Genomic DNA, 288,358 nt, shown 5'->3' with positions numbered 1-288,358 from the left:
GCTACTGGGTGCTTTACGTGCTCCCACCTCTCACCGTGTTAATATTTTCCACAACGAAATTCCGTCTCGAAATCTGGCAGAAAACCCAAAGACATTCTGGTCATACATAAAGCACACCAGTGGCAAGACGCAATCAATACCTTCACTGCGCGATAACAACGGTGAAGTCACTGACGACAGCGCCACTAAAGGAGAGTTATTAAACACGGTCTTCCGAAACTCCTTCACCAAAGAAGACGAAGTAAATATTCCTGAATTCCGATCAAGAACAACTGCCAAGATGAGAAACATAGAACTAGATATCCTTGGAGTAACGAAGCAGCTTAAATCAATAAAGGCAAGGCCTCCGGTCCAGGTTGTATACCAGTCAGGTTTCTCTCAGAGTATGCTGATAAAATAGCACCATATTTAGCAGTTATATACAACCACTCGCTCACAGAAAGATCCGTACCTAAAGAATGGAAAATTGCTCAAGTCACACCAATACTCAAAAAGGGAAGTACAGTAGAAGTAATCCGCTAAATAACAGGCCTATATCGTGAACGTCGATTTGCAGTAGGGTTTTGGAACATATACGATATTCGAACATTATGAAGTACCTCGAAGAAAACGATTTATTGACACATAGTCAGCACGGTTTCAGAAAATATCGATCTTGTGAAACACAACTAGCTCTATATACTCATGAAGTAATAAGTGCTATCGACAGGGAATGTCAAATTTATTCCACATTTTTAGATTTCCAAAGGCTTTCGACACCGTTCCTCACAAGCGTCTTCTAACCAACCTGCGTGCCTACGGAGTATCGCCTCAGTTGTGCGACTGGATTCGTGATTTCCTGTCACAAAGGTGACAGTTAGTAGTAATAGACGGAAGATCATCGAGTAAAACAGAAGTAATATCCGGCTTTCCCCAAGGAAGTGTTATAGGCCCCCTATTGTTCCTGATCTACACTCCTGGAAATTGAAATAAGAACACCGTGAATTCATTGTCCCAGGAAGGGGAAACTCTATTGACACATTCCTGGGGTCAGATACATCACATGATCACACTGACAGAACCACAGGCACATAGACACAGGCAACAGAGCATGCACAATGTCGGCACTAGTACAGTGTATATCCACCTTTCGCAGCAATGCAGGCTGCTATTCTCCCATGGAGACGATCGTAGAGATGCTGGATGTAGTCCTGTGGAACGGCTTGCCATGCCATTTCCACCTGGCGCCTCAGTTGGACCAGCGTTCGTGCTGGACGTGCAGACCGCGTGAGACGACGCTTCATCCAGTCCCAAACATGCTCAATGGGGGACAGATCCGGAGATCTTGCTGGCCAGGGTAGTTGACTTACACCTTCTAGAGCACGTTGGGTGGCACGGGATACATGCGGACCTTCATTGTCCTGTTGGAACAGCAAGTTCCCTTGCCGGTCTAGGAATGGTAGAACGATGTGTTCGATGACGGTTTGGATGTACCGTGCACTATTCAGTGTCCCCTCGACGATCACCAGTAGTGTACGGCCAGTGTAGGAGATCGCTCCCCACACCATGATGCCGGGTGTTGGCCCTGTGTGCTTCGGTCGTATGCAGTCCCGATTGTGGCGCTCACCTGCACGGCGCCAAACACGCATACGACCATCATTGGCACCAAGGCAGAAGCGACTCTCATCGCTGAAGACGACACGTCTCCATTCGTCCCTCCATTCACGCCTGTCGCGACACCACTGGAGGCGGGCTGCACGACGTTGGGGCGTGAGTACAAGACGGCCTAACGGTGTGCGGGACCGTAGCCCAGCTTCATGGAGACGGTTGCGAATGGTCCTCGCCGATACCCCAGGAGCAACAGTGTCCCTAATTTGCTGGGAAGTGGCGGTGCGGTCCCCTACTGCACTGCGTAGGATCCTACGGTCTTGGCGTGCATCCGTGCGTCGCTGCGGTCCGGTCCCAGGTCGACGGGCACGTGCACCTTCCGCCGACCACTGGCGACAACATCGATGTACTGTGGAGACCTCACGCCCCACGTGTTGAGCAATTCGGCGGTACGTCCACCCGGCCTCCCGCATGCCCACTATACGCCCTCGCTCAAAGTCCGTTAACTGCACGTACGGTTCACGTCCACGCTGTCGCGGCATGCTACCAGTGTTAAAGACTGCGATGGAGCTCCGTATGCCACGGCAAACTGGCTGACACTGACGGCGGCGGTGCACAAATGCTGCGCAGCTAGCGCCATTCGACGGCCAACACCGCGGTTCCTGGTGTGTCCGCTGTGCCGTGCGTGTGATCATTGCTTGTACAGCCCTCTCGCAGTGTCCGGAGCAAGTATGGTGGGTCTGACACACCGGTGTCAATGTGTTCTTTTTTCCATTTCCAGGAGTGTATATTAACGACATAGGAGACAATCTGAGTAGCCATATTAGATTGTTTGCAGATGCTGTCATTTCCCGTCTTTTAAAGTCATCAGACAATCAAAACGACTTGCAAAATGATTTAGATAAGATATCTGTCTGGTGCGAAAAGTGGCAATGACCCTGAATGAGGAAAAGAGTGAAGTTATCCACATGAGTTCTAAAAGAAATCAGCTAACTTTCGATTACGCGATAAGTCACACAAATCTGAAGGCTGTAAATTCAACTAAATACTTCGAGCGATCACATAGATAATATTGTGGATAGAGCAAACCAACGAATGCGATTCATTGGCAGAACACTTAGAAGGTGCAACAGGTCTGCTAAAGAGACTGCTTACACTACGCTTGTCCGCCCTATTCTGGAGTATTGCTGTGCGGTGTGGGATCCACATCAGGTGGGACTGACGGATGCCATCGAAAAAGTACAAAGAAGGGCAGCTCCTTTTTGTATTATCGTGAAATAGGGGAGATAGTGTCACAGACAGGATACGTGAATTGGAGTGGCAATCATTAAAACAAAGGTGTTTTTCGTTGCGACGGGATCTTCTCATGAAATTTCAATCACCAGATTTCTCCTCCGATTGCGAAAACATTCTGTTGGCACCCACCTACATAGGGAGAAATGATCATCACGATAAAATAAGGGAAATCAGGACTCGCACACAAAATTTAAGTGCTTGTTTTTCTCGCGTGCCGTTCGAGAGTGGAACGGTAGAGAGACAGCTTCAAGGTGGTTAATTGAACCCTCTGCCATGCACTTTATTGTGAATAGCAGAGTAATCACGTAGGTGTAGATGTAGATGTAGATGTAGATGTAGATGTAGATAGAGGGTACGTCCAGAATCGGTACGCAGAGTGAATCTGCTCTCATCCGAGAAGAGCACGTGACCCCACACTCCTCATCCGAGAAGAGCACGTGATCTCACACTCCTCCTTGGTCCAGTCTCTATATTCTTGGCCTCATCACTAATCTCTGAACACAGTAGACTCACTGGTCAACGTTATTTTTGTACTATACTCCTTTCCAATTTTATGGATCACAACGCACGAGCATGTCGGACACCGCAGTAGGAGAAGCTCTTGAAAAGAAAGGTTATTCGGTGACTGTAGTGGCTTGCTTGTTTCAAAGCCTTCAATCGCATCGAGGCATGTGTGGAACACATTGGGAAGAGGTCTACATGCATCAAAGTAAATGTGACAGTTGTCAACCGCCTTGGTGGACGAACGGAATACTCCACCACAAGAACTCATTACCAGTCTTGTGGCCAAATGGAAGCACGTTGCAGAGCTTGCATTTCCATCCGTGGTAATTGTTGTAGTTGAATAAAAGTATGATTTCTGTTCGTGTCATTGCGAGTTTCTTTCATTTACATTCTGTACTATGCTGTAGCAGTTATTTCTATGTATGGTCCAAGTTTCATCGAATTGTGTTACTTAGCTGTGACACATCATGTACAAGTTACCTTCGTCCTCAAGTTTGGCACACCAGTGCATATTTATAGAAAACATTTTACTGTCATTGAACCATAGTCGCTCACAGGAGAAAGACTTGCTACACATCTTGTTGTGGACTGGCAAGACAGCCAATCCACTATGACAGGTAGCCGAAAGGCACGCGCTTAAGCTCACGCAGGATGGCGTGAGGTCTGCAACAGGACAAGGTCTTTATAATAGCAAAAATAGTACGTAGCTTCTGGAATACTTAACTTTAATCCATAATTGGTGAACATCGGTCTGACGGTACATGCAACACAAGATAAGTAGCAATTGATAATGGCGCCTTGCTAGGTCGTAGCAAATGACGTAGCTGAAGGCTATGCTAACTATCGTCTCGGCATATGAGAGCGTAATTTGTCAGTAAACCATCCCTAGCAAAGTCGGCTGTACAACTGAGGCGAGTGCTAGGAAGTCTCTCTAGACCTGCCGTGTGGCGGCGCTTGGTCTGCAATCACTGGTAGTGGCGACACGCGGGTCCGACGTATACTAACGGACCGCGGCCGATTTAAAGGCTACCACCTAGCAAGTGTGGTGTCTGGCGGTGACACCACACATCTGGCCATCGTTGTTTACGCAAAAAGGCTGAGTTGTCGTCATCCTTAAGATGGAAAGGAACATCATTGCGCTTTAATACGCCTGGGCCTGTTGGCGGTGGTATGACTTCGTCGCCTTCCGGCATTATAGCTGACTGAACCACTTTGACATAGACTTTGCACGACGGTGAAACCCGGCATTCTTCACTTTAGCAAATCAGTGACAGAGATGAAAAATGATAACCGAGAGAAACCAAGAAACTGAGGACCAATTGGGGATCCGACCCCAAATCTTAAAAGATAAATTTTTTCAGTCATCCACTGAACCACACCGCATGCCTATATTTAAACGTAATGTACTCCGTAATTACTGTAACGGTTCAGTTAAATCCGTTTCATAAATATTAAGAGCACTTCGCGTCTTAAGATGCAAGCGATACAATACGATACGATGTTGTAGCGCCTGTCTTATTCTGAATTACGATGCATGTCCAAAGGAATTTTGCATAGTAATTCAGTATAATACAGACACTGCAATGCCGTATTTATCCGCCGACGCTGGGGAAGCCATTTTGAAGAAAAATGTCTCTCTCGTACGGGAATATACATAATGGATGTATAAGTATAGGCTGTAGACGCCTGGTTAACGACAAATGGAAGTTTGGATGTGGCCGTAAATCGCGTACTGAGAGCCAAATGATGGGGCGATCGCTCGCGATAAGTAGGAGATTCGGGTTCGAGTCCCGGTCTGGCACGGAATTTCACTGTCGTCATTCCATTCTACAGCTGAGGGTTGCCCATAATCGCAGTTACGAATTCATTTAATCTTTTTATTGTAAGATGCAAGTGGTGTATGGTTCTGACATTTTAGTTCTGCCGCAACCGTACTGAGCCCCTGGAGAAGGGAAGAGCAATCTCTTTTCATTTATTTTCCCGTAAACAAGCCACTTCTTCGTACCCATTTGCCTTGTATGTGCTTGCACGAAACGCATGTGCGTGAGAGGATAGTTTGAAATTGCCGCCACCAGTCTGTTGTGTTGAAAGCTTTTTCTGCCAAACTAGCCGGGTAGTAGCGAATTGTAGGATCCAGAGAGGTTGGTGAACAGTGACGGGGCGATATGCATCCTCAGGAAATGGATGTTACTCCACCCCTGAGCTAACAGAAAATCCCACACCCCTGGTTCCTTTGTGGATAATTTGAGATTTCCAGCCTCAGTGTTAGAATGGATATTCCATGTCTTAGCACTATTTTGCATTTTTTACCGCTATATTTGTTTAATTCGGAGTGCTGATGTAAACTTGAAATTGGACCCTTTGCTACAGTAGCACCCCAATAGTTGTGTCAATTTTTCTCTAGGATTTTGTTATATCTGTAATATACCTGTTGTTAATATCTTTCCCTTGTCCTGAACTTCGGTTATTAATTTGAGAGTTGTAATTTCAATACAAGTACAATAATTGTCACCCCGTATGTTCGAAAAGGACATGAACCTCTCTTCACTCAAACAAGAAAAAATGGTTCAAATGGCTCTGAGCACTATGGGACTTAACAGCTCAGTCCCCTAGCACTTACAACTAGTTAAACCTAACTAACCTAAGGACATCACACACATCCATGACCGAGGCAGGATTCGAACCTGCGACCGTAGCAGTCGCACGGTTCCGGACTGGGCGCATAGAACCGCTCGCCCGCCGCGGCCGGCTACTCAAACAAGATTTCGGCGTCATACCGCTAAGCCATCGCGGTCAGTAAATTCCGAGAGAAGTTTTTGTTTTTATTTTTTCCTAAATTTGATACATTTTCAGTTACAATAGTCCATCGTTCCCAGTTACTTAAAAAAGCTGATTAAGAGATCTTCCCGGAAGGCAATGATTAGGATTTTATCGATTTTATATCAGTCAGGTGGTTTAATTTTAATCTTTCTGGAAACTGCTTTAGATTTTTAATGCACATGAAACATTAATCTTTTGATGACCAGTGGGGTACCTCATTTAAAAATGTTGTTGATATGACATACAAATATGGCAAAAATTGGCGAATTTTTGGTAAGACGCTAAAAAAGACATTCATTTTAAAGTGTGGCGATATGTTGCAGTAATGGAGTAATTATGCTGTAAAATACACTAGTTAAGCTGTAAAGCGATATGGTCACGACTCATAGTTTTTCTGGCGGTTGCTGAAACATTTTCAATAGGTATCCAATGATTCAAATATGCGCCACAGATATGAACACACCTGCAAAAGTAGAGGAGTATTTTCTGTCCAGTCAACAGCCGAACCAAAATTTTTTGCGCCATTTTTTACAGATCTTCGTTTGACATACTGTAATAATGAGAAACATCCATTTCCCTTCTTTAGCCCAATGTGTCAAGTTTGTGCTTGCACCATTGGATGACTGTGATAGTCGCTTGAGTAAGTTATCAGTAACTTTGTGCTGTACTAGTATAACTCGTTTCCAACCCCTAGCATATTCGTCTCAACTAACCTAACGGGACCGACGGACAAATCACCATCAGTTTCACATTCATTTACTTCACAAGACTTTTGGAATTCCGATCGGAAAATTGGCCAATATTCTCTTGATCCCTGCCATCTTCTCTGCTTCTTTTGCCAATAACATTTTGGAGATGAGCATTTATTCCGTGAAGTCCCAGATGTCATAAACGCCATTACACGTTCGATATGATAATCGCAGATTTTGCATTCCTGTTGGCTGTAACAAGGTTGCTAGCGAGGTCGTGCATAGTTAAGGAACTAAACTTGTGTTAAGGAGGGCGACGGTTCAAATCCCCGTCTGGCCATAGAGATTTATGTTTTCCGTGATTTCCCTAAAGTGCTTAAAGTGAATACTGGGATGGTTCCTTTGAAAGGGCACGACCGGTCTTCTTCACCTATCGTTCTTGAATACCAGCTTTTCCCTTGTCTCTGATGACCTCGATGCCGACGGAGGGTTAACCCTAATCTTCCTTCTTTTGTCACAAGTATATTAACTTAAATCATTAACAAGTCGCACATGTCTTATTATAGTTAGAGTTACGCAAGCATAACGCAAAATATTGATTACTGTGTGTTGGTAACGTTCATTATCATGAAGTGTATACTGGTATAAGCTCCATAGAGAACCGCTAGAGTTGGTCTTGAGAGTGGAAATTCACCAAATGCTCCAGATAAGCTACATAAGGTTACCATACCGGCAGCAGTGGCATGGAACACGTGTAAATTCTACTTGGATTGGTTTCTGCGTCATCAGTCAAATTATGCCGTTGTGAACAGAGATGACAATTGAAGCGATGGCCTATCCTAACAGCAGCTACAAAGCAGTGCTGGTAGAAGTGGAGTACAGGAAGAGTTACACCAAGAAGTGAAAGGTGGAGCTTAGTGTAACGGAAGGTGTGATCCTGGGTGTGAGTATGACATTTACCGCCATGCTTGACTCTCTGGGTGGAAAAGGTGGAGTTCTGCACGAATAATCTGCAGACAAACCGTCAGGTAACGTCGATCGTCGGTGGCCGCAGCTTGTAGAATAGCTCGGCTTGCATCCAATGAGAATTAAGTTGTGTATGGCCCACAAACGCTACGAAAATTCTGGTCACATATTTTTACTATGAATTGTTTTACACTTTTACATGTAGTTTCCATCGTACTGCTTCGTCCTAAGCGGGTTCTCTACAAGTAAACCTAAATTAAGCTTAATAGATACTTTCGTGGCAGAAGTTACAGGGGTCACAACAGTCTTTAACTACATGTTGTCTCAACCTGTAAGGTTAATTTTTCTACCACTACCGTACTTAGGAAGCGAATACTGCCATGACTCCGGATACAGTAGATCTAGATAGCTCTGACAGATCTTCGATTACATGGTAAATAATATAAATTTCAAAGTTGCCAATTCAAATGTCGGTTAGACTGTCGTGACAGTTGCATTAATTACGCAAAATCCGACTACTTGAAGGTTTCTGTAGTGTGATACGAGAACACCACATTATTCACAGACATGATGTACAATAAGAGTACTTGCAGTCAATTAGTAGTACAAGGAGAAACCAAAAAACTTCAATGCGTTACAGACAAGTCAGAAAACCGAAAATGAGATGTTTATACTAGGGTGTATTCTGCTCTTGCATGTTTCACCATACACTTTGCTAAGCGAGAAGTCATTTTCAGTAAGCTATTCTCTTCAGAAACAACTGCAGATTTGTACTGTTACTGCTCCATCTTCCAAGGTAACAGAACAACAAATAAATTTGCTGAAAATTAACAACAAGTTTTATAGCGTCGGCAGTTGGTTTTGTCTACTGTCGTAATTTTGCCACTTCACAATACATAGGTTTCAAACAGTGACAGGAAAAGCACGAAAGTACACTGATGTGCAAATCTTAAGAACGACGGCAATTTTCGCATAATGTATCATTGCCAAGTGACATAGTTCGATGGATCATGAAATATACATAGAAATAATTGCTACAATATATTACATTAAAACTAAAACACACTGAATGTCAAATCTGCTTTGATTCAGCTGCTTGTCATCAAAAACTCTCGGTGCGCAGCGTTCTGTTCTTCACCGCAAGAACGAGTAATAAAGGTTGAATCCTCAGTCCATCTGGTTGAAAAATGGAGAGGCAACAGGAAACTGGAGCTACCGTATGCTGTAAATAATTCACATCATCGACCGTGTTATGGATCGCCATAATGCTGCTGGTCATAAGAAACAATACGAGCGGAGCGGGCGCTATAAAAAGTATTGCCAGTGCATCTGGGACGCGTGTCGTTAATTAAAGTCCTGGTTTCTGACTTATCAGGGCGGCTCCATCATTGCAAAACAGCGAACAGCGCTAAGCTGTCGCTTAGTTAGTTCCTCGGCGTTAACTGCCCGAGAACCCACTTTTGCTTTCAGTGCACTCTCGGTTCTGCTCTACTCTTATTCAGTGTACGCCAAGCTTTGTATTAATTTCAGATTTGTCCTTTCATGTTTAAAGTTCAATACATCAATCCAGTGTCGTGTAAAAGAGTTATAGCGATTACCGTCATCATGCACAGTACAATCGAGCTTTCCGTATTCTAATGAGACCGTCCATTAACATCGTAGATTATCAAAATGCGATGTACGTTTTCTCTTAATGGGTCTTCCTGTTTAAAATTCTTGCATGCAAATGAGGATTTCAGTTCGATCGAAAACATTCGTTTAGCTTCCTAACTAGGTAACAGCACCTTCAGTTTTCAGTTTGAAGGGAAGTATTAGCTGCAACTGAGCAGGAATGAGAAATCTGCCGTGGTGTTATTGAGGGAATTTTCTGTGATGCAGTATTTTAGGGAAAATATTGGAATATTCGAATAGAACTTCATCTCAGCTCCCCTCCTCTCCCATTACTACACCATCTCGCTTCGACGCGCAAGTCACCGAAGTGGCGTCAAATTGAAAGACTTGCACCCGGCGAACGGTCTACCCGACTGGAGGCCCTAGTCACACGACATATACATTTACCATCTCGCTCCATTCTGCAATTACGTCTGAAGCTACTCGAATTCCGCCGCCCGATCATCGGGAAGCAGACAAGAAGTAAAACCTTTCTTGACCAAGTTGCTACACGCTCTACAAAGTGTTTCTCTGACATCCGTAACATAAACTGTTCTTAGTATTTTTTGACAGATTACAACATTGTCTCCGACGTCAACCATCTTGCTACAAAGAAGAACCAAAAAGCAACACACATGAGTTATGTAGTGTGATGCTATTTCCATCTGGAGTTTTTGATATCACAGATATAATTTCCAACTACCGATTCTGATTGGTCAGGTAAACACTCCAATCTCGATTCCGGAAATGTCGTTCTAGCTGACTAATTTCCTCTTCCACACACGATATTCTCTCCCACGAGAACGATCTATTTTTGAAACGTACTTGGATTGTCAGGTTTCTATTTGCTCTTAAAGATGTCGGCTAATGTGGTCGGAGCGATGGAGTGATGGATAAGGAGAAATACTGGACGGACAAAGAAATTGAAACCTTCCTATATCTAACTCAAGAGAAACAGTCATTGTGCTAACTAAATCAGAAACAGTAATTGCCGATCTCCAGAGGCCATTCGTATAAAGCAATTGAACATCGCAAAACCTAGATTTAACGGTGTTATAAAAGTCGATTCAGTCCATAACATATAAACCCGTGACCGAAAATTAGTTTCCGGCATTTGGTTTGCAATTTTTTGTTTTTTGTTTTGTTTTTAGTCACATTATGTAATTCACCATACTCGCACCAAAACGTTTTTGCCTCAGGGGAAACTGTACACAAAGATGGTAATATTACAAATGCCATAGACGATGACAAATGCAACAGTGCCAAAGAAATTCTCTCAGAGATATTACAATATACACATCGGTTTGACGATGGAAATTCTACAAAAAATTAACGTTATATTGTATGCATTGAACATTCTATGAGTATTAAGTACAAATAAAGTAGACAAATGTAGCAAACGGTTTGTTAGGAAAAGTTACTTAAGTGATATTATGCGCGAGAAAATATTGTGGTATACACAGAGAACAGAATAAGTGGCGAGAAATAAATATATATTACGACAGTAGAAATTATGTTAACGTATGATGGCTAGATGAAAGTGTAACTGTGTGTTCTGTACTTCTGCCTCGTGATGACTGGGTGTTGTGTGATGTCCTTAGATTAGTTAGGTTTAAGTAGTTCTAAGTTCTAGGGGACTGATGACCATAGATGTTAAGTCCCATAGTGCTCAGAGCAATTTGTTTGTTCTGTACTTCTCGAATCACCACATGAGGACGACCTGTCAGTTTCCACTTACAAGGGGCGTTCAATAAGTAATGCAACACTTCTCTCTGAAAGCAGGTTTGTTTTATTCAGGATTCCAGTACAACATATTATTCCCTATTCTTTTGGCTACAAAACCCTATTTTTCAACATAATCTTCATTCAATGCGACGGTCTTATGCCACCTTACTGGGAGGGCCTGTATGCCTGCATGGTGCCACTCTGCTGATCGACATCGGATCCAAAGCCTTGCTGCATCAATAATGTTCCCATCATCCACCTACTGCTTCCCATGCAGTGCATCGTTCATCGGGCCAAACAGATGGAACTCAGAAGGTGAGAGACCCGGGTTGTAGGGTAGATGAGGAAGAACAGTCCAATGATGTTTTTTGAACTGCTCTTGGGGGTGCAGATCTATGTGAGGCCTTGCGGTGTCATAGAAAAGGAGGTGTTCGTCTGCATTTTTGTGACGACGAGCACGCAAAAGTCGTTTCTACAGTTTCATGAAGAGCCCAGTAGGCACACACATCTGAGTACCCCAACTGGTGGACGAGTGTGTCAAAACTACCAGCAGAGACCTCCAGTTGAGCAACGAGGTATTTGATTGCAATCAGTCGATCACCTCGAATGGGAGTCTGCACGTTCCAACATTGGAGGAGTCACAGCGCGTGGGAGATGGGACAGGTTCGTGCGACCTTGTTGTAGTGGTGACAGACGCCTCACCCAACGACTCACCGTTCTGTTGCTCAGTGGCATGTCTCCGTAAACTTACTGCAGACGCCTATGATTATCTGTGATTCTATGTTTTCCGCAAAAAGTAACTCAATGACAGGTTTCTGCTCGGAACGCACCTCTGTTACGGACGCCATTTTTTAGGCTACGCATAGTGCTGCCACCTATCGGAACTTCATGAAACTATAGGAACTGAAGCGAAAAAATACGACGATGTCCCACAGCAAGTATTTTTTCAGTCGAAATTGGCTGAGAAAAAAATGTTGTGTAGCTTATTCAACGCCCCTCTTATATATTTGGTACTGTCCTCGAATGCTTTGAATTGTAGGAGGTGCAGTACCATGCTCTCGATGGCACACAGCTCTAACTGAATTGCAGCTGTTGAAACGGAGAACGCAAAACGCGTTTTGTTGCTATGTTACGTTATTGTCAACAGAACTCGACAGACATTGGGTAACGAAACAGATAGCTGCCCAGGGAGGCCTCTATTGGCACCCACATACAAGGGGGCCTTACAACTGGCGCCTAGCTAGACTCTTAGTTTCGATGTATAAATTAAAATTTATCCAAGTTTCTATCTTCATGCACATAGAAGATACAGTCTCATGAAGCCGGTTGTATCGTTATCAAACCTTCTGTATTACCCCTTGAGCAAACAGAAGCAGCATTTCTGGACGGTGTAGATTCCTTCACGCAAGCTGCGCAAATCACACCTCTTTTCTAAAATGACAAGCAACAGCTATGTAGGCATCAAATACCATAGCCACTGAACCCGCTGTTTGAACCTCGAGGTGGGTGCACGAAAAAACTTTGGCAAATTGACAAATTGATGTTCCGAAAAGACCCAACAGGCTACCAGAAGGGGCCATTCAATGAGTTTCATTGTATAAGGACATTACTTTCATCAGTGATGCAGCAGGCACATCCCGCAAAACATACAAAGTTGACTCATTTGATAGTAAAGAAATATGCCAAAATATTCTATTTTGGTGTTTTGGTACGTTGTTACTTGGCTAACGACGTGGGCGACACCGTCAAAATGAACGAGTAATTGGTAAATGTAGCTGTGATGGCTCCTTAGACGAGACTACTGCCTGCATGCAGAGATAGGAATATAACGAATACTAAAAGGCTTGTATTCGTAGAAAAGGAACAAAGGAGTTCATATCAAAATATTTCTAGAAATGAATGATGAGCCCTTAATAAAGCAACGAAGTAATTAAATCAATTACATTTTACAGGATATTAATTTCTTCCATGTCCAACGTGACCGCCATGGGATACAAAGTAATCGTTCAAACGTCACTCTTTCGAATGTTCCAGGCTATATATAAATTTCATAACAGGTTACACAGGTATACTATTCAAGGATCTGCACATCAGCAACTGGTTAGAGATACAAAATTCTTTTCTGCAAGTAAAAATCAAGGCGGTTTAAGTCCGGTGATTGAGATGGCCACACGCAAGGGCAAGATGTTGCTTGGATGTTGGCGAACAACGATAATAAAGTGGGCTGGTGGTCCGTCACGCATCAGCCACGTTACCTGTCGTTTTGTTAAAGTTTCATTCTCCAGTAAATGTGTAACAATTCTACATATTCGTGGCAGTTGAGGCGTTGTGGCAAAACAAGTGGTCCAAGGAGATGATCCCCAAAAAGCCTTGCACAAACACTGGTACTAACCGCTGCTAATATGATGATGCAGCTATTTCCTATGGATTTCCTGTTGTCAACACACGAAGATTGTGTAAGTATGTACAATCTAATGTATTGCACGAATACTAATTGCTATATTGCAGACTCGCCGTACATTTTCAAACGTACGTTGATATGAACTCCTATGTTCCTTTTCCCGTCGGGAATCACCGCCTGAACTGTCCCCTCGTTTAATATTTCAGTGGTTACAAAATCGAGTTAAAACTACAAAGTACTTGGCAGTATGAGCCAACTTACTAGTATGAAGTCGCATCCCTCTGGTGTGGATGCATACACTGTTTCGGTTGGGAAGGGTCTAATAAAGCCGTTGTATCCTCACCGCAGGCAAGCACCTGTTGTAACTCGTCTTTGTTACCCTTGATTCTGGCTCTGGCACAGAGTTGACGTCCTAGCTGGTTTCACATATGTTCTGTCGTTGACGGATCCAGGGGTCTTGCTGACCAAGCGTTACCCCCATCATGCAGACAGTTCATGGAGACATGTGCCATTTGCGGACGAACATGTGGCACCACTTTACGTTCGCATGAGAGGTAACACATGAGAATGCAGGATGTCCGTGATATACCATTATGCCGTTAGAGTTTCCTCAGTCACTATCGGCCGTGACTTGAAGTTCTACCCTGTGGCTCCCCACACGATGACGACGCCAGGCGGCAGTAACACGGCTGTTCCTCTACAAAGCTCTGGAAGAGAGGGACCTCTGTCCAGATCGCCATAATACTCATCAATTACGGTCATCCAATGTAGTGCAGGATAATGATCCATCGCTAAAAACAGTATGACGTCATTCGTCATCTGTTCTAACATGAGTCATTCTCATCTAACGGGTCATTGACTGCAATAGCTTCTACTGTAGCTGCTACCATACTGTCCTCACACACGTCAGAAATTATGTCTTCCAGTACACAGTTTATTTGTGTAAATCTTAGATATGGCGCTGGCATATTCATTATTCCACACAATAAATTTCCCCCTTCTCTCCCCACTCCAGTGCACCTCAATCCATAGGTAAACCTCATATTAGCTTCATAGTACCAGTTTTTACAGTTAGAAGTTCTGAATGAACTAACAGCATCGCATTTTTTGCACACAATATGCAGATTGGCTGCCAAGCCTACTCCCTTACCATCATCTATAAACTGAATGTTATCACTACCACACGTCTTACAAACACAAGAAAATTTCACTGCCGAAGTCAATAATTCAAGGTCAATTAATCTAAATCCAGTGTACCGGGATTCATCCCTGTAGTATGCACCAATCACCTCACCAATTTTTCGCTTGGAGCTGCTAGGAGACGAGTTCACATTTTCGGCAGATATTCTTACTTCGGACGTAGCTTCATTGCTGGTCTGTCGTTGTTTCTCACGTCTTCCATTCACTAACTTACTCAAACGCAGTTTGTACAGTTTTTTATACAATGTTTGTGATCGTGACATAACTGAATGAAGAATCGTACACTTGTATAAATCTCTCTCAGTATCACAAGGCAAAAAAAGAATTGCTTCGTCATAAACGATGTAGCTAGTTTCTTATTGTTTATAAGATACGGAACAGAGTCAAATATGATCTATAAAACCAAAGAGTATGTATCACGTCCTTCTAGATGTATCTCGCACACGTTTGGTTGAAAGTAATACACAGAATCGTTGTTCACTCAAATGGTATTGAAGTGCTGCTTCAAAACGTGGGCGTGGCAGGGAGGCTGCATCACACTTTTTCAGGCACTTCGGATGCGATTTCAACATTGAAACTTTGGGGACTTATTGTCCATGAGTTGTACTAACAAATAAAAAGTAAATCGAAAGTTGACATTTTTGGTGAATTTCATCAACGTCCCCCTTAAATATGGAACAGACAACAATACGTGTATTACACGCTCATTATTAACATAGTTATAAATTATATACAGAAATATTCTTAATGAATCAGACTATCTATTATCAAAAATCGTATTAAAATCCCCACAGTAGTTCCTGAAATTAGCCTTCATATATAGAAAGTAATCGAGGCGAAGATCTTTACGCTATATATGTGCAGATACATATGAACACTCAAGGGCAAATCAACTTAAATGATAATTAATAAATGGAAAAATCATATAAAGGTAGACACTACAGTTACTTACAACAAAACGGTTGCAATGATTTCTACATGGAGATTGTAAAACAGTAATAACTAAATAAATATAACTCTTTTATCTTTGAGGTAGCGTTATCGCATAAAAGTTTGTTCAGCAAAATGCTTTTTTCAAAACCACAATTGACGTCAGACGTATAGTCTCATTCAGAATATCACTGTGGTGGCTAACTGACACTTATTACTGGCAATCCACCAGCAGACCATGTAGATTCTCGTGTTCGAAAGTGAGGTCTTGTCCTAACCGGACTAATTGGCTGAGTTCCTGTACTTTACAGTACCGGGTACTGAAAATCAATATTTCTGATATTTTTTATGATAGTTTTATTCTATGCGTAGCATTTAAAGAATGATCTTCCATACAAATTTAATGAATAATACACAGTTTGAATACAATGACTGGCTCCATGGACACCGAAATCACCCATCATATGAAACCCTACTGGCTTAAGAGGTAAGCATAGCGATAACAAGTGGATTCAATCTTTCTAGATTTCAGGAGAACGTTTGATTCGGAGTAACACCGACGTCCATCAAAGAAACTGCATTCATATGTGATATTTAGCCATGTTTGCAGCTAGACTAACAACCCTTGGCATCTTTGTTAGTGAACGATTCACAGGTCCAAAACTAATACTTGATGTGTCACTTGGAAGTGTATCTGGGCTATTAACGATTAACTGAAAAATACTTCTTTTAATTTGACTTTTCACATCGCAAGAGTCATCCCTTAACAATTCTAATAGTCTTGCGTTACATCTGGACAAAATATACATGGTACAAGGACTGGCAACTAGTCCTTAAGGTAAAGGTATATGAATTTGTATAATTTACTACACTGGTAAATGTTGAAATCTTTAATGAGTCATAACCGTAGAAAATCCTGGCAACCACAATGTAGGGGGATGCTGCAGACAAAGCTTGTGGTTGATTTCATTTTATTGGTACGTTACTGAGAAACTAAGGTCTTCATACGAAAGGCTTAAAGATCTTGTCCACAAAACGCTTATTCGGTTTTTGACGGAATAATGATGAAGTATCTGTATATACATATTTTCAGAGATGGTTGCGGGACTCGACTGTTCGCTACAGGATTTCAAATCAAACACCCTTCAGTCATCTAATTTCCAAACTTATTTTATTTGGCCACCAGTTTCGGCGATTTACTAAGCCATCTTCAGGTCCTGTGTACAGACAACAATGGTACCAGAATGAAATAGGTAACCAAAACAGGGGGTGGTCCAAGTCTTATATACAGTGGTAATATGTAATAACATAATACCAACCAGTACAGGAAGTTGCATAAGTTTCCAGATAAATTAAGGAATGAAGTAAGAGAACAGTTGCACACTGTATTAACTTAAACTTGTGAGCAAAGTGTATGCGTCAAATAATCGTAAAAAAGTAACCTACTAAACAGAGATCAATATTTCATGTAAGCATATGATGACGAAGTATGTGGGATCCACACCTGGTACGTACAATGGAGACCCTGAACACAGAACGAGATGACGCAGTGGCTAACACATAAAATTCGGGTTCGGGAGGGAAGTGGTTCAAATGTCTGGTGATCCAGATTTAGGGTATTCGTGAATTCGATAAATCGCACAAGACGAAAGTTGTAATAGTTCCTTTGAAAATAACACAATCAGTATTCCCCCTCCACCAGTCACAGCTTATACTCTGTCTTTAATTAACTTAATGTCGAAGGGACGCTAAACTATAATCTTTCTTCTTTCCTTCGATCGAAGAAGGGTAGCACGAAAGATGATTGGCTCGTCTGCTTCGCGAGAAAATGTATCGTAAATTCACAAAAGTCTTAACTGCTATATGGTGTAAGAAACGCGTCTAATATCTAATGAATAACTACTCATGAAATCATGAAAACCAATTTTCAGGTGGATGCCTGTTAATATTGTTCAGCCCCGAACAAACTGCTCCTTTGGAGTTCCGTGTTCGGGTCCTAAATGGGCCAGTTAGCCCCGACCTACCGCCGTGTCATCCTCTGCCAGTGGCGTCACTGGATGCGATATGGGTGGGCCTGAGGTCGGCACATCGCTGTGCTAGACGTTGTCGGGTTTCGTCACATTGGAACCGCCACTAATAGTTCGAGTAGTTCGTCAGTTGGTCCCACGAGGCGGTGTAGACGCCGCTGCTACAAGTATTGTAATACAAGACACATGGGGCCGCAAATGTTGGGATACACCCCAAAAGTGGATAAAAAATGTTGAACATGTGACGTCCCCAGATCAAGTGCGTCGCCCACGTGCAGCGTTTGAGCCTATCGGTCTGTCGCACATGATCATCCCTAACCAAGTCAAGTATTCAAGTCGGTGTGGTCTACGTGCGCGACTTTAAGAGTGTGGGGCTCAGCGTTCTAGTCTTTCGTCTGGCAGGCAGTATTATTTTCAGGTAGTTAGACAGTTGTGTGTTTACATTGAAGTAAGATTTATTATTTTATTTACCGGTCTCGTGGTCTCTGCTGGTTTATAGCAAAGTACTCCACGACAAAACCTATTGTATTGCGTTGCAAGTAAATGAGTTTAAGCTTTCGACTTCCGTCGTTACCGGTAAATGACCTACGTTTTCTTTGGCAAATGATGTCTGCAAAGGAAGAAAAGAAGGGAAAAAAGGAAAGAAACACAAATAAATAACAGTTTTTGCTTGGTTACAGCAAGGAGAGTAATTTTGTAACTTCTGGTTTAGAGCATATCACATTTACAAAAGGTATTCGAAATTTGCACCGTTGTACAGCAGTATGTAGCAGCGCCTCCTACCAGCGAGTGTAGGATCCAAAAGCCCATCCGTCGCATGTGGTGCGAGGTACGTCATTTGGTAACGTCACATGTTCGACATTTGTCATTCACTTTTTGGATATTTCCCGATAACTGAGTGCCCATGTGTCTTATATTAAATTACTTGTCGCAGCGGCGACTAATATCACTTCGGCTGTTTTTAAACAATAATAAGAATGACCCTACATAGATAGTTCATCCTCGCCAGGAATGGAGAATTTCGGCGATATTGCCTGTTATCGAAATCGATACTGACAAAATATCAAAATACGTGACATAAATCACCATATCTTTCGCTTGCATTGACTTAGAAGCTTAAACGTTTTGTGCCGTAAAGGGACCGTAGTCCTTAGCGTGTGACATAAATTTCAACTTCATACGTTTACCTGTACCCCCGTTCTTTGAACAAGAATCACTCTTTGTGATTAAAACAGAGTAATGTGAGAGGTTCTTCAACGCAAGCTAACGAGCGTAAACGCCCTTAACGATCGTGATTCTGTTACGGAAGCTTTGTCTGTTTCTCCTAGTTGTGATTTTTTGAAATTGTTGGCATAGGGTACGACGTTTCTCCGTTTACAGTTCTACATTTCAGGGCATTTAAAGCCAGTTTGCTGATCTTTGCACCTCTTTCAAATCTTATCAAGATATGGCTGGACACTTGCACAGCTTTCGTCAAGTACTTCTTCATCACACGTAACTGCATCAACTGCAAAAGTCTGAAGTTACTATTAATACACGAACAACACAGAACTCGACTACCAGGTCACGTACATCTTCGTCTACAGCACTGAGCCAGCATCCTGCATTTCAGCAAGGCATCGCACCGCCCTCTCGCTCCCGAACAGTATTAGAATCTTCGAAATTATGTGTTCCAGAACAAAGGTGTCCGTTATTCGGGAACATACATTTTAATAAGTATTCAGCAGCTGTAAAATATGTATCCGCGAATAAAGTGTAATTTAGAAGATGAATAAGTGGCTTATTGGTGGCCAGCCCCTACTCTACTGGCGAATTTCCTAGTAGAGCCGACTGACGATAGAGTAGCTTCAGTGCTCCTTCAGTACAGTAGTGCGAACTGAGTAAGTAAGTGTTGTACAATTATCTTATGCATTTCAGCATAAGTATATGTTAATGATATTTTGGTACTAACTTCTAAAAAATGAAAATATGTTATAAAGTTTTGATTTATTCAGTTTCTTTTATTCTCGTTTCACTTAAGGTCTGTGTAGTGCTTTATTCCTCAAAGTTTAGATGCCTGGATGCACTGCTTCAACCATACAACACCCCAGCCATAAAAATTTCGAGTTTCGCTTCTTTAAAACTTGTTGTAAGACTTACAGTGAGAAGTACCTTAAAAGACGGACAGACAGATAGTGAGATAACGAGTAACAAAAAAAAGTCCGTGTGATATAATTACAAACTAACAATTTTCGATCTTTTTCTGTTATTTGTGCTCTAAAATTGCTCCTTCCCTAATGACAAGATTGTAGGGCAAAGGGAAGTACCCTATAGGTTTTGAGGAGTGAGTTTGCGAGTGTCAAAACGTGTAACATAGATTTTTTTTATTACATTAGCATACACGCTTAAATGTTTTACACCGTAAAGGGACAGTAGACTTTATTGTGAGACATATATTTCAACTCCGTAAGTCTATCCTCATTCCATTAGAACTACTGATGGCCTTGGGAGAGCCAGTCATGACAGAACTTTACCATCTGGTGAGCAAGATGTGTGGGACAGGCGAAATACCCTCAGACTTCAAGAAGAATATAAAAATTCCAATACCAAAGAAAGCAGGTGTTGACACATGTGAAAATTACCGAACTATCAGTTTAATAAGTCACAGCTGCAAAATACTAACGCAAATTCTTTACAGACGAATGGAAAAACTGGTAGAAGCGGACCTCGGGGAAGATCAGTTTGGATTCCGTAGAAATGTTGGAACACGTGAGGCAATACTAACCTTACGACTTATCTTAGAAGAAAGCTTAAGAAAAGGCAAACCTACGTTTCTAGCATTTGTAGACATAGAGAAAGCTTTTGACAACGTTAACTGGAATACTCTCTTTCAAATTCTAAAGGTGGCAGGGGTAAAATACAGGGAGCGAAAGGCTATTTACAATTTGTACAGAAACCAGATGGCAGTTATAAGAGTCGAGGGGCATGAAAGGGAAGCAGTGGTTGGGAAAGGAGTGAGACAGGGTTGTAGCCTCTCCCCGATGTTATTCAATCTGTATATTGAGCAAGCAGTAAAGGAAACAAAAGAAAAATTCGGAGTAGGCATTAAAATTCATGGAGAAGAAGTAAAAACTTTGAGGTTCGCCGATGACATTGTAATTCTGTCAGAGACAGCAAAGGACTTGGAAGAGCAGTTGAATGGAGTGGACAGTGTCTTGAAAGGAGGATATAAGATGAACATCAACAAAAGCAAAATGAGGATAATGGAATGTAGTCAAATTAAATCGGGTGATGCTGAGGGGATTAGATTAGGAAATGAGACACTTAAAGTAGTAAAGGAGTTTTGCTATTTAGGGAGTAAAATAACTGATGATGGTCGAAGTAGAGAGGATATAAAATGTAGACTGGCAATGGCAAGGAAATCGTTTCTGAAGAAGAGAAATTTGTTAACATCGAGTATAGATTTAAGTGTCAGGAAGTCGTTTCTGAAGGTATTTGTATGGAGTGTAGCCATGTATGGAAGTGAAACATGGACGATAACCAGTTTGGACAAGAAGAGAATAGAAGCTTTCGAAATGTGGTGCTACAGAAGAATGCTGAAGATAAGGTGGGTAGATCACCTAACTAATGAGGAGGTATTGAATAGGATTGGGGAGAAGAGAAGTTTGTGGCACAACTTGACTAGAAGAAGGGATCGGTTGGTAGGACATGTTTTGAGGCATCAAGGGATCACAAATTTAGCATTGGAGGGCAGCGTGGAGGGTAAAAATCGTAGAGGGAGACCAAGAGATCAATACACTAAGCAGATTCAGAAGGATGTAGGTTGCAGTAGGTACTGGGAGATGAAGAAGCTTGCACAGGATAGAGTAGCATGGAGAGCTGCATCAAACCAGTCTCAGGACTGAAGACCACAACAACAACAACAAGTCTATCGTTCCCGTAAAAAACGGTTCTTAACACTCTAACAGACGGACAACAGAGTGATTCTGAAAGGGTCCTCTTTTTACCGATTGAAATACAGAACCCTAAAAATGAAGAATTATTTCTCGTTGTCGCCATCAGTGGGAACAAACCCTTATATTTGGTTCTAAAAGTACTCTCTGTTACTCAGTTTCTAGTCATTCGTAGAACATAGATGTAGTTTTAAATATAGGAAGGAGAGCAACATAGAGTATCCATTGGACGTAACTGACTGAATATTTCTGTGTAACAGCTGTACCGACAACATAGTCGTAATAAGGTTGTAAAGCGCTCAGGCACTCAGAATTCACTTGCTGCTGGAGCTGTTTAGCAAAGTGCGCTAATCAGTGCCAACAAGCGCAGTGTGTTCTTGCTGTGTGCGCTAATAAGGGTCCCGGAGTCGGCCCTAGACTGGAAGCGGGGCAGCTCCCAGCTGAATGCGAGGCAGCTAGCGAGAGGGGTGTAGCTGCCGCTTCCGCCCTAATAACGGAGGGGCCGGGTCGTGGCCTGAGCACCACGAGGCATTAAGCGTTGTGAAGTCATCCTGACGTCTGACAGCTCAAACGCCACACACACAGCTCACTGAGACTGCTCCCAGCAGATTGCGAGATGAGCACATACCGCTCGTTGTGTCCCAGATGCGCTGAACTGTTAAGTGACCTTAGAACCACGCAAACACTGACATTTCCGTGGTGTATTCTTCAGTCAGACAGATCCCTGATGAGGAGATACTCAAAGATGCAAAACTTGCCATAAAAACAAAAAAGGAATATTTACAGAAGAAGTGATACGCTGATGTTCCTTCCACATACCCAGGGCTGAATTTCGGACGGAATGCGTCGGAACGACGTTCCGGCACCTTCTAGGGATTTTTTTTTTTATCCTCGGTGGAATAATTCAACACCGGAGTTTCATACCGCACACGTATCGCATGGTAATTATAATATTCTGCCGTGGCAGGACCAGTGGACGTGACATGGTTGACCGACGCGATGCGATGGGCAGGCACGTAAGGGAAGATACTGTGCTGGCGCGTTTGTGTGTGTGTGTGTGGGTGTACAGTATAACCAAGGTAAGCTGATCTTCGCTCCGAAGTTGTGATCGGTACACATGGTTGACATTCTTATTGACTGTCTTTTGTTTAGGACTGTCAGCACCCTCAGAGACCTACAATATAACCAAGATAAAGTAAGTTCAGTTCCGCAGTTGTGATGGGTACATTTCGCCTTCTGTTTAAGACTGCCAGCAACGTTGGCCATCTAGCAGAAAGGCGATGTCTCGTTTTATGTGTGTCAATGAAAAATAAATAACGCAATGAGATCTTTTAATTTAAGCATCTGTATAATGTAGTTTCACGAAATCTTGTTTCTTCCGTCTGGTTATTTGTGCCGTAAGGGCAGATCAACAGCGCGCACGGCGCGAGCATGGTTATAAGTTGGCAGCCTTTCGAACACATACGTAGATATATTTTCACTCACGTCTCTTTGCCTGCGGCACTCAGTAAAGACAAATGATATTTAAAGCATTTACTAAACATCCAACTCCGTGTCTCAAGTCGCAGTCGCGGATTATTTTTCCTAAATCTTCAGGAACTGGAATTGTACGTAACCACGATTGGCCAGGAATATCTTCGTCGTTATTCATCGCTAAATGCTTTATTAATACTGGAAAAATGTTCACCGAGCAGCTACAGTACAGCTGTTTCAACGTTGTGGCTGGCAATAGTGGAAAACATAATGTCATAGTCACAAAGAGTGCTGACTTGTTCCGATCTGTATCGAGCAGAACCAGGCAGAAAAGTGCCCCTGCTACGGGGACAGACGGCAGCACCTATGGTTTGTATTAAAAGGTGTGATTTCATCGGTTTGATTACAAGAAATCATGCTTTAAAAAAATGGATTTCAGAATAGGAGGGCCTAGTCTATAAAAATTGGTTTCTCATTGTAAGTTTTATCACAAGTTATAAAAAAATCGAAATATGCGATTTTTATGGCTAGGGTGTTGTATGACTGAAGACCTGCGTTCCGGCATCTAAACCTTTTAGAAATTAAGCACGGCACGGACCCTAAGTGAATGAAGATACAAGGAAACTGAAGAAATCAAAACTTTGAAACATATCTTCGTTTGGAAGGTAGCGCCAATGTTCCGCAACCACATTTTTACAACACTTGCCTACACTGTTCGCATTATTGTACTGCCGATGTACAGAAGTTACTTGAAATTACTATCGTCAGTCGGCTCTACAAAGAAATTCGTCAATGGAGTAGTGACTGGTCACCAATAAGCCATTTAGCCTTCTTTTAAATTGTACTTTATTAGTGGCTACACATTTTACAGCTGCTGAATAGTTATTAAAATGTATGTTCCCGAATAACGGACACCTTTCTTTTGGAACACATAATTTCGAATGATTCTAATACGGTTCGGAAGCGAGAGGATGGCGCGATGCCTTGCTGAAATGCAGGCTTGCTCAGTGCTCTAGGCGAAGAATGTACGTGATCTGGTAGTCGATTTCTGTGTTGTTCGTAGCCTATTTAAATACTAACTTCAGACTTTTGCAGTTGATGCAGTTACGTGTGATGAAGAAGTACTTGACGAAAGCTGCGCAAGTGTCCATATCTTGATAAAGTTTGAAAGAGGTGAAAAGATTAGCAAACTGGCTTTAAATGCCCAGAAATATAGAACTGTAAACGCTGAAACGTGGTGCGCTATGACTACAATTTCAAAAAGTCGCAGCTAGAACCAGTCAATTGTTACAAGTGCCTGGATGTAACAATTTGTGGCGGTATGAAATAAAATGGTAATATGGACTGAAACGTAGGTAAGATAGATGGTGGATTTTGGTTTATTGGTAGCATACTGGGAAAATGTAGTCAGTCAACAAAAGACATTCTGAGAAATACACTATGTGATAAAAAGTATCCAGACACCTGGCTGAAAATGACTTACAAGTTCATGGCGCCCTCCATCGGTAATGCTAGAATTCAATATGGTGCTGGCACACCCTCAGCCTTGATGACAGCTTCCACTCTCGCAGCTATACGTTCAATCAGGTGCTGGAAAGTTTCTTGGGGAATGGCAGCCCACTCTTCACAGGGCGCTGCACAGAGGAGAGGTATTGACGACGGTCGGTGAGGCCTGACACGAAGTCGGCGTTCCAAATCATTCCAAAGCTGTTCTACAGGATTCAGGTCAGGACCCTGTGCAGCCCAGTCCATTACAGCGATGTTATTGTCGTGTAACCATTCCGCCACAGAACGTGCATTATGAACAGGTGCTCGATCGTGTTGAAAGATGCAATAGCCATCCCCGAAATGCTCTTCAACAGTGGGAAGCAAGAAGGTGCTTCAAACATCAATGTAGGTCTGTGATGTGATTGTGCCACGCAAAACTACAAGGGGTGCAAGCCCCCTCCATGAAAAACACGACCACACCACAACACAGCACCACTGCCTCCGAATTTTACGGTTGGCACTACACACGCTGGTAGATGACGTTCATCGGGGATTCGCCATACCCACACCTTGCCATCGGATCGCCACATTGTGTACCGTGATTCGTCACTCCACACAACATTTTTCCACTGTTCAGTCGTCTAATGTTTACGTTCCTTACACCAAGTGACGAGTCGTTTGGCATTTGCCGGCGTGATGTGTGGCTTATGAGCAGCCGCTCGACCGTGAAATCCAACTTTTCTCACCTCCTGCCTAACTGTTATAGTACTTGCAGTGGATCCAGTGTGATGGTCTGGATAGATGTCTGCCTATTACACATTACGATCCTCTTCAACAGTCGGCGGTCTCTGTCAGTCAACAGACGAGGTCGCCCTGTACGCTTGTGTGCTGTACGTGTCCCTTCACGTTTCGACTTCACTACCACATCGGAAACAGTGGACCTAGGGATGTTTAGGAGTGTGTATATCTCGCGTACAGGCGTATTACACAAGTGACACCCAATCACCTGACCACGTTCGAAGTCCTTGAGTTCCGCAGGGCACCCCATTCTGTTCTCTCACGATGTCTAATGACGACTGAGGTCGCTGATATGGAGTACCTGGCAGTAGGTGGCAGCACAATGCAACTAATATGAAAAACGTGTGTTTTGGGGGTGTCCGGATACTTTTAGTCAAATAGTGTATTATATTGTAGTGCCTGGGTTGTTCAGAGGTACACTGCATAGTTCCTTCGGTCATACATGCATTACAATGTACTTTAATATATACATTATAATGTATTACAGCTCCCTATATATGTCGGAAAGGTAGAAAATTTTAATGACTGGGAAGAAATCATAAAGGAAGTATGACAGGGTTCAATTTTGGGACCGCTCCTGTTCCTTACATATGAGAATGACCACAAACTCAATATGTAACCAGCAGAATTTGTACTTCTTGCAGACGATACTAGTGTTTAATAAATCCCATTAGAGATAAGGCAACAGAAGAGGTGGTAAATGATACTTTTCAAAGGATTATAAATTGGTTCTCAGAAAACGTAATCTGTACAAATTTAGCAATAAAACCATATTCAGTTCTGTACAACAAACTGAGTCATACAAACAATTGATGTAGCTCATGGGCAGAACTTAATAAATAAGATAGAATGTTGAAAATTTTTTGTCTTGCGTATTGATGAAAACGTATCCTGGAAGAAGCAAACAATTAAGTTTAACTATTTTTGCTCTTCGTATAATTACTAATCTTGAAAACAAACGAACGAACCTCCTGACATATTTTGCGTATTTCCACTCAATAATATCTTACGGAATAATTTTCTGGGGTAACTCATCACTTACAAAGAAAATATTGATTGCACAAAAGCGAATGTTAAGAATAATGTGCGCTGTTTATCCATAGACGTCATGTAGACGCCTCTTCAAGGAGCTAGGTACTTTATCAGCAAAGTCACAATACATATATTCGCTAGTGAAATTCGTCGTAAATAATTCATACCTACTACACTGGAGGGAAAAATTACCCTTATTATTGACTATTAAAGATGTCAGTGGTTCAGAAAGGAGTGCAATAGGCAGCAACAAAAATTTTTGATAATTTGCCCAATAGAATAAAATGTCTGACAGGTAGTACAGCAAGTTTTAAATCTAACTTTTTCCTGGACAACTCATTCTATTCCATTGACAAATTTCTATTAAAAATCTGGATGTCAATAAAAAATAATAATAGCAATAAAAGAAAAGTAAACATCAATTTTTAAGTGTAGTAGCATGAGTAGGACTGAAAAATTATGTGTTCATTAATGTTAACACTAATCATATTTATGTATAATTTATAAACTGACTCGCTCCACATCATTTCGGCAAAAGAATCGTTCAAATGATCTATAGAACATGTAACTAACTAACCACCTTCAGTCGGCCAGTATGGCCGAGCGGTTCTAGGCGCTTCAGTCTGGAACCGCTCGACCGCTACGGTTGCAGGTTCGAATCCTGCCTCGGCCATGGATGTGTGTGATGTCCTTAGGTTAGTTAGATTTAAGTAGTTCTAGGTTCTAGGGGACTGATGACCTCCGATGTTAAGTCCCATAGTGCTCAGAGCCATCTAACCACCTTCCTCAGGGACTACGAATACATAATTATGGTGTTCAGCGAAGCAGACATTCTACCTGAGTCCTGATATACAGTGTTATGGGACGTACCCTCTGACATGCTCTTTATATTAGTTTACGGAATATGGATTTAGATGTAAATGTAGATATTTTATCCGTGATAGATATTCTCAAACAAACCGGAGACCCCAAATAATCACTTTTCTCTTACCGTTTGCTCAGTTTAAACAGGCAACTTTATATTAGGAAGCTATTTAACTAAGGTCACAACTGAGTTCCTTGTTCCGATTGTTACCCAAAAGCAGAAATGACAGTTCCCAAAGTAAATGAGAGCAGAATTCAAAAACAAGACACTCGATAAAAGAAAGACCAGTTGATATATTTAGCCGTCCACTAGTCTATATCGAATAAATTAAGAATTGGCAAATGTTCTAGCAACTTGCCGCTGGAATAACAGACCATAATGAAGTGGTGACCCAAAACATAATGTACAGCGTGTTGATTCACATTTGTAATGTAATTCAGTAGCGAATCTATACGGCATGGATTCGATAAATCTTTGGTACATTTCTGGAGGTATACGGTACTAGATGTCTGCACATAGGTCATGTGATTCCAGTAATTATGGGTCAGTGGTTTGTGGGTGTAAGGCTGACACTCGATAGTGTCCCAGAACCACCGCGTTTAATTTGATGACTTCACTAATAAGCTCCTCGAACTACTGTAGTGCGATCTTGGTCTTGTGACAAGGACAGTTTTCATCCCGCTGGAAATTGCCATCGCAGCCAGGGAAGTTATCAGGCATGATGGGTCGCAGATGGTCCACAATAATATTCACTTACTGCACAGATGTCATCGTGCATTCGATTCCTACCACAAGTCCCATGGAGGCCCCGGTGAATGTTCCCCACATCATAATAGTAGCCACATTGGCATCCACCCATGGTGCGGTGCACATTTTGAGCAGCCATTCGCTTTGATATCGAGACACGTTCCCATCGATCTGGTGTAACAAGAAACGTGATTCATCCGATCATACGAGGCGTTTCCATTGCTCCATGGTTCAAACTCGAGTACCCTGTACCCTCTGCAGTCATAACTGACGGTGCTGAGTCAATATGAGAACGCATAGGGGTTGTCTATTGCTGAGCCCCATGTTCAACAGTGGGCAGGGAGCGGTGTGCGCCGGCCGCTGTGCCGAGCGGTACTAGGGGCTTCAGTCTGGAACCACGCGATCGCTACGGTCGCAGGTTCGAATCCTGCCTCGGGCATGGATGTGTGTGATGTTCTTAGGTTAGTTAGGTTTAAGTAATTCTAAGTTCTAGGGGACTGATGACCTCGGATGTTGAGTCTCAAAGTGCTCAGAGCCATTTGAACCGTTTGAACGGTGTGCTCTAAAACACTTGTGGGTGCACGAACATCGTACTCTGTCGACAGAGCTGCCCAGATAGCCGTCTATCCTGTTTCACAGAATAGGTAAGACTCCGTCCTTTATGTGATGAGGCGTGGACGTCCAACACCTTGTCGCCCTGTAGCAGTTTCACCGTCCTTCAACTAATTTCCGCCGGCCGCGGTGGTCTCGCGGTTCTAGGCGCGCAGTCCGGAACCGTGCGACTGCTACGGTCGCAGGTTCAAATCCTGCCTCGGGCATGGATGTGTGTGATATCCTTAGGTTAGATAGGTTTAAGTAGTTCTAAGTTCTAGGGGACTAATGACCACAACAGTTGAGTCCCATAGTGCTCAGAGCCATTTGAACCATTTTTGAACTAATTTCCAGAGACGCACCTGGCAGTAGCACGTGAACACCCAAGCAGTGTCACCGTTTCCGAAATGCTCGATCCCAGATACCGGGCAGTAATAATCTGGGATTTTTCGAAGTGGCTTACGTCAATGGATTCCCCATTTGCAGCCAGTACAATCGCTAGAATGCTTCCTCACTCGGCTCTACTACGCTCATACACTTTCCTTTGCGTGTCACGTGCCCACAGCGCCACCGGACGGCATCCTGTCTTGCGACGATCGTAATCTCTCGGCTCATCAATGTATATGACTGGGAAAAGGTGTATCTCGCTTCATTCTTAAGAATGGGTTGCACAACAGGTGCACAGAGCTATGGACCCGCCGTCATAAATTTGTTGCAAATAATCATGAGCGTTATCACGGATACAAGGATTAGTGACTATAAAGTCGTTGTAGCGAGACTGACAATCAAAACATCAAAATCCAGCGAAAGTAATTGCAAAATAAATGTACATAGAAAGGCAGATGAAATCCGCCTTGATGCCTTCCTCAGAGACAGCCTGCATTCCTTGCCAACTAATTAGGTAATTGCAGAGCAGATGTGGATTAAATTTAAAAAAATTCGTATATGTAGCAATTCGGAAATTTATACCGACTAAATTGATAAAAGGTGGTACTCATCTCTTGTGGTACACAAAACAGGTAAGAGCACTGCTACAGAGGCAACGAAAAAAGCATACAAAATTTTAAAAAATGCAAAATCACCAAGATCGGCGATGTTTTACAGAAGCTTGAAATTTAACGCGAACTGCAAAGCGAGATGCTTATAATACAATAATAACACAACGAATCCCTGTCTGGCCTCTAGCAGAAAATCCAAAGAGATTCTGTTTGTATGTGAAGTACACCAGCGTCAAAGACACAATCAATACCTTCATTGCGCATAGCAAAGGTAATGCTACCGATGACAATGCCAAAACGCGGAGTTGTAAATTCAGTTTTCCGAAATTCCTTCACCGAAGAAGACGAAGCAAGTACTCCAAAATTCTAATCACGAACAGCAGCCAACATGAGTAACTTAGAAGCACATATTCTCGGTGCAGGTCAGCAGCTTAAATCGCTTAATAAAGGCAAGTCCTCCAGTCCAGACCATACACCAGTTAGGTTCCTTTTAAAGTGAGGTGATACAGTAGCTCCTTACTTAATCATATACAACCGCTAGCTCGATGAAAGATCTGTAACTAAAGATTGGAAAGTTGCACAGGCCAAACCAATGCTCAAGAAAGGGAGTATGACTAATCCCGCGAAGTATAGACCCATATCGCTGATGTCGATTTACTGTAGGATATTGGTAAATATACTGAGTTCAAACATTACGCATTACCTAGAGGATAATGATCTGTTGACACACAGTCAACTCGGATTCAGAAAAATATCGTTCTTCTGAAACACATCTAACTCTATTCTCACGTAGAAATGAGTGCTTTCAGCAGTGGATCTCAGATTGATTCCATATTTATAATTTTCCAAACGGCTTTTGAAACCGTTTCTCACAAGCGGCTTATAATCAAGTTGTGTGCCTATGGGATATCGTCTCAGTTGTGAGACTGGATTCGTGATTTCCTGTTGTAAGGATCACAGTTCGTAGAACTGATGGAAAGTCATTGAGTAAAACAAAAATGATCTGGCGTTCTCCAAGGAAGTTTAATAGTTCCTCTGTTGTTCCCATTTATTTTATTTAGCGTTCGATAGTCAGATTACAGAAAATAAGTTTTAAACCAAACAAAAATTATCAAGGCCCACAAATACAAATTATTACAACATAAACATGGAATTCTGCAGCTAATCTTTGGCGTTGTCTGTAAATATATGAATGTCATCAAGACATCACAACTCACTATTGTGGTCCATAGTCTGTTCCAATCCACAGACTCTCTTGGGATCTTCGGCAAGTCCCCACTTCACCATTAATTGTCTGCATCGTCCCAATGCGGATCGCAATTTGTTCACTGAAATCTAACGCCCCCATGGCACTTGCAATGTTGGTTCAGGCACCAAACTGCTATTCTTCACGGCTATCTGCTGCCACTCTTCTCTCCTTGTTGTCTTCACATCCTTGGGTGCTACTTCGTCCATCTTGACATATTTTTGGGATTTGAGACAGTCTTTGGTAGGAAAATATTGGTGGATGTGTAGGGCATGATTGTCTCTGATTGATATACACTGATCTTAACACCACAACATCGGCAACAACGAGTCAAATGTGCAAGTGAACACCGGCATTGAACGTTGACGTGTCAGAATGTTGCATGGTCTGATGAATCCAGATACCTCCTTCGTCACACCAATGACAGGGGTCAAATCTGTTGTCTTCCAGGGGAACAGTTCCTTAACACTTGTAGTGTGGGACGGGGAGACAAACTGGTGGCGGTTCCATTATGCACAGTGGAACATTCACAAGGGCATCCATGGGTCCAGTGGAGCTCATGCAAGCTCATGATGGCCAAGGAGTGTCGTACACTGGTTGCAGACCATGTACGCCTCTTCGTGACGATCATGTTCCACGATGGCAGTGGTATTTTTCAGCAAGATAATGCGCCATGTCACAGAGCCAGGAATGGTTCAAGGAGCACATGGTGAGTTCCAATTGATGTGCTGGCTCCCAAACTGGCCAGATCTGAACCCGATCTAACACATCTGGGATGTGATTGAATGTGGAGTCGTAACTCATCGACGACCTGTGTGGGATTTACAGGAAATACGTGACATGTTTACTTGTGTGAGCAGATGTTGTGCCAAACCCCTCCAGCAATCTACCACGCAGCCGGCCGGTGTGGCCGTGCGATTTAGACGCTTCAGTCTGGAACCGCGTGACCGCTACGGTCGCAGGTTCGGTTCCTGCCTCGGGCATGGATGTGTGTGATGTACTTAGGTTAGTTAGGTTTAATTAGTTCTAAGTTCTAGGCGACTGACGACCTCAGAAGTTAAGTCGCATAGTGCTCAGAACCATTCTGAACCAATCTACCAAGCTCTCATTCCTTCCATGCCATGATACGTTGCTGCTATTATCTGTGCCAAAGGTGGACATACTGGCTATTAGGTAGTTGGTCATAATATTCTGGCTGATCAGTGCAGCTACTCACTGAGCTGCTGCTTGTCATCACATGTGCAGGACTGGAAGCCAGGAAATGGGGGTTGGTGTAGTATTCTCGAGATTATCCTTATGGTTTCATGGAAGTGGATGTCTATCTTCTTTTGTGTGGACCTCCTGGCCCACACTGGAGCACAGAACTCACCAACACAACAGACAAGATCCAATGCTGAAGAGTGTAGTCTCCCCACTGAGCTGCCCCAGGTTGTTTGTGCTAGCTTTCGTATTATATTACTTCTTGTTTTGATTTTCTGGGCTATATCTTCCAAGCGATACATATATGTTAGTGTATGGCCCAGTTTTATTCCCAGGTATTTAGTGGTTCTCCTGTGTCTAATTGTTTGGTCCTTTACATTTAGATTCAGTTCTCTGTTTGCTATCCTGTTGTTTAAATGCTAGTGCCAATATTGATCCTTGTGGTATTCCATTTTTCAAAACCTTGTGTTGCTTACTCTCCCATTTGGTTCTCCCATAAATGTATATTTTCTTAACGTGTTCATTAGGATTTCCAGACTCTTCTTGGATTTTGGAGCCTTTGTTAATTTGTAGATAAGACCTTGAATCCAGACTGTATAATAGGCAGATGTGTGGTCAAGCAGAATCACTCCAGTCTTCACATTATTTTGAAATCCTCACTCTACATGGGTTATAAGGATGGATAATTGTCATATTCTGCCCATTAACACTCTGTCAAACAGTTTACAGACATCTACATCTATACTCCGCAAGCCACCTGACGGTGTGCACAGCACTTCACTGTAGTCTTTAGGGTGATCTCCAGTTTTGCAAGGCTTTTGGATAGTAATGACCTCAGATTCCTTTCACATTTTTGGAATTTTACCATAATCTTTATAAATGATTTAGGAGACAATCTAAAAAGTCATCTTAGATTGTCTGCAGATGATGCAGTCATTTACTATCAAGTAAAGTCATCAGAAGACAGAAACCAATTGAAAAATGATTTAGATACGATATCTGTATATGCAAAAAGTGGCAGTTGACTCTAAATAATGAAAAGTGTGAGGTCACCAACATGAATACCAAAAAGGACCCATTAATAAATCTGGTAATAAATCGCACAAATCTAAAGGCTATCAATGCAACTAAATATCTAGGAATTACAATTACTTACAACTTAAATAGGAAGGATCACACAAATCATGTTGTGGGGAATGCAAACCAATGACTGCATTTTGTTGGCAGTACACTTAGAAGATGCTACAGGTCTAGTAGAGAGATTGCCTATACTATGCTTGTCCATTCACTACTAGAGCACTGATGTGCAGTATTGAATCCTTACCAAATGGAACTGCTGAGGGATATTGCAAAACTTCAAAGAAGGGCAGCTTATTTTGTGTTATCATGAAATAGGAGGGAGGGTCTCATGGAAATGATGCATGAGTTGGGGTGGCAATCATTAAAACAAAGGCATTTTTTCAGACTGAGTCCAATATCAATGTAAAAAGACAGTGGTCTTGTTTATGTGAGTTGTGGTTGTGTGAATGCATACACATTTTCTACTATAGAAGAAAGCCTTTTGGATGAAAGCTTAAATGTACAGCAGTTTTTTGTTGTGCCTGCCTATAACTCAGCTTATCTTCTATATGTTAAATAGCAGTTTATCCTCTACATAATAATATCAGTTGACATCTAGCAACAATGATTGTCTGTATGATAAACAGCAAGTCAGGGATGACACAGTTAATTTATAACTACACTAGTTATAAATTTGGACTATGTGATGAACACAATGAAAGGAAATGATAATATAAAGTGACATTATATATTATTATATAATTCACAATATTGGATAAATCAGGTTTACTTAGTATGATGTCCAAGAAATTCAAGGACAGAGTACAAACAGTGTTCAAGCAAGAACTGTTTTAATTTCATGTTAAATGTATTTAATGTTGGTCTGCATTTTAAGTAAATGGATGTCTTGTTATATAACCTCAGTATGGTATACTTCTCTTCTGCATAAGTTTTTAATTACTGTTTTTATGTTTAGATTCAGCTTCTGCCTAGTATTAAATGCTTGTAAATCATGTTTGAAAATATGTTGTCACTGAGACACACCTTTTGTAAACATAAGTATTTTTTAGATATACAAACAGGTCAGAGCAGTATTTTCAGACTTTGAAAAAGAGGTCCACTGCAATCCCTGCATAGGATCATCCAGATAATCTTTTTTGTATTTGTAACAGTTTCGTGAAAATTGTGGAATTCCAACAAAAAATTATTCTGCTCCACCCACTATCACTAGTTGATTCTCCTTCATAAAAATCCTACATAGCTCCCCTATGCTGTCATTCACCTGAGCCAGCCCTGCACTAGACTTCACAATGCTGGTGACCAGGTACTCACTTCCCAACACTTCCTGCAGCTGCTGGCCCACACCTCTATCATGTGAACTACCTAGCAGCAGAACCTTCTTCTTTCTGTTAGACTTTGCAACTGTTGGAGCTCTCCCCTATATAATGACAATGTGACAAGCACTCTTCCTCAGATGCGCCTATAGTTTCTGTGGTTGTGTGTACTTGAGTGTGGATTAATAAACTCTTGTCTTTGGTAGCTACGCCATTACTTGCAACTTTCATTGTGACACTATTGGCAACAAGTGTGGTGTTCCCTTTTTGTGTGTTCAGTTTGTTTGGCTGTTTCTTTGGTTCTCACATTTTTGGAGGCAGAGCTCAAATCTCTCATCAAGCAGCAACAGGTTCGTATAGTTGCTATTAGAAATTTGTTGGCCGTGTTGACTACACAGTTTTCTACATCATTTGTGTACCTGCTGCCTTTTCCCCCATATGATGATGAGGCTGAAGACTGGACAGCTTAAAGAAAGTGGCTTCAGCAACACTTCATTGCTTTTGGTGCCACTGATGTTATGAGGAGGAATCAAATATAAACAGCATTTCATGTTTTATTTAAATTCATTTATTGAAAAACTCAAGGCAATTATAATTTATTTTTTCACATAGTCTCCTGCTTTGGAAATGTATTTGTCCCAGCGTATGGGTAGCTTTTTGATGCCCTCATCATAAAAAGAACTGGTTCGTGTCACCAGCCAGTTGCCCACAAAGTCTTACACACTCTTGTCATCTTCAAATTGTCATCCTCCTAGAGCTTCTTTAAGTGGTCTGAATAAATGGAAATAGCAGGACGATAAGTTCGGGCTGTAAGTAGGATGATCAAGTGTAGGCCAGAGCATTTCCTGTAGCTTGGAGACAGTCAGAGCTGCAGTATGGGGTCGTGCATTTTCGTAGAGGAGGATGACCTGTCGAATCGATTGGACTCGTCTTTTGTGGTGATATGCAACTCTTGTCTTGTTCAACAATTCACAGTAGTAAGCAGCATTGATTGTGCATCACTCATGCAAAAAATCAATCTGCAAATTGCCTTGCTGATTGAAAAAAATTGGTTGAAAGGACCTTGCCAGCTGACATTCGAGTCATGGCTTCACTGGTGCTGCCTCTCCTTTCCTCTGCCACTTCTTACTGGCTTGTTTGCATTCTGGAGTGTCGTGGTGAACCCATGTTTTATTGTAGGTGACGATCCAACTCAAAAATTCATCATCTTCTTCCACAGACTTTACTGTAAGCCTCTGACAGACCTCCAAACATCTCAACTTCAGATTTTTGGTCAAAAGTTTAGGGACTCATCTGGAACACATTTACAGAACTGTTTGTGATGATTGCTTGACAGATCCCATAACTGATTCTGACTTTTTATGCAATTTCTAATACTCTTGCCTGTCTATCATCATCAACGATGCCTTTAATCACTCAAATGTTTTTGTCTGTAATGCTGGTCCAATGACGGCAATCATGTTGCTGACTTTCCACACGTTCTTGTCCTTCCTTCAAATTTTTATGCCAGGCAAACACACACGTCCTTAATAATGTTTTATCAATGTAATGTGCAATTTTTGGCAAATTTCTGCCACTGTAATTCCTTCACAAGCAAGAAATTTGATAATTATGAATTGTGCAATGGAGGGGTGCTACTGTTACTCAGACATTGTGAGCATTACTGACGAAACAGTGGGAAATATCTAACAGCATGCTCTCCTCACATCTAACAGTCATGCATAAGCATAGCAGATGTGCAGGGCCAGTGCTACCAACTGTTGATGTTCAGGAACAAAAATCCCGTTTACATTTGATCCCCCTTCGTAATATTTTTATGACATTATTTCTTTCATGGATTTCCCCTTGGATCTACCAATTGTTGTACCAGTTAATACTGTTCCATGAACCAGAATAACTTTATTTCAACAAAATGTATAAACCATTGTATAATTGTCACCATAAACACACGCATATCATTGCAGCCCATGTTGAGTTCTGTAGTTGTCATAAACAGCCCCATCAGTCCTACTGGCCATGGGCAGCCCAACTACTGAGAATTCTAATGAGTATATCATATTTCCCAAGCTTGTGTTTGAAGAAAACTTTAAGTGGACAATGCCCTCTGAAAGGACATTGCAATTCACCAAACATATTGTGAGGTCCACTTCTGAAGTAATTTTGGAATTTTCCATTCACTTCTTCAAAAACTTAATGCAGTGGCACAAATTTGTCTGCTTGCCCTTATCATCAAAATGAAAAATTTGCAATAGCTGATTATGTCTTGTCTTACTCATACTTCCCCTATTAAGGATGAATATTAATAAAACCAACAAACTGCAGGGACAGATTTCTGACTAGAAGTAGAGGAAAAAAGGTGCTATGACCAATTGTCCATAAATGTATGGTGTGCGTGCAATGACAAAAAAGCATCCCAAAACACAGGACAGAGCTGCATCACATCCACATCACAACAGATTTTCAAAGTGGCTTCCATGGGAACACCGAATTCTGTCCCCTGTCCAGGAAAGATGTTGTTGAGGTGTCAGCGAACAGTAATGCGGAAGTGGAGTGGTGCTCCACCATGCAGAAACAACGAAACCTGTCATATTTCCAAGGGCACATTCTCAAGCAGCCCAGGCAGAGTGTTCTGCAGTAAGTTCAGGTACATCCCTCTGTTGAGGTGAAGTGGAATAGAAACTGATCGAACTATGTGGTTGCCAAGAATGTCTGCCGAAACACTGATGATGAACTGACACTGATGAGATGCCTCAACCACTCCCTGAGGATTATCTATATCCCACAGAAGATGGTTATGCAGATTTATGATGCCAGTTCTAGTAAAGGCTGCTTTGTCAGTAAAGATGACTGATGACAGAAATCCCATAATTGTGATGGTCTGGTGCAAAAAACCAATTGACAAAATTCTTCCAGTAGAGGGAAATCAGGTGCCTACAGTCTTTGCACTTGTTGCATATGATAAGGTTAGTAGCAGTTGTCATGCAGGATAGACATAATTATACTTCAGATTAAACCATGTTGGTGGACTCTTGCCTGGAGCCTGTACTATGGTTCATCTCAATATTCTGCAGAATCCGGTCCTCCAAATCTGGTTTATGGACATGCCTCCTAGATGTTCATCTGTCTGAAAGGACCTCAAAAAGGGCTTGAAACGTTATGGGATGTGTGTGGTGTCTGTGAACGAACTTATGTTGGTATAGCTGTGCTGCCACTTGACCATTTCAATCTGCTTGGCCATACACAAACAGCAACCTTACTTGCTCCTGACATGAATACTGGTCTAATCTGCTGCTTACAGTACACTGCATCAAACACACAATCTGCAACACACAAGGAACACGTGGCACATGGTCAGAGAAACTCTATTTCATCAGAATCATCTACAGTGGCAATGATGCTTTTCTGGACAATTGTTCATACGATCTTTCTTCCTCCATTTCCTGTCACAAATCTGTCCCTGCAGTTTGTCAGTATTGGAATACTGATATCCTGGTGAACTTCCACTAGAATTAAAATACCCTTCAGGGCATATATTTCAGATTCGCTAGCAGGAGATACATTTTATATTTCAGCTTCTTCATTCGTATAGTCAACTATTTTCCTTACTATTTCAGGAATGAAATTTATTTTGAATGATTTATATATATTTGTTATTTTCACAGCTGTAGTCATTCCCTGAGGCTCATCAACTATGACAGCTAAATCTCTTTCAAATTGCCTAGGAGTTTTTGCCAGATACACTCTACTAGAACTTCTAACACATTTATTTGGTGTGCTGCCTGCACAGTTTGTTTCTTCATTGTCCTCCACTTCTTTATTTGAATTCTCTGAACTCGAATATTTTGTGGTCTATTAAACTTGCGGCAAAAATTTTTGCCTCATTTTAGAAAATCTTCCTTACAAGAAAGATATTTGGTTTACTGTGGCAAACTTCCAGTAATAATGGTTGTCTATAAATCAACAATAAAAATGAAAGTCAACAATCAGACTTTCAACGAGGTCCCCTGAAAGAAAATAAAAGTTTACAAGCAATTTTTGTCTATGTTTGGGGTTTCTAGGGAAAACAGTAAGAATTATGGTCACAGGTAGTACCAGAACAGGGTAAAATATGCCCATGAGTAAGAAAGTTACATTTTTTATTTGCAGTTTTTAAACTTTTACTGACATAAATGTATAGTGCCTCATAAGGTGAAAAATGGATAGAAAAGACCCATAACCATAGCAAGATATTTGTTATGATTTTTTAACACAACAAACATGTACAGCCAATTTTTGTCCATTCTTGGTGGTTGTAGGGTTAAGTATTTAACTGTAAGAAATATTTATTTGTTGGTCTTTCATAGCACCTTTAAACTAAATGAAATCAGAGCTTGGTCCATGTCGGAAATGCCTTCAATATTAATCATATGTATGTATGTGATATACCAGTTACCATGATCTGTGGAGGAAGCTACTGAATTGTAATAATACCATTCAAAGTCATACACATGATAATGTCAATAAATATGCGCGGGCTTTGAATAATTAAATATGATTTGGCACTTTGTGATTTCTAAGTTAATATTCTGCTCTGATTTAAGCCTGTTTTCTATTCTTTCTGTGTTCTGTTGTGATTTTGTGCTAGGATTTTACTTCAATACAAATACAGAAAGACTAATTTTGTGCTTTAAATAAATAATGTTGTCCTGGTCTACCTGAATGGTAAGATGTGAGGGATATCAACATTTAATAGCTCAGACCAGAGCCATAATAATTATCATGTATGGAATTTATTTCTTATTCTACAATAAACATATATGAAAAGTCTCCCAGCAGAGACACTTTTTCAGTACTCTTTAAGAGGGTTACCTATATAAAATTGATATTAACCTAACCACTGATTGAATGATACAGTTGACTTTAAATCACGATATACCAAACAGTAAGTAAACCTTTAAAAATGAATTGTGTGAGGTTATCCCAAACTAAACACAGATTCAATTTATGTATTTAAGTTAACTTCATTATTCTTATCTATGTGAAAATTACTAAGCTGTATGTTAACAAAGTCCTTCTTTTCAGCACAACTTACACAAATTAAGCGTTATATAGTCCTGATTCCTTTCTACAAATGTTAAACGTAAGCTGATTATGTGAGGCTACCTAATGTCTCCTTGAAATGCAATGAAAACTATGCTGAGGAATCCTCCCACTGTTCTGGTTATCAGCCTCACTGTCTGAATCCTAGCAAGCACAATGGGTATCTATGCAGCCATCAACTATCAACTACTTCCTGTCCTTGGTCTATCTCGCCACATCTTCATCTACATCTGCATCTACACTCTGCAAACCAGTGTGAGGTGCATGCAGAGGGAACATACCATTGCAATAGTTTTTAGAGTTTCTTCACGTTCCATTCACATATGGAGCATAGGAATAATGATTGTTTGAATGCCTCTGTGAGTGCAGTAATTATTCTAATCCTATCCACATGATCCCTATGTTAGCAATACCTGAGGGGTTCCGGTATATCCCTAGAGTAATCATTTAAATCTGGTTCTTGAAACTTTGTTAATAGACTTTCTCATAATAGTTTGCACATGTCTTCAAGAGTCTGCCAGGTTGTCAGGTGAGCCAACCAACCATCACAAGAGTCTGGCATCTCCAACATTTTGTCATGAGATATGAACTGAAGGTATTTTCACAGTGTACCTATAGTGCAGATCATACAGCACTTATGCTATACCACAAATGTCAACAACAAACTCAAAACAAAGACACTGTTTAGAGATACATACAGCCGTGTTGATTTTGTAAAAAAGTTAATATTCAAACAATTTAAACTGCACATGCAAAGGCTTTTAAAACATATGGTAAATAACACTTTCCTAAGCAAAATGTTTTGTTAAAGTAGCTTATAACAAAAGCAATGCCTAAAAGCCTCGGTCTTTGTACTGCATTTCATAAAGAATTTGAAAGAATATAAATTCACTTGAAATGACCTGTAATATTTTTAATCTTGTAAAGTGTTAAAATCTGAAGGTGCCGTATTTCTAATCTTGTAAAGTGTTAAAATCTGAAGGTGGCATCACAGTTTCCTCAGGTTTCCTGCAGGGAGGGAGGGGGGCAAAAATTCTCTTAAATGTAGTCCTGAGCATTGAAATAAATCACACATTACCCTAAGTCAAGACATCCAGTATTTTATGGCAGAACTTCTAGACAGTCTGTCGTCCTCTTATCACTTGCATGAATATCATGACAATAACATCCATCCTTACCATGATGATTTATAAAACTGTTTAAAGAAACCTTTATTAGTCTGTAACCAGGTGATTACTTTAACAGAACCACTCCACGTACCTTTAATAATGGTACTTGACTACTAATATTGTATGTTGACTGTTTCAACTGCCTGAGTAAAGTGAGTAAAGAGACTTTGAATGGTGCACCCATGTACTATAACAGACATTGTCTCTGCTAAACAATGGGGTGATGTAACAGATCATTGTGTTTCAATGATGTTAGTAATAAGATTATATCTCAGAGTATGAACTTTATTTCAGTGTTAAATTATCTGTGACAATTTAGATTTTCTTTTGTTAAAACTTAAGAGAATGGATAGCCCATATTCTTTCTTCTTCATTACTAGAATGTTGTACCATCCATTGCAAGATGAATTTTACAGTGAAATAATAATAGCGTTAAGTCATTTACAACTTTTTGTTAGTAATTTAGTGCATAACCCTGTATACCTGTAATAATTAATTCTTCTGTATATTTTTTAATCCTTTAAATTAGTTGGAAGTTGCCAATTTGATGACACAATGATCGCATTCTGTAGGGTGAATCTGTATCCACTTGTAATAAACACAACTTTGATAGTAGTTGACACTTTACTGTATTTGTTCACTGTACATAGAATACTCATCCTACACCCACAACTGAAATCTCAACATCATAGTGTTTACCAAAGAACATGGGTCATATTGTCCAATGCAAAGATAAATTCAGTTTTTATATCACAGGTGTTCATTAATCAATGATAGCACTTTCTCCGTATAGTTTGTACATTTTAGTCCACCCAGACAACCCCCTCCCCCCCCCCCCCCCTTACTTTTGGAAGAGCTGTAGCTTGGCAGTTCATGTGCGTAGCATATTTACTCACATAGTATGTTGGTCCTCAACTGGATTGAATGAATGTGAAAACCTTACCACCTCCTGCCCCCCCCCCCCCCCTTGATCATGGCGTGTTGACAAAGTACTTGCCTGCCAGACTGTGTAAACACAATTGCACAATTGGCTTTCCAGTTTGCTCAGGGATATGAATGTCTCTACCCTTTTCTGATAAGTTGTGAGGGGAATATAACAGTAAGGCTCTTTCATTGTGTGGTTCAGCTGGACATGTTTCAGAGTATGCTGGCTTAAGGCAGTCAGGCAACTCTGTTTCATGTCTGCCATGTTTTTCAACTAAAAATGTTTTGTCACTCCCTCCAATTACCTCAAAGAGCTCCATGTATGGAGGGGAGAGAGGTGGTCTGGTAATGTCCTCTCTTATTCATAAAAAATCACATTTTAACAAGTCTTTCTGGAAGAAAATTTATTTATCTCCATGTCATGATAGATTATTAGGTTTGATGAGTTGCAGTGAGTTTGCAGAATGTCTAAAAAAGTGATATATTTCCTAACAAATAGATAGAAGGGGGAAGGTGACAAAAATTCACCCAACAATTTCAGTTGCTCTCCATAGACTAATTGAGCAGAGGAACAGCCTAAGTCTTCTTAAATTACTATGTGGAGGCCTAGAAGTACTAAGGGTAATGCTGTTGTCCAGGATTCTGTACAGCAGGCCAAGGCAGTCTCCAAGGTGTGATGCATATTATCTACCAACCAATTACTGGTTGGATGGTAGCTCGTATTTCATATATGTTTGTATCCACATAATCTCAAGAGCTCAAACAGTTGGCATTCAAACTGTCTAACCTGCCAAATCTGGAGGCCCAAGTAGAGATTAATGCTCAGACAACAGACACTGCTGAATTATCTGGTACGGGGACAGTCTTGGGCCACCTAGTAAACCTATCTACCACAGGATCTAGAAAACAAAAGCCTCCTGAAGGGGGAAGAAGACCTACAATATCCAAATGTAAGTGTGAGAATTTTCCTAAAGGGGAGGGGAACTCATGCACTGGAGCAAAGTTGTGGCGAGAGATTTTACAACTTAGACATTTCGTGCAGTGTTGAGTCGATCAATGGCAATCTTTCTGTATGCCTGGCCCAACAATACTGCCTCATATTAACTTAGTAGTAACTCTTATTCCTAGGTGTGCAAGGTTGTGAAAGGTGTCAAACACTGGGCATTGCCATTTTATTGAGACAAATGGTGTAACTTTTTCCTGAAGAGTCACATCAAATTCCTTGTCTTGTGTTATGCAGTGGCAAATGCTCAAGGCACAGGCCAGTTGATGCAGGATCAGCATTGCTGAAGGAAGCTGTCCAAATTTTGTTCTGCTGCCATGTCAGCCCAGTTAATAATGGGAATTGCCACACATTTACAAAAAAAGCAATCAGCGATGAAATTACTCTACTCTGTGATGTGTTGCACTGTGGAAAATTAGGCAATTGACTCTGCTTGGTGAATCTGATGTGGTGAGTTGAGGTTAGTAACATGTCAGAATATGGAAGTCAGTGGTTTATGATCTGTGAAAACTGTAAATACTTGTTCCTCTATGGGTGGCCAGAAATGTTTCATAGCTAGACATATGGCCATGAATTCCCTGTCAAATGCACTACACCCTTTCTGCTGTACCAACAGGATTTTGGAAATGAAAAGTCAGAGATTGCTTTTTCATTGTAACATATTATTGTAACACACCTAGTGCCCTCTGACTTTTGTCAATCCACAAGGTGGCTAGTGCATTTAGAACTGGATGTGCCATTTGCCAAAGCATTTTTAGGTCTCTAAATGCAGTTAGTTTCAGGAGTCCATGGAACCTCCCTGCTAGTGGATGTGTTTTTAATAGTGAGCAGTTCATTAAGCAGCTCCTGCAGCTCTGCCAAATGAAGCAAGTGTCTTCTGTAATAATTTAACAGCTCCAGGAAATATAGGGCTTTGAAACATAGAAAGAGGGAGCATGTTTACAATATCTCTAACGTTTTCGGGAAGTGTTGAGATACCGTGGCATGTTACAGTGCATCCAAGAAACTTTACGTCTTCTGCAAAAACATGTTTGTCCTTATTAATCATAATACTGTAGCAATCTAGTCTTTTGAACAAATTATACAGCTGCTTAATGTGCTCCTCTTTGGTTTTTGAGAACAGTTAACACATCATCCATTTAGCAGAACACAAATGGAAAGTCATGCAGGACCTCATGCATGAAACGCTGCCAAGTTTGTGCAGTTTCAAAGGCCAAAAGGCATAGTATTGTGCTCAAAAAGACCAAAGGGTGTAGTCACAGCTGTTTTTCTTTCGTGTTTCAAAGCCATAGGTATTTCTGAGAATAACTTAGCACAGTCAACAACACTGAAATAGCAAGCACCTTCTAGGTCACCATTAAGTCAGCTATGTGAGTCACTGTGTACCAGTCTGGAATAGCATGGGCATTTAAACCCCTGTAGTCTCCACAGATTCTCCATGAACCATTTTTCTTCTTTACTATTTGCAATGGGGGCACCCATGCACTATTTAATCTTGATATGGCTCCATCAGCATTCATGTTATTGAATTCCTGTTTTGCTGTGGATAATTCATTGGGTGGCAAGTGCCAAGGTCTAAAAACCACCAGCTGACCCATTGTTGCCCTACTAAATTGTTGAGTGGAATGACTTCTGCTGCTCTTGGCCAATGCTAGGTCCATTAGTGAAAGCAGCTGATGGCCAAGGTCACTGCCGAGCGCACAAGGGGCCTAGGAGAAGGAAGAGCGGTAAGAAGCCTGGCCAACCTCTAGTCCTATAGCAGTGCAGCGCAGGCACCATAGTTGTTCATATATGCTACATGACTCTTTTTGAGATATGGAAGTTTTACTTTGCAGTTTGGCATTTTTGTCTTTTAATTCACAAGCAGTCAATCATTCCTCAGAACATAGTCCTTGTATTTCAGAAATTTGTGCTTCAAGTACCTTGCAGGTCTCTCTCAACTCTGAATGCTCAGTTGTTTCGTGCTAACATGTGTCTGCTGTCTTCTCACATAATGTACATGTGTGTGCTCCACATTGATATAGTAGTGATCTCAACTGCTGTATAACCAATGTGGAAGATGCAGGTTGCCTAGAAGTCTTCACGCAACTGAAAGTGGCAAAGTTGGACAGTACATATTCCATTACAGTAGTGAGTTCAAGAGAGAGAGGTATTTGCACTAAACACCGATGTACTAAATTTGGCACAATTGAAAAAGTCAGAGAAAATCGGCTCCTAAAATTGGTCCAGTCACTTCAGCAATGACAAATGTCCATGTAGGGTAGAAGTTGTTATCTAGTGCCAGAGTTACTATCTGGATTGCAGAATTGTTGGTAACTGTAAGAAAAGGAGCATCTTCATTTTTGCCAGAATCATTCAGCATTTTTGGATAAAGACAGATTTTTGAACCAGTGTCATCTTGGGAAAGTGCATAACATTTTCTGTCTTTGATAAATAATTGAGTGGAGTTTGTAACAACTGAAACCATTGTGTTCTTTCTGCCTTTTAAGTGTTGCAAAAAAATCTTGACAAATGTGTACACCTGCTGGCACCTGTTGTTCCTATTTGGGTATGTGCAGGGACTTGTGCACTGCCTCACTACATCAGTGAGGTGACTCTAATACCAACACCAGTTTCTGTATCACTAGTTGCTTTTACTTTGAACCCGATATTTGTCAGTATACCTCTTTAGCCTAGAATTTGGTCTGGCTAGTTTGTCCATCAGCTGCCTGTTGAGGTTCCCTGTGGTCACAACGCATGGCCCAGAGCCTCCTGCCATAATGTCACTGACAGTGGCACAGGTTGTATTATCAGTGTACACAAACATAACCGCATGCACTTTGCATGCCAGGTTGCCAAGGGAGAGATCTGTAAGAAAACAAAGAATGGCCCTCTCATTTTATGGCAGTCTTCAAAGTTAGAAAATTTTTAAAGACTGCTCTGACAGCAGTTCATTACTCAAAATTGCATGTAACATGTGAAGCAATTGGGATGGGAAATCACTGACACATGCTTCGCTCTCACTAGTTTTTTGTAATCTTGATTCTGGTGGCAGCACAAGAACACTGGGGGTACAGCTTCTTTAAACACAGACTAAGAGTGTTGATGTAAAACATCATCTAACTGTTTGATCACATTTAAGTTCAAATGCGAGATAATCAGTCTAAACTTTTCCATATCAGATACAAGTCCATGTAATCAAAAAATGGTCTCCAATTGTGTTAACCAAAGTTGCACCCTGGTAGTCTAGAAAGGCATATTTTTTATGTTATAGTTCTTGTTACTATTGTTTTTGCCTGTACTTATGCTCAGAGCAGTTGTCTTCTGTGGCATAGTGTTGCTCCAGCCAGTGGGTTGTGGCACTCCAACTTAATTGGTGTTGTGTTGGGATCCATTGCATTGTATAGCTAGTTGCAAATAATGTTTCTTATTGTTTGGTACAAGATTAATGCTTTAGAGGAATTCTGCATCTTCTTGTAATGTGCGTGACTATTAGATTAGATTAGATTTACTTTCATTCCAATTGATCTGCAGTGAGGAGGTCCTCCAGGATGTAGAACATGTCAGAAAAACAATACATGACAAATACTTACAACTCAAACAAATAAGCTAATGTACCATTCCATAGGTCCCAAGTGGAATGATCATTTTTTAATGAACACTATATGAAATAATCGTTTTTCAAATACGAATGCACTGAATTTAAAATAAAAAAGTTTTTATTTATTTATAAGGTAATAAACATGAAATACAACTACTATAATACTTATTTACAATGAACACACTACTGCATACACACACACACACACACACACACACACACACACACACACACACACACACACACAAATCAGACACACACAAATCAGTTGGTTCTACTGAGAAATTCATCGATGGAGTAGAAGGAGTTGGCCACCAATAAATCCTTTAGGCTTCTCTTAAACTGGATTTCATTGGTTGTTAAGCTTTTTATGGCTCCTGGTAAGTTATTGAAAATGTGTGTTCCTGAATAGTGCACGCCTTTTTGTACAAGACTAAGTGACTTTAAATCCTTGTGAAGATTATTCATATTTCTTGCATTGATTCCATGAATTGAGTTGTTGGTTTGAAAAAGTGATATATTTTTAAGGACAAATTTCATTAAGGAATAAATATATTGGGAAGCAGTAGTTAGTATCCCTAGTTCCCTAAGCAGGCTTCTGCAGAATGTTCTTGAGTTCACACCACATATAACTCTTACTACACATTTTTGTGCCCAGAAAACTTTAGCTTGGCTTGATGAATTACCCCAAAAAATAATCCCATAGGACATTATGGAATTAAAGTAAGCATAGTATGCCAGCTTTTTCATGTTTATATCCCCTATGTCTGACACAATTCGCATTGGAAATAGAGATTTGTTAAGACACTTCAGCAATTCTGTGGTAGTAGTCAGCCTACCTGGTGAGCCGTGTGGTCTAACACTCTGCTTTCCAGGTGGGAAGGCATGCCGGTCTCTGGCATGAATCCACCTGGTGGATTAGTGTCAAGGTTCGGTGTGCTGGCCAGCCTGTGGATGGTTTTTAAGGTGGTTTTTCATCTGCCTCAGCAAACGTGAGCTGGTTCCCCTTATTCTGCCTCAGTTACACGATGTCAGCAATTCCTGCACAAGTACCTTCTCCACGTACTTGTACACCATTATACTGTATTATGCAAACATTGGGATTACACTTGTCTGGTGTGATTGGGTCTGGTGTGGGGTGATGAGTGATGGTGGTGGGTGGACTGCTGTAGCCTGTTGTTGGGATGTGTACCATTGAGGGCTACAGCGGGGACGAAGCTCCTTCATCGTTTCTATGTCCCCACTTCCATGGAATACAAAACAATACAATAGTATTAGTCAACACTTTATTGTATTTATTGACATACATGCAGAATACTCATCCATCACACACAATACAAATCTCATCACCATAGTAATTACCAAAGTACATAAAAACATTAATCATATTGTCCATGCTAAGGTAAACATAGTTTTTATATCAAAACTGGCCAGCAGAAAAACAGCACATGGACATTGTAGCCAAGTTAAACATGTTAGAACAGTAAATACTGAATCTACTTGCTTGTTCAGAAATAGTTTAAGCCATGAACAATGGGAGGAAGTATACAAGGCTGATACAGTGAATTATTAATCCTTTATTATTCCTTAAACATTTTGAAGCTTCTTTCCCCCAAAGACAGATTGAAATCAAACCAACCTGTAGTAAAAGGAAAGAGTGGCTAACTACTGGCATAAAAATATCATGTAACAAAAGGAGAGATCTGTGTGTAAAACAGAGGACTAGTACAGACCCAGCAGTAAAGTTTCATTACAAGAAATACAGTAAAATTCTAACAAGTGTAATCAAGAAGGCCAAATAGTTGCACTATGCACAAAAAATTAGCAACTCAAACAAGAAAATAAAAGCCATATGGCACTTCATAAAAAGTGAGACAAGTGGGAACATAAAACCTGACAATAATAAGTGCAAAGTTGCAGCCTCAGATTTCAGCAATTTTTTTCTCTCTATAGCTGAAAAAACAGTGAACCATAATAAACAGTCTCACACAGAAGCTACTGAACTACTTCACCAAATGCAAACAACATCTAAAGTAGCACTTCATTTCAGAAGTACAACTCCTAAGGAAATTGAAAAAACTACGAAATTACTCAAAAACTCAGATTCCTGTGGATACGATGGCATATCAAGTAGGATTTTAAAATCATGTGCAGACTTAATCAGTTATATAATGTGCTATTTTTGCAACCAGTCTATGGAAACTGGTGTGTTCCCAGATAGATTAAAACATACAATAGTGACACCAATCCAGAAAAGTGGAGCAATGGATGAAATATCCAACTATCGGCCCATCTCTTTGCTGCCAGTGTTCTCAAAGGTATTTGAGAGAATAGTGTATGACAGGATTTATAGTCACACTACACAAAATGGCTTTCTGGCTCCTACACAATTCGGATTTCGTAAGGGCTCCTCCACAGACAGAGCTATATTTAACCTAACAGATGACATTTTAGGTGAACTAAATTACAAAAGGTATCCAATGGGGTTATTTTGTGACCTTGCCAAGGCATTTGATTCTGTAGATCACAACACACTCTTAAAAAAGCTTCCACATTATGGCATTAAAGACAAATCTTTGACTTGGATAGAATCATACTTACAGAACAGGAAGCAAAAGGTTGTCTTAAAGGGGACAGGTACAGCATTAAAATCAGATTGGGGAAATATAAAGTATGGACTCCCACAGGGCTCAATTCTTGGGCCACTAATTTTCCTGATCTACATTAATGATCTACCAAACACAGTTAATAACAGAGCAAAAACAGTAATGTTTGCCGACGATACAATTATCCTCGTAAAAGGACCCAACTCCACAACGCAGGATACTGCCATGACAGTCTCTATTCAAGTACACAAATGCTTCGCTGTGAATAGCGTAACTTTAAATCTTTCAAAAACCAATATGATACAGTTTCTGACAAAAAATAAAAAAAATAAAGTTCCTGAAATACATGTTAACAATCAAAAAATTAATGAAACCACACATACAAAATTCCTAGGTATCCAGATAGACAGTCACCTAAGATGGAAAGAACAAATTGATCAGCTGGTCAAGAAACCTAGTTCATCATCTTTTGCACTAAGAGCTCTCCATCAGTTAGTGGACAGAGAAATAATGTTGTTATCATATTTTGCATATTTCCATTCTGTTCTCTCCTATGGCATAATCTTCTGGGGAAATACTGCAGATGTTGAAAAAGTCTTCAGAATACAAAAATGAGCATTGAAATAAAACGTAAATGTTTCCGTGACTAGGGCCTCCTGTTGGGTAGACCATTCGCTGGGTGCAAGTCTTTCGATTTGACGCCACTTCGGCGACTTGCACGGTGAAGCAGTGAGATTAACATGTGGGGTCCCTAATGGGGCATTTTGCAGAGGTCTCTTCGAAACTCTCAGGATACTTACCATCACAGGTCAGTATATATACTCACTGATGTTATTTGTAGCCAACAACAGGGAATTGTTTCATAAAAATTATGACATCCACAACCATGATACAAGGCAGGTGAAAAATTGTCACCAAGGATCTGTAACACTCACTAAAGTACATAGGGGAGTTACTGAGTCAGGTATAAAGGTCTTCAATAAGCTCCCTATCAATATAAAAAAGGAGATAAATAATGTTTTCAAAAGGAAACTAAAATTATTCCTTACTGAATAAACTTTCTGTAAAATGAATGAATACTTAGAGTTATAAGGTATAAGAGTGGGGGAAACTGCCTAAGAAAAGCACTCTCTTAAAGATAAAGTGTGATGTTGTTCCTGTAGTTTCACTGAAGTTGTAGTGATAAAATGTAAATTTATCTATGTCATTACGAGAAAATATGAGCTCCCATGTATCCCACATTCTTCAGCATTCACTTAAACCTCTTCTTAAGGAATGCAGTTAAAATTTGTATTCAATCCAAACAATGACCATGAAGCAAATTTACCTGCTTATATCTGTCAGTAGCATAAAAATATGCACTATCACTTATTCTACTATTTTAAACGGTCACTTAAACTGTTTTTGGCATAATGCAGGCTTTAATACTGCATGCAAGTAAATGTTCTTGGTAAATAAACAAATGTCTGTGCAATGTGTTGTATAAATGTTCATGTACTACTTAATTTATCAATTGACTTGTCCTATATTACTTGTACACTGGTTGTATAATGTGTAATCAACAGGACCAAATAAATAAATAAATAAAATAAATAAAGTTAATCATGAATCAATGATTGCACTCACTCCATATTGATTATCCAGTATTCGCATTTCAAGTTTCATAAAAGCAATCTATGTCTTTTAGTACAATACAGCTGTAATTATTACTGTAATGAAAACTATCTTTCTTGCAATTAACAATAACAATAACATGAGCTTGTATAACCCAATCCGCTGCTCTCTAATGATGACTTCTGAGCCTTTGGCAAAATTGGTATGAAATACTCTTTTACTGAAATATGAAATACTCTTTTACTGAAATATTTTATGCTGCAAGGACAGTGTAAGATTCAATGGCTTCTCTCTAATTTTTTAACTATTATTTTCTCTCCTTGCTGGTAATGTGATGTTTCCTGTCCTTGGCAACATTTTACCTTGTTATTTAAATTTAAAATCATAAGAATTAATACTGTAGGAAGGAGGTAATGTTACAGTAGGTAATAGTGGTGTTTATCTATGGACTTGGTCAATAACAATGCAGGAGCATCCAAGGAAAGATCCCAGAATTAGTATCGCTTACTAAAGTTTATAATGCACAGATAGTAGTAGGAACAGGAAGTTGGTTAAACCAGATATTAATGACAGCAAAATTCTAAGTTCACATTAGGAAATTTATCATAAGGATATGTTAGTCACCAATGATGGCAGTGTGTTTATTGTAGTGAAGAATTCATAAAATATAGTTAGGTTATCATGGTTCCTGATTGAGGATTAATTTGGGTGAATTTGAGTATCAAAGATCAGTTAAAAATGATAATCAGATGCTTTTGTAGAATGCCTGGGTCAGGAGCTCTAGTGGCAGAGTACTTCAGATGGAAGTTGAAGAATATCGTTAGTAATTTTTCTGATCATGCCATTGTAATAGGGAGTGACTTCAACTTGCCAGATATAGTCTGGGAGTGTCATACTATCAAAACTGGTGCCACAGACAGGGATTTGTGGGACATTATTCTGGATGTTTTATTCAAAAATTACTTTGAGCAGATAGTTAGAGAATCAGCTCATGAGGATAACATCTTAGGCCTCCTGGCAACAAATAGACCTGAACTTATCAAATCAGTTTACATAGAGGAAGGTATCAGTATTTATAAGTCTGTGATGGCATCTATAATAATGGGTCATAGTAGAAGGTAGGAGATAGTTTTGCTTAGCAGGAGTGACAGGATACAAATTTCATAGTAATTAAGCACTCAGCATCAAATATTTAGAAATGAAGACAAAGATATGGAGAATAAATGAAAAAAATTCAAAGGCATCATGCAATATGCCCTAGACAATTATGTTCTGAGTAAGGTCTTCAGGGATGGGAAAGACCCACCATGTTTTAATAGCCATGTTAGAAAACTACTACATAAGAAAAGAGAACTTCAGCTCAGCTTCAAGAGGAGTAAAAGCATAGCTGACAAACAAAAGCTGAATGAAGTGCAAATGAGCATAAGGAGAGCAATGACAGAAGCATTCAATGACTTTGAGAGCAAAGCTTTGTCAACTGATCGGAGTAACACTAAGAGATTTTTGTCATACATAACACCAGTAAGTGGGTCAAAATGTTCTATATAATCACTCAGTGACCATACAGGCAGTGAAATGGAATCAAGCTCTTTATTCATCCGTTAACAATATACATTGTATGGATGTAGTCAATTACAATATAGTTTCTTATTTTTAATTTGTTCTAAAAACCTGGATAATAAATACAAATATTTTATATCAGTATATATAAATAATATTATTTTACATTTTCAGATATTCTTCAATGCTATAAAAACTATGTGTTAGTAATAATTGTTTAAGATCTACCTTGAATTTATGAAATTCTTTAATTTTCTTTGTTGTAGAAGGCAATGCACTAAAAAGTATTTTGGGCTGGTAGTTTACACTTTTTTGGTAGAGTGCTCCTGTGTGGGTGTCTCTGTGAAAATCATCCCTGTTCCTTGTTTCATGGTTATGAACATGATTATTTAATGTTGAAAATTCCTGGTGAGTTTTCAGAAAGCATACACATTCATAGATGTATAAGCTAGGAAGAGCCATTATTTTAAATTCTTTAAATATTTCCCTGCATGACTCTCTACAGGGAACCCCTTTCATTATTCCAATAGCCCTTTTTTGAAGTTTGAAAGCCTGTTTTGCTGTACCTGTATTTCCCCAGAAGATCACACCATATCTAAGCAAACTCTTCATGTAAGCATAATAGGCACACAGCAATGATTCAGTGTTGCAGCATTCCTGAAGCATTCTTAGCACGTAGCAGCATTAATTTAATTTTTTACTCAAAACTTCTAGATGCTTTTCCCATCTCAAGTGCTCATCCACCCATGTACCAAGGAATTTTGTGTATGGAGCTTGTGCAATAACATAGTTCTCTAGCTCAGCTTTTACTCTTCTTCTAGCTTTACTTTTAATATTACTGAAATTCAATACCGTTTTATCCTTATTTATGATCAAAGCATTATCACTAAACCATTTTCCTGTATCATTTATAGTCCTAGAGAGGTACTCTGCTGTAGGTCATCCTCAGTGTATCCTTTTATAAAAATGCTAGTGTCATCAGCAATCATCACTGTTTCTGCAACTGTCAGATGGTTTGGCAAATCGTTTATGTACACCAAGATGTAACACATTGTGCATACACAGGAAAAGGAATACACTACATTACAGCTACACTATTGATGACAAACTGCTGGAAACAGTATCTACCATAAAATATCTCGGAGTAACTATCCAGAGTGACATTAGGTGGAATGACCACACAAAATAAACTGTCAGAAAATCAGATGCCAGAGACAGATTCATAGGAAGAATCTTAGGAAAATGTAATTCATCCCTGAAGAAAGTGGCTTATAATGTGCTTGTTCAACCAATTCTTGAGTATTGTTCATCTATCTGGGATCCTTACCAAGTAGAACTGATAGAAGAGAGAGGGAGAGAGAATTTCCAATGATGAATGGCACATTTCATCATGGGATCATTTGGCCAGTGTGAAAGCATTATGGAGATGCTCAACAAACTCCATTGGCAGACATTACAAGAAAGGTGTTTTGCATCATGGAGAGATTTACTATTGAAATTTTGAGAGAATTATTTCCCGGAAGAGTCAGACAACATATTACTTTCCCCCACATACATCTCACATTATGACCATTGAGGAGAAAATTCAAGAAATTAGAGCCAGGACAGAGGCTTACCGGCAATCATTCTACCCCACCTGCTATTCCGAAGTGGAACAGAGTTGGAGGGCTCAGTTAATGGTACAAAAAGTACCCTCCACACATATCATTAAGTGGCTTACTGAGTATGATGTAGATGTAGATGAATTTGGTTTAGCTGTATATTAGATGATTGGAAATACTAAAATTCAAGGTAGCCTTTGACTCATACACTGCACACCTGCACGTACTTTCATGTAAAATTTCCGGGTTCATAGTTTTGCTAATTTGGACTGTTTCTTAATTAGTGGCTTAATTGGGTAAACAAAGGCACTATTCAACTAAGAAAAATTAGGACAACAAAAATATGATATCAAGTCTGGAAAAAAAGAACAAGCTTATGGGCTCATATGATGGAAGTATTTTTAGGTGAGGTAAAATTTTAATTGTGGATAATTTCTGATTTAATGAGTTTGTGGAAAGACTGAACTGGTTATTGCAAGGCATGGAATTAAGACTATCTAGTGAGTGGAATCTTTTTGTGAAGAAATTGCTATTAGCTGACACTATTCTGACGATTACATGCTAACGAGACAACTTTAACTACTAATTTTACAAAAAAGCGTTTTATGGGAAATTAATAAGGTCATTGGAATCACCAAGTTACCAATTATAATATGAATACTAATATTACAGTCAATACAACATGAATAATAATCTGGAAATCTTGGGTATATGTGGTATATACATTATGTGTATAGTATAGCGTCCCCAGCGAAATAGTAAGAAAGAACTTAAAAAACCGTATTTATAAAGAAGAGACATTTTAAAATTGAATAATATACATTTTTATCATGTACCCGTATTATAATAATTTCTCTGTGTAAGTTTCGAGGGCAAAGAAATATAACAACATGATCTAAAGAGACGACAAGATACACTCTTTTGTTAACTTTTTAGTCGTCTTCATTTCTTCTCTTGTCTTGGTTGCGTGTAGACGGACATCTTGCCAGTGCTGGCAAATGTAAGCATATTTGTACTAATTAAGCAGATAATATATTGATTTAATATTATTGTTCACTTTTAATTTGTAAGAGGTGATCCCGATTTCATGTCCGCCTTCCTTTGAATTAACCTACATTCGAGTAATTTACAGTGCAACAATCGTAGCGGCCGATGCAGCCAACGACGCCATTACATGGCGATATTAACTTAAAAAATTTTTCGGAAGCGAAAAACTCGCCCGCTATTAACGTAATATACATTTTTCTCCACAGCCGCCCGACGCTGCAGAAAATACGTAGCTTTAAGAGCCATGGCTCCGACTACAATGCAATGGTTAATGGAGGTAAGAAGAAATACTCTCGCCCGTGTGTGGGCCGCAATTGTAATTAATAACTAAAGATTTTTTGCTTTAAAGTGAACTGACCAGCCGAGGAAATTAATATGAAAAGTTTATTCCATTGTTCAACTTATATACATTCATTAACGTAACAAATATTTTAAGATTAATATTGTTAATTGGAGAACTTAACAAAGCATTTAATTGTAAATCAAAATAAAATGAAATATCATTTTTATTAAGGTCCACCACGTAAGTCGGCAACAATCAACATAATAGTAATATATTAAATTACGACGCCGACGTACGCGAGATTGGCACCGCAACTTTGGGGCCCAATCAATATGATTCTATTGTAATGAATGTAATTATGTATGTGCCTAATTGTTGTAAAATATTAATGCCTATATGATTTCTTTTACATGTACAACAACAAAACCACACCCTGAGGAGATCTGGAGCAGAAAAAGTGTAGAAAAGAAAAAGGATTACGTTAAAGAAAAATAACAGAGGTAAGGCCTATTGTGCAAGCATCCTGTGTAGCTCTGTGCGGAATATTGTACCCATATGCACATGAGATACCTTCAGTGAAAAAAAATAGTAAGTAAAGTGCAAATTAAATTGTGTGCAATGTGTGTAAAAATTGTTCAAATGGCTCTGAGCACTATGGGACTTGACATCTGAGGTCATCAGTCGCCTACAACTTAGAACTACTTAAACCTAACTAACCTAAGGACATCACACACATCCATGCCCGAGGCAGGATTCGAACCTGCGACCGTAGCAGTCGCGCGATTCCGGACTGAAGCGCCTAGAACCGCTCGGGTACCTCGACCGGCGTATGTGTGTATTTATGGGTTTATTTTTGGAGGGGATAATTATTCGTGTATGTATCAGTGTTAAAGATTTGTCAGTGTCTTAAAGTGGATTTATTATGGGTAAGACAGGACAATCTAAAGCATACGTATCAGACGAACAAAATTCCGTCAATATGGAAGGTGAGGATCATTTGCAAAACGTAAACGAATCCCCAGCCACCGCCTCGGATAACATAATTTCCGCAGCGGGGGGCGAGGATCTGTGGACGGTGAATGACGCTCCACAGCAGAATGGGAATAGAATTAACAACTCCACTGCCTGGGCAGGGGGGCCAATCGAGTGCTAGATTAAGCGGGGCACCCGTGTGCTCACCGACTGCAGACCCATTTTCAGAATTTCTGCGCAGGTTAGAAGAAGGAGATAGGGAAAGAGATCAGAAATTTGCCCAGATGCTCCATGAGCAAGGGCAACAAAGAGACGTAAAACTGACTCAGATGCTGCATGAGCAGGAGAAAAAATTAACGCAAAACTACATGAGCAAGGGAAAGAATTTACGCAAAAGCTCAGTGAGCAAGAGCAGCGCAGTGAAGCGAAACTAGACAGTATCCAAAGCGAACTTGCCGAGATGCGGGACGCTTGCAAAGAAATCCCGGACCTTGTGCAAAGCTTAGCTGGCGAGATGCAAAAATTACAGATATCGCAGGCTAGGCTTGAAGACAATGTCCAGGCTTTAACCAACCGCGTGGATAATGTGGAGATAGATGCACGGGAAAGTATTGACGCATATTTGGAAGTGCAAGCTCAAAAAGTAGAAAAAGAATTAAATGAATGGCTAGAAGTAAAGGATCGCGAGATATCTGCAAAGATTAAAAGCGACATAAAAACAGCTGTAGAACAAGCGACTGTGGCCGCGAATGTAAATATTCACGCTAGCGCTGCCGCACTACGTGCCGAATTAACATAGATCAAATCCCGTGTGACAGCGGAGTATCCAAATTGGCAACAGGAGGTCGCGCGGAGACTGTCTGCATTGGAAAGCAATGTAAACAGTGGCGGACAGATAATGAATCCGACTCCGCGTACTGATTACTATAATAACGCAGATTGTATGCAGGGTGCGAGTGCGCAACCGCAACCGAATGTTAATTACGGGCGCGAACAATATGATATACTGTGCAGCGCACATCACGAAGTAATGAATGCCACAGAAGGTAGCAATCAGATGTGCAAAAAGGAGGACAATGTGATAAAACACCGGTCATTGCAACCCTTCAATACTGAAAAACGAAATGTATTCATTAAGAGCTTCAGGAATGTGTTTCCCAGGACGTGGACGGAAAGACAAAGAATTCAGTTTGTGGTCTCCTTTATTCAAGGTGATGCGGTACTGTGGGCCACCGACGTGTCCGAAAAATGTCTAACGATGCAACAGTTTGAAGGTGCATTCTTGCAACAATTCTGATCAGATAGCGTTCAAGAAAGACTACGCAAGGAGTTCTACAGTTCAGAAATTCGCAATCCTAAGGTGGGAACGTTACGCAAATATTTTGAAAAGTATATAAACAAAACCAGGTACTGGGACGAGCCCATGTCCGATTGTGACGTAATCAGATTAATAAAAATGAAGTTGCCCAGTGAAATTAAAATATATTGCATCAATGTGCCGGAATATGATATAGAACAATACATGGAAATAGTGGAGTCTGTTGACTTATTGATTGAAGACATGAAAACCGAAAACAAGTGGAACCATGCAGGCTGTAATCAACAAAAAGCCGATTACAACGGCAGCCACAGTAACGGTAGTAACTTAGTACCAAATGCTGACGGGAATAGGCAAGAGCACCGGCAACAGAACCGAGGCACAATGGCAATGGTTATAACGGCAACGGTTGTAATCGTCAAAATCGGAAGAGACATCATGATGGACGCATGACAAGTGGATATACTGGTAACGGCAATCCGCAATGGCGGAACAACAGAAACCGGTGGCGTGGTTATAATGTACCAACATGACAGTGGCAACAAAACACAGCGCCACAATGGAACGCCAATCCAGGTCCATCACAGAACATGTCAGTAAGTTACAACCGACGACCGCAAAACCAGAACCATACTCAGTATCAAAATACGCCATCGGGAGCAGGGCGGCCAACCCAACAGTAGCAACAACAACAGCCAGAATCACAATGTGAGATTAGTGGAAGTGACAGACAACTTTCAACCCACTAATGCTCATCCGTTAAAATAAAAACAGCCACAATACGCTCTCCGTTGTTGGCTGCAGGAAGGTGTAGTGAGGGCACATTCACGGATGAAAGCCATAAACTTTGTATGCTGAGATACAATGAGGGAATAAAAATAGAAAAGAAACTTGTAGACATACCGCAGAAATGTAACCAAACCGACAAAAGTGTTGTGCAAGCTATATTGCAAGCAGATATGTACGTAGCACCAACACAGATAATAGTCGATACCGGTGCATCAACCAATGTTATGAGTGCAAATTGTTACAAGTACTTGAGTCAAAATATAGAATACCAGTACTGCCAGTGAAGAATTGTCGTGTAACAGGTGCAACAGGTGCACAATTTTATATCATAAAGCACCAAGTCGAGTTTACAGTAGGAAATGAAGCAATGAAAAGCTCGGTCCTAGTATTTAAGGGATTAGGTGTTGCTTGCATCTTGGGGATGGAATTTTTACGACAGAGGGACGCAAAAATCGACCTCTTGTGCGGGGAAGTAAGCTTTATGAATGAGGGTAGACGTGTAATTTTGTCGTTGTTTAGGACAGGGGAAGTGCACGGTAAATATTGCCGGAGCTTTCAGTCTAGATTCGAAGGAATACAGATAATGAATTTATATTCTGACTTAAGTACAAGAGAAGCATGTTATAAAGAGTTTATTACTGAAGACAGAGAGGAAAAAAAGAAACTGATAGCCTTGAAAGTCATGGTGTCAGAACATCTGACTGAAGCACAACAGAACGAATTGACTCAGCTACGTATGGATTATGAGAATGTGTTTTCGGAAAAACCCGGTGTTATCGAGGGCTACACCTATAACATCGAAGTGGTACCTCACGATACTTTCTGTCACGCAAACTACACCATCCCATGATCAAATAAGGAGGCAGTTACGAAGGAAATAAGAAACAATACTTACAAAGACTTAAAGAAGTAAGAGCAGTAGAGCAACTTTTACATATGTGAGTAGTAGGTTAAGTTTAGAGCGTATTTTTTCTGTGTGTAAATGTTCAGATTTTAGTGTAACAGGTAAATACAATGAGGCACACAGGATTAGTACGATTAAATTTTTTAGATGTTAAGGAATAACAGTAATTTTAAAGTAATTATATTTAAAAAAAAATGAACGTAGGTTTAAGAATATTTTACAAATATCATTTAAAAAAAATGCTTTAAAAATATTTTTAAAAAATTCAACAGCTTGTAATGATGAAAGAATTTTTCATTAGTGTGTCATGAGTATTTCTGAACTGTAGTAGTAACGAAACTTATGAAATTCAATATTATAGTGTATATGTTGATCCATGTATTTATGTCTGTACCGATCTTGAAATATGATCAATCATAATTTACTATACAACATGAGTGCAGGGTGTACAGCACCTAAGGTACCTTGTGTATTGTGGACAAGGTACAAAGCAAATCAGTAAACGCGACTGACGCTAAGCACTGTTAAAATATAATGCCATCTCTAAGGCAGAGATTTGCACGTATTTATCGTGTAAACAAAAGTCTCAAACATAATACTAATCTAGGAACTTGCACTCTAGGCCTAGATTACAAAATGTGTAAAATAATGCGAGAGGCAAAGTTTTGTAAAGTCGAGCCTGGCTCTGGAGGGCAAGTACGCAATGAATAGGCAGACATGACATGGGGACTTACCTCAGATGAGACGGAAATACAATTGTATAGTCAAAAGTCTGAAGGCAAGTAGGACTCTGTAAGTGGAAAATGGGACGAGGTAATTAGTGCGAGAGACTGGTAAAATCCAGAACGACCCAAAATCCAGTTCAGACCGAATGAAATGCATTAGTGTTTGTGAACTAATCGAAACAGTTACTTTAAGCAGTGTGAAAAACTGTGAAGGTGAAACTGTGATACGGACAGTGAAGTGCTAGTATTGAACGTTCAACAGCGGTGAAGAAGCCAAACGCCAATATTACGCACGAAAAACTGTTGGTTTGCTTATAAATGTGAACTGTTAACGTGAAGTGAACCCACAGTCAATATTTTTGGGACAGACTGTAATTTTAGTGAGTACAATAATGCGAGATTTGAATGCGATGCGTGGACTGTTGCAAAACAGCGACCGCAGAAGCTCGTATGGGGACACTAACCAGTACCGGCGAGTGCGGCGAAAACATAAACAATTTTATATATATATATATATAAAAAAAAGAATCTGACATGTAATAGAAACAGTATCGCATCTAAACGGCATTCACGTGAAAAGATCCATGTCATGTATTCTGCAAGACAATGCTGGCTTGACACTCGGAAACTGGCGAAAACTTAACAACTGCCGCACTAATAATAGCTTCTTTCCCACTAGCGTAACCATCTGCAGCGGGAGGGAAATATTACGTTGGTTGCGTGTATGTTTCATGTACTACGTCGGAGATGCGTAGCAGAGCTGATCATGCCAACAAGCGCGGGAGGCGGATATCATCCCACGCCGCCACGCCCGGCCGAGACAGAAGCGCATCGCCAACCCAAGGTTATCGCCAACCGTGCAGCCGATCAGCTGATTCTGACGTTCCGCGACGGCGAGAGACACGCTGGCGTTGAGCGGGCGTTGACCTCTCCGCAGCCGCCGCGAACGCCGAGCACCGAACACACCAACCAGCGCCGTCGCGAGCTAAACGTCGCGGCGTAGATCATCAACGACACCGTAATCAATAACGACGATATATCAATTGTTGTAATGACCTCATTTCTTTGCATACTGCAACGAAAAGTTGTTCGTAACGTATGCACATCCTGTACTCCAATGATATTCCAGAAAGAATTAAGTGAAAGTAACCAAAGTCTGTCGCTCCGCCGAGGTTTTCCCCAGGGTCTCCCTACGGCCACGCCAAATGGGGAGCGAATAGCTGCTGTAACAATACGACTCAAGATAGATGTAACGGAACTTGAATAGCGTATTTGCCTCTATTGGTTACGGTAGAGAAATCGATCTTTCGGTCCTGTCTGTATATTTATATATAATTATTGCATGAATAAAGGCTGGGCGAGTGTAAAGCTATCGTTAAAAACGCACACCGCGCGATAATAATAACATGCTTTTGAATACAATTAAAATATAAAGGCGATACCTGTTTAGTGTTATTGGAAATGATATGTAGTAAATTAATGAGTAAGTTAGCCGATCCTATAAGAAGAGGTAAAATTGGGCATATTGAGGTGTTTTGCTTTATATCGACGAGACCGATGATACGGCGTCATTTTTTTCGTTTATTCTTAGAAATAAACAAGTAAAGAAGTGCTAATTGTGCGTAGTGAAAAAATATAGGGGCGAGTTTTAAATAACTACGGTATACAATGAGAGAAACAAAAGGACATTTAGTTACACGAAATCGCGGATAGCGAAGTGTGGTCATTAAATTGAGTACACCTACAGGGCGGTCAATTCCGGGATAAATCAACACGCATCTCACGAGGGACGCGGTATTGAGACAGTTTTTTTTTTGATTATATCGCGGATAGCGGGCTCCAATTTATGAAAAGGAGAAAAAACTGTATCATTATCATTGACTGTTGGTGTCGAGCAACGAAAACTGTTCATCAAAGGGTTTCGATGGAGCTTTGGAGTTAGGGTTCAGGCACTTGCATATACTCCACATCAGAGTGTGAATGAGTGGTGAACGCGAAATAAAACTGTGAACAAAGTTACGTTAAATAATACAGAAGAAACAAGACAATTTGGTCGTATCTGTTATTATTCCATAAACTGTAACATTTCTTATCGTTGTACGAAGTCTTTATAGATGATTGTTATGACAATTTGCTTCGAAGAGACTCATTACGAGTTAAGTTTTGGGGACCTGGTCAAGAGGGGGTAGTTCGTAGTTCTAACTACTGCAGCTATTCTGGAATCAGGTGCTACCATGACCGTTGTGTGTTGTCAGTGACTTAAGGTTACCATATCTCATGCTCTAATAAGATCGACGCGCCTTTCCACTTGTATAACGGTGCCTCACGGCAACAACGACAACGCCGACGACGATGGAAGCTAAACGTCGCGGCGTAGTTCATCAACGACACCGCAGTCAATAACGACGATATATTAATTGTTATAATGACCTCATTTCTTTGCATAGTGTAACGTATGCACATCCTGTACTCCAATGACATTCCAGAAAGAATTAAGTGAAAGTAACCAAAGTAGTTAGTCTGTCGCTCCGCCGAGGTTTTCCCCAGGGTTTACCTACGGCCGCGTCAAATGGGGAGCGAATAGTTGACACCCCTGGGACTTCAAGAATTACAGACTAACTCGTACCTGTATACCTTTGAACACTGCATAAGCTGCAATCCTAAAAAAGAAGCAGCCAAAATGAATGTACCAATGTAAAAGGTCATAACGTAACTGTCAAACTAATTGTATTCTACGTCCTTTTCTTTTGTACACGACTATATTTGTAACCGATTGTATATTATATTGTTATGTAAATAACTTCATCTCTCTTACTTTTGCCGGCCGCGGTGGTCTCGCGGTTCTAGGCGCGCAGTCCGGAACCATGCGACTGCTACGGTCGCAGGTTCGAATCCTGCCACGGGCATGGATGTGTGTGATGTCCTTAGGTTAGTTAGCTTTAAGTAGTTCTAAGTTCTAGGGGACTGATGACCACAGTAGTTGAGTCCCATAGTGCTCAGAGCCATTCTATTACTTTGTGTGCAACAAACATTATTAAGTACAATGATTGATAAATACGATGTGACATATGTAGACTGTGTAGGAAAAAAATCTTCGTGTGGACGCGGTGGACATGAAACAGGGAATATTTATGTCAAAAACACAAACATTTTTTATGACATAAACATTTCGGGGGCAATATAGTGTCCTCAGCGAAATAATAAGAAAAGAAACTTCCTGGCAGATTAAAACTGTGTGCCCGACCGAGACTCGAACTCGGGACCTTTGCCTTTCGCGGGCAAGTGCTCTACCAGCTGAGCTACCGAAGCACGACTCACGCCCGGTACTCACAGCTTTACTTCTGCCAGTACCTCGTCTCCTACCTTCCAAACTTTACAGAAGGTTCGCAGGAGAGCTTCTGTAAAGTTTGGAAGGTAGGAGACGAGGTACTGGCAGAAGTAAAGCTGTGAGTACCGGGCGTGAGTCGTGCTTCGGTAGCTCAGTTGGTAGAGCACTTGCCCGCGAAAGGCAAAGGTCCCGAGTTCGAGTCTCGGTCGGGCACACAGTTTTAATCTGCCAGGAAGTTTCATATCAGCGCACACTCCGCTGCAGAGTGAAAATCTCATTCTGGAATAAGAAAAGACTTAAAAAACAGTATTTATAAAGAAGAGACATTTTAAAATTGAATAATATACGTTTTTATCATGTGCCCGTATTATAATCATTTCTCTGTGTAAGTTTCGAGGGCAAAGAAATGTAACAAAATGATCTAAAGAGACGACAAGATACGCTCTTTTGTTAACTTTTTAGTCAAAAAAATGGTTCAAATGGCTCTGAGCACTATGGGACTTGACATCTATGGTCATCAGTCCCCTAGAACTTAGAACTACTTAAACCTAACAAACCTAAGGACAGCACACAACACCCAGCCATCACAAGGCAGAGAAAATCCCTGACCCCGCCGGTAATCGAACCCGGGAACCCCGGGCGTGGGAAGCGAGAACGTTACCGCACGACCAACTTTTTAGTCGTCTTCACTTCTTCTCTTATCTTGGTTGCGTGTAGATGGACATCTTGCGAGTGCTGGCAAATGTAAGCATATTTGTACTAATTAAGCAGATAATATATTGATTTAATATTATTGTTCACTTTTAATTTGTAAGAGGTGATCCCGATTTCATGTCCGCCTTCCTTTGAATTAACCTGCATCCGTGTAATTTACAGTGCAACAATCGCAGCGGCCGTTGCAGCCAACGACGCTTTACGTGGCGATATTAACTTAAAAAATTTAGCGGAAGCGAAAAACTCGCCCACTATTAACATAATATACATTTTTCTCTACAGCCGCCCGACGCTGCAGAAAATACGTAGCTTTAAGATTCTTATTTTCAATACAACAGCCGAGAGCCAGAGCCAGGACTCCGGTTACAATGCAATGGTTAACGGAGGTAGGAAGAAATACTCTCGCGCGGGTGTGAGCCGCAATTGTAATTAATAACTAAAGACTTTTTGCTTTAAAGTGAACTGACGAGCCGAGGAAATTGATATGAAAAGTTTATTCCATTGCTCAACTTATATACTCATGTTTTAAGATTCAGCGAGTCTAACATTCATTAACTAACAAATAATTTAATATTAATATTGTTAAAAAGGAGAACTTCACAAAAGCATTTAATTGTAAATCAAAATAAAATGAAATATCATTTTTATTAAGGTCCACCACGTAAGTCAGCAACAATCAACATAATAATAATATATTAAATTATGACGGCCGACGGACGTGAGATTAGTTCGAAATAGCAGAAATATGGTGAAAGAAAGTCATTCATCTAAAGGAATAGAGTGAAACAAATGAAGTAATTCCAAATAACATTACTTCAACAACCTCTCAAGAACTTGTTTTATAGTACCTTCAAGAAACCTGTGGTACACTAACTTTCAGATGTCCAATTTTGCAGATTTTCTCCGCAGCACTGTTATTGTTTACGCAGGAGTTCCAGATCTTAAAGTCCTGCTACATGCGTTATCACTTGTAACAGTTTATTTGCCTGTATGTAAAATAAAGGAAAGGCAACTGCTCATCATTAGCAGACTGATGTGTAGTGCATAGTCAAATATAGCAGATTACAGTATTAAATAACTTTCGAACCTTGGCTCTTCTTCTGGCAGAAGACATACACATTGAGCCACCAAATGTGCACTTTTTCCATCTAGATGCTAAATCAGTAATCTTGCCAAGTAGGCCAGTACTATATATTTGTGGTGTGCACGTGTGTTTTAAAGTTATTCTTGGTATTTTGTGGATTGTTGCATATCAAGCAATGCTGCCTTGCAGCAAAAGATGGTTATGATTTGGGCATAGAAGAAGCTACTTGAAAAAAAATCATGTTTCAATTACAGAATTATCTGAAAAATACTTTTTTTCTTTTGTTAAGATTATTTATTTCAAGCAGAGTACAAGAGATTTACAAAACTTGGTTCCCTAGAGATAAACTCACAACAAGACAGAACCAAATACTTTCAGTTTTACCAGTCCAAAGTTTCCATTTTACTAGCATAATGAATTATGAAAACTCATATTACACAGATATAACAATACACATTTTTATGTTAACACTTCCTTCAAAGAAAACTATATAAGTTGATACTGGATTTCACTTAGATTTGATCATCTGCACCCCAGTTCTCTCACACAGAGACCCTTGACAATGGCTTGATTAGTAGATCAGCTAAGAGGCTAGGCCTCTGAATGCATTCAAATCCAAAATTCCCTTTAAATAATCTTTACCTGACACAAAAAATGCTTAGATTAGATTAGATTAGACTCAGTTTTCAATCCATAGACCCAAAAATAAGATAATTATCATGGGTGTGGAACATTTTGGAAAGTATAATATAAAAAAACATAGAACATTTGAATGTAATACTCACTTTCCTGATCACCTGTCAGTGGATTGTCAAGATATATGAATGCATTAAAGTAAACTGGAACTGCTAATATTTGCAGAATTAATAAAATGTCAGAGTGAAGCATAGATGATTTTTAATAAATTTATCATATACAAAGTACCTAATCTCGACTATTGTGACTAAGTGCTGTCAAAACTGAAGTCTAACAGACATTTTTACTTAAGCTCATCTAACAATTCCTGTTAAGATATTCATCTACAAATTAGAAGGACTTGCCTACCAAAAGGTCTTTAAAATTCTGTTTAATCTGTGCTATATCAGTTTTTAATGATTGCTGGAAATTTATTGAAAATTTGTGTTCCTGAATATTGAAACCTATTTTTGGTCCAAGGTAAATGATTTTAGGTCTTTACATAGATTGTTCTCATTCCTAGTGTTATGTTATGTATTGAACTATTGGTTGGAAATACGAGTCACATTATTTGCAATAAATTTCATTAAGAGACAAATATACTGAGAGGCAGTGGTTAGAAGATCCAGTCCCTTGAAAAGGTTTCTGCGTGAACTGTGATGTATCTTGACTTTCAATGACACATTGGATTTTTAGATACCCACACTTTACTTGCATCATCAGCATAGGGTGTACAAGATTTCACTTGTTTGCAAGTGTCAATCACATACACATACACTGGTCATCCATTCAGGTTTCTTATTGTCACATTTGCTCCTCCATTTCTCACTTAATACTTGTCTTCCTCCAGAACTTGATTTCCTATCCACATCTTCTTCCTCTTCTTTTAAACCTTCGTGCCTCTTGTTCATGGCTGACATTTCCTGATTCCTTCTATTACTGGAAGTCTGACTAGGTTGACTCTGTTGAATGGTTTGGTTTCATCATGAGCAACTTCAAATTCAGTGGCATTGGTGTGAAGATTACATACAACTTCAGCCTTGGTTCAAATGGCTCTGAGCACTATGGGACTCAACATCTGAGGTTATCAGTCCCCTAGAACTTAGAACTACTTAAACCTAACTAACCTAAGGACATCACACACACCCATGCCCGAGGCAGGATTCGAACCTGTTCACATTGTAATGGAACTGCACAGCACTACTTATTTCTTGTGAACTATCAAAGAACAAAGTACAACATAAATTACAGTAATGATTCTCAAGATACATTATTAATAAAATGCTTAAATTTTCCCATAATAATTCAAAAAGATAAAACTAATAAAAATGTTACAGTTTATGAAAAATTAATTGTCTGTATCTCTTTGGTTAAGAAACATTGCTTGCATATGTGTATCTTTGTGTGTCTTTGGTTTTGTGAACAAGAGTTGGTGTCTGTCTGCCTGTTTTTGATTAGTGAGATGGAAGTAGGCATGAGGCGCTGGGCTGTAAATTTATTTTTTAAATGATTTTATTAAATTATGAACAAGTACCCTGAATGTTGGGCAGCTCATTGTACATATTTGTAAACAACAATGCAGCAATCATACGGCAAGCAGAATTTACCATCTAGATGAACAGTGAACAGTCAAACAAGAATTTCAACACCAGCAAGCATGAAGATAAGTAATTTTTTTAAAGTCATCAGTCATCTGGTTGTTTTGATGCAGCCTGCCATGAGCTCCGAATTCCTCTCCTGTGCCAACCTTTCAATCTCAGAGCAACACTTGCATCCTGCGTCTTCAATTATTTTCTTGCTGTATTTCAGTTTCTGTCTTCCTCTGCAGTTTTTACCCTCTACAGCTCCCTCTAATACCATGGAGGTTAACCCCTGATGTCATCAGATGTCCTATCATCCCGTCTCTTCTTCTTGTCAGTGTTTTTGATATATTTTTTCCTCATCAATTCTGTGGAGTACCTCCTCATTGCTTACCTAAATAGTTCACATAATTTTCAGCATTCTTCTGTGGCAAATGCTTTGATTCTCTTCTATGCAGAGTTTCGCACAGCCCATATTTCACTACCATCAATGATATGCCCCAATTGTACATTATCATAAATTTATTCCTCAAACTAAGGCCTTTGTTTGATACTAGTAGACTTTTCTTGGCCAGGAATGACCTTGTTGCCTGTGCTAGTCTGCCTTTATGTCCTCCTTGTTCCAGTCATCATGGGTTGTTTTACTTCCTAGGCAGCAGAATTCCTTATCATGGTCCCCAATTCTGAGGTTAAGTTCTCACTGTTCTCATTTCTGCTAGTTCTCATCATTTTCATCATGCTTCAGCATATTTTCAGTCCATATTCTGTACTCAATGGACTGTTCATTCGGTTCAACAAATCCCATAATTCTTCTTCACTTTCATTGAGGATAGCAATGTCATCAGTGAGTTTTATTGTTGATATCCTTTCACTCAGAAATTTAATCTTGCTCTTGAACCTTTCTCTGTTTCTGTCATTGCTACTTTGATGTATAGATTGAACAGTGGGGGTGAAAGATTATATCCCCATCTTACACCCCTTTTTAACCCAAGCTCATCATTCTTGGTTTTCCAGTCTTATGATTCTTTTACATATAGCTTACCCCTATTTTTCTCAGAATTTTGAACATTTTGCACCACTTGACATTGCTGAAGACTTTTTTCAGGTCAATAAATCCTATAAACATATCTTAATTTTTCTTCAGTCTTGCTTCCATTATCAACCAAAATGTCACAACTGCCTCTGCCATGATCCATACCAATGTTGGGCTGGTGCCTGCTTTCATGCGGCATGATCAGCCCCAGTTGAACCGCTCTGTCACAAGGGTAAATATGGAGTTGGATCAATTGCGTAGGACTGCCACTCTGTCAGACATTGGATTGGTTCCTGTTGAGGCTATTGATAGGGGGGATTTCACAAGGCATGGCCTACACCTCAATAGGAAACGGAAGGGTAAACTGTCAGGGTTGCTAATGAAATCTATAAGGGGTGACACTAGTACTCATGGATGTACCTCTTTTTCAGACTAATATCAGTGTCCAATGAGAAGTTCAGGCAGGTGGGTGCTAAAGAGGTCCAAAACTCACAAGATTCTCTCAGCAGTAAAGTAAATAATAATGTTACCTTATTTAACCAAAATATTGGTGGATTAAAGAAAAAAGTAGATTTTCACAAAAGTAAAGTAAAAAATAATGTTACCATTTTTTACCAAAATATTCCGAGATAGAAGAATAAAGTAGATGAGCTCCTGGCTTGTTTAGATGACAGTGAATCTGATAATGTAATAGATATACTATGCCTGTCTGAGCATCACATTGTGTCTGATATGGAGAAGGTAAATATCAGTGGTTATAAACTAGCTGCACATATGAGTAGAGAGAATAAGGTGAGAGGAGGAGTTGCCATATATGGCAAAAGTTATCACTGTGTAAAAAGCTTGGACACCTAAAAGTTTTGTCTAGAGCAACATACAGAAGAATGTGCCTATCAACTTAAACTGAAGGAGGGCTCTTTTATAATTGTAACAGTGTATAGGTCCTCTTCAGGAAACTTTTATTTGTTCCTGGAAAACTTGGATGCCTTGTTGTGCTATCTGTCAGACATGGGAAAACAAATTATTATTTGTGGGAACTTCAATGTTGATTCACTGAAAGAGTGTAATAGGAAGAATGACCTGGAAGTCTTGCTCAGTTCTTTCAATATGACATATGTCATTGATTTTCCTGCTCGGTTAGTAAAGGACAGCAGCACATTGATAGATAACACTTTTATAGACCAAGATAAGTTTAAAATGAATGGCCTTTCTGATCATGGTGCTCAGCTAGTTACAATATATGACATAGCTCAATTCAGTAATTCAAAACTACCCTCCAAAGTTGTGCGTTCAATTAATGACACAACAATTAGAAATTTCAGGGAAAATCTTCAGAAGTTAGACTGAGATGAGGTGTACAAGGAACCCAATAATCATTTAAAATATAACTTATTTCATGATACACTTGTAAGAGAATTTGAAAACTGTTTCCCCAAAAAAGTAGTTAAATCTAATTATAAGAAACCAAGCAAAAAACCTTGGCTTACTAAGGGAATAAAAATATCTTGTAACCACAAAATGGAACTGCATCTAACAACAAGAAAGAGTAATGACCCAGAAACAGCCAGATATTATAAAAACTACTGTGCTACATTAAGAAAGGTTATTAAAAAGTCCAGAAGCATGTGCATCATGTCTGAGATTAATACCTCTGATAACAAAATCAAAAAAATTTGGAATATTATTACTAGGGAGACAGGGCAACCAAGACTACAGGATGACAGCATTACCATCAAAGCAAATGGAAACTTGACAAACAACAAGCCAGAGGTCAAAAACATGTTGAAGAATCATTTTTTATATGTTGTAGAGAAAATAGGATCTAAATGTTCACTAGAAGAAGCAAGGCATTTAATGGAAGAGGCCTTACCCACACAATTTGATACAACTGAAATTCCACCTACCTCTCCTTCTGAAATTTGGAAGATAATAAACTCTCTCAAGAATAAAAGCTCACATGGAATTGATGGCATTTCCAGCAGGATAATAAAAGCTTGTTACCAAGAGATAAGTGGGATTCTTAGCCACATATGTAATAGCTCTCTGATGCAGGGTATTTTCCCAGATAGACTGAAGTATGCCATTGTTAAACCACTGCATAAAAAAGGGGATACGTCTGATGTCAACAACTACCGCCCAATCTCTCTTCTGACTGCCTTATCCAAAATTGTTGAAAACGTAATGTATTGTACAGTAGCTTCACACCATTGTAAAAATAAAGTTTTAACAAATTGTCAGTTTGGTTTCCAGAAAGGTTTTTCAATGGAAAATGCTATAAATATTTTCACTAATGAAATATTAAATGCCATGAGTAACCAGAAGTCAACCATTGGGATTTTTTGTGATCTCTCAAAGGCTTTCGATTGTGTAAATCTTGGAATACTTCTAGATAAGCACAAGTATTGTGGTATGAATGGGACAGTGCTCAAATGGTTTAAATCACACCTAACTGGAAGAGTGCAGAAAATTGAAATATGCAGTTCACATAATAAGCAAAAAAAAACTGGTGATTTCTCAAACTGGGGAACAATCAAGAATGGGGTGCCACAAGGTTTGGTCTTGGGTCCTCTGCTGTTCTTAATATATATTAATAACTTGCCATTCTCCAGTCACAAAGATGCAAAGCTGGTACTTTCTTCTGATGATACAAGTATAGCTATCACACCCAACAGACAAGAATTAACTGATGAAATTGTAAGCGAAGTTTTTCAGAAAATCATTAAGTGGTTCTCTGCAAATGGGCACTCATTAAACTTTGACAAAACACAGTATATACAGTTCCACACAGTAAATAGAATGACACCATTTATAAATATAGACTTTGATCAGAAATCGGTAGCTAAGGCAGAATATTCAAAATTTATAGGTGTATGCAATGATGAGGGGTTGAACTGGGAAAAACACACTGAAGATCTGCTGAAACATTTGAGTTCAGCTGCTTATGCTATTAGTGTCATTGCAAATTTTGGCGATATACATCTCAGTAAATTAGCTTAACCCGCCTTTTTTCATTCTCTGCTTTCGTATGGCATCATATTCTGGGGTAACTCATCATTGAGTAAAAGATTGTTCATTGCACAAAAGCATGTAATCAGAATAATTGTTGGAGCTCATCCAAGATCATCCTACAGACACTTATTTAAAGAGCTAGGGATCTTCACTGTAGCCTCACAATATATATACATTCACTTATGAAATTTGTTATCAACAATCCAAACAAATTCAAAAGTAATAGCTGTGTACATGGCTAAAACACTAGAAGAAATGATGATCTTCACTACTCAAGGTTAAATCTAACTTTGGCTCAGAAGGGGGTAAATTATGCTGCCACAAAAGTCTTTGGTCACTTACCTAATGGCATCAAAAGTCAGACAGATAGCCATGTAGCATTTAGAAGGAAATTAAAAGAATTTCTAAATGGCAACTCCTTCTACTCATTAGATGAATTTTAGGATATAGTAAGTGGGTAATTTCTACGAAGTGTCGTATTCATGATCTATGGAAAAGTACTAATCTAATTTCCCTGGTGCCTTTATGTTGACTAAACCCAAGCTTATCACCATATTATAATCCTCAATTTTCTTTTCTATTCTTTTGTATATTATTCTTGTCAACAACATGGATGTACGAACTGTTAAACTGAGTGTGCAAAAAGTCTCACACTTATTGGATCTTGCTGTCTTCGAAGTCGTGTGGATGATGTTTTTCTGAAAGTGTGGTCATATATCACCATTCTCATACATACTACACACTAATGTAAATAGTCATTTTGTTTCCACTTCTTCCTCTCATTTTAGTAACAAGTCCTTCCCCTCATAGAGACCTTGAATTGACTTTTTCGATCTATCTGCTCTGAGACTCTGCATTTTATAGTGGAGTTCCTATTGCACACTTAATGTTATCACCCTTGCTTTTAATTCCATCAAAGGTTGATTCTACTTTTTTGTGTGTTAGGTCCGTCCTTTTGACAGTAATCTTTCTTTTGATTTCTTCACATTTTTCATGCAGTCATTTTATGTTAGTTTCCCTGCTCTTTCTGTTTATTTCATTCCTGAGTTACCTGCATTTCTGTATCCCTGCATCTCTCTGGACATCTTTGGACTTCCATCTTTCATCAATCAGTGGAAATATTTCTTCTGTTACTCATGGTTCCTTCCTTGTACCTATATTTTTTCCCAACTTCCTTGAGTACCTTTTTGGAGATGCCTATTCCTATTCAACTAAACTGCCTACTGAGCTATTCATCATTACAGTATCTACAGCCTCAGAGAACTTCAAGCACATCTCTTCATTCCACAGTACCTTCCGTATCTCATCTCTTTGTGTGCTGATTCTTCCTGACTAGTCTTTTAAACGTCAGCCTACTTTTCAAGACTAATGAATTGTGATCAGTGTCTATATCTGCTCCTAGGTACACCTTGCAATCCAATACCTAATCTTGGAATCTCTGCCTGCCTATGATGTAATCTAACTGAAATCTTTCCATATCTCTGAGCCATTTTCTACTGACCTCCTCCTCTTGTGATTCTTCAAGAGAGTATTCATCATTACCAACTGATATTTCTTGCAGAGCTCAATTATTCTTTCTCCTCTCTCATTGTGCTACCAAGTGCATATACTCCTGTAACCCTACCTTCTTCTCCTTCCCCCACATAGCTTTCTAGTCTCTCAAGACTATTACATTTTTACATCCCTTTATGCACTGAATTACCCTTTCAATATCATCATATACTTTCTCTGTCTCTTCATCTTTTGCTTGTGACATTGGCATGTATACTTGAACTATAGTTGTTGTTGTTGTTATTATTGGTTTGCTGTTGTTTCTGACATGAACAATCCTACCATTGAACTGATTACAGTAGATTATCCTCTGCCCTACCTTCCTATCCATAGCAAATTCTTCTTCCATTTTCTGTTGATTTTGATGAGAAGAACACTATCACTGAACTATTCACAGTAACTCACCCTCTGTCCCATCTTCCTAGTCATAACAAATCTTACTGCCTTTATATCATTTTCTGCTGTTGTTGATATTACCCTTTATTGGCCTGACCAGTAATCCTTGTTTTCTTTCCATTTCACTTTACTGACCCCCATTTTATCTAGATTGAGCCTCAGCATTTCCCTTTTCAGGGTTTCTAGCATTCCCACCTTGTTCAAATTTCTTATGTTCTGTGTCCTGATTTGTAGAATATTTTGCTTTCACTGGTTATTCAATCTTTTGCTCACCAACTCCTTCCTCTTGGTAGTCCCTCCCAAAGATCTGAAAGGGGGACTAATCTGGAATCTTTTGCCAGTGGAGAGATCATCATGATATTTTTTGCAATTACAGGCAACGTATCCTGTGGATACACATTATGTGTCTTTAATGCAGTGGTTTCCATTGCCTTCTGGATCATCATGCCATTGATTGTTGCTCATTCTTCTACCTTTTAGGGGCAGTTTCCCACCCGAAGGGCAAGAGAGTGCCTGAACCTCAGTCTGCTTCCTCACCCTCTTTGACAAAGGTCATTGGCAGAACAAGGGTGACTTATTCCAGAAGTCTTCAACCCCATTGCTGATGATTTTTTATTCCAAATTCAGGATTGAGGACATTTTGATTGGTAGTAAAAAATGTTGCCCCTAGACCATGGGTTGAGTAATAATTGATTATTACTGTCCAACCTCCAGTTGCTCATACTAATTTGCAATTATCACAGAAATGTGTGCATTGTTAGAACATTGCAAAATTTACTAATTTCTTTAGCATGTTGATTATTGTCGTCAAGAGAGCAAGGGTGGGTCAGAACTACTGGTCTGTATGTCCGAGAGAGAAATATATCTGTTTTTCTTTATTTCCTGTAACATATATATAAACAAATATAAATATTGTTAACTGTAGCAAAAAGAATTTTTTTCCAAACAAAGGGCAATAATTAGATTGGAAAATAAAGGAACTGGCCAAACCAACAATGACTGTGAATGTAGACAAGGGAAGTAAAATATATAAATTCAGTGGTTTTTAATAAATTTTGTGTTGTGTGAAAGTGAGTAGTAATGTAATAATGACAATCACCAAACCAATCTCTGAGGCAGAAATGGGTGAGTGTGAGAGTCTGTTGGACATGGGAGACCGTACCAAAACAATTAAGCAAGAAAATAATATGTTTGATGTCAATGGATCAAGAGACGTAAACATGAAAAGTTTGTTGTTGCGGCTCCATCAAGAAAAGATAAATGCTTTGAAAATAATAAGACTATAGCTTAAACAACCTCCACAACAAATAGGAAATTTAGGTAAAGACACAAAAGCATCACACAGTTAAATTCACAAACTTCAAAGAAAGATAGAAGGTTTTGCTCTGAAAAATAGCTTTATTTCAGCTGAAAGTAGTGTTTCTAAACTAGCAGTAACTCAAACTTGGGATAATTTGGGAAAAGGATCAGCAATAGTAGATAATAATAAAGTAGTTGATGTTGAGAATGCTAAAGACAATGTGACTGATTAAAATAAAGTTTTTCTAGCTGGTATTATCCTTGTAGCTTGTGCTGAAGACTCAGGTGTGCCTGTTGTAATTGGTACAGGTAAGAACGTGACCAATTCATGTAATTTTTTGTGGAAGATGTCACGTTTGCATGAAGTAGAAAATTTATACAAAGATATCGTAGATGATTCTGTTGCTGAGTCAGATTACTTTCCTGTTGTGAGAAGTGAACTTTCAACATTACATACAGAAAATCTTGTAGAACACAATTTTAGCAACAACAAAATTGTTTGGGAAAAATTGTCAGATTTCTGTGTAACATTAAAGCTTGGTTGGTGGGACAAGTACCTAAACATATTTTACAGAGAATTTAACATTAATTGGAAAGAATTTAGTATAAATTTAGTAAGCCATGATGACACATTTAAAGTGTTTCACTCTGCTGAAAAAACAGTAGTCAGAACTTGGCAGCGAAACTAAGGGAAAAGAATTCTAAAGTATGTGAATGTAAAGTCATGAATGCCTTTTTAAACAACTAGTCAAGCTTACAGTGACTGGTGACTGTTAGTTTAGTAGAGACTATTTAAAAAAATTAGCAAGAAAATTATTTTTTAATTAAACTTCATAATGGAAAAATCACCATCAGATGTCTTCCAGAAGGAGATTGTTTTTAACTCACATAATGGTAAGGTTGCTACTGTACAGTGATTAACTAATCTTTTGCTTCTATTATGTCTACTATTTATAATTTGAACAATGTTGTAGGATGGTTAGTACTAGAAAATGCAATGTATTGTGATTCTGGTGATTTGTACAAAGAAATTAGTTTTGTTGTGCTATGTAATTTTTTACATTGTTGGAGTAGTAAGAAAGCTTTGGAGGGTAAACTTTTTCCAGTATTTGAAAACAATATTATGCCAGTTATATACTAAAATCTGCTATTCACTATTTTGATGAGAAATGTTACTGAAGAATTTTTCACTAGATGTGATTTAAACTTAGTCATGTTCAGTGTGACAGAAAAACATTGGTATATGAAATCTGAGACTATTTGGAACATTTTTACAGTGTCTACATTGAAAATACTTGTAGTGGCAAGTGATATCAATCAGTGAACATAGACAGCAGTGATATTTTTCCATGTGGTTTATCTTTATGTACGTAGTTCTTTGTTCTATGGTTCTGGTGCTCACACTCAATGATGTTTCGACATGAAGTCGCCATGTTTGTAATTTGTGCTTTGGTGTAAATATATTTAGTCACCTTGCAAGTGTGGAGCTGATTCTTTCTTGCCATCAATTCCATTCACTTAAGATAGATAGCTAAAGTGGTGACCCAGCTGAAGATCTAGAATCACGATTAATGGTACTGACAGCACTATAATCAAGTTGGAGCCACAGCAGCAACCTCAAAATGCAGCTACACAGGACACCACAGTAGAAGCAAGTTCCTGAAATGAATCTACAGTCTCTACATTTCAAGATATGAACTTTGGAAATGTTAAATTTCCATTTCTGAATGAAAAGACTGCACCTACGGTTCAGTCAGGTAGGCAGCATATTTTTGGAACATGGTGTTGTAGCCACACTCAACAGATTTCATTGATTGGGGGCACATTTGGATGAGGTACAAATTACGCAAGCAGAGAACCTCTTAAATTCACAGAATTATGAACTGTAAAAGTGGGTTTAATTCTTCACAGAGTGCTGCACTGAGAAGAGCTATCGATGACAGTCGGTGAGGTCTGGCACAAAGTCGGCGTTCCAAAACATCCCAAAGGTGTTCTACAGGATTCAGGTCAGTATTATGAACAGGTGCTCAATCGTGTTGAAAGATACAATCGCCATTCCCAAATTGCTCTTCAACAGTGGGAAGCAAAAAGGTGCTTCAAACATCAATGTAGACCTGTGGTGCTGTAATATCTCTTTATATTCGATGAATTATTCAGATACAATTCTACCCTTGAATGACGTTTACTAATTTTCTATCTTCATACTCGCAGAATCCATGCGAAAAGTAGCTCATACAATAGCTGTGCCATGAGCGCATAAGTATTCTTTGTAGTACTCTCTCTGGTGGTTGTTAGAAAAAAAGAAGGAGGGCTTCCGAGATTGTCTTCGTGCCGATTAGCCTGAGCTTGGTTTGGAAGAACTGTAATCTGATTATTGAGATTTATCACAGAAGATAACTGATACGAACTGTACGATTAAGAGGAAATATATATAGATTGCTCCTTCAAATAAAAGGTGTGTATTGGAAATATGAGAATTAATGATATTTATCGATATATTGCGTAGTTGTTAATCAGAAGGGAACTTCCGAAAGACTGGATACAAACCTGCATTTAATAATCCAAGAGCTCCATTACTTCTTCGGAAGGTTAAACTTCATCAAAGCCAAATATCCACTTGATATGAGGTTTCCCGACTGATTGTACAACACTCCCAAAATTACGAGGCATTTTATTTGTACAGATTAGCAGACTGCCGCAAAGCACGAGCCTGCAGAGAAGAAGAATCATCGCCTGATTTCATTCTCACAAGTAAAATTTCAGAATCATTTTGAGTGACTGAGCTATGACTGTATTTCCTATCATGAATGATTGATTGCTCGAACGAATTGAGAGCTACATAATTACGTAGAATTATACAGAAAGGAGGAAAAATAACAGTGGCGCCAGTGTGACAGGACTCTCTTGGATTGTTATATAATATATGTATTTTTTGTTTCATGAAAACCAACGAGAACGAGAGGTAACTAATCTGAAGAGAGATTCGGTGCCCATAGTAAAAGATTGCTGATACCAAGAAACGATTTCAACTATTGGACAACACCGAGACTACAGAACAAGGCCAGAGAAATCTAATTTTTTTTCCTGTAGTTAAAATAGTTTGAAATCAATTTAGAAAGAACTTTTTTCCAGATAGTAGTTAGATTGTAGAACTGTATATTGTGTGATTTTCGTATCTGAACAGTGAACTTTATACCATCTGTGAAGTAATTTGAAAGTTAAGTGTGTCTACGACAGTAAATTTGAAACTGTATTTAGTGACTGGAACCTGATATTGACAGTTATTTAATGGTATTGACTAGAGCGGCATTTAAAATGTCATTGAATCAGCAACGAGACGTGCAACAGCCTTCAGCTGTTTGCACAGAAGCAGAGGCCACGGATAGCAATTCTGAGACTGTTGTGGCTAGCGGTAGCAATATAAATAATTCCGCTGGTTCTGAAAACATTCATACAACAGCTGATCAGAGGGTTGTTGACACATTAGTTGTTATTATGCAACAGTTGTCTCTATTAGCCGAAGGACAAGCGGAGGTAAAACGAGACTTATCCGTTATACAAAATGAACTCCAAAATCAATTAGCCGAAAATCAAACAGAATTACAAAATCAGTTAAGAGCAACCTTTACCGAATTAGATCAGAGATTAAATACCCAGACACAGGAAATAAAGGAACAGGCAGAAAGGACCGAACAGAATCTTATTGCTCGAATTGAGCAGGTCCACCAACAATGCCAAGAAAACAATAGTAAATTAAAAGCGGAACTAACCGAATATGTATCCGTCAAAATTGACACGATACAAAAACAAGTAGAACTGGTTCCTCAAGTAATACAAGCTCAAAAGGACATACAGTGTTCCGTAGCTATGATACGAGAAATAACAGAATCCCAAGATAATCTAAAGAAGCAATTTGACGAAGTGAAGGAAAAACAGGAGATAGTGGAACATAGAATGAATGTACTTGCGGGAAAGTTTTCAGAAATGACATTAGAGCGGCAAAATTCTCCTTCGGAAACGATAGAAGAAACTGTGAAAGTAGCTTTACAGTCAATTTCAGAGAGTTCCGAGGATAATTTTTTTAACAAAGGGTTAAAGGAAGTTCGAGAACAACTTGGCGAAGAATTCTCGCGTTGGAAAGAAAATATCGAAAGATCACTAAATCTCTCGCAGCAGGATTTAGAAACAGCGAGAAATAGGAAACAAAACTCTCAATCTGCGCGTGACATTCCGTCCACGTCAAGATCCGATGTAGATAGAACTGGAACGTCACAAGTTAGATTCGATATAACGGATAGCCACAGGGAAAAGTACGAACAGGATGATTTTTGGAATCGTAGTAGCGTTGAGGAGAAGATGATTAAACAGAGACAATTTCAAATCTTTAACCCTGACAAAAGGAATGTTCATCCTGTAGTCTTTATTCGAAGTTTCAGAGGTATATTTCCACGATCTTGGACAGAATGGCAAAAGATTAGTTTTGTATCTGGATATATACAAGGAACAGGAGCATTGTCGGCATCCGAACAAACATCTTCTTGTAAATGTTACAAAGAATTTGAGCAGGCTTTTCTAGCAAAATATTGGTCTGCTGGAATACAAGAAAGACTTAGGCAGGAAGTATTATATCCTGAGCCTTTCTCGTTTTCTAGAGGATCTCTAAAGAGATATTTTGAGAAATACATTAATAAATCTTTGTATTGGGATGTACCGTTTCCTTTGCCGGATATACTTAGAATACTCAAGTCCAGACTACCCACCAGTATAAGAAATCAGCTGTTATATATAAATGATAAGGATATAGACTCATTTATGACTACGCTTGATCATATTGATATAATTGAGGAGGACAATAAAAGGGCAAGAGAAATGTCATATCAAAGAGGAGTAACAGAAGCGAATCCGAGCTGCAACTCGAATGGGAATGGCAGTAATGGTAGCGGTAACAATAATCATAACCAACTACACTCTCTGAGGAGACTTAGAAATGGACAAAATGCAAACAATAATTATTACCATAATGGAAACTTTAGTAATGGTGCAGCGAGGGGCTATTTTAGGAACAGTAGGAATTTTAATCGATATGATCCAATGTATGGCAACACAGGACAGTTCTACCAACACCAGCAGAACAACAACAATAATTACACAAATCAAGCAAGACAATATAGACCAAATTCACCACGACAACCGATAATCACTGAAGTAGCTGAAGAGATAAATACCAATCGGACCAATAATCAGTCAAACTAAACATGACCGCATCGTGCCCCAGAGGAGCGGTCAGGGGATCTGTTAGGGGCGAAAAAGTAAAATTACAATTGTTAAGATATAATGATGGTGAGCTGTTGACTGAAGAGTTAACAAAGGATTTAATAACGTGTCATAATGACAGATCGAGTGTTCCGGTATCGGAAGTATGTGTTGAAATAGAGGAAGTTCCAACGAATGTGATATTGGACACCGCCGCTTCCGCCAATGTCATCTCAGGCGCTCTTTTTCGGAGAATTATTAGGAAGAAGAAGGTACCAATTTTGCCAGTACAGAACTGCAAAATCATCGGAGCAGTTGGAGCACGCTCTCCCAATGTCAAAATTCAAACACAATTAGAGATGAAAATGGGAAATGTAGCAATAAAATGCACGTTCCTTGTAGTGGAGAAGTTATTAGTGGACTGTATTCTTGGTATTGGGAGTATGCAGGAGTACGATTGTCAGATAGATTTTTTGGAAGGAATAGTTAAATTTAGATTAAATGGAGAAGAGATAGCACTGGATTTAAATAGAAAGGAAACGGTGCATGAGAAATATTGTCGCGGTGCCATAATTCAATTAATTGACACTACAAACGGTCGTTGGAAGGAGCTTTCAAAGGATTTGATACAACAGGAGGACTTTAACCAAACAACAATGATAAAAGCTAGTGAATCAAATCTGCTTACCGGAGAACAAAGGCAGCAGCTTCATTATTTGTTAGAGGCATATGAAGAGATTTTTGATGAGAAACCAGGAATTATTAAAGGGTATATTTGTCACCTACAAGTGAAGCCACATCAGACTTACTCTTACACGCACTACCCGATCCCCTGGCGTTTAAAACAATCTGTTCAAAGGGAGATAAATAGAATGTTAGAATGGAACTTGATTGAGCCATCAACTAGTCCATATTGTTCTCCGCTCTTAGTCATTCCAAAACCTGGAGGCAACGTAAGATTAGTTCTGGATGCGAGAGAGATTAATAAAATAATAGTACCTGTAAGAACTCATCCGGAAAATATAGATGAATTAATTCGAAATTTCCAGGATGTTTCGTACTTAACTAGTGTTGATTTGAGAAGTTCGTACTGGCAGGTCCAAATGGATGAAGAATCTAGGAAATATACCGCATTTATCTATGCTGGGAGAAGTTACCAATTTAGAGTTGTCCCGTTCGGACTTAATATTAGTGCCGGAATATTTATTTCAGTGTTGGATTATGTTCTTGGACCAGAATTGCGCAGTCGTATAACTGTGTTTGTTGATGACTTATTAATAGCCACGAAAACATGGGAAGAGCATTTGCATATTTTGGAAAGGATTTTTGCTGTTTTCAAGAAAACCGGAATTACAGTAAACTTACAAAAGTCTCAATTTGCTTTACCACAAATCAAGTTCTTAGGACATATGATAGATGCGAAAGGTATCCTGCCTACCAAGAAGAAGATAAGTGCAATTCGAAATTTTCCATCACCACGGAATAAAAGACAGCTGAAGGGATTTATAGGTATGGCATCGTTCTTCCGTCATTTCATAAAGACTCAAGCCATGAATTCTGAGGCATTAAACCAGCTTCTACGGAAGGATGTGCCATGGCAATGGACTGAAGAATGTGAACTAGCTTTTCGAGACATTAAAGACCAGCTCGTTAACGCATCCTTATTATATCACCCTAATATGAATTGTGAGTTCTGTCTGTCCACGGATTCATCGGATGTGGGATTAGGTGCTTGTCTCTTCCAAATAAGGAAAAAAAAGGGGGTACCAACATTCTGTCCGATAGCATTTGCTAGTCGAGTGTTATCGCCCTGTGAAAGAGCCTATACGACCACAGAACTTGAAGCACTTGCGGTTATCTGGGCATTCAAGAAGTTAAACTATTATTTATATGGTTCGAAAACGATTGTGTATTGTGACCATCAATCACTAACCTTTTTGCAAACATGTAAATTATTACATCCTAGACTGTCACGTTGGACAATGACACTACAACAGTACCAATTTAAAATTATTCATGTGTCTGGCAAAGAAAATATTATTGCGGATGCGCTGTCAAGATCCCCAGAAGGTTTAACGCCGGAAATAGAATCAGTAAATACTTCGGATTTTCCAGTATTACTGTTGCAGGACAATATCTACAAGACTTATTATGTACATCTTTGTAGAGATATGGGAAATTTACAACGAAAAGACCATCGATGGAAGAAGATAATTCAGCTAAAGGAACAACAAAATTCAAGGGCTAGTTTAGTTCATTATAAATTAGTAAATGGAGTATTATTCTTCAGACGTGGGAAGGACAACAATCCACGGTGGTGTGTATGCATCCCGAAGGAATATGAGGAAAAATTAATTTGGTTTACCCACTTATCATGGGGACATTTTGGTGTAATTAAATGTGCCAATAAAATAGGAGCATACTGTTATTTTCCGAATATTCGGAGAAAAGTGCACCAAACAATACAAAACTGTTTACTCTGTCAAAAGGCAAAACCGGATAATAGAGGTAGTAAGCATGTTCTGCATTCAATTATTCCACGAGAGCCAAGGGCGTTAATTTTGTGTGATATCTGCGGCCCTCTCCCACGATCAAGAGGAGGAGTCAAATTCATTGTTGGATTCTTTGACGTGTTTACAAAATATGTAAAACTATATCCATTAAAGTGTGCTACTGCCAGAGCTGTTGTAGTGAGATTGGTGCGTGACTATCTTCCGCATGTAGGTTTACCAAAATCCATAATTACAGATAATGCCAGAATTTTTACTGGATTTAAATGGAAGCAAACACTAACACAACTTGGTATTCGACAAATTTTGACATCATGTTACCATCCACAAGGTAGTCCAATAGAACGAGTTTTCTGAGAATTAAACCGATTTATGCGTACATACTATCACAGTAAACAAACATCATGGGCTGATTATTTGTCAGAATTTGAACAAATATTTAATAATCTGACACATACCTCAACTAACTTTACTCCAACAGAGCTTATGTTTAGTCAGATTGAAAAGAACTTCTGGATAAACCATCTGCCAAAGTATGAAGACCAGAATTTAAAATGGGAGGAAAAGATTCGACTCGCACTTGTCAATTTAACTAAAAAGGCAATACAACGGAAATTGACATATGATAAACGGATTCACCGGATTCAGACGTTTCATCTTGGAGAAAAGGTTTTATTGAGGCGACACATCCATTCCTCGAAACTGATGAAGAACATAAAGAAATGGAATCTTATTTATACCGGACCATATGTTATTGTAAATATACCAAATCCTGGATCATACTTGTTGGCATATCCCGAATCGAAAAGAATAAAGGGATTATTCCCGCATAATGATATTAAGAAATTTTTTGAAGGATCGTCGATCTGTGATACCAAATATGGAGAAGAATTTAGAGTGGAATTTGACTATGAGTCGAATGTGTATATAAATATCAAGAAGTTTATGTTGTCTAGAGGTTAAGAGACAGTGAGATTGCTCCTGTGATAGGTTAAGAGACAGTGAGATTGCTCCTGTGATAGGTTAAGAGACAGTGAGATTACTCCTGTGATAGTTTAGCACAAAATTTTTAAGATAGGTAGAAGAATTTGTTAATTACTAGCGTTTGTAAGTGTGGACTGTGAGCAGAAGCCACAGTGATATACAATGAAAGTGCATCTACATTTCCTCAAGACACGGCACTTACGTGAGAATTGCGTGTGAAACATGAACAGTGTGGGATACGTAGGTAAATACGCTGTGTGTATGATGTGCGCTGTTCGCGCAAGAAAACAAATGAACTGTGAAATGAAGCAACAGTCGATAATGTCACTGTTGCAAACAATTGAAGAAACTCTCTGGTTGCGCGAGAGAAATTTATTATAATTTTTAGATTTTTCATTATGCCTTCTTTACCAGGAGACTTAATTTAAGAATTTTAACTAACATTTTAAGAATAGCGGTTTGTGTGTTTCATATTATGGACATAATTGTTGAAATATATTTCCATAAATGTCCATGAGAGGATGAAGAAGATTCTGCGATTGGATGATTTGTTAAATGAACATACATCATCATTAATGATATTTATTTGCAAGTGGATCTATAAATCAATTAATTATAAGAATAATGAAAATTTTTCAAATTATTCCTTTTGTGGAGTCAGTGTCATATGCCTATGTTTAAAATTTTCCATCAGGTGTAAACTTAAATTTTATCCATAATTTCGTAATTGAAAGCAAACCTCGGACAGATTCAATGCTCTACTTCCACCTGCACTATAACAAAACGAAGATTTGATTAAAAACTTTTTTGAGAGGAATACATTCGATATGAGCTACAACAAAATTTAAATCCTCACAGTCTATATGGCAATGTTTTGGACAATCAGCGGTTGTAATGCAAAACAACTTTGGTATTGAGGACTGTAAAAAAAAAAAAAAAAAAAAAAAAATCGCGATTGTTAGGACTGATGGATGTTCCAGTCTAGTACAGATGGAAGAATGTAGGGATCCACTCCGATTTTGAGTTCAACGATGAAATATGGACTTCGTTGCCTTAATCCACTCTCTTCCAGGGATTTATTCAGTCAGAACCTTTTCTTATTCCACTTTAAACCTGTTTCATGTTCACGTACCTGACCATCTGTTCCTGAGATCATCTTCCTGTTTCTACGGCACGTTACCAGCTTCTATCCTGTACCATAAGCCATCGCCTGTCCTCCGTGCCGCGTCCACCAAACGCTGTACGTCGCCTACCCGTTGTCCGTACCCAGTGTTCCTGTTCCATCGACTTCACAACGAGATCGCCGGCTACATCGTTGAAAGAAGAATTAAAAAAAGAAAATTTTTTTTTTAGCAATATTGTATAATTTTTTTTGGCTATGAGGCACTTTTCCTTCAATCTAATCTATAGAGCTTCTATATATTTCAAAATTACTGGATTTAGGCTTTCCTATCTTCTTTAATACCTGAGCTGGGGTCTATTCTTCCGGGTTTTCCAGGGTTTCCCTGTGAAGGCCAGTTCCCAAATGGGTAGACCTTTTTCGTAATTACACCAATCTACATCTTCCCTGGTTATGTACTCGGGATGCGGGTATACCCCGGTACATGTAAAAGCTACAGCTTAGGTATTCTCGTAACTTATTGTCTTAACATGTTACCCATACTCTCTATAGTAAAATTCTACGAATTCAAAATATTCCTCTTTTGAATAAACAACCCAACAAATTTTTTTCTGTTAGCTCGCAAAGTGTATTATCATTAACTTTGCTCGCTGAGAGGGGCAATTGTAATATCTCTTTATATTCGATGAATTATTCAGATACAATTCTACTCTTGAATGACGTTTACTAATTTTCTATCTTCATACTCGCAGAATCCATGCGAAAAGTAGCTCATACAATAGCTGTGCCATGAGCGCATAAGTATTCTTTGTAGTACTCTCTCTGGTGGTTGTTAGAAAAAAAGAAGGAGGGCTTCCGAGATTGTCTTCGTGCCGATTAGCCTGAGCTTGGTTTGGAAGAACTGTAATCTGATTATTGAGATTTATCACAGAAGATAACTGATACGAACTGTACGATTAAGAGGAAATATATATAGATTGCTCCTTCAAATAAAAGGTGTGTATTGGAAATATGAGAATTAATGATATTTATCAATATATTGCGTAGTTGTTAATCAGAAGGGAACTTCCGAAAGACTGGATACAAACCTGCATTTAATAATCCAAGAGCTCCATTACTTCTTCGGAAGGTTAAACTTCATCAAAGCCAAATATCCACTTGATATGAGGTTTCCCGACTGATTGTACAACGCTCCCAAAATTACGAGGCATTTTATTTGTACAGATTAGCAGACTGCCGCAAAGCACGAGCCTGCAGAGAAGAAGAATCATCGCCTGATTTCATTCTCACAAGTAAAATTTCAGAATCATTTTGAGTGACTGAGCTATGACTGTATTTCCTATCATGAATGATTGATTGCTCGAACGAATTGAGAGCTACAGAATTACGAAGAATAGAAAAGGAGGAAAAATTACAGTGCGATAGTATCATGCAAAACAATAAGGGTTCAAACCCCTCCATGGAAAACAGGACCACACCACCGCCTCCAAATTTTACTGTTGGCGCTACACACACACCAGATGACATTCAATGGGCATTCGCCATACCCACATCCTGCCATCGGAATGTCACATTGTGTACCACGATTCATTACTCCACAGAAAATTTTTCCACTGCTCAGTCTTCCAATGTTTACACTCTTTACACCAAGCGAGGTGTCGTTTGGCACATGTGTGGCTTATGATCAGCTGCTCGACCATGAAATCCGAGTTTTATAATCCCTTGCCTAACAGTCATAGTACTTGCAGTGGATCCTGATGCAGTTTGGAATTCCTGTGATATGGTGTGGACAGATGTCTGCCTATTACACATTATGACCCTCTTCAACTGCCGGCAGTCTCTCGTCAACAGACGAGGTTGGTCTGTATGCTTTTGTGCTGTAATGTCCCTTCACGTTTCCACTTCACTATCACATCATTAACAGTGGACTTAGGGATGTTTAGAAGTGTGGAAATCCTGTGTACAGACATATGACACAAGTGATGCCCAATCACCTGAGCAAGTTTGAAGTCCATGAATTATGCAGAGCACCCCGTTCTGCTCTCTCATGATTTCTAATGACTACTGAGGTTGCTGATATAGAGTACCTGGCATTAGGTGGCATCACAATGCACCTAAGAAAAACATGTTTTTTTTGGGGGGGATCCAGATATTTTTGATGTAATGTATGTGGGTATCTCACATTTGACGAGCATCAATCAACAGGTGACGTAGCTCTGACTTGTAACAGGGTGCTTGGAACTAATTTTATGCCGATGGAAGGCACTGACTACTCTGCAACCCAGAGGCCTGTAAGAAGACAGTGCATAAGATTTATGGAGGGATTTGAAAACTACAGTGTTGAGGAGCTCCAGCTGGCGGATAGGATGCAACCTACAAAACAGATTGGCATTGCATGTGCAAGTGAAAAGCAGTGTTGCTGGTTATTTTTTAGAGACAACACATCTCAGGAACAATGTTTTTGGTAGACACAGGCTCTAATTGCAGTGTGTTACTGGCAGTAAGTTTACAGGTGAGAGTCCCAAGGTTTCAAAAACCTTGAAAAAAAAAAAAAAAAAGAATTTCGAACTATCATGGGAAAAAAAGTTTTGACACTCGATCTTGAGCTACAACACACATTTGCATGGCCATTCCTCATGAAAAACATAACAGAACAAATTTTGGGAGCCTTTTTTGAAAGTTTTCTGACTGGCTCAAACCTGTCTTCTAACTGGCTCCTATTAGTGGCTAAATTGGCGCAAGTTCTCAGCATATCTGACATGGTACCGAAGAATTTCTGGAGATTACAGAAATCAGGAACATTTTGCCAACACAACACTCAGCACTGCATTCAGTCTTTACTCGGCCCTCCAGTAATGGTCCACCCATGCAGGCTTATGCCACAAAAGTTCACTGCAGCTAAGGATAATATATACAGACAGATAATGAAGGCATTGTGACTCTAAGGATGAAGTTAAGTGTAGAAAAGTTGTGGAATGATTTCAAAGAGATAGTATCAACACCAGTTGAGAGATGTATATCACATAAATGAATAAGTGATGGTACTGATCCCCCATGGTACACAAAACACGTCAGATCGCTGTTGCAGAAGCAGTGAAAAAACCATGCCACATTTAAAAGAACACAAAATCCCCAAGACTGGCAAAGTTTTGCAGAAGTTTGAAATATAGTGTGTGCTTCAATGTGAGATGCTTTCAATAATTTCTGCAACAAAACTCTGTCTCAAAATCCCAAAACCCAAAGAGATTCTGGTCATACATAAAGCACACCAGTGGCAAGACGCAATCAATACGTTCACTGCGCGATAGCAACGGTGAAGTCACTGATGACAGTGCCACTAAAGCAGAGTTATTAAACATTGATTTTCCAAAACTCCTTCACCAAAGAAGATGAAGTAAATATTCCTGAATTCCAATCAGGTTCAACTGTCAAGATGAGAAACATAGAAATAGATATCCTTGGTGTCACAAAGCAGCTTAAATCACTTAATAAAAGTAAGGCTTCTGGTCCAGATTGTATACCAGTCAGGTTCCTCTCAGAGTATGCTGATGCAATAGCCCCATAGTTAGCAATTATATACAACCACTTGCTCACAATAAGATCTGCACCTGAAGATTGGAAAATTGCTCAAGTCACACCAATACCCAAAAAGGGAAGTAGGAGTAATCCAATGAATTACAGTCGCATGTTACATGTTACTAATGCCAATTTGCAGTAGGTTTTGGAACATATACTGTATACAAACATTATGAAGTACCTTGAAGAAAATGATTTATTGATGTGTAGTCACCACAGATTCAGAAAATATTCTTGCAAAACACAACTAGCTCTTTATACACATGAAGTAATGAGTGCTATCGACAGGGGATGTCAAATTGATTCCATATTGTTAGATTTGCAGAAGGCTTTCAACACCGTTCCTCACAAGCGTCTTCTAACCAAACTACGTGCCTATGGAATATCACCTCAGTTGTGCGACTGGATTCGTGATTTCCTGTCAGAAAGGTCACAGTTTGTAGCAATAGATGGAAAGTAAAACAAAAATAATATCTGGTGTTCCCCAAGGAAGTGTTATAGGACCTCTATTGTTCCTGATCTATATTAATGACATAGGAGACAATCTCAGTAGCTGTCTTTGATTGTTTGCAGATGATGCTGTCATTTACTGTCTTGTAAAGTCATCAGATGACCACAATGAATTGCAAAATGATTTAGATAAGGTATCCGTATGGTGCATAAAGTGGCAATTGACCCTGAATAAAGAAAAGTGTGAAGTTATTCAGATGAGTACTAAAAGAAATCAACTAAATTTCAACTATGTGATAAGCCACACAAATCTGAAGGATGTAAATTCAACAAAATACTTAGGGATTACAATTACAAATACCCTAAACTGGAACGATCACATAGATAATGTTGTGGGCAGAGGCAACCAAAGACTGTGACTCATTGGCGGAACCTGTTGAGGTCTACTGAAGAGACTGCTTACACCACACTTGTACTTCCTAATATGGAGTATTGCTGTGCGATGTGGGATTCGCATCAGATGGGACTTATGGATGACATCGAAAAAGTACAAAAAATGCAGCTCATTTTGTATTATCGCAAAGTAGGGGAGACAGTGCCACAGACATCATACATGAATTGGAGTGGCAATCATTAAAACAAAGGCGCTTTTCATTGTGACGGGATCTTCTCATGAAATTTCGATCACCAGTATTGTCCTCCTACTGTGAAAACATCCTGTTGGCACCCATCTACTTAGGGAGAAATGATCATCACGATAAAGTGCTTGTTTTTCCTGCGTGCCATTCGAGAGTGGAAAGGTAGAGAGACAGCTTAAAGGTGGTTCATTGAACCCTCTACCAGGCACTTTATTGTGAATAGCAGAGTAATCAAGTAGATGTAGATGAGTGGGGATTATAGAGACCTAAATTGCTATACTATTTCCAATAAATATTCATTACCTCAGCTGGCAGATTGCAACAAAGCCACAGCAGGGTGGGAATTTTCTATGTTATTGACTGGCACAAGGTATACGCACGGATCCAATTGCAAAGGGAAACAGAAAGAAGACTGCTATCACTATTCCATTTGGTTTGTTCGATTTCAGCTTTATGCCCTTTGGTCTCAAAAATGCCACACAATCATGGCAAAGATTTATTCACCAGGGCTTCGAGGGTTTTGATTCCTGTTTTGTTACATGGATGATATACTTGTTTTCTCCAGCAATATGGAACAACATAAGGAGCATCTACGTACCCTTCTCTGAAGGATTAAGGACTTCAGAGTGATAATCAACAAATACATGTGCACTTTTAGGAAATAGACTGAACAGTTTCTCTGGTTCGTCGTTTTCATGAAAGGTCTGTCTCCAAACCCTGAAAGAGTAAAACTCATCCATGACTTCCCAGTTCCCAGGCCTTTCAAGGAATTCTGAAGATCCTTGGGAACAATTAATTTCTGCTGATGCCATCTGCCACAAGTAGCTGCAAAATAGACTCCTTTGACTGCACTCCTAAAGGGAAAGATCACCTCAGGGAACAAGAAGATACCATCGAACCAGAATCTACTGGAGATCTTTAAGGATGCTACGGCAGAGGCTGTGCTGTTACACCATACTATTCATGATGCCAAGCTGGCAATCATGGCCAATGTCAGTCAGAAGGCAGTCAGTGTGACATTACAACAGAGAGTCAATGGTGTTTGGCTACTGTTCTCATTTTTTTCCACCTCTTGACAGAAGCGCTGTGCAAATGGAGCACTACAGACCATGAATTATTAGCCACTAATGCAGCAGTTAAATTCAAGCACTTTACAATTTATACAGATCAAATACCCCTTTTCCAAGATGAGAGACCCAGCATTGCCCCATCAATATTGCACAGTGGACTTTGTAGCTCAGTACTCCACAGACATTAGACACTAAATGGTGTGAATAATGTTGTGGCTGATTATTTATCACATAGCTGCACCAGCATCAGGACAGTCTGCTGGGAGAAAATAGCAGTTGATCAAAAGGGGGCCTATGACTTGGCTCATTTATTGGCTAACCAAGCTCATGGTTTGGTGTTTGAAAAAGCAGAAGAAAAGGTGCAGGTACTTACCTTATGGTCCGATGTATACATGGTGGATAACATCCTTACATTCCATTGAGACACAAGAAAGAGGTTTGCTGCACTTTCCATAATTTAGCCGACCAGGAGTCAGGGCCTTATCTAAACTGCTTGTAAAGTACATCATATGGCCCAGAATAATAATGGATTTCCACTGCTGGGCTCATTCTTGTTTACAGTGTCAGACGTGCATGCACGTATGGGAACTTTCACTGAACCTACAGCCCATTTCCATGTTCCAAAAATTGTAGCTATGCGTTGATTGTGTTGGATTGGTTTACCCATTTGCTAGAAGCATTTCCTATTTCCAATGTTTTGGCATAAGCTGTGTCTGTGACACTACTGGCAAGCTGGTTTGCTCACAATGGCACACCACAAGTTATCACACCTGACTGTGGTAGAGAATTTGAGGCTTTTTTATTTCAAGAGCTGCTGCAGATATGTGGCTGCAGTGACACTCAAACAGCTAGTTACCACCCAGTAAGCAATGGTTTGGTTGAAAGATTTCACTGATGTGAAGGCTGTGTTAATGGCAAAAGGCTCTAAGTGAACGAAAGCTTTGCCTCTGGTGTTGTTAGGCCTTCGATCAGCACTGAAAGAAGATCTAGGTTGTTGCTGGAACAGTTGCTGTTTGGTAATCAAACATGCCTACCTACTGATCTACTGGCTGACAAACTTACAATCCTACCATCCGAGGAACACAGGTCCAATTTTGGTAGATGATTAACAGAGAGAATGTCATGGATCAACATGCATCCTCCACAATGTCATGGCAACAAAGCAGTTTTCATGCACAAGGCTCTGGCCTAATCAATGCATATATTGGTTTTGGATGACCCCGTATGTCCCACTCTTGGCCAACCACATACAGATCCATTCTGAGTGCTGTGTAGATTGCCGAATGAGTTTGTAATAGATTGGAATGGAAAGCATGAAATGGTCTCCATAGGGCATCTAGAACCAGCTCACCTCAATGTGGAGGACAACAAAACTTAGAGTGCAGCCACTACGAACTGTGACCTACGGGGGCCACATACACCTCAGGCTATGGACCACACCGTACAGCCTACAGACACTCCACCTGTTACTCCAGAGATTGCATGGGTTGGGAGAACTGTTCACCACCAGTATCCTGATATAACTAGGGAGATAATGTAGCAGCAAGTGATAGCAATCAGTGGACATAGACAACAATGATTTCTTTCAGTGTGTTTTATCTTTATTATATACTTCTTTATTCTATGGCTCTGATGCTTGTACTCAATATGTTTTGGTACTAACTTACTGTGTTCGAAACTCGTGCTTTAGTCTAAATATGTTAAGTTATCTTGCAAGTGTGGAGCTTATTCTTTCTAGTTATCTATTCTATTCACTTAAGCTAGATAGCTAAATACTATTGGGAAGTTATGTTATTTAATGTCTTTTGAATTTCATGGAAGTGTTTACATGTTTATGAATAGTTCTGGAAAAATATTTGGGTCGAACTTTTTCTTTTACTATTTGGGGTCAGCTCTTGAGCAGAATGGTTATAAGAAAGTGAATCAACAAAAAGTATTTTGCATTAAATTTGTAGTACATTATCCTCAGGTCATGAAGTAACTTTTTATCCCATCCTAGCTGTGTTGTCATAGAGAATATTGTTTTTAGAAAGAGAAGATTGCTTTTCAGATCACGTAGGTAGTATTTGGAAAATATGTCATTTGATGGAAGTTAGGAAAACTGCGAACAGAATAATATGTGTGCTATGGTCAGAATATTTTTATTTATTTTTGCTTTGTGGACAAGACTGTTGTGAGGTGTATATGTATTTTGAGAAATAAAAGTGATAAGGCATTACTGAAGTGGTAATGAATTGGAAGTTGATGTGAAGTGTATGATGTAAGAAGGTGGTATGGAAATGTATTCTGATTTATGGTGTAGTATTGTCAGATGTAACATGAAGTACGTGTTTGCATCAAGGAGTGAGTTGGGAGTTTACTTACTGTGGTTCTGATAAATCAGAGGAAAACAATAATTGCATTAAATAACTTTGGAGGTAAAAAAAATGTAATGGGGTAGTACAAGTACTGAAATCATAGAATAACATAACACCTTCTGATTAATTAATTAAATTTCACAACACTTAAAAATACTGACTAACTTAATAAAAAGTTGCTGTCAATTTTAGAAGACTGATTACTTAGCTTTTGTAATGGAAATCTCCACCATATTGCAGAAACTGTAATTTGAAGTGCTTAATCCACTTCCAGATAGTCCCGAGAATCAGCATGTAAGGATCTGGTGTTTTTAATAAAAGTAAACTCCAGAAAGTCTTCATTTTGGTGGTTTTGTCAACTGTCAACACAACTTTGAAGAAAACAAATGTTTGTTTGCAGTGAATATAGTTTCAAGTATTGGCTTCTAGGTTTTGAGATGAAAATAAAGTGATGAAATGCAGTTAACTATATTTGACATGAAAGTGGAGATTGATTATTAATTATTTAATAACTTTTTGTGCTAACATACATTGTAAAACTTTGTAGACTTTGCAATAAGATTACAAACTTCATATTTTATACAAAAACTTTATGTTGTCAGAATCTCAGAAAGATCATTTCTTTATATTGGAAATTTCTAGAAAGTGTAATTACAAAATTGCTTACAGGCATTCTGAGTCATGATTTCCTAAGATCGTACATGAGTTTAATTACATCTGATGTCATGAGACATTTCAAATTGTTAATTTGGCTTTACATGAAATTTTCTAATTGGTTACAACTTGGAATTTGATGTTAATGTTATCATGGCATATCCACTTACAGTTTTCAAAAATTACATAATTAGTTTTCCTATAACAATTACCAAATTGCTGAATCTGAAATAATGCATTATTGCTAATTACAGTTCTGGTTAACTACTTTTACCCTGCAGGATTGTAAGCTACCACAATTAGTTATACTCCATCAAGCACATAATGTATTCATTGACATCTGATAATACATTATGAAGCAAAAGATGTTTCATTAGATACTGTGTTCTGCATAAATTAGATTATGTGGTATATTGAAAAGCTATCTAGTGCAGAACTGAACAGTGTCCTTGATTAAATCGTATTATAATTGGCAGTAACTATAATATAATGGAGTATTGTGTCCCATATTTTACACCACTCATTTGATAAGACAAGACTGATTATTTAAGAGGGGAAATGGTAAAGATGATTTTTTAAAGAATTTTTTGTTGAAAGAAAAATGTTTCTGACTGGAAAAAGGTTAGAATATTTACTTGTACTAATCAAACATTGAAAAATGCATTTACTAGATTTATGTATATATGTGTAATTACTATTAATGTCATGAGTTTTTTGCAGTATATCACCTTTTGATTATGATAAAAATGATTCCCCCAGAAGAATGTACACCCATTTGTACACAAACTGCTTAGCGTTCATGAGTTGTTGTGCATTAATTCCTCCTCATTTTCTGTGCTGTATCCTCTTACTCTGTATTTAAATCTATCAATGTTATCTCTGTCTACCTATACTATCTCTCTTCAGTTTGAATGAATGATGATTCTGACATACACATTTCGGTCTTGTAAATTATTTTATTATGTGCTGTTCCTTATCAATAATGCATGTATGTCTGCGACATATTTCATATTGAAGTAATTTTCATGGCAGTCTCAGAATCATTTTCTGAGCATTTACCACTTTGTAACATAACCATATTTACCTGTGCCAATAAGCCATTGGTAGTTGTGCCTCTATTGAATGTGTCTGAAAAGTGGTTGTCAAAAGTAGGCTATTTTAAATGATGTGGTCCACAGCAGATTGACAGTCCAAACACTTTAACTGCACTTTGCTGTTAAATAACCTACAAATGTTTTATGGCCAGATCAAGTCTCACTTATTATAATTTAGGCACAGATAATCAGTTAGCCACATACTACACTTAGTTGATGTCCCATAATGTGATTGTTCAAGTGTAGTCGCCCAATACTAAGTAACACAAAAGTTCATGTGTGATAAATAAACATATTTCACATCCACAGAATTATACTCTTAAATCATTATCCTTGGACTCTAACAGTCAAATCAGTATGAAAATGATGTGCACACTGAGTAATTTTTGAAACTAACACTGCTTACAGTCTGATCATATTGTCACAATTCAAAAAAGGCATTACTGCCAATTAACACAGTTCATGAAATTAACTACCATTTTACAACCATTTATTAAAAACAGTAATTTAGAAAAAAGATAATCCATTTTCTGACTTATAACTGAGGCTATAGGGTCTGTGGTACGTTTCTCCATTTTTTTGGACATAGATCTTGCACCTTTCAAACTAAATTTACCTTCAGCTGTTTACTAATATTTTATGAATTACGATTTATATTTTGGATTAACTGAATAGCGGAGAGACATTCTTCTAAACATGAACTTTTAAATGCAACAGTAAGTATTATTGAATTTCTCTTTTAGTAAAAATGTGTTAACTTTGAATGTTAATTACTCTGCAACTATATGAGAGTAGAAGTTGCTATCACATTTTCAACATTAACTGTATGAATGCTAGTCCCTCTTGTGGCTTGTTCATCTACATCATCAAAAGTTAGTAGACAGGTATATGTTGACATATGAGCACTGGTATCAAAGTTTTATAATAATTGCATTTGTAATTAGTACAATTTTTAGGTAAACTAATTACACTTATGAGTTCCAGCTAACCAAAGAATGTAATGGATAATAAAGTTGGCTAAGGCCTGAGTGAATATTCAAAATTTTGGTACTGTGCACATGCCATGTAAGTGATCATATCAGTGATATTTGGGAATAAAAGGGTGGGAGAGGAGGGAGAAGAAAGGATGGAATCCACCTGCTTTGTTACAACTTACTCATATACAGTTTATATTTATTTCGAGTACACTATTCATGTTTTTATGTATGAAACACATGTTTATATTCAAATTTTGGTTTACAGAGTTCAATTTTCAGTGGCAAGGTTTCTTATGCTGTTGTTAAGGACATGACCACAATCATCTGTTCTGCCAATCAGCATTATAAGCTTATATTGGTGGGTGGTTGCCTTCGAATGCTACTCAGCTTAATTTTTGAGCCCTTCTCTTTCACACCCTTACTGTATTGTCTTATAAGTGTTGCTATCCTTTGTTTCTTCTTCTTTTGATGAGCAATAGTTTTGGATAAATTTCTCTGTCAGTACCAGTTTTCTGCCTTTCTTCTGCCCACATATTTTGTGGCATCAAGCTCCCCTTGTTTCAGTGTCTGAATAATGTTTAACTCTTGTTTTCATTGCCAATGAGTGTGATGCTTCTTGTGTAAATAATCCCTTGTAAAGTCATGTGACTACTTTGAGTTAAATAATCTCCTCTTTGAAAGAAAAATTAATATTTTATTAGTGCTGTCAAGTTGTCATTTAACAGATTCTATTTGCTACAATATATTTCATTCTAGTTAGTTAAAATGGTATTTGAATATGTAAACTCAATGTTATTTTAAATACAGGTCTGACTTGGTGCATTGTCAACTTACAGTCAGCATTTGCATTGTGTAGGAAGAACTAAAATCTGTTCATAAACTAAAGTTATGGGATGAATTTGATGTATGAAAACCATTTTGAAATTATTATCTTAATGATATTATGAAACGGATGCCATTTAAGTGAGGAAACTGATCTCAGAACACATAAATGAGAAAGAGAAGCTGATAGGCTTAAGTCTATATTGTGGTGATACATTGAAGTACAATTTTTGTGAGATACTGAAGAGAGGTTATGATGTTACTGCTGTTGAGGAAGAGTTGATGAAAAGACTGAAGTCAGGGTTAGGGAACTATAGTCTGTATTATGATGTCATGTTCGACTATGACACAGTTCATGTATAAAAATCTCAGTATGTGGTTGCTGTGGTTCTAGTAACTGAAAGAAAAACTATTTAAAGTAATACTAAATAATTATTATAGTAAAAAGGGCACCTTTGGGCAATAAAAATGATGGAAGTAGCAGACAGACTGAATACAAAGGAATAAAGGTATATTTGTAATATCAGATTGTTGCTGACCATATGAAAAATTTATGTAGTGGCTTTCCGTTTTATATATAGGGAATTAGATGGCATTTATTTGAATTATTGAGTTATAAGCCTATGAATATTATTAGTTTATTTTTTGAATCATTTTTTTAAAAAAAGCTGACATACAATAACTAGAACATTCTATGAAAGTAAAATGCAATAGACTACAAGTAATGAGATTATGTACTTCCAAAGACATGAAAGAGACCAAGTGAAGTAGTGAAGAAATCTGTGCCATCTAAAATGAAACAAAGACCATGATGTATGTGTTCTTATTTGCTGGTCTGCAGATAGAAACACAAGAAAATGAAAATAAAAAAAAAATAGAAACATACAATGGGGCATTGTATGCCAAATACAAAGAATGTTTTCTTCCATGCAGTACTGAAGAACACAATACTATATAAATTAAAGTTATGACTCTTGTAATACATTATTAATATATAAGGGGCATTCAAAAATAAATGAGCCAGAGTCATAATTCCAGAAACCAATATCTGTATGTTAAAAGTATTGACCCTGGCTGGTGAGACACTTGTTCCACTGTGTCACAAGGACGTGAATGGCTGTCTCATAAAGTTCCCGGGGCTGCAGTGTTAACCAGTTCCACACGTACAGCTGGACGTCATTGTCCACACGAGTGCAGTAAAGGTTATGTTGATGCTCTTCTTTGATCAAGAGGGCCCCCTTCTGATTCACTTCCCACATCACGGGACAACTGTGAAAGTCCTGCGTTACTTGCAAACCTTGACCACCCTTTGCCAAGCAATCAAATCAAAACGACCAGACAATCTCATCCAAGGTGCCATTCTGCTCCACAACAATGCAAAGCCTCATACGGCCAACATAGTCGAGGCACTCCTGGAGATCTGCAAATGTGAGGTTCTTGGCCATCCTCCATACAGTCCAGACCTCTCTCACTGTGATTATGCCATTTGTGGTCCCCATAAAAAGTCTTTGAGGGGCAAATGATTCACCTTGGACAACGACATCCAGCTGTACATGTGGAATTGGTTAACACCACAGCCCCAGGAATTTTATGAGACAGCCATTCATCACCTTGTGTCACAGTGGGACAAGTGTCTCAACAGCCAGGGTCAATACTTCTAACATACAGGTATTGGTTTCTGTAATTATGACTCCGGCTCATTTCTTTTGAATGCCCCTTATAATATCTCCTGTTTTTCATAAACATTCACAAAGAAAAAACTGATTAAAAATGCTGTATTTTATGAAGTAGTAATTGCTTGTATCTCTTTGGTTAAGAAACATTAATTGTATGTGCATATCTTTGTGTCTCAATATGTATTTGGTTTTGTAAACAGGAGTTGGAGTCTGTCTGTTGCTGAATAGCAGGATGGAAGTAGGTGTGTAAATTCATTTTGTAAATGATTTTGTTAAATTGTGAACAATTATTCAGACTGTTGTGCAGTGAAGGATTTGATGTTTAGTAAAAAGTTGGCGTGAAGAAATTAACCTGCTTCATTATACAGGAAGACACGGTTAAAAGTAGCTGTCTCCCCTTTGAATCAATTGCAATACTGTGACGTCTGAAATAAACAACTATGACAACAGACAGTTTTATGCAGAAAACAGTTGTTAACATTCTCCTATCAGCATTTAAGTTTTTTCATTAGTGAAGTTGGACGATTTCTTTCTTTCTAAAAAATAACTTTCTTGATAGAAGAAAGAATTGAAATTGTGGAAGTGTATGTGAAAACAGGTTCAATTAAGGATAGAGGACTACTAGCAAAGAGAGCAGTACCGAGTCTGTATAAAAATTGGTGCACCTTCAGTTCACACACCAGAAGTTATTGCAGACATTCGCTGAAGAATTATTCAGAGCCCAAAGAAGTCTTCAGGTAAATTGGCCCAACAAGCACATATAAGTAGGAGGAGGTGCCAGTGGATATTGAAAACTCTTAAATATGAAGCCAATCATGTGACAGTTGTGCAGCAATTAAGGGAGGATGACAGTCAGAAACATGTAGATTACTGCACATGGCTTTCGAATAACATCAATGATGGTTTGTTAGACCCTTTCCATTACCTCATGAGGCATAGTGCCTTCTTTCCCGTCATGTGAATTCACTGAACACAAGGTACTGGACAATGGAGAACCCAAAACTGCATGTCAGCAACCACTCCATTATGAAAATATTGGTGTTTAGTGTGGTATATCAGGAACATGCATCATTGAATCGATATTTTTTGACACTACCCTCAACATAGTTGCATGTATTGAAAATTTTGATACATTTTGTGATCAGGTCACTGAATATGAAAGACAATACTGATTCTTCCAGCAAGATGTGCAACATGTCAAGCATTTAAGGTATCCCTGGATCAAGTCCATAATGTCTTCACTGAAGAATGTCAGCAAACATTTATGGCCATCATATTTGCCAAACCTAACAATGTGTGATTTTTTCCCTGTGTGAACAGTTGAAGAGCAAGGTCTATGAAACAAATCCACACATAATACAGGAACTGAAAGACAACATCAGCTGTGAAGTTGCCGCCATCGGTATCTGAATTTCATGCCAGTGTATCTGAATGTGCCTAGACATGCAGCTCTGTATTGAGTTGGGACCTTCTATAAATGTATTTTTCATTGTAAATAAATGGTAAGTCTATTTCAGCTCTTAGTTTCTGTAATTTCACTGTATTTCCTTTATACTTGCAGGAGCTACTTTTATCTGTGCCATCCCGTGTTAATTTGATTTACATATTTCCAAACAACAATCCAGTTATATTGCATCAAGGACAGCTGACAATCCATACAAACAGATCAAAAATGATTTCAGCATCAATGAGCACAAAGATAAGTAAATAATAACGAATTATTATTGTTCAACCTCCATTTGCTCATACTAATTTGCAATTATCATGGAAATGCGTGTGTGGTTACTACAATGCAAAATTTACTAATTTCTGCATTACTTGAAGTCAACAGAGCAAGGATGGATCAAAAAAGGCACATACCATTCTGTTGCAAAGATTCTCAGATGATTCAGGTTGCCTGCTGATCATCCATACCACAGTTCACATAAGAAGTTTTGTTTCCAATAGTAGACTTCCCAGTGTGATTCAAAAGGTATGTAGCAGTACTGCACGCTTCTGCGCACAGTTTTTTTGGAAATTTACTATGGTTCAACATAGAATGTGCACATTCCACAATAGTGTGGTTTTCTCTTTTTGCACCACCATTTTGCTGTGGTGTGTTGGATGGAGGAATCCACTGCTCTAGGCTTCTGTTTGTCTACAATTCCAAGACTTCTACATCTACATCTACATTTATACTCTGCAAGCCACCCAACGGTGTGTGGTGGAGGGCACTTAATGTGCCACTGTCATTACCTCCATTCCCTGTTCCAGTCGCAAATGGTTCGCGGGAAGAACGAATGCCAGAAAGCCTCCGTGCATGCTCAAATCTCTCTAATTTTACATTCGTGATCTCCTCAGGAGGTATAAGTAGGGGGAAGCAATATATTCGATACCTCATCCAGAAACGCACCCTCTCAAAATCTGAATAGCAAGCTACACCGCAATGCAGGGTACCTCTCTTGCAGAATCTGCCACCTGAGTTTGCTAAACATCACCGTAACACTATCATGCTTACCAAATAACCCTGTGATGAAATGCGCCGCTCTTATTTGGATCTTCTCTATCTCCTCCGTCAACCCGACCTGGTACGGATCCCACACTGATGAGCAATACTGAAGTATAGGTTGAACGAGTGTTTTGTAAGCCACCTCCTTTGTTGATGGACTACATTTTCTGAGGACTCTCCCAATGAATCTCAACCTGGTACCTGCCTTACCAACAATTAATTTTATATGATCATTCCACTTAAAATCGTTCCGCACGCACACTCCTAGATATTTTACAGAAGTAACTGCTACCAGTGTTTGTTTCACTATCATATAATCATACAATAAAGGATCCTTCTTTTCTTTCTATGTATTCGCAATACATTACATTTGTCTATGTTAAGGGTCAGTTGCCACTCCCTGCACCAAGTGCCTATCCGCTGCAGATCTTCCTGCATTTCGCTGCAATTTTCTAATCCTGCAACTTTGGCTCCGTCACAACTGAACTGTTTGATAAGATGACCATTTGTCTTACTTTTACTCAAGATCTGTACCTAGATGGTGCTGGGTTCAGTCTTCTTCTTTGGGAAGAAAATTTTGCAAAACTTGCTAAAATCATCTTTGAAACATATGTAATAGTAAGCTTTTATGAGAGACTGTATATATACCGGCTAATTTATGTCATCATGTATTTGGTGAATGAATCTCTCATGATTAACTTGCAGCATATCTGATGTCATCAAATGAATGGGTATGTCAGCCACATAGAGACCATGGCTGACACTGCTAGTCATCATCATTTCCCCCAGTTACTTTGGCGTCATTTTTGACACTTTCATTATCAAGTCTCATGCTAAAACCTTTTTGTGCAGTTGTTTTTACAGAGAACAAGTGAGCACTTGCTTCAGGAATATAAAGTACATCTTCCGGTTCAGCAGTTTTTCTGATATTATCCAACTGAATTTGAATTTGCAGAATACCCTGTCTGTGAGCCAAAATAACAGCCATTCTTCCCACATTCATGAACAGATCAGGAAGAACCCCTAATAACTGATACAGTGGTTTTCTGAGTAAGGATGTAGATACAGATATGGAAATGTGGAATCAGTCATTAGCAAAATACAAGGAAATAATTGAAAATTCATCTTGTTCTGTATTAACAGTAAACTATCAATGTATTGTTTATGGCTATTCTTGCTTATGCCAGGTAAATTTTGGGAAAATACAAACAAAGATGCTACTTTTAAAAAATCTACTGGTTCCTCAGTTATATGAAATACCTCCTGTTTTTCTCCTTATTTACTTAATGCCAAGATATTTTTCATGTAAATATTGAGTCATTTTCAGTGTGTTACTTCTTGTCATGCAGCTTTACAATAAACACTGCCTAATGTAACTTTTCAATTCTGTAATATGGGTTTCTTGTAGAAATTTTAGCTAATGAGGTAGACTTCCAACTTTCTTTTGATATGATTGGAATTCTCAAATTTTTCTTTTGCTGGATGGGAGGTTATTGAAAACATTTGAACCATAGTATGTAACTCCACTCTGAACTTTACACACGGAGACAAAGTCTACATGAAAATTATTTTTGTATCCTGTATTGTGTAGATCATAATTCAACCAAAGATAATGTTTATTGTCAGCCACAAGCACCAAAAATGAGTACATGTACTGGTAAGTGAGGTAAAAACTTGAAGATCCTTAAAAAGGACTCTGCAAGTTTTGTGGTAACCTCAGTGTTATGAAAAGGTTAGACTGCTACTCACTACATCACCGTATAGTGGAAGTGGAGATGTTTAGTTGTAGATAGGCACAACAAAAAAAACTGTCAAACAGGTAAGTGTTTGGCAAAAAGGCCTTCTTTCAAATTAAACACCCCTCCCCCCTCCCGCCCACACACACACACACACACACACACACACACAAAAGCAACTCACATGCACATCACCACTGTCTCTGGTTGAGCCATTGTCTAATTCAGAAGATGGTCTTTTAGCCAAAAGCTTACCTGTCTGACAAACTTTTTGTTCTACCTACCTGTGACTCAACATCTCTGCTATGTTATGCATAGCAATCTAACTTTTTCATAATATTGTCATTATTTCATCCCAGATTTTCCATTGTTTTATGGTAATCTGCTTTACAGGGTTCTCTCACTGCTCATTTCTGCTAATAAATTCTTTATTTACTTTAAGTGCACTGTCTCAGAAGATCATTCCATGAGACAGCAAGTACTGAAAATATGCGAAATAAGCTAACACATTTGTCATTAGGCAGACACAATGGGATATGCTTCTAATAATAAGCCATGCTGAACTAAACTTCTTGGTTGGTTTATGTATGTGATTCCATTTTAACTTGTTCCATAACAGGCACTACCAAATGGGGAGGGGGGGGGGGGGGGTTGACTCAGCTCTTCTCATTAACATTTTCCAAAACTACGATGAAAATAATAAAGCAAATTAATAAACTAAATTTAACTGAAAGAAGTACAGAACGCCTAAATGCTACAATGTCATCACATTTTAATGAATTATTTTTGATGTTTAACATTATTTCAGCTGTCCCTTTTATTCAAGCTGTGCTTTGATACTGGGATAAACAAAACAAAAGTGGACAAAATTTGTCATGAATGCCAGAAAAGTGTTTTTATGAAAGCTCAGAACATTTTTACTACAGTCTGTTACTTTAGAATTTGTATTTGAAATAAATGAAACTACTGAATATATTCTACTATTCTTCAAGCTACCATTGTCAAGGTAGCTCCCAGATTGATTTAGGACTTGGTTGGTCCCACTATTAACTTCCACCTCTTCTCATTCGAAGCAGGAAGTGCTGGTTGTCAAAATTGATGAAATTAAAGGCATAGAAATTTCCAGTGAAATTGCTCTTAGCAAAATTCTGATTCTGTGGTATTTACCTTAACTGTCATTTTCATCACTTTTTTCCATATGACCAAAACAGCAGATGGAAAAGATTTTTATTCTTTTCTGCAACTGGCCAGAGTGGCCGAGCGGTTCTAGGCGCTACAGTCTGGAGCCGCGCAACCGCTACAGTCGCAGGTTCAAATCCTACCTCAGGCATGGATGTGTGTGATGTCCTTAGGTTAGTTAGGCTTAAGTAGTTCTAAGTTCTAGGGGACTGATGAACTCAGCAGTTAAGTCCCATAGTGCTCAGAGCCATTTGACCCCATTTTCTTTTCTGCAGTTTAGGAGAACTCCGCAAAACGGAGTTGAAGTTCATATATGGTGTAAACATGTGATCTACACTGCTGGATATGCAAACTGTATGATCACAACATAACCTTGCTACATCAGTCCTTATTATTAAGAAATATGTATAAGTGGAACTGGGCCCTATGGTTGATTGCTGGCTGCCATCCATATTTTTGTGGAGTTGAATGTTCTGAATCAGAACTCACTCAGTTCCTTCAAGTCAACTGGAAGGCAATTTGAATTAACATGTTGACTGCTGCACACTTAGTGATGTATGTTTCACCATGAGGCCAGGCCAGTCTATGACATCAGGTGTGAGGCCCTGCTGTGACTGACAACACTAACATGGCATGTCTGCTGTGGCTGCCAGTGGCCTTGTAACAGTCAATGAGTTCAGGGAAGAAAAGACTGAAATTGGAATACATGTATCAGACTGCATAGTAGCCATGGGGGACTCATATCCATGGATTATAAATAATGGCCTCCCCGTGGTAAACATCAGGTTTCATCTATGATTAACATTTTCATATATGCCAGAGAATCTCGTGTGGATGCCATCTGTATCTACTATGAATGATACAGGACCAATGAGAGGAAATATTTTGCAATTACCTCATCCTGTTACTTAGAGAAATCATTATCACATATTGTTAACAAAGAGGAATGAAAAACAAATCTCATTGGTGTATATGATGGGCTTCTATATGTGCAGTGCATATTATGGAACCTATACCGGATGAGTGTCACTAACAAACTTTGCATAGTGGTAACTGTCGGGCCAGTGCAAATTTATGAGTGATTGATATTCCAAACCCTGATATGTTAACAATTTGACTCGATACCAGTGAATTTTTAGACGTGGCTCCCTACTCAACTACAATTATCACAGTGCAAATCAGGCAAGATGACAAAAAAGGAACATGCACCAAATCACCACTTCAGTACTCTGCCTTTTGGGATTGGTATCTACATATTTTGCTGTGATTTTATAGGATTTGCATGAAACATCTCACAGCAAACCAAAAATTACTCCTTAAAAATCACTCAACACATCTGCCACACTCACTTATCAGCACTCATCTTTATCTCGATTGCAAAAAATTTCTTATGTTAATGTGCTATAGACATTCCCAGTAGCATAAACCATGACAAATTATCCAGTCTTCACTACCTAGATTGGATGGAGTCATGTCCTTTATTCTCATTTACACAAATGTAATGGAAATTTCTTGCATTCTCTTCTTCATTCCTGGTAGACAGACTAACTGCCTAAAGCCAAACGAGTCATCTATTTTCTCTCCTACTAATGCAAAGTTCCTTCTCCATACTTCCACTTTTCATTACTCTCTCTCTCTCTCTCTGTATGGCACAATTATGAATCTGATATTTCTTTTCCAAACGCAAACACTTGTGATGTCAACAGGGGTGTCAACTTACAAAAAATATTGGGGGGGGGGGGGGGGTGCGGCATACTGGGGGGTCTTCCCCGGGAAATTTTCTAAATTTTAGATGAAAAATAGTGAGTTTTAAAGTTTTTTAAGCATTTTAGAGTCATATGATCAACATTAGAAACCCAAAAACTGGACTCTTGATAACTCAACACTCCAGGAAACTCGACCAGCCTGACACATGTTTTGGCTTTGAAAAAAGAAACAAAACATATGCACACACGCTATTTTTGTGAAAAGCTGACTTAATTTACAGTATTATTCATGCTTATAGACTATTACAGTGCAGTGAATGTATAGCTCTGAAAAGATTGAAATTATATTTAAATAAATCCTAAACTATCATTAAAAGAATAAAACATAAAATATTGCTGTCAAACAGTAATAGCACTGTGATTAATAAATGAAATAACTAATTTAAGCTTACTTTGAATAAGGCTCAGGGCTCATTAAATATAAACAATATCTGTAAGTTAATGCTTTAATACTTTATTTTTTATGAAGTTTTCCTTTTAAGTATATTTTTCTTTACATCAGTACTACACAATAAGTGTTCTTCCTCATTAAATGTTTTCTGCAACATAAACTTTAATAGTAGGTTAGAAAACATCTTGGAGATGATCTGCCCTGAAAAGTCATCATTAGAATAAGACACGACACGTCACGTCCACAATCAATTCCAAATAAGCACATGCACAATGTATCATTTACAAATAAAATAAAGTATACAGCCTTGCTCAATTAATTTCAATTGTCATGTCCTGTAGAGTGTTTTTTGTGCATGTTGTGTTCATGTGGATTGTGGTGTGAGTGTGAATAGCAAATCAAGTGTCTATCATGCCAATTAATATATCAGATTGAGGGCAGAAATTGTCTCCGGTCATTTAGTCTGTCAGCTTGTCTGCAGGGTATTAATAAATATAATCAGTAATTGTGCTTTGCATGAAAATTGTTAGTTCTTCCTGTGTCTTATCTTCTTGCTGCTGCTGTTGTTGCTGGTGCTGTAAAATGTAGATACTTAAGATTATAGCTTATATCTTCTTCCAGCTTGAAGTACCAGATGTGACATACCTTGTTGTTGTATCAGCATACTCTGCTAAGGGCTAAAAGTTTTCAAATCTTTGTGAGGGTACAGACCTAAAATTCTCTTATTCTTGGGGTTTTGTAAAAGATATGCTCCAGGGTGTGGTATATCAATGATTGCGTAAGGACCTTCATATAATGGACGCCACTTAACATTACATTTTAGAGGTGATGACGATTTGTAGTGGGTCTTAAGTAAAACTTGCATGCCTATTGTAAAGTTTTGCCTTCTTTTAAGACTAGCACCATAGTTCTTATTTCTAATGTCAGCTTCTTCAGTAATTGCAATGAGTACTTCCCTTACCTTTTCCTCGTATGAAGGTTTGGTGTCAGAAAATTTTGGTAGCGGGCTCCATTCATTAGTTTCCTTTGTGTCAAACATGATTTCTCTGGGAATATAGGGTGAGTTGTATATATTTAAACTGTAGTGTATTTCCTCAAAAAGTGCTAGGTAATGTATCCAGTTTGTGTGCTGTGTTGAGGTGTAAGTTCTCATGAATCTGTTTAATTCTCTAAAAATTCTCTCACAAGGGTTGGCTGATGCATGAAATTTTGAAATAAAGATGCTCTTAATGTTATTATCATTTATAAATTTTCTCCAGGTGAATCCTGCATAATACGTGGCATTATCTGATAGAATGGCTTTAGATTTTCCACAATATGGCATGTAATCAACTGTGAATCTTCTGATGATGGTGTTTGCTGTGGGTGACTTTATGGCAAAAAGTTTGATGTGCGTAGAAAATATGTCATAAAATGCTAGAATGCATTTACAACCACTGACGCTAGTTGGATGAGGTCTGCTAATATCTGTACAAAGTATCTCTCTAGTTCCAGTGGGTAAGATAGAGTGCAAATCTGTTTTGGTGGATTCATTTTGTGGCTTGGATTTTTGACATATGAGACATTTGCTGATAACATCATGTATTTTTCTTCTCATGTTTGGAAAATAGCAATATGTATGTAACTTGTTTAGACACTTCTTTGTTCCGTAGTGTCCCCAAACTGTGTCAGTGTGTGCAATGAGATTGAGTACAGAATCTTGTGGTATGCAAATGCACCAGTTAGTAGCATTTGTGTGTCTTTTGTAGAAAAGTATGTTGTTATGTAACATGTATCTGTCTTGTAAAGTGTTGTTGTACAATGATATGTTTTATTTTATACCAGTGTGGATCAGAATCTTGTAGTGTTGCCATGTTTTTGCATAGGTGTGGTGTGTGTATTGTAAGACCTTCAGTACAAACACCATCAGATTATTTGACCTGTTGCTCTAACGAAGTAGGCGAGTGTCAGCAATATGTCTTGTGGTCTTATCGTAGTGTGTTTATCATCTGCCGTTAGGTCGGACGATGGAAATGCCACTTGCACACTTAGAGCAGCAGATTGATGGTGACCAACTTTAAAAAGAACTTGATTAATTTTCACACAGCCTTTATTAAAATAATAACAAGCATAAAAATTACTTAACTTGGTTCTGGATGCTATTTACAATTGACAATCTGAAGTTCCTTTGGTATTGGTACGTTAATCTTATTCTCACATATATCTCTGATACTTGACAAAAGTATCTATACACTTATCTTCATGGCTATGTACAGGAATATGGTAATCTTATTAGGTGCAGACTGAAACTTGACTACAGACTGGTACAGACAAATGTAGAACTCGTACAAGACTGTTGCAGACAAATGCAGACTGGTGCAGACAAATGCAGACTGACTAATCGGAGGTCTTTACACTCGTTATAATACCTCTCGCATTCATGTATCACTGCACGAGTGTGATTTGTGAGGAGAAAAGGTTCTACGTTAGCAGCAATCTCACTGGCTGTGTTACATGTTAATACGCGGATCGGCGGGAGCAGAATTTGGTCCGTCTCTATGGCAGCGCCATCTCGTAGTGCGGAGACGGACGAGCGCTGCGCCTGCGCTGTTGTGCTTAGCGGGGCACGCTCTAGTGGGAAAGTTGTGTACGCGCTGACTACGTGGAACTATGTACACAACAATAGGTCTTTGTAGTATCGTGTAAACTGTTTGTCTTGCATGAGTAGTATTCTGTAATCATGTGTGTTCTCAAAGTCTGTATTGTTATGGTGTAATCATTGTGGTAGTCTTGAAAGTGTGTCAGCTATTATGTTGTATTTTCCCTTGATGTGCTTGATTTCAAAAGAGTAATTCTGTAATGCAAGTGCTTATCGTGTAAGTCTAGGATGAATGAGTTTACATGACAAAAGGAAGATAAGTGCTTGATGATGAGTGTATATAATGGTGTGTCTTCCACACAGATGATAATTAAACTTTTTAAATGCCCATACAATAGATAATGTTTCCAGTTCTGTGGTGGAGTAAGATCTTTCACATTCCATCAAAGTACTACTGGCAAAACCAATGATTTTAATATGTTCTGAAGTTTCTGTTTTAACAACTTGAAATAAACAAGATCCCAAACTAATGTTTGATGCATCACAAGCAATTCAAAAGTTCAAATTGAAGTCTGGATGTTCCAGCATGTTAGAATTTACTAAGGCTTCTTTGATTTTAGTAAAGTCATTTTCACAGTCTTGGTTCCTAATCAATATCTGGTTCTTCTTTAATAAGTTTAATAAGTATCGGCTATTGAGTAACTGTTTAGGTATGAATCGTCTGAAAAATGAGCACGGACTGAGAAATGATTTTAACTGTTTCTTTTTAGTGGGACTGGGGAAATGTCTGATAGCATCTAATTTTGAAGGGTCAGGTTTAATGCCTTGTGTGTTGATGATGTGTCCTCGGTATTTGATCTCAGAACAAACAAATTTAGATTTACAAAGATTGGCAGTGATACCAGCTTGTGTGAATCTGCACGTGTGTTCCTTCCATGTTTTTGAGGTAATCAGTAGGTCATCTACATAGTAACAGTTTCTAGTAAATCATCACTGAGTACAGAGTGTAGTGCAGTAATGAATACTCCTGAGCTTAAATTTAGGACTAATGGTAATAAAGAAAATTGATAAGTTTTACCATCAAACAAAGGCTGTATATTTTCTAGATTCTTTGCTTATTGACACCTGCCAAAACAAAATTTTAAGGTCTATTGTAGAGAAATATTTTGCATCCAAGAATTTCTGAAGTTGTTCATCAAGATTCTCTGGTTTTGTCCTCACAGGTAAGATAATTTGGTTGATAGCTCTTGCATCTAATACTAACCTGATACTTCCAGTGTGTCTTTTCAATACATGCAAAGGGCTACAATATGGAGATGTTGATGGTTCTGTAATATTCCATGTAATCATTTTCTTCAGTTCTTCCCAAACCGCAGGTTGCAGAGCTAGAGATACATTGTATGACTTGCAGTAATAGATTTGGTGAGGCTTGACTTCAATCGTATACATATATGTGTTGATCCTACCTGGCTTACTAGTGAAAACATCCTTATTCTTAAGTAAAATATGTTTAAATTGGGATCTCTCCTCTTCATTAATAGCATCACATTCTGATAACTTCGAATTAATTTGTGTAAGTACATCATTCACTACCTCACTGTGTGATACAGGTTGTTGTGTGGAATCTACATCAGTCTCATGTATAATCTGTATCTTGTAGCCAGAACAGTGCTTTTTATGGTCTACTAGTCGAGTGTCCAAGTTCAAAACTATGTCTCTGTCTTCATACTTAAAATAACAAATGCCTTTGGAGAAGTCTATTGTGCAGTCCTTCTCGCAAAGAAAATCAATGCCCAATGTACAATTGGCAGCAAGGTTTTGGACAACTAGGAAAGGCCATTGTACGATCCAATTTCCCATATTAACAGTCACAAATACCTGCTTGTTAACCCTACTTGACTTATTACCTAATGCAGTTAATATTAAACAGTTTTGGACTGGGAGCTCTGGTATCTTATAAGTTTCCTTCATCATAGTATAAAAATTGTGAGAAATCACTGACATCAGCTCCTGTATCAATAATTATGTTAGTAGGTATACCTCCTACAATGCCTGAGGTTGAAGACAGTACAAATCTTTTCTTTACATTGTGTGTTATCATTTATCAGATCATCAGCTAAGCTTCCACTTTCTTTATATCTTAAGAATAGTGTAGGCAACTCTTGTTGCGTAAATGTTAATTTTTCTGGTTTCACAGTTCCACTAGCAAGTGTGTATTCAAACATAGTTTCTAAATTGAAGTTGCCCCGCAAATGTTCCTCAGTCACAACCTGAGGATCAGTAATGACTGGTTCTAGTTTACCTTACCCGGTTTGTCTGGTCTTTGGTAAGTGTAGTTGTAGTTCCATTAGCTACCTCAATAATATTTACAATAGGATATTGTCTTTGCCAATCGCCCTGTCTGTTTTCGGTTGGCTGATGTCATTTGTTGGTTTGTGTTGCTTGTTTGTGCAAAATTCTCTTGTGGCATCTGAATATGATTTTGTGGTGGCGGTTGCTCTTTTTGCCACTGTCTCACATAATACTGGTTGTTGTTCCAGTTAAAGTGCGGTGTAGGTGTTCCATTTCTTGTGTTATCTGTGTTGTTGTTTCTTTGCCAGTGTTTCTGTTTGGCTTTGTGTCCGTTGTTGTTTCCGTTATTCCTTCTTGAATTAAAATTGTCGTTTCTTTGTTTTTTGTACGGTTTATTTCTCTGTGTATAGTTACAGTTGTTATTTGTGTGCAGCTGTGAGTTTTGGTGATTGTTTTGCATGTTTATTGTGTGTTGTTGTGAATTTTGCTGTGTGACAATGTAGACATGTTGATTCCTCTAAGTGCTTCTAAGGTGTGCTTTCGTACTGTGTAGTTTACGTGTTTTGGTGAAGATGGATCCTCCATTTGATGAAGACACAAGTAGTGAACCCAGTATATTGCAAAATGCAGGATCTAGTGATGATTATGATCCTTCAGAGAATGAAATGTTTGGTCCTTCAGGTAAGTTTAACTCACGTAGTCTGTCATTTGGCCAATTACGTTAGTAATACATTATCATGTCTTTGAAGTTTAACAATGACTGGCCTATAAACGTAATTTCACTGAAAATAATAGCAAATGTGGTGTGCGAGCTAAACGATGTAGCATAATTTCTGCAAAACAATTCGTAAAAATAATAACAGTCTTGATACACAACCTCTAAACGTCGTAGCATAACATTCGGAAAATAATTATGTGTGTTTGTTTGGTTGCAGAGAAAGAAGTGGAAATAACCCAACACGAAGTACCAAATCGAAGTAGAAAGAGGCAAAAAAGGGGGAGTACGAAGCAGGAAAGAAAGAAAAAAAGTAATTTGGGTCAGGCATATGAAACTAAGGAAGGGAGAAAGGTTCCTGAAAAGACATTCTCAAACATAAATTGTAACTGCAGATTAAAATGTGTAGATAAGATATCAGAAGTGGCACGCAGAAGTTCATTCGAAACATTTTGGAATTTAGGTTCTTTTTCCTGTCATAATGCTTTTCTATGTGGGTTAATTAAGCAAATAAGTCCTCAACACAGGCGTCCTAGAGATGGGACAAGATTGCCAAAGTCAACCAGCAATCAATTTTATATTCAAGTTGATGAAACTAGTGTTAAAGTATGCAAAAATTATTTCCTTCAAACATTCCAAATATCAGATGGGCCGATGACCAGAGCTGTACAAAAGTTGAAAATGGGAGAGCAACCAGGATCGGACAAACGCGGAAGTGGGATACCCGTGAACAAAATCTCTGATGAAAGAATGGATGTTCGGAAGCATATTTCATCATTCCCCTCATACCTGTCTCATTATACAAGAGCTCAAAATCCAAACAGAAAATATTTATCCCCTGAGCTTAATGTACATCTTATGTATAACTTATACAGAGAATGCTGCAAAGAGAAAAAAATCTTACCTGTTAAAGAGCCCATTTATCGCAGATGTTTCAGTCATGACTTAAACTTGCACTTTCATGCTCCACACAAAGATACTTGTGTGAAATGTGACAAGTACAAAATACAGATGTCCACTTTAGAAGATGCAATAGAAAGAAAGAACATGGAAGTACAACACGAACTTCATCTTCGAAAGGCGGAGGCTGCTAGAACATCCACGGAATTAGATAAAGCAAAGTCACAGAAAGATAAATTGTATTATGCCTTCACTTTTGACTTGCAGAAAGCTCTACCATTCCCCAAACTGACCACTTCTGTGGCCTATTATAAAAAAAAAAAAAAAACATGTATTTATACAATATTGGCTGTCATGAGCTGTCAACTGATATTGGCTTTATGTACACATGGGATGAGAAAATGGCCTCACGTGGGGCACAAGAAATAGGTTCTTGTGTTACAAAACATATTACTACAAGAGCTTCAGCTTCAAAACATGCTGTCATGTATAGTGACACTTGTACGGGGCAAAATAGGAATTTGAAATTTGCATTGTGTCTCATGAAATTGCTTCACACCAGTGTTCACATCGACATTATGGAGCATAAATTTATGGTTAGTGGTCACTCCTATCTCCCTAATGATTCAGATTTTGGATCTATAGAATCCTATGCAAAAGGTAAAACAGTTTATGTTCCTGCTGACTGGTGGTCCATAATCGCAAAATCAAGAAGAAAGAGAACTTTTATTGTTACGCAAATGTCACGTGAAGACTTCAAGTCTACGAAGGAGAAAACAAAATGTCGCTAAAAATAGTGTCGTGGCTTAATATGCAGTGGATTCGTTTACTGAAGAACGAACCTTTTATGCTCTATTACAAGGAGACTCTTAATGAGGATTTTCCATTCTCTGTGCTGTGTCTAAAGCCAGCCAAACCAGGAAGGCCAGTTTAACTTGGACGTATTGCTATGGAAAACCTATACATGGACCAAGACCTGTAACCAAGGAAAAGGAAAGGGACATGCTGGATCTTCTACCATACATTCCACCCTTAAACCATGCTTACTTCCAGGGACTTACAACAGCTGAAGCAACAGTAGATGACGCAGGCCCGCTGGATGTTGTTGATACTGAACGTGACTGAACATTGTCATAGCTAAGAAAGGATATTTCGTTGTACTGCTCTTAGTTATTTCTGAAATATATCATTTGTCATTAAAAATACCTTTTGGTTTTATTTAAATTTACTGAAAATACAAGATTGGTTAAAGGCAAAATGGTGTAAGTCATTTGGGCCCTTCAAAAGACACATAATTTTGTATTAAACCGTTTTCAATTATGAACACATTGAAACAATGACACCTTCCTGTGATGTAAAACACAAAAAAAGTGGTATTGATTTCCTGTGGAATTTATTATAATGCTTCTCACAAAACCCTCTGTTTCTCAAAATGCATGAAACATGACTTACACCACTTTGGCTTTAACCCCCTCAAATTGTGAATTAATGCGAGATAAATGGGGTTCAGCCTCTCTCCGTATTGTTGTGTGAATCTGTGAATCTCAGCTACGTTTGTTTATATTGTATTCTCCTTTAAGTTAATTTCGTCACATGCGTGCGTGTTTGATTCTAATTTGCAATTAATAGTTCCTCAGGTTTTTGTCAATTCATGGATGTGATTGGCATTGTCGCTTTGTCATAACTCTAAATTTTCAAATTTTTCCGTAAGATCGTTGACCTGTTTGGAAAGGCGTGTATTAATTTCATCTACCTTTTTTAGTCAGTGTGACGAAGTCTGATTTTATCTCATTTCTGAAAGCTGCATTGTCTGTCACTAATTGTGTGAATTTTTCGTCATTTTGTCTTTGATTGGTTGCTACATCTTCCTTAATATTGGATATGACTTCCAAAATTGAATTCAGCATAGCGGGAAAATTTTGGTTGCAAAATGAACTTGCCCCCGCCGAGTCATTAGACGTGAGGTGGTCTCTCAGGTTTGGTTCTGAATTGCTCCTTTCGGCGTTTGTATGTGTCTGTAGCGAGTTATTTTGATGTGTTTGCGTGTCTGTATTAATTTCTGTGTCTGAATGTGTCTGTGTATCCATGTTTGCGTTACTTGATTTTTGTTCCATTGTGTACTGGTGTCGAGTTTTTACCATATCGTGAATAAGTTGTGTGCAAGAAAAAAATTGTTTAAACGCGTAGTGTGAAAATGTACTACCTATGTGTGTGTTTAAATGACTGAGAATGATTGAGAGATGACTTTAAAGATCGAAAGTAGCATACGTGTTAATGGTGACTAGCCATGTTGCTTGAATCTTGTACAATGTCGGCCATATTGTGCAATGTAACTTGCGTATTGTTGGATCGGAATGTAATCGTCTGAATAATGAGATTTCGCGGAATTTGGAAAAAATTACTGAATGGAAACTGAATATTGAATTTAATGATGAGAAAAATAATTCTGAATGAAAAATGTGTTTGGAATCAATTGTGGACGCGCGAGTGCTGCGTCTTACCGTACATGTCGTCTTGATGCGAAGATTGCATTTCCAGTCCAAATTGTCTCCAGATTTTATTCGTTTTCTTAAATATTCTCGTCACATAGGTTGTTGCCGGTCAGGATGTACATGAAAAAGAACAATTATTTGTAGTACAGATACAATAATGAGTCCTGGGACACCGTCGCCAGTTTAACAAATAAAAATAAAAGAATATAATAATGATAATAAATTGTAATAATAATAATAATAGCTTGTCTGGATGAGTAATTGAGAGATTAAAGTTTTTTTCGCCTTTAAGATTGGAATTGAATTTCTTGATGTTTCATAAAATCTTACGTAGCATTGTTCATTGAGGTCACACAATAAAGTAAATGCAATTTACGCCGTGAATTTTTCGAGCTTCGCACGTCCGAAGATGTACAGAACGTAGCCAAGGCTCATTATATACTTTTTGTTGACAAAGTCTGATGTCTGACCTCAGCTTCAATCATGACAATCGGGTGACTAAAACTACTAAAACAGAGAAAAGCGTACGATTAAATAAAACATCAATGTGGCTAACTGTGGAGCCACACAAAATATTACGTCCTTCTAGGACAACGAATGACATAAGAGTGCTGATGTCTACTGGCTGCGACAAGAGAGCGGTGTTAATTCCTTTGTTTTGCTTTCTCTTGTCTTAAAAAATTAAATATCGTCTATGCTCGAGTGCAAATGATTCCTTGAGAGTCCTAAACTAGTACAAATATTTTGATACTGAAAATTTAACATCATGTATGTATTTAATTCTCTATTTTATACAAATTTTTAATATTGCTCTAAATGCAATTATTACTGCTAGAATGTCTTTAGAAAGGTGCAAATGTTGACCGTCTGAATGGATTACTGAATATGAAGTCGTTGATGACTTGTCGGATATCCAATTCATCCAAAACATCTCGATGGGTATGAAGAACAGCCAAGTTGTTCAATCACTTCTGTCCCATTGTTGATCGGAGATATGACTTCAGATGTCCGAGGGCGCTAAATGACCTTTCTGCTCTTGCTGTCGTGATTGTAACTACTTGGGGAAGGTTAATGCACTTCACTACTTCACATAACATTTCTCCAATTGCAGGCTCTTGAGTAAGGTACTTTCTTACATCACACATGTTTTTTCAAGACCAATTGTTTTTTATTAGCGATATTGGCTAACATATTCAAGTGTAAGTGCAGTCTCTCAATGTCTAGCTCATTTTTGAAAAGTTCAGTTGTATTTTTCCAAGTTTGTTTCACCTCTGTTTACTAAAAGCAAGCACTCTTGTTCAACTGCAATGACCTGTATGAGACCAGTTGAAGCAAACCACTCAGTAATGCAAGATTGCACCGTTTCACAAACTTCAATGTAAATAACTTTGTAGTATCCCTTTGGGGTTTTGAAAGTATGCGGCGAGCTGGATTTGTAGTTTTCATACTTCTTTGGTATACTTTGCATTCAAGGAAGCGAAGGATCATAAACTTTTGAAAGTTGTTTTCTTTTTCTTCTTCTTCTTCTTCTTCTTCTTGTCTCTCTCTCTCTCTTTTCTTTTTTTTTTTTTTTTTACACAATTCCCAAAAGTGTTCAAAACTATCATGCCTTCCATTCAATATACAAATCAATCCCACATACACTTTTTCCAGATCAGCAACACTTAGATGAGGGCATTGAATTTTTTCATTGACATCCTCTACTGGGTTCATTGCATGGCAATAAAGACGTAAAAAGAAATAAATCTTGAATTGTAACATTGACTCAAGGTAGCCTGCACATTTGTAACCTGCCTCAGTTTTGTCCTCTCCAGAAAATGTTCCAAAAAACTCTAGAAATTCTTCAAAGTTTTTCAATATTCTCAAGATACTAGAAGCTCACATAGCCCATCAAGACGGATAAGGGGTTGTAGACCAGCTTGGTCGTTGGCGCTCTCACAGTGTATGTTTCTGGAAAGTCCCATCCTTTTGTTGTATTCCCTTACGGTGTTTATTACGTCCTTGGCTAAAGTCATAATACCCCTCATAGACGTAAGATGGTGGAGACTGTCTGTAACTACTAAGTCTAAGTTGTGGGCACTGCAGTGCTCAAACGTGCTTTTGGTTGTATATCCAAAACTAATTAGTCCTTTGAACTTACCTCTCATATTCGAGGCGCCATCATAGCACTGTCCTGTTAAGTTATCCATCGTCAAATCAAGACGAGCGAAAACATCTTTTAAAATACTAAACAGGGATTGTGATTCAGTGTTGGGGGTCTCGTATAAGCCAATAAACTCTTCGTTTATGATTAGAAATCATCGACAATACAAATACAAAACGACACTTGTTCATGAATCGAAGAATCACTTGTTTCATCAACCATAATAGGAAAATGTTCAGTCTTCTTGATTGAAGCCAATATCTTTCTCAACACAGAGGTTCCTAGTAGATCAATGACCTCGTTTTGAATATCGTGGGGCATCCACCACGACATCCACTTATACCTCGAACGCCCTAAGCGATCTTTAAACTCAGGTATGTCATTCTTTCGGAGTTCCAACAACTGAAAAAAAAAATTTGAGTTTACGTCTTTGTGCCCTCTAATTGCTAGTCTTTGTCCTTATAGAAATTGCACGGTAGTAAAAATTGTCTCAAGAGCTAAACGGCCTTTCTTCTCATTACTATCTAACTGTTCTTTCAATTGGGAGGTGGTTAGACACTGGACTCGCATTCGGGAGGACGACGTTTCAATCTCGCCTCCGGCCATCCTGATTTAGGTTTTCCGTGATTTCCCTAAATCACTCCAGGCAAATGCCGGGATGGTTCCTCTGAAAGGGCACGGCCGACTTTCTTCCCCATCCTTCCCTAATCCGATGAGACCGATGACCACGCTGTCTGGTCTCCTTCCCCAAACCAACCAACCAACCAACCAACCAACCAATCAATTGGGAGGCCACACTTCGGTTAGTGATAGAATTTAATTTTCGGAACACCTTCTTTATGCATAAACATATTTTCATGAAGACGGAATTATTCCAAAGCCTTTTTCCAGCTAGAAAATCCTACGGAAAATTGCAATAGATTTTTAGTATCTGCCTCTTTGCAGGGTTTGCAAAAAACTTTTTCGATAGATGCTTCATATTCTAGCCATGTATATCACCCAAGACTTCTGAAATGATCTTCCCTCACCGGATTGTCCAGGCTTTGGCTGTGAACGGTTCTCGCCTGAAAACGACGAAGCAATTGACAACACAATAATTGTTGAAGGCTGACTTGCAGTATCATCAACTTCAAAGCGCATCTTTTTGCTAACAGATTTTTCCATTGCAAACTTAATTTACAATACACTAAGAGACTAAAGTAAACGATAAAATATGGTCATATGAAATAGTCCACTAGACACTAAAGTAGGACACTAAGCACGTCTGCAGAATCTACATCTACATGGTTACTCTGCGATTCACATTTAAGTGCTTGGCAGAGGGTTCATCGAACCACAATCATGCTATCTCCCTACCATTCCACTCCCGAACAGCGCGCGGGAAAAACGAACACCTAAACCTTTCTGTTCGAGCTCTGATTTCTCTTATTTTATTTTGATGATCATTCCTACCTATGTAGGTTGGGCTCAACAAAATATTTTCGAATTCGGAAGAGAAAGTTGGCGACTGAAATTTCGTAAATAGATCTCGCCGGCATACAGCAATCTTTTCTAAATCGCTTTGCAACTGATACTGGTCTTCGGATGACCTTAATAGACGGTAAATTATAGCATCATCTGCGAACAACCTAAGAGAACTGCTCAGATTGTCACCCAGATAATTTATATAAGATCAGGAACAGCAGAGGTCCCAGGACGCTTCCCTGGGATCACCTGATATCACTTCAGTTTTACTCGATGATTTGCCGTCTATTACTACGAACTGGGACCTTCCTGACAGGAAAGGGAACTATCCACACTGAATGACTGCGACAGCAGGATGGGCTTTATATAGCTGTGGCATCATAAAGTCTCGAAGCATCAAGGCGACGCGAGGCGGAGGGTCCCAGGCACTTCTGTTCCAGTCCTTCTGATGCCGTGGCCGCAGTGCTGGCCTGGCCGCCACAACGCTGGCCCGCCGGCACCAGACTTTACCCGAAGGTTCGCGCACGGGGGCAAACTCTAAGTGTGACCGCAGCGCGGTAACCCTATCACGATTCACACCACTCGTTTTCAGTTAACCTGCTTACTACCGTAATAATTATTTGTTTTAACTCATTACTGAACGTAACAAGGAAAATAAAAAATTCCAACACAATTTTGTGATTACAAAGCATAATATAACTAATAATTTTCTTAAATTATTGGGGGGAGAGGGTCTCTACCCCCCCTCCCCCCCCCCCCCCCAAATGAATTTTTGAGGGGCTCGGACCCCCTAAGGCCCCATGGAGTTGGCGCAGTCCTCAACCTGTCATAACAACTCCGCCATCCACTCCCAATACAACAATATTTGGTACAACTACATTACAATCTGCCATCTGGCCATTTCAGCTAATTACTCAGAGCTGTCAGATGCAATGGGAATGTGGTTGCATGAACAAGAACAGGAAGGATCTGGGAAACAAATAAAACTATAAAATTAAAGCATTGTACCATCACTCATTAAGCACGCATAGAACGTATATTGGTGGTAGCAAACATTAAGAGATGTCATGCCATTGATGAGCAATGCAGTGTGAACTAGTACGAGACAGTGTATCTAGTGGGACAAAATCTTCCTTCCCGGAGTCCCTAATGTGGCATTACATCAACACAATGGATGTTTTTACTTTTCTACTTTGAACTGAAGATTATCTGAAAGCAAAATGGCAAAACGCTTTGTGAGTAATCCAAACTGTATCCTGAGACAGACAAAGTCTGAGTCATAATGTGGGCACCTTCAGAGAAATAAAATAAATGTATGTTCTAGCTCCTCATAATGTCAGATCAAATCATATTACAATATGGTAAACGTCTCAGAGAACACTGATACATGTTAGTGCAGCCAGGACACATCACTCTGTTTCGTAAGCAACTATGGTACCATGTGTTTCTCTGTGATAACCCACCTATTTACAAGTTTATACAGGATGAATCTACACTCCACTCACAGAATTTTGAAGCTTGTTCAGGGATACTTTGTTAGTACTTTTGAAGGTGGGACTCATGAACTCTGGAAACTCATTAAAGAGTATTAACATAATTATGACTTATTTGGTTTGTTCCTCCAGTTACCTATTTTTCTGTGAAAGTGCCTTCACAACAGGTAAGTAGTCAGCAAATTAAATGACCAAAACAGAAATCACAGAGGCAAAAGTATTATGATCATCTTCGCCAGAAGATGATGGGTACGAAATTCATTGAAACGTTGCGATAACTGTTCGTCAGTAGTGTTCATGCTGTTGTGTATCACCGATAACACACAATTAACTCTGCTGGAGAAACAAATCCAAGACAGAATCGAGCAGTACTGATTGCTAGCTTGCGGTTGAAGGTTTAACTGAGCTTTATGGTATTGTTGTCAACAGTAAGTACCATTAGTGAATGGAGAAAGTCTATTTCCAAATGGCACATGCAGCACACCCCATCAGTATTGCTCTGTTGTGCTGATATTTTCAGTGAAATACACACATGAAGGTAAAATGAGATAAGAAATCAGACTAAATGTATTTACTCTGAAGAAAGCCACTCGAGACCAAGTGACTCTTATACCAAAATACTCAGAAAATATCCCTGAACAAATGTCAAAATTCCGTAGCTGGATTTTGGTTTATCACTGTAGAATGAACTTAAGTCTCTCTTTTGACTGTATTCTGTGTGTTAAGATATGAATATGATTTGCAAACACTCACAGATGTCAGTGGAAATCACTTTCTATACCCATGTCATACAGTGGATTTGGAGTACTAGTTGAAAACCTGTCTCAGGAGCTCATTAGAGATTTTTGTGAGTTTACATTGAACAGTATCATTGTGTCAGTATTAAGAGGCCGTAAGAAACTTTGCTTTTTAAACTATTACTTTACACCCATGTTAGTATGAAAGTTCCAGGATGTAATGGATGTTCATTTTTTTAGGTTGATGCTCAATGAATAAAATTAATTCTTCTGTGTCGTGCGCTTACTTTCTTATTCCAATGTAGATCATTTCATGCTATGTATTTACCTTCATCCATGATCAAAAGATATGACGCATTCGTAACAAGATAGAAAAACTTCTTTATTACTGTTCGGCACTAGCGCGGAACGTGGCAGCAAGCTGTAGGTAGGGAACTGTGGAATTTAAGAAGCCGAAACAGGGTGGTGTGGCGCAGCAGCAGCATCTCAGCACGGTGGGTTTGGAAGGCCGAAAGAGTCGCGCCCCCGAATGTGTCCAGCTGTGGCGTCCAGGAAAGGCCACCAGCTCAGTCCAGCTCTGGCGTAGAGTCACTGTCGCGGTCCAGATCCAGCTCTACATCGTCAAAATCTGTGTCGCGCTCACCCTCGCCTCTGCCCTCATCTTCTTCTTCCTCTTCCTCATCCATCGCATCCATCGGTTCTTCCGGGTCACTTTCTTCCTCGCTTCCCTGCGGACAAGACTGCCACTGAGTGCTCTACCAGTCTGTGAGGGTCAAGGGACAAATGGGAGCTGTGTATATAAGCCATAGTTTTTAATACTGGAGAGAAAGTAGAACAATGTGACCCTAGGCCATAGAAGTACAGAATGTCCAAGAAGTACCCGTACCTCTTCAAAAAATGTGACACAAAACATTTGCCTCTGTCGTTCAGTCAAATATCAGTCTCCAATGAAACCCATTATCAAAAGAATACTTGAAGTTCAGTTGCTGTGGACAATACTGCACGGCCACATAAAAGAAAGAAACAAACAAACTTGAAAATGAATGGCCTTTCACCAATGCTTGTGAATGAATTATGTGACAACATGGAGCAATGAGTTGCAGCTCACCATGTTTTGCTACCCTACTTCCCAAATGACACGCCTTGCTGATGAGAGTGCAATGTACCGCAGTTCGTGCAGGAGGAATGTGATTTTCTAGTCTAAGGAAAATCTCCATTACCCGCAAGAATGGGAAAAGAAGCAGCCTCATGTTATGATATGGGCTGGGATGTCATCAATATACCTGATTGGACTTTACCACACCAGACAGTTCTACAGGAATAATCAAGTCACATGTTGTCCAATGTCGGCACAAATGTAATGAAGCATTGCGCAAAAGTGGTGACAAATCGTTTCAAAACATAACTTTTGAGATACTTCCCAAGATATCAAGGATGACATGGAGACCCATAAATCCCTGTGTTTGGCATGATTATAGAAATACATACTCTCTGGAAAGGATGAGTTTAAATCACTGCGTTCACCCCGAACATCTAGTGTTAAAACTAGATGGTGCCTTAACTTACAAGCACTGGAGACATGAGACAAAAGGTATGCGCCAGGAACAACTTCATCCACACACTGACAAATGCCACATGGGGAGAGCAGCCCAGCATCCTCTGCACGTCTGCTCTTGTTCTGTGTTTCTCTGCTGCGGAGTATGCTACTCCAGTCTGGAGCAACTCTGTACATCAAGTTTATGTGGCTCTCAATGAGATTAGCTGCATAATCACAGGGTGCCAAAGATCGACTCCATTCAATAAGATTTTTCCACTCTTGGGAGTAACACCTCCAGATGTAGGAAGAAAGGTAGCAGTGTAGATTCAAAAGAAGAAAGGGCTCATGCTTTTCCATCACGACTGACATACAGAAAAAGGTTCATCCTTGCAAGAATTCCAATTCCAGCGTCAGCTGTAGCCCACCAAACTGAGCTGTGAAGAACAAAGCCCCTGGTGGATTACAGACAGCAAAAGAGAATCTGCAATCAGGCTGTCATGTCCAGATCTGGACTTACGAGACCCTCAAAAGGTAATGAACAGGGGTCACAAGGTGAAGACTAATTTAAAGAAGTGGGGTATCTACGACGGTAAACTCTGTGGATGTGAGGCAAAGCAAACTCTCGAACACTTGCCAATTTGCAGTAATCTGAATGAACCCTGTGACACGGAAGACTTGTTTCCAGCAAAGGGCTGTGCAATTCTGACTGCTGAACACTGGACTCAAAAGAGTGGAATTCTCTCAATCGTTAATTTTAAGATTATATTGTATTTTAGCGTTTTTTGGACTTAGATAAAATAAATATACGAGGGTAATCCCAAATATAAGGTCTTCTATTTTTATAAGTACGTAGACCTGTTTATTTTTACAATAGTTTACAGCTTGAACATTTAGCTATTTTTCGACATAGTCACCATTTCTATCGATGCATTTTTGTAGATGCCGTGGCAGATTTTGTATGCCCATGTTATACCAGCTCGCCGCAATGCTGTTCAGAAAGTTACGAACCTCTTCTGTCACCTTGTCGTCGGAGTTGAATCGCTGGGACCACAGTTAACGCTGACAGGTACTGTGAGACGCTGAAAAACTCAAACGGGCAATTGAGAACCGGAGAAGCGGAATGTTGAGCAAGGGCGTACACATTCTCCACGACAACGCTCGCCCACACACCGCTCGGCTAACCGTTGCTCTCCTGCAATAGTTTCAGAGGATCATAATCACCCACCCACCCTATAGTTCTGACTTGGCGCCCAGTGACTATCACCTGTTCCCTAGGTTAAAAGAACATTTGGCCGGAAAGCGATTCAACTCCGACGACGAGGTGAAAGAAGAGGTTCATAACGTTCTAAACAGCATGGCGGCGAGCTGGTATGACGTGGGCATACAAAAACTGCGCAGTGCCTACAAAAATGCATCGACAGAAATGGTGACTATGTCGAAAAACAGCTAAATGTTCACGCTGTAAATTGATGTAAACCATTGTAGAAATAAACAGGTCTATGTACTTATAAAAAAATAGGAGACTTTACTTTTGGGATTACCCTCGTATTAAGTATTCCAACATACAACATACTGTTTTGACCTTTGGGTATGGGGCCTTTTCAGACACATAGTATATAGGCTGTACATTCCCCTATTTCTGAGGAAATGAGCTTTGAAACCAACATCGAATCTATTTGATTGGTGGAATACGCCTGTGTCCCTATTAGTATGCACTATGAAAAGTGGAGTTGGCAGCTCTTATTTGCCAGAAATCAAGCATTACATTTATCAGCAGAAAAATGGTCTTGTCCGAGCACAAAAAGGTGAATATGCTACTTTTTAATTACTGAGAGAAAAATGGGGAACCTGCTGCCTCATTCCTCTTTTCACTTTCCTCACAATAACTTGAGCATGCGAACATGTTCACGCTCTTTTAACACAGAAAATGTTAAATCCTTTAACCTAGCTTCTCTCTGGAACCATTCATACACAGTATATCCCTCTCACTGCCACTCTGCGGCTTATATAAAAGGAATTCTGAAAATCAGTGAAGTTTTGACAGTTTATTTACATAACTCGATTCATTTATGTATTTTGAAAGACACAATAATAATAATTAGACATAATACAAGATAACTCAAAATCGTTTGCTTTACAGGTTTCTGCATTTTTTTCTCTTTGAGCGCCATTCATTTAAAAGAGTAAAAATGTTATTAGGAATGTCATACTGAATTTGCAGTCTTTCCAGTTTTATATAATATTTGGTAGTCATTCTAATAAGACCGTTTTAGTCAGTTTTTCGCTCCGAGCATATCTGAATACTCGCTAGAAGTGGGAAGACAAGTATTTGCATGTGAGGACAATTTCACACAACGATCGGCCGATCTACGTCCATTATTATGGCTGAGGGAATATCTGAAATGCAAGTAAATTTTGGACAGATTTTAGTTAAACTATTACAGAGCTTACCATTTCCAAAACAGCATGTAAATATTGAGTCCAGTTGATAACCGTATTTTATATTATATGACGATGGTGTTTCATGACATTTCAAATAATTCACATTTCCAAGTCATGACGGCCTTTATAGCTGTACAGAGCCATAACACTAGCGATGACCATAGAACCTTTACCACGTATTCACTGCCTAGTTAAAAATACATGTATGCCTCCGGCCGGATATTATGTCCATATTTTACGCGGGTAAGTACGGTAACTTTGATCGAAAAAGGTTTCAAGGTTCCACGAACACATCATCTCAGCAGCATACGGTAACAGTTTCGACGATTTGTCATGAATATAAATTACAGAAGCGGCCATCTCCACAAATGGCACTTTTTGTACCCAAAAATCATAGTTTTTCTGGTATGTCTTAATAATGGATACATATTTCCGAACACGAGAAAATGGCGTTTCAAGAAGAATGTCTGAAGATTGTACAGTTAAAATTTGAGCCGTTTGCTATGCGCAGTCCCATAGAGAGTGCAGCTTGTGCAAATGACAGTTGGCTAAACTGATCAGCTTGCCACCGACGTAGTAATGTTCAGAGTAGTTTCATAAATGCCTCGTAGAAGCTCTACATCTACATCTGTTCTGTGCAAACCACCGTGAGGAGCAAGGCAGAGGGTATTTCCCATTGTACCAGTTATTAGGGTTTCTTCCCACCCCATTCACGCATGGAGCACGGGAGGAATGGTTGTTTGAATACCTCTGTGCGAGCAGTAAGTGTTCTGATCTTCTCCTCAGGATCCATATGTGAACGATAAGTAGGGGATTGTAGTATATTCCTTGAGTCGTCATTTAAAGCCGATTCTTGAAACTTTGTTAACAGACTTCCTTGGAATATGTTACGTCTGTATCTTCAAGAGACTGTCAGTTTAGTTCCTTCAGTATCTCTGTGACACTCTCCCATGGACTAAAAAACCTGTGCCCGTTCGTGCTGAGCATCTTTGTATACGCTCAATATCCCATGTCAGTCGTACTGGGTATGGATCCCACGCACTTTAGCAAGATTCTGGGATGGGTCGCACAAGTGATTTGTAAGCAGTCTGCCTTGTAGACCAATTGCACTTCCTCAGTATTCTACCATTAAACTGAAAACTACCGACTACTTTACCCACGACTGAGCCTATGTGATCATTCCATTTCATATCCCTACAAAGTATTACACATAGATGTTTGTATGAGTTGGCCAATTCCAACAGCGACGCGTTGATATTATAGTAATGGGATACTACTTTTTTTCTTTTCCTGAAGTGTATAATTTTACATTTCTGAACATTGAGAGCAGGTTGCCAATATCTGCGCCACTTTGAAATGTTATCAAGATCTGACTGAATGTTTATGCAACTTCTTTCAAATGGTTCAAATGGCTCTGAGCACTCCGGGACTTAAATGCTGAGGTCATCAGTCCCCTATACTTAGAACTACTTAAACCTAACCAACCTAAGGACATCACACATATCCATGCCCGAGGCAGGATTCGAACCTGCGACCATAGCGGTCTCGCGGTTCCAGACTGTAGCGCCTAGAACCGCTCGGCTCAACTTCTTTCACATAGTACTTCATTACAGATAACTGCATCATCTGCCAAAAGCCTGATGTTGCTATTAATTTTGTCTGCAAGGTCATTAATGGAGCTCTTCCACTACCATTCTTGTAGGTGTGTGTGTGTGTGTGTGTGTGTGTGTGTGTGTGTGTGTCTGTTTGTGTGTGTGTGTGTGTGTGTGTGTGTGTGTGTGTGTGTGTGTGTGGTGTGTATGTGTGCGTGTGTGTGTGTGTGTGTGTGTGTGTGTGTGGTGTGTGTGAAGGAAGATCGTATTTCCGAAATGAAACAGGTAAGAATCATTTTCCGGCTTTCTTAATGAAATTATGATACTCTGTTTCATAAGTTATTTACAGAGTACACGAGCAATAGCCTTTAATTCTTGACTGCATTTTGAAAGGCTGGCTTTCAGTCTATCATACCGCATCCACATGTTCTGCAAATATGACATGTCAACAGATATTCCTTTCTCATCCACGGTATAGATGGAATGAGTAAAAAAGTTTTTCTCTTTTACTACCTACTTCAAATTAAAAAAAAAAAAATCTGTCAGCTTGGGGTTTATTGAAACCTTATTCCTGCGTACACTGCATTTCTCTGTTGACTTTGCTGGGAATCATTGTTACTTTACGAAAGAGTGTGCATTTAATGTCCCCAAAGAGTGCGTGCGTATTCTGCAGGGCGCAACTGCAAATTTGTACCATCGTACGAGTGTTGTGGAGTCTGAAGGATAGATTTTGTTTCAGAATGACTTCAAATCATGTACGAAAATTGGACAGGAAGCTCATCTTTACTGAGGAGCTGCTTAATGAGGCCAGACAACTAATCGAAAACGGGAAAGCAAACCGAAGGTTGCCGTTGCTCTTAGTAAGAAAGAGTCTACTAGCAAAAGACAAAAAGCTGTGAACAGAGAACATAATTTTTGGTTTTTTGTTGTTAAACGTCCACTATACAAATACATAGGCTATGTTCAAAATATTATGGTTATGTGCTCCGTTTCCTTTTAGGACACTGCACGCAATGTCACTGGGACGTTTAAAAAAGATTTTCTCTGATGAGCTGGAAAACGAATTAGCAAACCACGTCTGGGACCTTGATGCTAAGTTCTATGGTATCAGCAGGAAGTAGGTCATGCAACTGGCATATGAGTACGTAGAGGCTAACAAGTTGGATTACCACTTCAATAAGGACTCAAAGACAACTGGACAGCACTGGGCCCACGATTTCTGCAAAGGGACCATCTTACACTTCAGACTCCAGAGAAGTGCAGTGTACGCAGGAATAATGTTTCAATGAAACGCAAACAGAGAGATTTAAAAAAAATTCGAAGCAGGTAGTAAAAAGAAAAGTTTCTGGCTCATCGTTTCTATAACTTGGATGAGACAGGAATATCTTCTGTTCCTAACAAGATCTCAAAGATCATAAGTCCAAAAGGAAAACGTTTAGTTGGGAAGGTTGTGTCAGTATAAAGAGGCCAAAGTATCACGGTTGTATGTGCATGAAATTTGTCTTTCCCTTCATACCACCAGCCCTAATATTTCCATGAAAATGGATGAAGGCTGAGCTCTTAGAAGATGCTCCCTAAGAAACTCTCCCCATGATCTCAGACAGTGGTTTCAGAAACTCTAATTTTATTTATTTATTTGTTTATTTTATTTTTTGATCTCTTTGTTGATTAGCTAAATCACTTCTGTGTCCTCTTGATACTCGACAGTCACATGTAACATTGCAGTTTTTAAGCTGTTCTCTATTGTCGAGACATCACACAACTTTGTTATCCCTATCCGCACTTGTCAGTCATAAACTTCAGCCACTAAACCGAGGATTCTTTGGACCAATTAAAACTGCTTATGCATCTGCAGCTGACAAATGGATGCATTACCACCCTGGGACTGCAATCGTGCTGTGTGACTTCTACCTGGTATTTTGTAATGACTGTGAACGAGTTAGCACTCTGCAGAAGACATAGCATTCTTTAGGTGCAGCAGGATTAAACGCATTTAATCCCGATGTGTTTTCATAGGAGTAGTTTCTTCCATCTGATGTATTCGATCTACCCCAGGATGATCTATTTCCGAATTTTGGAGAAACAGAAGAACGGCAACCCCAAGAGGCAGATTTGAATAGCACCTCCAATGGCGACCCAGATAGAAGCTCTCCATTTGTGGCACGCGAGAACACAGCATAAATAACAGTGTATTCGGCAGAAATTTTGTCTTTACTGATAGCTAAACAAACGATAGTGAGGAGACAGTAAGCCAAACGATCAGAGGTTATAACACTCTCTCCATATGAAAGTTGTATTTTGGAGAGAAATACGAACAGAAAACACGCACCTTCTTATAGACATAATACTCGGAAGATATCCTGTTCCATAAAAAACAATGCTTCTTAGGAGGCATCCCGTTCCAGACGGATCACGCCTACTGCTCTTGAAGAGACACCAGTCAGGTCGGTTATTTTCTTTCCAGGACGTGATGAGCAGTATGAGGAGCCAATTCTAGAGGACCAGATCCACTGCATCAAGTGTGAGAGAGGGTGGCATGAACAGTGCTCTTCATTAGAGGATGGTATTGCATTCATTTGTGACATTTGCTAAATGCACATCATTTGAGGACATTTTGAGTACTCTTAAGCACGGGTGAACGAAAGAGGGCGCACTTCCCATTTTTTGTATTTTTGAGAAGTTTAATAAAAGTATTACCTCTCTGCTGCTGTTGTTTTCTAAACCTGTAGATATTGAGTTAATAAATAAAAACCTGTAATGCTTTTATTTTCCTGTTGATAATAGCCCAGATATTTAAGGTTATTCCTTAACTGAACAGTCTTAGGCACGGTTCTCCTATGGTATCTTTGAACTACTGGATTTCAGTAACGGATAAATAATATCGAAAAAAAGTGTTTCGAAGTTTCTCCAAAATATGATCTTAGGAACAAACGACAAAAATTTCCACGGTCTACCATGAATAGAAATTGTAGAAGTGACCACTCCCAAAGCTAGTACTGTTGGAGCCCAAAAATTGTGGTTTTTAAGCGTTTTTTCTGTAACCGCCAATGAACTAATGGTACTTTTATAAGCCTCCTAAGGTCTAACCTAGACCACTCCTAAAGCAAAGGAATTAACTGTTTTGCTCAAGTTGCCTGGGTTGGAGGAAGTGTGTTATGTTTAAATTTTAATGCTATACTACAGGATAGCTACAGTACGCCCGCTCTTCCGATAAGTATAAAATGGTCGTTAGGCCAATGGCTAACCAAAGCACTTGACGCCTTGTCTTTGTGATGAACAGAACCCAAGATATGACCCCTGAAAAATAGCATGTGAGCACGACTTATTGGAACATATTAGTACCGTGCACTGCTGTGTGTGGACTGAACATTTGAGAGACTACCTGTCGATAGTAAGAACATTGGACAAAAATTAGTCTCTCTTGGGGAACACCACCATTTAGCACTACTGCTAGCCTTGATCATTGCCTCAATTTGTCGAGGAACAGAGTCCACAAGTTTCTGTAGGTATACGTCTGAAACCACTTTCTACGCAAAGCTACCAACCTGTAACGATTTTGATTATGACGTTCTACTTTCTGTTCAAAATAGTTGCAGACAATTGCAGTAGAATTAAGATAAGGTAGTTTAGCAGGATGCTCGAGGTAGAATAGCATTTCCGAGTGTTCTAATGGACAGGTCCAAATTCTATAGCCCCTTTCTGCTATTCTGTCATGTCTCCACGTCGACTTTCATACTGCGTTGATTCTATATGACTGAATGTCACATATAGGCTATTCCATTTAAAATCAGCCAAAAAATTAGAAAACTGACGTCCTGCTTTTTAAAATCATTAACAATGTGTACATGTGTCACTTACTGTGAAAGTAAACAACTTTCATAAAGTTGTCTCTTAAATGCTTAGAAGTTTTCGAGTTATTTGCCGAACAGAACTATTTATTTGCTACGTAACTCAAGGACTTCAGACCAAATTTCGGTGAAACATTATTCAGTTTGCAGCTGAATATCTTGTTTATGGAGGTACGCAACAATAACATAATGATATAATACACTTTTTAAAAGCTGTTGTTTCACGAATTAAGCATAAACACAGTTTTCATTATGATTAAACTTACATGGGCTTGAACTTTTTTCATTGCACACTGATTTAAGTTTTAAATTTTATCGAAGCCTTGCCTGAAGTGTGAGAAAAATAGCTGATTTAAAAATATTTACGGTCGCTGCTGTTTGCCCCCGCCCCCTCCCCCCCATCGCCTCCCTCCCGCAAAAAATGGAAAGAGGCCTCGCAGCATTGTGTTGCGTAAAATGGTGTAGCAAAGCGTGTGTGATTTTCCGCTGTTTCTATTTACTTCTTATTTTTTCTGCAGCTCTCCATACCATAATAATGTTTACTAATACCGTTTTTAAATCAAATGCTGAACATTACGACATAATTTTTATTCCACTGAAAATTGTGTTTATCGGAAAAAAATATGAAACGCGAAGAAAATTACACATGGATAGATGCCACCTCAGACTACACAATATTACATTCATTTTTAACTTTATTAGCGAATCTTATTTTAAATAGTGTACGAGCTTCGAATCTCATAGTAGCGTGATCTTATTAAATTACAGTAACTTAGACACTTAAAAGGACCCACAAGCACTTATCTATCACAGCCGCTATTTTGCAAAATATATCAACTTAACGTCTACTTTATACGACTGAAAATTGAACCCCCACGAAAATTGCGAAGTTTCCTGCTGTCTGAACTGAAATGGAACAGCCTGTACAAATAACTTCTTTGCCATGACTTACGTCACCTGTGGAGAGTCGCTTGACTGTGTGGTAGCATTTTTACACCATTTTCAGCGCTCCTAGCGGCCAGTGTGATCTTTTAAGGGGTTGACTAATATTTAGTCCCGTGCATTTCTGTTGCGTTACAATTAATTTGTGCATAATTCTCACTATTAATAATACGGTTATCATTTTAACATTCTATCAAGTAAGAGCGTGAAACTTAAGTTTGAAACGTTATTTTTACATTTATTTCCGTACACAGTTTCCACAAGCTACAGAATTATATTTTCTTCGGCTACGTTGTGTGTCTTAAGGTTGAGGAAAACATGTGTATTTGGTAAATGAAACGTTTTATTTCCTTGCGTTTCCTCAAAAACGCAACATTTATTTGATGTTATTGAAAATGTCATACGCACTGAACCATCACGTCCGATTTTTAGGCGTAATAGGCGTTTATGTTTCATAACTTTCACTAAATCCAGTACAATTCTGAAATAATACAAACAAAATTCTGGATTACTGGGAGTAGGACTCACACACAGAAGGTTATGTACTAATTTAATTGTGTATACAGACAGTTCATCCACCCTAGGAATCGAACATCTCGACGACTTTTGACTCTTATCGATAGCGATTTCGGATAATAAATGACAAAAACATTATTTTTTCGTTTGATATAATCGCAACGGTTTTTTTTCCTTTGCTTGAACTGTGAAATACTGCTTCTTGCCAAATTTCAAGATTCTAGGTTAATGGGAAGTACCCTATAGGTTTTAATGAGTGCGTTTACGAGTATCGAAATATGTGACATAAATGGCCGTATTTTTTGACAGCATTGATTTGGAAGATTCATTTTTTTTGTGTCCCTAGGGGACCATAGAGCTCAATAAGTGACATAAACTTCAACTTGATAGTCTATACGTTAATGAGAAAAAGGGTTTTTAACATCTGGACAGGAGAATCGCACAGAGAAACATACAGACAGATAGATGGACAACAAAGTGATCCAGTAAGAGTTCTGTTTTTTTCTGACTGTGGTACGGAAACCTAACAAAAAACAAAATGTATTGGAAAACTGTCATTAAGAATAAAACTGTTGTAGAGAGTTAGATAATGTTGAAATTTATTGCCTTGTGGTATCAATACTATTCATTAGCACCAACCAATAGTTTAATGAATTCATCTTGAAAAATTTATTACAACTTTGTTTAACAGCCCCATGAAACTAAATATTATTTCCTTTCATATGTTTTTCTGTGCAAACAAGCTCTGCACATTACTTCACCAATATAACAAGCAAAAAGCCTGACTGAAAACACTACAATACAATAAATTTGGATGTTGATTTCCATGTAACGATCTCATAAGTTACCTGTCAACCTATCGTGTAAGGCTGTGCCAGGCTGCACCAACAAGCTTGAGCCTACTTTTGGCAAACGGTATTTTGACCAGCTGAGCTGTGGGAGCATGCAGCCCAGAGTGAACACAGATTCGGGTGATGCAAAGGAAGTGCGTATTATTTATTCAAATTTTCTTTTTTTCCATTATTGATCATATTTTCATTAGACAACATGGTAGTGGGACACGTTTTGGTGATTTCTATATAGGAGCTATCCAGCCAAATGTTATCTAAAATTTTAAATGTAGTCATTTCTATGCAAACTAACAAAATAATGAATTTAAAACATAGTGAAAATTATGCATGTTGACAAAATTTCTTATTTAATGTGATGTGGTTTGTGATACGATGTAGATGCCTACAGTGTTGCCTACAGTGATAGTGGTGAGTTCAATGTAAGTACAGAAATTGTGGATGTAAAGACAAGCAGGTACGTGCGTTACTCATGAGTATGGGAAAATGTGTGAGGTGGGAGCTAGGACGGAAAGGTTCGATGGTATGGTTGAGGTAATACGAGGCTGGGTGACATACTGGAACATCTTCGGAGGACTTGGGGGACCTATTAAGACATCCAGGTATCGGCACTTCTGGACAGAGAAGAGAGAGCCTGTTAAAGGTGCATTCAAACATGAAATGTAGTATATAGTGGATAGGGGAAGAATCTGTTCATATAAAGGGCTGGTGACAATTCAATAAGAGAGAGAGAGATAGAGAGAGAGAGAGAGAGAGAGATATAGTGACGACACACCACGAAGGAATTTTTCGAATGGGACAGAAATCGGTAGACGTGATGTGCACGTACAGACAAAAATATGATTACAGTTTCAGAAAGAATTCGATTATTCGTTCAAGAGAAGGAGATTCGCAAATGGAGCAAGTCAGTAGTGTGTTGGTCCACCTCTGGCCCGTATGTAAGCAATTGTTCGGCTTGGCATTGATTGGTAAAGTCGTTGGATGTTCTGCCGAGGGATATCGTGCCAAATTATGTCCAATTGGCTCGTTAGATCGTAAAAATCACAAAGTTTTTGGAGGGCCCTGCCCATAATCCTCCATACGTTCTCAATAGGGGAGAGATCCAGCGGGTTTGCTGGCCAAGATAGGTTGTGTGTGGCAAGCATTATGTTACTGAAATGTATTCCCAGATTGGCTTGCCATGAATGTCAACAAAATGGGTCGTGGAATATCGTGGACACACCGCTATGCTGCAAACGTACTGTGTATGACATCGAACGAGGTCAGGCTATGGAAAAAAGTGCTTCGAACTGAGCCCCGATGACCAATGAAGACGTGTCTGGAGAGATAATTTTCGAAAATGTTTTGGCCCAGTACCACATTTACAGTTATTATCAGAAGTACAACCGTATGGGGGTATTAAGCGAAAATTGTGACATTTTTCAATGGGACTTTTTGCTAAGCAGCGGGTTATCTTGGATGGAAAGTCATCAACATTATGTAGAAGTAACTCCGGGTGTGCCCCAAGGAACTGTTTTTGGACTCTTTCTGTTCATGTCTGTAATAATGATTTTGGGGTCAGTATCAATAGTAAATGCAGACTTTTTACAGATGCAGCTATCTGTAATGAATTACTATCTGAAGAAAACTTCACAAATGTTCAATCAGATCTAGATAAGACTTCGAAGAGGTCGAGAGATTGGCAACTTGCTTTAAATATTAAGAAACGAAAAAATGTAGTACCATATTGAAAGTTATCTGTTAGATCTATTATCCTGGGGGATAGTCAATAAGTCAAACACATTTTTTTAGCTTTGAAATACTCCTTTGCTGTTGTTTAAATCCCTCACGTCACCTTCCTTGCCTGTTGCCTTAGTGATTATGATGACCACCTAAATCTATTTTCAGGCAAGTGAATAACGACTTACAAGTAAACAGGTGTTTCTAACTGACTTGGTGGAGTGTGCGTAGCACAGAGACACATTGAGCAAGATCTGTTTTCGACTTGATAAATTATTGAAACTGATTACTATATGACCCCTCTCAAAATGCAAGTTGTGGTGTGGAAACAGCCTTGGGAATGTTAGTGATCCTTTGCATAAACAGTTAAATGCACTCGTAATTTACAATGATAATCATTTACTTCTTAAGACAAAGTTCAAAAGGTATTTTACAGTTACAATTAGAACATTTAGAATAGCAAGGAAATGGTCCCCCTATCGTGCAGTAGTCTAAGAATTAGTTCAAAATATCATAAATAGATTCATTTGGAAAGAACTAAGGTAATCGTTATTCTCTCGCATTCATCACAGATAAACATGGGAAACATGCCTTACTATTAATTACGGTTCATTACACCAGAACAGTGGAGAACGAGATTCGAAAATACCTCTGCCAATGAAACGATTCCTCTGCACTCACGAGTGCGGGGAGACTGCAACACTTATCTCCATTAGAAGCAGGTTTATATTATGTAACTGTGTATCTGTAATTACGAAGTGTGTATTCTTTGTTGATTAAGGTCATTGGTTTGTGGCAGGAAATTTAAAGTATTGTAATGTATATATGGAAAAGCTAAATGATGTTTAAAATAATGAAATTTTACAATATACGGTTATTTAGAAGAAAAACATTGTATATTGGAAGCTGGTTTGTACTTAGGGCACTTGTATTGTGAAATGTGAAAGATGTAGGAAGTCCCTCAACAACGGAAGTGGCTTGGCGCGATGTAAAGGGTGAAATCCGCTAAGATACGACACGGACGAAAGTGTGTGTTGAATGATCGTGACAGACGGTCATTGAAGAGAAGTGATACAATATCAGTTTATAGGTCCCCATTATAGTCTTCTCATATTAGAAATATAATTGGAATATTATTGCTACTAAGTAAATCTGCTATATTTCTTTAAATGGGATTGTAAAGAATGTAATTGTGATATTATTTGTTTTCTTTTATTCCTGGTTTTAACATGTCAGTTAAGATACAAGCCCCTCCATGTCCCACTTTAGTTCGGTGCTTCCTGCAATAACATTTCAGTACTGAGTCACGTAATGATCTTGATTATAGCTGTTATTATTATGAGTTGGGTACAATTTTGCTTTCTGTGACTACTGGTTTGTGCTTTATTGGTAACTACTGCTACCCTCAGCTTCGAATGCCCTGTGTCCGTTTGTTTCCTGTGTGCTGTTCAACGCTAATCTGAATGAAAGCTACATCAAAAACTAATATTTAGTTTTCTTAAAGATATAAGTTCTAATAAATGTGCCTAATTGGGCTGGCGACCATTCATTTTTTCATTCGTATACGAAATTTACTACTTTCATTAAACCCAAAGTTAAAGTCTGTTTAGTCTTTCTATTAATTACACTATATTCAAAATTACGGTCCGAGACCTGCATTCATTAGGCAAGCAAGCGGTCAAAATTTCCCAAATCCTCTCAGAGGGTAACATTAGCTTGTGTCACGGCAGGTTAGTGTTATACGTGGCTTTTCCTGTAACAGACTTAAGGTTAGGTAGTTAGAGAAGAGTGGCGTATCACGAAGCTAATGTTATAAGACATTAATTAAGTTTGAAGTGATCAATCAAGACCTCTCGCAACCATCCCAACTTTTTCGCCCTAGGCCAAACCTGTCTCCTTCTCTGCCGTGCCCGTCCCCATGAAACACAGAGAACACTACTTTTGTTCAAAAAGTAGGAGAGGAAACGACAGAGACTCCTTGAATTTGAAGTGCCCAACCATCTCCCCTTCCAGACTTCGCATTTTCTTTTCTGCTCAGGCTCTGTTCCTTCCTCTGCCGTGTCTGAAACGGCGTTGGCTAGAGAAACGGTCCATCTACGTAAAACGTGTGGGGAAAGGGGGTCGCTGGGTTTGTAACTTCCAAACACGTTATATCTCGTTCCTATCTCTGCATCCAAGCTACGTTAATCTTCAGATATCCATACAATCATTCATTGATAGTCATTCATTGAATGCAGATTAAAAGAAATTAAACTAGCATCCACAAGAATAAATAAAATAAAACACCTACCTTTGTACATATTCTCCTCCAATGTCTTAGCGCAGTCTTGCCAGGGTAAGAATTTAGCATTGCAAACTCGATAACAGGGCAATAAACATGATGCGCAAGTGAAAAAGTTAGTCAAGCCAACGGGTACGTTTGACTATTACAATAATATCGATGAGTCACAGTTGGTGTAGTTCAACTTACACAAATATCTATCTGTGATACTACGTAGGTATGCGAAATGAAATGATCACCTAGTCCAGTCCAGTCTTACCAATCACTCGTGCGACCCAGCCTGGAATACTGCTCAAGTGTGTAAGACCCGTGCCAAGTGGGACTAAACAAGAGGTATTGAACGTATACAGAAAAGTGCAGCACGAATGGTGACAGAATTGTTTGACCCACGGGAGAGCGTCACAGAGGTGTCGAATAAACTGAACTGGCAGACTCTAGTAGACAGACAGGGCTTGGACGAAAGTATAGGACACCGCGAGAAATGTATACCCTTACATAAATACGGTAGCTAGCAAAGCTTGTAGGTTGAGCTGGTGTATTTGATCACGAACGGCACCTGTGCGATGTCTTCAATAAGTTCTAAGAGTCAGGTGTTCTCAGGGCACTGTCCTGTGTAGTTGTAAGTGCTTCGTGATGGAGCTGAGTAAATAAGAACGCGGACAAATTGTTGGTAGCAGTATGGTGAGTGCTTCCGTAACCCAAGGTACCCAAGTAGTTTGGTATTTCAAGAAGCAACGTATCGAAGATTTGTAACGCGTACAAGAAGGCGGTAAAACATCATCCGCTAAGATACACAACGGACGACAGTGTGTGTTGAATGATCGTGACAGACGGTCATTGAAGAGAATTATGACGAAAAATAAGACGAGGACAGCTACAAACGTCACTGCAGAATTGAATGTCATACTCGCGAATCCAGTCAACACAAATACGATACTGCAGGAACTCCATAACAGGGAATCGCACTGCAAGCTAGTATTCCTAAGTCACTCATCAGTTATTCAGTGGCAGTCATAGCAAAACGTGGTACCGAAGCTATAAGACCTGAACCATAGGGCAACAGGAAAAAGCCATTTGGTCGGATGAGGCTCGTTTCACATCGTTTCCATCTTCTGAAGGCGTTTACGTTCCGAGAGTGAAACGTGGCGGGGTTTCGGCAACGCTTCGGGCAGCCGTATCGTGGTTTTCCATGGGCCCCGTGGTTACTCTGCAGGGACGCATTACTGCCAAGGATTTTGTAAGGATTTTGGCTGATTAGGTCCATCCCATGGTACAATGTTTGTTCCTCAATGGTGATGCTGTTTTTCAGGAAGACAGAGCCCCTGTTCACTTAGCTCACATCATCCAGGACTGACTTATTTCACCTAGCCACCACGGTCATCAGATCTCAATATCATGAGACTTTGGGGCCTGCTTTCGAGAGAACAGTTCGTGATCGCTATCCACCTCCATTATCGTTACCTAAATTTGCCACTATTTTGCAGGAAGAATACTATAAGATTCCATTGTAAATCATGCAGGATCCGTATGCATCCACTCCTAGACGATCGGAAGACGTTTTGAGTGCCAACTGTTTACCTACACCGTATTAGGCATGATAATGTGTTGTATTTTTAGTGTTTCCATATCTTTGGACACCACGTAAACTACCCCGAGAAAGCCTACTTACAAAATTTCAAGAACCAGCCTTAAATTATTGTGTGTATATGCTAAAATACCCTAATGTATCTCTTCCGAAGGTATCATGGGGACAATGTTTGATTAATTACATTATTCTTTATTGTATTTCAATTCCACATTGGGGCGGACTGACAGCAGCATATGCTCTGCTCTTCAGCCAAAAGACATAGAACAAACAATAGAAGACATTTAAAAATATACAAAAGAGAAAACATGGTGAACATAGATACAAAAAAAGGGGGAACATCATGGAAGACAATAGGTAAAAAAAAGGGGCGACTGTAAAATGGAGATAAAAACCGTAAAAAAGTAGCTCACACAAAAAACCACACACTGGGACAATTAAAAGAACACAAGGCACAGTTGACCGGAGCATAAAAGTATCGACAGATGGCGTTGCACATAACAAACACTGACAGTGACACTAAGTACAATGCCAGCACACAGTTAAAGTCACACCTCTCGACGCTCAGGAGAAACAGCACTAAACACTACACTGACGTGGCACACTGACGATGATCAAAACGGAGGATCTGCCAGGTGCAAGGAGATGAGGAAGACCGGAAGAAGGGAGGGAGGGAGGGGAAGAGAGGGGGGAGATGGGTGGGGGGCGCACTGAAGAGGGCCTGGTAGGGAGGGATGTGGGAAGGAAAGAGGCAAGGATGGGGTTCAGGGTCTCAGGGGGGGAAGGAGGAAAATCCGCTCTGGGAGAAGGAGGGGAGAGGAAAAAGGGCCCCTGGGGAGGAGGGGGACAAGGCCAGGCTATAGATGGAAGGAAGGGTAGATGTCACGGTGAAGATCATCATCTGGGAGGGGGAGGCGCTGGAAATTGCCCTGATGAAGGAGATGGAGGGTGTGGAGGTGGAGAGAGGGAAGGGTACAGCAATAGAGGTGTGGCAACAGGTGAGGGGTGGAGAGGAAGGAGGAAACCAGAGGGTGGGAGGGATCAAGCCTGCTGACAATGTAAAGGATGGGGAGATGTTGGAGGAACAGGGGGAGGGGGGGGGAAGGGCATGAGTTCATACAGGACTCGTGTGGGGGAAGGAAGGCAGATATGGAAGGCAAGGCGGAGCGCATAGCGTTTCAGGTTTTGGAGGGCCTTGTAAAAGCGGGTGGGTGCGGAGATCCTGGCAATGGTGGCATAACAGACGATAGGATGGATGAGGGATTTGTAGGTGTGGAGGATGGTAGAAGGATGCAATCCCCATGTCCGGCCAGACAGGAGTTTAAGAAGGCAGAGGAGGGAATGGGCTTTCTGCTGAATGGTCTGGAGGTGTGATTAATTACAGCGCGCACAGGCATTTAAACGTCAGTCTTCCCGCCGTCCATACGAGAATGGAACTGGTGAAAAGCCCTAATGACTGGTAAAATGTGGCATACCATCTGCCGTGCACTTCGCAGTGATCTGCAGAGTACGGGTGTACAGTAGATGCAGTTAGGCGACGCGCCAGTTTACCTGCTGGTCTCCCGGCGGCACCAGCTGCGGCCCGGAATCTGCGTCGTGCGCCACGTCGGCCACCAGCAGCGCCGGTACCACCACCACCTCGGGCAGCACAATGTTGTTGTTCACTGCGTTGTTGTTGTTTTCGTCCGTCTGCATCGCTTCCGCCTCCTGTCGAGGAAATACTTGTCAAGACTTTTACTGGATGCGTGATAGGAACTAACAATAAAGATGAGGACAGGCGGTGGAAACTCACGTGCTGAGTCCAGTAGGCGCGGTCTGTGTGTTGTGCAGAGGTCAGTATGGTGTACCAGAACCTCGGAAATATTGAACCTACCGATACCACCCATCTGCTTTGACCAATACTAATAAAACTGGCGGAAATAAACCTCTCATGAAATCCAAAATGTGTACAATAGGCGTCACAAGAAGCTTTATAGACTGGCGTGTAAACGTAAGGATGAAACTTACTTCCGCAAGATGAACCCCTACCACATAACGCAGCTGACAGCAGGTTGCACCAAACTTAGAAAGAACTGCAACAGTGCAGTACAGATGGAAACTGAAAGAAATATGCAATGAGACGAACAGCAATAACACTTTCTTCGAAGACAATAATTAGACTAAAATCACCTCGATTCACGATGGTCCTCAGACCATTTCAAAAGACGTGATATGTTTCTTAATAGGGAGTGTGATCACCATACGGCAACGCTTGCTCTACAAGGTCCTCTTTTGCTGGCCATATGGTTGCTAAGGAATTATTGTAGGAGGACATTCTGTTCCTCTATCAGTGGTGTTGACAATTACTGGGCGGTCGTTGGTGCACGTAGGTGTGCTGCGGTAGGTGTCACCAACGGACCCTACACGTGCTGGATGGCATTTAAGTCGGGGGAGCAGCCAGACCAGTCCATTTGTCGAGTATCCCCTCGTTCCAAGAGCTCCTCCACCTCCGCATTTTGACGCGGTCTTCATGGTCTTCCATAAAAATGAAGTCAGCACCGAATGCACCCCTGAAAAACAGCACGTTCGGGAGATGTACGAGGGGCGTTTGAAAAGTCCGTGCAAAGTCCGAGAGATGGCACCACCGGCGCTTATCGAGGTCATGTTTAGTTATCAGCATCTTTGGAAAGAACGCACACCAAGTTCCAGCCATATGGGTCTATTTATTTGTGTTTAGCATTCGTGTGAATCAAGGAAGTCGAGTGATTATCAAAAAACAGACGAAGAAGAACTTCGTGTGGTGATTAAACATTACTTTATGAAAGGAAAAACGCCCCAAGAGACTACAGAGAAGCTTGACAAACATTACGGCGACTCTGCACCTTCGATTAAAACAGTTTATAAGTGGTTTTAAAATTTTAGGAGTGGCCATATGGGCACAAGTTTTGCTGAACGTTCCGGACGCCCTGTGCAGGTTACGACTCCAGAAATCACTGATAAAATCCATGATATGGTCATGGATGACAGAAGAATAAAGGTGCTTGAGATTGCTAGTGCTGTGGGCACCTCTAATGAACGGGTACATAATATTTTGCATAAACATTTGGACATGAGAGAGCTATCCGCAAGATGGGTTCCGCGATTGCTCATGCTTGACCAAAAGCGGAATCGTGTGAAGTGTTGCAAGGATGGATTGCAGCTGTTCAGGAAGAATCCACAGGACTTTAAGCGTCGTTTCGTCACTGTGGATGAAACATAGATACATTACTATACTCCTGAGACCAAACAACAATCTAAACAATTGGTTACCAAGGTAGAATCTGCACAAAAAAAAGGCAAAGACTAATCCTTCGGCTGGAAAGGTTATGGCGACTGTCTTTTGGGATTTTCAAGGGTTAATCCTCATCGACTATCTGGAAAAGGGTAAAAATATTACAGGTGCATATTATTCATCGTTATTGGACCGTCTGAAAACCGAGCTGCAAGAAAAACGCCGGCGATTGGACCGCAAAAAAGTCCTTTTCCATCACGACAATGCACCAGCACACACCTCAGTAGTTGCGGTCGCAAATAGGATTCCAATTCGTTTCACCTCTCCCCTACTCTCCAGACTTGGCTCCCTCAGACTACTACTTGTTCCCCGATTTGAAGAAATGGCTGGTGAGACAAAGATTTTATTCAAACGAGGATGTGATTGCAGCAACTAATAGCTATTTTGCAGACTTGGCCAATTCCTATTATTCGGAAGGGATCAACAAATTAGAACAGCGTTGGACGAAGTGTATAAGTCTAAAAGGAGACTAAAATGTTTACCACAAACACATAAGTAGTATTTATTTTTACACGGACTTTTCAAACGCCCCTCGGACAGTGTCACTCTTTGACCACCGAGAATATCGTGTTCAAACGTTTGTAGGTCAGTACCACGACCATGCAACATTATGCCTCCCTCTTTTCAGAGATGCATTCGTCACTGACTTAGTTTTTATGGTTGGCAATACGCGCCCGAGTACGTGGAAGCGGTCTTGGAACGAGTGGGTATTCGGCGAATGGACTGGTCTTTTCGTTAATCCCGTAGAGTACGTGTGGAACGCCTTGAGGTTATGTACTGGAGCACGTCGACATGCACTACCCAGCTCTCCTTACCAACCATGTGGCCAACATGGGAGCACGTTCCAGAGCTTGCAGTGCCGTTCGTAATGACCACAAAGCGTAATAAGAACCAGACCTCGCCCTTTTTAATGTCCAGAGGAGCACCACAAATAGCAGTGACTGGAGTGTAAATTTTGTCTTTCAATAAAAGTATGATTTTTGTTCATCTCGTTACGTATTTCTTTCAGTTACCTTCTGCACAACACTGTGACAGTTCTTTCTATGTGTGGTCCAAGTTTCATCGAGATATACTACTTGGCAGGGACATATCATGCGGTAGTTACTTTCTTCCCTGAGTTTTTCACGCAAATGTAGTGACTCTCATAACATCATCACATCCGTTGTCTTCACCTACTCACAACCTGTTTCCTTCCAATCTAACCCAGACCCCGGGTTATATTCAGATCAGTCTGTCACTGCAATTAAAACAGATGCAAAACAAATATTTCGGTGCTCATTTCTGTCGCTGCGCGGGTGTGAACTGATACTCCACAAGATCATTACATCGCGGATCAAAGACGAATCCGGTGTCGGGAGGATGAACCCACAGCTATGTAGCGCTATCGTGCATAGTACCGATAGGGGCAGTGCCTGAGGTATGCGGCTTAAAATGTCCTAGTCAGCTACACATTTGTGAATAGTACGAGTTCTTGCACCGATACTTTCATAATGAAAATACTGTCATAATTAGACGTTGCTGCACATATCCTGACAGTCCATCAGGAGGCGTCCACGGCTATCTGCCGTTGCTAATTGAGTCGATGTATTTCTTTGAAGGTGAAAGTTTTTTGTTTCTGGTGGTTTTGTTTGCACTTCTGCCTTTATCAATACTGTCGCGGTATCCAAGATCGAAATAGTCAAACGAAACAGAAATTCCAATGCGAAAAAGAAGGAACTATTGCTTATGTATTGAGTAAAATTCCAGCTAAAGGAGTGGAGTACCGCTTATAAAAATCTATAAACAGTGTTCGTGATAAAGACACTGGTGTATGTGTCAGGTTTGCGATGGGTTACGCACAACTGCAAATATGATCTTCACACGATATAAACTATTTGGTCAGCAGTAGAATCAAGTAAGATAAAAATTCCATAGTGATGGAAAGTATATTTATTTATTTACTTAATTGTTTATGAATTTATTTCACCTGAGCAAGATTAGGAGGACTTTCAGATCCTCTCTTACGTTCAACCAGACACTGATGAGTCAAAACTACAATTTGCGTACTATAGGGTCGTTATACAGAGCGGAACGGGTGTGGGTGCTGGTATTTTTATACGTGATACCTTAACATGTGGGTACACACATGAGTGTGTTGGTTGTTTTGCCTCTGTATCAAACAGTCTTCCAACAAACACGTCACAAACTTTAGGACCCGATGTTTTCTCCACAGTCGTCGCTACACCACTAAGAAGTCTACGCCCATTAGTACATACTAGCCGTTTTGCGTCCATGTATCCACGTTTCAGTACCTGAGCTGCTGCCTAGTTGACAATCAGCGTTAATGGCTTGCTCTCTCCACATGTACTTGGAGGTTCTAACCAACCAAAAAACATACGACATGTAGTAGTTACAATTATTAGTCTGCAGTTGACGTAAATACTGATGTAATATTGTTCAGTACACCCTCCTCAGTCACCAACACAAATATCTCCACTTACACCCATTACACCCTGTATAATGGTGAAAATAATACAGGGTGATTCAAAAAGAATACCACAACTTTAAAAATGTGTATTTAATGAAAGAAACATAATATAACTTTCTGTTATACATCATTACAAAGGGTATTTAAAAAGGTTTTTTTTTCATTCAAAAACAAGTTCAGAGATGTTCAATATGGCCCCCTCCAGACACTCGAGCAATATCCACCCGATACTCCAACTCGTTCCACACTCTCTGTAGCATATCAGGCGTAACAGTTTGGATAGCTGCTGTTATTTCTCGTTTCAAATCATCAATGGTGGCTGGGAGAGGTGGCCGAAACACCATATCCTTAAAATACCCCCATAAGAAAAAATCGCAGGGGGTAAGATCAGGGCTTCTTGGAGGCCAGTGATGAAGTGCTCTGTCACGGGCTGCCTGGCGGCCGATCCATCGCCTCGGGTAGTTGACGTTCAGGTAGTTACGGACAGATAAGTGCCAATGTGGTGGCGCTCCATCCTGCTGAAATACGAATTGTTGTGCTTCTTGTTCGAGCTGAGGGAACAGCCAATTCTCTAACATCTCCAGATACTGTAGTCCAGTTACAGTAGCACCTTCGAAGAAAAAGGGACCAAAAACTTTATTGGCTGAAATGGCACAGAAAACGTTCACCTTAGGCGAGTCACGTTCATACTGAGTTGTTTCCCACGGATTCTCAGTGCCCCATATACAGACATTGTGACGGTTGACTTTCGTCGATTCACTTCTGCCGTACTCAATAACACAAAAAGCTTTCTGTTGAGCGGTCGCCATCTTAGCATCAACTGACGCTGACGCCTAGTCAACAGCGCCTCAAGCGAACAAATGTACAACTAAATGAAACTTTATAGCTCCCTTAATTCGTCGACAGATAGTGCTTAGCTCTGCCTTTTGTCGTTGGAGAATTTTAAATTCCAAAAGTTGTGGTATTCTTTTTGAATCACCCTGTAATAATAATAATAGTAATAATAATAATAATAATAATAATAATAATAATATATAGTAATTAAAAACTTGCATTTAGGAAATTTTAGTGTTAATAAAATCATATTAGGCAGTTTCTTCATTAAATTCGCGTCAAACGGGAATAATGCCGTCTAACAGAATCATGGGGCAACAGTGCTGAAGGAATCAAAGTAGGACAAGGAGCTGACTGGTCAGAGAAAGAAAATGAAATAGGCAAGATTAGCAGACGAAATAGAAAGAAGAAAAATGAAACAGAAAGAGATGAGAAAAGCTCAGATAGTTTACAATGTGACAGAGATAATGGTTACTTGTTTGACAGAAAGAAAACAGAGAGGGAAGCTATGGCAATGAAAACAGACAAAGCGTCAGTTGTAAAGGTGAAAATTTCGCAGTTTATGGAGTAAGTGCCTTTTCCTTGCAGCCCTATATGTGTTCCCTCACCTCATTACAATCGCAAGAAAAAAATGAAGAGCGATTCTATGGATTTTTATGTGCTAAAATTGCAGCCTTACGAGGCACCATAGGGAAGAGGATTGATAAAATTGACGCACGCCGCAGTAAGCATTGGTACTTCCTCCAGATCTGTTATTGCACACAAATTGATACCCTATATCTACAGTACGTAGTGTCCTGCATGGTTAGTAGTGAGTTGCCAGGCCACTAATCGTAACCAAGCAGTGACTGAACGCCAAAGCAGAAACACTGTACGTGGCGCCGTGAACGCTGCTTAGGGCAGACCACGGATTTTTATGATTTTTTCATATTTATAATATAGCCGGCCGCTGTGGCCGAGCGGTTCTAGACGCTTCAGTCTGGAACCGCGCTTCTGCTAAGGTCACAGGTTCCAATCCTGCTCCGGGAATGGATGTGTGTGATGTCCTTAGGTTAGTTAGGTTTATGTAGTTCTAAGTCTAGGGGACTGATGACAGATGTTAAGTCCCATAGTGCTTAGAGCCATTTGAACCATATTTATGATACGTGAAGTTCAGTAATCAAATATATCTCTCCCAAAGCAGTTCGACGCAACTCTCAGAAACTCTCTATAAAATCGACTTTGAAGTTTTCCAACCATGTTTAGTGTAGTAAAATAACGTACGTATTTTTCTACGAGGAATGTGGCTCTGTTGTAAAGTGCTTTCTCGTTGTGTGAGGACCTGTATTCGATTCCAGGTCGGATCGAGTTTTTAAACAAAGGTGCATGTTCTACGAACATTTCTGTGATACGTAGAATACATAAAGCACACAAGACTGATAATCGCTTGATGAAGTCTCAGTTCGGTCTCTATTTATTATTTAAATATAAAATTCGACAACTATCCGTTAATTGACCCATCTAATTGTCATTTTTATGAAAAATCCACGTCTTCGTATTTCTAATTTCATATTGCACAAGAAAATCCCGTGTTCATTGCAAACAAAAACACTTAGATACCGATCTTTTACAAAAACTTGTTTACCAAAATTGAATGGTTAACAAACAATTACAAATTAAATTTTATTATGTTTTTTTGTTTTATGCTTCATGTAAACACTCATACAAAATGCAACTTTGTTTAAAAATTTGAGCCGGCCGTTGTGGTTGAGCGGTTCTAGGCGCTTCAGTCTGGAACCGCGCAACCGCTACGGTCGCAGGTTCGAATCCTGCCTCGGGCATGGATGTGTGTGATGACCTTAGGTTAGTTAGGTTTAAGTAATTCTAAGTTCTAGGGGGCTGATGACCTCAGATATCTAAGTCCCATAGTGCTCAGAGCCATTTGAACCATTTTTTAAAAATTTGATTCGGCCTGGTTTCGAACACAGCACACCCAGAAGGAAGGTGCACACTCTACCTCAAAACTACGCTACTTGTCGAAAGAAAACCCTCTTATTTTAGCCTATTAAAAGTATTTAGAAAACTTCAAAAGTAAATTTTCTCGAGTATTTTCGAGAGTTCGAAACACCCCCGTTTAAATTCCTTTCTTGGGTTTTGTGTAATTTATCGAAGCCGCCAAACAGTTAATTATTATATGACCGTGTGCTTAATGGAAGAAAGGCTATCGGTTCTTCTGCTGTGGTTTCGGGGATATTTCAACCAAGTGCGGCTGTTTTGCAACTGAATAGTGGAATGATTGAAAGTTTGTCTATTATTAAGGACCACAAAGGTTGCGATGTACAAACTGTACTGTATTTTCTACGAACACACAAATTCTGAGGCAGTTGCTACCTTCGCCTTACACGTCTAATTACAGTTATATCTCTTTATTGGTTGCTGATTTTCAGTACTTCGTCACACGCAATGCTGATAGTTAACATTCACAACAATCCCCACTGCAATCCATGGTTGTTGCTGGCCGACGTGGTTGACGCGAAACACGTAATTCGGCACTTGTCACTTTCTGTTTCATATCACTCGCGAATCGGTATTAGTGAGGGTCAACCCCACGACGATCAGCGGGGCGTGCTCACTCGTCATACTCCGGTGAATTTCACCGGTTACAACTCACTCGACCACCATTCTTGCCTGTCTCTCCAACACTACTTGTCACTCAACACACTCCAGTACTACTCCCCACTCAACACTCGTCTCACTGCCTCCTGCAGCGCTTGACAATCGACTCCTGTCTACTATCGACCTGGGTGTCGGATACTAGTGTCTAAGTTTGTGGGATCACGGATCCCTTACAAGTTGCATCGAAATGATTTGGGAGAGATGTATTTGAGTTCTGAGCTTCACGTAGCATAAACATATAAAATTCCCAAAAATCTAGATGCAAAGGAATTAAAGACGTTAGCTAACAGTGGGCATTGATTTAAATCAATGGAAAATGTAGAAAATTTGTGCTGGACCGGGATTCTAACCCAGGTCGTCTGCTTGCTAGACATAAGAGCTGACCACTACATCTCCCAGACACAGTGGTAATCGCAACTGCACTGACTATCCCAGCGCGTCTCCCGTCAGACCCAAATTCTCAACTTATTCACACACTACTGACGTAATGCCCCTTGTCCATGATCCTCAATACTCGCAGCATTTCGCTGATTCCCGGAAGAGTTCGAGCTTGGTCTGCATCTGAGTGAAGGAATCATTGGCAGTACTTGCCTTAATTATATGTCAGTCCTTTCTGACATGTCTGAAAGAACAGACACTAATACATACAGAAATCAGATTGCCGTGGGATCTCCTTGTCAGTGTAGGCCCTGCTGTGAGGACTAAACTATGGCCTGACAAGAAGTGATGTATATGACGGGCCAGTGCGATATCATAATGAATTCACTGCTGGCCGTTAAGGTTTCAGCACCAGAAGGATAGTAACGGAGGAACAATCGTTTTCTCAGTTTAAGGATCTGAAAACGTCCTCTGACGCCACTGCGAATTATTTTGCAATGTTAAATCTCCTTGCTTGACCTTTCTTTTAAATTTGAATTTCTTTCTGTTCTTATTAAATATAATAATAGTCTCTTGTGGCTCAATGCTCTGGTGCAAGCCCTTCAACTGGATGCCCTTCGGGCGATCTGCGTGTCCCTAACCTACCCAAGTTATCCAACTCGGGAAAGATAACCTACAATTTCCACATCCCAGAGACTTCTCTCCAAGAGATCCATGGAAAACGACAAATATAATGTAATGTAATGTAATAGGTGAATGTTAGGTTAAAGGTAGACTGAAATATTCTGTGGTCCGACCACAATTAATCCCGCTGCCTTTCGGTTTGGAGGCAAGTGCTTCTGCCACTGGGTCACCAGGCGCAACATTGATCAAGTGCAAAGGAATCTATAGAAATGACATATATGTTCTTTAACATACTGACATAGGCTACACCAGTTCTCTATTTCTCAGTGGTTGTTGGTGTCGACTTTGTTTGAATGATGACCCAAACAGTCTCAGCATCTAAGAACCCAGGCAGAGCAGTAATTCACACTCACTGCTGGGTTTCGTCCACGTTGGTTCGATGTGGTGTATCCCTTTAGAAAGCCAGGCTGTCCCTTTACACGGTTAAAACATTTTTGTGCATGTGGTGAGTGAAACGTTTATTGAATGTATTGTAACTTACGGTGAAACGACTGACTGATCTATGCTTCTTCGTGTAGTCCATCTCCTGTCTTTTGAAGAAGTATTTCGGTTGTACAAAATGTTAACATAAAATAATACTCCTGATTTCATTAACAATTTAATATAAGGAAAGAAAGTTCGAAACAAATAATAGTAAGCCAAGGGGGTAAGCCACGGAGTGAATATTTTGCGGGACGATGAATAGTGATGTATTTTTCTCCTATCAAGATAATTACGTTTATTTTTATTTATTTCATTTTTGACGGAAACTGAGTGCTTCACTTAACAGCATTCAATAGCCCCTCAAAATAGCAGCACAGCACTGTAACACTGCATCGAAAATAGTAGGCAGGAAATGTGTTAATGCGATTCTACATTTTGCTGGCCCCGTTAAGCCTCAAGCTTGTTATTCAATGTTTACGTATCAGTGTAGGTGAAACAGGAGCTAAAAGTAGACTACAACCTAGTAACTACATATTTCACAGATATCCTTCTGTATATCAAGCGGGCTACCGGAGGACCCCTAACATAGGTATTGTATTATTTGTAGCTGTTTGAAATAGATTATATTTTGCAGACATTGGGATATCGTTAAGCAGTCCCTTCTAAACACTACCACTGTTGAATTTTTGTACTTACATTTATCTATATAACAAATAATAATTGAAACATTATTCTGGGGTCCTTTTGAACTCTGCTTGGGATTCCGGGTGACAAGAAAACACGCACGTATAATTGCACATGTAGGGAGTTATGTTGATACAAATTTGATATGAATGTTTTAAATTTTAATACATTGTTGTGTGTAATTATGTTCAATCAAATATTTTTCTCCAGTCGTTTTCTTCAGTTCTGTTGTTATGTGTTGTGAAATGGAAACATACTGAACCAGCTGACGTTCCAGGAGAACTAAGATTTACACAAGCAACGAGATCTAGAAGAAATAACGCAAATAATAGAAACAGAATCAGAAGCAGGAGGTAGTGATGTGTAGTCCGTATGTTCAGAAATAAAGCACTCTGCAAAACAAATGAAAAGGTTGAAGACGTTACTGAAGGAAGGGACAACGAAGAAGTGATTGATGAGATCAAAACGCAGGGGAGACTTACATACACCAGCAGATATCTAGATCTAGCGGTCTCACGACGATTTTCAGGAGTGTGTCTACAATTATGGAGACTTCCATGTTGTTCATTACACCTAAAACTGTGAATAAAATTATAAAATACACAAACCAAAAATCAGAGCAGTTTATAATTTATGGAACGCGACTCAACTAGGAATAAACGTAAATGGATCCTGTGTTATTGTGTATTTCTGTACGCGTACCACGACAAACAATACATTTTGCTTTGGAGTTCTCTGGTACCCCCTTGTTATACCGAGCTATTTTTTTTTTTTTTTTTGCCTTGTATGCGTAAAGTTATGTAGATAAATTCCACTGTGGCTGTCTACAAGGGTAATATCCGCAGTGCATTTTGTTTAGGCGATGTCATTCCTTGGTCGTTAGTTAAATAATGACTATTTTTATTGTGTCTGAGACCCGTATCTACAACTAAATTAAAGGCTGTTTTGTTGACCGCACTCATTTCGCTTCTATTGTTTTTGAGGCATCGTCAAAAGCGTGTAGGCTTTTTCATTGTTACCAATTTTAACTAACCATTTATGAAACGTCGGTAGTTTCAAATTAGAGAAACACTCCACGTATGATGAACTCTAATGAATTGTTAGAGATGGGGAGCGCGAGCGTATCTCTTATGACACTCGGGACCTTCCAGATGTATTTCCTGTGTGTAAGGCGAGCTTCATGAGTATATCTGGAAGTCAAACACGATTCTGACATTACGATTCCGTGAACGTCGGAGGACAAGAACAGTCTCGGACTCTCGCAGAATGTGCCAGTAGCATGGGTCATAAATGTAGTTGTGGCCCTCTCTTCACAACGAACAGCACACGTGCAATCTGGGAGTCTGCAATGCCAAATAACACTCTAGGAAAATTCGGTCTTTTCAGTACAGCAATAACATTCGTTTGGCGTGAGTCAAGGTCCGTAAAAAAATAAGGTTGAGCAGTAAGCGTTCTGTCCTGCCATTGGCTGAGGCTGTGACGTCACGAAGGAACCGCCGCTGCCTCTGAACAGCGCTACAAGACGCAGTCCGCGCATTTAAGCGAAGTATTTGTGAAATGTTTCAGTTTCTACAGAAATAGTAAAAGGTAAATTGTTATTCTGCTATTTCTAGAAAGTTACTGCTATATTCTGTAACTTGTCCAGCTTTTAAACAGACACTGCTGAGTGCTGACTTTAATAAAATCAAGCGTCTATAGATCAAACTATACAAAAATAAGTGCAAAGTACAGTCTGTTTTGCAGTTCTCTACGAAGTAAACGTTCGAAATGAACATTCGATTTTCTAACTTTGGCTCTGGGAAAAGTGTTAACTTGTAGACAAGCTCTATGTAACGCTCATTTATATTCTGTTTACATCATGTCTACAAAAACACTTTCATTTTCACTCAAGAAATTATGCAATTGCCTTATTTGTAGGAAGCATTTGAATTACCTACCTGAACTGACACACACACACACACACACACACACACACACACACACACACACACACACGCACACGCATACACACATTCTTAATTTTCTCACACCTCAAACCTTGGCTTATATTTTTATCAAGGTGGCTGTATAATGTTTGCCCTAGTTGTTAAAATTCACTTATATAAAAGAACATTGAATCAAAAAAAAGTGCTGCAAAATACGATTTACAGGAAATAGTGGTAAATTAACTTACCGAGTCCGCCGTTCAGCAAAGTTGGTATGTAGTGTGGGAAACAATAAGCCAATCCTTGACACTGTCAGTGTAGAGTCTTGCTTGTTGTGAAACACACAGTCAGAGGACCTTCACTTCTATCACTAAGTTTATATATTATTTAACTTTCACAAATAATGTTTATTTCCATTCTAAAGCGATGACAAATACCACTTCCTTGCTTTCCGTTGCTGAGCGGCAACTGCTTTCTTCGACTTGTCCTTTGCAGACAGCCAACGCAGTCGGATAAAGGTTCTCGTCCTAGCATAAATCTTAATGATTTCTGGGTGAATAGTGGGGAATCGCTCGGTAAGTATAGCACACAGGTTCTTGATGACACCAGTTTCCCTGGACAAACTGTCGTGTCCATGGATCTGGGCAAAAATTAACTCAAATCTGCTAATTGTTTCGAGCCACGTTTCTGAAGGCACAAGCAAACCCCCACGAGAAACCATGCCCAGCCATCCTCTCGATGTCTCCTCAGGCAGTGTCAGTAACTCTCCAGTGGGTGTGGCCAGTGATCTGTCATACTGTCTGCATCGATAAGCTACATATCCAGCAAGATATTTAAATCCTTCAGTGCTGCAATCAGAAGCCAGTGACATTGGAGGCACATCGGATTCTCCTACTCCAAAATCTAAATCTTCTATCTCCTTCTCTCCTTCAACCATTGCCAACGCCTCAGACATATCAGGCAGGATATTGCCAAAAACAGTTGCAGTCACGAATCTTCCTTCTTCATCTGGCTCAACAGACGATGCATTTGAAAGTGGAATATCATGAGCGTTTGCTCCCAACAACAACAGTCTTATTCGGCTCTTTACTTCGACTGGCGATGGGTGATCATAAAAACGTCCAAGGCCTCTTATAAGAGAAAAAAAGTTCTCCAAGCAGTCTTGATTTAATCTTGCTGTAAGAATATATTCAATATTATAAACAGCTAAGTCACTGAACAGACCCAAAAGTGACCGAACAGTTTTCAAAAATCCTTTCTGGAAGGGTAGGAGATGTTTTGAGTTGCCAACACGCATCTTCTCACAACACTTCGAAAATTTACGTAGGCACTGTTCTTGGGCTTGAAAATTGACACCAAATTCACAGGCTAGTGATTTATTACTTTCTTTTGTCCTTGAATTAAGTACATCGAAAGTCTCATCCACCATCTGTATGAAATCACTGGCGTGTCCTTCTTCAGGCATCAAATACCGAATCGCCTGTGCAGTTGTATTTGATAGCAGCTGAGCTGCTAAGCGTACTCGCTGTCGCTCTCTGCCCTTCACTATAATGTGTTGCTGAGATAACTTGGGACATATTTTCATCTCGCCACTGTCCAGAACTAACAGTTTCTCGAACACAGTTTTTGTCACAGCCTAGTTTTCCAACATTATTCCTTGATCCAGCAAGTGGTTCCTTAAGAGTTTGAGCAAATGGGGAACGTCAGCAAACACCCACACACGTCTCAGAGAATCACACGGGTGTGGAAAACAAGTATTTTCATGAGTAATGCCAAGCTCCTTCCAGACAGAACTATTCTTTGCACCCATGTCTGCTACTGCAGCCACAACATTGTAGCAAATGCTGGCCAGGGAAACAATTACTTCGTTCAAGAGTGCTGCTGTCATCTGAACGTCAAAATTGAAATAGATAGGTTGCTTCCACGTTGCAAACAAGCCTCGGACCATGACAACAAGGACATTACTGTGAGGTCCAAGAATCCTGTCATCTTGCTGATCGTAACAAATTCTACTGTCAATGTTCATTTCATCAAATGACAAAACGCAAATACGTTCCCTGTCAGTCAGTGTTGCAGCCTGCATTTTCATCATCACTAAAACATCCTTCAAAATTCCTGGTTGGCAACAGAAACTGCGATTAATCCAAGAACGCAAGGTTGACACTGCAGGTAGAGGGTATCCGAGTTTTTCTCTGAGGAAATTGTAACTCTTCTGCGACAGAGCACGTAAAGTAATAGACTTACAAATGTCCTCTCTGCCCCATCGAACCCGTTTTGAACCATGCAACAAGCTTCTAATTTGATTGGGTGAAAATATTTTGCCCAGTATTTGATTAGTTTCACGAGACACAAGTTCCTTTTTATTAAATTCTTCTTCGTGCAGACGTCGTTTCATTGAGGACAGCTGACCTCTAAGATATTTATTACGTGCTCGCAATTTCATGCACATGTTCCTTAGATGAGCATTTCTCCTCTGTAGTGACGCTACAGAATTCTGTAAAGTGACTTTATGTGGATCACTACAAAGAACATCTGTAAATGTATACTTGTCAACATTCCTCTTCAATGGTGAGAGCTTCTTTAAAGTCTCTAGGCTTCTTCTACGAATTTCACGTTTGTTAAAACGTTCTTCCCTTTCTTCTACTGCAATCGGTGTGTTATCACTGGCGTTACTACCACAAGGCAAATTGCAAGACGGATACGCATCACTCTTAAGGATCAGTTTCCGCGGTAAATTTAACAGCTCTGAACGTAAGTCCCGGATATAATCCGTTTCCTTGAAATGACGAGAGCATATTCTAGCGTTCCCTACGTTCACAGGATCTTTCCTAAAGCATTTTGAAAGCCAAACCTTTTGCAGACTTTCATCACGTGGGAAACAATGCAACACTATTTCAGTCCCTTTTGTATTGCGATTGTGAGAGTTACAGCCAACAACAGCACAACCTGGCATTGCTTACACACACTCTAATACTTCGGACAAACACTCACTGCACAAAGATAACCAAACGGAAACGACAACACGCACGAAACACAACACGAACGAACCACGGCAACACAAAGCTCAGACGTACACTTCGCGCGCGCCAAGAGCTGTTCCTTAGTGACGTCATGCGCAGAACGTCAGAAATGGGTTTGCTTCTGCGCAGCAGTTACTGCTCCCTCGTGGGCGTGAGTAAAAGAGAGCTGTACTACAATGAATATTTGTACTGCGTATTGATGGCAGCGAAAATTATGGGCTTGAGTATATTTCACAGATGTCCCAGAAAATAAAATACAATTATATTTATCCTCAGAATATTAGTTTCGAAGCCTAAAACACAACGGTCCATTCGAAGAACCCTGAACCTATGTAATCAGACATCAACTACGAGCTCATTTTTGTGGGTTACCATTACAGGTATGAGTCATAGTAGTAGTATGTTACTCGGTGGTTTGCGTAGAGTTGATATGGAATCAGTCGCTTGTTGAATTTAATACGATTTATTGCACCATTAACTAATTTTCTAGCCACTGCACGCTCATCACCAGATGGAGATCTCATTAGGAACATTATTTTCTGACCGTGTTCAGCTAAACGATGAATGTATTACTCATTATCTGAGGGTGAAAGTTTTTTATGTATACATTTGGAATAAACCTTTTCGATTGTCGCCTTGAGTATAACATCTACACATCCGATGTGTTTTCCTTGTAGCAGACTTCTATAATTAGTTACTTACTCATCCATCTCTACTCTGTCTTCACGTATATTAAGTGCAAACTGTATTTGGACATCTCGATGTATCGGCTTTGGAAATTGTTTTGTAAGAACGTTCGCCGCAGACTGTTCATATACGGTACTAGTTTTTATTTGACATATGAAAATTGTAACGTATCTTTTCCTGGCGGAGTTTGTGTGTTTCGTCCTGTGTCTATTGTGGATGCCGTGGTCGGCCCAGTATATGGGGAAAGGAGGCCTTCTCCCGCATGACAGTGATGAGCCAGTCTTTCTCAAGCCTCCTAAATGGGCTGTTGAGGTTATGTCAAGGTTAGCTCAAGGTCGAATGATTTTACAAGGAACTCTGTTTAATCTTTTACAGTTTTTTAGGCGAATGTTGTGTTTTAGCAAGCGGACACGTCCTAACCAGGCAGACCCAGACAAATTCGGAAAAATGGGGGAAATAATTTACAAAGCTTTGAAACTTCGTGAAAACACTCATAGAGGATGTGGTAATCCCCTCCTCTTGCGGGTGAGTACCCCTCTCTCTAACCTCTTAATTCATTTTTTTACCTTGTTTCAGTATTTAAGAAAAACAGTCCTTTTTTCGAAGACGTCTATTGTGGCAAAAAATATTTCGAGTGAAATTCTGGTGAAAGCTTTAATAAAGATGAGTTTTCGAGATGTTCTATCTAAAAGAATAAAAATTCGTTAGGCTCTGAGTCTGGCATATGAGAACTAATAATTGTTGCAGAATTATTCAACAATTACTGTCTTTAAAATACATTTAAAATCATCGCATGTACAACACCTATACAACTAAAATACCACTTTATCTGTTGAACCACTTAGCTCTTGTACTTAATTATTTACTGAAAACCATCCTCAGAATACTCTATAAGATCAGTGGGAGTCAAGTCAGCGCAGCTTTATCCTCGACAGCTTTTCAACATTGTTGTGCAGTGTAAGTCAACCTTCACACACTTGCACTTTATATTCGGCAACCTTGAGTGTAGCCGCATTAAATGGGTAGTAATAATACTATGTCTGTAGCTCGTGATCGTTTCATGCGAATTAGAAAGAGGTATGAGTTTCAGAGTTAAGCAACGAACTTCAAACATTTCACGACGATTTTGAAGTGGTTTCCTTTCTTTCAGCCTGTAAGTCACATTTTTCAGCGCCCATGAAGCAGCGGTTTTCCCTTTTGTTTTCTTTTTTTAAATTTCAGTTGAGTGGATAAGACGAAGACGATCTTAAACGTCTATCACCCACTTGTGCATCTTTCGTATTAATTAGTTTTTTTTCATTACCTTGCTGAATATATTCACGTTTATATTCCTTACGCACTTCAATCATTTCAGCTTTTTTTTTAGAGAGTTATGAGCCTCATCCTTTCGTTTCTTGCTGGTACATATGAAAGTTTCGAACGCTTTCGTCTTTTCTGAAGTCTCTCTTTCCGAAATAGATTTGCCGCAAATAAAACAAGCGGTACGGTCCAGCATTGTTCTTCTCTCAGTCCACAGGTAGGGAAAGAGAGTGAGAAGAAACAGTACGTAACACAACAAAATTAACTGTCCCGCACGGCCTGAAAACTTTCGCGACGTAAACCGAAATAAAGGGGACACGTGTAGGGAGAAACGGCCGCGAAAGGGGTAGGTGAGCGGTGAGAGAACGGGGAAGGGGACTTACTGTTTTCATTGTTGCGCACCTGAACCTTATTTCATCAGTAATGAACACATAAGAAGTTTCATGAGGTTGAAAATTTGCGAAATGTTTACATATATTTAATTACTCTTTCCATTTACCTAACCGTCTAAGCAACAAAATCTACAAAAATTATGCATTAATAGAATGCTATTCCATCTCTTCTATCTCTTAACCTATTCGCTGATTTAAAAAAAAAATAAAAATGCGTAAGACATCCAACAATAATGAAGATACAAGAAATTTCATCAAGCTGAAAATTGGCGAAATATTCCCCCGAATTTAATTACTCTTTTCATTTACATAACCGACTAAGAAACTAAGTTTGCAAAAATTATGCGTTAAGAGAATGAGATTCCAGCTTTTATATCTCTTAAACTTTAGTCTGATTTAAAATATGCATAAGACCTTCTTTGATCTTTTTATGTAAAATTTTACGAGGAATTTTTTGTAATTGCATTCATCTTCTACAAATGAACCATTTTATGCAAAAATTTAAAACGGAAGAGTTTGACTTTTTAGCGAGGGGAATTTGGGGATGCGTCCTCCCTGAGGAAGGGAGGGGGGATTTTACAGTTTCTTACTACAAAACCCCATATGGGTATTTTTCCGAAGTTTCAGCACTTTATAAATTATTTTCCCTTTTTCGGGGGAGGGGGGGGGGGGGGGGGCGGGAGGGGGTATTATATCAGACCGCGATGCCAGTCGCTATCTATAAGTGGACCTGAATGAACGAAGCGGACTTGTTGAGGTTCATTTGAAGCAAAGAGATTCTATTTGTTTACGTGTAACTCCGAGTGTGGGTGTTTTCTGTAACTTTTTTTGCCAATTGACTGTAAACTGTATTGCTGTTTTGTTGCTGTGGAGATTATTGGGAGAAGATTCTAGGGAGCCATCTGGGGACAATATACGAAGTTTTAGCTGTGTACATGTTCCAGTCCAGTGGTTAGATTTTGTAATCTTTCATGAAAGTAATTGGATAGGTAGATGGCTGTTGGTTTTATGAGAAATGTAATCCTATCTCGCGGGTCAAAGCAAGGCGCCGAGTGTCATTTAAACTGACTGAAGAGTGTGCTAGTACAGGGGATTGATGTGGGTCCGTCAGTAAACGTTTCCGATGAGATGTGGAGAGCAGTGCGTGACGTAGTTACTCTCACTCATTGCACACCATCAAGAGTGCGTGGATTATGGCCGCGGCCACAGGTAGGTTTCGCTTGATTTTACGGAAGCTACGACTCGCAGACGGAAGGGATATTACAAAATGAAACTTTGCATCAAGTAAAATAAAACTTTAAGCAGTGCCACTGTGCCTCACCATCACATCAATAATCTTCGTTTCTGTGGATGCGCACTTTTCGGTGCCCTACAGATTTTTAAGAGTGCCACGCTTGGCACAATCAGTTGATCTCTGACGCCATCGAACGAATGTTGAAGTGAATGGCAGCTGATTTACAGGCTGCCATGTGATGCGCACCATCCACGAAAAGTCGGTTTTGACCCGAAATTTGCTTGTCTTACTACAGAAGAATGCTGAAGATTAGACGGGTAGATCACTTAACTAATGAGGAGCTACTGAATAGCATTGGGGAGAGGAGGAATTTGTGGCACAACTTGACTAGAAGAAAGGATCGCTTGGTAGGACACGTTCCGAGACATCAGGGGATCATCAAATTTGTATTGGAGGGAAGGACTGAGGGTAAAAATCGTAGAGGGAGACCAAGGCACGAATACATTAAAAAGAATCAGAAAGATATAGGTTGCAGTTGTTACTCGGAGATAAAGAAGCTTGCACAGGATAGAGTAGCATGGAGAGCTGCATCAAACCAGTCTCTGGACTGAAGATCACAACAACATTAGCTTGTCTAAAACAGGCTTTAACGCTAATCCGAACTCGTAGGGAATATTTTCCACAATAAAAGTGTCTTCTCAAGGGATGTGAAGGCGTTCGTGGACGAGGAGCTGGGCGAGTTTTGTGACGTCACATCGAGGAACTTATCATTCCACTACATTGTGAAGCGAGAAAGGAACAAAGTACTAAGTCGAAATTTTACATCGTGGAAAGGCAATTGAGATGCAACAGCGGTTTTCAGTCACAAGCAGAAGTTAGGAGTCGGCATATTGGATTAAGTCATACGGAGCTGAATTTCGTATTTGGCGGTTTTTGTATTGTAACGTATGTGCTATGAATATCAGCTGTTTCAAAGCTGCAGCACATTTAGGGTCTTTTGAAAAGGTGTTGTTTTTGGTACGATTTGTTACAATAAAATGACAAGAAACTACATATCGTTTGTGAATGCAGGCTCTTTCGGCTTACTCCGATACTCGTACTGTTTGTGAAGAGCTCTCGGGGTTCCTTCTGGATGGCACTCTTAAAACACGCGACGTTTCAACAAGTGCCATAGTCTTTTGAGGAAGTGTAGAGATATGCGGATGCTGTGATAATTATACTAATGGAGTGTACCCTTCCGTCTGGGAGGTGGAGAGAGTGCTCCACTCGTATAATTATCACATCATCCACATATCTCTACACTTCCTCAAAAGACTATGGTACATGTTGAAAGATGCCGTGTTTTAAGATTGCCACCCAGAAGGAACCTCGAGAGCTCTTCACCAACTATCGTTAGTTAAAGGCTTCTCTCATTTGATGCTCTTCGTATTATAAATTGAATACTACAGATTGATGATTTATCAAAACGATTCATTTTTAGCACAGTTTGTTATAGTTAAATACCAAGTAATGACAGCTGTGGTTGGAGTCTTTAGACTTATGTGTAAGTTGCATAACATGTAATTAGATGTTGCTGTTGCGTTATTGACGGTCGTGAACTGTGAAGGGAAAGGTAGCATGTTCGCGTCTGGGAAACTTTGTATTTTTTTTCACATTGTGTTTTCTAAAACATTCTGGGACTTTCTTATTAATCTAATAGAAGTATGATCTGCAATCTTTCCCTCCGAATAAGCTTCAGAAGGCCCAACGGTATCGACCGAACACCGTCATTCTCAGCCGATGGGCGTCACTGGTTTGTGGATATGGAGGGGCATGTGGTCAGCATTCCGCTCTCCCGGCCGATGTCAGTTTTCGTGACGGAGCCGCTACTTTCGAGTCAAGAAGCTCCTCAGTTGGCCTCACAAGGACAGAGTTGCACCCCGCTTGCCAACAGCGCTCGACAGACGGAGGCGATCACCGATGCAGGTGCTAGCCAAGCCGTACAGCTCTCAACTACGGTGAAATGACGGGAACCGGTGCTACCACTGCGGCAACGCCGTTGGCTTTTATCTGCAACGCTTGTTGTTACTTGTTATAAATGAGAGCGTCTCTGCCCAGAAGAAGTATTGTTTGATTTTGTGAACGTTCCTGGAAACATGGAGTAAAAAGTTGCAAGGCTGCAGTCTATGTCACTGGCTGAATCCTTCCTTCGATAACGCAGCTATTTAATGCGCGTCAATTTTCATAAGCAAACTGCGCGATTTGCGGGCCGGAAGTAGCCAAGAAATGCCGCTGGAGGCCGCTGCGGTCGCATATCACAATGAGCACGTCCCTTGAGATATAGCAGGTCGTTTGAAGAGTGTGCAGCAACCATGACGGACATCATGTCTGGCGTGTTTCACGATGAGAAAACGTCTCGTGTGAGGCCGGCTTAGGTTGCGTTGGTTCAATACCAGGTCAAGTGAGTTCAGGACAGTTCAACATCTGTCGAGATTCTTTAAGAGATTCTCAAGAATTTGGCAGTTTTTCTCGAGACTGTCGACCGAGACAAATTCCTATCCTAATCGTTAGCCACGTACTCTTACTGTATCTTTTTAATGGCGTTAAATATGAGGAGAAACGTATCTGTAGGGCTGGATGGACCACAATCTCCGCTCCAGTTGGTGTGCATGTGGCCCACCTGGCTAGCGGCTTGCTGAGGCGCCTGGCGGGCTGCCGAAGCGCCCAGGCGCTTCTCTTCGACGAACCGCTCCCGCTGCTGGTGGATGTAGTCCCGCACGTTGGGCACGTCCTTCACCACGCACGCCGACAGCGCGGACCGGCACACGTTCATGTCCGTCGCGTCGTACCTGCTCACGGAACATGCACGAAATTGAAACTCTGACCCTCCAAACTCGAGTTACTTGGATATTATTTTACTAGGTGACCAGGATTTGCCTCTTTTACCAGAACGTATTATGCGATACGTTAACCAAGATATAGAAATTATGACCAACTCGGTTCACGGTTTGTGTCAGAGAAGTCTTTAATGTCCCTTAATTTATGTCGCTTCACGAATGTTTTCCACAGCCAAAGAGAGTAATTTTAAGTTGGAACCCAATGAAAGTTATCGAAGGAACAATGGATTCCTCTCTCTTTCCCTCTTCCATTTTCATTATTTCTTCTTCTCTCTCTTCCTCATGCTATCCAGAAATGTGACACGTGTTTTAGGCGATCCACTTACTGATCGTCATCTAGTCAACACAGCAGTTCGTAACGATAATAATGATTAAGAGATTGGTTTCAGGGCGATCAACGGCATGGTTACGAGCGCCTTCGCAAAATATGAGCTAAACGCTTAGTGAGAATAAAGTGTTCCCTCGTAAGGAGTCTTCTTGAGGCAATGGCCCATGAACACATACTACAGAATATGAGGTACAATGGCTGCTTATCAACAGCACCTGTATTAATATGGATAGTAAAATTCACTCAATAATACCTGCAGTATACATGCACGTTCATGCCATAGTCTCAGCGCTTAACTAAACTGTAATATAGCCACTACATAAAATATACCGAGCGAGGTGGCACAGTGGTTAGCACACTGGAATCGCATTCGGGAGGACGACGGTTCAATCCCGTCTCCGGCCATCCTGATTTAGGTTTTCCGTGATTTCCCTAAATCATTTCAGGCAAATGCCGGGATGGTTCCTTTGAAAGGGCACGGCCGATTTCCTTCCCAATCCTTCCCTAATCCGAGCTTGCGGTCCGTCTCTAATGACCTCGTTGTCGACGGGACGTTAAACACTAACTACCACCACCACCACATAAAATACTAAAGAAATTGAGAATTAACGGAAAAAGTACCAGATGTTATTCCCTGGCATATATGGTTGACTAACCACGAAAGAAAACTGTAACAGCCAGCCACTGTGAGAAAAAAGGGCATCACCGAAAGGTTGCTTCAACGCAGTTGATAATAATCTTCTCCCAGTACCCTAGAAATAGGATCATTGTCGGGGACTATCAAATACCAACATCAGAAAACATTACAGCTTCTTTCGTTACACGTATTGTTGACAGTAATGTGTTTTAGGCATATTAATTCTCATACTTAGAGAACGAACACAACTCCTCCTGGAGTGAAACTGAAAGGGAATTCAGCTACTCACAATAATGACCAAATCATAATGAAAATGATACTATCTGGTGACAAAATTTATTTGTTGATGATCATTTGGAGCTCACAAAATGATAACTAGCAAGCAATGTACAACCAGTTTCTATTTCGGAGAAGAATGTTTAACGAGGTGTAAATCAGAAAACCGAAATGAGGAATATCTAACTTTACTTCGATGATCGGGGCCTGATGTTCCGGGAGACAAGAGTAAAGTGCATTTTATATTGACTGACATTCCTGAAACATTTGAGAGCACTACTGAGCCGCCGGTCGATGTGGCCGAGCGGTTCTAGGCGCTTCAGTCCGGAACCGAGCTGCTGCTACGGTCGCAGGTTCGAATCCTGCCTCGGGCATGGATGTGTGTGATGTCCTTAGGTTAGTTAGGTTTAAGTAGTTCTAAGTTCTAGGGGACTGATGACCTCAGAAGTTAAGTCCCATAGTGCTCAGAGCCATTTGAACCATTTTGAACTACTGAGCCACGGTTAATCCTCTGGGCAGTCCGCACAAGTTTCTCCCGTAAACCTGTAGTTGGAGCACCAGTCCACGCCTGTGGGCAGCGTCTGTGCGCTGACACCAGAGAAATGTGGTAGAGGTAACTCGCAATGCTCCTCGATGGTGACTTGAGTAACTCGACGAATCTTGCAATCCGAGAGCGCACTGGTGCCGTCGCGTTGGGACACCATCTTGGATTAGTAATCAGGGTGTCTTCAGTCCTGGGTTCCAACCCAATCGGCGCTTGAATCTTAAATAAAAATCATTAGCAATGGCAACCGAAGACTTCCGACTTAAGAAATCACCCTCACTCAGCTAACGGCCTAGCACTCTCTTGCCCTTGGAGTGGTAAGCTGCCCTTAAAAGCGGAGGAATCAGCAATCATCAACGGCATGAAGACGCAACAAACAATGGAAACCACTGCATTTAAAGATACAGAATGTGTATCCACAGAACATTTGGCCTGTAACTAAAAAGTGACATGATGATATCTCCATTGGCAAAAGATACCGAACTAGTCCCCCATTCGGATCTTCGGGAGGTGACCATGAGAAAAAGACTGAATAAACAACGAAAGGATAACTCTCTACGATTAGGGGCGTGGAGTATCAGACGTTTGAACGTGGTAGATAAGCTAGAAAATTTGAAAAGGAAATGCTAAGGCTCAGTCTAGATGTAGTGGGGGTCGTTGAAGTGAAATGAGTATAAGGTAATATCAACTGCAGCAGAAAATAATATAACGGGAGTAGGAGTCGCTATGAATAGGAAGGTAGAGCAGAGAGTCAGTTACAATGGACAGTTCAGTGATAGTGTTGTTCTCATCAGAAATAGAAAGCAAACCAACACGGACAGCAATAGTTCAGGTATACATGCCGACGTCACAAGCAGAATATGAAAAGACACAGAAAGTATATGACGATATTGAACGGATAATTCGGTACGTAAAAGGAGATGAAAATCTAGTAGTCATGTGGGATTGCAATGTTGTTGTAACGGAACGAGTAGAGAAAAGGATTATGGTAGAAAATGGGCCTGGTAGTAGGAATGAGAGAGGAGAAAGGCTAATTGAGCTCTACATAAATTTGATATGGTAACAGCGAATACTCTGTCCAAGAAGCACAAGGGGAGGAGGTAGACTTGGAAAAGGCAGGAAGATAGGGGAAGATTTCAGTTAGATTGCACCATGCTCAGGCAGAGACTTCAGAATCAGCTATTAGATTGTAAGGCGTATGCAGGGGCAGATAAAGACTCAGATTACAATTTAGTATTGATGAAGAGTAGTTTGAAGTTGAAGAGACTAATCAGGAAAAATCAATGTGCATAGAAATCGGATACGGAAGTCATAAGGAATGAAGAGATACGCTTGAAGTTCTCTAAGGCTATAGATACTGCGATAAGGAATAGTCAGTAGACAGTTCAGCTGAAGAGAAATAGACATATCTAAAATGGGTAATCATAGAAGTTTTGAGAGAAAGACTTAGGTATAAAGAGGGTAACTGCGAAGAAAAGATGGATAACAGACGAAATACATCAGTAGATCGATGAAAGAAGGAAATACAAAAATGATCAGGAAAATTCAGGAATACCGAAATTCAAGTCACTTAGGAATGAATTAAATATGAAGTGCAGGAAAGACAACGTGAAATGGCTGCATGAAAACTGTGAAAAAAATCAAAAAGAAATGATTATCTGAAGGTCTGCCTCAGCACACAGAAAAATCAAAACAACCTTCGGCGAAAATAAAATCAAGGTGGTAATATTAAGGGTGCAATGGGAATTCCGCTGTTAAATGCAGAGGAGAGAGCGGATACGTGGAAGGAGTACATTTAAGGCCTCTATGAGAGGGAAGACTTGTCTGATGACATGATAGAAGTAAACCAGGAGACGATATGGAAGAGATAGGGGAACCAGTATTAGAATCAGAATTTAAAAGAACTTTGGATGACTGTAAATCAAATAAGGCAGAAGGGATAAGATAACTTTCCACCAGAATTTATAAAATCATTGGGGAGGATTGCAACAAAATGACTTTATGTTAGTGTGTAGAATGTATGAGTCCGGCGACATACCATCTGACTTTCGGAAAAACATCATCCACTAATTCCGAAAATTGCAAGAGCCGACAAGTGCGAGAATTTTCGTACAATCAGCTTAACAGCTCATGCATGGAAGTTGGTGACAGGAACAATATACAGAGTAATGGAGAAGAAAATTGAAGATGTGCTGGATGGCGATCAGTTTGACTTTAGGAAAGGTAAAGGCATCAGAGAGGCTATTTCTGACGTTGCGGTTGGTAATGGAAGCAAGACTAAAGAAAAATTAAAACACCTTAATAGGATTTTTCAGCCTAGAGGAAGCGTTCGACAGTGTAAAATTGTGCAAGATGTTAGAAATTCTGAGAAAAATAGGGGTAAGCTGTAAGGGAAGACGGGTAATGTACAATATGAACGAAAGCCAAGCGTGAACAATAAAGACTGGAAGACCAAGAACGAAGTGCTCGGATTAAAAAGGATTTAAGGCAAGGGTGTAGTCTTTCCTCCTGCTGTTCAGTCTATACATCAAAGGAGCAGTGATGGAAATAGCAGAAAGGCTCAGGACTCAGATTAAAATTCAGGGTGAATGGATAAAAATGATAAGATACGCTGATGACATTCCTATACTAAGTGAAAGTGAAGAAGAATTACAGGATGTGTTGAATGGAATGAACAGTCTAATGAATACAGAATATGGACTGAGAGTAATCGGAGAAAGATGAAAGTAATGACAAGTAGCAGAAATGAGAACAGCGAGAAACTTAACATTACGATTGCTGATCACGAAGTAGATGCAGTTAAGGAATTCTGCTATCTAGGCAGCAAAATAACACGTGGCGGATGGAGCAAGGAGGACAATAAAACAGACTAGCGCTGGCAAGAAGGGCATCCCTGGTCAAGAGAAGTCTATTAATATCAAACGTGGGCCTCTATCTGAGGAAGAAATTTCTGAAAATGTGCATTTGGAGCACATCACTCTATGGTAGTGAAACACGGACTGTGGGAAAACCGGAAAAAAATCGGAGCATTTGAGATGCGATGCTGCAGAAGAACGTTGAAAATTATGAGGAGGTTATCCGGAGAATCGATGAGGAAAGGAATATATGGAAAACACTGACAAGAAGAAGGGACAAGATGGTAGGTCCCCGTGTGAAAACGGACAGTAGTCACTCTCCAAAAGAAATGTGAGGTAGAGGTAACACGTAAACGTCCTCTGTGGCGACTAGTTAACTTCGCCAACACGAGCAGTAGATTTTAGGTTTCCTGGAACGTAGCCGAGGAACTGTGGCAACCTAGACTTGGCAATGGGTAGGTCTTCCGACCTCGGACCCCTGGTTCCATAGTCACTGACACCAGCGCCGTGTGACACAGGTCAGCTAATTTATGCTTGGCCAGTGGCTGAAGGTGTTACTGTTTGGACGGACCAACATTTTAATAGGGCAATTTTTCCCGGCTATATCCCAAGATGGCGTTTGGAACTGCTAATACATACCTCATATTCGACTATCAAAGACTCGAAGACTATTCCAATGCCAACTTATAAAAGTCTTTTTCTAACTATTGTGGTCTTCTGTCCTAACATCTTTATCTCTGCGTACCTACTGCAATTTACATCCATTTGAAGCTGCTTACTGTAGTCGATCCTTGGCCTCCCTCTAAAATTTTTGGCCCTCATAATCCCTCCATTATCAAATTGATGAACCATTGATGCCTCCGGATGTGTCCTATCAGTCGATCCTTATTTTAGATTAATTACGGGCAACTTTCATTTTTCCAAATTGATTTAGCACTTCTTCATTATTAATTCGATCTACCCATCTAATCTATACCACCACATTTCTACATCTAGATCTATACTTCGCAAGCTACCGCACGGTGCACGGTGGAGAGTACCCTCTACCACTACTAGTATCTTCCTTTCCTGTTCCTCTCACAAATAGAGCGAAGGAAAATGTCTATATGATTCTGTATGAGCCCTAATTTCTCGTACCCTGTCTTTGTGACCCTTATGTGCAATATATGTTGGCGCCAGTATAATCTCTTGGCACTCAGCTTCAAATGCCGGTTCTCCAAATTTTCTCAATAGTGTTTCTCGAAAATAACGTTGCTTTCTCTCCAGGGATTCCCATTTGAGTTCCCGAAGTACGTCCGTAACACTTACGCGTTGTTTATACCTGTGGGTAACAAATCCAGTAGTCCGCCTCTGAATTGCTACGAAGACTTCATTCAATCTGACCTGGCACAAATCCCAAACACTCGAGCACTACTCAAGAATAGGTTACACCAGTGTGCTATACGCAGTCTCCTCTACAGGTGAACCACTCATTCCTAAAATTCTCCGAATAAACTGATGTCGACCATTCGCCCTCGCTACCACAGTTCTCACATTTTCATTCCACTTCATATCGCTTTGCAACGTTACGCCCAGATATTAAAACGACTTCATTGTGTCAAGCAGGACACTCCTAGTACTGTAACTGGAAACTGTCTGTAAGTCGTCTTGTACCTTCTACAATCGTTCAACTTCGACACTTTACTGTACACCACAGCATCATCAGCAAGCAATCTCAGACTTCTGCCCACTCTGTCCGAAAATCACTTATGTATACAGAGAACAACAGCGGTCCTGTCGCACTTCCCTGGGGCACTCCTGACGACACCCTTGTCTCTAATGAACACTCACCGTCGTGGACAACGTACTGGGTTCTAATACTTAAGAAGTCTTCGAGTCACTCACATATCTGTGAACTTCTTCCATATGCTCATACCTTCGTTAACAGCCTGCACTGGAGCAGAGTGTCAAACGCTTTCCGAAAAATCTAGAAATATGGAACCCATAGTTCGCAGTATATCATGTGAGAAAAGGGCAAGCTGAGTTTCATTCGAACAATGCTTTCTAAACCATGCGGATACATGGACATAAGCTTCTCAATCTCAAGAAAGTTTGAAATTTTCTAACTGAGAATCTATTCAAGGATTCTGCAGCAAACCGAGTTTAGGGGTTTTGATCTGTAATTTTACGGTTCCGTCCTTTTACCCTTCTTGTATACTGCAGTCACCTGCGATTTTTTTCCAGTCACTTGGGACTTTGTGCTGGGTGAGAGATTCATGATAAATGCAGGCTAGGTAACGGGCCAGTGCCGTAGAGTACTCTTTGTAAAACTGAACTGGAATTACATCCGGACCTGGTGATTTACTTGCTTTCAAATCATTCAGTTGTTTCATCATTCAGTTGTGTCGCCGTAACTGCCGTCTGCTTCACATCTCCTGTGCAGCAAGCTACGTATATTTAAGTATTAACTGTGTTTTTCTTACTTGTCACTTCTTTTTCCGTGTGTTTTTGCTTTTAGGAAGCTTTAATTTTCGAGTACTAGTAATAGTGTTCCATAGATTCCGTGTTTGTTTTGAATACAGTCCAGAGACAGTTAATGTTTATTTTCATTGTTTCCAACAAGAGGTGTCTAGTAACCACAGTTTAGTCAGCTATTAGCCGCCTTTAGTGAATTAGCAGTCTAGTTAAAAGTTGGTTACTTAACTCTCTACAGTAAATTGTTGATTTCTTAGGATGGGTAGGAAGTGTGACTGCTGTGTACGGAGGCAGGAGGAGCTGGCCACTGTTCGCGAACAGCTGAACGTGCTGATGGCCACGGTCAACCGTCTTCAGGCTGCTGCCTCGGAGTGTAGCGGCAGTGGGGAGTCTGGTGCATCGTATGTTACACCCCAGGTGTTACATGCTTCACCCACGGTCCCTGCTGTCGAGACATCTTCGCGGGTACCGGGCGGGGTTGGGCCATCCTCTCCCCAAGGGGAGTGGCGGGTTCAACGGCGTTCGTATCGCACGAGGCGGAGGGTCAATGTGGAGGCTGGCCGTGTGGCATCGCCCGCTATGCCTGTGAGTCGACATGTGGCCGCTCCTTCAGCAAGGACCGAGCAGGCACATGAGGGTAGGGGCTTATTAGCGATTGGGAGCTCCAGTGTTGTGATGGAGCCTCTTAAGGAAATAGCGGAAAGGTCGGGGAAGAAGACCAGTGTTCACTCTGTCTGCTTGCCGGGGGGTCTCATCCGAGATGTGGAGGAGACTCTGCCGGCGGCGATAGAGAGCACTGGGTGCACCCGACTGCAAATTGTTCCTCATGTTGTCGCCAATGACTCCTGCCGTCTGGGTTCAGAGGTCATCCTCAGTTCATATCATACAGGCGGTTGGCGGAGTTGGTGAAGGCAGAAAGCCTCGCTCGCGGGGTTGAATCTGTGCTAACTATTTGTAGTGTCGTTCCCAGAACCGATCACGGTCCTCTGGTTTGGAACCGAGTGGAAGGCTTAAACCAGAGGCTCAGACGTTCTGTGGGGATCTGGGGTGCAAATTTCTCGACCTCCGCTATCGGGTGGAGAAATGTAGGGTCCCCCTGAATAGGTCAGGCGTGCACTACACGCAGGAAGCGGCTACAAGGGTAGCGAAGTACGTGTGGAGTGCACTTGTGGGTTTTTTAGGTGAGAGAATTCTCTCTCTAGGCCAAACAAGACGCCTCCTGAGACGCGACAAGGTAGCAATAGGTAAAACGCAACACCGAATGACAATATTAATGAGGTAATAGTAAACTGCAGGAGCGTCTATAGAAAGGTCCCAGAACTGCTCTCATTAATAAACGGTCACAATGCCCACATAGTACTAGGGATGGAAAGTTGGCTGAAATCAGATGCAAGCAGTATTTAAATTCGAAATTCAGATTGGAATGTATACCGCGGAGACAGGCTGGACAGTGAAGGGGAAGGCGTGTTTATAGCGATAAAAAGTGCAATAGTATCGAAGGAAATTGACGGAGACCAAAAATGTGAAATAATTTGGGTGAAGGTCACGGTTAAAGCAGGTTCAGACATGGTAATTGGATGTCTCTATAGGCCCCCTGGCTCAGCAGCTGTTGTGGCAGAACACCTGAAGGAAAATTTGGAAAATATTTCGAGAAGATTTCCCGACAACGTTATAGTTTTGGGTGGAGATTTTAATTTACCAGATATAGACTGGGAGACTCGAACGTTTATAACGGGTGGCAGGGGCAAAGAATCCAGTGAAATTTTTTTAAGTTCATTATCTGAAAACTATCTTGAGCAGTTAAACAGAGAACGGACTCGTGGTGATAACATACTAGACCTTCTGGTGACAAACAGACCCGAACTATTTGAAACAGTTAACGCAGAACAGGGAATCAGTGATCATAAAGCGGTTACAGCATCGGTGATTTCAGCCGTAAATAGAGATATTAAAAAAGATAGGAAGATTTTTCTGTTTAGCAAAAGTGACAAAAAGCAGATTTCAGAGTACTTGACGGCTCAACACAAAAGTTTTATCTCAAGTGCAGAAAGTGTTGAGGATCAGTGGACAAAGTTAAAAACCATCGTACAATATGCATTAGATGAGTATGTGCCAAGCAAGATCGTAAGAGATGGAAAAGAGCCACCGTGGTACAACAACCGAGTTAGAAAACTGCTACGGAAGCAAAGGGAACTTCACAGCAAACATAAACAATGCCAAATCCTTGAAGACAAACAAAAATGACACGAAGCGAAATGTAGTGTGAGGAGGACTAGGCGAGAGGCGTTCAACGAATTCGAAAGTAAAGTTCTATGTACTGACTTTGCAGAAAATCCTAAGAAATGTTGGTCTTATGTCAAAGCGGTAGGTGGATGAAAAGAAAATGCCCAGACACTCTGTGACCAAAATGGTACTGAAACAGAGGATGACAGACTAAAGGCCGAAATACTAAATGTATTTTCCCAAAGCTGTTTCACAGAGGAAGACTGCACTGTAGTTTCTTCTCTAGATTGTCATACAGATGACAAAATGGTAGATATCGAATTAGATGACAGAGGGATAGAAAAACAATTAAAATCGCTCAAAAGAGGAAAGGCCTCTGGACCTGGTGGGATACTAGTTCGATTTTACACAGAGTACGCGAAGGAACTTGCCCCCTCTTCTTGCAGCGGTGTACCGTAAATCTCTAGAAGAGCATAGCATTCCAAAATATTGGAAAAGGGCCCCTGGTCATCCCCGTTTTCTAGACGTCGAACAGATGTGCAGAACTATCGACCTATATCTCTAACGTCGATCAGTTGTAGAATTTTGGAACACGTATATGTTCGAGTATAATGACTTTTCTGGTGACCAGAGATATACTCTGTAGGAATCAGCATGGGTTTCGAAAAAGACTATCGTGTGAAACCCAGTTCACGCTATTCGTACACGAGACTCAGAGGGCCAGGTTCCCAGGTAGATGCCGTGTTTCTTGACTTCCGCAAGGCGTTTGATACAGTTCCCCACAGTCGTTTAATGAAAAAAGTAAGAGCATATGTGTGGTGTCACCGCCAGACACCACACTTGCTAGGTGGTAGCCTTTAAATCGGCTGCGGTCCGTTAGTATACGTCGGACCCGCGTGTCGCCACTATCAGTGATTGCAGACCGAGCGCCGCCACACGGCAGGTCTAGTCTAGACTCCCTAGCACTCGCCCCAGTTGTACAGCCGACTTTGATAGCGATGGTTCACTGTCTACATACGCTCTCATTTGTAGAGACGACAGTTTAGTATAGCCTTCAGCTACGTCATTTGCTACGACCTAGTAAGGCGCCATATTCAGTTACTATGAATGTATTCTGAACAGATAATATTGTGAATCATGTACCGTCAAGAGCGACGTTCATCATTAATGGATTAAAGTTAAGTATCAAACTAATTACGTCCGCTTTCTGAATTCTAATTCCTTGTCATGTTCCAGACCTCACGTCAGTATAGTCCTTCCCTCCTCACGCCAGCCCAGCCTGCGTGAGCTAAAACGCATGCATTTCGGCCTGCACTGGTAACACGGTGTTGGCTCTTCTGCCAACACAACAATATGGACTATCAGACCAATTGTGTGATTGGATTGAAGAGTTCCTAGATAACAGAACGCAGCATGTCATTCCCAATGGAGAGAAGTCTTCCGAAGTAAGAGTGATTTCAGGTGTGCCGCAGGGGAGTGTCGTAGGACCGTTGCTATTCACAATATATGTAAATGACCTTGTGGATAACATCGTAAGTTCACTGGGGCTATTTGCCGATGATGCTGTAGTATATCGAGAGGTTGTAACAATGAAAATTGTACTGAAATGCAGGAGGATCTGCAACGAATTGACGCATGGCGCAGGGAATGGCAGTTGAATCTCAATGTAGACAAGTGCAATGTACTGCGAATACATATCATTTAGCTATAATATAGCAGGTCTGCAACTTGAAGCAGTTAATTCCATAAATTATCTGGTAGTAGGCATTAGGAGTGATTTAAAATGGAATGACCACATAAAATTAATCGTCGGTAAATCAGATGCCACACTGAGATTCATTGGAAGAATCCTAAGGAAATGCAGTCCGAAAACAAAGGAAGTAGGTTACAGTACACTTGTTCGCCCACTGCTTGAATACTGCTCACTGGTGTGGGATCCGTACCAGATGGGGTTTATAGAAGAGATTGAGGAGATCCAACGGAGAGCAGCGCGCTTCGTTACAGGATCATTTAGTAACTTCGAAAGCGTTACGGAGATTATAGATAAACTCCAGTGGAAGACTCTGCAAGAGAGACGCTCAGTATCTCGGTACGTTGTTGAAGTTTCGAGAACATGCCTTCACCCAGGTGTCAAGCAGTATATTGCTCCCTCCTACGTATATCTCGCGAAGAGACCATGAGGATAAAATCAGAGAGATTAGAGCCCACGCAGAGGCATACCGACAATCTTTATTTCCACGAACAAAACGAGACTGGAATAGAAGGGAGAACCGATAGAGGTACTCAGGGTACCCTCCACCAGACAGTGTCAGATGGCTTGCAGAGTATGAATATAGATGTAGATACACCAGGGATGTTTATTATTATGTTGTCAATACGGGAGTATGTCCGACGGTCAAAGGACGAATGTAAAACTTCAGCTTTCGTTTTGCCACCTTCAGGTGGCACACCAGACTGATCAACAAGGGACTGAATGAAAGCCTTAGACACGCTTAGCAATTCTACGTTAAACTAGAATTTTCTCGAGTTCTCTACTAGACCATTTGCTAAGGTGTGATGGTGGTAGTAGTTGTATGCATAGATCTTTTGACAGATGCACGAATCTCCACTAACCTTCGCTTGTAGTCATTTGTGCGTTCTCTTTTGAACCTAGAGCGTAACAGCCTCTGCTTCATCAGCATCTTCCAAATTTCATTGTTAAACTATAGTGGATCTTTTCCATTCTTTATCCACTTACTAGGTATATAAATCTCCAGTTTCCAGTTCACAATCTGCTTATACTTTGACCATAATTCCTCCACATTCATCTTACTGGAACTAAATGGTGTCAATTCACTGTCTGAGGTGCTAACAACTGCTTATCTGCTCTATCTACCAAAAACACTCTCCTTGCCTACTTGACTGATTTATTAACTTTCGTAACCATAGTTGTTATAAGGACATCATGATTGCAATTCTCGTTTCTGTATTGGCACTGTCGATGAGGTCCGGCCTATTTGTAGCTACAAGGTCTAAGATATAACCATTGCGGGTGGGCTGCTGAGCTAGCTGCTCAAGACAGTTTTCAGAAAACGTGTTGAAAAGTATTTCCCTTGAGTATCTGCCTGAACCTCCCGCAATGAATCCATAGATATCCTAATCTATACCCGGTAGGTTAAAGTCGCCTGCAACTAGTATTGCATGATCTGGATATTTACGCGCTACTGACAGTGGAATTTCCTTGAATGACTCTAGAACTGTCACAGCGGCATCGGGTGGCCGGTAAAATGAATCCAACAATTAACTTGCTATACGCGACCAGATAACTTCACTGTCATATTCAAATTCGACATCAACAGAGACAATATTTTTGTCAACTGCTATGAGCACTCCCCTTCCTATGGCCTCCGACCTGTCTTTCCGACATACGTTCCATGACTCGCTAAATATCTCAGAGCTTTCCACCTCGTCTTCAGCCACTCTCTGTCGCAAGAAAAATTTGAGCGCAAGAACTCTCCTGGAGGGCAGTAAATTCTGGACCTTTATTACGAATGCATCGACATTTTACTGAAAAATTTTGAAAGTTGAAGTGTCTTAAATCTGAAAGACATGTTACTTCCCTTGCTGCGTGTCGACGGGCGGTTGTTCATCATAGCATCTCAAACTACCGTCTAGCCCAAAAAAGCCCCATGTGCACTCCACAAGTATTCTGCTACCCGAGCAGCTGCTTCCTTTGTGCAGTGTCTCCCTGGTCTATCAAGGCGAGTCCTACAAATCATCACACGATAACGCAGGTCTAGAAAGCTGCAGCCAAGATCGTCACAGAGTCGACGAAGTCTTTGGTTGAGACCCTCCACTCGACTCCAAACCAGAGGACCCCGATCAAGAACAATGTTGCAAATTGCGAGCTCTGTTTCGACCCCACTCGCGAGGCCAGCAGTCTTTACCACCTCCGCCAGCCGCCTGTATGAACTAAGGATGGCCTCAGAACCCACGTGACAGGTGTTTTTGGTGCCGACGTGAGCCACAGCTTGCAGACTTCACCCAGCACGCTCCACAGCCGCAGGCAAGGCCGCTTCCATATCTCGGATGAGACTACCGGCAGTCATACCGAGTGCACATTGGCTTTCTTTCCAGCCTTTAATGCTATCTGCCTAAGGGATTCTATAACGCGCTTAACGTTGGAGCTCAGGATACATAGTAAACCATTTTCCCTGTGTGACTGCTCCGACCCTGCTGAAGGAGCGGCTCCGACTCCACTCAGAGGGTGAATGGACGAGGCCAGGCGGCCGGTCTCCACATTGGCCCTACGCCTCGAGCGACGCGAACGCGTTACTACCCCGCCGCTCACCCTGCTGTGAGGGCGGATCCACCGTGTTTGGTGCACTAGCAGCTGCCACGGAAGCAGAGCACCTGGGCAAAACAAGTGTCCCATGCGACGCGCCAGATTCTCTGTCACTGCCACACCCAGAGGCAGCTGCCTGAAGGTGATTGACCATAGCCAAAAGCGCATTCAGCTGTTGGCGAGCTGTGGCCAGCTCTTCCTGCATCAGCACACAGCATGCACACATCCTATCACAGCAAGACTAACTGAAGAGGTAAACCAGGAAAGCAGACGGATTCCTAGATATGCAAGCTGTTACACTCCTGCTGTGTCACCTATGGCAAGCTAAAGAGTTAATGAGCTATGTAGCTGGCTGTTCGGTGAGTAACTACTATGCTACAGAATGAATGAATTTACATTTACAAAAACGCGAGATTAAACCATTTAAACAGAAAAACACGCACGAAATTCAATAAATACACTACGAGGAAAACACAGAAAATGATAAACACTTAACCTGCCGCTCTATAGACGTATATCAGCCGAGAGCTGGAGCCTGACTGTCGGACTTACTAAACGAACAAACGGCTGCTTTCAAAACAAATGAGGAACTACTGTGCTACAGACTGAACGAGTTTACACTTACAAAAAAGTGAGACTAAACCTCTTAAACAGAAAAACATGCAAGTAATTTAATAAATGTACTTCGAGGACAACACAGGAAAAGATAAATTTTGAACTTGCCGCTCTGTAGAGGTACATCAGCCGAGAGCTGGAGCCTGAGCCGTTCTCTTCTTGCCTGCCGTACAAGGCTACATTCCAGACAAATACCCCAAAAACTTTCTAACATTTAAATTTATATTCGACTAAATGACCTGTATTGGGTTCGCATAGGTAGCCCCAAGTATCTATGGCGGGATAACTTGCCTGGTGTAGCGGTAATGAATTATGTACACGAACCTACGTCGTGAATCAGTCTGTCAGCGAAAACAGCGTGAAAATCCTTACATACTTCTTGCGACTATCCGTCGCATACTGACAGAAAAACGCGGCTAAAGAATTTAATTATAACATGTCTAGATGTTAAAAAATTCTGTTATTCAGTAATGCTTTCCTTGCTATTGGCAGTCTGCATTTAATGCCCTTTCTGCTTCGGTCGTCGTCATTTATCTTTTAGCACAAATGGTAAAACTGATCTACTACATTTGCTAAACGAATGCCCTCAGAATCACCTGTTTTAATTCAAGTACATTTCATAACCCCTGTTTTACGTTTTTTGATGTTCATCTTGTAACCTCCCTTCAAGACACTGTCCATTCTGTCCAACTACTCTTCCAAGTCCTTAGCCGTCGCTGAAAGAATTACAATATCATCAGCAAATTTAAATGTTTTAATTTCGTCTCACTGAATTTAAAATTCCTCTTTCAAATTTCCCTTTTGTTTATTCCGCAGCTTGCTTGATGCACGGATTGACTAACATTGTAGACAGGCTACAGCCATGTCTGCCTCCATTCTCATCTACTGCTTCCCTATCATGTCCATGGACTCTTACAATTGAAGCATTCCCTGAAAAAACGACTTAAGGTCCATTAAGCCGTTTTTCCGTTTCCTGCAGCAATTGCATCTGTACAAACCAGTCTTTGTACTCACAAATTATTATTACCCTCCGACAGTCGCAACGCCTTCTAGATATATTTAACGGCCGTGCTGCTCCAAGCCGTTGTTCCACCGACCGCCGTTGCCAATAGAGAACTTTCATGCCGCTAGTCCCACTGTTGTGTGTGCTCAGATGTATTTGTCAGTGACGGGACATCCGTACCGTGGAATTTACGTTTGACAACATCACATAGGAAGTAGTAAATAGTGACTGTAAACGAAATATGGGAAGTGATTGTGATAGTATGTATATCCAGTGTGATTATGAGAACCACTAATTGGAAGGAAACATAAAATTCAGGAGGGGAAGTGGAAGAAAGAAGACGAAAAGAAGAAGAGAAATTCCGGCCAGTGTCATGTTTCGCCAGAAACCGGTAAGAAAGTCTGTTCAAAGAAATTTGCAGTCAGTAAGAAATGTGTCGTAAAGAAATGCTATCTAAAAATATGCGCAATAGATCAAGAACAGATCCATGAATGATTTTGGGCTTTAGGTGACAAGAAGACGCAAAATAAATGGATGTTATGTTTAATTTAAAAGAAAATACCATCTGATGCACCTAGGTCTGGTCGGAATCGTAGCTCCACCTATATATACCATCTAAAATGGAAGAATGATGAGACAGTAGTCTGTAAATGTCTATTCCAAAGTATCTTGCAAGTTACCGATAGTCGTTTGAAAACAGTGTGAAAGGCTTTGAATGCTACTGCTCTTACAGTAGAGACAAAAGAGGGAAATACAGTAATAGATCGCAAAAAAATTGCAAAAAAATTTGGGACATGGTCCGCTATCTGGGACCAGTTTCCTTCCAAATCATTGCATTGCTGTCAAGACAAGTCCAAAAGGGAATATTTTGATAACTTTGACCTTAGAGCTGCAAAATTATTCACATCATTCAGAGAACATTTTCTCCATGAAACGAATACGGTACTCCGGATGCAGAATGAAACACGATATTTACGGTTCGGGGTCGCCCATACAGTTTATGCGACCGTAACTTCGGCCTATGTGGAAAAATGTTAAGGTATATTGAAAACATTGAGAATTTGAGCCAATATATTTCAGTACTTCAGGGCTGCAGAAAGAATCCAGCACGTTTTGAGGTGGTGAAAGGAGTAGACATTACTGATGACTGGGCACCAGCTTTATCACCATACTGCGTCACAAAAACCAAAGGAAAGACACTATCTGGAATACAAAATACGTCAATTTCTATTACAACTGAGACGTATTTTTATTCTCGTCTACTGTCCGGCCCTGGTAGCTGAGTGGTCAGCGCGACAGAATGTCAATCCGAAGGGCCCTGGTTCGATTCCTGGCTGGGTCGGAGATTTTCTCCGATCAGGGACTGGGTGTTGTGTTGTCCTAATCATCATCATTTCGTCCACATCGACGCGCAAGTTACCGAAGTGGCGTCAAATCGAAAGACTTGCACACGGAGAACGGTCTACCCGACGGGAGGCCCTAGTCACACGACATTTACATTCTCGTCTACTTACACTTATTCAGGAACATTCAGAAACGAGGATGTACATTGCCAATGCGAAAGACGGACATGGTGATGGAGAAGACGTCTCGTCTTGGGGTGCAAAGAAGAAAGATACCTTCGCACTACTCAAGTTCGTTCGAGACGACAATGCAGAAATGCTGAAGAATATTGTCGACGGTTATGGATTTGCGACAGACAGTGACTCCTCAGGATGCGGAACAGACAAATGATCGGTACTAGCCACGCGTAGACTGTTGCAGATCATTGTTGAGGACGGTGTTGTTTCCCATGTATGCCTGAAATTCAATAAAGTTATTTCTCTCATTTTGGGTATGTTTTTCCAAGGTTAAAGAGGATAATTATGTGCTATGTTCGTTGGGATATATGTCTTGAAGAATACTTCTACAGTGTACTGTTGCTTTGAAAGCTAATTATGTTTGCCGAATAAAAATATATTTTGTTGCTTTACGGCATGAGTAAGCAACTTTTAGATTTAACGACTGTTTAATAGTCAAATATGGAAAATGGTTTTTTTTTCGTGTTATGCAGTGATTTACGGAAAAACAACTTAGGTTTGGTGCTATGTCATCAGTTTAAATCAGCATGTAAGTCATACATATTACACTATCGTGTCATTTATTCTGAAACAACAATACGTCGTTTCTATTTGACTGAAATTTCGTCTATGTACGAGGGTTTGAAATCAATGAAAACACGACGTGAAATATTTGATGCTCTGTATCTCGATTTCCACATACTGCATTTCAGTCGTTGGTCCAGAGAACGCCTCAGTTGTGGTCTGCTACACAAGCAATACACTGTCCTGTCACAGTAATGTGACCGCCTGTCGAAAGCCTGAATAACAACCATTTGCAGCGCGTGCCGTGACGTGCAGGAAGAGTGTCAGTGAGGTTCTGGTTGGTACCGACATGGATGTGGATCTATGCCGACTCCATCGCCGGACCAACTGCGCTAGGTTTGTTCTGGAATGCACCAACAGGGATGTGGAGCCATGACGATTCCACTGCCATGGCCAACAACGCCAGGTTTCCGGTTAAGGATCCAGGGCGCCAACAGCTCGATAGTCATGGTCCCACAGACCGCACCCTTTCATAAAGGAAATATCTTGAAAATACTGCAGCCAAGATAAAAACTCCTGATAATATCATGCAGAAATTGTGTCTAATGACATGGGGAGCTTCAGCGGATACCTTGTGCACATCATCCACTGGGCTGGTCTTCTTACCAGCCAAGCATTGTGCCCGGGTGTGGCTATACAGTTGCCGTACCTACTTGATCGACGTCCAGTTGAACCACACTATGCGGTTAATAACTGAGGTAATCCGGCCAACACCGATTTATTGGCTTCCTCTACTGAGCAACATTTATCCACCCGCAATCCGTAGAGGTGAGGCCTTGCTTAGGGAATACTGCAAGCTACAGGAGAACCTGGAATTATCCATACAGAAAGACTTACCAAGTCTACGAGAAAATAGACTCCGTTCAATAAATCGACCAATACGGCAAACAAAACAGTTAGATGCCAGTAATACCGAGGTGAGAGACCTGTGGGACCAGAGCTGTCAGCTTATTGAAAATCCTGAACGGCGTGAGTAGTTCTGAAAGTCTAACTGTGATACTACTGGCAAACTATGGGTAAAATTGTGCAGAGGTCGCACTGGACATGGAAAATGTGCAGACTTTCTTTACAAGTGGAGTGCTACAGCGTCTCCGGTTTGTAACTGTGGGTTCCGAATCAGACAATAAAGCACATTAAAGATGAATACCCCTTGACCGCCAGGTGAGCCGGGAGCGCTAATGCGCTGCTTCCTGGATTCGGGTAGGCACGCTGGCCCCAGATCGAATGCGCCCGGCGGTTTAACGACGGAGGCCGGTGTTCCGGCCAGGCTGGATGTGGTTTTTAGGCGGTTTTCCACATCGCACTAGGTGAATACTGGGGTGGTTCCCACGTCCCATCTCAGTTTCATGGCTCGCAGACATCTGAATACATTCACACTATTCCATGGATTACACTGGGCACAGACAGTTGGGGTACACTAATTCCGTCCCGGGGGGGGGGGGGGGGGGGGGGTACGGAGTGGCGGCAGGGAGGACATCCAGCCACCCCTTCAATTAACCTTGCCAAATCCGATTAACCATGCCGACCCTGTGTCCTTGCGGGAAAAGGCACAAGCAAAAGAAAGAAAGAAAGAAGGAGATAAATACCCCTTGCGTTGGAGCCACCTCATGAAGGCTGATGATACGGCTCTTATATGGAATAGAACCTAAATATTGACATTTTGATCGTTTTTTTTAGTTTTGTATTTTCATATTCCTGTTATATACAGTATTATTAATGTTAAATACCTGTAATTTTAAACTGCACGTGAGCCATTCGAATAAATAATAATAAATAAATTTTCCAATCAGCATCACCCACATCTGTGCGACCTTGGTCAAGTTGTTGGCACCACAGCAGGACACGACAATGGATGTGGCCCATATATCACCAGAATTACACGGTGAATCTGTCCCGTGTACTTCTTCTTTGGAACACGTTCCCAGTAGTGGCGCCATTTCACTCCCGGTTTGTGGTGCTTCAGTTATCCGTACTACAGCAGAATTGTGTCTATCGGAAACTCAGAACATGTACTTTCGTCTGACAAGGCGCCACTCTTGTTGTGCATGGCCTTAGCCTGGAATGAAATGTGCAGCTTACTTTTTCAAGTATCCACTCAGTTTCCCAGAATATATATATGACAGGAAAGTTCATTTCACGAAAAAAATGCTTCAGATGTACGTATGCCCTATTCCAAGTGGTTTTCGAGATAGAACACATTTAATTTACCTTTGTTTTTGGGCTAGTGGCGCGCATGTACGTGTTTTATCCAACCATCCTCTTTGGCTTTTATTACAGCCCAACCTATCTCATTTCTTTCAGCCTCTCTGCCCGGGATGTCTTTCTGCTATTAAAGTAGCCCGTTGAAAGTGCAGTTGTCCATGGTGTGTTGTGAGTGAAGTAGTACGAGGTACTGACAGTGTATCTGAGAGAAGCATCGATTAACTTCATATAGTCGAGACTTGGCCCCATCTCATTTTCATCTGTTTCCAGAACTCATACACCATCTACAGTGATGGTATCAATAAACTGGCCTCTCGTTGGGGGAGGGGGAGGGGGGGGGGGACGTGTTCGTCACAAGAGTGACCGTACATATGCTTGTAACTACCCTGTTGATCGATTCTTGACAAACAGAGCTGTGGTGTAATACAAGCACTCATATTGCAAGTTTAGGCAGCTCTGACTCACCATTCGTTGGTCCTTTCGTCGTAACACTCGACGTGAAAGATGGTGGTGACGCCATTAAAACCGCCAATAGCAAACAGCATTTCGTCGATCACTTCGATGGCGAAGTTGCTGCGAGGGTTGTACATGTCCGGTATGGGCGTCCACTCGTTGGTTGCCGGGTTGTACTTCTCAGCGCTGCACATCCTTGAGATACCATTGAAACCACCTGTCAGAACAAGTTATTTGAATGATTAACACAGAGGAGATTCATTCAGTCTCTAATATGATATTTATTAAAAATATTTATTAAAATGTAGAAACAAATTTTGGCGTTTCACATAAGCCTTGTGCGAAAGTTTCATATTCTCTAGACCAAACTATTAGTCCTACATAAAAAAAATTAACAGGACCATTTTGTAGGGAATTTAATGTAGTTAATTTTTGTGCTGCGTCACGATTTCGCTGGAGGTCACGGTTTTTCGAGGTAGTCAAGAAAAACGTACAAAAATGACCTTCAAATGGCTCTGAGCACTATGGGACTTAACATCTATGGTCATCAGTCCCCCAGAACTTAGAACTACTTAAAGCTAACTAACCTAAGGACATCACACAACACCCAGTCATCACGAGGCAGAGAAAATCCCTGACCCCGCCGGGAATCGAACCCGGGAACCCGGGCGTGGGAAGCGAGAACGCTACCGCACGACCATAAGCTGCGGACAAAAAGTGACCTTCAAGCGCACCTAACTCCAACACTCATCCTTCACTAATCAGGATTTCTAGTGCGTTGTTCGTGGCACTCCCTCATTCCACTGTACGAAAATTTCCGACTACACGAACTATTCCCAAGATTCGACCTTTTTTTAGTCTCTCCTGATTGGGCTATTACGCCACCAGTATAGTCGGCTGTTTCGTTGATTTAAACGTGTTCGAGAGGAGAATGAAAGAAAAACGACTTTTGTGAACGTTACGCCAAAACTAATCACGTTGACAGTTGGATCAAAACTTAACTCTTACAAGTACAGTAGTTTCGAAGTCAGAAGTGCAGATGAATACAACGATGTAATCGTTAATTGTGTACTATTAAAATTCACACTATTATCTGGTAACATTTACACCAACGTCTGTTTTACAATTTGTAATTGCTCGACTAAGCCGATGGCGTAATAAGGTGAATCAATAAAGACCAATAATGGTTGAATGTGGGAAATAATTCATGCAGTCGCAAATTTTTGTACAGTATTAGGAGGAAGTGCCATGAACAACATATTAGCAATCCTAATCGGAGGGGGCTGAGTGTGGGAGTGGGGGCGCCTTTGAAGGTCGCTTTTGTGTTGTTGTTTTTTTAATAACTCGAAAACTACGGTCTCTAGCAAAAACGTGTCTCAGTGCAAAATTTAACTAGAACGGATTTCTTCCATACGGGGCCTCTGGTACAGCAAGCGGCTATGACTTTCTTGAAATAAGACAGTCTTGGTTGAAAATTTTTATCTGTTTATTGCCAATAAATAAATACATAAAAAATTTGCAATCAAGACTGAATTATTTGAAAAAAATTTAACTACATTAAATTTCTCATATAAAGGTCCTGTTCCTTTTTCTGTAGGACTAATAGTTTGCGCGTAGCGAGCGGGAGAATATGAAAAACTCGCACTTGGATCCTGAAGGCCAGTTATAACATTGCGGGTTGCATAAAACGACAGCGGTAGGTTCAGCTGAATTACCCTGTATGATTATAGAATCTGCCTTTATACATGGCTTCTTATTTATCTGTCGTCGTCTGTACTCGGGAGTGATAGAAATTTTATAAAATTATAATAATTAGGAAAAAAAATATTACTGAGGAAGGCAGGGATATGATAGTAAAAGCCACACGGAGGCAGGAGATCTCTAGCGACAAACTACACCAACCAACTGACGGAAGCAGCGGTGTCACGAATAATGGGTCACTGTTTTGCGCAGAGTCCTAATGATGCTCAAAACAGAAGGACAAACGCCGTCTACACAATTTTTTTTTGTTTTATTGGATAACCAGTTTCTGCTTGTTTTTACGTCGTTCTCAGAGCCATCAGTTACGAATTGCAGCAGAGAGCAGATCATCACTTGGCTAAGACACAGTTTGTCGCGGTGGGGGACGAAATGATAAGAAACGTAGCGCTTTATAGATCACAGACGTAGCCTTAAACTGGGGCGACAGTTTCAACGGTAAGTGTTTTACTGCGCACGGTCCTTTGACTTAACGTGAACTTCAGACCGTGCTGCAGCTTGGTATTTGTCATACTCACAAAGCACTGCCAGAGGTGAAAGACTCTGTAAGTAACAGAAAAAATCCTGGGAGAAACTGGAGATAGAATCCTGACCCATTAGAGTAGCACTTATCCACTTATTCACTTAGCAACCGAGCTGCGAACACCTACGGACATAGGATGATGGAAACCACAATAGGCTCAAATGACTCTCAGCACTATGCGACTTAGCCTCGTGATGACTGGGTGTTGTGTGATGTCCTTAGGTTAGTTAGGTTTAAGTAGTTCTAAATTCTAAGGGACTGATGAGCATAGATGTTAAGTCCCATAGTGCTCAGAGCCATTTGAACCATTTTTGAACTATGCGACTTAACTTCTGAGGTCATCAGTCGCCTAGAACTTAGAACTAATTAAACCTAACTAACCTGAGGACATCACACACATCCATGCCCGAGGCAGGATTCGAACCTGCTAGCGTAGCGATCGCCCGGTTCCAGACTGTAGCGCCTAGAACCGGAAACCACAATAGGCAGATCAGCTGAAGAGCAATGGATATTTTTGGAAAGGAAAATCGTAGAAGTTGCCCAGGTAAGAGTACGTACAAGGAAAATAAATGCGAGGAAACCTTCAGGTAACGATGTTCAAGTAATTCAAGTGATCGATAAAAAATTCTGGGAAAAGACATAAATCCAGCATAAATCCAGCATAACCATTAGGTGGTGCACGGAAGCTAAAACGAACGTGCTGAAGGAAAAACGTGAGCAAATCGAAAAATAAACGGTCGTCGGAAGGGCACATTTAGTACAGAGGAAAACTAAAACAGCCATCGGTGAAATTGAAAGCAAATTTGTTAATATTAAGAGTTCAAAATAAACGCAGACGTGATAATGGATAGGTACATTAAAGGCCTCTACGAGGATAAGGAACTGTCCGGTAACGCGATATAAGAGGCTATGGGTGCGGATTTGGAATACAGAAAATCTCGCGCTAAATACAGATTTTGACACGACTTTGGAAGACTTGCTATCAAATAAGGCATAAAGAATAGATAACATTCCCACAGAATTTCTTCAAGTGTGTGAACCAAAGGGCTATTCAAGTTGTTGCCTAGAGTCTATGAGTCTGGAGAAATATAATCAGAATTTTTGAAACAGTATCAGCCTCACGGTATAGAAAGGGCATAAATGTAAGAGAACTACTACACAGCCAGCTTAACAGCTCTTGCATCCTAGCTGCTGAAAAGGGTAATTTAATTGTTTTATTTAACCTGGTAAAATTAGGGTCATTAGGCCCTCTCTCACATATAACCAAACAGTCTGCATAGTTTATGTTATATTCATTACGAGAAGCATGTAATAAGCTACATCTAATACAGAACACAATGTTCAGAAGTCATTATTGCATAAACAGCCCAGAAAAAACAAAGAATGGAAAGAACGTATAAAACTGAGCATCTGACTGATGATCACTTTAGCGTTAGGAAAGCTAAGGCATGAGGCAGACTGGTGGCACTTTTCCATAGCTAACGGCGTCAAGATTTAAGAAAATCAAGACACTTTCATAGGAATTGTCAACTAGGAGAAGCTATCGACAAAACATAAACTGGTGCAAGATATTTAAAAAAAACTAGATGTAAGTTATGGGAATAGACGGACAGTATACAATATTTACAAGACCCAAAAGATAATAATAATAAACCAAGAACATGAGACAAGGACTCAGATTAAAAAAGGTGTGAGGCAAGGATACAGTATTTCTTCTCTACGGATTAATTTATACATGGAGATGCCAAAAATAAAAGAAAGGGTTACGATTGGAATTAAAATTAAAGGTAGAAAGAAATCAATTATAAGATTTGCTGACGTTATTGTTGCCCTTAGTGAAGGTGCGGATGAATTACAGGACTCGTCGTCTGGAACAAACTGCATATTTTGCACGGAATATGGATGTAGATCATAACAAAGGGAAACGAAATTAATGGGGAATAGCAGAAATGACAATAGCGATAAAGTTAACATCAAAAATGGAGACTATGAAGTAGAAGTGAAGAAATTGTTCTATCTTGAAAGCAAAATGACACACAACGTATTAAGAGGCTATAAGAAACAGACTGGCATAGGAAAAAGGGCAGTCTTCGTTAAAAGACGCATATCAAACCTAGGTCTCAATTTCTGATAAGGTATGCGTGGAACACACACATTTCATGGAAGTGAATCATAGAGTGTGAAAAATTTGATTTCAAATTTTTTTGTCCTACCGTTCTCAGTTACGTGTAATATTATGTTGATAACTGTCGTTTTGGAACCACCAAATTACGTACAACTGAATGAGTTTAATTTTTCGCGTCATACGCGATTCGACTTTATTATTTGAAAGACATATTGAGTAGCCTGTCATACATAAATATTTGTGATTTACTATTCCGTTTTACATATTGGACATTTTAAATCAAGGTTATAAACAGTCATTCTGATTTCTGTGTAGTAATAACGGTGTAAATTTCTACTTACAAATTTCAAAGACACTGCTGTACACGATTTTTTGCTCATGTTTTAGGGCTGTTCTTCTTATGGTTATTGCCATTCGAAAATTCATTTGCAAAGCGTTAGTGAGCACTCATTTATTTCATGTTATATTTTCGATACCATAATAAAACATATACCAAATCATGTAGACACACACACGCACACACTCATACGCGGGCGTGCGCACACACACACACACACACACAGAGAGAGAGAGAGAGAGAGAGAGAGAGAGAGAGAGAGAGAGAGAGATTGAGAGAGAGAGAGCATCATCACATGAGAAATTTGAACTACTATTGCGACACAGAAAATCAGTAATTGCCACAACTGTCTATAACGTCAGTGTAAAACGTCCAATGTGTAAAACTAAATAGTATAAACACTGAATATCACTTTCAAGTGGTTCAAATGGCTCTGAGCACTATGCGACTTAACTTCTGAGGTCATAAGTCGGCTAGAACTTAGAACTAATTAAACCTAACTAACCTGAGGACATCACACACATCCATGCCCGAGGCAGCATTCGAACCTGCGACCGCAGCGGTCGCTCGGTTCCAGACTGTAGCGCCTAGAACCGCACGGCCACTCCGGCTGGCAATATGATTTTCAAATAAAAGCGAAGTGAGTGTGGCACGAAAAATTCATTTCATTCATTTGTAATTAGATGGATCCAAAGTGATAATTATCAGCCTAACATTTCATATGTGTTGTTACAGAAGGAAGCTGAAAATTAAGGTGACTGATTTGATAAGAAATGAAGAGATTCTGCACAGTATCGCCGAGGGACGGAACATATGGAAAACACTGACAAGAAACGGGGAAGGAGAGTAGAACTTGTGTTAAGACATCAAGCAATAACCTCCGTGGTGCTAGAAGGAGATGTGCAAGGTGAAAAATGTAGGGGAAGACAGAGATTGGAGTGTATATAATAAATGATTGAGTACATTTGTTGTAAATGCTTCTCGGAGTTGTTGAGTTTGGCTCAGGAGAGGAAGTCTTGGGGAGGCCGCATCAAACCAGTCAGAAGGCCTATGGCCCGACCCTCATTCCACTACCCCTACCAAGCCCGCCCGGCTCGCTGTGCGGTCTAACACGCTGCTTCCCGAGCGGTAAGGCGCGCCGGTCCCCGGCACGAATCCGTCCTGCCGGTGTGCCGGCCAGCCTGTGGATGGTTTCTAAGGCGGTTTTCCATCTGCCTCGGCGAATGCGGGCTGGTTCCCCTTATTCCGCCTCAGTTAAACTATGTGAACAATTGTTGAACAAACACTGTCTCCACGTACGCGTACACCATAATTACTCTACCACGCAAACATCTGGGGTTGCACTCGTCTGCTATGAGACGTTCCGAGGCGGGTCCGTTGGGGTCCGAACCGCACAATAACCCTGGGTTCAGTGTGGGGCGGCGGTGAGGTGGGTGGACTGCTGTGGCCCGTTGTGGGGTTGTGAACCACTGAGGGCTACGGCAGGACGAAGCCTCTCCGTTGTTTCTAGGTCCCCGGTTTACTACACAGTACACCCACACTCCTACCAAAAAAACAGGGTGTGTACGATAGGCCGTGATACAGTATTTCCTGAGAATCCGCCACAGCGCCGCTGTGCCGTGAGCCAGTAGGCTGTACGCTTCCCTTACTCACCGACGACGTAGATGCAGCCGTGGTAGGCGACGCAGGAGACGCCGCTGCGGCGCGAACGCATGGGCCGGATCAGCGTCCACTGGTTCACCGACGGGTCGTACACCTCGGCCGTGTTCATGCACTCCTGTCCGTTGAAGCCGCCCGTGATGTAGATGCGTCCTGCACAAACACCACACTCGCCGACTGCGTTAAGGCCTCACGCGACACGCAAAGGGCTCAAGTTTCTAAGTTGAGCTGAAGTTGGGGGTGGGCAGATCAATTTTCAAGTCGTGGTGTTATCTGACAAGAAATCCTTTGCGTGCGAGGTCTCAAGATCAGTATTTAGTAAGGCTTATTTGAAAGTGTAGCCTTAACAATTAGCTGCTAATGACTCACCATGAGCATCAGGAAGGCGACAGAAAATGGCTGTTCGGGTGATGCAGAGGTCAACCTTCTATGGGATGTACGTATTACACTTCACAAAATGGACATCGACGACACTCAAGAAATGTTCAAAACAAACATCATGAACTGATGATGATGATGATGATGATGATGTGTTCGGTTTGTGGGGCGCTCAACGGCGCGGTCATCAGCGCCCGTACAAAGTCCCAGTTTTTTCACAATCCAATCTGGCCAACAGTCATGAATGATGATGATGATGAAGATCATGAAATGATGAGGACAACACAAACACCCAGTCCCGGGACAGAGAAAATCTCCAACCCGGCCGCGAATCGAACCCGAGACTCCGCGATCCAGAGGCAGCAAGGCTAGCTACCAGACCACGAGCTGCGGACGCACCATGAACTCCGAATGAAAAATGGCACGCCGCAGTGATCGCAAAATTCGCATCATCAAGATCGGAGGCGAGCTCCTTGGGAGCTACAAACCGCAGGAGGTTCAGTTAGGTATCCTCTCTTAAGGAGTGCATATAGAATCATACTGGTGTAACAGAGTGATGAGAACTGTTGGAATTTGATGGCACGCAACCGAATACTAAAGTCTGTCGTGGAACTTATCGTGAAACTGTCTGTCCTTTAAGATGTAGCTGCAGATACTGCGATAATATGTTTTATAGGCACGAAAAATCAAAACAAAGAAATCCAGAGGCTGAATTTGTCTAATGCTATGACCTGCAACGTCACACAGTTTTCAGGAGCGATAGTTTGCGCTAAAGGACTAAGATTTTTATACTTAGAAGAGTAATCAGGCAAAAGCAAGTTGTTATGACCAGCTAATGGACAAAAGCAGTGCTCATACCATAGTTGTAGTTCTCTTACGCCGATTTTCCCAGTAAATATTCCCTACCGCCCTTACAAAACCACGCACACAAGAATGAATCGTAGGGGGCAGAGCACCTCCAACTTCTCGCAGCACAATAAATAACTTTCCAACCAATTTACCATCCAGATTAACAGTCGGCAGAATTGTGTGTGAATGTGTTAAAGCACTGATTTTAGTTGATCTTGATATACCTTTCTTGGTACCTCTAATTTCCAGGGTTCCTTTCACATGCGTTTACTCTTCAAATCCCGATTGGTAGGAGTTGAAAACACATTCCTTACTAACTGATGGGATAAGTTTATCTCATCTACAAACTTTCGGGCCGATTCCACAGTTTACACTGTATCGTCAAGTCGACGCTTTATTTCAAATTTCGTTTCTTACGCCTTCCAATTTTATAGTACTGTTTGAAGTTATGCAGCCATCTAATGCTTCTCTTGAAACCACTGTAATCTATTTTACGTACAATATGACTTGCACAACGTACTAAGTCACTGCCAGTATACTGTATCGAGCACCCATGAAACGTACAAACACCAGTTTTTCTTATGCGCTACACGGTCACAGTGCAGCGAACTTATTAGGAATATGTTTATAATTTTTTTTTACCATTCTGCAGATGATATTCCATGTACATAATTATGATTAGTACCCGCTCCTTGGACAACGATTGTCATTTACTACGTTTCACAGGGGACGGAACTCGTGGCTCCCTGTCTGACAAGGATCATGAACTACATGGTTCGACACCTGTTTCAATACCACTTTCACGTCTTAAACATGCATCGACAGCATTGTACTCCCCATTTCCATTGTCCGCACTGTCGAGCATATACGACACCACACATTCCACTGATTCATCTTGCAGAAACGCTGGTATTTCATCTGAAACTTCTTTCTCACTCTGCGAAATTCATTGGGTTTCTTTCTGACGAAACGTCAATTTCGGCAGATATAATGTAACATTTTATGTTTCCCATCTGCAGCCAATATTGTGTTTGTACGGTAGGTAACATGTACGAACTCGTACTCAAGGCATTCGCTGTAAGTGAAAAAAAATAAACTGAAGTATTTGGACCCAGGTCTGCTTGTCCTCTTGATCAAAACAGGTCTCCATTCGAGGATTCCACCAACGTCCAAAAAAGTGTGTACAACTGGAACCCAAATCAGCGTACGATTTCGTTGCCAGCATGCTCGTCGCATACTTATTCTAACAGTTCACTTCCCCGCGTGTAGGTTGTATAAAAGTCAGTGTGCGAGGGTGACCCATAATTAATAGCGAAAACTGACACGGATGAACGTATTCGATATACGAAACAAAAACGCTCCATTAAATACGGGTCCGCAAATCACCTGCTTGTGAGACAACTAGATATGTGTGGTTACGAGCCGCAACTTACTTAAGTATGAAATATTTGTACTAAGAAGTACAAACGCATTTGAAATGTAAGTTTTTGGATTAAGGCCCCATCTAATCTCGGTCAAATTTCATCCATGACCGATGGTTGGGGAACGTGTTAAGATGCATTTTCCCTTGCAATGTTTGTTTTTGCTATGCTTCCGAAAGTTGTCATTTATTACCGAAACAATCACAGTGTATTACATGTTACCGGTGTGGTAATATCGTTGTATTTTTGTCAAGGAATTTTTTACTAAAGAAAAACATAGATGCCTTAGGGATAATGATATCCTCTGTAAGAATGTATCACCCAAGCCCATGATATATGCTTGATTGCTAACCGCCCACACATGACTATTTACGTTCCGAAATTGTTGCAAAAATATGTAACAAACATCGCTCGACGCGTATATTGTATCCAGTATTTGCATTTGAAACTTCTCAGTCTAGGATAGAAACAGCTTTAAAACGCTGAGGGTTAAAAAAGTCGAATTGACTGTTGCAATGAAAAATGGATGTTTTTTTAAGCTTTTATTATCCTATTGTATTTCGACGATATACTAGAGGCAAGGAAATGAGTGAGAAAAGCATGTGCAGTCTTCAAGAATTTTCCATTCACTACGAAAAGAAATGAAACAATAATCAGATGTTTTGGCTTAGAGACATATCAACTTCACTTGAGAGTTTCAACAACCTACAGAAAAAAATGCATCGACATGTGTAGAATTTAACCTCACCTTGTTTCACGGCAACTTCGACCACGAATTTATTCGCGTTAAAATACTGCAGCTCTTTGTTACATGATATACTCACCGGCTAATTATAAATCTTAAGACAATTTACGTTGACGCATAAAGTGTTCTTTCTGCATCTGTCCCTCCGGCAAAAATCCCATGAAATTTTCCTCCCTCATGGGCTAGAAAGAAGCATCCGAAAGCACAAGACTGTCGCATCAGTTCAGTGGAAACTTCCAGAGTTACACTACTTGACAAAAAAAAAAAATTAAGTATGCCAGTGTAACTTGTAACTTCGTACACGTACACACCATCGGTGGGTATGTAGAGGATTAGTTGATGATGATGATGATGATGATGATGTTTCGTTTGTGGGGCGCTCAACTGCGCGGTCGTCAGCGCCCATACAAAGTCCCAATTCTTATTCAGTCCAGTTTTTACACAGTCCAATCTAGGCACTGTCACTAACGATGATGATGAGGATGAAATGATGAGGACAGCACAAACACCCAGTTCTCGGGCAGAGAAAATCCTCCACCCGACCAGGAATCGAACGCGGGACCCCGTGATCCAGAAGCAGCAACGCTAGCCACTAGACTACGAGCTGCGGACTACAGGATTAGAATCACGATGCTTTGTGACAGCCAACGACCACCAGAGTGCGTTGGTGTTGTCAGTGATTAGCTCTCGCACAAGTCCTGGGATGGTATGTATGGGGCGTGAACAGCATCAGGCGTTGCGTGATCACTGTGAGGGACACCGAGAAGCTGCGTGCTCATTCTAGGTCTCCATTTGGCAGGATAGCTTGAATAGACCAATATCCACATTCGTGAGGCATTCGGGTGTGACACTGGACCGACGTTGGAGTGATGGGAACGAGAAGGCAAGCATACTCGTCGTCTGGGTTTCAATCGACCACGTGGTATTTTGCACCAAGAACAGCGTAACCCCTTCACATCTGACCTTGCCATCCGAGAACAAGTTACGGACGCCCAGCAACACTGTGGGTCACTCCGGACAATTGGTCAGATACACAAACCGAACTAGTGAATTATCGTCACATGCGTGTGCTGCCATTAACATCACAAAACAGACGGCTGCGTTTGGAGTGGTGCCCTGATGGGGAAGCAAGTAGTGCTGATGAATGGCGTCGCACTGTATTCAGCAATGGATCACACTTATGAAGTGCCGCTGATTACCGTCGATGGCGACTACGCCGGCGATCTGCAGAGAGCTCCTATCCTTCCACTGTTTTTAGGTGTGATGTTATTCCTGGCGTCATAGTGTGAGAAGCCATCTTGGATGACTTAAGGTCACGGATGGCAGCGATCGACGAAACCCTAAATTGTACAGTGGTACGTCACGGACATCCTGCGTCCTCATGAACTGCCTCTCAGGCGAAGGTATAGTGATGTCATTTTTCGATTGGACAATGCTAGTCCATACGGTGTACGTCTCTCTATGAACTGACTGAGTGATGTCGGGTTACTGCCGTGGCCAGCAACATCCCAAGATCTGTTCCCGATAGGGCATGTATGGGACCATCTCGGACGGCAACTCCGTCATATTGTCAGTATTCAATATATCAAGGACCAATTACAACAGTTGTGGTGCAGGTTGTATCTGGAGATGATACAGCAGCTGTATGACTCCGTCTGAAACTGAATCAGCGCGTGAATTTGGGCCAGTGGGGGTGCAACGTCATACTGAGGAGTGGTCTCATACTTCCAAGTTGATCGTATAAATGACTCGCTTTTGTAATCGCTGACGCAATACCATACACCCTCTCAACCCATGAAGTTTCATTTCGTCTCCTCTCCCACTTTTGGGTGCTTCCTGTTTTTGTCAGGCAATATTTACAACACGTCTTGTACTACACACGTATGAAGAGGGTCTACATGATGAGAAGAGTCACGTGACAGGACTTCGGCCAATCACGGACTGCAGACGAAGGCAAGTGAAGAGGAAAAAGATGGCCCTACTTTCCCCGTACAGAAGTGTCATCGTTACACTGGGCCACGCAACTGGGTGCTCTGCTAACATCTGAAGAACAATGTGATTGGCCGTAGAGCGGAGTTCAGACAGGCTTCCGCAGTGAAACACCCAGCAGCCACCAGAATCGCCTTCGCCGTGATTCTCGCACAGTATTCCGATGGACGTCACCACTGCCGCCTCGTTCTGTGGCTCCTCCACGGATTCCGACCGGTGGCTAATTTTGGAAATGTCTGGACTTGTCAAAAATAGTCTGCTTGATAGACTGTAAATTTTCGCCGATTTTGAAAGTGTTACTGTGATCTGACAAGGGACAGTAATGGGTCCGGAACGGCATGAAGAATATTTCTTGTCCGGCATTAAAATTCTAGAATTATTTTGTGGTGTTTACCTGAGGGAAAGCTCCTTTTTTATTTTCGTGTACGTTGAGATTATAAATAAACTAAACCTATCCATTTGTGTGTTGATTACTTGCTGTGGAACTCGGGAAGAACTTAAAAAAATACTATCCGAAGACACATTAAGATATAGCACCGCAGCATGCGGCGGTCGTTCATGTGTCAGGAGCTCATGCAGAAGCTACAACAAAAACTCAAGGAAAGCGAAATGTTTGCAACATTCTGTGGGCGGCCTTATGTTTCCCTGCTGCCGTTACAAAATCACAAAATTCTGTTTATAAAACAATCCATACCTTCTTTTTCGGTAAGGCTACATTTATTAGTTATAGAAATAAAACTAATTGCGAAGATTAACTGACTAGAAAATGGCAGAATTGACTTCAGGGGTATGTTAGTGCGTAATTAGTACGCAAACGAGTGGTGTTGCTCCCGGATTCTCAAATTTCACAAATTTTAATCGTAGCTCTACCGAGGTTAAGCGCTATTCACGTGTCGTCCAAACTCTTTGGCCCCTGACAAGAAATGCACCATGGATAGGATTGTCGGAGGAATTGCTGACACGTATGAATTTTGGCACGTCGGTATTCGGTCTAGGGTGAAAGCATAATTACTGAGAGTAGTCGAGCTAAGGAACTGAAGCAATGGCTTTAGGATATTAGTGAATCAAGGTACAGTACTTCTGCGCCCGAACCTTGCTACAGGAAGTTTGATTGGAAAGACAGCATTTTATTTAGTAGAAGAAAATGAAACCTTTAGGTTTCGCAGATAAGTTAAAGGCGCAGGAGGAGTTAAATGACATTAAATGAGATATAATACGTTTAACAGAAGAGCAGCGAAAAATCTAAGACCAGGTAGAATTAAAATTAGGGTACATGTTGTACTACACAGGAACAGATAAAGGAGGAAATTCACATGTATACTCTGCTGTAAATAACAAGACTGGAAACCATATTACAGTTTTTGAAGCTATCTCAGATAGAACAGTAACATTTGTTTCAAAAACAAATTAAAGATCAGTCAATGGAAATCGCTTTATGCACCAATATGTTCACATTAAAGAAGGAGTTTTCACTGACCCACTAATGTCACACCAGAAATGACATAAGTCAAAAGATAAATTAATATGCCATATAGAACAACACATGCGTCCCTTAGCATTAAACTAAGAATTAAATTTGCTATATTTTACCAAACAATAATGAAATTACGCAGGATCAGATGGATTTAAACCATTTTAGAATTTCAAGATGGAAAAAATAACAAGGTAAAATATATACAGAGCTAGAAAGAAATTAAATCTCTTCCCAGTGAGATAATGTTTTGTTGACACCGAGATTCATGTGAAGAAATGACCATTACAATAAAATAAAAGAAATCGGAGCTCGCACTGGAAGGTTAAAGTGTTCGTTTTTCTCGCGTTCTGTTAGAAAGAGGAACGGTAGAGAAATTGTGTGAAAATGGTTCGATAAACCCTTTACCTGACACTTAAGTGTGAATTGCAGAGTTGTCATGTACATGTAATTCATCAGGAAGGAGATCCGAAAAGTAGACAGTAAGTTGTCTATGAGAATAGGGAGGTTTATGAGATTAGATGATGCAACAACATCAGCACCTTATAAAATGAGCATTACACATACATTAGACGAAAAAGGCAGTTAAATAAGAAACGTATTTAGGCAAACGGCGAAGAGAAGGTGGGTATAAAGAAGACAAAAGAAAATATCACAAAGAGCAACGAAACTACCAAACAAAAGGAGAGAGTTTCAAGTAAACAATAGTAGGAGGATGGTGAAATATACTGACTAAAATAAAACCATCTGGAAAAATCTCCGAGAAGAAGTGATAGTAGATACGGGGAATATTTGACAAGAGAGATAATTCGAAACAGGGAGAATACGGAGGTAGCCCCGTAGGTTGATTTCAGCTTTTATTTCTATCTGGAGGAGCCTTGGTAGGCGCTGTGCTCTTCATAGCAGTATGGTAAACCACTTCTCAGGCGACACCGTTACCGAATCATCTGCTGTGCAGTTCTGTTTGGGGAACGTTTTAATGTGCATCTGCTCTAATTTTCTTGTTTCTTCGCGTTAACAATTGTTCTTCACAGCGTGACATTCCCTGAATACTAGTGTTTCATAAGATTCAATTTACTGTGTTACGCAACTATTTTTGTTGTTCTTAACCTTCAAGGACGATTTCTTCAACCAAACAGAGCGGATAGCCCCAATAGGTAACAATGGTGTAATTGCAGTAGGCTACCTTCGATGGCCTGCATGTAGTTAAACGCTTGTTGTCAATGGAATTATAACATGACTTATTTTAAGTATCCACGTTGGCCCTGATACTGAAGCCAAGAACACGGGAAAGAACCACTAATCTGGGAAGTTGTCCGAAGACGCTCTTAAAAATGCGTTGAATTTTATTGATGAACGAAATTCCATTAGTGCGGCAAGCAAATTGTTCACTATCCCATTCAAAGCTCTAGAAGAACTTATGTAGAAAAATAAGGCAACTAAATTTCATCTGGGATCTAATTCTACTTTCACTCAATAACAAGAGGAAGAAACACTTGCCAATAGAATTTTAAAATTTTTTTTAGTCTGTCCATGCAGGAAGTACGAAAGCCAGTTTCCGAGTTGGCTCAGAAACACGACATGGCACACATATTTTCTCAAAATGAGCGTTGCCGAGAAAGAACCTGTCTGACAGTTTTTTGAAACGAAATCCAACCATGAGCATTAGAAAAACCGAACATGCTAGAGTTAACAGAATCACTAGATTCAACCGTGGTTATGCGAAGAGATATTTTGGAAACATGTAAAAGTTTTTTCTGCAACCGATTGCGCGCAAGATCACATGTACAATACAGGTGAAACTGGTATCACAATGGTACGAGATCCCGGAACAGTAGCTACCACTAAGGGCAAGAAAAGCGTCGACTCAGTGACCAGCTGGGAAGGACAATGTTAGTGACAGTGATAAGTGCCACAGTATGAGTACGGCAGGATTTCACATTCCTCCAATGTTTATTTATCCCTAAAAAAAGGATGAGCCCCTTGCCAAGAAAAGAAAAAACCTTACCTTGTGCTACACACGAATGCTCACGAAAAGGTTGGACTGACAAAGAGTTGTTCTTCAATCTGTCGAAGCACTTCATCCATCACGCCAAAGCAAGCCATGAAAACCCTATGTTGTCGATACTGGACAATCAAAACACCACACATTTTTGCAGTCCTAGATGTTATGTAAAATAATCTGTTTACTATGGTCCCCTGACCATCCCATTGCTCATACAGGCTGCAGCCTTTGGTTGTAACTTTCTATTCTACTTTGAAAGGAGCTTTTCAGTAGGAATGTGATCTATACATGAAAATACACAAGCCTTATCTTTAGCTGGTCCATTTATTCGGGAATATTCAAGAGTATCAAAAATCTCAGTGGCTGTATCTGAGTTCAAAACTACAGGAATATACGAATGAGTGTATATTCAGTCCAAATGTCTTTACTGATCGCGACCTTTGTGCTGTAGACAGGCCGGCCGAAGTGGCCATGCGGTTCTAGGCGCTGCAGTCTGGAACCGCACGACCGCTACGGTCGCAGTTTCGAATCCTGCCTCGGGCATGGATGTGTGTGATGTCCTTAGGTTAGTTAGGTTTAAGTAGTTCTAAGTTCTAGGGGACTGATGACCTCAGATGTTAAGTCCCATAGTGCTAAGAGCCATTTGAACCATTTTTTGCTGTAGACATATTTGTATACAGACGAAATCCATCTATTCCAATCATTGAGAATGATGACACAGAGTCTGAACCGTCGGCTCCACCAATGTCTGGTGAAGAAGCAAATCACGAAACTGGAGGATCAGAAGAGCTGCAATAACTCAACAACTCAGTGACTTTTGAAGAACTGACACCACTTGCTTCTACCATTGGCACAAAGGCAACACCTACAAAACAGAGAGAGATGAAAAGTTAGAGATTTTGACCTCCACATACAGAAAAATTGAAATTCAACTGACCGCAGAAAAGAAATCAGTGAGGGACCTCAAAAAAGGAAAAGCATTAATGAAAACAAATTGAAAGCAGCTGTTCAAAGACATATCTTCTGATATTTATATTGCCTGCAGGACAGAATGCTATTTGCACACGGTATAGGAAAACCACTGTTGTGTCCTATTGAAACAGTTGCCAAATATCACACTAAAAATATTAGAGTCGACATCGGAGCATGGACGAAATACCTCCAAATATACGAGGATGAGTCAAATGAAAACCTTAAATTTGTAATAACAAATCGAACTTTGGCGCCGTTATCCTGTAAGTTGGCAAGAATGCTACAAGCTGCGAGCAGAATGGCCTGTAGGTGGCAGCATAGTGCAGATGCACACATACCGTCGCAGTATCAGTATAAAGACGGCCGCCGCATTGGCGACTTGCACCAGGGAAGAACAACGTTCTGTTATTCGGTTTTTGCGTAGTGAAAGTGTGAAACCCGTTTAAATTCATCGACGAATGAAGGTTCCGTACGGTGTTGCATGTTTGTCACAGCAGTAAGTCTACGAATGGAGTAGGAAGTTCGCAAATGGTGTGACTTCAGTCTAAGATGCTCCTCGTCCAGGTCAGATACAACGAGTTGTGACTCCACAGAACATTGTAGCAGTTGAAGCCATAGTGAAGGAAAACCGCCGAGTTACACTGAATGACATTGCAGCATGTTTACAGATTAGTCATGGGTCCGCACACCACATTGTGCATGATGTGCTCCAGTTTCACAAAGTGTCTGCGAGATGGGTGCCACGGGAGCTGACTCCTGAAATGAGAGAACGACGTGTTGATGCTTGTGAAGAACTTCTTCGGCGCTTTGAACGAGTAGGTGATGGCATCCTTGCAAGAAACGTTACTGGGGCGACCTATTTTTTGAGTGTCTTCCTCATCCACCATACTCACCAGACTTTGCCCCAAGTGATTTCCATGTGTTTGGACCACTCAGAGACGCAATGGGAAGGAAGAAGTTCCGTTCTGATGAAGAAATACGCCACGTGGTGCATGAGTTGTTTCGCGGACTACCAAAAGAATTTTTCAATAAATAAATTAATGCACTTTGTAAGCGTTGGAGGACTTGCATTGACCGTGGGGCAGATTATGTTGAAAAGTGATATAGTTTTGTACCACTTCTGCACAATAAATAATATTTAAAAAACTATTTAAGGTTTTAATTTGACTCACTCTCGTACGAGAGTTTAGTTACTCAGTAACCTGTGTAGATCGGAAAAGTCTGATTAGGTGGTGTTTACCGTCTAGCGAGGTGGCGCTGGCGTCGGAGCGCTGGGCGTTCATGGGCGCGATGGGTGACCACTGGTTGGTGCGGTGGTCGTAGCGCTCGGCGGTGCTCTGCCGGTGGTGGCCGTCGTAGCCGCCCATCGCGTAGATGATGTCGCCCAGCATCGCCACGCTCACGTAGCACCTGCACCGCGGACAACATCACCCGGGGACCAATAAACGACCGGTCTACATCACCAGGCTACCACACACTTCTAAACGTACCGCTGGATGATTGTACTACTGGCCATTAAAATTGCTACACCAAGAAGAATTGCAGATGATAAACGGGTATTCATTGGACAAATATATTATACTAGAGCTGACATGTGATTACATTTTCACGCAATTTGGGTGCATAGATCCTGAGAAATCAGTACCCAGAACATCCACCTCTGGTCGTAATAACGGCCTTGATACGTCTGGGCATTGAGTCAAACAGAGCTTGGATAGCGTGTACAGGTACAACTGCCCATGCAGCTTCACCACGATACCACACTTCATCAAGAGTCGTGACTGGCGTATTGTGACGAGCCAGTTGCTCGGCCACCATTGGCCAGACGTTTTCAATTGGTGAGAGATCTGGAGAATGTGCTGGCCAGGGCAGCAGTCGAACATTTTCTGTATCCGGAAAGGCCCGCACAGGACTTGCAACGTGCGGTAGTGCATTATTCTGTTGAAATGTAGGGTTTTGCAGGGATCGAATGAGGGGTAGTGCCACGGGTCGTAACACATCTGAAATGTAACGTCAGCTGTTCAAAGTGCCGTCAATGCGAACAAGAGGTGACCAAGACGTGTAACCAATAGCACCCCATACCATCACGCCGGATGATACGCCAGTATCCCGATGACGAATATACGCTTCCAATGTGCGTTCACCGCGATGTTGCCAAAACGGATGCGACCATCATGACGGTGTAAACAGAACCTGGATTCATCCGAAAAAATGACGTTTTGCCATTCATGCACCCAGGTTCGTCGTTGAGTACACCATCGCAGGCGCTCCTGTCTGTGATGCAGCGTCAAGGGTAAGCGCAGCCATGGTCTCCGAGCTGATAGTCCATGTTGCTGCAAACGTCGTCGAACTGTTCGTGCAAATGGTTGTTGTCTTTCAAACGTCCCCATCTGTTGACTCAGGTATCGAGACGTGGCTGTACGATCCGTTACAGTCATGCGGATAAGATGCCTGTCGTCTCGACTGCTAGTGATACGAGGCCGTTGGGATGCACCACGGCGTTCCGTATTACCCTCCTGAATCCACCGATTCCATATTCTGCTAACAGTCATTGGACCTAGACCAACGCGAGCAGCAATGTCGCGATAGGATATACCACAATCGCGATAGGCTACAATCCGACCTTTATCAAAGTCGGAAACGTGAAGGTACGCATTTCCCCTCCTTATATGAGGCACCACAACAAGGTTTCACCAGGCAACGCCGGTCAGCTGCTGTTTGTGTATGAGAAATCGGTTGGAAACTTTCCTCGTGTCAGCACGTTGTAGGTGCCACCACCGGCGCCAACCTTGTGTGAATGCTCTGAAAAGCTAATCATTTGCATATCACAGCATCTTCTTCCTGTCGGTTAAATTTCGGATCTGTAGTGCGTCATCTTCGTGGTGTAGCAATTTTAATGGCCAGTAGTGTAATTTAGAACAGCGAGTGTTTTAGGGTTACAGATGGGTAGGGTACGACGGTGACGGATAAAAACTCTCTGGTTTGCATTCCGACATTTTCAATGACGCTCCATCGCAATTTTGCCCTCTCGTAGGATCTCGTTGGTGTTAAGAGTGGCAAATTTGTATTCCGTGTATCTGTCCACACACTGGTTGGGACAGTTTAATAGCCAAGTACATTATCTGTTGAAAAGAATCCGGACATTCTATCTAACGCGGAATTTAACAGTAGATGACAGGAGAGGCGGACCCACCAGCATAAAAGGAGGCGGGTGTACTGTGTTGTCGGTAGAGAAACAGGAGAGTTTAGTGACTCCGAAAGTAAACTACTCATTAAATGTGGCCTGAGTAACAAGTCACGGACGTAACAACCGTTTTAAAGCTGCCCATGTCGACTGTTAGTGATGTGGCTGTGAAGTGAAAATGTGAAGGAACAAGACCATCCAGACCGTCGAGCATTGTGGAAGCAGGTTGCAAAAAATTGTATGAAATCAGTGAAACAATTACTCGTGAATTCCAAGGTGCTACCAGCATTGCAGTTAGTACAGGAAGTTAAAAAGAATGAGATATAATGCTCGAGCAGCTCCTCACAAAGCATACATTTTAGTAGTCAATGATAAGCGACATTTGAGATGGTGCACAGGGTGACGATAATAGACAGTGGATAACCGGAAACCAGTGATATAGAGTAATGAATCACACTATACCCTGTTGCAGTGTATGGGTATGGCGAATGCCTGTAGAATATTACCTGAGTAGTACCAATGGTGAAGTACAGAGGAGATGTTGTTACCATCTTGTGGTCCCGTTGTCGTGCTTATGAAAATGCTACATGCGTAAGGATACGAACACATTTTACAGCATGTAAAGGTGCTCTTCGCACCCGATGATTGTATCAGCATGACTACCGTGTCTTAAAGAAGCATATATGTTAGTGGCTTGTAGAGAACAACATTCATGAAATGGACTGGCCTGCCCAGAGTAGCGATCTCAAAGCTGAGAAATGTTTCTGGGATGGGTTCGTTCCAAAACCCGTGTTCAACATCACTATCTTCTCCGGTTTCGGCTCTTGAGCAAGAATGGGCTACCATTCCTCCACGAACATTAAGAGACCTCACTGAAAGTGTCCTCAGCAGAGTTCAAACCATCGCAAAGGATGGACACATACCGCATTAAAGTTCACTAATTGATGCTTGGATACATTTGATCACGTACCTAAGATTCTCTGCACTTACCCTGCAACTCATCCGTTCAGAGAGCAGCTTGTTTTGTATACACCTGAGACCATTTCGGTTGCGTTATTAATATCCGTAACGAAATACGGCCTTCTCTTTAGGCGAGGTTATTATCATGCTCCAGCGTGATGGCGCTCGATTTAGAGGAAGCTGGTAAGTGAGGTAATTTTTATCGTCAGAACTTGACCAACAAAGGTCTAACACATATTTCTTGGTGGCACACGTGGACTCGTCCACTTGGCTTTTGCTTGTGCAGAACCGGTTTGCACGATCTTGTGAAACGATGTTTTGTTCAGCCTAGAGACGCTGGGCTAGACTTTCTGTTATCCACCTACGTGGTTTGAGGTCGAAGCCTACTGCGCTCGTTGAAATGAAAGTGAATTTCGCACGAAGACTGATTTTTCCCATCACATTTTGGAAACAAACATTTGACAATTCCTGGCAGGAAGCACCATTTTGCAGAGCAGGCATATTAGCAGGACCGGGAAGTGGCCAACGGGAGTGCGTCACATCTGCTCTAGAGACTAAACGGCTGAAATGGTTAGATGCTAAATTTCCTGGAGTTGCTTGGAGCTGGCGAAATCTAGGGGTTAGCCAGCAGCTCTACTGGGTTCCGGTTTTCTAGGCGAGTGTTGCAGTTTAGGGAATGAGCACTTGCTCGGGGGCGATGTTTGATAAAAGTGACGTGTTCGGCTTTATTTGATTGAGCGGACAAAATACATTTACACTGCTGACAAAAAAATCAAACGCAAGGCGTGGTCGGATTCGTCGGATACGTAAATGATTGGAGCTGCAGTTCTCTGACAGGTAGACCAACCACCAGACTGCGTTAATGTTATCGTGTCTGCGTGCTTACCAGATCTGGTTAGTATACAAGGCGCGTGAACAGAGTCAGATGTTGGGTATTCATTGAAAGACGCAGAGATGCCATATATTCGTGTGAGACAGTGTTATCAGCACCTGACACAGTTTGGAAATGGCCTCCTTGGGGGTCTCCTTTTCGCCGGCTGGCCCAGTCAAGTGACAGCGGCCCGATGATGGTCTGTATGGAAATGTGAGTGCTGTTGTCGCGAGTAGGACTTCGTGTGACTTCACGAAACCTCCAAGGACGCGACGGCAGGAATTTTCTGAAGAGACGAGAGGTGGTAGATTTAATTTGTGATCAGTTTACTGTATCCAGTGGTAAATCTCAAATCCCTCCGAAGTGTCTGACGGAGTCACGACACCTAATAGTGTTGACAGCAATTTGTCCACCGCTTTGTGTCCATTTGGTGCATAATGAGAGGAGGAGGTTACATGCCAACAATATTTTTACCGTCGTTCCGCCCGTTGTTTCAAACTGAACCATAACGCAAATACAAGACACACTATATAGATACTCATCGCTATCATTCGTGAGAAACACAAAATGGTTAATGTACCTGCATAGCCTACCACAGACTCATTCAGTTAACATGAAAGTTTTTTTGGGTAGGAATGGTACCGTGTTTAGCTGTAAATAATTATGAAACGAACACTTTGACAACGGTTAAAGTGGCTTTATTCTGCGTCTGCCTGTAGGCCCAGAAGAAGGCCACTATAACCGTGGCTGAAACGTTGGTTTCGCCTGTGATATTTGTCTTCAGTATGACATAGTACCATGTGATGTAACTTTTATATTAACAATAAAGCTTAATTGGTAGGTCGGATGTAGGTGTGACAAACCACTTTTCGTGGAATGTGAGATGCCAACCCAACCTAGGTAATCACTAATGTGTAAGAAACCGATTTTTAGATTAAGAGTGTAAAAACTGATAAAAAATTAAGAATAATGTGAAGCTGAATACACTTCGAAGTGGGGCACATCGTGTTGGACAACTGTTTCGCAGAGCTGGGTGTGTGTTATGGGGTAACGCACCTCCTGCTGTGCATGGGCGCCACCTCGCGCCACACCTTGGTGACGACGTTGAAGCGGCGGCACGAGTTGAAGTAGTCCATGCCGTCGAAGCCGCCGATGACGTAGATGTCGTGACCGATGACGGCGGTGCCGTGGTATGCGCGCGGCCCGGTAGGGTCCACCTCGTTCACCTGCAGCGACCATCCCGCTCTCAGTAGCAACCAAAGTGCTTTCAAGAGAAATCAGTGCAGTGCTGTCTGCCACGAGAAAACTACTACGTTCCATAAGTCAACAAAGACAGGTGGTTTGAAGGAAGGTCCTTGTTTTCTAATTCACTTTAATTACATACTAATGTTTGAGATAACTGCGTAACTCAGGAACAAATATGCTGGGAGAATAGAGAAGTGGTCCAAAAATAAGTGCTCCGGTAAATTGCTTCCTTCTTGTTATCTTATACACCGTCTGTCCACTCAATTTTTGACTCTCTTGCATAGGACGTCATTTCAAATGTGTCCAGTTTATATTTCTCTCTTATTCGTCTGTAGTCGACGCCAAAACTTTTGGTGGCTCTCACCTATGAAGTAATCTTCTCTAATCCTGGTGGCGGAAGAAATCTTCACTTAGTCCGACAAGAGGAGAAGTGGTGACGTAAACTTTCTGATATACAGACTTTTGTCCACTGTCCTAGATTCAATTCCCGGCTTGTCAGCAGTGTCTCACGTGTGCAATTTGTGCCACAATTTGTTGCCAGGAGCTAACTGTTTTCAAATTTCGTATCGCTGCAACTTGATCGCCAGCCGATAATGAAAGGAAATGCTCGCATGTATCTTTGTTTATTTACCAATAGCAGTCCGTCTTCCTTCCTCACATTCCCTCTTCTATGAAAATGAACTGAATAACTAATTTACAAGTATGTTTCTAATACGCTCCACCTGAGCCAGAGGGTAGTGTACCACTGTAGGCTCCGGATGCCAACTTAATTTCTCTGAGTCTTAAGGGAGGCTCAGAGAGGTTGCTTTCAGGCAGGAGATGGTCACCTGCCCTCACGTAAAGCGCGGGTAGTGGCAAGCACTGCTTGACCTCACCCTCGCCCGTGTTTCCTGAGTTGGTGAGGAACGCACGCTTTTAGCATACACTGCTATGTACTGTTGAACAAGGTCTTCGTAAATCGGAGCAGCTGCATTTTCTTAGCGATTAGACTCAGTTGAAGAAATTTTGATGTAAATTTCGCGTAGGAGTAAGATTTTTGAACTTGGCTTAGTTATGCTGCTTTGGTTAGGATACAGGCCTTGTTACTGTTTCAGGTGGCCCCCTGATTCGAACTCCTGCTGTTTATTCTGTTTTGTTTACCAGGTGAGTGTGTCAGTCAAGGCATCTGCGTATTCAGTCCAGACTCTGATGAATCTGCTTTGCTGGACCTGTGGCCGTTGGCCCATAGCCGCCAGGTAGCCTTGGAAGCTGAGTTAAATCGTCTTAGCCGAGGTATCTAGCGAGTTGTTTGTTCACTGTAAGTTCACTGAGGCACCGCAAACAGTTTGAAGTAGTTGAAATAGTAAATTCTGCGAAATCTGTGTCATTTGTGACTTCATCTCTGGTTAGCATCCTACCGCCACATGTTTGTGAAGTTGATCCATATAGAGGAATCACAAGAGGTGACTGGTTCCAGTTGTAACTGGAAACATTTAATGTATATTAATTTTGACCTAGATAATTATACGGGTTCTTTCACCCTGATTCCAATGATGCTGTGCAGGGCCGTGTAGGTCAAATACTTAGGATTTTGTACGCTTTCGAGTGACATATTTCTGGCGCGCATCCGCGATATGGCCCATTGTGTCCACGCGCCGCTCAACTGTATGACAGAAGTTTACGTAAGAGTCACTGGTAACTGCGGTTACGGTAAATAAGTAACAATGTCCTTTCGTGTAACAAATTAGTAAGCCGTTGAACAGATATAATACTACTTCTCACGTATTATGTGAATAGTGATGAATACTTGGTGCAGTCACGTGGGTACCCGCATAGCACTGGCTAATTATCTCTGGATCTCTTCAGGGCGCTGTTCTTGTCAAGAAACCGCCAGTAGTTGAATAATTGCATGCTTCTTTGCGGTGCACGTGGGAGCGGAACTGAGTTTAACCCTCCCTCCCTCCTGCACCCCCCCCCCCCCCCGCCCAACGTGAATGTGGACTGCGCCAAAAGTGAAATGCACATTGAATCAAAAGTTTAATGAGAGATCATAAATAATATTAACAAGGAGGAGGGGTAGCGTTTCATTACTCAAAGCAATTAGTCTCCGTCCCCCAACAGTTACAACACAACGCTCATGCATCATGATTTCTCGTTGTGCACGAAGGAAAAAAAAAAATCCAGCTAGGTAGCTGAACAGACCCCACGGGGTCTCCTAGTCAACAACGCAGTCGACTCTTTCGTGCTTCTCTCTGGTTTTTCCAGGCTCCACGCTCATTTCCATAAAATGCTGTGCTCAGTGCACACATTACTGGGACATTAAAGTCCTCGCAAATTTTTAATACCAATATATACATTTGATTATCTACGCCAGTCCATATTGTAATTCTTGCTGTTGGCATTCTGTGAAATCGCACCTCCTAGACAGCAGAATTATTTTACTCTTCCTACTATTTTGTCGTTCCGAATGTTTTAAGTCTACAAAAATGGTTTTCTCCTTTTTCCTGCAAGTCTTCACTTTTGTGTTAGCAGGCGTGTTCTTAACTCTTACTTTGCATCAAACGAAAGTATATGGTTCAAGAGACCTTTTCAGCTTTCAAAAATATATTACGTATGTAAGCATACTGAAGTGACGAATGAAAATTTGTACCAAGGCCGGGATTCGAATTCGGGTCCCCTGCTCACGAGACAGATGCGATAACCACTACGGCATCCTCGCACAGTGGCATTGCACAACTGCACGGACTCTCCAGCACGCCCCCCTCTTTAATCATTTGAATGAAGCACCTACACTTGGGCTTAAGGTGGGATTCCCCTTTTCTTTCGATGCTGAGATGCTATTCTAATACAATTGGAGAAACTCTGCATTACTGTTCGAGTGTAGGGGGAATACCAAGTGGGCTGCGCCGTGAATGGGAATTTGGACTGAGGAGGGAGGCGTGTTAGGGCAGTCTGTGCAGATGTACAAAGCCACTGTGCCAGGGTAATGCAGTGGTTAGCCCATCTGCCTAGTGAGGAGGAGACCTGGGTTCGAACCCTGCCTTTAGTGCAAATGTTCACTCGTCACTTCAGTCTGAATACACAGGGTGAGCATCAATAAAACTGATGACCGGAGTCCTGCCCACTGTAGATGGCGCTGACGAATGAAAGTTCCTCTGACCACATGCCACGCGTTCTTTGTGTGTTGCAGGCTGTGTGATTGACGCAGTGTACTGTAAGCAGCAGAATGGTCTGGTATTCATGTCACGAACAAACCGAGTCGTGTTTGTGTGCGAATAAGCGCAATGCAGCTATACCAAAACAAGTACGCCAGTGGGAATCCTAGACAAATGAGTTAAGTGATGTGGCCTAATAGCCAGCCTTCGCCGAGTAGGCGCGCAGCCTGTGGCGACGAGCAGGCGCGCGCGCACCTTGACCCACTGGTCGGCGCGCGTGTCGTAGATCTCGAGGCAGTTGGTGGGGCTGCCGCCGCTCCAGCCGCCCACGGCGAACAGCAGCTCGTGCGGCACCCGCGGCCGCGCGCAGTCGGGCGTCTGCTGCTCGCCGTCGCGCATCTCCAGGTCGTACAGGTAGCGCAGCGTCTCCATCACCAGCGGCCGGCACGCCTCGTTGCCGCTCACGAACGGGTGGTCCTTCACCTGGGACAAGCGACAACCACCACACCAGTTCAAAAATGGTTCAAATGGCTCTGAGCACTACGGGATTTAACATCTGAGGTCATCAGTCCCCTAGACTGAGACCTACTTAAACCTAACTAACCTAAGGACATCACACTCATCCATGCCCGAGGCAGGATTCGAACCTGCGACCGTAACAGTCGCGCGTTTCCGGACTGAAGTGCCTAGAACCGCTCGGCCACAACGGTTGGCCCACCACACCAGTCAACCACCGATATCTCTCTTCCCTGTCCAACTTTTAAGCGAGTAACAGCGAAATAATTTAATGTCTGGACATGAATTACTCCAAAAAATCGTCCATTTTCATCGACCTTCAAAGTTTTACTAATTCCAAGGTTTTCTTTTATAGGCTCGTAGAAGTGATGGTATATGTTGACGACGTGGAGATTCTTTTGAAGAGATACTCCTGAAGTGACCTGTAAGAAGTTCGTCAAGAATTACATCAGTGATGTTAAGGAATTAACTTGTCTGTTGGGACTGAAAACACCACGTACCTGTCATTAAGATGGAGCCTTTTAAGAGGCCCAGTTATAAAATTAGGCAACAGGTCCATGAAGAGAAAGACCATCACCGGACTTCTTGGCGCCATTTTGGATGATTGACAAAATTAGAGTGCACTTATTGAACCAGTTGGAACGTGGATATGCCGCAAAATGGCAAGAACGAGCAGGACGGAAGGAAAAACCAATTTAGAAGTATATATATGTAAATGGTATCTGTTCTTTCGGACATGTCCGAAAGAACAGATTCCATCTTCATATATATATAATTGAGGTTCACCGGCCATTGGACCATCTTCTTCTGTGCGGATGCACAAACAGTGCCCGAACTCTTAAGGGAATCGGTAACAAGCTGCGAGTAGTGAGTATAATGGGCAGAAGCACTATGAAATAGTGCGGGACAGTAAGTTGGGAATGAGAGTCTCACGGGAGGCGTGCCAGAGATAAGTCCCTGCAGTCGCACTCTCCTGCGCCCTCGGTGGCACAGATGGATAGAGCGTCTGCCATGTAAGCAGGAGATCCTGGGTTCGAGTCCCGGTCGGGGTACACATTTCCAACTGTCCCCGGTCACTTATATCAACGCCTGTATGTAGCTAGGGGCATTCAATTTAGAAGTGTTGAGGAAAGAAAACATCAGAGGAAATGGTAAAAAAAAAAAATAATAATTATTCGGAATGTCATCAGCCACTATACCTTCATCATTAATATTTTTGAAGGGAAAGTTTTGGGGAAAAGGAAGAGGTCGAGCAAGGATAAAGTATTTTTTAAGGCATCGAGGAGAGGATGTGATAATTACTTGGAACTGAAACGGACAGCCAATCGACGAGACAGTAGTCATTAGAATATGTATGCATTGAAGATATGAACAAGACAGACAACAACACGATGAAAAAATTATTAGCGTAGCGAATTACGATTATAAACTACCAATGCAGACAGTAAGAACTCATCATAACTCTATTCTAACTGAGATCAGGGGATACAGTATGAGCGCTTTGGCGCATATAATTTTCCTCATAACACTTTCTCTAGTAGTTAACGGGGTGCAGCGCGGAAATATTCTTTCGAAATTAATTCGCTGACTGCGAATTCCTTGTCATCAACTGTATGAGGATAGCTCTACCACGCAACAGTATTTTCTTTCCTTTTTTGACGTTCAAGCACGCTCCACGGACCGATCCTATCACACGACACACTGCCGTATGTCATGGTGCAAGCATTAGGTAATGAATTTAGTGTAGAGTGTAGAACGTGTGACGTGTGGAACTTTTGGCCGGTCCGGAATGCGTGCATGGACAGTCAAAGTGGTTAAAGCGACCGCTAGCGATAAGCGGGAAATCCGGATTCACGTCTCGGTTATTTTCAAGTTCTCATGTGTAACTATTGTGTAGTAGATCTATGCTTAATACAGGTGATGTCAAGGATTTCGCGGCCAGCGAATTAATTTCGAAAGAATTTCGTACAGCTGTCGATTGGCAACAGTCCCTGTTCTTTTAGACGTGCATGTAAGCGGAAATGTTCTTCGGCTGATGGGAGATTTTGGTGCTGCGCCACTTGAGGCGTTGCAGCTATACTACGGATATGGCCACTCAATCTCCAGATACGGAAAAACTCTGCGATGTGTTTTCTAAAGAAAGGACATCACGAAGAGCAGAATTTAACAGGAATATGAGCCACAAACAAGTTGCAAATCCACAAACAGATCCTCCTCCTGTGGCAGAAACGACAAGATGACGTCCAAGGACAGAGATGCACCTATGGTTTTCTCCCAGATATAAAACAGAGACTGGGAATGATGCACTAGAATCAGTCCCTCAAGAGGTCTCACACTCTTCTTAATGGCTCATGGGACGTCACCGTCTACTGGCGTCGAACAGCGCGAAACCAACTTCCGAATGTGTCTGTGGTGAAGGAGGGGGTACATACTATCTGGGGATGTCCGCTGTATGCTGGTGTTGCTGATACTGATTGGTAACGACTGAATGGGCACTGAAGACTTGCTGTCAAGACATACTGCGTTAGAAGTCCAAAATCCTAGACAATATAAGCGACACATTTTCAAAAAAGTCTCGAATAGAACATCACATTGTCAATCAACCCCGTCCACTGTAGTACGGGATATTGCGACGGAAGGTCGAGAAGCAAGGCAGTGAAGACAGCATAGGTCAAAAGCTGCAGTAGACTAACATCCAACAGCATGTACTTGGCGAACGTAACAATAATACCAGAGTTGAAAGGCAGCTGTGGGCCGTATCTCGCTACCCAAAGAACTAGAACCAGTATGACGCGGGCTGGTATTTGGCTGCATTCCTCACCACCAGCAACGCTGAAGTTCTCTCCAAACAGGAGAGTCGTTTCTCGCAGCCAAGGAACCGGCAGACAACGGAACAGGCAGATTCGACCACAACACCCTCCGGAACATTCAAGCAATAGACAGGGAGCCATGGAGTACATTGTGATATGTGGCAGACAAAATACTAGTGTCGTAATCTATTTGAATTAGGTATATGGGGTTATTACAAATTATTGAAGCAATTTCACATATTTCCTGTAGCTATATTACACTACTGGCCATTAAAATTGCTACACCACGAAGATGACGTGCTAAAGACGCGAAATGTAACCGACAGGTAGAAGATGCTGTGATATGCAAATGATTTGCTTTTCAGAGCATTCACACAAGGTTGGCGCCGGTGGTGGCACCTACAACGTGCTGACATGAGGAAAGTTTCCAACCGATTTCTCATACACAAACAGCAGTTGATCGGCGTTGCCTGGTGAAACGTTGTTGTGATGCCTCGTGTAAGGAGGAGAAATGTGTACCATCACGTTTGCAGCTGCATGGACTATCAGCTCGGAGACCATGGCTGCGGTTATCCTTGACGCTGCATCACAGACAGGAGCGCCTGCGATGGTGTACTCAACGACGAACCTGGGTGCACGAATGGCAAAACGTTTTTTTTCGGATGAATCCAGGTTCTGTTTACAGCATCATGATGATCGCATCCTTGTTTGGCGACATCGCGGTGAACGCACATTGGAAGCGTGTATTCGTCATCGCCATACTGGCGTATCACCCAGCGTGATGGTATGGGGTGTCATTGGTTACACGTCTCGGTCACCTCTTGTTCGCATTGCCGGCACTTCGAACAGTGGACGTTACATTTCAGATGTGTTACGAGCCGTGGCTCTATCCTTCATTCGATCCCTGCGAAACCCTACATTTCAACAGGATAATGCACGACCGCATGTTGCAGGTCCTGTACGGGAAAATGTTCGATTGCTGCCCTGGCCAGCACATTCTCCAGATCTCTCACCAAATGAAAACGTCTGGTCAATGGTGGCCGAGCAAGTGGCTCGTCGCAATACGCCAGTCACTACTCTTGATGAACTGTGGTATCGTGTTGAAGCTGCATGGGCATATGTACTTGTACACGTCATCCAAGCTGTTGACTTAATGCCCAGGTGTATCAAGGCCATTATTACGCCAGAGGTGGTTGTTCTGGGTAGTGATTTCTCAGGATCTATGCACCCAAATTGCCTGAAAATGTAATCACATGTCAGCTCTAGTATAATATATTTGTCCAATGAATACCCGTTTATCATCTGCATTTCTTCTTGGTGTAGCAGTTTTAATGGCCAGTAGTGTATTTGACATATTGTCACAAGGCTTTGTAAAAACATAGAAAAACTCAAGAAGGATTCTTTTTTTTTTATTTTTTATTTTTTATTTTTTTTTACAAGTGCTCCATATGTGCGCCCTACTGATTCTGCGGATATCAAGTTAATAATCAAGTTTCTCAAACTTTCGGCGAAGCATGTCCGTATCAATCTCTTCAAAAGTACGGTTGATGCGAACTTGCAATTCAGTTAGATTTGTTGGCAAAGGAGGGATAAACAGTGAATCTTTAACAAAACACAAGGAAAAAAAATCACATGGCGTGAGGTCGGTAGAGTGAACGCAATGACATGGGCGCGTCACGAGCGATCCCACGGTTTCTCAATTTCCTGTTTGAAAATTCGCGAACATCATGATGAAAGTTGGTGGAGGGCATTGGTGGATGAAGTCCACACTATCGGTCTCGTATGGCATGAGCGAATTTTCCAGCACGTCCAGATACACGTGTCCTGTAACAGTATTTTCGCAGAAGAAAAACTGACCATTAAACTTTAAACCGCGAGACTGTGCAGAAAACATTAATTTTTGGTGAATCTCCAATGTGCAGCACGATACCGTGGGAATTCTCTGTCCCAAGATTTGCACATTGTGCTTGTGCTCTGTGGCATTCACAAAATGTGTTGCTTCGTCTCCTCTTCCATTAGGTACCATTAGGTACTGCAACTGTGCAGAAAATACAAAGCGTCTGATTTGGTCATCGGGAGTCAGGCTCATAGCAATTGCAAGTGGTAGGACTTCAGCTTCAGTCGTTTCCTTTACATCTTCCAAAGCGTCGGCTGTTGTGCGTTCAGCCATCTGATTGTTCTGTTCGTCGACTTCTCCGGCTAAGTGCGAAACTCGCCCGTACGTGGTCAACGGTTGATTTTCTCACTGCAGACTGACCCGTTGATTTTCCCTTAGCAGGAGCATCCTGAAGCTGTAAATTGCTCGTACCATCGCTGAACCGAGTTAACAGTTGGAGGATCTTTGTTGAACTTCGTTGTGCAGTGTCGTTTCACTGTTGCGGCAGACTGGTGTGAATGTATTTCAAGAACATCATACGCTTTGTTGGCACCTCTCATTATCTTGCCTAATTTGTCACCGCTGCTCTCTCATGGCGAAAATCTGAAATGCGGATACAACAATTCAAAACTTTTTGAGTTTCTCTTTGAATGCTGAGTTTTTTGATAATGTGCGTGTTAACGTAGCTACAGTGCTTAAATTATACGCAACAGGCCACAATGCAGTAAATAAATAAATATGTACCCTCTATATTCTCATTGCGCCTTACTATAGCTTGTGGCCCGTCCATGGAAATACGTAACCGCTAAGGTTATTTGTAAGGAGACAAAATCAAGATATTTAACTGTTCTTAACAAAATTCGTATAAAATTAAAGTCTTACAGGAAGACATACTGGGGATTGGTGTAGAAGGTCTTCGGAAGTGTGTTCCATATTGGTCGTATTTTGCGGAAATGTGATGTGAAATGGGTTCACGAATCTCCATCTAAGATCCTTTTATGTTTCTTTAAGGATGATGTTGGTTAGCGTAAGGGGGTGGGGGAAGGGGGCCCTATCGTATTCCTTGCAGTTGTTGCATTCCATAGACTGGTCAGACTATCAGGGCCATGGAGGACTGGTATACCGAGCATAAGAGTCACTCACGCCGACAACACAAGAAATCACCTATTACAGAACATTGTCTTGGCACCTGTCATCCCATGGAACATAACACAGATATTCTGTCATGCACTTTAAGCTAATGGGATACTGTTATTAAGAACGCAGCTGAGATTAAATTAGCAACTAACCTTGCAAACAGAGATGGAGGTTTTGCTTAAATTCTGTATGGAATCCTGCTCTCTCATTTGCCAATAGACATAGGGACAGAGATAATGCTACCTCACGTGTTATTTAGTAATTTTCACCACCGATAATTTTTGGCATCGGTCGTCTTTGGTTGTGGGGTGGCGGCAGGGTTTAGAGAGAGAGAGAGAGAGAGAGAGAGAGTTATCTTTCAGGAATTGATCGGCAAGCCGAAGTTTTAAAGTGTTTTCTTGCCCCATTTTTGTCCTCAAAACAACAGGGAGTGCACCTTTAGAAACATCGTCCGTTGTCGACGACGTCAAATGGTTCAAATGGCTCTGAGCACTATGGGACTTAACATCTGAGGTCATCAGTCCCATAGACTTAGGACTACTTAAACCTAACTAACCTAAGGATATCACACACATCCATGCCCGAGGCAGGATTCGAACCTGCGCCGTAGCAGCAGCGTGGTTCCGAACTGAAGCGCCTAGAACCTCTAGGCCACAGCGGCCAGCTGTCGATGACGTCACCCGGCTGCATTTCCGTAAGTTATTAGAATATGCTCCATATAAACTGTTAGGCCGAAACGTTACTACCACTGCCTATCGCGAGATTTAATGCCTCCTGATGTCTCTGTAGTCACGTGACACGACGAGGAAATTATATGAGCAGAGCAAAAACGTATAGGACTCTTTCTAGCGCCGGTGCAGGCGGCAAACACCTGTAGGTAAATCCACTGACACGAAGTACTTTATTGTCATGGCCCGGCCTCTGAGAACGAGCTTCTCAAACACGGCGAGGCTGGGCGGCTTTTCGCGTGCTACGGTCCTGAGCAGCTACGAAAAATGGTTAAAGGGCGGTGCAACTACGAGCAGACGGCAACGCGCTTGACGTCCACGCCTCATCACACATTGTGGAGGTCGCAGGTTTTGCCGCTCTGTAAAGCACGATAGGCGTCGATCTGCGACACGCGTGACGACAAAGTAGAGTGCTGATGGAATCAAAAGTTTTTCGGAGCACATCAATCAGCGCACAATGTTGAACCTGGGTCTGAGCTGCAGAGAAACCCTTACGTGTTGCCATGTGGACCGAACAACAGCGTAAGGAGTGATTGCAGTGGACACGGGATCCTCGAAAATGGACGGTGGATCAATGGCAGCGTGTCGCCTGGTCGGATGAAGCACGGTTCTTGTTGTGCCAGGTGGACGTCCGTTACCGGATACTACGTGACTCAGGCGAACAGCTCAAGAAACATTCATTGCACCTTAGACGCTGGCCGATGGGCGCAGTATTATGCTATGGAGGACTTTCACCTGAGCTTCGATGGGATCTGCGTAGTAATCGAAGGCACGATGAAGGCTGTGGAATGTTCAAATGTGTGTGAAATCTTATGGGACTTAACTGCTAAGGTTATCAGTCCCTTACACACTACTTAACCTAAATTATCCTAAGGACAAACACGCACACCCATGCCCGAGGGAGGACTCGCACCTCCGCTGGGAGCAGCCGCACAGTCCATGACTGCAGCGCCCTAGACCGCTCGGCTAATCCCGCGCGGCAAGGCTGTGGACTACGTGAGCATTACTGCGGACCAGCTATATCCGTTCATGATATATGCCTTCCATGACGTCAATGGCATCTTCGAGCCAAACAACTGTCCGTGTTACGTAGCCAGAATTGTGTGAGGAACATGATAGTGCACACACGTTGATGTCCTGACCACCAAATTTGCCTAATACGTACCCAACACAACACGTATAGTACGCCATCAAGAAGCAGAGCTCCCCGCCCGCAAATCGCCGGAACGTAATTTGCGGAAACTGCATGACTTGCGCGTGGGCGTCTGATGTCACATACCTCCAAAAACTTACCAAGGACTTGTGAATCCATTATGCGCAGAATCGCTGTTGTATTGAACATCAGTCTTCTAAAGCAGGTGTTCATAAAGGTCTGACTCAGCAGTTTTTGATGCAACGACTCGCGAGGCCACCCTCATCTTACACCGTAGCTGTGTGCCTTCTGCTGAGTCATTGTCATTAGTAGCGATGATAACTAACTGTGCGGCACGCGAAAGGAGGAAGAATTAAGGGAATTATGTGACAGTAGCTGTTGATACAGTCTGGTTTACTCCAGACCACAATATCGCGTCGTGCGATTTCGGTTCAGAAAGGATTTATTGCGTTTCAGGAATTAATATAATGGATACAGTTTAGTTTCGAAGATTTTTGTTTTGCACGGATGTTGCCCCGAAACACAAGAAAGTGGGTATAATATATTTATTACCTGATGTAAGCAGCTCAGATTCATTTCAGCTGGAGTAACTCTTCCACGATAAGAGTCTTTCAGAATATTTTTTATCCTGTAGGTGAATAAAGGATATTTTCACAAAGATGTATTCGGAGCTATCTACCATTCATATTAGACAACAGAATGTGCCAGAGGTCACACCACTGAAAGGAGAAATGTGAAGAGGTGTTCAAAGACGTTTGAGGAAGGGGAACCGAGATGATTACTGGGTATGAATAACTGAATCTGATAGCCTATACTTTTTTTTTTAAAAAAAAAGGATATCACTCGTCTGATGATGATGATGAGTCCCATGCTTCCTTACAGAGCGTAGGGGAGCGACGCCGGAGACCCGCGCCGCCTTACTAGGCAAGGTCCTAGTGGAGGTGGTTTGCCATTGCCTTCCTCCGACCGTAATGGGAATGAATGATGATAATGAAGACGACACGACACCACCCAGTCATATCGAGGCAGGAAAAATCCCTAACCCCGCCGGGAATCGAACCCGGGACCCTGTGCTCGGGAACCGAGAACGCTACCGCGAGACCACGAGCATCATCGTCATTATCATCATCACTCGTCTTATTCAACGATGGAGCAACTGCATCACTCTTAATGAAACATGTGTAGCAACTAGCTATAAAGGAAAAGTCGATCCGAGTACATAAGCAATGGGAAGGTCTATAACGCTTCATCAAAGAGTTACCACCACTATTGCAATACCCTCGACATAGCGTTCTCAATACGAAGGAGTGCTGAAAAGTAATGCTGCCAAATTCTTTATGTGAAAACTGTTAAAGCTTTTTTACATAGAACAAACGTTATTAACATTCTACATCTGTATGCTTCATGTCTACACATTTGCAGCCGTCTGCCGCTAGACGACTCCGAATTGTACGGTGTAAAGGGCAGTGTGTAACGTAACTACACAGTGATCAGACAGAACATTATGACCACCCAACTAACAACGTATGTCCACTTTTGATACGGATAACAGCGGCGATGGCGAGGCGTCGTGGAATGGAAGCAATGAGGCCTTGATACGTCACTAGAAGGGGTTGTGACACACCTGCTCACACAGGTCACCCAATTCCCGTAACTTCCGGAGAGGAGGGCGATGAACACGTTCAATCACATCCCAGCTCATCAATTGGAACTCGTCACTGTGTTCCTCCACAGTTCAAAAATGCCAATGCCATCGGGAAACATGATTGTCATGTAGGGGTGTACGTAGTCTGCAACCTCCTTGGCCATCATGATGCCTTGTGCGAGCTACACTGGACCCACAGATGCCCTCGTGAAAGTTCCCCAGAAAGTAATGGAGCCATCGCCCGCTTGTTGCCATCCTGAAGCGCAGGTGTCAAGGAGCTGTTCTCTTGGAAGACGACTGATTCGCGCCCTTCCATCGGCATAATCAAGACGGTATCAGGTTTCATCAGACCATGCAATTCTCTGCTACTGCACCAATTTCCATTACCGATGTTCAAGCGCCCATTTCAATCGTAGTTGCCCATGTCGTGGTTTTAACATTGGCACATGCATGCGTCGTCGCCTACGGAGGCCGATAGTTAGGAGTGTTCAGTGCACTGTGTGTTCAGACACACTTGTACTCTGCCCAGCATTAAAGTCTCATGTTAGTTTCGTCACAGTTCGCCGCCTGTCCTGATTTACCAGTCTGACCAGCCTCTCGTCGTCCGACATCTGTAACGAGGGGTGGTCGCCCAGGCCCAAGACGTCTGGACGTCGTTTCACATTGGACTCGCCACGTGTTAAAGACACTCACCACAGCATTCCTCGAACGCCCGACAAGTCGCGCAGTTTCCGAAATGCTCGTGCCGAGGCTCCGGGCTATCACAATCTGTCCTCAATCAAACTCAGACAGATCGCGCGCCTTCCCCGTTTCACACACGGACAGTACGCTAACTGATACTATATGCACCGTGCTTGTGTCTGACTATCAGCCATTCCTCGTCAGGTGACGCTGCTATCGCCAGGGTAAATCGATAGTAGGTCGGTGGTCGTAATGTTCTGACTTATCAGTGTATCTGTGCATGATAATTAGTGTGCTGTAATCGAGTTTCGAATTCTAAGAGTTCGGCCATGCATGACAATGCCAGACCACACACGAGCGCTGCGACATCTGCTTTAGTCTGACATCTTGGGTTCATTGTCATTGATCATCCCCCCTAGAGACCCGATTTGGCCACTTCCGATTTTCATCTGTTTCCAAAACTTAAAGATCATCTGCGAGGACTTCACTATGATAGTGATGAAGCGGTGCAAGCTGAGGTGAGGATGTGGCTCCGTCAACAAAGTCAGACATTCTATAGTGACACTATCAACATACTGGTCTCTCGTTAGGAGAAATGGGTTCGTCGCCGGGGTGACTATGTTGAGAAATAAATATATAGGCAAGAAGAATAATGAAGCATAATGTGAATGACGTTTGTTTTATTTAATAATAATTATGAATTTTCACATAAAAAAGTGATGCGAGTGCCGGCCGTTACGGCCGAGCGGTTCTAGACGCATCAGTCGGGAACCGCGATACTGCTATGGTCGCCGGTTCGAATCCTGCCTCGGGCATGGGTGTGTGTGCTGTCCTTAGGTTAGTTAGGTTTAGGTAGTTCCAAGTCTAGGGGACTGATGAGCTCAGATGTTAAGTCCAGTAGTGCTCAGAGTCAGTTGAACCATTTGTGATGCAAGTAATTTACAGCATACGATGTACCGATGTACATTTCAGTATTCCATGAAAGTGTCAACAATGTTTTAAGGTGGTTACTATCAGCAGCTGCATTTCTTCAATGGGCGTCCCACTTCATTGGCAACGAACATCATCAAACTATCTGCTCTGTGAGTAAGACTTGTCAGGCGATATATACACAGTTGGGGAAAAAAAACACGATGATAAGCTTACTTCGTGTTTCTTTATGGCAAATTTCTTTCTCTCAATACTCTTTTCACCGTACGAAATCGCTACGTGCAGCCACCTTTACAGTGAAGGTAAAAGTAAATCTGAATTCTCAATGGAGTTTAGATGAGAGTGTTGTTCCTCTGATTGTGAAAGGAACAACTTGGCCTATGTTCAATGTTCAGCCTGTCAACGTGCCTGGACTATCGTGCCAAGCTTAGAACGTATCCGTATTATCACTCTACGGTTCTCGGCACTGCACGTTTCACGGCGAACTGCACGCCATTCTTACGTCCAGATGTTATCACGAGACACAAAACATTGAAGATCTGCCTTTTGATGGTCTGAACTGCACGCTGCTTTTTTGGAGGTAACTGGAAGGCTTTTGTCGACCCAGACTGAGCGCAACCGTCTCCACTCGATCAATCTGGGCTGTAGGTGTCCATTGCGAACAAAAGTACAATGCCACCTCTACCCCCAGCACCATGGTTCTTGAAGAAGATGACCAAGGGAACACCTGGACTGTAGCCAGGACCAATGGTATCGATTTTTTTGACATCTGACGATCGCCATAGAAGAGTGCGAAAGTGGCCAGGTACACATACACGCCGTAGACACAGAGTCCCATGGGTTCAGCAGGGTATAGGATGAGTCATGGTTTGGGGCGTTACCATGTACAGATGTCGGATGCCTGTCACCACTATCGATGGTAATCTGAGGCTCTGCAGTATTTGGGACAGGATCATTCAACCTACTGTTCACCAAGACAGTCAACATTTAGGCGATAGGTTTGTTTTTCAAGGCGATAATGCACGACCACGTAGCACCTGTACTCTGAACACTTTCATCCAGGAGGCGGGAATCAACTGAATGGAAAGACCTACGGTACCTGCTGACGTGATGCTTCTTGAGCAAGGGTGGGACCAGTTGAAAATTGCAGTACGCCGCTGCAGGAAGCCTTCTCGCACATTTGATGACATCGGGAGGTCCACCGTCGAATAGTGAGCTGGGACCGAGCAACAGCGACTCGACTATCTTGTGTACAGAGTTTCAAGAAGGACCCGAGAGTATTATAATGCACATGGTGAAGAAATGCGATGAGAGTATTATAATGCACATGGTGAAGAAATGCGATGTTTAACGTTACCCAATAGCAGATCTTGATTTCATAGACGTGCACTTTCGAACTGCCTGCCTCTATTTCTGTGATTACGTTGTTTTTGTTCCACAGCAAAGTTTTTTTAGATATTTTAAATTCGTCCATATAACTACAAGAAAGTGAGTACTTTTGTCTCGTTTTATTGATGTAAAACATCGTCAATGGTCTGCAACGAAACATATTTTATGTTTGGCATACTCTGTGGGTGGCTGTGGCTGATGTGACGTCTCGTGTGAAACCCTAGAACAATTAAACTAAACCTATTCCAGATGAAGTAAATGTGAAGTGTAGGGAAAGTAAAAAACTGAGAGTATTTCTGTCGATAAAAACTGTAGCTAACACGACAGATAATTAAAAAACCTACAACTCGTTGATATGATACTTTTTGTGTTAAAATGTTAATAAAATGTGCATTTTAGTATCAAAGAGTAACTGTACAATGTAAAGACATTTTTTGTAACCATGGAAATCCTATGTCATTGATGTTAAAAAGACTTGGTTCAAAGATCTAATGTTACGTTTTTCTCTACTGTTGAAGAATTAAGTCGATTAGCTGTTCTGACGCACTAAGCGTTTGATGTACGTATTTTCTATGAAAATATATAGTAAAAAATGAATTTCTCCTGTTCTTATTCAAAGCCTCTCCCTTGCTGCGGAAATATTTAAGTGAAAATAATTATCTAAAGCGAGTTTCGTAGAAGATTGCCCATCTGGCTTTCTTTTGTCGTATTGGAGCACAGGCAGTCATTGGTATAAAATATTAAATATTGGGCTTTGCGCTCAGGTTAACATAATAAATGCTTTGAATACTGATATTAATGTTCAAGCATTAATATTAGCAAAATTCATTTCATCATAATTTTTACGTATTTGCATAGATTTAACTGCAGTATTCTTCAAGACTTAGGTTTGATTCACGTTATCTTTGAGTTTACAATTAAATTTATTTCCGTCAAGCAAATGCTTAGCGAAACTGAAGTCAGTGTGATCTAAATGAAATTATTTATCGTGGGTACAAATCCTTACGCTACTTATGTGGTTATAGCGCCTCTATTTGTGCAAAAATTAATTTATCGGACAATAACTGTAATAGTTGCGTGCTATTTCTGATTACCTTTGAGCTAGCGGCGAGCTTGGATAACGTAATTAAAGCAACACTGTACGCGTTTTTACTAATATTGTTGCCTGTGCAGTAACTTTGATTATCATCGGAGTAAATGTAAACCGCATTTAAGAGCGTGCATAATATACGCGACGCCAGCAGTGTATTAAAAATAAAAATAAAAAATGGTTCAAATGGCTCTGAGCACTATGGGACTTAACATCTGAGGTCATCAGTCCCCTAGAACTTAGAACTACTTAAACATAACTAACCTAAGGACATCACACACATCCATGCCCGAGGCAGGATTCGAACCGGCGACCGTAGCAGTCGCGCGGTTCCGGACTGCAGCGCCTAGAAACGCGTGGCCACCGCGGTCGGCTATTAAAAATCCATTACCTTTTCCCAAACAATCTCGACCACACCTTACGTTAAAATCAGAGCACGTTAGTACCAAAGAAGAGAGAGAGGCGATACACTGTCTAGCAAGTAAACACCAGACTCCAGCCCAAGAGGTCCAGGCTTCCATAATAGATAGGTGTGGGAACTTTTTCTCGTTCTCTTTCTTCTAAGGCGACCTTAAATTCACTCACAAGGAAACCACAGTGCGTTCAGATTTTTGTATTTTTGCATATTTGTGGTACGTGAAGTTCAGAACTCAGATACCAGTCAGCAAAAGTAATTCTATGCTACTCTCAACAATTCTCGAGAAAATTGACTTTGAAGTTTTCCGACCGATTTTAATATACTAAAGCAAGTCTCAGTTTTTTTTCAACAGGTCGTGTGGCAGAACGCTCGCCAGTACATGTGTTCCATAGGTTCGATCCTCAACCTTCCCAGAATTATGAGCAAAGATGCATGATCCATGAACATTTCCATAAAACTTAAAATACGTAAGGATGAAAAAGAATGTAATATGTAATTTTTTAAATTTAAATAACGTTTTATAAAAAAAACAGAAATTGATAGTTAGCCGTGAAAACTAGATTTTTGTATGCGATATCCAATTAGAAATAAGAAGACGTGTATTTTCATAAAAACAGCGATTACAAATCTGTTAGTTACCATATATATGATGAGTTTTAGCCGAGCGGTCTATGGCACTACATCATGGACTGTGCAGCTGGGCCCGGCGGAGGTTCGAGTCCTCCCTTGAGCATCGGTGTGTGTTTGTTCTTAGGATAATTTAGGTTAAGTAGTGTGTAAGCCTAGGGACTGATGACCTTAGAAGTTAAGTCCCATAAGATTTCACACACATTTGAACTTTTTTTTGATGAGTTTTATGTTTGATTGACAAGGGTATACGGGCTGAACAGAAAAACGAAAAATATTATGTCTGAAACTAGTCTCGAACCAACGATTACCAGTCTTGTGTGCTACTGAATTTTTTCCTTCTTTATGTATTTTAAACTTCATGGAGTTGCTGGCAGGACAGGCACCTTTTTAAGCATTTGCATCTGTTGGGAAGCCAACCTAACCGCCCCAACAGGCGACGAACATTATACAACTCAGCCGCACGTCCTGTCGAGGAAAAAAATCGATCTTGCTTTAGCATATTAAAGATAGCGGGAAAACATCAAAACCGATTTTCTCGTGAACGTTTGAGAGTTGCACCGAATTATTTTGGGGGATTGGTATTTGATTTCTGAACTTCACGTACCACAAATATAAAAAAAAATTACGAAAATTCCAATATCTTGTGGCCCCCTTGTCAGCCTCTTATCAGACGAGTACCAGGAATATTTCTCGGGGGTAAAAGGCGGCCGGGAAGAAAGGTTGTAATCTTCCTTCTGTCAGTCCAAAGGCCCAGTAACGGACTTTTGCCACAGACTTACACTTTTACTTCTTTACTTTCCTTCTGGATCTAAAAACAGTGTAGAACAAAAGATATTGAGGCTTGGATTTACCTACAGTACTTCATGTACGATTTTCGCTCCCAACAGGAAATGTTGTGTGCTTGTAAATTTTTCAGATGATCCTACGTTTGCCACTGCTGTTTCTGCCTTTGCTTTGCATCACTACAACTTTTTCTTTACGTGAAATACGATACAATATTGCACCATTAGTGTGTGTTTGTATACTACTGGCTAAACGTGGGTCTGTGTATTTTTGTTTGAGTAGTGCTGCCAACTTAAAAGCTTTCACTTTGAGAGATGGCTATCAAGTGGCCACTTTCAATCTATGAATAATTTTCATTCAATAACTCGTAAACTTGTCTTTCTGATACCATGTAAAGAAGTCTCTGTAACCAGTATGATATATGTGATACAGATTCTTTGAATTTGTCCTTTTGAGAAGTTGTGGAGGAAACGTAGTCACCTCCGACGGCTTCCGGGCGCTTTTAGCTAATGAAGGCGCTGACGGTTAAGAGTACATACATGCTGTAAGCTTTCAAACAGTCTGTCTTGTTCCAGGAGCTGGGCATGGCTGGGGATCAGATGATTGTTGGTGAGAACGTTTCATTTATTCGCGCTTATTCTAAGTGGCTGTTCACTGGAAAGATTTTGTTATTATTTCATTCGTATGGCGTTCGCATCCTACTGCATAATTTTCACTAATTTCGTGTGCTACAGTTGCTAAGAACTGCGAAAGCTGGCATGCACCCACGCGTGCAGTGTTAGAAAATTTTCGTCTCTTTGTGAATTTGTTGAGCTTAAAAATTAATAAAGAATCGCGTTCTTATTATTCGGAACGACACATTATGCATTCAAATCACTTTATCCATCAAATTAGCTCATTTTATGCTTTCCATTGAGACGTGGAAATATATTTGAGTCTTTCGTAATTACTTGTAGTTTCAATTCACGTGCACGTGTTTTGTGGAAGCCAAATGATTTTTGTTGAATGCTAACTTCATTGTGGAAATATTTAAAGATTTAGGTCCATATGCAGTTTCTCATTCCATCTTTCGTAAGTCATTTATTGAATATTTACTTAATTTTGAGATACGCTTTGCTCATGTGTGGTAAGTTGCACCATTGTCTACCTAACACTTGCACTTCACAAAGCACATGAAGCATTTCAGTTCTCAAATGGGTTTCCCCTGTTTGTGATAATAAGTACCCCGTTCATCTCATACAGTTCCAGCTGTGAAAGCAGATCTTAACGATGAGCGCTGAATGAAGAGAAACTGTGGCTGAAGCTACGAAGTATTTTTTTGTTCATGTTCACGCTGAACTACAGAAAGCGTTTCGTCGACGTATCTATATTGCTTAATAGGTCATGAACTTTCAAGCCTTGGTGCTGCACCTTATTAAAGTCCGCCCCGGTAGCTGAGTGGTCAGCGTGACAGACTGTCAATCCTAAGGGCCCGGGTTCGATTCCCGGCTGGGTCGGAAATTTTCTCCGCTCAGGGACTGGGTGTTGTGTTGTCCTAATCATCATCATTTCATCCCCATTGACACGCAGGTCGCCGAAGTGGCGTCAAATCGAAAGACCTGCACCACGCGAACGGTCTACCCGACGGGAGGCCCTAGCCACACGACATTTCCATACCTTATTAAAATTATTTTAAGACTTACTGCCAGCAGTTATTCACTTTTCATAAGTGACCATTGCAATTACAGAGTGGGGTCTCGGTCCTCATTGCACGGTGCCAACTATAAGTTGGACATTATTATACTTACAAGAAAACATTATAAGTAGGCTGTTTAGGTTTTCTTATTGGTAACGCCACGTAGCGCTCTGTATGAAAATCACTGGCTGTGCTGTGTGCAGTCTGTGGCTAGTTTGCATTGTTGTCTGCCATTGCAGTGTTGGGCAGTTGGCTGTTAACAGCGCGTAGCGATGCGCAGTTGGAGGTGAGCCGCCAGCAGTGGTGGATGTGGGGAAGTGAGATGGCGGATTTTTGAGAATGGATAATCTGGAGGTGTGTCCATCAGAGCCGGCCGCGGTGGCCGTGCGGTTCTAGGCGCTCCAGTCCGGAGCCGCGCAGTTGCTACAGTCGTAGGTTCGAATCCTGCCTCGGGCATGGGTGTATGTGATGTCCTTAAGTTAGTTAGGTTTAAGTAGTTCTAAGTTCTAGGGGACTGATGACCACAGCAGTTGAGTCCCATAGTGCTCAGAGCCATTTGAACCATTTTTTTTTTTTTTGTCCATCAGAAACAGTACATTTTTAAGAATGGATGTCATGAAGTGCTATATATATTATGACTATTAAGGTAAATACATTGTTTGTTCTCTATTAAAATCTTTCATTTGCTAACTATGCCTATCAGTAGTTAGTGCCTTCCGTAGTTTGAATCTTTTATTTAACTGGCAGTAGTGGCACTCGCTGTATTGCAGTAGTTCGAGTAACGAAGATTTTTGTGAGGTGAGTGATTTGTCAAAGGTATAGGTTAATGTTAGACAGGGCCATTCTTTTGTAGGGATTATTGAAAGTCAGATTGCGTTGCGCAAAAAAATATTGTGTGTCAGTTTAAGCACAGTCATGTATAATTTTTCAAACGGGACGTTTCATATGTCGACCCTTAGCCGAGGATACCTCACTGGAATCTTCTGATTTTTTCTTGTAGTTTGTGTAATTAGTGCAGCCTTTGTTTATTGCTAGCGCGTAATTGTAGAGAGAATTTCCGTTGTAGTTGTAGTTTTTCATTCTTGTACAGTAAAACAGTTGTGGCATGCATGTAGATTTGCACCAAGTATTTCGCAGCTGCGCTTGCAATTAACGAGCAATGCTATGTTAATGTGTTTTCTTATTTTGCTCTTCAAATTGTGGTTTGTAGTGTTGTCGTGTGAAATATTGTGACAATAATGGCGTGTGAAAAACGTAATACTAGGCTCCAAAGTAAACTGAGAAATGACAAGTGAAGACGAAAGCAGTGTGTTAGCGCCGCCGAGTAATGAATTAACTAATGTTCAAAGTAGTAATTTGGTAATTGTGCATAATGAAATGGAGCGGGCTGCAAATAATGGTGTAGGCAGTGAAACAATTAGTGAACAGGGAAGCATTATCGATCGATCGGTCGGCAACAGCTCGCCTCAGGAATCCGAAATGACAGGACACAATCTTGCAAATACTGTAGATTCAGGTTTTGCGTCCTTACCGTTTTCTCAAATGAGTCAAGACACATTGTCTGCTTGTCAAAATGTGAATGTTGCCGGTGCAAATGCACTGCCGAAAAGCATAGAGGAACAGATTCCATACACTAATACATTATTATTGCAATTAATGCAACAAATGAAACAAAGTCAGAGACAAATACAGCAACAGTTAAACACAATGGAACAAAATCAGAGACAAACACAGCAAAAGTCTCAAAAGTTAGACACAATGGAACAAAAGCTTCAAAAGTTAGACTCATTGGAACATACGCTTGGACAAACACGTGAAGATTTAACTACTCAGTTATATAAAATCGAATCCAAATGTCAAAAAGTCTATAATGACGTAAAAACACAAATTTGTGAGCATTTCCAACCTATTTTTTCGCGGCATGAAAATACATTACAGAATCACGAATTAGCCATAAAAGAACTTCAAACTATTGTTCATGAAAATCATAAGACCTTGCAAGCTAAAATTGACTCAGTTGCATCTACTGATTCGGTTACGCAACTTGCAAAAACTCAGGAAAACTTAAAGGACACAGTAGATACGATTTCAACACAAATGGACACTCTGAAATTTGGTTCAGAAAAACACACTGATTAAATAAGTACACTATCGGAGAAAGTAGCCGAACTTTCGGATCAGTTCACCAACTTATCTGCAAAGGTAGATGATGATCTGAATGACACAAGACCTGTAGCCATCACTGACACAGAAGAGTATGAACAAATTAAGAAATTCAAACAAAAACAGAATCAAATTAATACGCAACACAAAAGAGAAATCCGGGAAGTACAAGATCAGTTGGCACAAGTAATACAAAAATTACATATTTCAGAGGACACTCGCGCTCCAACATGGGAAGAGGGACTTAGAAATACGGAAAAGCCACAAAATAATAACACAGGGCATTTCGGAAATTATGAAAGAAATTGGCTAGGTGCACCGAATTTTGAGATGGAACCGCCGACACGACGTAACAATGACCGATATGCTACTCGGCGAGACGATGATTTTGACTATAAACTGTTCATTACTACACGTAAATTCAAAACATTTAAGAATTCTGGCAACGACATTCATCCACAAGCATGGCTCCATCAATTCTCTCATTGTTTTCCTCCCAACTGGTCATTAAAGTACAGATTAGAATTTATGTGTGGCTACTTAGAGAATGAACCAGCTGAAAGAATGCGATTGGTCATTCACGATTGTCACAGTGAAGGAGAATTTTATCATGCCTTCCTCTCAGCATATTGGTCTCAAGCTACACAAGGCCGAGTAAAACATAGCATCATATTGATGAAACATTTCGAACAATCTGAATTTTCCAGTCTTGTGAAATATTTTAAAGACATGTTGCAAAAGAATCAGTACCTGTCAAACCCTTACAGCCCCTCAGAACTCATCTGCATTTGCTTAATCAAATTGCCTGAACATTTACGACATATTATTTTGGCAGGACGTTGCAAAGACGACATTGAAGCTTTTCAGGGACTGTTACAAGAATTGGAAATTGGCACTGACAATCACGGAACGGGAAAACAGGAGCGCAACAATTTCAGGTCACATCCGTCACAATTCCGCGATGACAGAAATAATAAATGGACACGACAAGGCTATTCCTACAATGCAAATCGTGACCAAAACAGATACCACCCGTATGACAACCGTTGGCAGAGTAGTAAGGATTACAGGGAAGGATCACCTCTCTGCGGTAATGACAATCACAGAGACAATCAGAGAAACAGACAATATGGGAACCAAAATGATTATTATCAAGGGAGACAGAATAACTTCAGACGCAACGGTCCAGCACGCAGTTACTATTCACGGAGAAATTCTCCACCACGTGACCGACAAGAAAGAAACTATGGAATCTACCGACATGACGACAGACGATATGATCGTAACGACAGACCTGAATTGCACCAGAACTGGTGGGATTCAAACAGGGTAGGGCCCTCTCGACAAGGTGAATTTGTAGAAGTTAGGTCTCCAAATATCAATAATGACGTGTGCCAACAAAGAGACAGACAATGACTCGCACTGCAGGCAGCCACGTGCGCCGGCTGGCGCAGCAGAAAATAACGTAGACGCTGACCTTGAGAAAAATTTTAGCATTCCTTACCGACGTATACCACATGATAATTGCGTTGAAGTTGAAACTCTGCGTACTAGGAAGAGTAAAGGATTGCACCACATTTCACATGTAAAACCGTTTATTGAGAGGTAATCCGCTTTTTAACTTAGTCTTTGCCATAAAACTTTTCACTTCACGCCACTATTACAATTTTGTCACACTGAGCAACTGTTCACATGCAACAATGTTTTGAAGTTAACTGTCCAGCCTAAAACCTAGAGAACATTTTTAAACAGAAATTACGACTGCATTGTTATAGTGAACAGACGGCACAATGTTGTTATTTGTACATTCTTGCCTGTTAGTTGCACGATTACGTAACGACTATCAGGCTTACATACTTAGAACATATACTGGCACTGCTAATGAGATTTTAATGCAACATTTTGGTTTACTTGAAAATACATTCTGGATTTAAAGTACTTTCTGTGAGATACCAGATGACACAGTGGTTAGTTTATGTGACAGCTACACGACTTTATCACAACGTTACTAATGAGTGACCATTTACAATGTTGCTTTTGCGGTGTTTCTGTTTTATATCTGCACAGTTTTTCTGAATTCTTCTGGAAAGTAAAACATGTTTTAGTAGTAACTTTTGTGGATATCTATATGCATAGCATTTCACTTTTGTTCATGCTGAGGTAAGTACATTGACTTCTGCAGAACTTAGATTTTGGAGGAAGATAACTGCAACACTTCCACAGAATTATCTTACAGCAAGACGCGTATTTAGCACTAAAGGACACGTATTTGAGTGATTAATTTTGTACTTAAAACATTTATTTTTAAAGATTTTTGAATTACAATGATACAAAGGTTTTCCCTGATTCATTTCATTCTGTTATTTGTTACACCTGAGGGTATAATTACATTGATCCTCAAGGGGGTACACGCTTACCCTGTGTACCATGTGTTTGGCAAGCACAAGGAGCCCTAGCTAATATGGTATTTGCTTATACAGCTTTACACATCGGTACCATGTTTCTCTAACACAGAATTACACAGCTATCTGATCATTTAACTGAGAGAGATAAACATTTATTTTACTACATCAGTGACAGATGTTTACGTAATTACACAGTTGGATAACTTCACACTTATGAAATTGTATTTTGTCTGTGCTTTGTGAACTGTTCATATTTTTTCGGAACCATTGTGATACTATGAGAGCTTTGAATGTCATATTTGGTACGGGATCATGATTTTTAAAGTATGTTTGAGGTAGATGACACTATTGAAATAAGCAGAGAATTTTTTAGGTTTTGAAATTATTGCAGAAAGCTACAACGTTTTTGAGATTTGACTGAGGTGTTATGATGTTATTATTACGATGACGATGTGTATTATGCTGTTGAGGTATGTTTATGATCAATAAGCTGATGCTACATGAGGAATTTGATTATGCTACGTATTTATTATGATGAAATATTGAAGAAGTGTCGACGAATATGTACATGTGTAATAAGGTAAGGAATAATGAATAGTGGTTAGGGACTCTGACTTGTGAAAAAGGATGTTGGAAACCGTGAATCGTACTTTAAAGAGTTATAAAATGTGTGTAAATGCATGAATGTATCACAATGCCGGCGAAAATTTCTTGGACGCTGTTATATTCATAGGATTTTATTTCTACACATTTGCAACGCAAATTTTCGACCCGTGAAATTTTTTTTATGAGACTGTCACTGTAGTGTAAACTGGTGTCGTAAATATTTCGGTTAGAAAACTAAGTGACCTTGATGTAATGCGTTATGGGCGACCAGCTGTGCGAGTCGCCTGGAGAAAAAGCCATTAGGTAGAAAAAAAAAGAGGCCATTATCCTCACTATTGACATTGATTTGTAGAAAGCATCGCAAATACGACACGCCCGAACTTGAAAACATACGATTTCACTATGGAGCTCTTAATTTATGATATTTACTGAAATGAAATGATGAGAAACATTTCACATCTAGGGTCTTGCTAGTTGAAAGATTGTTTTCTGCACTATGAAATGCCATATGGCTAGTGAATGATGTTTCACGCCTTTCTTTACCTATTTTGTTTAATATCTAGTTTCCGGCTGCACTGCAGCATTGGTTACAATAAAATTTAATGGATGTACTAATATAGATATTTTATGCCTACAGATCCAGTAAATAATAACTTTATGACCTACTTAAGAAAAAAAAACGAAGGACCACAAAAAGACATTTCCCTTCGCAGGACTTGCATACATAATTTTCTTTTCAACTACTTGGTAATATTTCTCGTAGAATAAGTTGTGGTGCACCACTTTAATTACATAGACATTAAGATGTGAATAGACATTTCCCTTAACTGCATTGTTGTCTTTAGTGTAATATTTTTTCTGCTTGAGCTATATCATGTTTAGGTGTAAGTTACTGCATTTGCTGCTGCTGTTTGCCAGGCGTAGTGTTACTGATCTTGACTTGGTATTATTCTGTTAAGCCAGTTTTACTAATGATTTATTTTTATTGTTTGCTGCGCATTGCCTTATATTAGTTGTAATATTGCATTTGCAGTGCTAATTTATGCTGCTTGCTTTGCCAATTTGAATTTTTTATCATTGCTGTTTGTGTTAATTGTTTTGCGCTGCTGCATTACCTCATCCCTTAGTTTAGCATCTGAGCTCAGTAGATTTAAGTTAGCTTAAGATGGGGTAGGCTATATAAGAGAACGAGCTGTGATGAATGGAAAGAAATGCATTGAGAAGCTGTAAGAAAATGGTTTGGCCAAAAAAAAAGTATTTTGAAAGAGGATATGAACAAAAAAGTAGGGTTTAGGGACAACAGGTTTAGGTAGGATTTTCTTGGAAATAAATGATGAGGTAAGATAATGGAAAATAAATAATGAGGTAAGAAATATGTGAACGTATAAATACAGAAAGCAAGCTTGTATTGGATTTTTTTGGTGGAAACAAGTGTTGGAATAAGACGAAAGATCTATGGAATGAAGTTTTGGGTTGGACTGCAGTACCAAATGTTACACTGAAAACAAACCCTGTCCTGTATTTTTGTGTTATTACACTATGTGAATTTGTGTTTTTCCTGTCTGTATGTGTTTAGCTAATAAGATTTATGTTCTAGAATTTTTCTGAAAATATGTTATTTGCCTTGTAAAGATGCTTAGACATTATTTATTCTGTTTTTTTTTTTAATGCTCATGTGTGAAGTTGATGTTTTAAAAGTTATTCTGATCTTTTATGTATTTACTTATGTCATAATTCCTGTAACACTGATGTATATGTTTATTTCTATTGTTTTAAGAAGCCTGTATTACTACAAATGTTATCTGTATTATTATGTTTTTAATGATGTATTTTGTACCTTTGTCATTGTATTCTTATGTTATAAAATTGTAATTAACACCAGTTCATCAAATTAAGTAACTTGTAAGTTACATTTCACTGCACACATTTCTGATGGTCATACTATAAGGACAATATGTGAGAAGTAGGGACTGATAGTGTTTGCACATGTGTTAATAATTCAGAAAGGGACTGGATAACATCATTGCTGGTTCTAAGGACATCTTAAAAAAAATTTGGGAGTGCACAAGTTGTGGTTCATGGACTTGCTATATTGTCCACAAGACTCTTCTATGGTGATTGTGCACCTGCACAGTCGCAACGGATGGCTGCTAGCCATCTCTACAAGGACTACAGTGGGTCTACACCTTTGATGACTCACCAACACCATTATTTCTACAAGGACTGCACCTCTGGTGGCCCACCAATACCGTAATCTCTAACAAGACTACAGTGGTCAGTTCTGTGATGACCTACCTACCAATATTCTTCAAAACTTCGACTGACTCCGCTGTGGGTTTGCTCTGTTGTGGCCCATTACCTGTCTGCATGTCGAGGGTCAGCACTGTCTTTCCGTTGGAAGGACAACACTACTTCTTCAAGACTGCATGGAAATCCACTACTTCCGTGTGCATTTTCTTTTACTGCTCAGACTTTGAGAAAAACACTGCTATTTTACTGTGATGAACGATCAGGACTGTCTTTATGGACTGTGAGAAAATTTTAGCTTTTGACCAACATTGTATCAATAAGTGTGTGTATTTGATTTCTTGTTATTGTAATTATGATTATGAAAAATTTTTTCAAATCTGTATTGGCCACTGCCCAAAACAATTTGTAAAATTTGTGGGGAGCATGGGGGTATGTAAGTAGGCTGTTAGGTTTTCTTATTGGTAACGCCACGTAGCGCTCTGTATGAAAATCACTGGCTGTGCTGTGTGCAGTTTATGGCTAGTTTGCATTGTTGTCTGCCATTGTAGTGTTGGGCAGTTGGCTGTTAACAGCACGTAGCGTTGCGCAGTTGGAGGTGAGCCGCCAGCAGTGGTGGATGTGGGGAAGTGAGATGGCGGATTTTTGAGAATGGATAATCCGGAGGTGTGTCCATCAGAAACAGTACATTTGTAAGAATGGATGTCATGAAGTGCTATATATATTATGACTATTAAGGTAAATACATTGTTTGTTCTTTATTAAAATCTTTCATTTGCTAACTATGCCTATCAGTAGTTAGTGCCTTCCGTAGTTTGAATCTTTTATTTAGCTGGCAGAAGTGGCGCTCGCTATATTGCAGTAGTTCGAGTAACGAAGATTTTTGTGAGGTAAATGATTTATGAAAGGTATAGGTTAATGTTAGATAGGGCCATTCTTTTGTAGGGATTATTGAAAGCCAGATTGAGTTGCACAAAAAAATATTGTGTGTCAGTTTAAGCAAAGTCTTGTATAATTTTTCAAAGGGGACGTTTCAACATCACCATCTTGATCTCTTATTTTAAGGAGGAAAAAGCACACTTTCAAGATACCAGCTCCAGAAATGGAACCCCCGCGAAAATGTGAACCGTAATTCTGATAGTATGCTGTTATGACCTTCTGAAAGTACACGTTTTAAATATTCACGCGCACCAGTTGTCAATCGCATAGCTGAGGCCAGTGATGTTTTTGCTTTTAACATTTTTATGTTGTGATTCTTAAATGCTGGGTAAGCGAATGAAACAAATGAGTGTCCATTAAACAAGTAGTGTAGTGTTATTTAATGATTAATACCGCTGTTGTGCGTTATTTTGTTTGGATTTTAACGATGACACTGTTAAAATTAAGTATATTTGCACGAGATGCGCTGTTGTTAAATGTAATTGACATGATTAAATTGTAAATCGAAAATCATTAACTACGTTTCCTAATAATTCGTCAGTTTCTTAGGTTTACTGATTTTCATTTTGAGACGTATATACAGCTGCAGAATATCAATCGAAAATACTGTTGAAATAGTATTGCATTTATATGTGCGTGAGGATGACATATTACGTACACATATTACTTACTTATTTCTCTCATACAAAAAACATGTCTTATCGAAGAAGATTTCGAAATTCCTGACCCTCACTTTCAACAAGCTGACAATAGGAAATACATTGTACTCTGGAGTCAGGCGGCTGCAGTGGGGTAGAGTGAATGACAAGCAACCAGTGCGCTGGAAAGTTTAAAAGCTATGCATTCAGAAGGTCGTAAATCCGTACTATCAGAATTATGGACCAAATTTTGACCGCTGGGTCTATTGCTGGGGCTGATAGCTTGCAATTGTGCTTTTTTCTCTTTATAAATGACGTCAGGTTGGAAATGTTTCCTAGTTATTTATTTTGGTGGGGTGCTACAAGTTAGCTCCCTATTCATTGGTTTCCAGATACTCATACTACGCCTGGCTTTCACTAAGTTGCACAATCTACGTAATTGTGAGCTACCCTTTTACTATCCTTTATCTTAATCAAAGTCAGATAGTGTTAGAAAAACTGATGAGTTGAATCTTGAGTTTGATTATAACAAGGCATAGATTCAATAAATGAGGGCTGTACTAGCAGTTCATTTGCTCAGAAGAGCAGCAAACTTTCAACTTCATCTAAAAATAGCTCTTCGACTGTAGTTTGTCGTACATGTATTATATCGCTTAATTACACTGCGATGTATTTGTGGTTCAAATGGCTCTAAGCACTATGGGAGTTAACATCTGAGGTCATCATTCCCCTAGACTTAGAACTAATTAAACCTAACTAACCTAAGGACATCACACACATCCATGCCCGAGACAGGATTCGAACCTGCGACCGCAGCAGCAGCGCAGTTCCGAACTGAAGCGCTTCGAACCGCTTGGCCACAGCGGCCGCCTGCGATGTATTTATGTAATATTTAAGTAAAATGAAGGAGTAGTGATGGAGTTGAAGGTCTAAATGGTGTGTAGGTAGAAGGGGGTGGAGGAAGTTGGGGAGGCGGCGGCAAAGATGAGTGAAGGTAGTGAAAAGCGAATGCAAAGTAGGAGAAGGAAGGGTAAGCAGGAAATGAGATGCAGTAAAGGGGAAGAGGTGAAATGAAGGGCGAAGGAGAAAGTGGGAGATAGAGTACCTGTGCACGGGAGGGACGAGGGTTGTCAGACGGTTTTAAAACACCTTAAACAATCGTAAAGCAACTGCAAGAGGCCATGCGTGTTAAAGCGCCGCTTCCGGCCCAGGGAGATGCGCCGGGCCCAGATCAAAACCACACTGTGGATTAACGACGAGGGTCGGTGTGACAACCAGCCCGGATACGGTTTTCAGGTACCTTCCCATATTCTATAGGTGTATACCATGGGGGTACCCATGTCCCTAATCAGTTACACGATTCAAAACATTTAGTATTTGCACATGAATAATGGACAGATAGTTGAGGTACACATGTTCCTTCCCTTTGGGGAGGGGGGGGGGGCGTGGAGGAGGGGGTAATGGGGTGGTGACAGAACTGAGCATGGCAGATCCGTTTATAACCATGCCAGCCCTGCACCGATGCGGGGCAAAGGCGAAAGAAGAAGAAAGAAAGTCTTCAGATATGCATGTAGTGTAGTAGTTTAGCTGGTGTCACGCGGGCTAAGCCGTCGCCAGCGGCCGCCTACCTTCTCGAGGAAGTACTTGGTGTCGAGCAGGCCGAGGCGCACTGCGCGCAGCAGCGGCAGCAGGTGCTCGCGGCGGCCGGCCGGGTCGTGCTGCATCCAGCGCAGCACGCACTCCCACGCCGCCTCCTCGGAGCGCAGGTTGAGGTCGTCGTCGGCGAGCAGCGCGCGCAGCTCGTTGGCCGGCAGCTGCAGCACCTCGTCGCTGTCCGCCGCCACGCGCACGAAGTTCCGCAGCGTGTACAGCCGCGCCGTCTTCTCCAGCTCCTCGCAGAAGTGGTCCCTGCGCGCGTGCCGTTAAGATGCGGTAAGAAACCGGGCGGTGAGGCAACGCGCAGTAGCGAGGGCAACGTACCACGTGACACAACAGCCAATAGCGTCTGTAAGCGCTCTTTGAACCAAACATTGGTCCAAATGGTTCAAATGGCTCTGAGCACTATGGGACTTAACATCTGAGGTCATCAGTCCCCTAGAACTTAGAACTACTTAAACCTAACTAACCCAAGGACATCACACACATCCATGCCCGAGGCAGGATTCGAACCTGCGACCGTAGCGGTCGCGATGCTCCAGACTGAAGCGCCTAGAACCGCTTTGCCACTTCGGCCGGCCGAACATTGGTATTCGTTTTAGTTTAGGCACAGTAAAATGGAAGAAGTAGTGTGAGGGTACAGAATTTAGCTGAATTAAATTTTTCTCGTAAACTCTAAAGGTGCGAAGTTTTCTGTATCCTTGCCCTTTATGAATCAAGTAAGTGTAGAGGTGTGTTCAATAAGAAATGCAGTAAATTATTTTTCTCGGCCAGTTTCGATTGAACAAATGCAGAATTTGCTGTGGGACATCGTGGAATATTCCAGCTTCAGCCCTTACATTTTCACGGAGTTCCGATAGATGTGGACGCTATACGTAGGCTTCAAAATGGCATCTGTAACGGAGGTGCGTACCAGGCAAAAAGCTATCACTAATTCTTTTGGCCAAAAACCAGAGCATTACAGATAGTCATAGGCGCCTGCAAAATCTCTGCTGAGACCGGGCAGTGAACAAAAGCACGGTGATCCGCCCGGCAAAGCTTCTGTCATCATCCAACAAGGTCGCGCAAATCTCTCCATTGCCGCCCGGCCGCACTCAGCTGTGAATCTTGCAGTGTTGGAACTGGCGAACGCTCTCATTCGAGGTGATCAACGGATCATAAATAAACACCTCACTGCAAAGGTCTCACAGAAATCTGCACACGCGAAAAGAGTTCACAAAGGTTCACTGGGCTGTACTTCCTTATCCACCCTACAGTCAGATCCCGCACGTTCCGACTGCCAACTGTTTGGCCCAATGAAGGGCACGTTCCGTGGGAACTACTGTGTGGATGGAGATTATATATGCAGCAAGGAACTGGCTCTGGCGTCGACTAAAGAAGTGGTACCATGCAGGCATACAGACCCTCGCAGTGAGGTTGCTTAAGATAGTCGATTTGAACGGATATTATGTCGAAAAATTGGATTTTGTAGCCAAAAGAGTGGAAAATAATATGCGTATTGGAATCCTGAATAAAATTAACCTGGTTTTAAAAAAAATGTTGCATTACTTATTGAACTACTGTCATATTATAATCATAATAGTGTTTAAACATCACAGAAATTTGTCATTTCTATGTATATGATGATCTGTATTAATTTAAATATTTGTGTAATATTTTATTATTTGTTGAGGCACTCCTTGAGTGGCGTGCACCGGTTGCAGTTTGTCAGCAGACGACTCTAAATCACAACAGGTGCTGCATGGAACTGCGAGAGCTATTCGGAAAGCAAGGTCCGATGGGGTCCACTGTAGAAATCCGATTAATCTTTCCACAGATGTGTTGGGCAATGTCTCTAGTATGCCCATCGATCGCGTCACGTCGCTCTTTTCAGTTCTGAGCGCGCAGTGAGCACGTTAAGATGCTTAGAACAATAGTGTCTCCCTCCAAGTATGATGGCTGGTGTGAGATTTCGCCTGATGCCATGCAGCCCACACAACATAACTGTCATACAATTCCTTCTGCATGACAGCTCTTGGTCGCGCTCTGAAGGGGCAATGAAGGTGCTCCTGCAGCATTTTCGATGGGAAGTGTTTGATCACTCACAATAGAGCCCGTAATTGACTCTCCCTGAGTTTCATTTCTACTCACATGAGCCGCTAGCTATGAAGACAACGTTCTGACACAGATAACGAGCTGTAGATCAGCGTAGAGAATTGGTAGGAACCACAGGCGGCTTCCTTCTATGACGAGGGTATTAAAAAGTTGGTACAATGCTACGACAAATATCTAAATCGGAGCAGCGACTATGTAGAGAAGTAGCTGGAAGGTGTAGCTAACTGTTGCAAATAAAACATGTTTGATTTTCACAGTGGTTTCCATTTTGCGACCGATCGGACCTTACTTTCCGAATAGGCCTCTTAAATGAAACAATGACAAAATTTATAGCAGGAATATTCCAGTACAGCAGGGGTGACAAAGTATTCAGATTTTTAGCCGTGTCCTGGCACGTGTGCCATAGCGCTCAACCTCGCTGCACATTTCCCCCACTGCCATGGCACGCTGTCTGGAGTGTAGGTGCACTGCCCATAATTTGGTTTTATATTTCACATTTCGTAACAAGGAAGTTCACAAACAAAACAAATTTTCAGTATCATGGAGGCTGTGCTCGTACATTACATATCACCTCAAAGAAAACTATTTACAGACAAATAACAAACACGGATTCAGAAAATATCGTTTTTGTGAAACACAGCTAACTCTTTATGCTCACCAATTAATGAGTGCTATCGACAGGGTACGTCAAATTTATTCCATATTTTTAGACTTCCAGAAGGCTTTTGACACCGTTCCTCACAAGCGACTAGTAATTCAATTGCGTGCCTATGCAGTATCGTCTCAGTTGTATGACTGGATTCGTGATTTCATGTCAGAAAGTTTACAGTTCGTAATAACTGACGGAAAGCCATCGAGTAAAACAGAAATAATATCTGGCTTTCCCCAAGGAAATGTTAAGAGGCCCTCCGTTGTTCCTGATCTACAGAAACAATCCAGGAGACAATCTGAACAGTCCGCTTACATTGTTCAGATGATGCTGTAATTTGCCGTCTTATAAAGTCATCACATGAAAAAAATTCCAAAGCGATTTTAGACAAGATATCGGTATTGGGGGGGGGGGGGGGGGGGTGGAGTAACTGACAACTGTCTCTAAATAATGAAAAGTGTGAAGTCATTCACATGAGTACCAAAAGGAATCCGCAAAATTTTTGTTACATGATAAAACACACAATTTTAATAGCTGCAAATTCAACTAAATACTTAGGGATCCCAACCATGAACAATTTAAATTGGAACGATCACATGGATAACATGGATAATGTTGTGGAGAAAGCAAACCAAAGGCTCCGATTTATTGGCAGAACACTTCGAAAATGTAACAAGCTTACTAAAGAGGCGTACACTACGCTTGTCCTCTCTCTTCTGGAGTGTTGCTGTACGGTGTGGGATCTGCATCTGATAGGACTGACGAGGACGTGGAAAAAGTTCCAAGAAAGGTAGCTCGTTTGGTATTATCACGAAATAGGGGAGAGAGTGCCACGGATATATCACACGAATTGAGGTGGCAGTCACTAAACCAAAGGCGTTTTTCCTGAGCGGCAGGACCTTCTCATGAAATTTCAGTCACCATCTTTCTCCTCAGAGTGTGAAAATATTTTTTGGCACCCACCTACACAGGGAGAAATGATCAGCATAATAAAATAAGAGAAGTCAAACTTCGCACGTTTTTTCCCGCGCAATGTTCGAGAGTTGAACGGTAGACAAGTACCTTAAATATACTTATATGGATATGATGTCTGTTCTTTCGGACATGTCTGAAAGAACAGACACCAATGATGATCTGCAGCCGTCTAGAACGAAATTAGAATTATACATGAATACCTTCAGCATACCGACAGACACAGACAATTTCATAGATTTTCGCACTCGGGTTGCCACGTGATCGTAACTTAATAGTTTCATAAACGGAAAAAGGTCCTTCACACAAATATGTCATCGAAATATTGTAACACTTTTGCAACCTCGTTGTGGAGACGTGGAAACTCTAAGGAAAGTAACTAAGACGACCTGCACAGTTTTAATGTAAAACGATTTGTCATGAAAACAGGAATTACCTAGCAGGACAATCACTTACATTTGCACTTGCACAGGAGCGCTTTCAAGTGAAACGGCAGAGAGTCTCGAAAACAGCTCGAAAAGAGATTAAGACTGCAGTGTCTTCAAAACGTTTAGGAAACTATCATCGTAATTCTTTCAAGGCTACAATGAATTCTTCAGGCCTCGCGTCTTCTTTAACGGCAGTGGAATTGGATTGCGTTTGGCAGAATGTATCCTTTCTAGAACACAATTTTCTTTTTAGATGCACCCCCATCAAATCAGAAAGAAATTGTTTCTCACCTTTCATTGTCTTACTGTAGGCAGTGTGCAGTCAAGTTCGCGTAACATCCGAAATCTGCAATCCATTCCGGATGGTCTAATTTTCCTTCCTGTACTCCTTTTTCCTTCATAAATTCAGTAGTATCGAGTTGTAAATCGAAAAATCTTTCCAGGCAGACAATGTGATTTGTAGTAATATATTGGGTCTCCATATTCTTCGTTCAGTTCCATCGCAAACTGTTTGAATAATGCATGCGACGTCAGAAATTTTACTGTTCATACCGCCAGTTTCTCCAAGTACAGCATGCCTGCAAATTTAGCACAAAGTGCTTCGTGATATACAGAACAATGAATACTATCTGCCGATCGTCGTAATTATTTGCTCTTTCATTGTCAACTAAATCTTTAAATTTCTTCTGCTTGGTATTGTAACATCGTTTCATAGCAAATTTGTTGCACCCTTCGCATATGCAACTGCGTAATATGTATTGAGAATTCTCATCCCTCTGTTTTGTCATTCCCATTATTTGTTAAAGGCTTGTGAGAACAGATCGCTAGAATGCCTCTTTTTGTGCAAACAGTCAATGGGCCTGTAAATGTCCTTTATACCAGGAACAAATAGAAAAGGGTAAACAGCGCTGTCAACACAATTCTGCCGAACTGAAGAGGGCTGTGCCGACCGCAAAATGCTGCAACGCAATACTGATTTAAATGTAGCGCTGTACCGAGTCCTTCTGGGAAGGAACGAGCAGAGACGGGACATGTCGAGCCTTGGCCCAGACGCATCCCGCACATCCGGCCAGGTGAAGTTTTACACGCTATGGTTAGCGCCGCTGTACAGGTACCAGCATATATTCTGTCAGCACGTGTACTTTATTTGAAGATGTTCTTGTTTGGAAAAGAAGTTTCCTTAAAATAACTAGCTTCTAAATTTTCTTTTCTACTTCATAGACGGCTGAGACTAAGTGGCCTCTCAATTTATTTTCAAGTGTTTCAGTCTTTTCTAAACACTGTATTCTGAGTTGTAGTTTATTTTACTGGATGATCGATGTGTTTCGAATATTTACTGTCGTTTCTGTGTTTCATGCATAATTTGCAAATGATTGACAATGACTGCTTACTCTAGGGAGAGAGCAGTCTTATATCTGTTAATGTCGAATATTGCAGAATACACTTTTATTAAATGAATAAAAAAGTCATAGAATCTCTTAGAAAAGCTAAGGTTACAAAAAAAAGAAGAAAAGAAATGGAGTAGCAGATTTCGAACCAACTGCATCTGATTTCCTAAGTCTAAGTCTTTGATTTACATCTCCTGAAGGCTTTAACTGCTGATATGTCAGTATTTAGTATCATTAAATCGTATCGGTACTGATATATTTTCGAGAGATCCTGAATGTGTTGGTAGTTTGAAACACCACATCTTAGGATGTAAGTTATAACATACAAGCCATCAAATACCACTAAGTATAATACGGTATCTCTCACTTCTCAGAACTCGATATAATCACACAAGTCGATAGACATTCCCAATGGTCAAAACTGGGCATGTACACATCATGGTGACGTCACGGCGAGGTATCACTGTGGGAGGTTAACGTCTCCTGCTACGAGTTACTCAACGCTGCTTTCTGTGCGTGCTTCACTTCCATCCCCTCTGCCAGGTTCCAGACCCTGCAATCGCATCTACACAAATTCAGGGGTTTTATACAGCCCGCAACGCCTTCAAAAATCACAACGAGATTTTCATGTTCTCTAGCTTGCTATGTGCGAACTATTAGCCATACAGAAAGAAAAAAAATAAGCAGGACCTATTTTTAGGAAATTTAACATTCTTAAATTTCGTACTGGGATACGTTTTTGCTGGAGAGTATTATTTTCGAGTTATTAGAGAAAAAACGCATTTGAAGGACACTTTTGTATTTTTTCCTGAATAATTCGAGAATTACGACCTCTAGCCAAAACATATCCCAGTACAAAATTTGACAAGTTAACTTTCCTACAGAAAGGTTCTCTTCATTTTTTCTATAGGACTAATAGATTTCATATAGCGAGTGACAGAATATGGACATTTGCGCGTGATATTTGAAGGCGTTGCGGGTTGCGTAATGCTCAGAGTTGGGGCAGCTGAATCACCCTTTGTGTGTGAGACACCACGCCAGCTCTAGCAGGCAGTGGTTCTTACTCGTGATGAGGATGGCACAAACAACCGTCGAAAGCTCGAGTGTTTCGTTCGGAGTGACATAGCTCGTAACCCCAGAAGATTTTGTCCGTGTTGTGTACTGTTCATTTGTAACATAGTACAGAAAGTAAGCAGCTACTGTCTCCACACTCGCTCATTCCATTGAAGTTTACGGTACTGGACGTATTGTGGAGGACTGAGTACCTGGCGAAGATCATGACGCCGAGGCAGTTGTGCGGGGAGAGCGAGTTGGTGACGTACTGGCAGCAGAGGCGCAGGAGCCCCAGCACGCACAGGTAGTCGGCCGCGACGAGCAGGCGCAGCGCGTTGTCCGGCGTGAGGTCGGCGCGCCGCAGGTACGCGTACTTGATGATGTTGCCCATGTCCTCCGAGGACACGCCCGGCACCAGCACGTCCGTGCGGCAGCTCGAGTGCAGCGACGTCGTGAACAGCGCCCTGCGCAACCTCCGCGCCCTTTACCTACCCTCCCAGCACGTACAAACTGGCTCATTTACTATACCAATAAACGGCTAACCTGGGGAACGGTCACAGTTGGAGGTTGCCTATCTAACGACTTTCAGGAGTAAGCAAAAATTTGATTTTCAGTATTTCAGGCAGCTGTTGTCTGAATTTAATAATCTGAAATGCTGCCGCAGCCTACTCATTAAGAGCTACAGGGTGACTATTGTTGAACTATATGAAACAAAACGTAAATTATTTAAAAACTACAATGTGAACACACTTTATTCAACATGTAAACGTCACTGCAGATATTCGGATTTAGGTTATGACATATTCAATGTGCATACCATCATTGGCGATGATGTGGCAGAGACGAACAGCGAAATTTTGCATGACCCGTTGAAGTGTCAGAACATCGATGCTGTGGATGACCTACTGAATGGCGGTTTTCAACTCAGCAACGGTTTTGGGGTATTTGCTCTACAACTTGTCTGTAATAAAGCACCCACAAAAAGGAGTCGCATGTGTTCAGATCCGAAGAATATGGCGGCCAATCAAGGCCCATGCCAGTGGCCTCCGGGTACCCCAGAGCCAGAATGCGGTCCCCACGGTGCTCCTCCAGGACATCAAACACTCTCCAGGTTCGATGGGATCAAACTCCGTCTTGCATGAACCACATCTTGTCGTAATAAGGGTCACTTCGCTTAATGGGGATGAAATCATCTTCCAAAACCTTCACGAACCGTTCGGTAGTCACCGTGCCATCAAGGAATGTTGCACCGATTATTCTATGAGTGGACATCCCACACCTCACAGTCACCTGTTAAAGGTGAAGAGGCGGCCGGAGTGGCCGAGCGGTTCTAGGCGCTTCAGTCTGGACCCGCGCGACCTCTACGGTCGTAGGTTCGAATCCTGCCTTGGACATGGATGTGTGTGATGTCCTTAGGTTAGTTAGGTTTAAGTAGTTCTAAGTTCTAGGGGACTGATGACCTCAGATGCTAAGTCCCATAGTGCTGAGAGCCATTTGAACCATTTTTGAAAGGTGAAGAGACTTCTCGATGGCACAGTGCGGATTCACAGTCCCCCAAATGCGCCAATTCTGCTTATTGACGAACCTATCCAAATGAAAGTGGGCTTTGTTGCTAAACCAAACCATACATACCATGCTAATTCCCATGGTGGCCCGTAGCCTACCGAGCAGATTGAACGTCCTACCGCAAACCATTCGCAAGCTATGATGATTTTATTTCATATAGTCCAATAATTATCACCCTATATATGAACACAGTAATACAAGTATCACAGTTAGATACTGTGTGTACGTCTTGAGGAAGGGTAACTCACAGGACCCATATTACCAGGACTATATCCATCCAATATTTGGAAATGAGAGCACTTAGTGACCTCCAAAAACCTTTACACAAATTCAAAACCTTTACAAAACTTTTTCCCTCTGGCAAACCGTAGAAAACGATGAAATAAAAAAATTGTTTATCGCTAATCACTTTTTTGCTGCCCCTACAGTAAAACTGCCGCATCCAGCACGATGTTTAAATTTATTACTTATTTGCTACTAACACCGTTCGCAACAAATTTTGCAGGGGCTATTCACATATACCATTGAATTTATCTGCAAAATTATATCATTGTACGACACGTGGTTAAGGAGATGTGACGTCACAAACATGCGTGATAAACTAAAGGAAACCATAAAGCTCTTACATGTTCAACGTCAAATATTTAACACGTTAACTCATTTGCAAAGTAAACAGACTTTTGAAGCTGTTTTATAAATGAGAGTTCGCTTCTTTAAATGATAGAGGGGGCGGGGGGAGGGGGTCACTGGTTGCATACTGACCCAGTGCGAACAGTTGCTATTTGTGAAGCAACAAGAACGGCTAACTATGAATGTCTACATAGTAATTTCACTCCTGATGACTAAATCACAAACTACCAAGACACGGCAAAGCTACTTAGATTTCATTGTATTACGTATAGGATATCAAGTGACACGCATCAAACTATTACCAAACGTAAGTACATTTGGGTATCATCACTATTAATAAAGGCTATTGTTTTTGTCTCATTGTGTTGCTAAATTTCTGATCCAGTGCCGCCCTGTCATGCAAGCTATAATTAGCTGTTACTAGTGTGCATAGAGCGATCTTAATTTGAATTTATTAAAAAATGATGTAGTAGAGGGATGCAGTATTTTGCCCCTGCTTTCCATGTTATACATCGATGAAACAATGATGAAAATAAAATAAGGGTTCAAGAGCGAGATTAACAATAAAGAACTAACTAAACTCCGTCCAAACAGGCCATGAAGGTCCAACGGTACCGATCGGCCCATAGCCGTCACTGGATGCGAATACGGAGGGGCAGTGTGGCTAGCACACCGCTCTCCCGGCCGTATGTAAGTTTACGAGACCGAGATTAAAAATTATGATGAAATGATATCAGTGATAACATTCGCTATGAAATTGATGAAGAAATGCAGGACGTGTTGAATGTAACGAACAGTCTAATGAGCACAGAATACGGAGTGAGAGTAAACCGAAGACGAAAATAATGAGGAATAGCAGAAATGAGATTACCCATAAACGTAACATCAAAATGACAGATAACGAAGTAGACGAAGACAAACAGTTTTACTGCCTTGGAAGCAAAATAACACCCGACGAAGCAAGGGGGATATAAAAATCAGACTAGCACAGGCGAAGAGGGCTTTCCTGGTCGAAAGAAGTTCTGCTAGCATCAAACATCGGCCTTAGCTGAGGAAGAAATTTCTGAGTATGTACGTTTGGAGCATAGAGTTGAATGGTAGTGAAACTGTAACACTGCCAGAAAAGAAGAGAAGCGATGCGTTTGAGATGTCATGCGACAGAAGAATGATGAAAACCAGGTGGACTGATAAAGTCAGGGATGAGGAGGTTCTCCGAATCGGCAAGGAGAGGAACATGTGGGAAACATTGATAAGAAGAAGGGACAGGGTAATAAGATATGTGTTAAGACATCAACGAATAACTTCAGTGGCACTACAGGGGCCGGTAGAGGGTAAAAGTTGAGGACGAAGACAGAGATCGGATTATATCCGATAAATAACCGGCGACGTTGGTTGCAAGTGCCACTCTGAGACGAAAAGATCGCCAAAAGAGGGAATACATGGCGGGCCACATTGAAGCAATCAGAAGGGTGATGACATAAAAACAGTCAGGCACACTGCATTTACGAAATATTTTAATTTAATCCGTGACGTGACGTTTTGAGTATGTTTTTGTTATTGCTAGACGTGTCTGCAGAGCAAATACAGGTTACGTACAGGTACCGTTACTTCATTAGTCTAAGCCCAGCTGCGAAGCTATGGGTTTTTGAACTATGTCGAATATTCTGTTGACTTTTCTTTTTTTATGTTTTTTTAATTTTATTTACTTATTTATTTATTTTTGTGAAAGGCTCCGATATACTCATTCTCATTTCTAGTATGTTTTAATGACACGCCCTTTGTTGGACGCAACATACACTTCCGTATCATACAAATAATGAAAAACTGCACCAGTTACTAATTGTTTCATGCTTAGCACAACGTGTTTCGAGAATTTATTCTCATTTTCGGATGCATTTATTTACATGTTTTTCGTGGTGTTTGCGATTTTCTGCCTCTCTTGCACAGTATTTGTCCGATTTGCGGATTGCAGTCTAACCTCAAAAAGACAACTACGGTGCCAGAGAGGCGGGAAATCACACATGCAAACATTACAAAAAATGTAGATAAACGAAGGAGAATAAATTATCGAAACTCTTCGTGCTAAGCATGAAAAAATAAGTAACTGGTGCAGTTTTTCATTACTTAAGGCACAAATGACACAGTTCAAGGCTTTCTGAAAACATCGATTCTAACGAACGAAATGAAGAAACATTTGCAATAGTTTCTGCGGTATAAGGTTAATATAACATTCTGTCTAAATTTAGAATGACTGAGTTCCTATTTCGTCGTTAGTGACGAATAGAAATTCTTTGACGTAGCAGCACCCTGTTCAGTGTTATGGCGTATTTTTGTAAACAAAGTGTAAATGTGGCGATACAAATAAGAAATAAAATGCTGAAAAGCATTTTTTAACATCTTCATGACGTGGGTAGTTCCCTTACTTTTATGGAAACGTCTATCCCAGCATTCTGTTGACCACGGGAAATCGCTCATACAGCCGCCTGAGTTATGGAGTCAAAAGCAAACTTGCTTTTTCAGTGTAGTTCAGTGGAGGCGTCTGCGAGATTGCGGCTTGTGAGCACTCTTCGGTCCATCAACATCCCTCGAAGGATAATTTCAACCACGTAGCCGTGTCGCGTTAAAGTTACCGTCTTGCACTCTCAGATTCACCATGCTAGGAAATACGGCACGTCTTGGAAACTGGTGAGAGGAGTAGATAAGGTGTGGATTACGCCGACTATTTGTTTCTCTGTCATCTCAACGAACAAAGGTTCCACGATACCGTCCCCATCTCACATCACCACAGTCCACCCTTCTTGCATTCTACTTGTCTCTGACGAAGGTGATGTCGAGCAGAAGTTATATACAAACTTTTTTCCGTCTTTCACGTCATAAAAATGAAGCGTTACAGCATTTGCTCTACACCCTTCTTCCAATTCCCCCCCCCCCCCCAAAAAAAAAAAAAAAAAAAAATTCCATTCCCTGCAGAACCAGTCGACGTTTAGCAGTATTTCACTTTGAGACGCGGACAACGAGGACAGTACCATGTCATCATTGAATACCTTACATAATTTTCATTAGCTTAGTATCGAACTATATACATTTAATCATTATTTTCTTTTTTTAATTCTAGCAAATGTAAATATTTTAAATTTTTTATGACCCGTTGCCGAGTCTCGTCTCCAGAATTGTACTAGCTTAAGAGGTACACACTTTATGAAAAGGATTGCCGTCACATTGAGGAAATAAGCGCGAGCAGATCAATTTGCTAGTTGTCGCTCCGCTGTTAGAGTCATACGTTTCTGAATTGTTTCGATACACTGAGGCGTAGAAGCCAATTGTAGAGGGAATGAAAAATGAGCAGTTCGGATTCAAAATCAATAATGCATACCTTTCGCTCATATTGAACTGAAGAACTCAGAACAACCAGGATATGTTTGTAGAGTTTGTGGAACTTGAAAAGCCTTTCTCTTTGTAAAGTGAACCAAGGTGCTTGGAATCCTGGGTAATTTAGAGAGGCAATATACTGTGTGGTTATAATTAAAGAACAACTACTTGCAGAGGTCCATTGCGGGCTTTAATTATCGAATAGCTGCGAAACTTTGAATATATTCTAATGCGTTTATGCGGAACCGTTTTCGTCGGAGAAAACATGAATTCAAATTTTGGCCACCAGGTGCATAAATGGCGGTGTGAATGCAATAAGGACGTGTAGAACCGTTTCCATATGTAATGGATTATGAACGGGATTTGGCAGAGAAGGCCAAACCACTAAGAAAGACGTAGTGTTGATCTGTTACTAACTGCCGCTTGAGCAGTTTGTTCAACATGAGCTTCGGAGACGTCGACGAGATGCTGCATCCGTAAAACGACGTGATAAAGGGCTGCCCGCAGCAGTTTCAATGAAATCTGAGCAACGAGAACCGGTATATTCGCTTAAGATCAAGCAGAGATCGAACGTGTGCCTGATAAACGCGTACTTTTAGATATCCCCAGACCAAACAGTCACGTGGCTACAGATCAGGTGATCTTGCAGGCCATGCATCTGGGAAAATGTCTGGAGATAACACGTTCGTAAAAGATTGCATTAGGAAGAACTTTAACTGGGGTAGCGACATGGGGTGTTGCACATTTTACATGAAAACAGTGATTTTTCACACGGTTGCGCTCTTCGAAAGCAGGACTCATGTTGTACAAAGGGGTCTCGATAACTTGCAGATATCACAGTACACCTGGGAGGCCCTCTGGACGTATTCGCTTCATAGACTAATGGACCGAGAATAAAGGTGCTCGTGAATCCCCACCACAGAGTCATATAGGGCAAATGTATTGGCTCTTCGTGTACAACAACCGGTTTAACAGTACCCCAAATTCGGCAGTTCTGTGTGTTCACTGCACCCTGTAGTGTAAAATGTGCTTCGTCACTCCGTAGAATATTGCCCGGTCACATATCATGAACTTCGACCCGTACTAGAGACCGAAGAGCAAATTCAGAACGTTACTGCGGATCATGGGATTTCAGCATCGTCCTGATTTTGTACGACTACAAGTGTAAAACAGATCGCAAAACTTTCCATACTGTTGACTATGGTGTGGACAATTCTCGTGACAACTCACAAGCGCTAGTATTACCCGTAACATGTATTGCATTTTCAGTTGTAGCGACAGCAACCTCGTCACTTCACTGCAGACATTCCACGAGGCCTATTCAAGGTAAGGTCCGATCTGTCACAAAATGGAAACCACTGTGAAAATCAGACATGTTTTATTTGCAACAGTTAGCTACACATTCCAGCTACTTCTCTACGTAGTCGCTGCTCCGATTTAGACATATGTGATAGCGTTGTACCAACTTTTCAATACCCTCGTCATAGAAGGAAGCCGCCTCTGCTTCCTCCCAATTCTCTACACTGGCTCGTCGTCTGTGCCAGAACGTTGCCTTCATAGCTAGCGGTTCATATGAACAGAGATGAACCCCAGGGAGAGTAAATTAGAGGCTCTATTGTGAATGATGAAACACTTCCCATCGAAAACGCTGCAGGAGCATCTTCATTGCCTCTTCAAAGTGCGGCCCAGAATTGTCATGCAGAAGGAAACGTATGACAGCTATGCCATGTGGGCTGCGAGGCAGCAGGCGGAATCTCACATCAGGCCCTCATAGTTGGTGGGAGACACTTGTTATAGGCACCTTTACGTTCTCACTGTGCGCTCAGAACTGAAAAGAGCGACGTGACGCAATCGATGGGCATACTAGAGACACTGCCCAACACATCTGTGCAAAGCTTCGTCGGATTTTCGCTGTAGTTTCCATTTCGCACCCCATCAGACCTTACTTTCCGAATATCCCTTGTATAATTAACTCACAGAACTGATTCAGGCCGGCCAGTGTGGCCGAGCGGTTCTAGGCACTTCAGTCTGGAACCACAAGACCGCTACGGTCGCAGGTTCGAATCCTGCCTCGGGCATGGATGTGTGTGATGTCCTTAGGTTAGTTAGGTTTAAGTAGCTCTAAGTTCTAGGGGACTGATGGCCTCAGATGTTAAGTGCCATAGTGCTCAGAGCCATTTGAACCATTTGAACTGATTGAGTGCAACTTCCGTTTACGTGGCTTGGAGAAAGTGATGTCTTAACCGACGTGTGCAATCTTCAGCAGAACAGCTCAAGGTGAGTGAATATCTAATCAGAAAACTTGCTTTCGCACCATAAGCGAATAATGAAGGCTGCTGACTACGAAGATGCCTCCGGCTCGTCGCATTTTGAAGTGGGATGAAAACCAATGAGGAAAAAGTATTCAGCACTCCCTTGGCGACAAAGTTCTATCTTTCTAGCCAAAACCATCAACTTTAAGCGGCAGCTGAACATCGCCCCGCAACCGATCCTACTGTTTGGACAATTTCTGATGACATGTCAGGACATTCCAGATATATTTCGCCCTGCTAGCCGAATAAACACAGATTAGTGAGTGCGTTAATCTAACAGCAGGAAAACAGAGACATTGCAAAAGTATCTTTCCTGGCGCGGCTGTGGAGAAGTCGTCTTGGCTGTTGGGGATGCCAGAGCCAATTTCCGGCGTCTGATTGAAAGAGGCTTTACCCATACTGGGGATGATGGGTTAGTCTTCCCGTAATCTGTCTAACAAGGACACAGCACCAACTTCATCTCATATGGAGAAAAAAGCACACTAGCAAGATAACAGCCACAGCAATTGATCCTGCGCTAAAATTTGGCTCACAAATCTGATAGAACACAGTTATAATCTTCTGAAAGTACAGCTTTTCAACTTCTGAGCGCACCAGTTGTCACTCGTTCGGCCCCACATCAGCCGCATAATGCACGAATGCAAAATACTGTACAGTGAAGAGAGTAAGAGGTTTGTGTATTTCTGACATTGTAACATGGTTTGTTCATGTGTTCATTGTGTCAAAGTACAAGGTTTCTAACCTGTAGCTGGTGCCAGAGATTCCTTAGCTTTGAACATTTTTATTAAATGTATTCGCAATTGCGACTATGGATAGCCATCAACTGTAGAATGGAATGACGACAATGAAAATTTGTGCCCGACCGGGACTCGAATCCGGATTTCCCGCCTGTCGCGAGCGGTCGCCTTACCATTTGGCTATCCGTCCATGACACAGGGCCAGACCGCAATTTCCATGTCTCGTCAACCATGTGTGTACGACCTGTACTCGTACGTCCATTGTGTGTATTCCTGTGCAGGTGACACATTTCACTTGAATGTCGCTTGCCCTGTGTCGACGGATAAAGACGACATTGCAGTGCCTGTACGAATCTCAATGACGACGCTATGTTTCTTTGGACGTGCATGCTTATATGAAGAACGTTTCCAAGTAAAATGTCTCACCTGTACGGGAGTATACTTAATGAATGTACGAGTACAGGTCGTAGACACGTGGTTTACGACATATGCAAGTTTCTGTCTAGCCCTGAGTCGTGAAGGGATAGCCAAATAATAAGGCGACCGCTAGTGGCAGGCGTGAAATCCGGATTCGAGTCCCTGTACGTCAGAAATTTCCATTGTCGTCATTCCATTCTTCATCTAATGGTTGTCCATTTTCGCAATTACGAATACATTTAATGTGTTGATAACGTCTGTAGTTGCCACAGTGCCCGTTCCTTTAGACATGCATGCATGTCCGAAGGAATTTTTCATCGTAATTCGGAATATCATAGACACTGCAATATCGAACATTGTCATTTTCTGATTCACAAATGCAGTGAAAATGAATGAAACGAACGAGTATGTCATTAAAGTTGTAGTGTAGCGCTATTTCATTATTAACATTGCTGCTGCGAGTTATTTCCTTTCTATTTTAAAACTGATGTTAAAGTGATGTACATTTGCAGGAGGTGCGCTATTCATCGTGTCTGGCGTTATTAAATTGTAATTCGAAAATCATTAACTTCATTTCATAACAATTCTTCAGTTGCTTAGATTTTTTCATTTTGATTATCAACAATGTTGTACAAATAATACTGAACATAAATGTACTCATATTACTTACTGTTTTACGCGTAAAACAAGACAACTTCTCGAACAAGATTTGAAAACACGTTGAGCAGATGTATCTACCTTCTCTTCTACCCCTTTCCCCCCCCCCCCCCCCCCGTTTAATTCCCAAGCCTTCAACATCCCCCACGAATAGCAGAGCTGTGATCGTCACTCCATTGTACAGTAATCAGTAATCCACGCTTGGGCATTAGGCAACTGAAAAGTGGCGGAGCTCGTGACAAACGAACGGTGGGCGAAGTTTGAAAGCTGTGCTTTCAGAAAGTGGTAAAAAGTGGTAACTTCATACCTCAAAATTATCGGCCAACTTGACGCACGGGATCAATTTCTGGGGCTGATATTTACCAAGTGTACATTTTTCTCCTTAAAGTATGTGATTGAGTTGTTTATGTTTTCTAATGTGTTCTCGAACGGCAAATGTTCCGCAGCAACTGATGTAAATAAACTTGCAAACAGACAGACAGGAAGTAGACCTTTCCAGAGGCGTGCAATTGCTTTTCCAATAAAGGTAGCGTACAATAATTGGAGTGTGCATTCCTGTCCACGGACATGAAATTCTGCTTAGTCATTTTATGGTATTCTAGAGAATGTTTCAGTTTAGTGAGGATGCTTATGTTCCGTTGGAGAAGGCTTCATATCGGAGCATGGAGCCATTCATTAGCTCGTGTGGTGCGATTCGATAGTAGTGGTGGACTTGATGTTCCCCGATTGAAGCCAAAGAAACACATTTGTTTTCATGGAGCCTATAAGTGTAGTGTACACACCCGTATTACTTACCATCATTCGCGTAAAACAACAGGTTTTCTCGAACAAGATTTCAAAACACGTTGAGCAGATGTATCTACCCTCCCTTTTCGCTTCTCCCCTTTAATTCCCAAGCCTTATTTAAATCAAAAGCAGTCCAGGACTTAATAATGTTTTTTTTTTACTTTTATTTTTACTTCTGGTTACCGGCTTGGGTCTATGAGGGCATCGACAGACCAAGGCTTCAGACGACTGCAGTTAATGACGGGATTAGTCAGTGCTACACAGCGGCTCCTCACGTCATCTGGAGCCTTGGTCTGAAGATGGTCTTAGAGACCGAAACTGGTAACTATAACCAAAAATTTTATTGCGATCTGTTCTGCTTTTTATTGAAATACTAGCTGACAGGCCGGCCGGAGTGACCGAGCGGTTCTAGGCACTACAGTCTGGAGCCGCGCGACCGCTACGGTCGCAGGTTCCAATCCTGCCTCGGGCATGGATGTGTGTGATGTCCTTAGGTTAGTTAGGTTTAAGTAGTTCTAAGTTCTAGGGAACTGATGACCTCAGAAGTTAAGTCCCATAGTGCTCAGAGCCATTTCAACCATTTTTGAACTAGCTGACAAACTTGGCATTGCCCGAGTATTCATTTTCCCAATTTTCTATTAGAAAAGGAAACAAAAAATGAACTGTGTTTACAGCGTCATATCAAAAAAATTCATTTAAATGTATTTGTGAGAACATCATTGTAATTATGAAACAGTCATACAAAGAAATATGCATAATGTGCAAATGTCTAAATACAGCTGCCTCTCTTGTATACAACCGATTTTGTAAGTGTCTTCGGCAATGCCTCTTCGTAGCTCTATAGACAGCTATTGTTTTCAGCTACAGCCGTCTGCACTTCGCAGTTGAAGGTGTCAAAAGCGCTGCCAAATGTCAGCAATTTCCTTAAGTCAGCTCGATTGTAGGACTATCTTAGCAGCAAACAATAAATGTATTAAAACTTCGTGAATGTCGTGACTTTTTTCCACGTATCTCACCATTTATGACGTCATATCTCCTAAACTATGTGTGGTACTAAGATATAATTTTGTATGTGTATTTAGCATCATATATTAATACTGTTTGTGAAATTTATTGCAAAAAATGGTTCAAATGGCTCTGACCACTATGGGACCTAACATCTGAGGTCATTAGTCCCCTAGAACTTAGAACTACTTAGACCTAACTAACAACCTAAGGACATCACACACATCCATGCCCGAGGCAGGATTCGAACCTGCGACCGTAGCGGTCGCGCGGTTCCAGACTGAAGCGCCTAGAACCTCTCTGCCACGCCGGCCAGCTATTGCAAATAGACCTAGTAGCACAGAAGTAAGAAGATTAAACGTCATGCTTGATGAGGCAGTTTTTCAATGTTTATGGAGCAATATATCCTAAACTGTAATAGGCAGGTAGTTCTTACCCCGACAGCAACTGCCGCCTGATAGTAAGGGATGTGTGCACCAAGTTTTGTTCAAATCGGTCCAGTCATTTAGGAGGAGAAGTGGAATGTAGATATATACACACTCACGTACAAACATACATCGATTTTTATAATGTGTATGGATTAAGTACGGTTGCTGTTCTTCCATAATGACATCAAAAATTATTACTTTCCCTTGTTGTCTATGAACTGTTTTCCTGTTTTCTCTTTGCAGAAAGTATTGGCGGAAATTGTTAGAAACCAGATGAAGGCGGTGTTTTGTCTGTTAGCAGTGGTCGAATTTTTAATCTTGCACGATTTAGTTACAGGCCGTTAATTGTTAGTTTGGTAGTAATGGTAAGTTTAACCTTGTCTCGTGGCTCCAAAGGATGCTATTAACCCTTATCAGACTGGTTATAATACGGTATAAATAAAGAGAATTAAGCAGAAGTTGCCAATAAGCGTCGCTCAGCTAGTCTCTCTCGCCAAGTGGGCGTTGGTGCTGACCGGCGAGGCAGATTACGCGCGACGCACGGACGCCCCGAGAACAGGCGGAGGAATGTGCACTACGTGCTTGGATACGCGAGTAATCAGTATTTCAGCGCAACCCCTATCTACGTTCTGTATATATAAAAGGAAATGTCCTAATTGACCCAACGACTATCTGACTGACTAACTCGTCATCATTGGTATTTGGTTTCGCAGTCAGAAATAAAGAAATTCGTCCTTCAGCATTTTTGGAAATTCAACCACTAAGGGGTTTTTTGAAAATAAATCGTTATTAAAGTACTAATAAAGCTACATGTATGAATTATATATGAGGGCGTGGTGTCTGTTCTTTCCGCCATGTCCGAAAGAAGAGACACAACGTGGAATCCACTGTTGTGATACATATTATGTAAACTGAAGGTGGAGGAGAGAGAAAAGAAAGGAAGGGAAAGGGATATGTATGACAGCTGCGGTTTTCGCATGGTGTCTTTTCTTTTGGACATGTCCGAAAGAACAGACACCACGCAGTTCATGTAACTGATACGCCTCAATGGGCTATGAAACCACAACCATCAGTGCAGACGCGGAATCGCGTTCGACCTCCAGCGGAAATCCAAAATTAGCTCGCATGGATGACACGGATGAGGACTGCAGATAAGAGATGGCGCTAGATGGGAATGTCGGTCGGCCAAGGAGCGTTAGAGATAATCGGCGCACTTGCTGTTAATAGTGTGTCTGCGTGGTTCAGTAATTAATTCAACTGGTTCGTAAACAGAAGGTCCTGGGTTCGAGTACCAGTCTGGCACTCGTTTTCGTTCATTGCCGCATAAAGTACCGATGCAGCTGATATTACCAATTCATCTCCTTCTTCCCCCCCCCCCCCTCCCCATGCACCAGCAATTTACGTAATACATGTACGAAAATTGGTATTTGACTTCTTGGCTAGAAATAAAAACAAATACATACTATAGTGTTTTTGGAAATTCAATACCTAACGGAATAAAGCTTTTTATGAAATTATTTCATTATGAAAGCGTTTTTCGGAGTAGGGCTAAATGTAAGAAAATATGAATTTGGTTTCTCGGATATAAATTTAAAAAGAAATGTGTTTCGGTGTTTTTTGAATCCCCTAAGGTAGTAAAATAGGAGATGGAACGTTTTATAGAAATTTTTGAAACTAAACATCTCAGAACGTGTATTCACCTTCTCAGTTAGAAATAAAAACAATAAAAATGTGGCTCTGTGTATTTTTGGAAATTCAACACCTAAGAAGGTGAAACAGAGGATGAAATATTTATGAAAATATTTTGTTGTACTAAAAATTTGTAAAGGTAACCCTATAAAATTGATATTTTAGGTTTAAAGAAATATGTACTACGGGATGAAAGTTTCTCTGGAAATATCACCACAAGAACTCAAAATGCTGGGCTGATAAAGACCTCCGAATCCAGGTACTAGAATCCCTTTTTGGTCAGAAGTACGGTATATTCGGAAAAGACGATGCTTCTATGGCCTTACATAGCGTGAAATGTTAAAGAAAAAAATACTGTGCAAACGATATAGTTCAGTCAGAAGTCTCATTCCGGTGTTGTTTGTTTGTGGGACCTCCCGTAAGAAGAGACATGTCTGCCAGCACGTGTTGGAATCTGACAGCAGAAGGATGGTGGCTCACTGAGAATGCGGATTCTCATCATGTGATACTGTTGGTCACTTTAGTCGGATTCCCACGACTGTTATTCAAATATTGAATCGAGATGTTCAGGAGGGCCACACTTAATGGATTGCAGGATGTCACAAGCTCCACGTGACTAGCGCAAGAGAGGAGAGAGACATAGTTCGCTGGGCCGTTTAGGATGGAACTGGCGCGTCATGTACCTTGAATCAGGAAACAGGTTTGTTTGTAACATAAGAAGTACCCTCACGAGCAGTTCGACTATGTCTGAGGCGCCACAGACAGTTCTCATGGTGTCACTGTCACGGCTTCCCTTGATGCGACAGCAGAGACAATCGCTCTGACAGCATTGCACAAACCTACAACACAGGACAGACCGGCGCCAAGTCATCCTACTAATGGCAATAGTATTATGACAGGCGTATCTGCGTGTGGAGGCTTCGAGGAGAAAGAATGTTGCCATACTGCATTCGTTACATGGGCTCGGCACCTAGCCTGATACTGTCGTGTGTGACAGTATACACAACACTATCACTTCTGATTCGCATAGACGATAATTTGGAAAGTAACCATACATTTCTAACGTTTTAAGGCCTGACCTAACTTCGAAGTTTCTGTCACGTTTTCAACAGGACAGGACAACCTCGATGTTGCCCTTACTGTTCTGACCTATCTCGATACAGAGTGTGTTCAACTGTTTGTAGCACTTATATTCGATATTGACCATATCTACTGTATATCATGTAATTCTTTGTCTACTTAAGATTAATGTGGAATATTTTCCCTATGTTCTTTGATTCAATCTCTATGTAAATGTTTCATCATATTTTCTGTCAATTTATATTACTGTAATTGAAGTATGCACGTGATTTTAAAAACTGTGTTCTGTAGAAATACTGAAACGTTGAAATAGTATTTGTAGGATTGGTTCATGCACAGGGAACGTTGATTTGTGCTTACGTAAAACCTGAAGAGAGGTCCCTCTGCTACGAAGCCCGCATGGCGGGAACAGAGTAGGCTGATTTGACCGTAGAACCACAGGGTGGCTTTGTGTCACTGTCAGTCGCAGGCTAGCATTAAAACTGTTCACATCTCGTCTGTTGAAGATGGCGAGGAAAATCTCGAGCAATAACACCTCAGATGTGGTAGATTACTGGCTAATTATTTATGACATTTATTGATTGGCTCTGAATCACAGAAATCCGTCGCCAAGAAGATAATTTTCAGAGCACTTATCCATAATTAAGGGCCATCAGTATGTTTGCCGCCACTACTTGCATCTCAAGTAAAACTTCAGTACTGCATGGACCTGTTATTTGCTTTGCATGCAACTGATAATCGTTTTTAGTTCAAATTGATGTCGAAAACCTTGACTCACTCCGTAGTCATTTTACCTACACAGGATCCAGCTCCTAGTGATGCAGTCCGCAGCTCGTGGTCGTGCGGTAGCGTTCTCGCTTCCCACGCCCGGGTTCCCGGGTTCGATTCCCGGCGGGGTCAGGGATTTTCTCTGCCTCGTGATGACTGGGTGTTGTGTGATGTCCTTAGGTTAGTTAAGTTTAAGTAATTCTAAGTTCTAGGGGACTGATGACCATAGATGTTAAGTCCCATAGTGCTCAGAGCCATTTGAACCTAGTGATGCAACATATGCGAGTTTCCCATTTTATTGAACTGGAGAATATTTATTGATTTAATACTGCTCATTAACTTTTGTGAAGTAGTAAACTTCTTAAGAGTTCAGTCAGCTTATTTCTGAAATACTCCACGTGAAAATTTTCATAAGTGAGTAGTTAAAAGTTTCGTAAAAGTGTAGATGCAAAGGAAATAACAATTTATTTTACTTAAAAGTCATTCTTACTAAAGTCTATATTCAGTTTTGAAAGTAACTGAATAAAACACTGATGATAATAATTATTTGCAGTGCAATTTAACAGCGAGCATAATGAATACCTGCTGCATAGGTTTGTAAATGTTTATATTCGTGTATTTCTGTTTAAAAGTATTTCCTCAATGTGTTTTGCCAGAAGTGTTTCGTTCTACTCTGAGCTAAATGATAGAATAGTTTCTGGGTCCCCATATTAAATGCTGAGTCAGTATTATAGTCATCGTTACAGTGAAACTGCTTATGAAATGCATTAGTGAATTTAACGGCTTTTGTTTTATTTAAATACTAATTGGCTGCAAGTGTTCAGATCATAACAGATTCAGGGACCCCATGTCTCATATATATTCTACATGGTACAATGATGGATATGCTCTCACAGACAACACGTGGTAATCTGCTCAGTTAATATAACCATAAAAAGATGAATTATATGTCAGTGTTTCTCAATAGTTAAATGGTAAAAGCTTCTCATATCCAAATAAGTTGTGGTCCTTCCTTTTTCAGTTACGCTGTGTAATGAGTATTAGCTTACTGTGTTGAATGCAGAAAGTATATGTTAGTCTAAGACAGTTTGTTCCCAAAACATTTGAAGTTCACATTTGTCTTGCTCATGACAAACTGCGATTTCAATACTTGCTAGATTGTTCTGCTGATTAGTATCCAATTTGCAAAACAAATTTGCGTACCAAGTAAAGCCATACACAACCGAAACTTTTCTTAATGAATCGTGTAAGCACTTGGTACCATATTGCCTAATTAGGATGGCGACCATTTTCCCTTTAATAACAGCTTACTTTACAGCGACAATAATTTCGAGTCGATTCCCGTTATTTGAACTACTGGTTGTGAGGTAACGGGCGAGTTCTGACGCCCTGGAAATATTGTGTGTTCGGAATTGGTGCTCGTCAAAGCCGCGGCCCGGCAGCAGACACGTGGTGGCAGACGTTAGCCGGACGAGAGGGGTAGCCCCAGCGCATGGTCCAGGCGCGTGGCTGGGAATTCAGCTGTGACGAGCACGGTGCTTTGTGTCGATGAAGGAGACACGATGGGAGTGCCAAAGATGGCGGACTTTGTGAAACCTTAATGACAGACATTTCACAGTTCGCGTAGAAATTAATAGTAGCCGGATGAATCATTATACCTCAAAAAGAAACATGTACATTACTATTATTTTTGTGTCGATGAAGGAGACACGATGGGAGTGCCAAAGATGGCGGACTTTGTGAAACCTTAATGACAGACATTTCACAGTTCGCGTAGAAATTAATAGTAGCCGGATGAATCATTATACCTCAAAAAGAAACATGTACATTACTATTATTTGCACGACGATTCTTATGGTGTAATCAGATTTTCAATATACACTCCTGGAAATGTAAAAAAGAACACATTGACACCGGTGTGTCAGACCCACCATACTTGCTCCGGACACTGCGAGAGGGCTGTACAAGCAATGATCACACACACGGCACAGCGGACACACCAGGAACCGCGGTGTTGGCCGTCGAATGGCGCTAGCTGCGCAGCATTTGTGCACCGCCGCCGTCAGTGTCAGCCAGTTTGCCGTGGCATACGGAGCTCCATCGCAGCCTTTAACACTGGTCGCATGCCGCGACAGCGTGGACATGAACCATATGTGCAGTTGACGGACTTTGAGCGAGGGCGTATAGTGGGCATGCGGGAGGCCGGGTGGACGTACCACCGAATTGCTCAACACGTGGGGCGTGAGGTCTCCACAGTACATCGATGTTGTCGCCAGTGGTCGGCGGAAGGTGCACGTGCCCGTCGACCTGGGACCGGACCGCAGCGACGCACGGATGCACGCCAAGACCGTAGGATCCTACGCAGTGCCGTAGGGGACCGCACCGCCACTTCCCAGCAAATTAGGGACACTGTTGCTCCTGGGGTATCGGCGAGGACCATTCGCAACCGTCTCCATGAAGCTGGGCTACGGTCCCGCACACCGTTAGGCCGTCTTCCGCTCACGCCCCAACATCGTGCAGCTCGCCTCCAGTGGTGTCGCGACAGGCGTGAATGGAGGGACGAATGGAGACGTGTCGTCTTCAGCGATGAGAGTCGCTTCTGCCTTGGTGCCAATGATGGTCGTATGCGTGTTTGGCGCCGTGCAGGTGAGCGCCACAATCAGGACTGCATACGACCGAGGCACACAGGGCCAACACCCGGCATCATGGTGTGGGGAGCGATCTCCTACACTGGCCGTACACCACACTGAATAGTGCACGGTACATCCAAACCGTCATCGAACCCATCGTTCTACCATTCCTAGACCGGCAAGGGAACTTGCTGTTCCAACAGGACAATGCACGTCCGCATGTATCCCGTGCCACCCAACGTGCTCTAGAAGGTGTAAGTCAACTACCCTGGCCAGCAAGATCTCCGGATCTGTCCCCCATTGAGCATGTTTGGGACTGGATGAAGCGTCGTCTCACGCGGTCTTCACGTCCAGCACGAACGCTGGTCCAACTGAGGCGCCAGGTGGAAATGGCATGGCAAGCCGTTCCACAGGACTACATCCAGCATCTCTACGATCGTCTCCATGGGAGAATAGCAGCCTGCATTGCTGCGAAAGGTGGATATACACTGTACTAGTGCCGACATTTTGCATGCTCTGTTGCCTGTGTCTATGTGCCTGTGGTTCTGTCAGTGTGATCATGTGATGTATCTGACCCCAGGAATGTGTCAATAAAGTTTCCCCTTCCTGGGACAATGAATTCACGGTGTTCTTATTTCAATTTCCAAGAGTGTATTTACTAGTTTAAAGTTTAGTACCTGACGGTAAATTATACAAGTAACACCCAGCAACGAATTTACGAAATATAAACGCTTCATCCGATTTTGTCTATCGCCATGTCTTTAGAAAGCTGTTCGTGTAAACCTAAATTGGTGTGAATTACAGGCATGTAATTTGAATAGTACATGAGTTATTGGAGGTCAAAGTGGCCGATTACTATCGATCGCGTCAAGCCATAAGTACTCCACAGTTACACGAAAAAACGGTAGCAGCATGCTTATATTTATTCATCTATGTTTTTGTTTGTATCCAATATAAGCTATTCATGAAGAAATTGTAGATTTTAAGAAGGCATATGACTGTCTCCACAGACCTTCAGTATTAAAAATTTTAAGAAATCTAGGACTCCATCCAAAACTAATTAAAATAATACAACTCACTCTAACCAACACCAAATCAAAAGTGAAGTTTAGAGGAGATATTTCGGAACCATTCTCATAAAAACAGGCTTAAGACAAGGTGACTGCCTATCACCATTACTGTTCAACTGTGCACTGGAATACATAGTGAGAGAATGGTAGAAGCACAATCCAAAGATGATAAGAATTGGAAGTGCAAAACATGATCTTAGCTTAAACTGCTTGGGATTCGCTGATGATCTTGCTCTCCTAGCCAACACCGTTCAAGAAGCCAGGCAACAAGTGAAATCACTACAAGAAATAGCAGAGAAAAAACGGAGATTATGCTAACTGATCCACCACTTGCAAACAAAATTACCATAGGAGAACAGGAAATCAAAATTGTTGATAAATTTAAATATTTAGGCGAAATAATAACATACAATCTAAATGAGAAGCCATCATGGCAGAATAGAATAAAAAAACTGGACTACGCAAATTACATTACCAAAACCACATACAACAAAAAAAGCCTATCTATAGATGCAAAATTAAAACACTATAAAACAGTTACACAACCAGAAATAACGTATGCAGCTGAAACTATCTTCAAAACAACTAATACAGCAGAAATTGACAGAATACTAAAAATAGAAAGAATAATAATTAGGTCATGTATAAAATAAATGGACATTGGAGAATAGCATCGAATGAAACAGTATATAAGAAAATAGAACCAGTCATGAGCACGATCAGGATCTTCAAAACAACTAATACAGCAGAAATTTACAGAACACTAAAAATAGAAAGAAGAATAATTAGGACATGTATAAATAAACAGTATAAAATAAATGGACATTGGAGAATAACATCAAATGAAACAGTATATAAGAAAACAGAACCAGTCATGAGCACGATCAGGAAGAAACGCATCTCATTCTTTGGACATCTAATGAGAACTCCAGAAAACAGAACTAGTAACAAAAATAATACAAAAATTGTGGAATAGCAAGAGCGACATTAAATGGATCACAGAAATTAAGGAAGATATAAAAGAACACCAAATTACAGTAGATGACCAAAAAACAAGACAGAGAAAACCACAATACTGCACGACCCGCAAACCAGACTACAAATGAAAATCAATAAATGGAGTACAGGAACAGTGGTCTCAGATGAAGAAAGAAAGAAAATATCTGAACGAATGAAGAAATATTGGGCAGACAGAAGAGCAAAACACCTTTCATATAAGAATAGACTCTAATAATTATATTACCTGAATATCATATTAAGCTATTGTTGAGCCAAATTGTATCTCTGTGTAACAACTTGTTTACAGCATTGTATTTTTGACTATAGTGGTCCAATGAAGGCCATAAAATAAATAAATAAATAATAATAATAAACAAAAAACATTAAGAAATTGGTTAAATATTTACTGCGTGTTGGAAAGCACAGGCACATAGGCACCTGGCCTACCTTTTGCTTCTTTTCTTCTGATATATATTTATTTAATTGTTTATGTATTTAATAATGTGTGTTAGAGCGTATTTATGGTCCAGCCGTAGGAATATTTATTTAATTTCAAGTATTTCAATGTAAATCCAGTATTTAGTATGTGCTTAATGTGTGTGTGGGTGCGTTCGCTTGAAGACATGGCGCGAGCGCTCTAGCCAGGCACAACCCTCGTGAATGGGGAGACTGGATGGGAGCATCGTTTCCGGAGAGGACACGGGGCAGTCCTGGCAGTGCGGCAGTGCTGGAGAGTGCGGCACTGGACACGGGAGTGAGTGCTGAACGCAAAAAGTACAGCGTGACGGACGCACAGTCGCGGCAAAGACTTGGACAGTGGAGCAGTTTGCGCGTGATCGCGAGAGATAGAAATATTTCGGAGTGCCGACCTGTGCTCTTGTTGATTTCCGTGGCTTCTGCAGCGAAGACGTAGTGTGCGTTTAGAAGTGAATACGTCGCGAGCTATGTTCTTGTTCATAACTAATTACGTGCACTAGGAATCTATTGTTTCCCTGTTATTCAACTTATATTTTATTTAATTGCTGGACCATCGACACCAATAAGTGTTTTGCAGAAATATACCGCAATTTCAGAAGTACTTCTACTCCCGTACTCATCATTCAAAGTCGTTAAGTTAGTACCTGCAGATTTTATTTAATTTCAATCTTTCATTTGTAAATTTCTGTATTAACTCGCAATTGCCGAGTGATAGGAACCTTCGACCATTCGATTCATGTGTGTATTCATATTGTATACTGTAGACTCAGCAGTATTTGGCCCGTAATGCGGCAACTTCGGATCCCAGCCCCTAGGCAACGAAACCAGCCAAAACGTTTCATACTGCAACGTTGAGTCTGAGGGGGCGTAGTTATTATGAAAGCCCGCATGGTGCCTATAAAAAAATTATTTTTCGAGTAACGAAAAATAGTCGGATATCTCAATCATTAATACAAGGCCACGGTCATTTTAAATTCCTTTCATAGGAGTCACGTTATCGGCAAACTGATCATGGAGTAGTAACCAGTAGTGTTACATGTTGTCCTGGCAAGCACGTTCTCCAGACCGCCCATCCACTGGAAACATTTGGTCATGGGTTGCCGAGGGAGTGGACGCCAGCACTCGCCAGCCACTACGGTTGATGAGCCTTGGCGTAGGATCGAATCAGCTGTCAGTGCTGTCATCTGATCACAGTTCAATTGGAAGCCTAGTCAGACTAAATCCGTTGTCGGTACCAGAGGTGACTACTCTGCCTTCTGAATTTGGCATCCTGCACACCCCCCAAATGAGCTGAAATTTTAATCGTTTATTGTTGCTATTAAACTGTAAACGTTCAGTAAGTCAGATTTAGTTGTTATCCTTTCTAGCGAGGCAATTTTAATTGCTAGCAATGTAGATTGACTTAAACCCGCCAGGTTATCCGAGAGCGCTAATGCGCTGCTTCCTGGACTCGGGTAGGCGCGCCAGACCCGGATCGAATCCGCCCGGTGGATTAAAGACGGAGGCCGGAGTGCCGGCCAGCCTGGATGTGGTTTTTAGGCGGTTTTCAACATCCCTCTAGATTAATACCGGGCTGGTCCCCACGTCAAGCCTCAGTTACACGGCTCGCGGACATCTGAACACATTCGCCCTATTCCGTGGCTTACACTAGAAGCAGACAGTCGGGGTACACTACTTCCGTCCCAGGGGATACTGGGTGGCGGCAGAAAGGGCATCCGGCCACCCCTTAAATCAACCTTGCCAAATCCGATTAACTATGCTGACCCTGCGTCACTGCGGGAAACAAGCAAAAAAAAAAAAAAGTGTAGATTGAATTACAGAGTCTAACAAAGCGTCAGAGGGATGAAATATGAAGAGGGAATGGGAAGTGCGAGGCAGGCAGTAGGCTACCTGAAGTAGGAGCTGCAGGCGGAGAGCAGGTTGCGGTGCACGTAGAAAGCGCCCCCGTCGTCGAGGCGGATGACGGCGTCGCACAGCTGTCGGTTCTGGCACAGGTCGAACAGCATCTGCATCGCCTGCACGCTCATCGAGCGGCCCTCCTCCGTGTCCAGCAGCCGGCCGCCCACCTCTTCCGTCTGGCACTCCTGGACAGCCTGCTCTCTATACTCTCCGCTCTTACTCAGCTGTTATAAGTTGAAAGATCTCTGTTGGATTCCTTTCATGTTAATTTTTTAAAACTGTTGTCATTTACGGCATACATTCCACTTGTAAATTTACTGTGGTGTTTCTGACTATCTGGTAGGAGACTGAGCAGTGGAACGTGTTACTTTTACACATAATCAAGAACGACCTGTCACACTACTACACTTTAAAGCACAGTTTATATATAATTCATGTCACACAGTCTCATACGGAACCTACATCCGCTTTCTTTTATATACTGTATATGATAAGATACTGTCATCCCCCTTCCCTTCTGTGTGAAAGGATGAATTAGCAAATGTATTTCTAGTTGCATGCTTGATGGTAGCAGACAAGCCTGTCTGCTAGAGAACAGTAGGACCAACGTCGGAACAGGTAGCGACGCTTTCTAAAAGCAAAGAGGTTTCTATTCTTGGTATGGTCCTGTCCGTCCCTTGTCATGCTGGTATAGGAAGCTGCCTCTCTGGTCACTTCCGTTTTGTATCTGGAAGCACCCTTGGTAGGGGCCCAGGGCAGTCTATCCGCGGCGAGCGTCTGAGGTGGTAAGATCTCCGGTTAAGCACGTCTCTGCTAAGTCTGTAGGACGATGGATTTCTTAAGTTCAGCCTAACTGAAAATTTAATTACCTTTATTTCAGGTTTAGATAAAAAATATCTAATGTTATCTTAAATTGCAACGCAGTCTAATTCGAGTGTGAAGTTCAGAATATCTTCCAGTAGTTGCTCTATCACTACTTTGTGAGTAAAGTGGAACCATGTCTGGATGATCCGTAACTCTAACTAAGATCATCAATCTTAAATGCGAATGTGCGTGAGATTATAACGTCTCGTCTTGACAATATTTTTCAATATAGCAACTTTTCTTTATGTTCAACCCACGTGGGGTGTACTTTCTGAGACCAGTACCACGTGCTTATACAATTGTTTGACCCACCAGGTTAATAGTAAGACGATAGTAACCAGTTCGAGGTTTTTCTTTTGTAAATTGCGTTTCGATGTAATTTATTTTAATTATCAAAATTATTGTGGAGTTACACTCTTTGTGTAAACCAAGTTGACCACGTGAAGCATGTGGTGTAAGCATCAAAGTAGCCCTCAGCTATTCTTTTCGGGAAGATTTCACAGAGAGCTAGTATGAATTTAGTATACCAGTGTGTGGTAATTTCATGACGGACAGGATTGTGCTACGAACGTAACTTCTTTGGGTGAAAATTGAATCGGTTGGTTGTGGTTAATTTTGCTCTTGCATATGTTTCAACGTTCTTTGTGTGTTATTTTATGAATGCAGTGTTGTATGCAGTCTCCCAATCTTGGCTCCATATTTGATGTGTTCCGTAAGATTACAAACTCACATTTTCACAATCCTAAATAAGGCACCAGTTTAGTTATGAATCAAGTTTAATATGCTGAAATTTTAACCGAACAATGATCAATGGTAAAATAAATGTCCAACTTTAAACTGATTTATTTATTTTTATTTAAATTCTCTTTATATATACATATATCACCGGTTGTCGTAAGATGACTATCAAAAGATTATAATTAATGTTAGTCTGGTTGGGAATTTGGTAAGCCAGACTTGATACCCGGTGAAACAGTTGCTCAGTAATGCAAGGTTAACTTCACCACATAGCTCACAGCTTTTAACCCGCTTTTATTGTCTTGAATATCAGCACTGCTTTCAGAACAAATTAATGCATCAACATTACAAAGTGTCTTGTTAATTATAACCTTACCGGACAATGTATTAGTCACCCCCATGGGAGAACACACGGGATGCTTAAAGCACTTCGGGTGGTGTAGAACTATAGTTTATTGACAGCATTCCGAACGAATTCTCAGGGGAGTGTGGGAAGCGGAGTTAGTGAGTTCCGCCTACCGACTCCCAGTACACTGACTGCCGACGGAGTAGCAGGTGCAAGAGGAACATACTGCGCTTTCGTCATGCATTGTTGGCACTGCATATATGCTTACTGATTTGGCATGACGCGACACGACAATCGCTTTGTAACGGCTGCAGTAGACAGGGGTACGGTCGAATTCAATCGTCTTCTACCGATGCAGGGCTACCGAGACCTGGTTCAGGACGTCGTGAACAAATGATGGTAGACATTGAGGTGACAAAACTCATGGGATAGCGAAATGCATACACACAGGTGGCGGTAGTATAGCACATACAAAGTATAACAAAGCAGTACATTGGCGTAGCTGCCATTTATATTCAGGTGATTCATTTGAAAAGGTGTCCGACATGATTAGGGCCTAAGACAGAAATTAACAGACTTTGAATGCGGAATGGTAGTTGGAGCAGGGGACACCCAGTTTCGGAAATCGTTACGGCATTTAATATTCCGACACCCGCAGTGTCAAGAGTGTGCAAAGTATACCAGATTGCAGGCATTACCGCTCACTACGAACAACACAGTGGCCGACGGCCTTCGCTCAACCACCGAGAGCAGCGGCGTTTGCATAGAATTGTCAGACCTAATGACGTGCAATACTGCGTGAAATAACCGCAGAAATCAATGTGGGACGTTCTAAGAACGTATCCCGTACGATAGTCCGGCGAAATCTAGCGTTAATGGGCACTGGCGGCAGATAACCGACGCGAATGCCTTTGCTACCAACACAAAATCGGCTGCAGCGCCTGACCTGGGCTCGTGACCATATCTGATGGACCCCAAATGACTCGAAAACCGTGGTCTGGTCAGATGAGTCTCGATTTCAATTAGTAAAATTGATGGTAGGGTTCGAGTGTGGCGCAGATCCCATGAAGCCATGGACGCAAGTTGTCAGCAAGGTACTGTGCAAGCTGGTGATGACTCCATAATGGTGTCGGCGGTGTTAATATGGAGTGGACCGGATTCTCTGGCCTAGTCGAACTGATCACTGACTAAACATGGATATCCACAATGAGATTTTCACTCTGCAGCAGAGTGTGCGCTGATATGAAACTTCCTGGCAGATTAAAACTGTGTGCCCGACCGAGACTCGAACTCGGGACCTTTGCCTTTCGCGGGCAAGTGCTCTACCAACTGAGCTACCGAAGCACGACTCACGCCCGCTACTCACAGATTTACTTCTGCCAGTACCTCGTCTCCTACCTTCCAAACTTTACAGAAGCTCTTCTGCAAACCTTGCAGAACTAGCACTCCTGAAAGAAAGGATATTGCGGAGACATGGTTTAGCCACTGCCTGGGGGATGTTTCCAGAATGAGATTTTCACTCTGCAGCGGAGTGTGCGCTGATATGAAACTTCCTGGCAGATTATAACTGTGTGCCCGACCGAGACTCGAACTCGGGACCTTTGCCTTTCGCGGGCAAGTGCTCTACCAACTGAGCTACCGAAGCACGATTCACGCCCGCTACTCACAGCTTTACTTCTGCCAGTACCTCGTCTCCTACCTTCCAAACTTTACAGAAGCTCTTCTGCGAACCTTGCAGAACTAGCACTCCTGAAAGAAAGGATATTGCGGAGACATGGCTTAGCCACAGCCTGGGGGATGTTTCCAGAATGAGATTTTCACTCTGCAGCGGAGTGTGCGCTGATATGAAACTTCCTGGCAGATTAAAACTGTGTGCCCGACCGAGACTCGAACTCGGGACCTTAGCCTTTCGCGGGCAAGTGCTCTACCAGCTAGTTCTGCAAGGTTCGCAGAAGAGCTTCTGTAAAGTTTGGAAGGTAGGAGACGAGGTACTGGCAGAAGTAAAGCTGTGAGTGGCGGGCGTGAGTCATGCTTCGGTAGCTCAGTTGGTAGAGCACTTGCCCGCGAAAGGCAAAGGTCCCGAGTTCGAGTCTCGGTCGGGCACACAGTTTTAATCTGCCAGGAAGTTTCATAAACATGGATATGTTCGGCTGCTTGGAGACTATTTGCATCAGGGATTTTATGTTCGCTAACAATGACGGAGTTTTATGGATGGGAATGAGCCATGTCACCGGGCACAATTGTTCGTGACTAGTTTTAAGAACATTCTGGACAATTCGAGCGAATGATTTGGCCACCCGGATCGATCGACATGACTCCCATCGAACATTTGCGGCACATAATCGAGAGGTAAGCTTGTGCACACAATCCTCCACAGGCACCACTTTTACAATTATGGAAGGCTATAGAGGCAGTATGGCTGAATATTTCAGCAGGGGACTTCCAGCAACTTCTTGAGTACATGCCACGTCGAGTTGCTGCACAACGACGGGGAAAAGGAGGTCAGACACGGTATTAGGATGGGTCCCATGACTTTCGTCATTTTAGTGTAAGCTGATCATGTGAGCTTCTTCACATGATCTAACTCTTCGCAGTAAAGTGATCTGCCAATCGGTTGTATGGAAACAGCGCAGTAAAATGGGTCGACACTGAAAAATGACACAGTGACAGGAAGCAGCTATCGAATTTAGACCTGTCCTAAACAACAACGTGAATGAAGTTGGCCGACTTGTCCATGTATGACGACAGTCTGTCCACTTTTGTACAGGGAGTAGTGTATCAGCCGTAAAAATCCAACTCGGCGTAAGAAAAGTGGTCGTAAAATGATCCTAAACGACAAGGACCGGAAACAAGCGTCACACCTTCTCAATCACAATCGATTTCGTACACGACAGGAATTGTTGCTCATAGTCAACGCGCGTCCTCCTGAACAAGTATCTTCTACATCTACATCTACATCCATACTCCGCAAGCCACCTGACGGTGTGTGGTGGAGGGTACCTTAAGTACCTCTATCGGTTCTCCCTTCAGTTCCAGTCTCGTATTGTTCGTGGAAAGAAAGATCGTCGTTATGCCTCTGTGTGGGCTCTGATCTCTCTGATTTTATCCTCATGGTCTTTTCGCGAGACATAAGTAGGAGGGTGCAATATACTGATTGACTCCTCGGTAAAGGTATGTTCTCGTATCTTCAACAAAAGCCCGTACCGAGCTACTGAGCGTCTCTCTTGCAGAATCTTCCACTGGAGTCTATCTATCATCTCCGTAACGCTTTCACGATTACTAAATGTCCCTGTAACGAAGCGAGCTGCTCTCCGTTGGATCTTCTCTATCTTGATGAACTTTGCGGAGTGAACTGCACACAATAATCGTTTAGAGTCAGAGTTATTACTCACAGCGGCACGTAATGCTGCACTTCTTCACTTGTCAAACAGCACAGAACCACACAGTATCTGCAGCTGCAGTGTGATCCAGTGAGTCGTGATTTTGTGTCTTTTCAAACTACATAAGGTGGCGAATAGTAGACGGCTGAATGAGACATTTAACTGGAATTGTGTAGAGGGTGCAACTCATGCCGGAAGTTGTTCTGTGATGTTTTGTACCTGCTTTACAATCGCTCTGGCCCACTCATTCAGGTTACGGTGATCATGAGCCAGGACGTTTAATTCAACATTCTCTGTTATCAGTCGTGGCTCTTTCTTCTGAATCTTAATTACGAGTATGTTGTGTACACTCTCATATTTCACGACGAAAATAGCAGTATTCATATGAGTACCCACTTACGTTCTGGTTTCAAGCAAACTCAGGCACCCTATCGCAGCTCCACTGGCCCGCTAAATCATCCGTTCTTAAGCGCACAGAAAATTCTGTCACCATTTCCTAAATTAAGGGATCCAATCATCGAGGAGTGGCTTCAGTTGCATATTGAATATGTGAAGATATTTGCGAATCCAATGCTTTGCCGAATTAAGACCTTTATCGGAGTTAAAGGGAGTATTACCATATATTTATCTTTTGCTTCCTGAGAGTGACTAATTTTTGTCAGGTGTACTTATAAATGAACAATAAAGATCTGTTTATCACAAGGTAAGAACAGTAGTACGCTTTATTAACGTCCACAGATGTCCTGATATAAAGAAGGAATAAGGAAAGAAAAGCTACTGTAAGCGGTTTAGAGAAATTGTGGAAAACCAAAATTTGGATAACACTGGACGGATTTCATTCCCGGCTCTTCTGAATACGCGCCCAGTGTAACTAGTGCGGCATCTGATAATTTGATTAAAATAACGTCGGGTTTATCGAGGAGGTGCTGGTTAATGACTTATGACGCAAGTGCTGCGTCCGGTGTTGGGCGGGAACCAGCGCTGTGGAGGCAAGTTCCGATCGCAGCATTAGCTCCGGCTGTTCCTTGCACATCTTCAGGTGGCGTATCGGCTTTAGCCTATGATGTTAACAACCATCACCACTGTACAAAAGTTCGTTACTGATTTATCCTGTTGTGTCATATCAATATGACAATGTTCTCAATACAGGCCATCATACAAATGTTCAGTAAGCATGTTATTTGATGTTCAGCTGTTCAGAAGGGGCTGTATTAATAACATTGCGTTATTGATGTGATATAGCGTGATATGGAAATAATATATGAACTTTCATAGTGAGATGATGTTTATTAACCTGAATTGGTAATGCTTATAAAGGACACGTAGACAGCTGCGTGGCCAGCCGCTGTGGCCAAGCGGTTCTAGGCGCTTCAGTCCGGAACCGCGCTGCTGCTACGGTCGCAGGTTCGAATCCTGTCTCGGACATGGATGTGTGTGTTGTCCTTAGGTTAGTTAGGTTTAAGTAGTTCTAAGACTAGAGGACTGATGACCTTAGATGTTAAGTACCATAGCGCTTAGAGCCATTTGAACCATTTTTGAACAGCTGCGTGTTATTCACTTCATAAAATATTTAATAGCTGTTGGCAATAGACTTCAAAAAGTAAGACACTGAACCTTAACAATTCAAAAGTGTCCTGACATATAGTTGACAGTAACAACACCCTTCGCTTTTATTAAGGCTTGAACCCATCTGTGGACATTTCCAGTGAGGTGTCTGAATACCTGTGGAGGAGTGGCAGCCAATTCTTCCTCAACATGATAAACCAGAGAAGATAGTGATGTTGGACGCTATGGTAGGGAGCGAAGTCGGCGTTCTAACTCATCCTAAAGATATTCCATTGGGTTCAGGTCGGGACTCTGGGCGGGTCAGTCCTTTTCAGAACTGTCGTTGTGCACAACCCATTGCCTCACAGGCTTTGCTTCACGACAGGGTGCGTTATTATGCTGATACAAACAATCATCGTCTCTCAACTGTTCTTCTACTGTAAGCAGAAAACAAGGCTGTAAAATGTGTTCATTTCCTTCCGCATTTAGAATTCTCTTACTCACAATAAGGGTGCCACACCTTCACGACACTAAGCACCACGTTACCTCAACCCCATCTGCCCTGCACTTCACTGTTGGTACAGCTCTTGATGGCAGGTGAAGTTCTCCAGGAAGTCGCCAAATCCAAACGCTTTCATCGATTTGGCATAAGGTATAGAGTGCAGCATAACTCCAAATCACTTGTTATCTCTCAGTGTGGTAGCTGGGCTGCTGGTAGGACTTTGGAACTCACGAGCGACTCCCTTCGCCGATTTCACGCCATTTTTTTTATAACCACCGTCCGCAATGCTTGATGATCCCTGTCCAACAGTACGTGAGGTTTGTCTGGGGTGGATGGGTTGTTTTGGGGCAAGAGACCAACCAGCGAGGTCTTCGGTCTCATCCGACTAGGGAAGGACGGAGAAGGAAGTCGGCCGTCCCCTTACAAAGGAACCATCCCAGCATTTGCCTGGAGCGATTTAGGGAAATCACGGAAAACCTAAATTAGGATGGCCGGACGCCGGATTGAACCGTCGTCCTTCCGAATGCGAGCTGAGTGTGCTAACCACTGCGCCACCTCGCTCAGTGAGGTTTGCCTGCTCTTGATTTAGCTGTGGTTGTTATTTCGCGTTTCCCCTTCATAACCACGTGCCGGCAGGGTGGCCGAACGGTTCTAGGCGCTTCAGTCTGGAACCGTGCGACCGCTATGGTCTCAGGTTCGAATCCTGCCTCAGGCATGGACGTGTGTGATGTCCTTAGGTTAGTTAGGTTTAAGAAGTTCTAAGTCTAGGGGACTGATGACCTCAGATGTTAAGTTCCATAGTGCTCAGAGCCATTTGAACCATAATCACGTAACAAACAATCGAACTGGGTAACTGTAGAGGGATTGAAAGATCCCTGATGGATTTCTTACTCAGATGACATGTTTGAAGCCACTGAACTCGCCTGAACCGAACTATTCTGCTGTTACTTCCTCTCTACTGATACCACCACTTACCGCTCCTCCTTTTACACTGGCGGATCTGTCTCTTGTGGCACCTAGTCGACAATTCCGCATCACATAGAGGTCTTCAGATACTGTTGATCAGATAGAGTACTTACTATCTCCAAAATCACCTCATGATACTATGATAGATGCATTAGCAATGTGAGTGCTTGGACTGTCCTGCCTGAAATAACCATATGTGTTTCGTTAGTTCATAACGGGTTGCAGTTTTGATGCAAAAAGAAACTGGTATAGGTATGCCTACTGAAATACAGAGATATGCAAACAAGCAGAATATGACGCTGCGGTCGGTAACGCCTGTATAACACGACAAGTCCTGTCGCCGTTGGTAGACCGGCTACTGCTGTCACAGTGCCAGGTTACCAAGATTTAAGTGATTTTGAACGTGGTGCTATAATCGGCGCTCGAGCGATGGGACACAGCATGTCTGAGGTAGCGATGAAGTGCGGATTTTCCCGTACGACAATTTCACGAGTGTATCGTGAATATCAGGAATCCGGTAAAATATCAGATCTCCGACATCGCTGCAGCCGGAAAAATATCCTGCAAGAACGAGACCAGCGACGACTGAAGAGAATTGTTTAACGTGACACAAGTGCAACCATCCTGCAAGCCGCTGTAGATGTCAATGCTGGGCCAATGTGTCGGCGTACGAACTATAATCGATATGGGCTTTCGGAGCCGAAGGCCCGCTCATGTACCGTTGATGGCTGCACGACACAAAGCTTTACGCCTCGCTTGGGCGCGTCAACACAGACATTGCACTGTTGATGACTGGAAACGTGTTGCCTGGCCGGACGAGTCTCGTTTCAAATTGTATCGAGCGGATGGACGTATACGGGTACGGAGACTATCTCATGAGTCCATGGACCCTACATGCCAGCAGGGGACTGTTGAAGTTGGTGGAGGCTCTGTAATGGGATGGGACGTGTGAAGTTAGAGTGATATGGGTCCGGCGTGCGAACCATAATCGATATTCCATGACTTCCCAGACATGAACATTCGTATCTGGGATGCCTTGCAATGTGCTGTTCAGAGGAGATCTTCACACCCTGGCACTCTTACGGATTTATGGATAGCCCGGCAGGATTCATGGTGTCACTTCCCTCCAGGACTACTTCAGTCATTAGTCGAGTCCATGCCCTGTCGTGTTGCGGCACTTTTGCGTACTCGCTGGGGCCATACACGGTATTAGGCAAGTGTACGAGTTTCTTTCGCTCTTTCAGTGTCTATTGCCGGACATGGCCTACAGAACAGATACTACTCGTGATGACGCGACAGATGTGTACATTGTATATGAAATAAGAGGAATGAGAAGGAAAGGGAGAGAGTGGGTGGAAAACTAACGATTTCCAGCTGCTCATGGCATTCTGGAAATGTAAGGGCGAAAGGTGAAAATTACTGCCAGACCGGGAGTAGGATCCCCTGTAGTTTGCGATGTTTTGGAAATCTGGGTCGATCAGGGATCATGTCGGGTTGGCCGAAGCGGTTGGCCTGGCAGACAGTTTATGCCGGCACGGTAGCTCAGCGTGTTCGGTCAGAGGGTTAGCTGCCCTCTGTAATAAAAGAAACTGAGTTAATCGATCAACAACGAACTTAAACGGATGTCTTACGACGTCGGCCCCGAGCAGATGGAACGAACTAAAGCGAACAAAATGAGATTAAAAAAAAAAAGAAAAAAAAAGCGGTTAAGGCAACTGCTTATAAGAAGTGATAAATCCGGGTTCGAGTCTTGGTCCGGCACAAATTTTTAACTTTCGTCCTTGCAGTTCTATGATGCTCTTTGTGGCTGGAAGTCACTGGTTTCCCACCCACTCTTTCCCTTCCCTTCCCATTCCTCTGTTTCATACACAACGAACAACGTAGGTTGATGTCGATCACGCAAAAGCCCTTTACGCACCTCATTAGGATTTTCGGAGCATCAGTTGTTCTGCAAGTCAGATTCTCCAATAAAAGCAGTCATGCTTTATCAGGTAAAAGAGCATTTCAGGACCAACGTTTCCAACACGCACACACTATATTAGCCAGATGCTGTGCTGGCGTCAAGAAACAGTACCTGAACTGGCCAGTCAGTGCTCAACCATTGCTAAGCGAGGATTCAGTTTAAGTTTTTCACTGCTCTGAGAGCTGATGCTACTGGCACGCTACCCTAAACTACTAAATGCCTTAGTGGTTGTTCTGTACATGGTTCCTCGTAGTCAGCGCGTACACAACTTTCCCACTAGAGCGCGCCCCGCTAAGCACAACAGCGCAGGCGAAGCGCTCGTCTGTCTCCGCACTACGAGATGGCGCTGCCACATAGACGGACCAAATTCTGCTTCCGCCGGTTGACGCATTAATATGTAACGCAACCAATAAGATTGCTGCTAACGTAGAACCTTTTCTCCTCGCGGATCACACTCGCGCAGTGATACATGAACGCGCAAGGTATTATAACGAGTATACAGACCTCCGATTAGTCAGTCTGCATTTGTCTGTACCAGTCTGTACGAGTTCTACATTTGTCTGTACCAGTCTATAGTGAAGTTTCAGTCTGCGCCTAATAAGATTACCATATTCCTGTACATAGCCATGAAGATAAATGTATAGACACTTTTGTCAAGTATCAGAGATACATGTGAGGATAAGATTAACGTACCAATACCAAAGGAACATCATATTGTTAATTGTAAACAGCATCCAGAATCAAGTTACGTAATGTCTATGCTTTTTATTATTTTAATAAATGTGTGTGAAAATTAATCAAGTTCTGTTTAAAGTTGGTCACCGTCACTCTGCTACTCTAAGCGTGCAAGTGGCATTTCTATCGTCTGACCTAACGGCGGAAGATAAACACGCCACGATAAGACCACGAGACACATTGCTGACACTCGCCTACTTCGTTAGAGCGACAAGTCAAATAATCTGATGGTGTGTGTACCGAAGGTCTTACAGTACGCACACCACAGTGATCTTCTCAACCTTTTTTGTGAGGTCTCGGCCGTTTCCGGTATGAAGTACTTTCAAATACGCGCGCCGCTAGATACACACTGCGTTTGCTACAGCCGCCACCACGGCACAAGGACGCTGCCACCATCGACTGTGCCGCTGCCACGACGGTATGTTACGTCTTCTGTTGCACGCTGTTTGGTTCGTTAGTGGTTACAGTAGTGAGGAACATATGCTGTTCATGAACAAAGAATTCGAAAATTAATTTATTTATTCTACATCCAATTTCAAATAATAAAAATAATACATAACATTGTTGCAATGTTAGCAGTGTCAGTTGCTAACGGTAGCTTTAATGTTGGAACACGTACAGATATAAAATAAATCTGTCGCTCTTCAATACAACGTCTATTCAGAAGATATCGACCCTTGGCCACTATGAAAGTTTGAAAATGTTATTCAACTCGCAAACCAAAAAGTGGTCTCTATGCATGAATGTTGGAACATCCGCTGCAGTTCCGGAGAGGGGATGCTTGCATCTCGTTGACAGCAGGGTAAACCTACGTGGCAGCGCCCTCGTGGCACGGTGGCGGCTGTAGGAAACACGGTGTTGCATCTAGCGGCACGCGTATTTGAAAATGCGGCCGATTGAGTAACGGCCGATACCACAACATCTACTACACGGAGCGCAGTGTACACGGATAGCCGAAGTGGTTAAGGCGACCGCTGGCAATCAGCTGGAAATTCGTGTTCGGGTCCCAGTTCGGCACAAATTTTCATATGTCACTATTCGATAGCAAACCTTTACATAAGACAGCTGATGTCAAGTCATTCACAATAATCGAATTAATTCGTATAACTGTGGATCGTCAACAGCTTATAATCGAATTAATTCGTATAACTGTGGATCGTCAACAGCTTCTGTTCTTTCAGACGTGCATTTACGTACTTGTAACTACTTGAAATGGATGAGCATGAATTGTGCGGATGAGGAGAGAGACAGTGAAACCAGATACCATATTCATTTACTGCCAGTGTTTTCCGATAATTCAGCACCAATTATGTCTTGCGACCTCACTTCATAAATTTTTAGACTTCATTCCAAGGCATTTTCGAACGAACTGGTTTTACTGGTACACACTAGCATTTCATATCATAAAATTTTCGAATATAGAATTTTTGTTCATTATCGGGATTACACTTGGCTGCTTCCTGAGCATGGGTATGATTCAGGGACAGCGGTCAATAATGGGTCTTCAGAGCATCATACAGGACTGTTCCCAGTATTTTCGAATAAGTTTTTCAGAAGCTATTGTTCATCAGTAGACCTGACAATTATCAGTCGCTTCAGGATCAATTACGGGTCAGATCAAAAGCTGCGCAAAGGCTATGAACAGAGAAAAAAAATGAGGGGACTTCAGAAAGTAACAACAAGAGTAGTGCATTGCCGCAAGACCACTTGGGTCTCCCGCAGACACAGTTCCGTTGCGGTACGGGTAAGAGGTGCGTCACAGTGTGGAAGTGAAATGGCGCGACCACTAGAAACATAGTCCAAAGTTTAAGTATGCGGGCCAGTAGCATTCTTGTAGGCAAGACCTTAAACTGCACACAAGATTCACCGTAAAATTCTGTCGCTGCATGAACCAAATGCAATGTCACACCCAGTCGTAGTGAAATGGTGACAAGAATTTCACCAAAGCCGCTCTTGGGGAAGAACGCCTTCGGCGTCGACCACAGACGAGAATGTCCAGGCAATCGAGGAACTGATTCTCGGCATTCGCAGATTTTCCCACGATGAGGGCGTTCACACACCGGTTCTCGAACAGCTCCGTGGCCGAAGAGTGGATTTCTGTCGTCGAGGAACTGAACGTTCCGATCGTTGTCTACAGGGATTTGGTGCCTACACTGAAAAACGGGGTCATAAATCCGTGCCAGTTCGAAGTGTAGTCCAGCACTCAGTAAAAGTTTGAACACCCTTCGTACCGCTTTGAAACGTACTGCGAGAACGTCTCAAGAGCAAACAAAAAGTTTCAGTGTTGTCCTACATCTCCCATACTTCCAGTCGTAACAGTGGTTGCCCTACGGCTTTGCTGTACTAGCGTTCATAGGAGATTAAGTTTGCTTCCAGAGTGAATTTACCACTCTACACTGGAATTTAGGCTGTAATAAAACTGAAAGGTAGACTAAAAGAAAATTCCAGTAGGAAAGTCGAACTAAGATCTTTTCGTAATTCTTTCCCTTTAGTAGAGCCTTTTTGACAAAATGCAAAGATACAGAGTCGAATTCTGGTCAAACAAAAATTTTCAATACTTTTTTAAGTTCCATTACCTTCCTACAGAGTGGAAGTTCCAATTTGGAGACAGCTTTCAAGCTGTCGTTAACTCTTTCGTCACAATGCCCTTTCTTAAGGACTGCTGTTCCTGTATGATAATTACAGCTTGGGAAGTAGGAGAGGGGTACTGATCGGTTGATGCGTTGAGAAAGGACTCAGGCGTACTCATTCATCTAGGTGAGGTAGCGCAGTCCTAAGGCAATTGGGCTTCGTATTCGGAAGCAGAGCGACTGCAATACGTAGTTTGCTCGTCCGGCTCCATGTTTTCCCTGGATCCCTTAAGTCAGTCAAGGCGAATGCTGGTGTGCATCCCGTGAAAAATCACAGTCTGTTTCCCGTTACGTCTCTGTCCAGTTTGAGTCTAGGTTCAGCAGACAATTTTGAATTGTCGGAGAGATGTACACGGGCCTGAAAGATTCATCCTCGCATGTTCACTTTACCTTAGCTAAATCAAGGAGGTTTTTATACAGTTGAATCATGGTTTTATAAGTTATTGAACAGTTGACGAATGAAGACTTGGTGAGCAGTTTTCCTGAAACAGCCTAATGGTACTGTCTCATAATTGTAAGGTTTCCGAATGAAATTTTCTCTCTGCAGCGGTGTGTGCGCTGATACGAAACATCCCAGCAGAGTAAAACTGTGTGCCACACCGAGACTCGAACTCGGGACCTTTTTCTTTCGCGGTCAGAGGCTCTGCCGACGAGGTACTGGCAGAAGTAAACCTGTGAGGAGACATTGTTAGTCGTGCTTGGTTAGTTCAGACGGTAGACTCCTTGGCCGCGAAAACCAAAGTATACGAGTTCGAGTCCTGGTCCAACATGCAGTTGTAATCTGCCAAGAAGTTTCAGTAGTAACGCTTTTTTCGACAGAATCATTTAAACATTGTCATCAACAGGAAGAGTATGAAGGAGAATATATCTCTGAAACAGGTTAAAACTTGTTCTGAGGCTATTTGTACGATACTGACTTTCAACGTCACCACAAGAGATGGCAGCCACTATAACCTTATTACAAGATTATGTGATGCATAAAATGCGTCAAATATAAATTCCTTCGGTAAAATGTACAGTTTAAAGAGAAAAAAACCAACTGTCTCTCGCTTTCCTGCCAAATATTTTACTTTACTCCTCCTTCAAAGCCATCATAAAAAGAAAAGAAGAATGATATGAAATAAACAATGTTAAAACATTGTACCTATTGTGCGGGATTTCGTAGAATATGTAGTACAGTAATAATCCAGAACGTTGAGTTCCATTAAGGAATTCGGCTACTTGGAACTCACTTTTAACATCGTAAACTTTTGATACGCTCGTCATCACAAGAAATATTCGCACCTGACTTGCATTGATACAATGACGCTAATGCCCGTGGGATAAGTCGATTAAAATTTCATCTTTATGTGAGCGTATTTTCAAAACAGAAAAAAGCTGTTCTTAGAGACGAAGAATGCTTTGAGAATGCTGTTGGGTGAGACTAACGTTACTGGAGCTTTTCACGGGGAGACCGCAAAGCAGCACCCCAAGCATCCCAGAGACTGTGCGTGTGCAACTTACGACCATTTTCAGGTGGTATCATTAACATTAGGGACATGGGAGCATCCTACCGAGAAGACCGTAGGATTGTTCGACTGCCGTTGACCAATAGAGTGATGACAACAGCTGAAATCCGGGCCAGGATATCACTACGAACTGTCAGCAACAGACTACTGGAAGCTGGGATGAGATCTCCGGTTACAGAGCGTCGTTTACCGCACGGAGATGCATGGCGTAGAGCCCCAGTCAGCTTCAACATTGAGCGGGCTTCCTACTGTGTTCGGCGATGAGTTTCGCTTTTGTGTGTGATGGTCAGATCGACACCACTGGTCTGCAGATGACATGATGAAAGATCACAGGAAGTAACAATTAACGACACTCATATCTCTCCAACTCGTTGAATTATGATGTAGAGCACTACTGGATACGACAACAGCACTAATTTGGGGCTGTTGAGAATGATTAACCCTCGCCAGTAAGTGGCAAGATTGGTAAACAACGTTGTCATTCGCTTCATAACCAGGATACCAAGTAGCACACTCCAAAAGATAACAGAAGTCACCTCGCTGCAGTTCAAACCTCTGAAGCACAGAGGAATGTTTAGATCTCTCACTGGCTTACACCGATCCATAATTTGTCAGCCATAGAACATATCTCGGATGCGACGGGAGGACTGCTTGCCATCTGTCTTCACGAACTAACACAGGATGTGTTCCAGGAGTGGCAAGATATTCCTAAAGATGATTTTGACTCCATGGCACAACGAATACAAGAGTGTATTCGTGGCCGTGGGGGTCGCACGTCAAACTGATATTGATGGTGGACATACGTGTGGAATGGAATGATAATTTAATCGTTTAAATCTCGTTATGTGCTGAACATCTCCATAAAGTTTGATGTCTGTAGGGCTGGTTCTTCAGGGTGTAACACTTGCCGTCAGTGAATGTAAAGAAATTTTGTGATTTGTATCCCTTTATAGTTTCTACTAATGTTTTCCCTATAATGTTGAAAAGAAGGCACTCGATTAACATAATCTTTAAACACAATAGCTTGTTGCTACACGTTTCACGTTTCTTCGAAATGTGTATTTGCTATTCCGGTAGTAGATAATACAAAACAAAACAAAAGCTGGGTGCCTTGCCCTAACTCCAAATGAAAAAAATTATAGTAGATATTGTGCTAGGCGAACACGAAGACAAGTGGTTCAATGGCGGAATTCATACTATATGTAATATGTGAATTTACCTGAGAGTCAGCCACACACTCAAATGAACTTTCCTTTTTGCAACAGTACTGTAAGAAATCTAGTTTCTCTTATTATTCATCTGTGTTATTGCACACGTTCCCGGCGTTTACATAAGATATTCCGACATCAAAAATATATAAAAGGGGCGATGTAAAACACTCGAGGTCTTATACGCTGCCTCCCAACAATTAAACAAACTAATCTGACCCGGAAACAATTCATCTGATCCAATGTTCGTGTCGTTCACATCTGAAAGCAAGCACGCGTCCGCTATTAACCGGAGGCCTATCCATTTGTGGCTAAATGCACTTACGACGCCGGCAGATTTCCTTCGCGTGCTGCTATTGGCAGTTCACTATCGTAGATCACTACCAATCTGATGATCATATACTGTAGGCAATGAAAATCGCCCAGTTTTATGATTTTGATTTACCAGTATCTCAAATATGTGGCTGTCTTTTCCGAAAATGCCGCGATTTGTGGATAGGCAGAAACCTAGGAGCACAACTTAAACCTCTGCGAGTGAAAAAAATATCAGTTAACTTCACTTACGAGGCAAACGAAATTGCGAATGACAATCCCATAAGCTACCTACAGATCTGACCCCTCATTCGTAGTGTTAACTTCCCATTATTCATCATGCGAACTGTCACCAACATCAGCACGCAACGGAAAATCCGAAGAAACTGTTGGTACTCTTTTACCCCACTTGTCGCAGAAGTAAAATACGCTCTGACCGAGATCGGTGCAACATAGGCGTAACGCTTATAGAACTGGAACCAGTCCTCACCTGATACTTCTGACAAAGTACAGGCTATATGGCTCGCCTTGAGCTCGTACTCTTTAGCTGTAGGCAGTATTGACAGCATATTTCTTGGGACAGAAAACGGGATACAAGCATGCGCTTTGGGCGACTGGAAGCAGCTCGTTCGTGTGCGCGGTGCGCGGCTCACCTGAATCTGCTCCGCCTCCATGTCGAGGGCGCGACTGGAGAAATTGTGGAGCTGCTGCTGAGGCTGCTGCTGCGTCAGCACGGGCTCACTGTGTTACCCTGGATACCACACACATTGTTAGCTGCGCCCCAGCACCCCCGCCCAATACGCAACAGAAAATAGTAATGGCTGCGTCTATAGCGCGAATCGTTACGAGTGACGATGCTCAGTCGGTAGAACGATTAGTTCCTGCGAAGGATGAACAAAGCGATACGATCGTCTTTTCGCAGAGGTGATCATTTCCAGGAGTATTTGTTTTCTTCTGGTTCATGTATAACGTACTATCGTCTTTTGTTTTCCTCTTGTACTATAATATCTCAGGAATCGTTGTGTTTCATCATACACCGGCGATCGTTGTGTTGCATCATCATATCATACTTCACAGGGTTCTAGTTAGGGCAACTTGTCGGTATGGGTCTAGTTGATACATCCATGACGACAGTCGCAAATCAACCCAAGGTGTTTGGAAGTACTCTACCTTTTTTTGGTCATCAGTCTACTGACTGGTTTGATGCGGCCCGCCACGAATTCCTTTCCTTTGCTAACCTCTTCATCTCAGAGTAGCACTTGCAACCTACGTCCTCAATTATTTGCTTGACGTATTCCAATCTCTGTCTTCCTCTAAAGTTTTTGCCCTCTACAGCTCCCTCTAGTACCATGGAAGTCATTCCCTCATGTCTTAGCAGATGTCCTATCATCTTGTCCCTTCTCCTTATCAGTGTTTTCCACATATTCCTTTCCTCTCCGATTCTGCGTAGAACCTCTTCATTCCTTACCTTATCAGTCCACCTAATTTTCAACATCCGTCTATAGCACCACATCTCAAATGCTTCGATTCTCTTCTGTTCCGGTTTTCCCACAGTCCATGTTTCACTACCATACAATGCTGTACTCCAGACGTACATCCTCAGAAATTTCTTCCTCAAATTAAGGCGGTACTTGATATTAGTAGGCTTCTCTTGGCCAGAAATGGCTTTTTTGCCATAGCGAGTCTGCTTTTGATGTCCTCCTTGCTCCGTCCGTCATTAGTTATTTTACTGCCTAGGTAGCAGAATTCCTTAACTTCATTGACTTCGTGACCATCAATCCTGATGTTAAGTTTCTCGCTGTTCTCATTTCTACTACTTCTCATTACCTTCGTCTTTCTCCGATTTACTCTCAAACCATACTGTGTACTCATTAGACTGTTCATTCCGTCCAGCAGATCATTTAATTCTTCTTCACTTTCACTCAGGATAGCAATGTCATCAGCGAATCGTATCATTGATATCCTTTCACCTTGTATTTTAATTCCACTCCTGAACCTTTCTTTTATTTTCATCATTGCTTCTTCGATGTACAGATTGAAGAGTAGAGCTGAAAGGCTACAGCCTTGTCTTACACCCTTCTTAATACGAGCACTTCGTTCTTGATCGTCCACTCTTACTATTCCCTCTTGGTTGTTGTACATATTATATATGACCCGTCTCTCCCTATAGCTTACCCCTACTTTTTTCAGAATCTCGAACAGCTTGCACCATTTTATATTGTCGAACGCTTTTTCCAGGTCGACAAATCCTATGAAAGTGTCTTGATTTTTCTATAGCCTTGATTCCATTACTAGCCGTAACGTCAGAATTGCCTCTCTCGTCCCTTTACTTTTCCTAAAGTCAAACTGATCGTCACCTAGCGCATTCTCAATTTTCTTTTCCATTCTTCTGTATATTATTCTTGTAAGCAGCTTCGATGCGTGAACTGTTAAGCTGATTGTGCGATAATTCTCGCACTTGTCAGCTCTTTCCGTTTTCGGAATTGTGTGGATGATGCTTTTCCAAAATTCAGCTGGTATATCGCCAGACTCATATATTCTACACACCAACGTGAATAGTCGTTTTGTTGCCACTTCCCCCAATGACTTTAGAAATTCTGATGGAATGATATCTATCCCTTCTGCCTTATTTGACCGTAAGTCCTCCAAAGCTCTTTTAAATTCCGATTCTAATACTGGATCCCCTATCTCTTCTAAATCGACTCCTGTTTCTTCTTCTATCACATCAGACAAATCTTCATCCTCATAGAGGCTTTCAATGTATTCTTTCCACCTATCTGCTCTCTCCTCTGCATTTAACAGTGGAATTCCCGTTGCACTCTTAATGTTACCACCGTTGCTTTTAATGTCACCAAAAGTTGTTTTGACTTTCCTGTATGCTGAGTCTCTCCTTCCGACAATCATATCTTTTTCGATGTCTTCACATTTTTCCTGCAGCCATTTCGTCTTAGCTTCCCTGCACTTCCTATTTATTTCATTCCTCAGCGACTTGTATTTCTGTATTCCTGATTTTCCCGGAACATGTTTGTACTTCCTCCTTTCATCAATCAACTGAAGTATTTCTTCTGTTACCCATGGTTTCTTCGCAGCTACCTTCTTTGTACCTACGTTTTCCTTCCCAACTTTAGTGATGGCCCTTTTTAGAGATGTCCATTCCTCTTCAACTGTACTGCCTACTGCGCTATTCCTTATTGCTGTATCTATAGCGTTAGAGAACTTCAAACGTATCTCGTCATTCCTTAGTACTTCCGTATCCCACTTCTTTGCATATTGATTCTTCCTGACTAATGTCTTGAACTTCAGCCTACTCTTCATCACTACTATATTGTGATCTGAGTCTATACCTGCTCCTGGGTACGCCTTACAATCCAGTATCTGATTTCGGAATCTCTGTCTGACCATGATGTAATCTAACTGAACTCTTCCCGTATCTCCCGGCCTTTTCCAAGTATACCTCCTCCTCTTGTGATTCTTGAACAGGGTATTCGCTATTACTGGCTGAAACTTGTTACAGAACTCAGTTAGTCCTTCTCCTCTTTCATTCCTTGTCCCAAGCCCATATTCTCCTGTAACCTTTTCATCTACTCCTTCTCCTACAACTGCATTCCAGTCGCCCATGACTATTAGATTTTCGTCCCCCTTTACATACTGCATTACCCTTTCAATATCATCATACACTGTCTCTATCTGTTCATCTTCAGCTTGCGACGTCGGCATGTATACCTGAACTATCGTTGTCGGTGTTGGTCTGCTGTCGATTCTGATTAGAACAACCCGGTCACTGAACTGTTCACAGTAACACACCCTCTGCCCTACCTTCCTATTCATAACGAATCCTACACCTGTTATACCATTTTCTGCTGCTGTTGATATTACCCGATACTCATCTGACCAGAAATCCTTGTCTTCCTTCCACTTCACTTCACTGACCCCTACTATATCTAGATAGTACTCTACCTAGATAAAGTCAAGTCTTATGATATGAATGGCTGGGAGACCCCAAAGGATAGTTTTAGCCGCCTAACTGGAAAGGTGTTTCTTATCCTCCGCGCCAGCTGGCAACTTTCCTCCGCGAAGTGTGAGATCTGTGTGTGTAGGTGTATTTGTCAAGTGTAGATGTCTTTAATGTGTGTGTGTGTGTGTGTGTGTGTGTGTGTGTGTGTGTGTGTGTGTGAGTGTGTGAGTGTAGTGTCGTGTCCGTGTTGAAGAAGGTGAGGCGACGGAGAGGGTGAAACCCAGTACAGACAAAATAGCCTACTCCTCTCGAAGAGCACCAAGCGGGTGGCAGATAACAGTCAACAGTGTAACAGTGTCACATACCCTCTCTCCATGAGACACTACGAACAGGTTCTGGATTTAATCCAGGGCGTTGGCGCAAAGGCTATTGGTCAATGATTTACACTACCGCCTCTCCTGAGCCCTTTGCCGTAAAGGCAAACGGGACATTGTCAGCAGCACGCGGCGTACGTGGACGGTCACCCGTCCAAGTACCGGCGATCCCTGTGCGCCGTGTACGGTACGGCGGGCTACATAGGACGACGATTTGAGCCTCCGCATCTGCTTTCAGCGGGACTCAGCAGCAGCGTTCTCCTGAAGATGGCGGACAGTTGGATCGCCGAAATCACGTTGTTTTTAGGATCCGGCAGCAAGCCTGAGGAGACAAATGTTCAAATGTATGTGAAATCTTATGGGACTTAACTGCTAAGGCCATCAGTCCCTAAGCTTACACACTACTTAACCTAAATTATGCTAAGGACAAACACACACACCCATGCCCGAGGGAGGACTCGAACCTCCGCCGGGACCGGCCGCACAGTCTATGACAGCAGCTCGGCCGGCCGGAGTGGCCGTGCGGTTCTAGGCGCTACAGTCTGGAGCCGAGCGACCGCTACGTTCGCAGGTTCGAATCCTGCCTCGGGCATGGCTGTGTGTGATGTCCTTAGGTTAGTTATGTTTAATTAGTTCTAAGTTCTAGAGCGACTGATGACCTCAGAAGTTAAGTCGCATAGTGCTCAGAGCCATTTGAACCATTTGAACAGCAGCTCGGCTATCCCCGCGCGGCTCCTGAGGAGACATCGAGCACACGTAGTTCATTGGAAAGCATCGTCTGTTCAACGAAAACTTTCTGAGAATAACATGAGGACACTAAGAAGATTTGTTACCTCTGACAAGAAGACAAATAGTATGGAAATGATTTTTGAGGTTAACACGTTTAGAAAACACAGTTTCGTCGAAATTAGAGGAACGGAAAGTGAATAAACCAAACATTCACTCTGCATCTGCTGTTTCCAAACCTATGGCAGACGAGATGGCTCTAGAGAATAGACTCCAGTGAAATAATTAACACCAAATTGGGAATACTGTGTAATCGAGACATATAATGTGGTCCTTAAGAGTACAGACACCAAGGGAAATTAAGCAAGTCATACTGTTTTCTTTCAATAGTGAACGTTGTGGAGGTTCTGACTTGTTTTAGCGAATATATCGTGTTCTATTTGGATTCTGTTGTCATGTGGAAAGAGAAAGTAAGTGTAAGCTCCCTGAAATAGTTTCGGATCACCGAGGTCACTCAGAGTTCCCAGCAGAGAATTACATCTTCCAGAAAGATGATAGGCTTCCAGCATTGCTGCAAATGTACGATGTTGTTTGAATGAGAATCAGGATTAACAAAAACGTCTTCCGTCGCTTGTACAGTCGATGGACATGAAAGTTTTGGAGGCATGGTCTGAGTAAACAAATCCTAAAGCCTCTGAAAAGCACTAAGCTGTTCAATTTCAATACTTGCTCGCATTTGCTCGTTATTTATAAGTAGATCATAAGTGAAATGCACTCAGACATGTTCTGTACGTGGCGGTGCGGTTCTAGGCGCTGCAGTCCGGAACCGCGGGACTGCTACGTTCGCAAGTTCGAATTCTGCCTCGGGCATGGATGTGAGTCATGTCCTTAGGTTAGTTAGGTTTAAGTAGATCTAAGTTCTAGCGGACTGATGACCTAAGATGTTAAGTCCCATAGTGCTCAGAGCCGTTTGAACCATTTGAACCATGTTCTGTACATATGTGATTGGCTTCATTCTGGCTAAACGTACGGGTTTAACCATCGCACAAAATTCTGCAAAATGATCGTCCAATGAAGATACTGAGGGAACCAGCTGCAACTGCTTTTAAAAAGTTTACTGGTTTCCGTAATAAGTATCCGGACACCCCTGTGTAACGCGGAATTGACCACCAGATGTCATGAGGGCACACTCGTCAATATAAAAGCAGGCGGTGGGTGTTGTGCTGTTAGTAGAGAGCCAATATAAAAGCAGGCGGTGAGTGTTGTGCTGTTAGTAGAGACGCAGGAACAGCAGAATGGGTCGGTCAGGATAGCTGAGTTACTTGAACATGAACTAATCATTGGTCTACCTGAGTATCAGATCCATTAGTGACATTTCAGCCCTTCTGAAGCTCCAATGACGACTGTTGGTGATGTGATTTAAAGAGCTAACTCGAAGGAACAACCGTAGCTAAACCAAGCCCAGGTAGACCTCATGTAATGACGAATAGGAGACATCGACCTTTGCTTCAAAAAGTCGCACGAAATCAGCGGAAGGAATGAGTCGTGAGTTCCAAAGCGCTACCCGAAGTTCAGCTACCAGAATAACGGTGTAAAGGAAGTTTAAGAGAATGGGTTATAATGGTGGAGCAGCTCCTCATAAGCCGAACATTTCTGTAGTCAGTGATTCTGTAGTCAGTGACAAGTGACGTTTGAGGTCGGTAAAGTGTGACGCCACTGAACAGTGAGTGAATGCAAACGAGTGATATGGAGTGAGAAAGACGACGTACCCATGGTAATTCGAGTTTGCTGAATGCTTAAGAACGTTACCTGCCATCATGTGTAATGTTAACAGTGAAGTACAGACGAGTATGTCTTACGCTGTGGGGATATTTTTGGTGTTTCGGGTGTGGTCTCCTTAAGGCGCTTAATAAAACGCTCATTGAGGAATGGTATGAACAAATTTTACAGCATTGTGTACTGTATAGAGTAAGGAACACTTTGGAGACGATGACTGTATCAGCATGATAGTGAACTATCATAAAGCAGTGCATGAGCGTCGATGGTTTGTGGATAATAACATTCCTGAAATGGAATGGCCTGTCCAGAGTCTCGATGAGTCTCGGATGAGTCAGAAAGTCGACTTCGCTCCAGGCCTCTCTTTTTTCCGCTCTTGAGGAAGAATCGGCTGTCATTCCTCCGCAGACTCACTCAATGAAAGCGCCCCAGCCGATTTCAAGCCATCACAAAGGTAACGTGCGGATACACCTCGTTTTAACGTCCATTAATAGGTGTTCGGATACTTTTGATCACATAATGTATATCATAATCAGCTGAAACCACTCACTGATAATCAGATAAAGCTAGCAAATTGTAGTGTTATTGACTGCAGCCTTTTACCTAACACTCCGTATGGTTCCATACAGCTACATCTAAATCACTGCAGTGCACTCTCTGAGAGAGGGTTCTTCGAACAACCTTAAGACTGCTGCTCTACCGTTACACTCTCGCACAGCGCTTGGGAAAAAGAACAATTAAATCTTTTTGTATGAGCTTCGATTTCTCTCAGTTCATTATCATGATAATTTCTTCCTAAGTAGGCCGGCATCGGTAAAATATTTTAGCGTTCAGATGAGAAATCTGAGGATTGAAATTTCGCAAAAAGATCTCCCCGCAACGCAAACCGGAAACCAAAACACAAGCTGCCTTTCTTTGGACTTTTTCGATGTCCTCCGTCAGTACTGCCTGATAATGATCCCATACCGCACAGCAATACTGTAGGACTCTTTAGAAGACCTTTTGTATCTTCTAAGTGTTCTCCCAATAAAACTCAGTCGTTGTTTTCCCTTACACGCAACGTTATCTATTTGCTCTTTCCAAATTAGGTTGTTCGTAATTGTAATTACGTATTTTGTTGAATTGACAGCCTTTAAATTATGTTTGATTTATCGTGGAGCGAAATTTAACGGATTTCTTTTCATACTCATGTGGACGATCTCACATTTTTCTTACTTAGGGAAAATAGCCACATTTCGCACCATAAAGATATCGTGTCTAAGTCATTTTGCAATTGGTTTTGAGCTTCTGATGAATTGGCTAGACAATAAATGATAGTATCAGCTCCTCACATTGTCTCCTAAATTGTTTATTTATGTTAGGAACAGCAGAGGACCTGCAAACTCTTCTTTGGGGAGCTCCAGGTATCACTCCTGTTTCACTCTATTTTCTGTCAGTTACTGAGTTCTGTGATCTTTCTGACAGCAGCTCACGAATCCAGTCATACAACTGAAGCTATGTTCTGTGTGCCTACAACTTTATTAGAAAGCTCTGGAAATCGCGCACCATGAAATCAGTTTGGGATGCCCTGACCAGGGAAGCAAAGAGTGAACCGTTGCAGTCTAAATTGTTGCCAGATTTATTCAAGAAGGTGGGCCTCATCCCAACCCTGCCCCCTTGCCTCTGGTGCAGATGTGGCAATGTCGCACTGAGGACATCACTGGATGATGTCTGGGATTTTCCTCCTCCCTTCCGCCCACTTCCCCTACTACTCATCTATCATACTTCCCAATGACAGCGTTCCCTCCTAACCCT

At 41.2% G+C, this 288,358-nt stretch overlaps 1 protein-coding gene across 1 annotated transcript; it reads right to left on the bottom strand.

Moving 5' to 3' along the window:
- Positions 1-120,431: 120,431 nt before the first annotated feature.
- LOC124594336 (kelch-like protein 10) lies at positions 120,432-280,407 on the bottom strand. Its single transcript, XM_047132705.1, has 12 exons — positions 280,387-280,407; positions 263,028-263,260; positions 240,730-240,981; positions 233,906-234,185; positions 206,074-206,301; positions 202,496-202,665; positions 197,665-197,834; positions 186,589-186,747; positions 180,205-180,409; positions 159,918-160,086; positions 138,818-138,973; positions 120,432-120,684 (listed from the first exon to the last, which is right to left on the bottom strand). Exons 1-12 carry the CDS (start codon positions 280,405-280,407, stop codon positions 120,523-120,525), a joined length of 2,205 nt encoding a protein of 734 aa, XP_046988661.1. The 3' UTR covers positions 120,432-120,522.
- Between the last annotated feature and the right edge of the window lie 7,951 nt (positions 280,408-288,358).

The sequence above is a fragment of the Schistocerca americana genome, chromosome 2, assembly GCF_021461395.2.
Source record: "Schistocerca americana isolate TAMUIC-IGC-003095 chromosome 2, iqSchAmer2.1, whole genome shotgun sequence".
NCBI classification, from domain to species: Eukaryota; Metazoa; Arthropoda; class Insecta; order Orthoptera; family Acrididae; genus Schistocerca; species Schistocerca americana.
The sequence above is the reverse complement of the archived record's forward strand: the minus strand, read 5'-3'. Positions and strand labels throughout refer to the sequence as shown.

Bases quoted from the DNA above. Each gene is read 5' to 3' on its own strand.
- LOC124594336 (XM_047132705.1), bottom strand. From the start codon at position 280,407: ATGGAGGCGGAGCAGATTCAG. The intron at 263,261-280,386 runs GTGAGCCGCGCA...AACTTATAACAG, and splicing joins TGGAGGCGGAGCAGATTCAG to CTGAGTAAGAGCGGAGAGTA. The intron at 234,186-240,729 runs GTACTCAGTCCT...GCACGCGCGCAG, and splicing joins GGCGTCATGATCTTCGCCAG to GGACCACTTCTGCGAGGAGC.